This window comes from Salvelinus alpinus, chromosome 33 (genome assembly GCF_045679555.1).
Source record: "Salvelinus alpinus chromosome 33, SLU_Salpinus.1, whole genome shotgun sequence".
Classification (NCBI taxonomy): domain Eukaryota; kingdom Metazoa; phylum Chordata; class Actinopteri; order Salmoniformes; family Salmonidae; genus Salvelinus; species Salvelinus alpinus.
This window is the reverse complement of record NC_092118.1, coordinates 25,441,258-25,667,173: the sequence shown is the minus strand read 5'-3', so window position 1 is coordinate 25,667,173 and position 225,916 is coordinate 25,441,258. Positions and strand designations below refer to the sequence as shown.

Here is a 225,916-nt window from a genome sequence, read left to right as displayed (position 1 = left end):
CCGCCAGTCAGGATCTGCCAGAGCCGCCCGCCAGTCAGGATCTGCCAGAGCCGCCCGCCAGTCAGGATCTGCCAGAGCCGCCCGCCAGTCAGGATCTGCCAGAGCCGCCCGCCAGCCAGGATCTGCCAGAGCCGCCCGCCAGCCAGGATCTGCCAGAGCCGTCAGTCAGCCAGGATCTGCCAGAGCCGTCAGTCAGTCCGGAGCTGCCCCTCAGTCCGGAGCTGCCCCTCAGTCCGGAGCTGCCCCTCAGTCCGGAACTGCCCCTCAGTCCAGAGCTGCCCCTCCGTCCAGTGGCGCCCTCTGGGATGGTCTTCAGTCCGGGACTCGCTGCAAGGGTCGCCGTTCCAGAGGCGCCACCAAAGCGGGGATTGACTATGGTGGAGTGGGGTCCACGTCCCGCACCCGAGCCACCGCCGTAAGAAGGCCCACCCGGACCCTCCCCTTCTGTGTCAGGTTTTGCGGCCGGAGTCCGCACCTTTGGGGGGGGGGGGTACTGTCACGCCCTGGCCTTAGTTATTTTTGTTTTCTTTATTATTTTAGTTAGGTCAGGGTGTGACATGGGGGATGTATGTGTTTTTGTCTATGTCTATGTTTGACGTTAGTAGCGTGTGTCTGCACTTTCGTTTTGTAGCTTCACGGTCGTTTGTTGTTTTGTCTAGTTTGTGTTAGTGTTCGTGTTCGTTTCATCTTCTAATAAAGTGAAGATGTATTTATATCACGCTGCGCCTTGGTCCTCTCTTTCACCTAAAGACGATTGTGACACCACAACATGATCCTGCAACTACCATGCTTCGCCATAGGGATGGGGTATTGTATGTAGATTGATGAGGAAAATAAACAATTTAATCAATTTTAGAATAAAGCTGTAACGTAACAAAATGTGGAATTACTTTCCCAATGAACTGTATATAGGCCAGCAAATTAAAAATGTGTCTTAAGCCCTTCTTTAAAAGCCCCAGAAGTCTGAACAGCCCTGAGATTGTCAGAAAGGGAGTTCCAAAGGCGTGGTGCGTGGGAGGAAAAAGCACGGTCTTCCATTGTCCGGAGCCGGGTCCTGGGTACATGAAGCATTTTGGCTTTGCTTGACCATAGGGTGCATGGGGGTTCATAGGGGGAGAGTAGATTCCCTATTTAGGGCTTTGTAGAACAGGAGGAAAATTTTAAAGTCAATTATTTGAGGGACAGGCAGCCAATGGAGGTCAGCAAGGATGGGGGTGATGTGGGCAGACTTTGTGTTTGTGTCAAAGGCCATGCAGCACTGTTTTGAATGAGCTGTAATTTATGAATTGAGTGTAAAGGCAGGCCCCCAAATACTACATTCCCATAATCAATTCTGGAGAAAACGAATGCATGGATAAGCTTTTTTCATCAGAAGTGGTGAGACAGGGTCTTAGGCGGACTAATGTGGACATTGACAGAGAGAGCAGGGTCAAATTTCACACCCAGGTTGGTGATGACTGAGGAGAGGCGAATGATGTGGCCATCTACGGCATGGAAGATGCTGCAGGAGTTGGTGATCTGCTGTGGGGTGCCTATCAGCATTACCTCTGTCTTGCTGCTGATGAGTTGGAGGAAGTTATTCTGCATCCAGTATTTGACCTCTTCCAGACAGTTGGACAAGGTTGACAGAGCAGATGCTGTGTCAGGGTTTTAATGTAAACCTGTGTGTCGTCTGCGTAGTGAAATTGGACACTATGTTGTCTGAAGATCTGGCCAAGTGGGAGCAGGAAGAGAATGGGTCCTAGCACTGACCCTTGTTGGACACTGCAAGTTATGGTGAACTCCTCTGATCTTGCCTCACCAAGGGTGAAGTACTGCTTGCGGTAAGAGAGGTAGGAGGTGAACCAGTTTAGGGCAGTCCCACAGATGGCTTTCTGAGGTGCTGCAGTAGAATGGTGTGATCTACTGTGTAGAAAGCAGCACTTAGAGTACCAGTCAAAAGTTTGGATACCACTAGTCATTCAAGGGCTTTTCTTTATTTGTACCATTTTCTACATTGTAGAATAATAGTGAAGACATCAAAACTAGGAAATAACACATATGGAATCATGTAGTAACCAAAAAAGTGTTAAACAAATCAATATATATTTTATATTTGAGATTCTTCAAAGTAGCCACCCTTTGCCTTGATGACAGCTTTGCACACTCTTGGCATTCTCTCAACCAACTTCATGAGGTAGTCACCTGGAATGCATTTCAATTAACAAGTGTGCGTGGTTAAATGTTTATTTGTGGAATTTCTTTCCTTCATAATGCTTTTGAGCCAGTCAGTTGTGTTGTGACAAGGTAGGGGTGGTAAAGATAGCCCTATTTGGTAAAAGACCAAGGCAATATTATGGCAAGAACAGCTCAAAAAAGCAAAGAGAAACGACAGTCCATCATTACTTTAAGACATGAAGGTCAGTCAATCAAGAAAGTTTCTTCAAGTGCAGTCGCAAAAACCATCTAGCGCTATGATGAAACTGGCTCTCATGAGGACCGCTACAGAAGACTATTGCAGAGGATAAGTTCATTAGAGTTACCACCTTCAGAAATTGCAGCCCAAATAAATGCTTCACAGAGTTCAACAAACAGACACATCTCAACATCAACTGTTCAAAGGAGACTGCGTGAATCAGGCCTTCATGGTCAAATTGCTGTAGAGAAACCACTACTGAAGGACACCAATAAGAATAAGAGACTTGCTTGGGCCAAGAAACATGCACAATGGACATTAGACAGGTAGAAATCTGTCCTTTGGTCTGATGAATCCAAATTTGAGATTTTTGGTTCCAACCAGCGTGTCTTTGTGAGACGCAAAGTAGGTGAACAGATGATCTCCGCATGTGTGGTTCCCACCGTGAAGCATGGAGGAGGAGGTGTGATGGTCTGGGGGTGCTTTGCTGGTGACACTGTCAGTGATTTATTTAGAATTCAAGGCACACTTAACCGGCATGGCTACCACAGCATTCTGCAGCGATACGCCATCCCATCTGGTTTGCGCTTAGTGGGACCTGTTTTTCAACAGGATAACGACCCAGCACACCTCCAGGCTGTGTAAGGGCTATTTGACCAAGAAGGAGAGTGATGGAGTGCTGCATCAGATGACCTGGCCTCCACAATCACCCAACCTGAACCCAATTGAGATGGTTTGGGATGATTTGGACTGCAGAGTGAAGGAAAAGCAGCCAACAAATGCTCAGCATATGTGGGAACTCCTTCAAGACTGTTGGAAAAGCATTCCAGGTGAAGCTGGTTGAGAGAATACCAAGAGTGTGCAAAGCTGTCATCAAGGCAAAGGGTGGCTACTTTATTTAGATATGTTTAACACTGTTTTGGTTACTACACGATTCCATATGTGTTATTTCATAGTTTTGATGTCTTCACTATTATTCTACTAGATGTAGAAAATAGTAAAAATAAAGAAAAACTCTTGAATGAGTAGGTGTGTCCAAACTGTTGAATGGTACTGTAGGTCCAGGAGAATATCTGTATCTGCAGCCATGAGCAGGTCATTTACAACCTTCACCGATGCTATCTCAGTACTGTAGTACCATGGGCCTGAAGCCAGAATGGAGAGCCTCATAAAGCTGGTTAGTGCTGAGGTGTGAGGGAAGTTGAGCTGACACTATCTTCTCCAGGACTTTAAATAGAAATGGGAGGTTGTAAATAGGCCTGTAGTTTGAGTGGAGGTCTGGGTCAAGGGATGGTTTCTTGAGCAAGGGGGTGATGGCAGCAATTTCGTGATGGCACCTGCCCAGTGTGGAGGGACTTGTTGAACAGGTTGGTTACAAACTGGATGAGAGCGGCTGAGCATGTTTTGAACAGTGATGTTGGAATAGGGTCGAGGGGGTCACTGGTAGTTTTCATTTTTGAGATTAGTTCTAACACAGCGGAAGGTGAAAATAGAACAAAGTCGCTAAGAGGATGAGCATATATGGGTGGTGGGGTAGGAGCCAGAGGGAGATTAGGGTTGGAGGATACAATGTTTTTTCAGATGGTGATGATTTTAGCTTTGAAGAACTAATCAAATAAACTCAGCAAAAAAAGAAACATCACTTTTTCAGGACCCTGTCTTTCAAACTATATTTGTAAAAATCCAAATAACTATCTTCATTGTAAAGGGTTTAAACACTGTTTCCCATGCTTGATCAATGAACCATAAACAATTAATGAACATGCACATGTGGAACGGTCGTTAAGACACCAACAGCTTACAGACGGTAGGCAATTAAGGTCACAGTTATGAAAACTTAGGACACTAAAGAGGCCTTTCTACTGACTCTGAAAAACACCAAAAGAAAGATGCCCAGGGTCCCTGCTCATCTGCGTGAACGTGCCTTAGGCATGCTGCAAGGAGGCCTGAGTACTGCAGATGTGGCCAGGGCAATAAATTGCAATGTCCGTACTGTGAGACGCCTAAGACAGCGCTACAGGGAGACAGGACGGACAGCTGATCGTCCTCGCAGTGACAGACCACGTGTTACAACACCTGCGCAGGATTGGTACATCCGAACATCACACCTGCGGGACAGGTACAGGACGGCAACAAAAACTGCCTGAGTTACACCAGGAATGCACAATCCCTCCATCAGTGCTCAGACTGTCCGCAATAGGCTGAGAGAGGCTGGACTGACGGCTTGTAGGCCTGTTGTAAAGGCAGGTCCTCACCAGACAGCAACAATGTTGCCTATGGGCACAAACCCACCGTCGCTGGACCAGACAGGACCGGCAAAAGTGCTCTTCACTGACGAGTCGCGGTTTTGTCTCACCAGGGGTGATGGTCGGATTCACGTTTATCGTTGAAGGAATGAGCGTTACACCGAGGCCTGTACTCTGCAACGGGATCGATTTGGAGGTGGAGGGTCCGTCATTGTCTGGGGCGGTGTGTCACAGCATCATCGGACTGAGCTTGTTGTCATTGCAGGCAATCTCAACGCTGTGCGTTACAGGGAAGACATCCTCCTCCCTCATGTGGTACCCTTCCTGCAGGCTCATCCTGACATGACCCTCCAGCATGACAATGCCACCAGCCATACTGCTTGTTCTGTGCGTGATTTCCTGCAAGACAGGAATGTCAGTGTTCTGTCATTGCCAGCAAAGAGCCCGGATCTCAATCCCATTGAGCACGTCTGGGACCTGTTGGATCGGAGGGTGAGCGCTAGGGCCATTCTCCCCAAAAATGTCTGGGACCTTGCAGGTGCCTTAGTGGAAGAGTGGGGTAACATCTCACAGCAATAACTGGTAAATCTGGTGCAGTCCATGAGGAGGAGATGCACTGCAGTACTTTATGCAGCTGGTGGCTACACCAGATACTGACTGTTACTTTTGATTTTGACCCCCCTTTGTTCAGGGACACATTATTCCATTTCTGTTAGTCACATATCTGTGGAACTTGTTACATTTACATTTACATTTAAGTCATTTAGCAGACGCTCTTATCCAGAGCGACTTACAAATTGGTGCATTCACCTTATGATATCCAGTGGAACAACCACTTTACAATAGTGCATCTAACTCTTTTAAGGGGGGGGGGTTAGAAGGATTACTTTATCCTATCCTAGGTATTCCTTAAAGAGGTGGGGTTTCAGGTGTCTCCGGAAGGTGGTGATTGACTCCGCTGACCTGGCGTCGTGAGGGAGTTTGTTCCACCATTGGGGTGCCAGAGCAGCGAACAGTTTTGACTGGGCTGAGCGGGAACTGTACTTCCTCAGAGGTAGGGAGGCGAGCAGGCCAGAGGTGGATGAACGCAGTGCCCTTGTTTGGGTGTAGGGCCTGATCAGAGCCTGAAGGTACGGAGGTGCCGTTCCCCTCACAGCTCCGTAGGCAAGCACCATGGTCTTGTAGCGGATGCGAGCTTCAACTGGAAGCCAGTGGAGAGAGCGGAGGAGCGGGGTGACGTGAGAGAACTTGGGAAAGTTGAACACCAGACGGGCTGCGGCGTTCTGGATGAGTTGTAGGGGTTTAATGGCACAGGCAGGGAGCCCAGCCAACAGCGAGTTGCAGTAATCCAGACGGGAGATGACAAGTGCCTGGATTAGGACCTGCGCCGCTTCCTGCGTGAGGCAGGGTCGTACTCTGCGAATGTTGTAGAGCATGAACCTACAGGAACGGGTCACCGCCTTGATGTTAGTTGAGAACGACAGGGTGTTGTCCAGGATCACGCCAAGGTTCTTAGCACTCTGGGAGGAGGACACAATGGAGTTGTCAACCGTGATGGCGAGATCATGGAACGGGCAGTCCTTCCCCGGGAGGAAGAGCAGCTCCGTCTTGCCGAGGTTCAGCTTGAGGTGGTGATCCGTCATCCACACTGATATGTCTGCCAGACATGCAGAGATGCGATTCACCACCTGGTTATCAGAGGGGGGAAAGGAGAAGATTAATTGTGTGTCGTCTGCATAGCAATGATAGGAGAGACCATGTGAGGATATGACAGAGCCAAGTGACTTGGTGTATAGCGAGAATAGGAGAGGGCCTAGAACAGAGCCCTGGGGGACACCAGTGGTGAGAGCACGTGGTGCGGAGACAGATTCTCGCCACGCCACCTGGTAGGAGCGACCTGTCAAGTAGGACGCAATCCAAGCGTGGGCCGCGCCGGAGATGCCCAGCTCGGAGAGGGTGGAGAGGAGGATCTGATGGTTCACAGTATCAAAGGCAGCCGATAGGTCTAGAAGGATGAGAGCAGAGGAGAGAGAGTTAGCTTTAGCAGTGCGGAGCGCCTCCGTGACACAGAGAAGAGCAGTCTCAGTTGAATGACTAGTCTTGAAACCTGACTGATTTGGATCAAGAAGGTCATTCTGAGAGAGATAGCAGGAGAGCTGGCCAAGGACGGCACGTTCAAGAGTTTTGGAGAGAAAAGAAAGAAGGGATACTGGTCTGTAGTTGTTGACATCGGAGGGATCGAGTGTAGGTTTTTTCAGAAGGGGTGCAACTCTCGCTCTCTTGAAGACGGAAGGGACGTAGCCAGCGGTCAAGGATGAGTTGATGAGCGAGGTGAGGTAAGGGAGAAGGTCTCCGGAAATGGTCTGGAGAAGAGAGGAGGGGATAGGGTCAAGCGGGCAGGTTGTTGGGCGGCCGGCCGTCACAAGACGCGAGATTTCATCTGGAGAGAGAGGGGAGAAAGAGGTCAAAGCACAGGGTAGGGCAGTGTGAGCAGAACCAGCGGTGTCGTTTGACTTAGCAAACGAGGATCGGATGTCGTCGACCTTCTTTTCAAAATGGTTGACGAAGTCATCAGCAGAGAGGGAGGAGGGGGGAGGAGGGGGAGGAGGATTCAGGAGGGAGGAGAAGGTGGCAAAGAGCTTCCTAGGGTTAGAGGCAGATGCTTGGAATTTAGAGTGGTAGAAATTGGCTTTAGCAGCAGAGACAGAAGAGGAGAATGTAGAGAGGAGGGAGTGAAAGGATGCCAGGTCCGCAGGGAGGCGAGTTTTCCTCCATTTCCGCTCGGCTGCCCGGAGCCCTGTTCTGTGAGCTCGCAATGAGTCGTCGAGCCACGGAGCGGGAGGGGAGGACCGAGCCGGCCTGGAGGATAGGGGACATAGAGAGTCAAAGGATGCAGAAAGGGAGGAGAGGAGGGTTGAGGAGGCAGAATCAGGAGATAGGTTGGAGAAGGTTTGAGCAGAGGGAAGAGATGATAGGATGGAAGAGGAGAGAGTAGCGGGGGAGAGAGAGCGAAGGTTGGGACGGCGCGATACCATCCGAGTAGGGGCAGTGTGGGAAGTGTTGGATGAGAGCGAGAGGGAAAAGGATACAAGGTAGTGGTCGGAGACTTGGAGGGGAGTTGCAATGAGATTAGTGGAAGAACAGCATCTAGTAAAGATGAGGTCAAGCGTATTGCCTGCCTTGTGAGTAGGGGGGGAAGGTGAGAGGGTGAGGTCAAAAGAGGAGAGGAGTGGAAAGAAGGAGGCAGAGAGGAATGAGTCAAAGGTAGACGTGGGGAGGTTAAAGTCACCCAGAACTGTGAGAGGTGAGCCATCCTCAGGAAAGGAACTTATCAGGGCGTCAAGCTCATTGATGAACTCTCCAAGGGAACCTGGAGGGCGATAAATGATAAGGATGTTAAGCTTGAAAGGGCTGGTAACTGTGACAGCATGGAATTCAAAGGAGGCGATAGACAGATGGGTCAGGGGAGAAAGAGAGAATGTCCACTTGGGAGAGATGAGGATCCCAGTGCCACCACCCCGCTGACCAGAAGCTCTCGGGGTGTGCGAGAACACGTGGGCAGACGAGGAGAGAGCAGTAGGAGTAGCAGTGTTATCAGTGGTAATCCATGTTTCCGTCAGTGCCAAGAAGTCGAGGGACTGGAGGGAAGCATAGGCTGAGATGAACTCTGCCTTGTTGGCCGCAGATCGGCAGTTCCAGAGGCTGCCTGAGACCTGGAACTCCACGTGGGTCGTGCGCGCTGGGACCACCAGGTTAGAGTAGCAGCGGCCACGCGGTGTGAAGCGTTTGTATGGTCTGTGCAGAGAGGAGAGAACAGGGATAGACAGACACATAGTTGACAGGCTACAGAAGAGGCTACGCTAATGCAAAGGAGATTGGAATGACAAGTGGACTACACGTCTCAAATGTTCAGAAAGTTAAGCTTACGTTGCAAAAAATCTTATTGACTAAAATGATATAGTACTGCTGGCTGGTGAAATAGGCTAGCTAGCAGTGGCTGCGTTGTTGACTTTGTTTGAAAGTGTAGCTGGCTAGGTAACCTCTAACTGGCTAGGTAACCTCGACAATTACTCTAGACTACACAATTATCTTGGATACAAAGACGGCTATGTAGCCAGCTAAGATCAAACAAATCAAACTGTTGTACTGTAATGAAATGAAATGTAATACTACCTGTAATACTACCTGTGGAGCAAAGCGGAATGCAACTACTCGCTCCAAACCAAACCGGAAGTGCGTATCGTAGAGGGAGAGGCAATAGAAGTGTTGTTTCTTGTATTATTGTCTTTTGTGTCTTTAGAGGACTGCTTCACCTTAATGTCCCCTTTCCCTTTTCTTCTGTCCTTATTTTGTCCCACTTTGTCCCTTCTTTGTCCCTTCTTCTCTTCTGCCAACTAGACACTCCTTGTTAGCTAGCTAGCTTCTTTCAGGAATGTCCCTAGCAACTGCCTAGCAACAGGTAAACAACTTAGCTAGCTAAGAAAACGGTATAATTTTATGAAAAATTGTTACTTATTGTTCAGTTTATGTCTCAGTTGTTTAATCTTGTTATGTTCATACAAATATTTACACATGTTAAGTTTGCTGAAAATAAACGCAGTTGACAGTGAGAGGATGTTTCTTTTTTTGCTGAGTTTATGTAGCGTTGTTCGGTAGTTGCTGTGGGATGGCCAGAGTCTGTAGGGTGGAGGAGATATCTGATGATGGATAACCAGGTCCTGGGATTTCCTCTGTTATTGTCAATCATAGCGGAGTAGAACGTGGAGTGGGCTTCTTTTATTGCTTTGAAATAACAAGCCTGTTGGTCTTTATAAGCCAGTTGGTGAACAGTTAGGTCAGTAATTCTCCACAGACACTCTAGCTTGCGGCCATGGGTCTTCATTCTGCACAGCTCCTCTGTAAACCATGGGGAGGACCATTGAAAGAATACTTGACATGTTTTTTCAGGGGCAAGGCTGTTTAAGTTGTTCCTTAGAGCGCTATTATACAGGTCAACCACCTCATCAGGGGTTGACTCATGACAGTCAGCTTGTAGGGCAGTAGTCAGCTTGTAGACTCCTGGAAGATGGACGTGTCAAGGGACTTGATGGTTCTGAATTGAATAGTGTGCTTGGGCGGAGCTGAAGTGCAGTAGTACTCACAGACATTGTCACATCTCTATCGTCACATACACCTACCTCATGTATATCCAGGTCTGAGGCAGGGGAATCTCCAGTGATGTCCACGATTGTGTGGAGTTGTTGGCATGCTGTACCAGGTTAAGACAGTTAAGGAAGTCAGGAAGTCAGTGGCAGAGGAACATTTTCTTGAATCAACGTGAATGTTGATTCATGAACCGTCATGTTCAGTTCAGTCTTCGTGAAGAAGAACTCTGGTGTTGGTTGACAGCTCCAGGAGTTGGGGCACAAAGCAGTCTTTATGTATGTGTGAGGGTACCGCCCTGTTACTCAGGAAGCTCTTTGTGTGCGGTATAGCTGGAGCCCCAAGGATCCACTGTGAGGTGAGATCTGTTACACCATACAAAGGAAGCCTTCCCTCTGGAGCATAGAGATCCCTCCAACACCAGGAGCCCAGGCTGAAATATGCACACAACAGAATGACCTCATACCCAACATGATTCTATGGTTACAGACACGTTAGTCTGTGGTGTTGTATCTAAAAGTGAACCAATGAAATGTGTTAGATGTTAAATACTTAACTAGTTAAACATCAGGACGTGACCTCTGACCTGTTAATATCAATGTGTATAACTCTCCTCTATGACCATCAACAACGTCACCGTGCTGGAGCGATAGAACGCCAACTGAAGGCTCAAGTCGATTTACTGTTCACTCCAAAATCACATGGCTTGAATAAATGACAGAGAGGCGGCCACGGGCCCGTGAGACTAAACAAGCCACAGCTGTCTGTCTGGTGGTTGGTGGAAATCAAGTCAAAAAGTTGATTGTCGTGGGGGTCAGAAAAACCAGGCCTGGATGTCTCAGAGATGTGACTGAAAATACCACTGCCACCCTTGGCAGACTGGGATCCACAATGCCAGGGACCACCCAGAGCCTCAGGCCCCCAGCCCCACTGTTCCCCTAGCTTTTATACTAGTCAGCAGTATGATGACGAGGAGCAATGCCTGCCCACGCACTTAGACTAACCTTTATATAACTCTAGTAGCCATGGGAAATATGGAACAGGGCCTGACTAAATGGCCCCTTTTTACAGCTGTAGGCCGAGGGTCCGCCATGTGAGTGATGTCAATAGCAGATTCAGACTGGAGACCAACTGAGAAAATGAGAGGGCCGTCCTCTGGGTTATAAGAGGGGAATCTGTGAGTTCGCTTTGCAAGTATTTCAGGAGTAATATTTGCCTTAGAAATAAAATATCCCATGGAAAGTGTGTTGAGATATGAGATCATATTTGATCAATGGCATTCCTGCAAAGTTCAAGTGACTAGCAAACATAACTGTCGAACTGCAGGGTGAACCTTTCCTCAGAATTAAGTTTTCATGGTACGTGTTACACATGCAGAAATGTGTCATACATACAGTATTGACTTCAAAATATTCCGGGAGGTTTGTGCTAGTCCTCATTGTTAAGCACATAGCTGAAAAATAGGAATTCAAATCATCTCTCAAGTGATGATGAGGCATAGACAAACACAAATCCCAGCTGGCTAATAGCCAGTTAACACAGATCCACTCCCAGGTCCTACTTTCTGTCACCTCTGTGAACTTGGGAATGTGTGTACAGACTGGAGGGGTGACGTTGCCTTGGCGACCGTGGTGTTGGGGAGGTTGAAGGGGAGCTCTTAAACAGGCCTCAGTGAGAATGACTGACAGGTCAACCAATGACCTGCAGGGGGAATGCAGTAGGCATTGTTCTTGAAACATCTCAGGAACATGCTCTTAACTGGCAGTCGTATTCATGTTCAAAATTCATGGTTTCAATGGAACAGTTTGAGCTGCATTCCTGAATGGGTAACTTGAAAAGTGCACGGGTCCTAGAACGGGTTGGTAGGCTATTCGGCAGACTACTTACTCAAATACTTTTTTCTCTGACCAAGCAGGTGCAAATATGAATCAAACTTTTTTGTCTCTCTCTCACTCCAAAGTGATATCAAAACTCACTTGTTATATTCTGTGCCACTGAGCCTGAAATAACTCAGGCTAAGTTATGATTGAAGTATAGAGTTGTTGCCAAGCAACAGGATTGCTTAGCCCATCACAGTGTCTTGGGTCCAAGACACTGTGACATAGACATAGACATGACATAGACTGACCAGGTGAATCCAGGTGAAAGCTATGATCCCTTATTGATGTCACCTTCCACTTCAATCAGTGCAGATGAAGGGGAGGAGACAGGTTAAAGAAAGATTTTTAAGACTTTAGACTATTGAGACATGGACTGTTTATGTGTGCCATTCAGAGGGTGAATGGGCAAGACAAAATATTTAAGTGCCGTTAAACAGGGTATGATAGTAGCTGCCAGGCACACCGGTTTGAGTGTGTCAAGAACTACAACACTGCTGGGTCTTTCACACTTAACAGTTTCCTGTGTGTATCAAAAATGGTCCACCACCCAAAGGACATCCAGCCAACTTGACACAACTGTGGGAAGCATTTGAGTCAACATGGGCCAGCATCCGTGTGGAATGCTTTCGACACCTTGTAGAGTCCATGTCCGATGAATTGAGGCTGTTCTGAGGGCTAAAGGGGCTGCAACTCAATATTAGGAAGGTATTATTAATCATTTGTACACTCAGTGTATTCTTGCATACAACATCACGGTAATGTACTTGCTGGATTTATGATGAGACATATTCATGCATTACACAACAAAGTAATCTGTAATGTACGAGCAGAAATTCTGATGAGACATTGTTTGTTTGAAATTCACAGAGTATTTTGTTTAATGGGAGTTTTAGCCGCATATCATAGAGCTTAATGATGATTAAACTGTCTCACATTGAGGGGCCTGCATATCACATGATGTATTCCAGATGTATTTCTGCCTGCTGTTTGTTTTTCTCTGAGTATGGATGCTACTTAACAGTCTGTGATGTCTGGGGATTTGTGGGGATGGAAAATAGAGGAGATAGATTGACCTCTGCCCCTGTGTTCCAAAGAATAAACTCTGAGGCTGGTTTGGTTTACACTGGGCAAAATCTGGGGTCCTCTAATGCCATCCAGTGATGGTTTGGATATAAAGGAACACTTACATTCCCCTATGAGTAAAACTCATTGGATTTATTGAGAGTGTGGTTTGAAAGTGGTTTCCATTATTCATACATAAATGCATCATTATCCTCTAGGGTTGTCAGCAACTGCAAACTTCTGAACTGAATGCAGGCTAGAATCAACTAAGGAAACATACAATAGCTTGGTGTAAATATGTTTATTAAAAGCCTTACTCTCCATCAGTGGAGTGGGATAGTCTGGGATGTAGTTTACACTCCCCTCCACAGGCTCACTCTACAGTAGCGTTGCCCTTTACAGTGGTAAACCCATCATTATAAACTGGGTGGTTCAAACCCTGAATGCTGATTGGCTGACAGCCATGGTGTATCAGACCGTATACCACGGGTATGACAAAACATTTATTTTTACCCTTCTAATTATGTTGGTAACCAGTTTATAATAGCAATAAGGCACCTCAGGGGTTTGTGGTATATGGCCAATATACCACGACTAAGGGCTGTGTTCAGGCACTCCGCATTGCGTTTTGCTTAAGAAGGGCCCTTAGCCGTGGTATATTGGCCATATACCACACCTCCTCGGGCCTTATTGCTTAAACATACAACGGTACATAAAATACAGTCCGATGGCACAACAAACAGACAAGACACAGACAGATGATTACAGACATAGAAAGTGCTTATACTCCTCTGCGTGGTGACTGATGCTGCAGTCTACCTTCACTACAACCCAGACACCCCCGTCAGCAAGGGGGCAGGACAGGGAGGATGGATGACGGTGGTGGGCAGGTTAGGCGTGGTTCTTCTTGATAAAGTTAATGAGCCCGTTGGTGGAGGAGTCGTGAGAGTGGACCTCGTTGGAGCCATGCAGCTCAGGCTCGATCTTCTTACACAGAGCCTTACCCAGCTCAACTCTGAGATAGAGAGATAGAGTTGAAGTCGGAAGTTTACATACACCTTAGCCAAATACATTTAAAAACTCAGTTTTTCACAATTCCTGACATTTAATCCTAGTAAAAATTCCCTGTTTATTTTAAGATTATGAAATGTCAGAATGATAGAGAGAATTATTTATTTAATATTTTATTTCTTTCATCACATTCCCAGTGGGTCAGAAGTTTACATACACTCAATTAGTATTTGGTAGCATTGCCTTTAAATTGTTTAACTTGGGTCAAACATTTTGGGTAGCCTTCCACAAGCTTCCCACAATAAGTTGGGTGAATTTTTGCCCATTCCTCCTGACAGAGTTGGTGTAACTGAGTCAGGTTTGTAGGCCTTGCTCACACACGCTTTTTCAGTTCTGCCCACAGATTTTCTATGGGCTTGAGGTCAGGGCTTTGTGATGGCCACTCCAATACCTTGACTTTGTTGTCCTTAAGCCATTTTGCCACAATTTTGGAAGTATGCTTGGGATCATTGTCCATTTGGAAGACCCACTTCCTGACTGATGTCTTAAGATGTTGCTTCAATATTTACACATCATTTTCCTACCTCATGATGCCATCTATTTTGTGAAGTGCACCAGTCCCTCCTGCAGCAAAGCACCCCCACAACATGATGCTGCCTCCCCCATGCTTCACTGTTGGGATGGTGTTCTTTGGCTTGCAAGCCTACCCCTTTTTCCTCCAAACATAACGATGGTCATTTTGGCCAAACAGTTCTATTTTTGTTTCATCAGACCAGAGGACAATTCTCCAAAAAGTACGATCTTTGTCCCCATGTGCAGTTGCAAACCGTAGTCTGGCTTTTTTTATAGCGGTTTTGGAGCAGTGGCTTCTTCCTTGTTGAGCGGCCTTTCAGGTTGTCGATATAGGACTCGTTCTACTGTGGATATAGATACTTTTGTACCTGTTTCCTCCAGCATCTTCACAAGGTCCTTTGCTGTTGTTCTGGGATTGATTTGCACTTTTCACACCAAAGTACATTCATCTCTAGGAAACAGAATGCGTCTCCTTCCTGAGCGGTATGACGGCTGTGTGGTCCCATGGTGTTTATACTATTATTTGTACAGATGAACGTGGTACCTTCAGGTGTTTGGAAATTGCTCCCAAGGATGAACCAGACTTGTGAAGGTCTACAATTTTTTCTCTGAGGTCTTGGCTGATTTCTTTTGATTTTCCCATGATGTCAAGCAAAGAGGCACTGAGTTTGAAGGTAGGCCTTGAAATACATCCAAAAGGTATAACTCCAATTGACTCAAATTATGTCAATTAGCCTATCAGAAGCTTCTAAATCCATGACATTATTTTCTGGTATTTTCCAAGCTGTTTAAAGGCACAGTCAACTCAGTGTATGTAAACTTCTGACCCACTGGAATTGTGATACAGTGAATTATAAGTGAAATAATCTGTCTGTAAACAATTGTTGGAAAAATTACTTGTGTCATGCACAAAGTAGATGTCCTAACCGACTTGCCAAAACTATAGTTTGTTAACAAGAAATGTGTGGAGTGGTTGAAAAATCCAACCTAAGTGTATGTAAACTTCCAACTTCAACTGTAGATAGATATAGAGAGACATAATAATGGACAGAATATAATGTCAATGAAACATTTGTTCATACAATTTCATAGGATAAAGGCTCTGTCTATAATCTGTCATAGATTACACATTATAGAGGAGCTTGCTTTCAAATAGTCACACTTACCCCCACTGGTCAAAACTGTTGATCTCCCACATAACACCCTGGACAAAGATCTTGTGTTCATACATGGCTGTGAAACAAACAACACCATATATTTTTACTGGGAGCATAACAAGTAAATACATTATTTCTATCAATATTTCAAATATCATTAGTTGTTGGTTCACAGGTCCATATTCAGCTCTTACCGATAAGTGCTCCCAGTGTGAATGGGTTCAGCTTCTTGAAGACAATAGAGTTGGTTGGCTTGTTTCCTTGGAATACCTTACAGCAGAACAAGAGGAAACATTTTAAAATCACACAACCTGTTTTACGACAGTTGTTGCATACTTGTAATTATACAGTGTTGCACCCTGTTTGAAGCTTCTTCCAACCTCATGCAAAACTTATTTTGTCCATTAAGAGGACACACGTCCCTATCAGAGCGACAGTGTCTGCCCTAGCAATAGACACACAATCTCCCCAGTATAATAACAGGGTTTAAGCCCATAGAAAGTCTTAGGCCGAACTGGGGCTGCAGTGGACTTGCGCCATGAGGGATCTGCTCCCACTCACTTTGTGTGGCAGAATGGTTTCCAGGGCCTCTCCTGTCAGGCCGCCGGCCTCCAGTTCCTTCTTAGCCTCCTCTGTGGTCTTTCCTTTCATCAGAGCCTCAGTCTGGGCCAGGAAGTTGGCCATCAGGATCTACAGACACAGAGGATACAACAGGTAAGGCATTATCCCATTATGACATTATCCCTGTGCATTATCCCCTGTATCACACAACATCAACACTGCATAGGCTCTTTTGTCAGATAGACAGTAAAAGTAGGCATCACTTGAATAACTGAATGATTAGCTTAGTCACTGAATGGGAAGGTATTTACTCCCAGATCATTCCCGCATACACCACGTCATTTCAATGTGGATAATTGGGTAATATTCGGTTGAGATGTTGATCAATTAGATTACAACCTATATTCACCCACTCAAAAAGACAGTCAGAAGTTTGTTGAATTTCCAAAGTGTTATCACTATGCTTTCAACCATCTGGATAAAAGCATAACCAAATTCCAATGGAAAAACAATGTCTGATTTTTGGTTTAGTTGTCACCCAAGTGTCTGTCATTGCGCTTTCAACCATTTAAAAGCACAGCAAAGTTAAAATGGGAATACACTGACAGATATTTTGTTTATGTATACAACAGATTGTGTTATTACTGTGCTTCATTTAATAGCTGAACCAAATGATCTGGATGTGGATCTGGATAAAAGTACATGGTGCAAGTGATCAATGCGGTTTGAGATTCTATATAGATTATTACAGCAACATGCATGTTTTATATGATTACATACAGAAAGAAGAAATGTATGGATGGTTACAGTAACTTCATAATGTGGCCATGGATGTGTTACTAATTTTAAGGTTGAACGTTACATTAGTTTGTAAGAAAGCCTTAACTTTAGGCTATTTACTATATTACAAAAGTAGTACTGAATTATGTTTGCTTGACAATGCAACCAAATTTCAACATTTAAAGGAGATGTATCTACTGCTTGGATAGCTCCATCTGAGCCACTGTCTTAATCCCATTCTTTAACTTTTTGGCTGAGTTGGAGACGTCCATCCAACATATCATTTCTTAACTTGTCCACAAGTTAATAATAGGCTACTGTATTTATTGTATGTCAAAAGTGATATTGAATTGTGTTTGGTTGTCAACGCAACCAAATATCAACATTTGAAGGAGACTTATCTTCATTGTGGATAGTTCCATCTGTGCCACTGACTTAGTCTGACTTTAATTTTAGTTTGTCTACAAATGAATAATTGATATGCTGGATTACATCTCCATCTCAACCGAAAATCTAAATTAATTAAATGGGACTAAATAAAATAAATTCAAATTTCAAATGCACTTGAAATAAAGTTTGATTTGATTTAGTCCTATTCTTTAACTTCAATTTTTGGTTGAGATGGAGACGGGAATCCAACATATCAATTATTCATTTGTAAACAAGCCAGACAAAGTCAACAGCACAGATGGAACTGTCCAAGCAGAAGATACATCTCCTTCAAATGTTGGAAGCGTTGACAACCAAACAATTCAATAAAACGAAATATCATTACATTTGAAATCAACCACAGCTTGAAACCCAAGGCCTATTGTATGGTCTATTTTTAGTTGAATTCTGGGTTGAAATGAAACAATAGCTGTTTATTATTTTGAGAATGCTATATAGTCCTAAATAGCATCATTGATGATATATGAGTGGTAAAGTATGGTCACATTTCATTTGCTCTGTTAAACCTTCTCTTTGGAATGACTTGACAGCAACAGTAAATCTAATTCATTTTTAAGTGGAGATCTCTCAACAATCATTCTCACAATAGCATATTGGTAATTGTCCGTAACAAATATCATAGCTAAGCAGTGCTGGGCATGGTTAAAACCCTGGAAAGGAGGTCAAAGGGTAGCTGCAGATAGATACATTCTCCAGTAGGAGGAGCTGCCCAGCCTATTCTTTTGAAGATCTGACATTGTTTTAAAGGTACAAATTCAACATATTTTAGATCCAATGTATTTTACACGTAGATTACATGTCACAATACGTTGACAAATTACGTTGAAACAATGTTGATTTAACCAGTTTGTTCCCAGTGGGTTGGTAGTGCTGGGAGATGTGTCCTGTAGGGGTAGCCTACCTTATGGTGTTTACTTTCCCTGATGGGGTGCTGTGTCTGGGCAGGGATGAGGAAGTCAGCGGGGACCATGCGAGTTCCTGTGGAGGACACAGCAGTCACACTGCATCTGTGACTAATATAACATATTACTCTTCCATAACATACATACTCATCCATTTCAGCTGACCATTAATCAATATGTTGAAGAGCTTATGGACCAGTCAGCAACATTATTTGGGTATGAGTTAAGAGAATATGAACTTTCAAAAGTCAGATTTTAACTGGACAGTTACTTTAAGGAGGCAGTACCTTGGTGAATGAGCTGGTAGAAGGCGTGCTGTCCATTGGTGCCAGGCTCTCCCCATACAATGGGGCCGGTATGGTAGTTGACACGTTTGCCATGGATAGTGATGTACTTTCCATTGGACTCCATGTCACCCTATAGACATCACATGAATTTAACATCTTCGGTGTTCCGTTTCAGTTAAATTTAAACTAATACTAAAACAACATTATCATGCTATTTAACCTTGACTTGGTATGCACAGTAGAACACATTTCCATTTGATGAATACAAATCTGACAATATATGACCACATCCTACCTTCAGGGCAAGGACTGGGTGTTTTATTTTTTATATTTTTTATTTGACCTTTATTTAACTAGGAAGGCTAGTTGAGAACAAGTTCTCATTTACAACTGTGACCTGGCCAAGATCAAGCAAAGCAGTTCGACACATACAAAAACAGAGTTACACATGGAATAAACAAACATACAGTCAATAATACAGTAGAAAAAGTCTATATACAGTGTGTGCATATAAGGTAAGATAAGGGAGGTAAGGCAATTGACCTGCTATATTATAATTACTTCGCCACCATGGCCTATTTATTGCCTTAACTCCCTTATCTTACCTCATTTGCACTAACTGTATATAGACTTTTTGTTTTCTTTGTTCTACTGTATTATTGACTGTATGTTTTTGTTTATTCCATGTGTAACTCTGTGTTGTTGTATGTGTCGAATTGCTATGCTTTATCTTGGCCAGGTCGCAGTTGCAAATGAGAACTTGTTCTCAACTAGCCTACCTGGTTAAATAAAGGTGAAAAAAATATATATAAATAAATAGGCCATGGTGGCGAAGTAATGACAATATGGCAATTAAACACTGGAATGGTAGATGTGCAGAAGATGAATGTGCAAGTAGAGATACTGGGGTGCAAAGGAGCAAGATAAATAAATAAATACAGTATGGGGATGAGGTAGTTGGATGGGCTATTTACAGATGGGCTATGTACAGGTGCAGTGATCTGTGAGCTGCTCTGACAGCTGGTGCTTAAAGCTAGTGAGGGAGATATGTGTCTCCAGTTTCAGTGATTTTTACAGTTCGTTCCAGTCATTGGCAGCAGAGAACTGGAAGGAAAGGCGGTCAAAGGAGGAATTGGCTTTGGGGGTGACCAGTGAGATATACCTGCTGGAGCGCCTGCTACGGGTGGGTGCTGCTATGGTGACCAGTGAGCTGAGATAAGGCGGGGCTTTACTTAGCAAAGACTTGTAGATGACCTGGAGCCAGTGGGTTTGGCGACGAGTATGAAGCGAGGGCCAGCCAACGAGAGCGTACAGGTCGCAGTGGTGGGTAGTATATGGGGCTTTAGTGACAAAACGGATGGCACTGTGATAGATTGCATCCAATTTGCTGAATAGAGTGTTGGAGGCTATTTTGTAAATGACATCGCCAAAGTCAAAGATCGGTAGGATGGCCAGTTTTACGAAGCTTTTGCAGCTTGAGAGAAGGATGCTTTGTTGCGAAATAGGAAGCCGATTCTAGATTTCATTTTGGATTGGAGATTCTTAATGTGAGTCTGGAAGGAGAGTTTACAGTCTAACCAGACACCTAGGTATTTGTAGTTGTCCACATATTCTAAGTCAGAACCGTCCAGAGTAGTGATGCTGGACGGGCAGGCAGGTGCGGGCAGCAATCGGTTGAAGAGCATGCATTTAGTTTTACTTGCATTTAAGAGCAGTTGGAGGCCACGGAAGGAGAGTTGTATGGCATTGAAGCTCGTGTGGAGGTTAGTTAACACAGTGTCCAAAGAAGTGCCAGAAGTATACAGAATGGTGTCGTCTGCGTAGAGGGTGGATCAGAGAATCATCAGCAACAAGAGCGACATCATTGATGTATACAGAGAAGAGAGTCGGCCTGAGAATTGAACCCTGTGGCACCCCCATAGAGACTGCCAGAGGTCCGGACAACAGGCCCTCCGATTTGACACACTGAACTCTATCAGAGAAGTAGTTGGTGAACCAGGCGAGGAAATCATTTGAGAAACCAAGGCTGTTGACTCTGCCGATAAGAATGTGGTGATTGACAGAGTCGAAAGCCTTGGCCAGGTTGATGAATACGGCTGCACAGTATTGTCTCTTATCGATGGCGGTTATGATATCGTTTAGGACCTTGAGCATGGCTGAGGTGCACCCATGAAAGGCTCTGAAACCAGATTGCATAGCGGAGAAGGTACGGTGGGATTCGAAATGGTTGGTAATCTGTTTGTTAACTTGGCTTTCGAAGACCTTAGAAAGGCAGGGTAGGATAGATATAGGTCTGTAGCAGTTTGGGTCTAGAGTGTCTCCCCCTTTGAAGAGGGTGGTGACCGCGGCTGCTTTCCAATCTTTGGGAATCTCAGATGATACGAAAGAGAGGTTGAACAGGCTAGTAATAGGTGTTGCAACAATTTCAGCAGATAATTTTAGAAAGAGAGGGTCCAGATTGTCTAGCCCGGCTGATTTGTAGGGGTCCAAATTTTGCAGCTCTTTCAGAACATCCGCTATCGGGATTTGGGTGAAGGAGAAATGGGGAGGCTTGGGGAGTTGCTGTGGGGGGTGCAAGGCAGTTGACTGGGGTAGGGGTAGCCAGGTGGAAAGCATGGCCAGCCATAGAAAAATGCTTATTGAAATTCTCAATTATACTGGATTTATCGGTGGTGACAGTGTTTCCTAGCCTCAGTGCAGTGGGCAGCTGGGAGGAGGTGCTCTTATTCTCCATGGACTTTACAGTGTCCCCATAACTTTTTTGAGTCTGTGCTACATGATGCAAATTTCTGTTTGAAAAAGCTAGCCTTTGCTTTCCTAACTGCCTGTGTATATTGGTTCCTAACTTCCTTGAAAAGTTGCATATCATGGGGGCTATTCGATGCTAATGCAGAACGCCACAGGATGTTTTTGTGCTGGTCAAGGGCAGTCAGGTCTGGAGAGACCCAAGGGTGTATAGATTTTATAGTAAATTGCCAAAGTAGACTGACACATTCTTCACTGTGTTTTGCTTTGACTGTTTACTTATGTTACACTCAGTCATGTCTTAGCTGTGGTAGTGTCTCTTAACCCTAGTAAAGGCTCTTAACCCTGGTAGTGACTGACGGACCTGCTGGAAATAGGCAGCGAATCGGTGCATGTACTGGTCATAAGGCAGCATGGCGTGGGTCTCGGCCTGGAAGAAGTTGATGTACCAGACACCCAGCAGAGCCAAGAGCATGGGAGCGTTCTTCTCCACAGGGGCTGTTTTGAAATGGTTGTCCTACAGGAACAAGAGGGGGTCAACTCACACAAATTCATCTGACCAATAGAAAACGTTCCAAGTCTTTGGACAGTGAGAAGAATTGGCTGTACTTACCATCCAGTGAGCTCCTTCTAGAAGCTTCTCAAAGTTGTCATAGCCTAGGGAGAAAGAAAAGACCAGAGACTTTGAGTTATACTTCAAATATCTCCTTTTAACTGATTACAAAGGTTATTCTACTCAGGTAGAGTACAGGCAGCTGATCAAAGCATTAGAATATCTAAACCGGGAGAATAAACCTACAACATAATGTACATACCAATGTGCAGAGCAATGGACAATCCAATACAAGACCACAGGGAATAACGTCCACCAACCCACTAAAAAACAACAACAATCTGGTTAGAAATGTGCACAAAATCAACAAACATTTCTTGAGCTTAATAATTTTCACAGTACAACTTTGAATATGCAACATGTATTCTCTCCCCCCCCCCCAAAATGTAGTGACCCTAACACCAATGTTATGTACCTGAGAATCGTTACTCTTACTCAAATTCCTTTACTATTTCAGTGCTGTGCATTCTGGTCTATATATTTGATATTAATTGGTGTCTGGTGGTGTCCTGAGAGGATTCAGAAACCTCAGAGCACTCTGAAGCTTACGTAATTGAAAGTGACACAGAGACGGAGGAACTGTGCCCAAACTCACTTGGTCCTTCAGCTTGCCCCAGAAAGAGGGCCCCTGCCTCTAAAAATTCCATACCATTGTCTTGAAATTCCTTAACATGAACCCTTATCCATCTGTGGTGACACATTTCAGCCCACTGCAGAGAATAAATTCCCCATATTACACAGCACTTCATTTGGGTAAAAATATAATAAACACAGTGTGTAATAAGGTATAAATAGCTAGGTAGGCCTATATATGAAAAGGCAGACCCCAACATCTAAATATTCTCACTTCTCATAATTATTTTCAATGTGAATGCCACCTTTTATCAGTAGTGGTGCGTGGGTAAAATCCCTGGGGAAGCCAATCCAGAAAAAAAGCCATATTACAACCCAAGTGTTGTGATAATTGCATTGTTTGCTCTATAATCTGTTAGTTCATACGCTATGACACCATGCTACACTATATAGGCCTAAGGCCGAGACAATAAGAAGACAGTGGCAGAATAAATCAACCACACATTTGTTTCATTACAAAACCAAAAAGAGAAACATCTATCCGGTGAAGTCCACAGAACATATTGCATTTTTGGACAACTAAACAACTATTGATTTAGAACACAGAGAGTTACCGCAAGTTGTAAAGAAAACAGGAGCTGCCTCCACTATTCCAGCACCATTTTAACTTCAACATTTCAACAGCATCTAATCACCTATTCTTAGTCTAACACAGTGACATCTAAACGATACCAAAAACGATTTAGTCCAATCAACGTTAGCTAAATATGATGTGACTGTCCATGGTAATGATTTCTCTCTGTGTGTGTGTGTGTGTGTGTACACACACATATATATATATACAGAGTTGAAGTCAGAAGTTTACATACACCTTAGCCAAATACATTTAAACTCAGTTTTTCACAATTCCTGACATTTAATCCTAGTAAAAATTCCCTGTCTTAGGTCAGTTAGGATCACTACTTTATTTTAAGAATGTGAAATGTCAGAATAATAGTAGAGAGAATGATTTATTTAAGCTTTTATTTCTTTCATCACATTTCCAGTGGGTCAGAAGTTTACATACACTCAATTAGTATTTGTTAGCATCGTCTTTAAATTGTTTAACTTGGGTCACACGCTTTTTCAGTTCTGCCCACAAATGTTCTATAGGATTGAGGTCAGGGCTTTGTGATGGCCACTCCAATACCTTGACTTTGTTGTCCTTAAGCCATTTTGCCACAACTTTGGAAGTATGCTTGGGATCATTGTCCATTTGGAAGACCCATTTGCGACCAAGCTTTAACTTCCTGACTGATGTCTTAAGATGTTGCTTCAATATTTCCACATCATTTTCCTACCTCATGATGCCATCTATTTTGTGAAGTGCACCAGTCCCTCCTGCAGCAAAGCACCCCCACAACATGATGCTGCCACCCCCGTGCTTCACGGTTGGGATGATGTTCTTCGGCTTGCAAGCCTCCCCCTTTTTCCTCCAAACATAATGATGGTCATTATGGCCAAACAGTTCTATTTGTATTTCATCAGACCAGAGGACATTTCTCCAGAAATACGATCTTTGTCCCCATGTGCAATTGCAAACCGTAGTCTGGCTTTTTTAATGGTGGTTTTGGAGCAGTGGATTCTTCCTTGCTGAGTGGCCTTTCAGGTTATGTCGATATAGGACTAATTTTACTGTGGATATAGATACTTTTGTATCTGTTTCCTCCAGAATCTTCACAAGGTCCTTTGCTGTTGTTCTGGGATTGATTTGAACTTTTTGCACGAAAGTACGTTCATCTCTAAGAGACAGAACACGTCTCCTTCCTGAGCGGTATGACAGCTGCGTGGTCCCATGGTGTTTATACTTACGTACTATTGTTTGTACAGATAGACGTGGTACCTTCAGGCATCTGGAAATTGCTCCCAAGGATGAACCAGACTTGTGGAGGTCTACAATTTTTTTCTGAGGTCTTGGCAGATTTCTTTTGATTTTCCCATGATGTCAAGCAAAGAGGCACTGAGTTTGAAGGTAGGCCTTGAAATACATCCACAGGTACACCTCCAATTGACTCAAATTATGTCAATTAGCCTATCATAAGCTTCTAAAGCCATGATATAATTTTCTGGAATTTTCCAAGCTGTTTAAAGGCACAGTCAACTTAGTGTATGTAAACTTCTGACCCACTGGAATTGTGATACAGTGAATTATATGTTAAATACTCTGTCTGTTAACAATTGTTGGAAAAATTACTTGTGTCATGCACAAAGTAGATGTCCTAACTGACTTGCCAAAACTATAGTTTGTTAACAAGAAATTTGTGCAGTGGTTGAAAAATGAGTTTTAATGACTCCTGTCACGATCGTTGTTAGGTGAAAGAGAGGACCAAGGCGCAGCGTGATATAAATACATCTTCTTTTTAATAGAAGAAGAAACGAACACTAATACAAACTAGACAAAACAACCGTGACGCTATCAAACGAAAGTGCAGACACAAGCAACTAACGTCAAAACATAGACAATTACCCACAATCTACCTAATGCCTATGGCTGCCTAAAATATGGCTCCCAATCAGAGACAACGATAGACAGTTGTCTCTAATTGAGAACCAATCCAGGCAACCATAGACTTACATAAACACCTACACTGAACACAACCCCATGAACTCTACAAAACCCCCTAGACAATACAAACACCCTAGACTAGACAAAAACATCCCCCATGTCACACCCTGACCTAACTAAAATAATAAAGAAAACAAAGATAACTAAGGCCAGGGCCTCCTTACTCCAAACTAAGTGTATGTAAACTTCCGACTTCAACTGTGTGTGTGTGTATATATATATATATATATATATATATATATATATATATATATATATATATATATATATATATATATATATATATATATATGTGTGTGTGTGTGTGTGTGTGTGTAAGTATAAAAAACATGTTGACTCACCCTACGACGCCAATGCCATCCTCCTCTTTTATGTTGCCTAAATGGTCTATGACAGTACACGCTTTTAGTTTTTGTTGTCCTAGGCTACCTAGCTAAAATACTTGCTCGCTAGCCTAACTTCCTTTCATGGGCAACGATATGCAGGCCTGCTAGTTAACATTACCATACTACATCTAGCTACATGTTGAGCTTCCATCCTCTCAGACCAGGGGCACAATGTATGAATGTATGGTTGGGTCAGTATCGCCGTTATAATCATTGACCAGTACGGAAAATTAAGTAAAACCACGAGTCCAAATCCCTATCTCCATCGATGGCTAATTTAGGAAAGGGATGATTTTACCTAACTAGCACAACGAGATACCACAATTAAAGTTTTTTTCTGTCAATAATGATGTTTGGCTTATGATGTGATTGGTCTGAAGCCAAATCCAAACTGGCTTCCCTTGACAATTTATTTGGTGCGCCAGGACGATTCACAGCTGAGCTCACTCAGTTTTGCTCAATGCTGATTGGCTATTATTTTATTTATTTTTCTATCAAGGGAGGCCAAATGCTCGCTGGCTTCCCTTGCATTCAATGCTACAGGTGGAAACAATGTCATACTCTTTCTGACCAGACAACATCAGATATACGCTAGACGTACCATGACTGCGTGGCCATGCATGCCTCCAACTCATCATCAAGTTTGCAGACGACACTACAGTGATAGGCTTGATTACCAACAACGACAAGACGGCCTATAGGGAGGAGGTGAGGGCCCTCGGAGTGTGGTGTCAGGAAAATAACCTCACACTCAACGTCAACAAAACAAAGGAGATGATCGTGGATTTCAGGAAACAGCAGAGGGAGCACCCCCCTATCCACATCGACAGGACAGTAGTGGAGAAGGTGGAAAGTTTTAAGTTCCTCGGCGTACACATCACGGACAAACTGAAATGGTCCACCCACACAGACAGTGTGGTGAAGAAGGCGCAACAGCGCCTCTTCAACCTCAGGATGCTGAAGAAATGTGGCTTGTCACCAAAAACACACACACACTTTTACAGATGCACAATCGAGAGCATCCTGTCGGGCTGTATCACCGCCTGGTACGGCAACTGCTCCGCCCACAACCACAAGGCTCTCCAGAGGGTAGTGAGGTCTGCACAATGCATCACCGGGGGCAAACTACCTGCCCTCCAGGACACCTACACCACCCGATGTCACAGGAAGGCCAAAAAGATCATCAAGGACAACAACCACCCGAGCCACTGCCTGTTTACCCCGCTATCATCCAGAAGGCGAGGTCAGTACAGGTGCATCAAAGCTGGGACCGAGAGACTGAAAAACAGCTTCCATCTCAAGGCCATCAGACTGTTAAACAGCCATCACTAACATTGAGTGGCTGCTGCCAACATACTGACTCAAATCTCCAGCCACTTTAATAATTAAAAAAAGGATGTAATAAATGTATCACTAGTCACTTTAAACAATGCCACTTTATATGATGTTTACATACCCTACATTACTCATCTCATATGTATATACTGTACTCTACACCATCTACTGCATCTTGCCTATGCTGTTCGGCCATCGCTCATCCATATATTTATATGTACATATTCTTATTAATTCCTTTACACTTGTGTGTATAAGGTAGGTGTTGTGAAATTGTTAGATTACTTGTTAGATATTACTGCATGGTTGGAACTAGAAGACAAGCATTTCGCTACACTTGCATTAACATCTGCTAACCATGTGTATGTGACCAATAAAATTGGATTTGATTTGACAGAGGGGCGCTGTTTCGTTCGCTCGGATGCTTTCTCCGGTAACATGCAATCAGCCTCTTGCAAATTCAAGGACATTTATGAAACTAAGAATAGACCAAAAATATTTTTTTCTTGGTCCATTTTGGGGAAGCCTGGCTTCCCTTGGCATCCATGAATACACACTGCTGCTTTTATACATATTACTTCTGAGAGCAAGCAGCTATCTTTGCTCCGACGTGAAAGGGCATGGCATGTTAGAGCCATTACCCTTTAAATACCAACAATGTAACTAAATGTAGCTTTCTGACCTTTGATGTGACCCAGCCTTTACAGTAACCTCTCCAAGGGAGAAGGTCGCTACCAATAATATAATACTCTTTGAGGGCAGAGCTGGAGAGGGCGGCTTCTGATTACCCCACAGCTGCCAGCCTGTGAGCCCAGGCACCTAATTCAGTCAGAAGTCTACGCTATATATAGCTGTTGCCTAAGTCCACCCGTCAAAAGCCTGTGATTGCAGGAAGAGCACTGTACTACCCCCAATGAAATACACACATGACATTCTGCATCATCAGATAACATGCACTCACATCCCAGAAGCCAAACATGTTGTCAGGATCAATGCCAAAGGCCTTCACTAAGGGCTGCAGAAGAGAGGAGAAAGAACCAAATTAGAATGTTATTTTATTTTACAGAAACACATGCAGAGCATATCACTGCATTTATGATGGTGTGTTGCAAAAATAAGAACTTACGCCGGCAGTGGAGAGCGCCACAAAGTGCTTGGCAACAGCAGATTTCTGTAAAGAAGACAATGTTTAATTTAACATACTTTGCATTCAACCAATTTCCCTGTATTTTTCTAAAGGTAAAAAGGCTACCCACATCTTTAGCGTGCTCAATGAACCATTCCTTGGCAGACTCTGCATTGGTGATGGTCTCTTGGGTGGTGAAAGTCTGAAAATAGGATGAAAATAGGAAAGCCATTCAGACATAACTTTGGCTGCAACTCTACAGAGGCATAGGAGAGAAGGTACGACGTGGCATGCAGCACCAACTGATCCCTTTGTTTCAATGGAAACGTCCATTGTATCAAACAACTGTTGCTGCTAAAGATGAGTGGAACTTTATGAGTTTCCATATTATCAGCTGTACAGTTTATTTGCTCTTTGTCAATGATTTTTTGTTTGTCTTTCTTGTCAATTTTTTAGGCCAATTTTGAAGACGAATATCTCTCTCTCAAGTGTTCAGACTAAACAATAAAACCAGTGAATGCACTGGTACGGTAAAGACAACCAAAAGCAGGCACCTTGGAGGCCACGATGAACAGGGTGGTCTCAGCATTGAGCTCAGCCAGGGTTTTGGCGATGTGTGTGCCGTCAATGTTGGAGACAAAATGCACACGGGGACCTCCCTTGGAGTAGTTCTTCAGAGCCTCAGTCACCATTAGAGGACCCTGGCAAAGAAGACACAACAAATACACAGTGATGGCAGAGGCAGCTTTCACACCTAATAGTGAAACATCATATTGCCTAGGTAAATAAAGGTTAAATAAATAAAAATATTGACACTTTAACAAATGATACGCAAGAATTTTACTTACCAGGTCAGATCCACCAATGCCGACGTTGACAACGTCTGTGATGGACTTTCCAGTCCAGCCCTTCCACTCGCCACTGCGAACTTTCTACACCAGACACAAACGAGTAGACCATTGAAAAAAGTGCCTACATAATTCAGTCAAATTGCATTTGTTATGCCTTGAATGCCACAGGGAGATAGCTAGCAATTCTATGTATAAACCGTACTGTAACTATTCAAATTGGAAAACACAAATGGTGTCACTAAGAGATTTGGAGGTTTGCTACGAAATTGAGACCCTTGGGTCAGCTCCCACTCACGTGGCAGAAGCCCTTCATCTTCTCCAGGACTTTGTTGACCTCAGGCATCACATCATGTCCGTCAACCATGATGGGATGGTTGGAGCGGTTCCTTAGAGCCACGTGTAGCACAGCACGGCCCTAACCAAACAGGAGGAGGAGAAGATACAGTAAGGACACACACACTGATATGCGACTTACAGCAAATGTATGTAGTGCCATTGATTTGTTTCAAACCAATTTCTGAGGAGGTGTCAGGTGTGTTACATTTGGCCATTCATTATCACAATGATAATAACATTGATAATAAACCACGCTCAGGCTAAAGCTCAGATAGGCACCTCAGTGAAGTTGATCTTGTCTCCATGGAACATCTTGTCCCTGGCGGCCTCAATCCCCCTCGACTTGCCCTAGAGAAAACATATATACATCTATTGGTGGGCAAATAGGCCTTCGATGTCAGGAAGGTTGATAGGCTACTGGAAGCACAGCAGAAGAAGACTGTTTTTGTAATGACTGTAGGTAAATGCCAAATACAGTATGGCTATTTGTAATTGTTGTGTTATTTGAATCATTATGATAGAGAAGCAGCGATTTACCAGTTCGACCAACATCTTCATGACATCCTCAGTGATGAGATTCTTAGAGTAATCAATCAGAATGTCTCCATGATCTGTCTTCAGCGTTGTGCTATTCAGACACAGAACATTTGACAGGGTGAGTGATCTGTTTCCACAGAGATCCTATTAAATGAGGGATTCTATATGTAATTCTGTCTGATTCTGGATTTAGGCAATTAACTCAATAACCTTTTGCCCACAAGTTACAAAATCAAACAGCCCTTTACCATGAAACAAATATAAATCTGTTTTGTTTCACCACAAGCATTTTGTAGTGAATTTGAGGGGTAGCCCAATCGAAACCTAAACCCACTTATTTATAATTCCAAGGCAAGCAGGGTATCCCAATTATACTGTTTGCTTGTGTATGTGGAAGTGCTTGTAATGCACTTACGAAGGTTAGGGTTATTACAATACAGATAGCAATACAGACAGACATCAGACAACAAACCCCCACACCACTAGCAGTACATGAAGGGAGTTCAGCCAGAAGTGCTGCATTTTTAATGGTGTGGAAGCCCATAAGCTACTCTGATAAAAGGCACATATTTCGGGGAAAGAGACAGTTGCACCTGAATGAATTATGTCACTGATGCAATAGCAAAGATCTCAAATTGTACAGTTGTTTTTTATTGGCAGTAGCATCTGTTCATGATGACACATTATGTGCTTTGTCTAAAGGTAGCCTGAAGTGAAGACAACATTTTCTAATGGACAGCATTTTAATTGAAATCACATGATACACTGGTGATGTTATGTTTTTTTAGAATAAGGATACTGTGTGTATCTTCAACAAATTAACACGAACAATTTCAAAATAAGTCAACCATAAAGATACCTGAATTTGTGGAATCGCTCCTTGTCTTCCTCAAACATCTTCCTCATGTTAAGGTGCAGAGCATGTTCATGGTACCATTTCTCCAGTTTCTGGAAGGTTGGGTCGTGTGTGAGTCCCATGGTGCTAGAGGTGCTGGGCGCGGTCCTTTCAGCTCAACTACCCTGGTTGAGTGAGACTGTAAGGCGCGAGAGGAGAGGCTTTTGAAGGGCAAACAACCCGCTACACTTGCCCCTCCTATAATAACACGATACTTCGGATCGTGCAGCACAGCCACACATACTGTATCAGTAATGCAGCGTTCAAGACTGTTATGTAAGTCCATAACATTACCAACTGACTAAACTTACAATTCAAGACATTGAGTAGTTTTATCAAATTCCATTACAAAAAAAACTTCACAAGTCAATTATAAAATGGAGTGACAACAGTATCATTGAATAAGATGAAGTCAACTTCTAAAGTTACATAAACGTCACTGCACACAAGTAAAATCGAATTAATAAACTGTAATTGCCTCCTGATGTTATACTATTTTATGAAATTATGTTTTTAAACATAGGACCAAGGGAAATGTCAATTCATGCTGAATATTGTATTTCCCGATTATTATATTATTAGAACAGCGTCAATGTGTGGACCACCTAAGTGCGTTTCGTCCAGTGGGAGACATGTTAGTGTCGAATCTTTGTAGCACTCTAGCGTTTGATAAGTGATACTTCGCCTATTCGGTTTAAAAAGACCACTAGAGGACGGATAACTCCACGGAATATACCTAAATACCTTTGTGTGACAATTTGATTCTTGGAGCAAAAAATATTTTCTACCGTTTCAGTGGGTTTGTTTATAAATACAAATAATCGATTCAAATCATGATGAAATTAGTTATTAGAAGCATAATGTATTGTTCTTCCACACTTGAATTTGTAACTAATGCCATGTTATCTACATAAAACATAATATTTGTGATGAAGTAATGCTGTTATAAAAATTGGTTAATATCTGAAGCTTTCACCTCTGCATTCACTTCGAATTCGAGGTTTTTGAGTGTGTCTGAACCGTGTGATCAACCGAAGGTTTGTAGTTTAGCTCACGCGCTCTGGTTTATATAGAGAAACGTCACATCCGTTGTATACAGACTTCATTCGATGTCAAGAGGGTGGATGCCTAGCTAACTGGTAAGTGATGCGCTTATCAACTGTACTTTGATTAAAAACGTTTTTATCTGAAAGCGCTTAACACATTTACTCTCGTCACAAATAACAGTTGTTGTAACAAGGGATAGTACCCTACTGTGCCAGTTGTATTAGATTTGTTTGTATTGTGTGCTAGCTTAAAAAAAACGTCGCAGAGTACTAGCTACAGTACCTAGACAGCTAACATTAGTTGTCGATAACTAGCTAGTTAGCTGTGGTCGTTCAGTAGCTACTAACCAGAAACCTACAATTTTAGCAACAGTTGCTAGAAATTCTAAGATATCCAAACTATGAATACTTGGTAGTGAACTGGCTTTTAGTATGTATTTTAAGATATCCCTGATATAATGTAGATGTGGACTAACTAACGTTAGCTAGTGTGATTTGTTTGGTTTCGGGACATTGTTTTTGCAAATATGTTGTCTCTTTGCCCTCCCTGCGAGGCAATTTCAAGGAGTGTCTTTCGAGTGTCAGGGAAGGTAGATAGCTAACTAATGCTAGGTAACTAAGCTATAATCGGTAGGGAACCCTAATAGTCTATGGTAATTCTGAAAATGTACAGCCAAAATTACTAGTTACCTGGCTGCTAACGTTAGATCTTTGGGTGTGTGAATTATGGGGACTAGTGGTTAGAGCGTTGGGACAGTAACCGAAAGGTTGCTGGATCGAATCCCCGAACTAACAAGCTAAATATGTCGTTCTGCCCCTGAACAAGGCAGATAACCCACTCTTCCCCGGTAGGCCGTCATTGTAAATAAGAATGTATTCATAACTGACTTGCCTAGTTAAGTAAAGGTTAAATAAATACAATAAAAAATGCTTTTCCAAACCGGGTAGCGTTTGTTACAGTGATAGTTTCTTATGTATTTTGTGTAACTATTATGTTGCCGAACTTTTTCTCCACTCGAGCCTGACAGAGGCGTTTTAGTTTAGGGCGTTAAAAGGCCATATTAATAGCTTGCAACATAGTGCCCCGTGTTGTCTGCATGAGTTTCGATGAAACCGGTGTACTGCGCTTGCGGAGATTTAATTGCACCTTCCTGCTAAATAGTGATCAGATTCATAAATACTAGCCTACGAGCTACGTCTATGCATTTTTCTATGCTTCAAAGCTGGTTATGTCGGCTCACTTGAACTGACCTCACAACCGGGTAGTACCAAGCTGGTCGGATTTGAAAGATTATCACCGATTTATAGTAGGTCAAATCTAATGTTGCTTTTTATAACAATTAGCGAGCTGGTTGGGAAATTTTGCGACCTCTTTACTTGAAAGAAAATCAACCACCCCACAACTGGTCTTCCGAGCTCATATCTGCTTATTGTAGTTAGCTAGATATCTACTGACTTTACACTCTATCGGTATTTAGCCGTGCTAGTATATCTAGGTTGCGTTATGTCTCGCTTTCACAAACATTTGCTTGTGTTATAGCAAGCTAACCAGTGAGTAACAGGTAAACAAGTTTGCTGCATCCTAAGAACGGGAGAAGCACTTGCTATCCGGTGCATTTGGTAGCTTGCTTGATAGATAATATCAATAATGCTGCACCGTTGTTTTCGATGTAATACATTGATCTGGGTATTGCATGGTTTGTTGACTGTTATAGTTTCTGCTTGGGCGGTAATGTTGGATTGAGAATTTGACACATTTTGCCAAGATATATGCCAGTAGTACAGTATCTTCCCACTCAAATCAAATTTTATTTGTCTTGATCCGAATACAACTGGTGTAGACGTTATCATGAAATGCTTGCTTATGAGTCCTTCCCAACGATGCAGTTTAATAATAAAATGGTAACGTGGAATAACATACACAAGAATGGAGCTACAGTATATACATGGAGTACCAGATCAATGTGCGGAGGTAAGAGGTATTTTTGGTAGATATGTACATGAAGGCAGGGTAAAGTGACTAGGCATCAGGATGGATAATAAGAGTAAAATAAAGAACAGACTAGAAGGAGTGTGTGTGGGAGGTTTTGTGGGATGTAGTTTGTGTATGTGTGCACATGCGCATAGGGTCAGTGCAAGGTAGTCAGGGCAGATAGTTCAGGTACCATTAGTTGGCTATGTAGCAGTCTTATGGTTTGGGGGTAGAAGCTGTCTCTGAACCTGTTGGTCCGAGAGCCGATACACTGGTACCATTTGCCCAACGGTAGCAGAGTGAACAGTCTATGGCTTGGGTTGCTGGAGTCTTAGGCAATCGGGCATTCCTCTGACACTGCCTGATATAGTGGTCCTGGATGGCAGGAAGCTCGGCCCCAGTGATGTATGGGCTGTCCGCACCACCCTCTGTAGCGCTGTGAGGTCAAGGGTGGTTCATTTGCCATACAGAGTGCTGATGCAGCCAGTCAAGATGCTCTCGCTGGTGCCGCTGTAGAAGCATCCGAGGGCCCATGCCAAAACTTTCCAGCCTGAAGGGGCGCTGGTTTGCCCTCTTCATGACTGTTTGTGTGGACCATCCTTAAGTCCTTAGTGATGTGGACGCCAAGGAACTTGAAGCTCTCGGCCCATTCTACAACAGCCCCGTTGATGTTGATGGGGGCATGCTCTCCCCTCTTTCTCCTATAGTGCACGATCATCGCTTTGGTCTTATTGAGGTTGTTGTTTTGGCACCACACTGCTAAGTCTCTGACCTCCTTCTTATAGGCTGACTCATCGCTGTCGGTGATCAGACCTACCACTGTGTTGTCGTCAAACTTGATGATGTTGGAGTCGTGCGTGGCCACGCAGTCTTCGTAAACAGGGAGACCACTAAGCACAAACCCCAGAGGGGCCCCCGTGTTGAGGGTCAACGTGGCAGAGGCGTTGTTGCTAGGGCTGTGATGATTATGGAATTTTGGGTAACGATTAATTGTTATGCAAATGTAACCTGTCATTATCATAATTCTCATTATTGTTAAATGTTTTGAGCTTTTAAATGCATCTTTGAAAATGATCTTCGACATATGTAATGAATAAGACACAGCTTTGGTGAAAACGCATCTCAAAACCGAATGGGTTTTGACCGCTAGGGACTTTTGGAAATGAAGCTTCTCCTCCCGACTGTGCCGCTCTGCTCGTGAAATGATTACCAATTTTACCCACTTCATGTAAAACTTAACTGCTATTGGGTAAACTTTATCTGTTTGAATATAAAGTTGAATTCCCCCTTCTCCTAAAAATGAATGTATTAAGAATATTATAATGAATTGCTTTTGTTCATGGTTATTGTTCATAATTGTCAGTTACACGATTATCTGATAATTGAGCATACCCTCACCACCTGAGGCTGGCAAGTCAGGAAGTCCAGGATCCAGTTGCAGAGGGGGTTCAATCCCAGGGTCCCTATCTTGGTGATGAATGCTGAGCTGTAGTCCATGAATAGCATTCTCACTTATTTCCCCACCTCCAGTGTGGCTGAATGTTACACACGTAAGACACATTTCAATCAGTACTGTCCAACTCAACTGACAACCTTATTAAAGGATTTGAATAATCCCCTCATGTGCTACTACAACCCAGAGGTCTTTGGTATTGTTGTTGAGCTAAAGGCAGCTTCTATTGCCATGTCTGCCTCCTTTGGTCTTGTGGAATGTATTTCCTGTTTGGGTTGCTGCAGTTTGGAGAGAGGGGGGAAAAAGTATGACCATCTGCCTAATATCTTGTTGCTCCACAAGTGATCTGAAGAATGGGCAAGTTTTTACCAATATAAACATCTCATTTTTGGGCCATTTTATCATTGTGGAATCAGGTTGTCAATGCTACTGTCTCTGGTTTTGAGATATTATATATATATATATAAAAATAGGCCAAATACTGTTAGTAGCCTAAATGTGTCACTGAGTTTTTGAGTATAGACCAGTTGTTGGTCATCTCATCTCTCCTCTGTAGTAAACCAACATTTCCAACACACAGATTTGTCACTGCCCCCTCTTTACCGTTGGGTTTCTGTTTGCTTTGAGCTTGTCACATTTTCAGACATTGCATTATTGCCTGTCATCCATAGCTTGAGGAGATATTGTACTTTACAGGAGTTTGTTTTACTACATGCAGATTGGAGAAATCATCCTCTATGGAGATTGACTTGACTTAAACCACGTTTCCATCCAGTTTTCATGCAAGTAAAGTCATACTGTATAATAAAAAATTAAATAAAAATTACAACCGCTGTGATGGAAAATTCTGTAAAATTGTTCGACATGGTGACATGCCGTAAGGTTGACACGCCTGTATTTGAAGAGTTTCTCTCATTCCTCTTTGCAGATCCTCTCAAGCTCTGCTAGGTTGGATGGGGAGTGTTGCTGCACAGCTATTTTCAGGTCTCTCCAGAGATGTTTGATCTAGAGGTCGACCGATTATGATTTTTCAATGCCGATACCGATTATTGGAGGACAAAAAAGCCAATACCGATTAATCGGCCGATATATATATAAAAAATATTTTTTATTTTTTATATATATATATATATATATATATATATATATATAATACACACACATTTTTGTAATAATGACAATTGCAACAATACTGAATGAACAATGAACACTTTTATTTTAACTTAATATAATACATAAATACACACACACACACACACACAGCTCTGAAGTGACAATGAGACTGAAGTGTCTGCTTAGGAGACAAATACTCTCAACTGTTTGAATAAAAATAGAGTTTAAGTTACCTGTGATGAATGTTGAAAACAAAAACTTTAAATTTCTATATGCTGGAAATCCTATTTTAATAATGGGCATGGTAAGAATTGACAACCAAAGTGCGAGTCATAATTCCCATGACACCTTCTAGCAAAATCTGAAAAGCGGTTCCTTCATTTATTCCATAGGATATTTTTTAGATTCACTTAAAATAAGGTCTGTTTCGTGTAGGCTTACATCACCGTGCCAATTTTATAACTGTGTAGATATAACTGTGTAGACAAGGTAACTCTGATCAATATTGGCTAAATATAAGTGAAGATCAGTTTTTTTTGTAGAGTGGATTTATGAAAATATGTTGACAAACGTTACCTTATCCTAGTGAGATTTACACGGGTATCAAAACGTCGAGGCGGTTTAAGCCTGCACGAAACACAGACCTTATTTGAAGTAGATCAAGACATTCTCTGTGGAAGACATGAACGGTAAAATAACGAAGGAACCCCTTTTGAAATTCAGCCGCAAGTTATTACAGGAATTATAACGCGTCGACTATTTCTCTCTAAACCATATACCTTTGACTAATCTGGAAACTATCACCTCGAAAACAAAACGTTTATTCTGTTCCGTATTTTATCTAACGGGTGGCATCCATGAGTCTAAATATTCCTGTTACATTGCACAACCTTCAATGTTGTCATAATTACGTAAAATTCTGGCAAATTATTTCGTAAAGAGCCAGGCGGCCCAAACTGTTGCATATACCCTGACTCTGCGTGCATTGAACGCAAGAGAAATGACGCAATTTCACCTGGTTAATATTGCCTGCTAACCTGGATTTCTTTTAGCTAGATATGCAGGTTTAAAAATATATACTTGTGTATTGATTTTAAGAAAGGCATTGATGTTTATGGTTAAGTACACATTGGAGCAATGACAGTCATTGATTGATTGTTTTTTACAAGATAAGTTTAATGCTAGCTAGCAACTTACCTTAGCTTACTGCATTCGCTAACAGGCAGGCTCCTCGTGGAGTGCAATGTAATCAGATGTTAGAGCATTGGACTAGTTAACTGTAAGGTTGCAAGATTGAATCCCCCGAGCTGACAAGGTTAAAACTCTGTCGTTCTGCCCCTGAAGGCAGAACGTTCCTAGGCCGTCATTGAAAATAAGAATGTGTTCTTAACTGACTTGCCTTGTTAAATAAAGATTAAATAAAGGTGTAAAAAAAAAAAAGGCAAATCGGCGCCCAAAAATACAGATTTCCGATTGTTATGAAAACTTGAAATCGGCCCCGATTAATCGGCCATTCCGATTAATCGGTCGACCTCTAGTTTGATCATGTCTGGGCTCTTCCTGGGCCACTCAAGGACATTCAGAGACTTGTGCAACCCCTGCATTGTCTTGGCTGTGTGCTTAGGGTTGTTGTCATGTTGGAAGGTGAACCTTTGCCCCAGTCTGAGATCCTGAGCGCTTTTCATCAAGGTTCTCTCTACTTTGCTCCGTTCATCTTTGCCTTGATCCTGATTAGTCTCCCAATCCTTGCCACTGAAAAACATCCCCACAGCATGATGCTGCCACTACCATGCTTCACCGTAGGGATGGTGCCAGGTTTCCTCCAGATGTGATGCTTGCATTCAGGCCAAAGAGTTCGATCTTGGTTTCATCAGACCAGATCATCTTGTTTCTCATGGTCTGAGTCCTTTAGGTGCCATTTGGCAAACTCCTAGCGGGCTGTCGTGCTTTTTTTCTGAGAAGTGGTTTCCGTCTGGCCACTCTACCATAAAGGCCTGATTGGTGGAGTGCTGCAGAGATGGTTGTCCTTCTAGAAGGTTCTCCCATCTCAACAGAGGAACTCTAGAGCTCTGTCAGAGTGACCATCGGGTTCTTGGTCACCTCCCTGACCAAGGCCCTTCTCCCCCGATTGCTCAGTTTGGCCGGGCGGCCAGCTCTAGGATGAGTCTTGGTGGTTCCAAACTTCTTCCATTTAAGAATGATGGAGGCCATGGTGTTCTTGGGGACCTTCAATGCTGCAGAAATGTTTTGGTACTCTTACCCAGATCTGTGCATCGACCTAATCCTGTCTTGGAGCTCTATGGACAATTCCTTGGACCTCGACTTGGTTTTTGCTCTGACATGCACTGTCAACTGTGGGACCTTTTTTATATAGACAGGTGTGTGTGCCTTTCCAAATAATGTCCAATCAATTGAATTTACCACAGGTGGACTCCAATCAAGTTGTAGAAACATCTCAAGGATGATCAATGGGAACAGGATGCACCGGAGCTTAATTTTGAGTCTCATAGGAAAGGGTCTGAGTACTTACGTAAATAAGGTTATTTTTTAATTTTTTAAAAACATTTATATACATTTGCAAACACATCAACCTGTTTTTGCTTTGTCATTATGGGGTATTGTGTGTAGACTGCTGAGGATTCTATTTAATCTATTTTAGAATAAGGCTGTAACATAACAAATGTGGAAAACGTCAAGGGGTCTGAATACTTTCCGAATGCACTGTCATCATGCACTGATTTTTATCTGCATCAAGTCAGTTTGGCGGAAACACTACTGGTAGGACAATTGGCCTAATATTCACCTGGATTTGTTTGCCTGTAGAGAGAGGACTTTGTCAGACTGCATCTTTCCAACAATACTGAGAAGCTCTTTGATTTGTTGCATCATGTTCCTCTTAGATAAACCCTCTTATCACAGATATCCCTGATGATTTATGTCACTGCTCTGTTGCTATGGAAATAAATGCATTGCTCTGCAGATTCCTGCCTCTGTGTTCACTCCTCCCTGACCTGATCCAATGCCCTGTCTCTGACCATGGACCAGTTGTTAGTTTTGGTTGTCAGTGTAACTAATGTATTGATCAGCAGATCATTTTTCATTTTGTGTCCTGTTACATTTACATTACATTTACATTACATTTAAGTCATTTAGCAGACGCTCTTATCCAGAGCGACTTACAAATTGGTGCATTCACCTTATGATATCCAGTGGAACAACCACTTTACAATAGTGCATCTAACTCTTTTAAGGGGGGGGGGTTAGAAGGATTACTTTATCCTATCCTAGGTATTCCTTAAAGAGGTGGGGTTTCAGGTGTCTCCGGAAGGTGGTGATTGACTCCGCTGACCTGGCGTTGTGAGGGAGTTACGTAATTTACGTAAGTTACGTGTGTGAGTCAGCCCATGAGCCCAATAGTTACAAGATATCTATTTTTGTCTCATGGCTTTGTCTATTCTTTCAACTAACTAGAGTGATATTTCCATTAACCTCTCTAGGGTAGGTGAGACGGTAGCGTCCCACCTCTTCAACAGCCAGTGAAAGTGCAGGGCGCCAAATTCAAAACAACAGAAATCCCATAATTAAAATTCCTCAAACATACATGTATTTTACACCATTTTAAAGATACACTTGTTGTAAATCCAGCCACAGTGTCCGATTTCAAAAAGGCTTTACGACGAAAGCAAACCAAACGATTATGTTAGGTGAGTGCCTATTCACAGAATAACACAGCCATTTTTCCACCCAAGAGAGGATTCACAAAAAGCAGAAATATAGATCAAATCAATCACTAACCTTTGATCTTCATCAGATGACACTCATAGGACTTCATGTCACACAATACATGTATGTTTTGTTCGGTAAAGTTCATATTTATATCCACAATTCTGAGTTTACATTGGCGCCTTACGTTCAGAAGTTCCAAAACATCCTTTGATTTTGCAGAGCGCCACATCAATTTACAGGGATAGTCATAATAAACATTGCTAAAAGATACAACTGTAATGCATGGAATTTTAGATGCACTTCTCCTTAATGCAACCGCTGTATCAGATTTCAAAAAAGCTTTACGGAAAAAGCAAACCATGCAATAATCTGAGTCGGCGCTCAGAGCCCAACAAAGACACAAATATATATCCGCTATATTATGCAGTCAACAGAAGTCAGAAGTAACATTATAAATCTTCACTTACCTTTGCTGATCTTCGTCGGAATGCACTCCCAGGACTCCCACTTCCACAAGAAATGTTAGTTTTGTTCGGTAATGTCCATTTTTGTTCAAATAGTTACTTTTGTTTGCACGTTTGGTAAACAAATCCAAAGTCACGAAGTGCGTTCACTAAAAGCAGACAATGTAAAAAAGTTCCGTAACAGTCAGTAGAAACATGTCAAACGATGTATTGAATTAATCTTTAGGATGTTTTTAACATAATTCTTCAATAATGTTCCAACCGGAGAATTCCTTTGTCTTCAGAAAAGCAAATGGAACGGGAGCTAACTCTCATGTGAACGCGCATGGTCAGCTCGTGGCTGCTGACTCATTCCCGTCTCATTCGCTCCCACTTCACAGTAGAGGCATCAGACAACGTTCTAAAGACTGTTGACATCTAGTGGAAGCCTTAGGAAGTGCAACATTACCAATATCCCACTATCTTCAATAGGAGCTGAGTTGAAAACCCACCAACCTTAGTTTCCCACTTCCTGGTTGGATTTTTTCTCAGGTTTTTGCCTGCCATAGAAGTTATTTTATACTCACAGACATCATTCAAACAGTTTTAGAAACTTCAGAGTGTTTTCTATCCAAATCTACTAATAATATGCATATTCTAGCTTTTATGGCTTTGAAGCAGGCCGTTTACTCTGGGCATGCTTTTCATCCGGACGTGAAAATACTGCCCCCTACCCCAAAAGTTAACAAAGCATTCTAGTGTTGCTCATGCTGCAATGCTTAGAATATGCTGTTCTCTCAGACTCTCATCAGGGTTTACAATGTCACAATGGAATCTTTGATGGGGGAGGGGGTGTAACAAATCCCAGATGAACAGGATTGATTCTATTGTTGCATGGTTTTGTTTTCACCTAATTCTGGCTATGAAATATAGGACTACGAGGGTTTTGTAGTTTGATGGCAGCTTTTAGCAAAAATGGCAGGACTTTTTTGTTTTGCAATTTTCACTGGAGTTTCTGACTGGTGGCCCCCGAGGGCTAGTCTCAGATGAATTCCTAGATCCTGAGGGAAGCAGCACTCTCAAGAATGTCATAGAAAAAACAGGTGTAGCAGGAAGGCAATGTTAGCCAGGTTTGAACCTCTTCAAAACTACGCCTGGAAAGACGATAACCAGGTCCCATTTCAAACCTTATTCCCTTCCCCTTGGGTGTTCACAGATCTGAAATAGCTTGATAGATGATTCGTTCCATCCAGTCCCTCCAATCAGCTAGGTTGAGGGTCTGACATAATCCTTCAACTATCAATGTCTTTCAGACATGTGAAGGCCATGGCTACTGGGTCAGAAATGAAGCCATACAAGTGGAGGTTGCCTCATCCTGTATTTCTCAATAACATATATTTAAATCTCTGTGCCCTTTAATCAGTGCTAACCCTGAATGAGATTTCTCTCTTGAGACCAAACAATTAATTATTGCTCTATTCCCATACAGTAGGCTAAGTAGACTACATCAAATTAAACAGCAATAGTATTTTTGTGTGTCAGGAAAATGATTTCCATACATAATCTGTGCGTCATATTTGTAGAGTAAATGTTAGGCATGGCATAAACATGGTACATGGTAAACATGGCTTTTCTGTTTGTTATTGGCAGAAAAATCACATTGATGAATAGGCCTTATGCATGCCACAGCCACATTGCCTAGGCTCTGACAGTGGTAGTGCCAATAACAACTTAAAAAATGTCTCAAAGAGAAGCCCTGGGACTCCTTGTCTTTTTGTGGAGGTTATACGTAGGCAAAGTAAGTGTCAACAACACCCCTTCCTAGGATATTAACCGTTTCCTGACACCAATACAGATGAATTAGGCCTATTCCAAAACAGCTTATACTTCTATCTTTGAACCATAAATCCTACTTCATGTGTGTCTGGGCATCATTCCAGCTATTGAAAATCAAAGGCTAGAGCTGTCATTCACTTTCAGGTCAGGCTTAGTACAAGATGCTACAAGGTTATTTTCCCCTTTGACTTACCCATGGACTGCTCAAGTCTAGGCCAAATAGAAGTTACAGCATTTGCGTCTCAGGAGGCATTTCCATTTTTAAGACACACAGCTAGTCTTGACCTGATAGGTTTCTTGGTCTTAAAAATATAGTATTCTTGGGGGAATTGATCATTCATTGACGATGTTTTGATAAGTTAGCCTAGTTAGCAGCAGGGACTCTTTCAGAATGCACAAGCAGTTTCCTGTAGGTTCATATCAAGCAAAATTCATGATTCCCCAATGACCTTTTTTGTAGTTACACATACTTAAGATGGTTACATAAATATAGCATTGTAATACGTCAAAGCTGAAGGACACCCCATAAATCCAGACTCTTCCGCAGTCAGTCTCTAGTATGGGGGATGGTGAACTGAGGGGCTTCCAGAGGGGAAATCTCAGCCTGCCGTATCCTGGGAAACCAGTGCAAGCCTGCTCTCAGTTATTTTCCTCCCTGTGAGTCTGTCAGAGGGGCTAAAGTTCTTTGTCACTCTGACTGATTTCCATCATATGGATTCTGGAGAGGTCAATTTTTTTGTAGATGACAGCCTAATACATACTGAAGCATTGTTGTTCTATGAAATAAATTCCTAAATAAGTGTATTCTGATTTTAAAAAATAAATAATTGTTACGCTGTGTGCACTGAACTGACATGTATGATTGTTGCTGACACTCCCGATTTCAGATGAATGGTTATTAAATAGTCAAATGCTCAGCACCTCGGCGCTCAACTCAAACAGCGCTGTGTAGCCTACTGTAGCTGCTGGCGAAGTAATTCAAAGCCTATACTTTATCACTCAGGATGTAACTTTCCATTGCTACTGTTTTTACCGTGTAATGTTATTAAATCAAAAACAGCCCCATAGTAGAACAGTTGACTTATTTTATTTTTTTCATTATTATATATTTTTTTTACCTAGTCTGCTTGTTGTGTGTTCTAGAAATAGTCTTCTCGAGGTGCATTTAAGTTGTGAGAGCCATAGGGAGGGAAACATGTATTCTGACAAGCAGTCATTGCACAACAGTTCTTAATGCAATTGCGGGAAAACTCTTTTGAAAGCAGTTTTGGCCTTTTGTTTTTTTTAAAGAGGGGGATCCCATTTGCTATTATTAATTTAAATTGCAGTGCAGTTATCAAAAACCATATTATTGTCCGTGTTATAGACTAACTATAAAGGCATGGGGAAATTTGAGGACCAGAGGAAGAGGCAAACTTTAGTGAATTTGTGAAAAGTATGTGGACACCCCTTCAAAATAGTGGATTCGGCTATTTCAGCCACATAAAATTGAGCACATAGCCATGCAATCTCCATAAACAAACACTGTCAGTAGACTGGCCTTACCGAAGAGCTCAGTGACTTTCAACTTGGTCCTGTCATAGGATGCCACCTTTCTAACAAGTCAGTTTAGCAAATTTCTGCCCTGCTTAAGCTGCCCCGGTCAACTGTGAGTGTGGTTATTGTGAAGTGGAAATGTCTAGGAGCAACAGCAGCTCAGCTGCGAAGTGTTAGGTCACACAAGCTCACAGAACGGGACCACTGAGTTCTGAAGAGCGTAAACCTCGCCTGTCCTCGGTTGCAATGCTAACTTAACACGTTCCAAACTGCCTCTGGAAGCAACTTCGACACAATAAGAGTTCGTCAGGAGCTTCATGAAATGGGTTTCCATGGCCGAGCAGCTGCACACAAGCCTAAGATCAACATGGGAATGCAAAGTGTCGGCAGGAGTGGTGTAAAACTCACTGCCATGGATTCTGGAGCAGTGGAAACGCGTTCTTTGGAGTGATGGATCACGCTTCACCATCTGGCAGTTTTGGCGGATGCCAGGAGAACGGTACCTGCCTGAATGCATAGAGCCAACTAAGGTTTGGAGGATAAATAATAGTTCCAGTGAAGGGAAATCTTAACGCTACAGCATACAATGACATTCTAGACGATTCTGCGCTTCCAACTTTGTGGCAACAGTTTGGGGAAGGCCCTTTTCCTGTATCATGACAATGCACAAAGCGAGGTCCATACAGAAATGGTTTGTTGATCGGTGTGGATGAACTTGACTGGCCTGCACAAAGCCCTGACCTCAACCCCCATCGAACACATTTGGGGTGAATTGGAACGCCCACTGCGAGCCAAGCCTAATCGCCCAACATCAGTGCCCGACCTCACTAATGCTTTTGTGGCTGAATGGAATCAAGTCCCCGCGGAAATGTTACGTGTAGTGGAAAACCTTCCCAGGAGAGTAGAGACTGTTATAGCAGCAAAGGGGGGAACAACTCCATATTAATGCCCATGATTTTGGAATGATATGTTTGACGAGAGAAGGTATCTATCTACATTATGTACATCACAAAGTATGTGTACCACTTTTCTGCCTGCCTGCCCGCCCCCTCTCTCTCCCTCGCGCTGGCTCGCCTGGGACGTATTCATTATGTTTCTTATATGGAAGCAAACGGAACGAAATGGGAAGGGACTTGCCTGGACTTGTCCAATAGAAACTTGTTTTAGTTGCAAAATGTTGCAACTGTTTGGACTAATGATTACACCCCATCTCTTTGCTGATGATGCAAGTGTGTGTTCAGTCTTTGGTCTGTTTGTAGAATATTCTAGCCTATTCATTGATTAGGCCCTGCTTTACTGAAGTTGCAAGACCTTGCAACCAAGAAATTGCGAGATGCAGCATTCCGTTGCGAGATACAGCTTTTGACTGCCTATAGATGGGCCTAGTGCACGGTTCTGAATGTCTGCCTGTTGGCTGACTTGCCTATACTGTGCCCCTCTCCGTCCCTCGCAAGCTCACTATGACAGATGGGAGTGTTTGTTCTCGAAGGTACGGTAACTAATCAGTCTCCTATGTTCCAAAAATAGTGTCTTAGGAGTCAATTCCTAGTGGAAGTGACTCTTGATACTTAGAAATGGGAGTCGAGAACGGGAGTCCGAAGTACAAGGAGTGAAGTAATCTTTATTTTAATTTTTTGTGGTCGTTACCAGTTGGAAAAAATAGCAGAGAAAGGCAAGCAACAGCAGCGAAGTCCTGTATGGCTATACTTTGAGAAGGAAATGTAATCTTTGCGGAGGTGGAATTGAGCTACAGTAATGGTAGTACAGGTGCAACACTAAACCATCTGAAAGGGAACCACTGTTAGACCCAAACCGTTGGCAGCAGCGCAGCTGTCTTGTGAATTCACATGGATATACAGTGCTTTCCGAAAGTATTCAGACCCCTTCACTGTTTCCACATTTTGTTACGTTACAACCTTATTCGAAAATGGGTTAAATAAAACTATTTGCTCAGCAATCTACACACAATACCCCATAATGACAGTGAAAACAGGTTTTTAAAAATGTTTTGCGAATTTATTAAAAACAAAGTACAGATACATTATTTACATACCAGTCAAAAGTTTGTACACCTACTCATTCCAGGGTTTTACTTTATTTTTAATATTTTCTACGTTGTAGAATAATAGTGAAGACATCAAAACTATGAAATAACACATGGAATCATGTAACCAAAAAAGTGTTAAACAAATCAAAATATATTTGAGATTCTTCAAAGTAGCCACCCTTTGCCTTGACAGCTTTGCACACTCTTGGTATTCTCTCAACCAGCTTCACCTGGAATGCTTTTCCAACAGTCTTGAAGGAGTTCCCACATATGTTGAGCACTTGTTGGCTGCTTTTCCTTCACTCTGCGGTCCAACTCATCCCAAACCATCTCAATTGGCCAGGTCATCTATTGCAGCACTACATCACTCTCCTTCTTGGTCAAATAGCTCTTACACAGCCTGGAGGTGTGTTGGGTCATTGTCCTGTTGAGAACAAATGATAGTCCCAGTAAGTGCAAACCAGATGGGATGGCGTTTCGCTGCAGAATGCTGTGGTAGCCATACTGGTTAAGTGTGTCTTGAATTTGAAATAAATCAGACGGTGTCACCAGCAAGGCACCATCACACCACCATCATGTTTCACGGTGGGAATCACACATGCAGAGAGAAACCGTTCACCTACTCTGCGTCTCACAAAGTCACGGCGGTTAGAACCAAAAATCTAAAATTTGGACTCATCAGACCAAGGGACAGATTACCACCAGTCTGATGTCCATTGCTCTTTTTTTTGGCCCAAGCAAGTCTCTTATTGGTGTCCTTTAGTAGTGGTTTCTTTGCAGCAATTCAACCACGATCGCCTGATTCACGCAGTCTCCTCTGAACAGTTGAAGTTGAGATGTGTCTGTTACTTGAACTCTGAAGCATTTATTTGGGCTGCAATTTCTGAGGCTGGTAACTCGAATGAATTTATCCTCTGCAGCAGAGGAAACTCTGGGTTTTCCTTTCCTGTGGCGGTCCTCATGAGATGCAGTTTCATCATAGCTCTTGATGGTTTTTGCGAGTGCACTTGAAGAAACATTCAACGTTCTTGGAATTTTCAGAATTGACTGACCTTCATGTCTTAAAGTAACGATGGACTGTCGTTTCTCTTTACTTATTTGAGCTGTTCTTGCCATAATATGGACTTGGTCTTCTACCAAATAGGGCTGTCTTCTGTATACCACTCCTACCTTGTTACAACATAACTGATTGGCTCAAACACATTATGAAGGAAAGAAATTCCACAAATGAACTTTTAACAAGGCACATGTGTTAATGTAAATGCATTCCAGGTGACTACCTCAATAAGCTGGTTGAGAGAATGCCAAGAGTGTGCAAAGGTGTCATCAAGGCAAAGGGTGGCTACTTAGAATCTCAAATATAAAATATATTTTTATTTGTTTAACACTTTTTTTTGTTGGTCACTACATGATTCCATATGTGTTATTACATAGTTGTAATGTCTAGACTATTCTACAATAAAGAAACCCTTGAATGAGTAGGTGTGTCAACTTTTGACTCGTACTGTGAGTATTCAGACCCTTTCCTATGAGACTAGAAATTGAGCTCAGGTGTATCCTGTTTCCATTGATCGTCCTTGATGTTTCTGCAACTTTGAGTCCACCTGTGGTAAATTCAATTGATCGGACATGATTTGGAAAGGCACACATACCTGTGTATATAAGGTCCCACAGTTGACAGTGCATGTCGGAGCAAAAACCAAGCCATGAGGTTGAAGGAATTGTCCGTAGAGCTCCGAGACAGGATTGTGTCGAGGCACAGATCTGGGGAAGGGTACCAAAACCCTTCCAGAAGGACAACCATGTCTGCAGCACTCCACCAATCAGGCCTTTACAGTAGAGTGGTCAGATGGAAGCCACTCCTCAGTAAAAAGCACATGACAGCCCGCTTGGAGTTTGCCTAGAGGCACCTAAAGGACTGTCAGACCAAGAGAAACAAGATTCTCTGGTGAAGCATGGTGGTGGCAGCATCATGTTGTGGGGATGTTTTTCAGTGGCAGTGGCTGGGAGTCTGGTCAGGATCAAGGCAAAGATGAAATGAGCAAAGTGCAGAGATCCTTGATTAATACGTGAACCAGAGCTCTCAGGACCTCCAACTGGGGTGTAGGTTCACCTTCCAACAGGACAACGACCCTAAGCACACGGCCAAGACAACACGGGAGTGGCTTCAGGACAAGTCTCTGAATGTCCTTGAGTGGCCTAGCCAGAGCCTGGACTTGAACCCGATCGAACATCCAACCTAATAGAGCTTGAGAGGATCTGCGGCGGAAAATGGGAGAAACTCCACAAATACAGGTGTGCAAAGCTTGTTGCGTCATAGCCATGAAGACTCAAGGCTGTAATTGCTGCCAAAGGTGTTTTAACATAGTACTGCGTAAATGGTCTTAATACTTGTGTAAATGTCACGTTTCAGTTTAAATTGGCAAATATAAAAAAAATGTAGTTTTTGCTTTGTCATTATGGGGTATTGTGTGTAGATTGATGGGGGGGGGGGGATTTTAATCAATTTTAGAATGAGGCTGTAACTTAAAGTGGAAAAAGTCAAGGGGTCTTAATCCGAAGGCAGTGTATGTTTTTAAACGGTGAACTTATTAAATATATTTTTGGGCACATCCCTAACTGTTACTGCGTTTTATTTCTTTACTCTTAAAAATTGCTTGCAGCATCAATTTAGAAATTCTGTTACAACCGGAGTTTTAAGCATGGTTTACACCTTAATCACACCGATTAGCGTCACTGCGCAAAATAGTACACAGCAGCATCTGGATATGTGTGGAACAAATGTTCAACATTTACCTTCTGCTACCATTTCTGTCAAGCAGTCTATGCATACAGTTTGACGCATATGTTTTGATAAATCCATCGTATGCACCACACAGAACGCACTGCCTCTGCAAGACAAACGCAACGTTGCATTGGAAATTAATGCATTTCTGGTGTACCAAAATGCATTGACGCTGTCGGTGTGATCGAGGTCATTAGGCATAGCGCTCTTAAATTACATACTTTGTAATAGTAACCAAAAAAATCTATTGGAGGGAATAGTAATTAATCATCATTTAATAATTATGAATAATAAGTGTGCATTGGGGTAAATGGGCTGAAGCATGGGGCTTATCCATCTCTATGTATTTATAGGCACTATGCTGCATCAGTTGGGCTACAGGTGATACTGTTTATTGCTAATAGCATGCATAGGCTATATGCACGGTCCAATATGTTAATGTATTTACTTTTTAACCAATATATTATTGGGCTCATTTCTGAGGTGGAAATTTCAATTTGATTGTGTAGGCATAATTTTATTTTCATTCACTTTGGAATATATCCTTTTTAAAAGTCTCCAGAACTGAGATTATCAGTCCTCCTACATACAAATGATCCCGGGAAGGACCCCGGACACCCTAAGCAATTAGACTAGAGTTAGTCAAACTCGCAGTTTCATACATGTACAAAATTACACTCTTTCCCTAGGATGGTCATTACGGGAGGTTAATTTTTTTTTTGCTTCATCACCAGTGTGATGCATGGAAGTGTTGTCAATGAAGTTACTCACTGTTAGTATGCACATGTACAAATTAAATGGCAGATGTTTGTCATCTGTAAATCATGGTACTGAGTCTACTAGGTAACAGTTGTAAGAAGGGTAGTATTGGCTACATAGTGTACTGTTTATTTACGAAGGGGCAGTAGGTTTCTCATTCTGTGTAGTAAGAGGCATGTATGGGCTCTGTTTCCATAGGAACCCCATATCCTGTCCACTCCTGGAGTTGAATAGAAAATTCTTACTTTTGTCCTGGCTAAAAATAAAATGGTGGTTGGCAAATCATGAAACCTTTGACCTTACTCTTTAAGTGAGCCCTTTCCGTCTTCCACGGTATGTCTTGAATGGATATGGCATCCAGTTTTGTTGTTCTGTAGCCTTCAAGTTGTGCCATTTTACATAGGGGGATAAAAGTATCTACATATCACACAGATTCCCCTTTTTTAAGAATGACATTGCTTCCTTCGAGGATGCTTACAGATGTCATGCTTATGTAGTAGAGAAACTCTTAAACTCCATCCGCTAGGCTAGCCAGCAGAGCTCCCTCTTCCAATGCTGTGCCTCGAGAGGTCTGTGAAATGTGAGCTGCGTTCGCTATTAGCCTGTTGCTGAAACGGACCTGTAGTTAGAAGGCTTTGAATAGGAAGCTGCTCGAGTCAGGAGGTCACTGTAGTCTCCAGGGCAAGGCTGGGCGTTGTGCTTCTATCTATGCCCAACAGTTCATGTGCTTTACTCATGACTACCATTGATGAGGGATTTTCTGAGCATTCCTCTATTCTGATCTTTTTTGTTTATTTTTATAACTCAGTCGTAGTGAACTGTAGGAATCCTTTAAGTCCTTTCGGTTTCTCCATACATCCTGTAAGTGGTTGTTGGGTTGAAGTTGCTGCTGACCGCTTGTACGATTTAGGTTTGCGTTTTGCCTTCAAATAGTTACTCAACACCTATACCAGTTTGTCAACATTGTGAAACCTATAAGGGAAGTTACAGTAGGACATTTTAGTTAACAATTTGAAATGAGCATCTCCTTATGGCTAGTCTAGGAAACGATTGAACACCAGGGCCAACATTTTGTCCTTCGAGCTATATAAACAAGTGCACTGTTGGCGACGGAATGTAAGCTTACATAGTTAGGAGCCTCAGACCTTTTTGGTCTCCAAGCATATCCCCTCCTTTGTTTCAGCAGCCAGCCTGCTATTTTTACGGACATAAGCTTCTTATATCACATGTTATATCTTGGCCTACTAGTCTACAGCCAGTTAGCCAACGTAATTTCAGATTGAGACTCTCCCGTATACTACGTATTTTGAAGATAAGCATTCAAATTATAGACCATATTGTGCCCTTTTTCTATGAGAATCTTGCTGCAGCTGGCTGAGGGTGTTTTTTTTTCTGTGGTGATATGGAGGAGGCCGGTGCTTGCCACAATGCCCTCCTTGTGTTCTCTGGGCAGGCAGAGCCTGGCTCTGCTTCTGTCACACAGTTGCTTGCAGCAATTGGCTTGACCCTCGACCTGTCTGCTGCCTCGGAGTCTGGGGCTAGGCTACACTATATCCCATCCGTCTACAATGTGACTAAGAATGTTTAACTACAAATTACTAGTAATATCTTATTTTCATTGTTTTCCTGCTCATTTTAATTGTTGAAAAGCAATTTGTGCTTATTGCTTCTTTGAGAACTTTTTTCCTTGTCGTATTAGTTGCATATTTAGGTCGATACCCATTACCTTAGAGACTATAAATGTCTGTTGAAGTAGACTATCAATGAAATGGGGAACAGACTATATAAAAGGGTATGATGGGATTGAAATGGTCTCTACTTGTTTTTGAAGTGTTCTTGTTTGAATCCACATAAAGCATTCCTTTTCTTCATTGGCAACAGATGTAGAGGACATTTTTGAGCTGAGACTGAGTCCTAAAAGCGGTATGGTACTGTCTAGTGTAGGGCAGCTGTTTGGCCGAGGAGGCTGAAATTGACCTCATGAGAGGAGACTGAGGGGTTGTTTAATGGTGGCCATGTGGTTGTACCCTGCCGTCAGTGGCCTGGTGCCTCAGTGGCAGAAGGAGCTGTCAGCTTGAGGAACCGCTGCCCCGTCCACCACCATGAGGTTATCTTTAGTCGTTGATTTTTGAAAAGAGTCATGGATACACATTTGGTATATGCTGCCTGTGTCATTCTTTTACATTTCAGTTGACCTTTTTAGTGCTGACAAATTCCTTGAAGATCTAGCACAGGTAAATCATACTTCGGAGCTCATTTTGTATATGGCGACAGAGAGCTTGCTCCCGGAAACCTAAGCTCCTTGTCCAAGTAGCAGCAGCTGAGATGCAGTGAGTGGTGGAGGCAGATCTAACATTAGCCCTGAGTGCACACTGCCGAAGGAAGGACGTTAAACTGGGCGCTGAGCCAGCAGCACAGACTGGGGACCCTCCTATTACATGTTTGTTTGGGTGTAAGTTCTAATACTTTCCGCATTGGAACAATCAGCTTGGCTGCCAATAGAGAGGATAGTGGGACGGGTCACATCAATATTGATGCCGTGCCGTGCCTGCTCATCTTAGCCAGACCTTAGGCAGGCAGGGCAGCAGTGTTTCACATGGACACAAACTGAACAGTTTTTAATGGTCCGACGCATGACTGGGCGTCTGATCCAGTCAGCAGGACACCAAGACCCACAAACTCACTTTGGAGTCAGAACAACAAACCTGACAGCCTACACTTGATGGTTTGAAAAGTCAAAATGAGATTATCAGAGGCAATATTGGCTTTGTTTATTCATCACAATACTTGGCTGGCTCTGCCTCCTTTGTTATGACCTGAGTCCTACTGTATTTCACAAGTTTCCTTATTGGATTCAAAGACCTCTGACGCAACTTCCCTTTTCTGCAGTTTCTAGGATTTAGGACCTTTGGGCTGGACCTGGCTAGTCAGGCTCCTGTTTCCTGTTTACTCCTGTATCCTTAATATCCCTATTTTAAGCAGCAAGCAGTGTTGGGCATCTGGCAGTTACCGCAGTCACTGTAATCTGGGATTTAGAAACTGCTCATTTCACTAGTTAGACTACCTCAAAGCACCGTGTTTGAAGTAGAATGCTCATCTCATGTTTTATTTTGAGAGAGAAAATGACAAAAAGGAGTGACATTTTACCTTTGGTTATAGAGAGAACTGTTAAACTTGACATTAGGTGTAATGGCCTTAATGGTTTTTGGAACCAGTTTGCTCACTTGGAAATTGAGGTACTGACTTGTTACACCCTTTATAACTGCTGTGATTATTATTTGACCCTGCTGGTCATCTATGGATGTTTGAACCGCTTGAAGAATAATCTGGCCTTAATGGCCATATACTCATATAATCTCCACCCGACACAGCCAGAAGAGGACTGGCCACCCCTCAGTCTGGTTCCTGCCTTTCTAGAGTTTTTCTCTTGCCACTGTGCTTCTACATCTGCATTGCTTGCTGTTTGGGGTTTTAGGCTGGGTTTCTGTATTTACATCTGCTAATGTAAAAAGGGCTTTATAAGTACATTTGATTTGATGTCTGTCTCCGCTGCTGCCTCCTATGACATGGTAGGTCCATGAGCTTCCCTACATGTCCGGTCCCCTCGTCTCCAAGGCAGGGTCTGTTCTGTTGGTGTAGGCTGTCAGGCTCTGTCTACACACCCCTCTGTTTGTGAAAGACAGCGAAGTTTGAAGATCAGTGGAACATTGTAGATACAAACAGTGGTGGAATGTTTGTGGTTGATAAAGGCCATGTACAATGCACAGGCTGTCTGAGCAGCACACAATGACGGATGTCTTGGTGTTATCCTGAGGAAAAGCTGTGGCTTGTTTTCTTTCCACAAGTTGCTCCCTCATCCCAAAACATTGGGGCTGGGTGATAACTCTGATTCGCCGCGTTCCACAACAGAATTAATAAAAGCTAGGGCCTACATCTAGAAAGAAAACGTGTACATTTCCGAGTATTGACATGGACATCTCTCCACTACTGTGACATATTATCACCATTGTTCTCAAGCTAGGTAATGATACATGCTGGCATTTGTTTCTCCTAAACATGCAAATAGAATTATGCTTATTTGCATAATGACATAAAACTACCAAGTCCATAGAAACCCATTTCTCCCCATTTGCTGCTTAGATTTTGAAAGGGGATATTGTTAACTCCCACTGTATGTGTTCCATTAAGACAGATCGTCACTGTTTTCCAACAATGACCGCTTGCAGACATTTGTCTGTGGCTGTATTTCCTTTTTGTAGAGGGGTTAATTCTTCTTCAGATATGCTCCATTTATTTATGATCGTTAATATGAAATGAGTCTAATGGGAGCAAGAATTAACACCTGATTATGCTAAACCCTCAATGTTATTTTATCTCTTGTTGTTTTATTGTTGCTGTTGAGTTGGGCTACTTACTGTACGTAGTTGCACAATATTGTCACACAACCTAGTGTAATTCCTTAGACTAAATGCTTACTTCAGTTTCTAAGCATTCACAATTTATCTTCCCAAGAACTGACTCAAAACTGCCAAGTTTTTTTTTATTGGAAAAAAAACAGCACATTTGAAACAAAGCTCATCCTTCCTCTGAAATCATTGTAACTTTATTTTGTTTCTCCCTTTTCCTCCCTTAGGAAATGACATAGAGGCCTTACAGATACATTTGTGCTTTTGTCGCTCTTCTAATCTGCGTTTTGTGGAGGAGAAGCGGCGAGATCTGGGAGCACATTTAGTTTCCTCAGTGATTAATAACTACCTCAGCCAGCAGACGGAAACGCTGAGGACGTTGAGGCCGGCGAAGTTTCCAACAGTAGTCCTATCAGCTGGCTTCTGCTCACCGCCACAGACCGTGTGAAGAGAATCTCTGACGGACTGGTTGTCTGCCCTCGCTCTGCTCCATAAACACAGCCAATAGGCTGCCATTGCAGAGAGGAAGTGAAGTATCAAGGCGCCATTGTCCTACCGGAGAACAGATTTTGTCTCTTTTTGTCAGACTCCTTGCTGTTGACTAGTGCCACATTTCTTTTCAGATTCTTGGCTTTTGTTTTTTGCTTACAGCTTTTAAAGATTTTCTATCATTAAAAATATCTAAATATACAAACTATATACATGTTATACAAAGAAGACATTTTCTGTTTCTTTGAAGGAATTGTTATGCACATGAATCTTGTCTTGGAATGAGAGAATCGTGGAGTGTTTTCAGTTTTTTGATCTGTCCTCTCATAAACCATTGACTCCCTTTCAGGCAGAAAATACAGATTTGGAAAGGTGCGTTTCTGCCTGTTATTTTTGCTGGGACTGTCCACCGTGAGCTGCAGCAGGGCTGCACATAAACATCACACTCGGTCAGCAAGTCTGTACCCTGCTCTCTGCATCGCTCTGTTAGTTACAAAGCATTTTGAGATGAGCTTCTGGCAGATGGAGCCCTTAATTTGTCTTTTTACATAAATTCCAGGACTACTGGGTTGTTGTTTTCTATAAGAGAGCGAGAGAAAGCGCTTCTGGTTGGCTGAAATCCGGAGCTTCCAGAGTCAGCCTGACACTTATGTATTGTTGTAGTGCGCAGGAAAGTAAAATGGACTACAAGCGGCGCTTTTTGCTCGGCGGGTCCAAGCAGAAAGTCCAGCAGTACCAGATGCCTGAGCTGAGCCGGACCCTCAGTGCCCCCCTGGGCTCCACCTGCTCCCCCATGGGTGGCTCCACCGGGGTGGGCATGCCCGGAAGCTGCCAACCACCTCCCTCCACGCCCAACACCACTGCGGTCGCCGACATCCAGCAGGGCATCTCCAAGTACCTGGATGCACTGAATGTGTTCTGCCGGGCCAGCGCCTTTCTCACGGACCTGTTCAGCAGCGTGTTCAGGAACTCACACTACTCGAAAGCAGCTATGCAACTTAAGGACGTGCAGGAACATGTCATGGAGGCGGCCAGCCGGCTGACTGCAGCAATAAAGCCAGAGATCGCCAAGATGCTGATGGAGCTGAGCGCTGGGGCTGCCAACTTCAAAGACCAGAACGACTTCAGCCTGCAGGATGTAGAGGTAACGGGTTGCCAGGGTTACAGTTACCGACCTGGACACACACTGAACACCAGTCAAAGTAAAGTTATTACATTATTCTGACAATTGGGCCTACCTGTAAAATAACATGTTGAGTCTTTTCCATTTCCCTGTCAATCAGTGGGGGCTGGTAGGAGGAGCTATAGGAGGAAAGGTTCATTGTAATGGCTGGAATTGGAATATATGGAACGTCAAACATGGTTTCCATATGTTTGATACAGTTCCATTTATGCCATTACAATGAGCCTGTCATCCTATAGCTCCTCCCACCTGCTGTCAATAGAGCATGTTTTGCCAAAGGGAACTTTTTAAAAAATACCAAATTTTTGTTATGAGGGTCTAGACTAGAATTTTTGGTCAAATTTTTTGTTGTTGCACCATTTTTCTAGGGCAAGGTTGCTTCTAAGATGCCCAGCTAAAGTCTCTCAGAATGCATGGCTCCTTGATTCAGAAGTTCTTGGCTGAAATTAGGATCTGGCGCCCAATGTTAAGCGGGTGCTAGGATCTGAGGGCGAGGTGCGAAAAGCACTGAGGATAGGAGAAGAGGGCAGGAACCATCATTTATGCTGAGACAGTCTGACTGAGCATGCAGGGTGATTGGTCTGTCTATTACAGGCCAGCAAAGTTGCTTACGTCTCAATTGTGAATTGCTGCTCTTAAAGTTGTATTTTTATTTTTTATTTTTTTTGCATTGAGTGTTTGTTTGGGAAAATAGTAACTGAATATTAGACTTCACTGGCATTTGTGGATGAGAAGCCTTATGTGCTCCTGATGCTACAGCTGTGCCTACTGCCTAGCCAGTCAGAAATGAGGTTCCAGGGTAGTGCCACTCCTAAATATTTCTACAAGAAATGCCAATTTATGTATTTATTTTTAATACATCTGTTTAGGCAGCAAGCAAATTGCCTCTTGTGTAGTGAATGTTTGAGATGTCTATGCTCTCATCCTGGAGATTTAAACAGATTTAGGGAGCAAGGCCTCAGTGGCAGACAGTGAGTGAATATCCTGAATGTTCAGGCCAGGGCTGTTTTATGAGAGGGACTGCAGGGCCTCAGTGGATGTGGTTGTGCCCAGAGCAGGAAAGACTTTTGCACCACAATCTGTCATTTTGACTCTGTGGTCTTGGATATGCACAGATAAATATTAAAGGAGGGGAAGCCCAACTCAGTGAAAGTTCAGACTGCGGCAGGACTGTCTGGCAGCCACACTGACTCACTCTGGCTTCAGCTAGCGTCTGTGAATAACAACAGTGCGTTTGTCAAATAAAAGTGGGCTTTTGCTCTACCTCAGTCTTGCCAATGTGCAGGAATTGAGGGATGAATAAGATATTCAGACCTGGTTGAGTAGAAGGAATCTATCAACAGACAAAAGACAAAGCCCAAAATGGCCATGTGCATCATATAGGCCTACTGTGTATTTTGACTAGACCAGTGAGTTTCACTCATCATTACGGCATCACTTTTTTAACCTCCATTTCCTCCATGAGAAGCTAAATATTGTTTATGTAGAATTGCTTTTCACATAAGTACATGGTGCACCTTCAGTTGGCCATTTCCATGCCCCCAGAGAGATTTACTTCATTTGTGACGGAAAGGGCTTTTCCATTTGTGTGTGTGTATGAACATTTGTCTTGGCAGTTGTATGTAAAATATAGAATTGGGTCTGTAAGAACAAAAAAGCTATTTTGAATTTGGAGAATTGTGGAATGTTGAAGGAAGCAGGATAATTCCCCCCCCCCCCAAAATCCCAAAAGTCCACTCAGTATGGAAAACAAAACGTGTGTTTTTATCGGAGCTTGTCTACCCTGGCTGCTCAGTGTCTCAGCTGCCAAATATGCATGAAAATGTCATTGTTTATTAGGGGGCAGTCTACTGAGTGTATGAGCGAAACCACAGAGGGAGCGATGACCAGGCCAGCCAGACAGGAGTCCTGGGGAAGATTTTGATTGCATACTCCTTCCATCCTCTCTCCTCGTCTCCTCAAAACCCATTGGAGGAGAAGGAAAGAGATGAGAAGACGTGAGAATGCAATTGAGATCTTCTGGTTCTGAACATGAGGCAACCACAGTGCAGGCAGGGCTAGAGCCAGGCAGACAACTGCACAAGCAGCAATCCCGAAACGCCCCTGAAAAAACACATCTAACCTAGTTCAGCGGGCTTCAAGGATTCTGTATCATTTTTCTCAACCGTTGAATTGTTACTTGATAAGATTCGTTCATATCAAGTGTCTACTACATGGTCAGTCTAGTGTTCTTAGGTTACTACTCCTTTACCTCTGATTTTTATGGCCACGCTCACAGCTGCCATTATTAGATTACAACCTCGAATTTGTATGTAACGAACGTCACCCGGTTTCTTTAATAAGAGAAATTAAATCTGTGTCAAAACAATAGATGAGTATCATGTTTGATATGCAAGACACTAGCACCAGCACTTCCTGTTTTGGTTTAATAGACCCCTTTCTGTGTTTGCAAACATTACCGTACAAGGGCGATGCACGCAAGTTGGTGGCAGAACAAGGGGGAATTCTTATAGAACGGCAAAAAAAAAAAATCCATTTACATGTCGCTTATGAGTGCATTTAAAACTACTTTTGGAATATGATTGGATTTTAAGGCTCGTATTAATGTCCTGCTTAATATAATGTTGGTGTCATCATCGCAAATCAACAGCATTATACTTAAAAAGCACTTCAACCAGTAAAATGGGTCTTTGGCTAGCTTTTGCTACAGCCTATATCAATGAGCGTTAGCATTATAGCGAACTGCTACATCCCAAATTAGTTATTTTGCAAAGATCACAACCAAATATAATCTTAGCGACTGTTCAAGCAAGAATCAAAATGTCATAAGAGTATGAGAACCCCAAAAAGTTTTTTAGAAGTAATAAAAACATAAATCTAGGCTATTGAAGGGATGCAGATCGCGATGGTTTTCTTACTGCCGCCAAGAGTCCCATGCATCTGTACTTGACGTCAGTGTGTCGTGTACTGGAAAAGGGTCTAATAGATGTTACCTTTGGAAATGGCCGTCCTACAGAAGACAGGCTAGGATGGTGAGGGCCACTCACTAACAGCACTAGAGAAGTATTTTAGACGGGAAGGAAACACGAAGGCATCTGGTTTTTAGTCTCACTCTCCTAGGATAGATGATGATGATTTCCACTTCAAGAAGACAATCGATGTGTCCTTAGTTTAATGGGGAAGATGAGTTGTTTGATTCATTCTTCTCACTGTTTAAGCCTGCCTTTCAGCCCTGTATGCGGCTAAACGTTGGCTTGGCCCTGTAGTTTTATTCCTCATATTTTCCATGAGCCGATTTGAAATTTAATCTTATCCCCATGTGTGATTAATTATCTTTTGTTGCAACCTTTTACATTTTTCTTGCTAGATAATCATGTCCTTATAGTTTGTGATTGTCTGTTCTGTCCTTTTTATAGTGTTCTGTACAGCTGGTCCAAAAATAATAGTATTAATGGTATTATAAGCAATTTTACATCACTTTTCAGAATGCAGGGCTTTTCATGACCTTTTTTGCCACTTGTCCTTTGGACATTTTTACTTGTCCAAAAGTGTAAGTCACTTAAAATAAATAAATGGTATTTAACACCATTTGTACATCATTGTATGACTTTGCAAAATAAAATGCATTACCATCTTTTTAACCATAGAGAAACAGACAAATGTTGGCTACACTCGTGTCTATTGGCTTCTTTGCGTATTCAAGCCTGTCTGAAAACACAACACTGCCCCTTTAAGGCTCTCCTGGAGGATTGTTGGCCACCTTTGGTAGCCTATAAAATATTGCAACATTACAATTACAACCAAATACTTTTTATGTCTTCATAATTACCAGCCCTGGAGGCAATTATTTTAAGGGCACGATCAATATGTCTACGTTTCAAAACAGACACTGGGACAGTTCTGGGATGACACATCCAAAATCCATACAACCACTGCACTTAAAAAAGCAATGAGGCTGATCAGACCATTTTAGCTTAAAATGTTGATAACGTTTTATTTCTTCATATTATTAACTCAACAATGCGCACATGGCTGTTTGGTTATGTGTGAATGTTCCAAAATGCAATTAGCGGGAAACCACCGGGAAAACACTGTTCTCAAAATATCTGTTAGAAATGAAGAAAGCATTCAAATTGTTTAACCATAATCTGTAATAATAGGGCTTTTGTTACATTCACTGATCAAGTGGACTCAATTTGACCGCTAAGAGTTTTTATGTTAAACAATTCGCCACTCAATTCCTTGACAGCCTACAATTTGTTTGATAGTCTGCATTAGGAAAATGAGGGAAGAGGGACCATCTCATATATCATTATTCATTGAGCCAGTGTTTGGTATGCATTAGTCATTTGAGAGTGAGGTGTTACCAGTGTTTATACTGTGATTAGCAGTCCAACATAAGCAGCACGTGTTTCACACCCTCATAACTCATGGTTCAGAACTAATACTGCATGTAAGACCAATTCCTTTACGTGAACTGTTATTTGGTCCTATTTCAGAATCTGAGCTGAAGAGGGCTCTAAAGGGTTTGGACCTACCCTTGGAAGTGGTCAGTAAGGGTATAGGCCTAGTCGGTGTCTGTGCCCCCATGATGTGTTAAAGAATGAGGACAGCCCAGCCTTGTTGTTCCTGTCTGCTTTTAAACAGGGTGGCATATTTCTGTACTTAACAACTCAGCCAAAATATATTTTCAGCACGTACCTGAAAAGAACCCTGTGACCACAGTGAGCCGGCTGTGGTGTCCTGTTGCTCTCGTTTTGCTCCTCTTTTTGCTAACTGGACAACAAACATGTCTGACTCCTACAGCTTTACAATTCTTTCCTTCACTTATGTAAATGTGAACCTTATTGCTTAAATGAATCACCCGTTGCACAGGGTCTGGAACGGTGCCATCATGATGTGGAAAAATCTGCTCCACTATTAAGTTGAAGGAGAAGAGCAAACACTTTGTTTGTTGTAAGCATTGCTTGTGCTTTACGACTACAGTGCTAGGCCTTGGCTCTGAGTAGACTGATTTATAACATAAACTGCGCTTCCCAATTATGGTAGAAGGTTATTTGCTGGGGTAACACTGCACTGTAGACTGGTGGAGTTGTGTGGAAAATGAGAGGACATGTTAACAAGCAGAACATGGCCTTGATATAGACTTTAAAAAAATGTTTCTTTCATCTAGCCTTTTTTGTACAATTTTAGCCTGTCAAATGTTTTCCATAATGTTCTAACTCTTAAATAGACAATTATCTTCAGTGGCTCACTGTAATGCAGCCTTTATCCAGCCTTGAACTGTTTTGTGGTTATAGCCCTTCACAAGTTGTTTTTGTGTGTAATAATGTCATGTTCTCAAGCTGGGTTTTCCTCAAACAAGAGGAGCATCTTTAAAGCAGTAAATTGATGCAATGCATGTTATTCTATTTATAAGATCTGATTTAAGAGGACTCAGAGGGTTATCAAAGATGTCATTGTTTTTATGGAGAATTTAAACATCCAAGTCACTGAAGCCAACATCACTTAAGTTAGTTTCTGAGTAATGAAAAACAAGGAATGCCAAGACCGTATGCTTTGAGAACCGGTGTTCTTAGAAAACAATGATGAATGATCAATGCTCCCACTAATGTAATCTTGTCAGGGGTGTGATTTTATTTATTTTTCTCCTGATATTATTGTCCTGATCACAACCTTTTGAATCTTATGTGTTCTCTCCAGGTGCTGGGTCGGTGCTTCCTGACGGTGATGCAGGTGCACTTCCAGTTCCTATCCCAGGCCCTGCAGAAGGTGCAGCCTGTGGCCCAGTCGTGCCTGGCGGAGGCCCTTGCCCAGGCCCAGGAGCGACGCAGCAATGTCCGCTCCCAGAGCTCCTGCCCTGGGCCCCTGACGGAGCTGGAGGAGGCCTCACGATCATGGAAGGGTGCAGCCGAGGTATTTAGACATGGAGGCCAGGGTGCCCCCAGGACTCTTCAAAGAGCTTCCTGGTGTGACTAGCTGGTGGAAATAGGCTGTGTTCAAAACGTGACAAGCTGACTGTTATACATTCCTATGAAATGCAGTCAGCTACCATTCCAGCCACAATTTCCTCCTATTTCCCGTTGAGAAGTTTGTATATACAGTATATGAGCCTGTATTGCTAGTTTTCCCTCCTCCACTTTAAGCTAGGCCTACACATCCCCAAACAAACCCTAGCTAACTGAAATGGAGGCCATTTTGTGAGAGGAGCTAGCTGGTTAATCACGTAGCTAATAAAAGTCCCCCTGGCACATTTGGAGCTTTGTTCTGTACAGTGGAGCCAGAATGGAGAATCGTGAGTGGCCTGATTGATCTGTTAAGCCCTGGCATGTGGGGTGTTAGCCCTGGAGGGAACGGGGCTGGATATCCTGCTGGAATGTGCTGCTGCGATATGTCCAGGCTGGGCATGGCCGGGCCTCACTGCAATGTTGGGCAGTTTTCAAAGAGGGAGGCGGTCGGTTTCCCCCCTATAGAAGCAGTTATTCACAAATCTAGGCCCAACACTGTTCTAAAATGTACAATCTACCAGATGTGTGACCGAGTCACAAGCATGTCAAGGTCCAAGTCTCGAGTAGTCACAAGTAGAATGGGTCGAGAGTCAAGTCCAAGTCGTGCATTCTAAGTGTGAGTCAAGTAAAAAAAAAAATGTAATCTATACATGCAATGACTGTCTGGTAGCCTCAATGTCTGTTAGAGGCTACCAGACAGCCCTTTTCATTATTTTGTCTACAACACACTGAGTTTGTAATAATTCATTTTAACAACAAATTCCAAATGCAAACTTCATAAATAATACATTTCAAGCTATTTTGACATACCAAAGACCAGTATAACATACCAAAAGTCCAGTAAGCCTATACTAGTAATTAATGCCTGCAAAGTAAACAGTTTAATATTCTTGATCACCAAACTATTTTTGCCGCTGGATATTTATGGCAATCCGCTCTCCATACGGTTTGACATTTGCACTGCACCCAATCCAATAGCTCTACAGAAAATCGTCAATCTGTCCGTTGGTTCCGTTGGTTCAATCTCATTGGTTCTCAAACTTTTTGACCCGCAACCCCCAAAAAGCAGTGGTTCAAAGCTCGTGACCTCACGCATGTACATGCACGCACAATTTCTGCGCCAATGTAGCCTGTCATTACAGCCGTAAACGGTGATGCATTTTCAAACGCAAAACATAATATTGAATGTTTTATTCACATTTTACATTTGTAGCTGAAAGTCATTTAATGTTAGCAGCCAATATCTACTAGTATGGATGTCATGTCACTTCTCTGGAGTCCAGAACCCTTTTCTTCCTCACAAATACCGTAATTAATTTGCCAGAATATGTTACATCATCACCCATAATATTGAATGCAGTGCGACGTTACAGCCATCTTTAGACATGTAGCCACCCAAACTAGGCCTATCTGAAATATGGAAATGATCAATGAAAATCTCTAGGTAGCCTGTTATTGTTCTGGCAAAGATGCCTCTGTAGTAGATTTCTAAACTGTGTTTTATCTGGATAATACAAACAATAGGCCTACTTTGTTTTTGTCTGGTCATCAATCAATATGTGCAACCTTTTGGTTCTGAAGCACAGATTAGATGTTTGAGATGACAATTGTACCGTAGGCCTATATTAGAAATCAGATTAAATGGGTGAAGGTATATAAAATCATAAGCAGTACAGAGCAGATGCAGGGTGTGTAAGGGTTGTACTAGGGTATGTGATGCTGTGTGTAAACTGCTATGTGACCTGAGACTGTGTGCTGTGTTCCAGGCCACGGGACGTCTGAGGGAGAGGGGACGTGATGGCTGCCTGGCAGGCATCCAGGTCCAGCAGCTCTTCTGCTCCAACAACCCCAACATCCCTGATCACCATCTGAAGGAGCTCAACATGAAGATCGACAATGCCTTACAGGTAGATGGTGCTCCCCGCAGGACCACCACAGCCTTGGTCAATGTCTGAAATGACACCCTGTTCCCCAATATAGGCTTGTGCACTGCTTTTGACCAGAGCCTTATTCCTGGTCATTTTCCCTGTAAAGTGCAATATTTTTTATCAGGGCTCTGGTCAATAGTATTGCACTATATATGGAATAGGGTGCCATTTCTGACTGGGTCACTAGTGCCCTACAGAACAAAGGCTGCTTCAAATCAATGTGTTGATGGCTTGGATATGAAAGGACTGGATGAAGCAATAGCTAGCCTGACTTAATTACATTTTATACAAATTATTTTTTCTTTTCTCTCGCCAGGCTTATAAAGCAGCACTAGAAAGTATGGGCCACAGTGAATATGCACTGAAGGCTGGCTTTCACCTCAATCCCAAATCTGTGGAGGCAGCTTTACAGGTATGTTTACTCTAAGCACAGGACGTATTACAGCTCATTAGGAATGGTAAAGCCTTGGATTATAGTGGCTGTGATAAGGGCAAAACCCTGTCTCTAACCTATTTGTACATCATGTGTCTGGGCCTGTGTCTCTCTCTCTGTCTACTATGTAGGGTTGCTGCAGTGAGGCAGAGGCCCAGCAGGCTGGCAGGATGCAGACCATCTCCCAGCCCATTCAGTGTGAGCTGCCCACCATCCCTGTGCAGATTGGCGCCCACTTCCTCAAAGGAGTGTCCTTCAACGAATCAGCGGCTGACAACCTCAAACTGAAAACGGTATGCCCTGCGGTCTGTTATAGAATGTTCAGATATTGCATAGAACATATGATTGTCTGTCATGTTAAATCGGGAGTCATCAGCTTGGGAGTCGTATTCAGCTCTATTCATTACATTTCTATCTACAACATTCTGAATACACCCCTGGCCTTGGCTCGCTGGCATCCTGGCGCTAGGCTACTGTGATGGGTGGTTTCCTAAGTCTTTCATAGTTTGACCTTGCTGACCAGAATGGGTCACTCTGCTCTCTCTAGGAAATGAGAGCCGCTTAGACGCTCATTTCAACCTCTGATGACTTACGTGGGCTGTGAGTCTTGTATTTGGCAAGGCTTTAATGTTTTGATGTGGATGTCTTAACACTTATTCCATGGTACATCTGATGCCTTGGGTCTGGATAGAATCAGCATCTGCTTCGTTAGTTTACAGATGGATTCTCCCCCAGTCTGTGGGACAAAACTAACTCGTATGATAATTGCACACACTATCTGTCAGTTATCTGACTCACCATTTACCGGATTCAGAAATAACAGCACATTCATCAGGACCCTTTAAACTAGAGCCTAGACACTTTAACAAGAGGGGACTTAGTCCCTGGACTTTGTAGTTGCTACTGTTTCCTGTTCTGGTCTATGTTAGTGTTTTAGAAGAGATGAATAGGACCCACACACTCACTATTGCTCCACCATAGCTTTTATTTGGCAAAAAAATGAACAAAGTTTCAATCCAAAGTGGATCTTTGTCAGGTCCATATTAGTGCCTTGCATCAGCAGCCAGAAGTCTTGTGTTTTCACACCGGCCACCCTGTTTTGTATCCTCAGCACACCATGTTGCAGCTCATTAAAGAGGCAGTGGGGCAGAACGGAGTGACCCCCCGGGACGACTCCCCCGTCACTGAGGTCCTCAACCAGGTCTGCCCTTCCAGCTGGAGAATGGCCTGCAAGACCGCCGTCCAGTTACTGTTCGCTCAGGCGGGACTGGTGAGTACAAGGCACTTAAGATGTCAACAAGGGCAGCAAAGTCACCCAGCTTAAAATACTCGTCTCAGTTAGATGTCAACATAAGCTGTTGTCTCAACTTAAATTAGCTGATGGATTGTTTTGCTTTAGCAGTAGGGCCATGTGGTTCAACCAACTTCACTTATTTTATGAAAATGTAAAGGAATATTTAATTCGATAGAGGTCCCTGCCTTGAGCAGATTCACTATAACTCTACAGCCTCTGCTTAGTGAAGCCTCTACATTATAGCTCTGGGCCAGGCTGCAAGTTGTAGTCTATTGTAACCTAGAGCCCATTGTTTGGGAGGTGTGTAATTGAGATGATGGGAAGGTATGTTGGGTTCCTTTGAACGGCCAAGAGGTGTAAACAAACTCATTGTAGACACACTGAAGCCAACATTCCTGCAGCATCTGGGTAAAGGATGGGGTCATCTGGTTGGATCTTCAAACAGATTTCTGGCACTTTGAAACGAGTCTCCCCCAGCCAACAGAGAGAAAGCAGCAGTCATCCACTACTCTACTTTACTTTATTTCCTCAGTGTGGTCTGTAATATTTAGTGCGTCAGACCTGGGGAGTGTTCTTATCTACCCAACAGCAGCACTGAGTGTAAAACAAACCCTGGTGGTGGATGGGAGCTTTACATGAACTCCTTATCTGAGTTATGAGCTCTGAAGAACACCGACAGTGGGAGCCTGCATAGCAGCCTAAGCGAAGACCACCTTCTCTTAACATTACTCATAGAGCGGATCTGCCAGACAGTGAAAATGGCTTTGTTCTTTCTGGGACATTAATTTTCAACACCTGAATTGGCCTCTTCTCCTCCTTTTTTGGGGGGCCTATGCTGCTGCATCTCGCTCTCGTTTTTTCTCTCTCTCTGCCTGTGACTTTGTGAGTCAGGGACCTGGTGGATGTGTTTCTCTCACAGGCCTGAACTCAGCACTCTGACTGCCCAGGGGTCCTGAGGATACACCTGCTATATAAATGACAATAGGCTGACTTCCTGTGAGACAGGAAGGGTCCTCCCTCCTCCCCAAGTTGCATTTGTCTAGAAGGTAGAGCCTCTTTCAAAGAACTGCTGGAAAATATTGGTCTGGATACCTGGAAGTGTGTATATTTGTTGTTCACCCAAAGTAGCTTCCATTTCCTTTGCCCACATGCTCTGACTATGGGCAGAGTTAGTAGTATATCTTATTTCATTATATCTATTTTAGAGGACACTGATGTGTTATTGTGGAAAGAAATTGGTACTCTATCTGCTTTGCTTAGTCAGAGTTGAGATAAAAAGGGCCAATATAATCCTGTAGAGTTGCTTGCGCAAGCATAACTGGCTGTGAGGGAATGCATTATATTAGAAGCTGTGCTGATGCAGCTCTTTGAATGACTGTGTGCATGTGTGGACAGGTGGTTGTTGACACTGCTCAGATCGAAAACAAGGAAGCCTATGCTCCACAGATTGCTCTGGAGGGCTCCAGAGTTGTGGTACAAGTACCCTCCACATGGTGAGTAGGATTATTCATATTTGTCTGTTTTTCCACAGAGGGCAGAAGAATCTGCTTGCTTTACAGGTCCAAAAAATAATTTGGCAAATAAATACATTTGCTTGCTTTAGTTTTATCTTAGCAAGGGAATTCCAAGTATTCAGAACCCTTAGACATACAATTGGCTAAATCAGCAAACTACATACTTTTTATCCACATAAGCCAACACTCAACTCAATCAACTATCACATTTGGACAGTAAAGTGAAGTATTAACAGACTTATATATGTATTTGTGTTATGTTGGACATGCCAGTTGTGCTGTGTCCTGACTGTCCTCTGTGTAGGTGCCTGAAAGAGGACCCAGCCACCATGTCTCTGTTGCAGCGGAGTCTGGACCCAGAGAAGACCCTCGGCCTGGTGGACGTGCTATATACCGCAGTCTTTGACATCAATAGGTGGAAGGAGTGCAAGTGAGTGGATGTGTATTGTCCAAAGCATTTTCACGTTTGCATTTTTAATTCCTAGAAAGAATCAACCTGCTGTGTGTTCACATTGGCATGGGCTGACAGAGGTATAGCCCTCATTCTCGAGCTTTAGTTTACATTTGCCCTGAAAGAAAATCTTGAAAAAGCTAGTTAGCTGTAGTAATTTTCCATGCCGTTGAATGCTTATGTATCTTCTCCCTCCACAGAGAACAGGCCTTGCCCACCATTCAGATGCAGTTACAGCGGGAGAGCCCTGACTACGGGATGCAGGTAGACCTGCCTCCTGGAAATGGCTCCAAAGCCTCCAGTGGCCTGCCCAAAACTATCTCCAAGCTAACTTCCAAATTCACAAAGAAGGCCTCTTCCAGCTCTGTGTCCAGTGGTGGTGGGGGCAGCTACTCTATCCCCAGCACCTCGTCCCATAGCATGCTCTCCTCTAGCAGCAGCTCTGAAGACCAGCAGTTTAAGAGCCTGGGTCACGCAGTAGACGGGAGACTGCAGAGCATCTTACAGCTGGGCAACATGTCCAGCAACCCCGACCCCACCCAGCCCCAGAACGGTTCAGTGTGTGACGACCAGGGCATGAACCTCCCCACGGACCAGGAGATGCAGGACGTCATTGACTTTCTCTCAGGTTTCAATATGGGCAAGTCCCAGCAAGCCTCCCCACTGGTCAAAAGGAGGAACTCTGTGGCGTCTGCCAATGCTGCCGAGCTGAAGCCCCCGAGCGGAGCCACCGACCGAACCCCAACCTCTCAAGCGGTCTCCCACAGTTCACTGCAGCCCCCTACCCAGAGTATGCATCAGCAGCCAGTGCAGAAGCAGCAGCAGCAGCCACCACCACCGCAGCAGCCCTCCCAGCAGGTACTGCAGTACTACCAACACCTCCTCCAGCCTATTGGTCAGCAGCAGCATGCTCCACCTCAGCTGCCCTCCCAACAGCCTCCACCCCAGGCTCTTCCACAGCAGAGAATGCCAAGTAAGTGGCTGAGTGGTTCCAGCCAGCAGCAGCCTCCTCCCCAGGGCCCACCTCCCCCAGCAGGGCTCTCCCCCCTGGGGCCCATTGGCCAGTGGGGCTCACCTGGCCTCCCAGACCTGAGCTCGGACCTATACAGCCTGGGGCTGGTCAGCACCTACATGGACAGTGTCATGTCTGAGATGCTGGGGCAGAAGCCACAAGGTCCCCGCAACAACACCTGGCCCAACAGGGACCAGAACGAGGGTGTGTTTGGGGTGCTGGGAGACACTTTGCCCTTTGACCCCGCAGGTGAGTTATTTTTATCCCTTATCCACAAACCCAGATAACACTCTGGGTTCCTCTGACTAATGTGGGTGTTCAGTAGGGAGTGAACATTTTGGAACAGAGTGAAACGGGGAGGTACTATGGTGAAGCGGGGAGGTACTGCGGTGTTCCTCACTGAACATAACCTAGGTGGTTGTTGATAACACTTTAGAGCAGTGTGTGACCTGCATATTGTCATGTTGAAGGATGCAGTCGACTACAAAGGCTCCATATAATAGCAATGAAAGCTGGCTCCTTCCTGCACATCGTTGGTCAGTGTAGCCAGGGTGAGATACAGTGTCTTGACCTCCAATAAAGAAAAGCGGCCTCCTTTAGGACGGTGTTATTCCCCCTCCTTCCCCATTATCAGTAGGCTGTCTGGGTTGTGGTGGTGAGAGGCAGGCAGCTCACAGCCTCCAGGGATTCCATGGTAGGAGAGAACTGTCAGCAGTGGTGGGGCTTTGAGCTGTGTTGACTGGGCTGTTTCATTACAAAGACTGAAGGAAAAAGGAGACACTACTGTTTAGCACTGCAGTCATTATTATGCCTGGAGAGGATATGTTGCTTTTGATTTTTCTTGGGGTTTTGTGGTTTGGAGATGTGCTTACATAATCTCATTGTAACCATTAAAGCCATTTGGGGTGGTGATATTTTGCTGACAAAGATTTATGATCTAGTTTGTCTGTGATTTCCTGAATGAATAGCGGCCATTATCTGGTGCAACCTGAGGAAGTGAAAAACTTTCATAGCCACATCTCCCATTCAGATACATTTTCAAAAACTCTGAACTACAGGACCTTACTAGTATCTCTCCAAATGCACTGTAAATGTAGGTTGTCTGACAGTGAGCAGCTGTCCCCCCCCCCCCCAGAAGTTCTGATTTGTAATTTTAAATGTTATGCTGAATTTACAATGTCAGTTGCTGTTTTTACAGTGCAGCAGACACTTTTTTATTTCAGAGCAGAGGCCATTGTGTTCAGCTGACTTACGGCTATTGTGCTTTTTCTGCTATGGTAGACAGTCTGGCTGAATGGATTGAGCTGTGGGGTACACACACACACACAAAGAGAAAAGCTGAGGATGTCAAGCTGAACCGTGTGTTTTCTCCCTTTCATATGCAGTTGGCTCTGACCCTGAGTTTGCGCGTTACGTTGCCGGAGTCAGCCAGGCCATGCAGCAGAAACGGCAGGTGCAGCACATCCGTCGACCCAGCAACACCCGCAGCAACTGGCCCGTCTCTGAGCAGCACAGGACCTGGTCCCACCCAGAGTACTACAGCGAAGGGTACGTTCACCAATCACAATCAACACCTAACATCTCATTGATACACACATCTCTGTATATGGCATAGGGCTCTATATAGTCTGCCCAAAGTAGTACTACAGGGTATGTTCATTCAAGGCTTTTTACACCACTCCATCACACATGACACTAGTACAATTTATTCACACCTCTTTGTATATAACATCTCTCTAAAGTATGCCAATCAATCTTACATGCCTCTTAGTGATGTTCGATTTGTAGAATGGTAAGAACAAGATGTTCATAGTGTTTCAAGTAGTTCTGACTGAGAATGCCACTTATGTGAAACAGGGAGGCGGTCCACAGAAGCTGGTCAGCCAATCAGGGAGACTCTGCCAGCTCCAGTGATGAGACGTCCTCAGCCAATGGGGACAGCCTGTTCTCCATGTTCTCTGGACCTGATCTTGTTGCAGCCGTCAAACAAAGAAGGTACAACTGAGTCACCATGTGATAAACGTACACCATAGTGTGTTACTGTTCTTTTGGTTTCCCTCCAACCTGTTTTATTCATGAAGTGAACTATCGATATTGTGCTGTAGAGCTTCATGTCTCCTCTTCTGCCTGTAGAAAACACAGCTGTGGCGAGCAGGAGGTGTGTACCCTGCCCTCTCCTCCCCTCCATCACTTGGGAGATGATGATAACCAGGTAAGGAAGGAGTGTGTACTTAGGAGTCTGTGTGCAGTAATTGGGCCAGAAAATTGAAGCCTCTATCATTCACTGCATCTGTATATATGATTATATTGAATCCCTTTAAATGTTATCATTTACCCCCTTTTTAGTTTTTGCTAAATATCTTGTGTTGATCAACTCCCATTTCTATCCATTCTACTCCACAGGAAAGCAAAACTAAAACTTGGCCGCCGAAGGCCCCATGGCAACACTCTGCTCACACTCAACACAACACCATGCCCAATCCAAGCTCTTCCCTGTACCAGATGAACATCCCTTCCAGCCAATGGAGTGATTCCATGCAGATGTTGCAGTCTCCGGTGTGGTCCACTGCCAGTGACTGCCCTCCCTCCACTGGGATCTCCTCTGGCTTCTCTCCCTACACCCAGCAGCATCAGCAACAACAGCACAAACCCATCAGCAAGGGCTTTAAATCCTTTCCCATCAAACATGAGCACAGGCCCTCCTACCTTCACCAGTACTGATACAGACCAAACAAATGAGTCCATTGGTATGGTAGAATTGCTGTAGCTATATTTCTGAAGCAAGTTCTGCTGCGACCATTAGTAATGTTGCCCTTTTGGAATAACCATTAAATTGAAAACATCAGTCTCTGTGTTTTCAGGCAAAATTGCATTGTTCATACTGGCTTAACATTTTGTATGTATTTTTCCATTTCAAACGCCCCCTTTTTGAAAAAGACATTCTAAACTGCCATGTAAAAGCTGTAAGCAATGCATGTCATGCTGGCAGCAGTTAGTCTGCCTGATAAAGTTTATACTGTGTTTCCTCAGACAAGAGCTTGAAACATGCATGGCCATCATCCACTTTTCTTCTCCAGCTGGAAATGTGTAAGGGATAAGATTTTAGTGGGTGGGCTCTAAATGAGACACTCCAGTTTTCCCCATAATTCTATACTGTCTACATAGCTGTAACTGCCAAATCTCATGTAAGATGACTCAGACTACAGCTAACATCTACTGTTCCATAGCTTGTAAATTACTGAAGTTGAAATATAAATAATAATTTACTTCTTTTTATTAAGAGGCTTTGAGCAGGCTCAGCATAAATATTATAATCATTGCAGAGGTGTAATTGAAAAAAAAATACTACTTTTTCAACGACTGACAGAGTAAAAAATATATAGCAGTAACTGTGCCATGTTGGTATTAATAGCACTTGCATAATATTATTTTCCAACCAAAGCGTTGTTCAGAAGATAAATGGTGCTGAAGAGATAATAAGTCCGTTTATTATATTGATCATTAATAAAGTTACGAGCCCTAGAGCATTAGGGAAAGTCTTTATGATCAAAAAAAACATTAATTTCCTTTTCTTTCCCTGACTGGCAGTTCACTTCAGAATGACACTAACTCAAACCTAATGTTTGTTCCTTTAAAATACAATATTTTCTTGTACAAATATTGACAGTATTAATCTTATTTTTGTATTTTCTTACATGTTCTACAATTACTGTATATGTTAGTATAACATGTTACATAACACAATCCCCCCCCCCCCCCCCCAAGATGTGAAGGCACATTCATTTCTTTAGTTCAGAGTTTAACTAAACCATATCTATAAAGGTTACCAAATATGCCATTATAAACACTAAAACATTGTGTAGGGTATTTTTTTGCCCATGTTTCTTCAGTTTCTATGGCTACGGGCTGTATTTAAAGGCCCAGAATGTTAACTTTTTGTGATGTTATCGGATGCCAATGTTGCCTGTATTTATGACATGACACCATGTTTTCTGAAAACTAACATACCATGTTTACAGAGATTTGTTTGCTGTATAAATATCATTTTATAGTTCTGTGCTTTGCACAATCAAAATATAGGGTTTGTTGCATTGTCTGTGTTATTTCCCAAACTTTTGCTGCCTTTTTTTTTTTTTTTTACATCTTTAAAGACCTTGGACTGGAACCGTTAGTATTTTTTAGCTGTGTCAAAATGGTTTACTAGTGGCATCTACAAAAAAAGTTTCCCTGACAGAAGATATGAAGGGGGACTGCTTGGCTTATGTTGCTTATTGTTCTCTTGAGCTGGCAACTGAATCTTCCCAAGTGTACCAGCAATGCAACAAAAATGAATAAAAATGACTAGCAATTGAATATGTTGGTATTTTCTATGACTTCATGCCATCACAAATTACTGTATGATCCTTTTATTTGAGGGGTGACAGGCTGCCTAGTAGGCTGTTGTACATCTAGTTTTCTAGCTTCCTCTAGTGGTGTCAACTAGCAGGCTCGAAGTCAGAACTTGGCTGTAACATCTTTAACCTTGGGTTGAAGTTCAGTAATATAATAGCCATTGTCCAAGGCTACCCCTAGTAGTGTATTTCAAACTTAACAATTCTGGGACCCAATGCCGGTGGTGACTTGCTCACGAACTGACCTGTTGGGAGTAATGATGATGATATTCTGCGAAAGCTCAATATGCCCGAACTCTATTAAATGCACCTTGTGTTACTTTACAGCAGTAGGTCAGGAAAAAATAGCCAACTTTATTTTCAATAAAATGAAAGATGTGAATCAATTGAGGAAATTGCCCATTATGTATGTAAGCTTTATGTCCAATCTGGGCTGTCAATGTTGGTGCCTCTCCATTGGTGGGGATCTGAAAATTGGAATATGAGTCAATTTGCAACCCGTCACTGGTTAACATTGACAAAGAAGAGAAACAACGGTCAAGCAATGAATGTAGCTGATTGCATTTTCATTGATGGACAAAACATACGTTTGTGGTTGGAGCCAAGTTTGGCTGGCGTCTGCTATGGTTCCCAGGTAAACAATGTTGCGGTGCAAGATCTGTTGATATCTGGTGGAGAAAAGTTGTTTACAGTATGGTAGTTAAAACACGGCAGGGAGGCCAACCCTATTCCTCAGCACCCTATACCATAATTATTTACTCATCAGGAACTTCAAATTGTATTTGTCACATGCACTGAATACAATACACCTTACTGTGAGATGCTTACTTACAAGCCCTTAACCAACAATGCAGTTAAGAAAGGGTTAGTAAAATATTTACTTAAAGTAAAAAATAAATGAGGCAATATGTACTGATACTGAGTCAATGTGCATGTTGGTAGGGTTAAAGTAACTATGCATAGATAACAGCAAGTAGCAAGTCTGTTAAGAACAAATTCTTATTTACAATGACGGCCTACCCCAGACAATGCTGGGCCAATTGTACACCGCCCTATGGTACTCTAAATCACGGCTGGATGTGATACAGCCTGGATTCGAACCAGGGACTGTAGAGACACATCTTGCACTGAGATGCAGTGCCTTAGAACGCTGCACCACTCTGAATCAGGTGTGTTCGTATAGAGCTGGTTAAAAACCTGCAAACCCAATAGCTCCAGGAGAAGGGTTGACATCACCAACTCTAGGGGAAATAACACATAGATATGGATGAAGTTGAACTTACTGTACACATTCCATTGCTCGTCCTTTTTGCATGTACTCTGTGATGCACCTTACCAGCTGGTCATTTTCGTCCAGCAACTGAAAGTTGGAAAATATGAAAAACTGTTAACGCAGCTGGCAACTTGTTTACCTGAAGCTACCACCTTTTATGATAGAATGTAGGCCAAATAACAAACCAACTGTACAGCTAGCTAATGAGCTAGACACAGTTGTAAACATTCTAGCTAAATGCTACACAGATTAACATAACTAAACTGATAGCTAACGTTACTTACTCTTTGGATGGTTTCTTGGTTGATCTGAGCTTTTCCTCTATGTCTTTTCGGTACAAAAGCGACAGACATTTTGAGTTACATTGAATGACAAACGGTAGCCAGTGGCTGTGACTACGACTGGGCTAATATTAGCTAGCTAGAGGACATCCACCATCTTTGCTAGTACTGCCTGGGATTTTCGGTCGTCACCTTACCACAGTCACAACGTCATAAACCCCGCCCATTTCTACAATTTCTCTTCTTAACCACTAACTTTAAGCCTAACCCAAACCTTAACTTTATGACCCAAAAGAAACATTTTGTTTTTATGATTTTTTACGATATAGCCATCATGACTTTGTGGCTGTGGTAACTAGTGGAAACGGATTTTCGTTCATTTCTTAGTCGAAAATGTGCCCGTTCAATTTCAATCCATAGTCCCTTGTCCTTACCCTGATATAGGATCCTGCTAACCTGTGGATAGGCTAATTGATCAAATCAAATCAAATTGTATTAGTCACATGCGCCGAATACAACAGGTGTAGTGTAGACCTTACAGTGAAATGCTTACTTACGAGCCCCTAACCAACAATGCAGTTTTAAAAAATACGAATAAGAATAAGTAATAAAAGTAACAAGTAATTAAAGAGCAGCAGTAAAATAACAATAGCGAGACTATATACAGGGGGTACTGGTACAGAGTCAATGCGCGGGGGCACCGTTTAGTTGAGGTAATATGTACATGTAGGTAGAGTTATTAAAGTGACTATGCATAGATGATAACAACCGAGAGTATCAGGGGCTTAAAGGGGGTGGGGGGGCTATGCAAATAGTCTGGGTAGCCATTTGATTAGGTGTTCAGGAGTCTTATGGCTTGGGGGTTGAAGATGTTTAGAAGCCTCTTGGACCTAGACTTGGCACTCCGATACCGCTTGCAGTGCGGTAGCATAGAGAACAGTCTATGACTAGGGTGGCTGGAGTCTTGGACAATTTTTAGGGCCTTCCTCTGACACCACCTGGTATAGAGGTCCTGGATGGCAGGAAGTTGCCATACCAAGTGTAACGGATGTGAAATGGCTAGCTAGTTAGCGGGTACGCGCCAGTAGCGTTTCAATCAGTTACGTCACTTGCTCTGAAACCTATAAGTAGTGTTGCCCCTTGCAGAGGGCTTTTGCGGCTTTTGTGGAGCGATGGGTAACGACGCTTCGTGGGTGACCGTTGTTGATGTGTGCAGAGGGTCCCTGGTTCGCGCCCGAGGTCGGGGCGAGGGGACGTACTAAAGTTATACTGTTACACAGGCAGTGATGCAACCACTCAGGATGCTCTCGATGGTTCAGCAGTAGAACCTTTTGAGGATCTGAGGACCCATGCCAAATCTTTTCAGTCTCCTGACAGGAAGTAGGTTATGTTGTGTCCTCTTCACGACTGTCTTGGTGTGCTTGGACCATGTTAGTTTGTTGGGGATGTGGACACCAAGGAACTTGAAGCTCTCAACCTGCTCCACTGCAGCCCAGTTGATGAGAATGGGGTGTGCTCGGTTCTCTTTTTCCTGTAGTCCACAATCATCTCCTTTGTCTTGATCACATTGAGGGAGAGGTTGTTGTCCTGGCACCACACGGCCAAGTCTCTGACCTCCTCTCTATAGGCTGTCTTGTCGTTGTCGGTGATCAGGCCTACCACTGTTGTGTCATCAGCAAACTTAATGTGTTGGCGTCATGCCTGGCCATGCAGTCATGAGTGAACAGGGAGTACAGGAGGGGACTGAGTACGCACCCCTGAGGGGCCCGTGTTGAGGATCAGTGTGGCGGATGTGTTGTTACCTATCCTTACCACCTGGGGGCGGCCCGTCAGGAAGTCCAGTTGCAGAGGGAGGTGTTTAGTCCCATGGCCATTAGCTTATTGATGAGCTTTGAGGGCACTATGGTGTTGAACACTGAGCTGTAGTCAATGAATAGCATTCTCACATAGGTGTTCCTTTTGTCTAGGTGGGAAAGGGCAGTGTGGAGTGCAATAGAGATTGCGCCATCTGTGGATCTGTAGGGGCGCTATGCAAATTGGAGTGGGTCTATGTTTTCTGGGTTAATGGTGTTGATGTGATCCATGACCAGCCTTTTGAAGCACTTCATGGCTACAGACGTGAGTGCTACGGGTCGGTAGTCGTTTAGGCAGGTTACCTTAGTGTTCTTGGGCACATAGCTTCCGCTATATCGCTTTCATCTATCCAGTTGTTTTGGAAAGGAGTAGGACGAGAAGTAGCTAGGGAGCGAAGTGAAAAAAACAGTAAAGGCCCGTGCGCATGTCAAAATCTAATGTTTGTAAACAAACTACTGAAACTTCAGAAAAACTCAACCCATTGCTTTCCACAGAAGCATGTCTATAAAAAATATAACTCAAATAGATTTCCAAACTACATATACGTGTTCCCCCTTCTCTATAAAAGACCATAAACATATTTCAAATAGTAACTGAAGTCAGAGCCCTAAAGAGTAATTATAAAACATGGACCTACACAAATGCTATGAGCATGGAAGGTTTGGTAGAAGGCAATAATTACATTTCTCCTAAGATCTTGAAAAATATGTGAACTGAGTAGTGTAGAACATGCAGTGTCCACAATTCTTGGAAGGCAACTCTTGACTATCAATATAATAAAAACAAGGAAATGGTTATTGAACAATTGTTTTTTTATTTTTTTTTATCTTGAGTAAAAACTTGTCTGCAGAGGGCGGCCCATGAAGTACACCATGCTGTTCAACTGCTTTATTTAGAAACAATATCTGGCTTTATTATTCCAGAGGTCGGTAGGAGTAACTCATGTAATCAAAACGTTACAGCAATATGTAGGTAATATGCACTGTTTGAAATCTCAAATTAGCTCTGGACCTTACACGGATGTGGTTATTGCAACTGCCCAGGCTCCTGTGTATAATCCTTGTTCGGAGTCACTATTTTGTGTTTAATCACAAGGCAAGGCTGCCATAGCCTCGTACAAGCCATCCTGATTTCGCAAGCTCACAGATCAGGGTGATTCTTACAAGGCTAAGGCTGCCATACATTGCTCTGTATTATCAATCTGTACAACAATTCAGTAAAACTGCATTTATGAACTATAGGATATATTGGCCTAGTTGCCCAACATTTTTTTATGATCTAAATCAGGTTGATTTTGTAGTGTTTTCAAATAGTACATGTTACATATTGTCATCATACCGCAGGTCAATTAAGAGAAAGATAAATACATAACCCTCCTTCTAGCACTCCCAAACATACTGACAAAAAGTGAGAATATCTGAAACAATCCACCCCCATTCTCCACTGGTTTAAACATCCAGTTCACATCCCTGTATCTTATAAGTAAAAATAAAATATCCCATATAAATCACTTGAAGAGGTGTGATTTGATGGATAATCCTCCAAACTGCTAGCGCTGGACAATAGACCGTGCTCAATAGACTTCCCCAAGCATGGGGAAAGGGACAAACATAGCAAGCTTAAAGCACCGATGCGGTTTATTACAAATGCTGGAATTGGATCACTAGGAATTCTTCCAGAAGCTTAGTAGATTGGTTTTAAGGCCTGGAGTAACTTCACTTTTTTTCATTTGTTTCCTTCAACCTCATGTAAATTTAGTGGTTGGACTTAAACAAAATAAATCTATACCCAAACCTAGCTGTGCAGAATATTATCGCTGATGGCTGAATATGAAGATTTTTCCTAAGTTATACAGCCCTTACTCTCCAACATATTTTGTCACTTCAACGAATAGATGGGCAGTTCTCAATTTCTTTTTTCAGGACAAGCTTGTATGATAATCACTTCTGTGCCAGGCTACTACGCAGTCCATACAACTGGCGAATGAGACAATTTTTCACTGAAGTTGCATTAGTGGGACAAAAACAAAAACACCAGCATCTTTTGGTTTAGAGTTGAGCACACCAGATTGTTGTTTTAGATACAACACAATACAAGGGCAAGCATGCCAATAGACCATCAGGTAAAGAAAGACAGTCTGCTAGAAAAATGTTAACATACATCAGTAACACTTGTTGAATTGCAAATTGTTTTGAAACAAACAGAATAAGTAGCCCAATGCTCCCAGTCCCATTCCATACTGCAGACAAGACCAATCTGCTTACACAGCAGTCTAAGTCAGAACCAGCTATCTTCTCTTGCAGGGCAAACATTTAGAGGTCAACAATGACTTAATTCCATAGACACTTGTTAAGCAGCTAGTTAAAACATGGCCGTTAATTCAATTCATATTCAAGCGCTGGGGAGATGGAGAAGGCTAGACAGACATTTCTAATGACTGATGCTCCAAGTCCAGTCATGATTGTTGCAGAAAAGCCTCCCTTGACTACACTAAAGAGCAATAGTCACCAACACTACATTTAACAAAAATATGCCAGAGCAAATATGTGCAGCGCACGCCATCACTGAATCACAAAGACTGCAGTCCTTTCTAACATGACCTGTAGTTGGCGACCAGCATTAGCAGATGTTGGGATACACTGGGCATTATTAGGGGGGGGGTAGAGAAAACTTCCCAACAGCTCTGAATCAATTCATTTCATATGCATTTCTAAAACTAGAAGTTAAGTAGCAACCACACAATATCTTTGGGGCAGAAATAACAGCGTGATGCAGTAGAAAATACATTCCTTCAATATTCAGTAAGATTATAAAACGAATGATCCCGATTACTGAAAATGCTCCATAATCCAAAGTGTTTTCAGGATGTCTGACCTACTCCAATCTTGTATAAATAGCTTATGTTAAAAGGTGTGAACTGACTACCTTAATTTGAAGGCAGGATCTCTACAAAAAATAAGAAGTGAGCCTATGATTTAAACATTTACATTTTAGTCTTTTAGCAGGAACACCGAAACAAGAGTTTCTCTGACTAAGAAACTTGGCAAAGTACAGCAGAACATCAAAACACGGGATAAATGGCTACTGAGATATAGACTAGGAGGATATAAAAAAACAAAAACTGTGACCCCGGGCGGCTATGTAGCATTTTAGTGCTCCTAAGGTACATTGCAGGATATATCCAAAAAATAAAGCTATTTTCAGGGATCAAAGTACTCACAGTATCAGCGGGCTTCTGCATACATCTTTACACAACAGAACATTATCAAATACAATTTTAGTAAGAAACTCAAATAGATGCAAAAATACTGAATAATTACACTGGAGTACGGTATTTACACAAGTTCTTATCCCTCTGATTACTGGATAATATCAAACCACGCTCAAATTTTCAAAAGCACATTATATTCCAATAATTTTTTTAAAGAAGCTGCATTCACACCCGTTGAAATCAAGCAGTCAACCCCCGTGCTGGTGGCAAATTTACAGAGTATGTCTTCATTATTTTGGACAAATATTTCTGGACCATGAAGGGCTACAATTCTTGGTGGATCCGTCTCTCTGGTGCACTACGCGGCCACTTTGTTATCCTTCTGGAAAAAAGCAAAACATGTTTAGACTTGTGAACACACAACCAGCCTTTAATATGGAGACAAAGACTTGCATCATATTGAACTTTACTTGCATTATAAGTGTGATGTTGGGTTGTCTTGTCCTTTGTTGCAAGTGTGTGCACATGTACATTTAACTTTTGAATAATAAAATCACCAACGATTTTAAATGTGGTGTAAACCAAATGGTAAGGAATGATTTACCCTGTATTCATATTCAACGAACTCCCGGCCACCTCTGCTGCCTCCTCGGAATCCTCCCCTGAAGCCGGGTGGGGCCCCACGGGGGGGTCCAAAGGAACCTCTGCTCATGGCACGCCCTCTGCCCCCACGGAAGCCCATGCCGCCACGACTTCCTCTGAAGCCTCCTCGGCCTCGGTTGTGCCTCAGTGGGATGCCAAAGGTCTCCGAATTCATCCTCCTCTCCTCAGCCCAAGTCTGCCTCCTTGGGAATCCTGAACCTCCAGATCGCTCAGCTGCTTTCCTGTAAATACAAAATGAGACCTTTAATGCCAAAGACTAACCTACCGACATGCTTTGGATTTCCATTAGTATGAGACTATCAATACCACAAAGCACATAAATAAAAATACAAAAATTGGTTAAGAGAGCAAAAGGGACATGCCTTGTATCATCAGAAGAGATGTTGTCAAAGAAGGACTTAGTCTTGTCGTAGTAAACGTTGGCCACTACAGGTTCCTCTTCCTCAACATTGCATTCACTGTTCTGGGTCTCCACTCCAGAATCTGCCTTCTCATTTCCATTAAAAGCCTTCTCTGGTTTATCAGGCTTGTCGTCTATGTTGGACAATTAAAAGGGGGTAAACAATTTTCTTCATAAATTTGGATTAAGCTAAGAGGATAAAAAGAGTACACAAAATATCGACAAGTTCCAAATCAACAGTGGCAGACTGGGATTTCAGGTAGGAACCCAGGCTAGGCCATGACATAACTGCTGCATGGAACATGCTATAATAATTACAAATAGTACCTTTCAGTTTGAGTTTGTTCTGAAACTCTTTTTCAATCTCCTCCTTGTTGAACTGAGCGTTGGCAGTCTCAAAGTCAAAGTCTTGATCAAATTTCATGGGACCGTCCCTGTGTGGGTTGAAGCGGCCTCTTCCACGGTGACCACCTCCACGACCACGGCGCTGAGGGGGAGGACCACCAGCTGGGAAGACAGGACACCAGAGTCCGACAATAATAACAAAGCAGCGTTTAGATGATTGTTTATTTGAATCCATGTAGATCTTATCTTGACAGAAAAACATGGACACATTAATACCAGTAAGGCAGTATACAACAGAAGCTAGGGCGAGAGTTTTAACAGGTTAACAAGTACACTGGTATTTCATGAGAACCAACTCACCACATTGACGGTTATTCCGGTTGTCGCCACCACCTTGCTCAGAATCTGGTCTGGGTATTTTCTGAACCTCAGGGCCTAAACAGTACAAAATAAAGGACCAAACTCACAATTATTTTGGCATATCAGTCAAGTACAACAATATTCTAAACTAGAAAGCCATATGGCCAGGTGCTTCACTTAGAGCTAGCTGATCAAGCAATTGTTTTAAACAGGCAATATAGACTAGTCTGTGTGACAGCAGTGTATTGTAGACATTCAGGCCAAGCCTGGCTACAGCCTCCCTGCCAGCCTCACCCCTCCTCTGTTCCAGGATGTCTGGAGGCTTCTGGTTGCCCGGGGTAGTGATGGGCCTGGCTGGTGGGCCAGCTGGGCTCCTTTGTCCCACTGGTGCAGGGGCAGTGGTGGGGGAAGTCTGCACTGCCTGCTCCAGGGAAGGGCTCTTCCTCAGAGGGTCCAGCTGGGGACTGGTCCGACCTAGAGGACAAGGCAGGGGTTAGCCCAAGATGTACTCTTAAGGAGCCTACCATTACTCCTATAAGGTCCAATGACCTTATATGATATATTCAAAGGAAGACTGGCTCCAGCAGCCAACATATACATATACAAAACATTTTTAGTTTGTATTTGACCTTTTTTTACTCCCTAATTATTCGATCTTGGCTCATCGCTGCAGCTCCCCAACGGGCTCGGGAGAGACGAAGGTGGAGACATGCATCCTCCAAAACGTGTACCAACCAACTTAACCGCGCTCCTTAACACCTGCCAGCTTAACCTGGAAGCCAGCCGCACCAATGTGTCAGAGGAAACAGTTCAACTGGCATATGGAGTCAGCCCGTAGGCACCTGGCCAGCCACAAGGAGTCGCTAGAGCGCGATGAGCCAAGTAAAGCCCCACCGGCCAAACCCTCCCTTAACCTGACGACGCTGGGCCAATTGTGCGCCGTCCTATGGGACTCCTGACCACGGCCGGTTGTGGCACAGTCCGGGATATGAAGCCGTGACTGTAGTAACGCCTCTAGCACTACTGCATGCAATGCCTTATACCGCTGCGCCACTCGGGAGCCCCAAACACTCAATTTAAACATGAATATATTCTAAACTGCGATACGGTTCTAGAAACATAAAGCCCCTCACTTTGAAAATAATTTCACAACTGCAAAATATACACTTACAGTATACTGTTTTAACCAGCTTTATCACAGTTGAAGCCAACAGCATTTTTCAGTGACACGTTTCTGGAAGCCTTCTTCAGTTACACACAGGTGTTTGGAGCATGCTAGATAGCTAATTTGCACAGGTGGTTCCTCCGTCTTCCGTAAACACACGCTGTAACATGGAGATATGGCCGTATGGGAGCATTAACCCTATAAATGTAACCTTTTCTTTAATAATTTCTCTCTGATATGAAAGATAAGACCCTTATGCTTCTAAAACTGTACCGCAAGTGATGCGTGCTAAAGTTCAGATCGAGCGTTGGGGTTCTTAACAAAACTCCCCCATACAGAAGACACCATCATCCAATTACTTGTGTACTGTACTGGAACTGAGTGATCAAAGGCTAGGCAGGGATGTGATTATAATAATGCAAGAAGTGCAGTGCTCCACTGATGTTATCTACATGCAGCATACCACATAAAATTGTATAATATTGAGAGGCAGATATGCTAAAGGAAAAAAAGTACTAGTTCCAACAGCATTGCATTACACACTGACAATACAAGAGCTTTCAAGATCATTCTTCATTTCAGACATCTCAGAGATGATAGAATGGCGAATCAACAAGATGAATGTACCAACCTCCACCAACAACTCCAAACTGCTGGGACACCAGGGGGCTTGGGTTAAACTGGCTGTAAGGGGGGACAGGAGCCCTGCTGCTAAAGGGTGCATATGAGCCCACAGACTGGAATGATGGGGGTGGAGCATTGGTGGATCCAATAGAGGACTGGGGAAGTAAAACAACATGTTAAACAACCACATACAGAACTATTAAATACATAAAAAGAAAATACATTTACAAATGAATCATCATTGACTAGAGCAATGGCCTGCTTACTTGAACAATGGCAGGGTCCTGAGGTAGGGAGCTGGTGGCTTTCGGTGGCTCGCAAACAGTCAGGTCCTTGATATCACTCCCTCTGAAGATGATGTACTCGAAGACTTCATCTCGTGGTGGAATTGGCCTGTCAGTAGGGCGGTCCTCAGTGCCAAAGGAGCGGACTGTTTGGATAAACAAATACCAGACAGAGATAGATTACAACAGTCACTATCATTGATTGTCTGACAGATAATCCGCTATTCATTGTATAGTCTAGTAATAACAAAATGAAACACCGTGCAGGATCTGATTTCCCATCACCACATTAACCGCTAACGTTAGCTAACTAATCATGCAAGTGAGCTGAAACGAAAACCCGGTCAACTAACTAATGCAACAACAAAGTATGAATGAAACAGGCCAGGGCATTTGCAGTGAAACGGGCTAGCTAAATTAGCTCTGCTAACTTAAACTAGCCTGCTACAAGCATTATTAAGCATTCGACAAAGCTAACTACTACCTATGCTAACTAGCATTGTGAAAAATTTGACAGTGACAGACTAAATGCCTGCACCCCATTACTAGTAAAAAAGTGAGGTGTTTTCAATTTATCGACTTATTTTTTTACAAGGTATACGTTTTAACTTACCTTTGGCGAGAGCAACAGTCGAATTTTCGGTGTCAATTGTGTATAAAATTCCTTCATAACGAATCTCGGCCTTCGAGATTAGGCTAATTTTACTCCCGATGTAGGGCGTCCCTCCACTCATACCGTCTTCCTTTTTCTTTGAGTGTGGAAAATAAATATATATTACAAAAGTATATGGCAAGTAACTAGCTACTTTATTTAGTACTGTTTGTACAATTCTAACAAAGAATATTGCCCGTTCGTTCTTCCACCAACTTGCTAGCACCACGACATGGCCGTTTTCATATGATGCCTTGCCTCACCGCATAGAATGGTGGGAAATCGTCTCTGTAAACCGTAAATATCGCGAGTTTTCACGGGATCATGCTACCTTTCTAAGATTACTGGTCTAAAATTAGTTTTGTGTTTCTCGCCCTACTGAATACTTTCTGGGATTGGGAGAGGGAAACTGATCCTAGATCTGAGACTGCCAACTAGAGTTTATGTACATTTTTCATTGCTGCCACTGGATATTTTATTGCCCATCTCTCTCGCCCATCCCTTATGCACAAAAATACATAAAAAAGACAACGTTTGTTTAATTAAGCAATTTCCACAATGTATAATTTATTCTACTGTAATCTGCATTAAAGACTAGGGTGTAGTTGCAATCTTCTTCATCTCGCAAAATGTCCTTCCAGCAGTTCCAGCCACAGCTAGCCGCAGCAACAAACCTTGACATGTTGATGGAAGAGATCATTGACACATTAAATTATTTGGTCTACTAAATATTTCCAGTCGTGTCTGTGGCAAGTGGCAAAATAAAATCTCTTTGACAACAAATAGAATATGTCCTAGGGACCATATGCTACTCTATATTTGATGTAAAGTCCATGGAGAATAAGAGCACCTCCTCCCAGCTGCCCACTGCACTGAGGCTAGGAAACACTGTCACCACCGATAAATCCACGATAATTGAGAATTTCAATAAGCGTTTTTCGACGGCTGGCCATGCTTTCCACCTGGCTAACCCTACCCCGGTCAACAGCCCTGCACCCCCCACAGCAACTTGCCCAAGCCTCCCCCATTTCTCCTTCACCCAAATCCAGATAGCTGATGTTCTGAAAGAGTTGCAAAATCTGGACCACTACAAATCAGCTGGGCTAGACAATCTGGACCCTCTCTTTCTAAAAGTATCTGCCGAAATTGTTGCAGCCCTATTACTAGCCTGTTCAACCTCTCTTTCGTATCGTCTGAGATCCCCAAAGATTGGAAAGCTGCTGCGGTCATCCCCCTCTTCAAACTCTAGACCCAAACTGCTACAGACCTACCCTGCCTTTCTAAGGTCTTCAAAAGCCAAGTTAACAAACAGATCACCAACCATTTTGAATTCCACCGTACCTTCTCCGCTATGCAATCTGGTTTCCGAGCTAGTCATGGGTGCACCTCAGCCAAGCTCAAGGTCCTAAACGATATCATAACCGCCATCAATAAAAGACAATACTGTGCAGCCGTATTCATCGACCTGGCCAAGGCTTTTGACTGCCAATCACCACATTCTTATCGGCAGACTCAACAGCCTTGGTTCCTTAAATGACTGCCTCGCCTGGTTCACCAACTATTTCTCAGACAGAGTTCAATGTGTCAAATCAGAGGGCCTGTTGTCCGGACCTCTGGCAGTCTCTATGGGTGTGCCACAGGGTTCAATTCTCGTGCCAATTATTTTCTCAATTCTCGGGCCAACTCTACATCAATGATGTCGCTCTTGCTGCTAGTGATTCTCTGATCCACCTCTACGAAGACAACACCATTCTGCATACTTCTGGCCCTTCTTTGGACACTGTGTTAGCTAACCTCCAGACGAGCTTCAATGCCATACAACTCTCCTTCTGTGGCCTCCAACTGCTCTTAAATGCCAGTAAAACTAAATGCATGCTCTTCAACCGATCGCTGCCCGCACCTGCCCGCCCGTCCAGCATCACTACTCTGGACGGTTCTGACTTAGAATATGTGGACAACTACAAATACCTAGGTGTCTAGTTAGACTGTAAATTCTCCTTCCAGACTCACATTAAGCATCTCCAATCCAAAATTAAATCTAGAATCGGCTTCCTATTTCGTAACAAAGCATCCTTCACTCATGCTGCCAAACATACCCTCGTAAAACTGACTATCCTACCGATCCTTGACTTCGGGCGATGTCATTTACAAAATAGGTTCCAATACTCTACTCAGCAAACTGGATGCAGTCTATCACAGTGCAATCCGTTTTGTCACCAAAGCCCCTTATAACACCCACCGCTGCGGCCTGTATGCTCTAGTCGGCTGGCCCTCGCTACATATTGGTCGCCAGACCCACTGGCTCCAGGTCATCTATAAGTCTTTGCTAGGTAAAGCTCCGCCTTATCTCAGCTCACTGATCACGATAACAACACCCACCCGTAGAACGCGCTCCAGCAGGCATATCTCACTGGTCACGCCCAAAGCCAATTCCTTCTTTGGTCGTCCTTCCTTCCAGTTCTCTGCTGCCAATGACTGGAACGAATCACTGAAGCTGGAGACGCATTTCTCCCTCATTAACTTTAAGCATCAGCTGTCAGAGCAGCTCACAGATCATTGCACCTGTACAGCCTATCCAACATCCTCATCCCCATAGTATTATAATTTTTTGCTCCTTTGCACCCCAGTATCTCGACATGCACATTCATCTTCTGCACACCTATCACTCCAGTGTTAATTGCTAAATTGTAATTACTTCGCCTCTACGGCCTATTTATTGCATTACCTCCCTAATCTTACCTCATTTGCACACATATGTTATTGACTGTACGCTTGTTTATTCCATGTGTAACTCTGTGTTGTTGTTTGTGTTGCACTGCTTTGCTTTATCTTGGCCAGGTCGCAGTTGTAAATAAGAACTTGTTCTCAACTGGCCTACCTGGTTAAATAAAGGTGAAATAAAAAAATAAAAAAGACCGCCCAGACTAAAGCCTATTTTCAGTGCCATAATAAAATGTGAGGTTTCTGAGTTTATGTGAGAACTCCCACTTTATTACGTGCTGAAATGTAACCTGCTAAACAATTTCCTTACTACACTATTATGTTTTGTAATACATTTATTAATCAATGAAATTAGAAAAAAAACATCAATATTATCGCTTTGACGTCAGATTAATTCCCACAATGCCTAGTAACACGCATGCGCATTTCATTAATTTACAATTTTTAGACAGCGATCTATGATCAAAGATGGCGGGCACCTCCGACCCACTGGAAGATATGCTATTTTCTGAGGTGGATGAAAAAGCTGTGAGCGATTTAGTGGGCTCTTTGGAGTCACAACTTGTTGGACGAAGCAACCCTGCAAATACTCAGTCTGAAAACAGAGGTGCTGGGTCTACAGTCACTGCAAACCATCACTTAGGGAAAACGCTACCAGCCCAAGTGGGTAACGTTACTACACTAGTACAGCAGCAGCAACAACAACAAGGACAACATGAAGCTGGGATGCACCAGGAGATGAACTCTAACGAAATTAGCTCAGAGAAAACTGTTACATCTTCTTCGCTGAGTTCTATTCCGTCCTTTGAGGAAGCTTCCACCACTTCAGGGACCGGGGTAAACGCTACCAAGAGCGGTTTGCAATCGCATGGAACATCATCTATCACAACAGTACCTGCATCTGGTGGTGTAGCAACTTCTCCGCTTGTCAACAACAGCAGCATCATCAGCAGCACCACCACCAGCCGAGGTTCCACTCTGGCTTCAGGTCAGACATCAACAGACAGTGTCGATCATCCAAGAAAACGCATAACTGCATCGTTACGGAGTGCATCGGCGGGAATACAGAGTTTGAACGGTACCGGAGGAGCGGCAACGTCAAGGAATAATCCCCCTGCGGCAGGAACTGATGCGTTGATTAATAACGTTGGCACTGTGTCTAGCAGTGCAAGTGCAGCAAACTCAAGTCGGACCGTTGACGTTACATCTTGTGTAAATACGACGAATTTCACTTTATCTAGCTCCAGCATTTCCTCAACTCAATCAGCGATTCCCCTGGATAAGGGGACTCCTACTATTGCTTTGCAAAGACTACCAAGTCACATTGTAGCGAGCATCGCGCAGAATGGAAATGGCACTACCGTCTCGGCCTTGGTTAAACAAGGCGCGATAGGACCGATCACATCTGCAGCAGCTTCGCAAGTGAACCACAAAAAAGAGGGTTCTGAAGCGAAGTCGGACGCTCCCGTGCAGTCCAAAATAGTAATGTCCAGTCCGTTAGGTGTTGTCAATTCCGTAATAAGCTCTGTTTCCTCTCCCTCTGCTGTTTTCAACCTAGCAGCGACTTCTACTGCAAGTCTTGTCATGGCAAAGCCTGCTGTCAATGTTGTTGGACAAACTGTCACTACAACGGTTGGAATGGTAAGGCCAGCGTCACCGTCTGTGGCCACAGCTACACAGCCTCTGCTTCAACTGGGAGTCCAAGCAGCTCAAAGGATTGTTGCCCCCCAGCTGATTGTCAGACCCCCCCAACAACAACAGACGACCATTCAACTGCCACCTGGGTTTACCATCCCACCGGGTAAGGTGTTAGGAGGATGAATTTCTCTTCAAATCAGAGAGAGGGGAAATCTGCTCAGATCAAAACAATGAAACTGGGCAGGTCTTTTTGAGAGCCCTGTGCTTTGTCATTACATCAATTTTGTACTTTAATGTAAAACATTACCTGGACATGTGATGTGTTTCTTCATCATTTCCCTGTTCACTTCCTGAAGATTCCAAAAGACGCAGCAGCTTCTGAATGTGCTTTGGGCAAAGTAGCATTCATTTGATAAAACACCTGTCAATACAGATTTAAATCTGTACATTCTGTACAGATTAAAGGAGAAGTAGTTTTTTTACAACCAAATCTATATTTTTGATCCAAATGTCATGTTATAGAAGGGTCCAGACACCTTTTGTGTGATTTCACATGTTTTTTAGAAACTTGCCCCAAACAGCAAATCTCTTCTCATCCTCGTTGTGTAGTATAGGGGCCCTGAAAAACACGAACAAAGGCTCCAAAAACAAATGTGTCCTTTTTTGTCAGTATAATGATGCAGGTCTTTAGTTGTTTTACATATGTGCCATTCCGAACTTTATCCGCAACATTATATATCATTTTTTTTTGTGACGAGCGATACCTCTCCGTCCATTTTACAGGTAACCGCCAAAATAAAGGTACCACTTGAATAAATGATGGATACTAAGTATACTGAAAGCATGGGGTGCTTACACACAGGAAGTTTCAGGCCCTTGTAGAATCTATGCCAAGGCACATTGAAGCTGTTTTTGTCGTTTGTGGTGTTCCAACGTGCTATTAAAATGCTTTATGTTGGTGTTTTCTTGGCAATTACCTGTAGCAGCAGGCTACATGGAGAATGGAACACCTGGTTAGGGGAAACTGCCCGAGTCACGCAAAGGGGAATATAACATTGCGGAATAAATGTTCAGAATAACACAATTTATTGTGTAGAACATCTAAAGAGCTGCGTCACTATACTGAGAGCTTTGGTTTTTCTAAAAAGATGTATTTGGTTGTTTCTGGAGCCTTTGTTCATGTTTTTTTGGGGGCCCCCATACTACACAACACAGATGAGGAAGTTATTTGCTGTTTGGGGTAAGTTTCTCTAACACGTGAAATCATAAAAAGGTTGTCTGGACGCTAATAACCCATCATTTACATTAAAAAAATTGAGATTTGGTTGTTAAAAAAAACAAAAAATCTTCTCCTTTACATCTGTATTGATTTTAGGTTAATTCTGTATAATGTTGAAGACATATCTGAAATTGAATAAAGTTATTACATGATTCATGACACCCATTATCAGTACAACACAAAGATCACAACCAAGACTGCATGTGAGCAAAATGTTTGCTGCTCAGTTGGTATGGTGACAAAAATGCCTACTGGTATACTGAATATAATATACAGTATATTTCAATAGCATTGACAATATGACAGAACACAGTACACAATGGCATGCATCATTCCAGTTCTAAGAAAGTTCCACAAATCTGCTTGATATCACCCAATCAAATGACTTTTCTCACATCACAAGCATGTACATATTTTGCCAATGGGTAAGTTTAATGAAGTGGCAGGACATAAAAAACACAAGACATGATCTCCTCTATTGGTATTCATCTCTCAAAGTTGTTACCATGAGCTGCATGAGGCACGTGAAAGAGTCACTCAAGTTCCATAAGGAACAATATCACTGTGTTGGCCCAGCAGACAGATAGGCCTACTCATGCATTTTGTATGTGCTCATTTTTTCATGTTGCTCAAAAACTTTGACTCAGTAGAGAATAGGAATTAGAATAGGGACTTTCCACACCTACAGCACTGATCACTTATCACAGGCATTTTGCTGATATTGTTCATTACGACAAGTAGCCTATACTAGAGAAATATGAAATTTGAAATGAAATAAGATTGCTAATATGGGTGATTGTTAATGGGACAATTGATGGCTACAACCATCAAACTAGTAGTAGTTTAAAGGATAATTAAATTATTGTTATTGCATTAATTCAGGCAATTTATCGCAATATGGATTTTTTGTCCATATCGCCCGAGCTGGATGACTCTTTTATAGGACAGTGGAAAGTCTAATCTCCACTAGAGCTTAGTGGAGATTAGACTTGCCACTGTCCTATAATACCCTCAAAGTTACACATTTAAAATAAACAAATAGCGGGATATGCATACCTCTGGTATGATCTATTCTGATTTGCAGAATCATTCAAACCTCAGTTAAATGGAGAAGAGATGTTTCATGGAGTGCAGGGAACTCCTGTCCCAGAGCACATCGCTGTCTGGCAATTCATGAGTTTATGAGCATTTCTCAACCGCTAGACCATATTGCATCTCATCTCACCAATACATGCCTGAAGACAATCCACTGTGAGTGCTGCATATGTGCTCAGCGTGGCGCATGATTAGGTCTCCATGTGTTTGCAAGCGCTAAATGAACAGTCTGAATGAATCCATGCTGTGTGCGTTTAAAAACAATGAGACAGTCATGCTCTGATGACTTGAGGCTCACTTTTATGACTGAGATTGAGGTTGTGTCTAAAGGACTTAGTGTTCTGATTGCCTGCTTTCAGAGGATTCAATTGAGGTTACTTGTTTATGAGTTGAAGGTGGCAAGTTGAAGTTCACCTGTTGTTTAGCAAGTTCATCTGATCTGTTTTTCTAACTCTGGGGTTTGAATGAGTAAGCACCTGTCTATGAGGCTGTTCAGGCAGGCTCAGAACAGTGAAGGGGACAGATCACATGCAACGTGCTGTTTAAGAGACTATTTGGTTATGTTATTCAACCCTTATTTTCCCAGGTAAGTTGACTGAGAACACATTCTCATTTACGGCAACAACCTGTGGAATAGTTTCAGAGGAGGGGGGATGATTAGGTGGCCATGATGGTATGAGGGCCAGATTGGGAATTTAGCCAGGACACTGGGGTTAACACCCCTACTCTTATGATAAGAGCCATGGGATCTTTACTGACCACTGATGTGGCATTTACACAGGCAGCCTAATTCAGATATTTTTGTATGTTGACTTATCAGATCAGCTCTGAAAAATATCTGATGTCAAATAAAATTGTATTTGTCACATGCTTCGTAAACAACAGGTGTAGACTAACCGTGAAATGCTTACTGGTCTTTTCCAACAACAAAGTTGAAGATAAAAATACAAATACTGACACGAGGAATGAATACACAGTGAATAAAATGTTTAAATAAAGATTAAAAATAACATTGCTACTATATACAGGGAGTACCAATACCGAGTCGGTGTGCAGGGGTACGAGGTAGTTGAGGTGACTATTCAATGCCTTTAGAAACTATTCACACCCTTTGACTTATTCTACATTTTGTTGCGTTACAGCCTGAATTCAAAATGGATAAAAAAAAAACTTAGCACCCATCTACATACAATACCCCATAATGACAAAGTGAATACATGTTTTTAGAAATTGTAACTCGGTCACTCGGGAACATTCACTGTCTTCTTGGTAAGTAACTTCAGTGTAGATTTGGCATTGTGTTTTAGGTTATTGTCCTAGTGAAAAGTGAATTAATTTTCCAGTGTCTGATGGAAAACAGACTAAACCAGGTTTTCCTCTAGGATTTTCCCTGTGCTTATCTCCTTTCCATTTATTTTTTATCCTGAAAAACTCCCCTGTCCTTAATGATTACAAGCAGACCCATGACATGATGCAGCCACCACTATGCTTGAAAATAAGGAGAGTGGTACTCAGTAATGTGTTCTATTGGATTTGCCCCAAACACAGCACTTTGTATTCAGGACAAAAAGTGAATTGCTTTGCAACATTTTTGTCAGTATTAGTTTAGTGCCTTGTTGCAAACAGGATGCATGTTTTGTAATATTTTTATTATGTACATCAGAGGAGGCTGTTGGGAGGAGCTAAAGGAGGATGGGCTCATCATAAAGACTGGAATGGAATTGATGAAACGGTATCCAACACATCAAACAAATGGAAACCACATGTTTGCCTCCGTTCCATTTATTCAATTCTAGACATTACAATGAGCCCGTCCTCTTTTAGCTCCTCCCACCAGCCTCCTCTGATGTACAGACTTCCTTCTTTTCACTCTGTCAATTAGGTTAGTATTGTGGAGTAACTACAATGTTGTTGATTCATCCTCAGTTTTCTGCTATCACAGCCATTCAACTTTTACTGTTTTAACGTCTGCTTTGGCCTCATGGTGAATCCCTGAGCAGTTTCCTTCCTTTCCATTAACTCAGTTAGGAAGGACGCCTGTATCTTTGTGACTGGGTGTATTGATACACCATCCAATGTGTAGTTAATAACTTCACCATGCTCAAAGGGATATTCCATGTCTGCTTTTAAAAAATCTTTACACATCTACCAATAGGTGCCCTTCTTTGCAAGGCATTGGAAAACCTCCCAGGTCTTTGTGGTTGAATCTGTGTTTGAAATGCACTTCTCGACTGAGGGACCTTACAGATAATTGTATGTGTGGGTACAGAGATGTGGTAGTCATAAAAAATCATGTTAAACACTATTATTGAACACAGAATGAGTCCATGCAACTTATTATGTGACTTCTTAAGCACATTTTTACTCCAGAATTTATTTAGGCTTACCAGTAACAAAGTGGTTGAATACTTATTGACTCAAGACATTTCAGCTTTTCATTTTTTATTAATTTGTAAACATTTAGAAAAACATAATTCCACTTTGACATTATAGGGTATTGTGTGTAGGCCAGTAACAAAACATCTAAATTGAATCTACTGTATTTTAAATTCAGGCTGTAATTATGTAGTGTATGTGTGTGTTGGGGTGTAGGTACAGTATGTATGAGTGTGTGGGTAGAGTCCAGTGTGTGTGCGTAGAGTGCAAGAGAGTTAGTGCTAAAAGGGTCAATGCAGATAGTCTGAGTATCCATTTGATTAGCTATTTAGCAGACTTATGGTTTGGGAATAGAAGCTGTTCAGGGTCCTGTTGTTTCCAGACTTGGTGCATTGGTACTGCTTGCTGTGCTGTACTATAGCAGAGAGAACAGTCTATGGCTTGGGTGGCTGGAATCTTTGAAACATTTTTGGGCCTTCCTCTGACAACACCTGGAATAGAGGTCCTGGATGGCAGCTCGCCCCCAGTGATGTACAGGGCCTTACTCACCACCCTCTGTAGCGCCTTGCAGTTGGGTGCCTTTCAGTTGCCGTACCAAGTGGTGATGCAGCCAGTCAAGATGCTCTCAATGGTGTATCTGTATAACTTTTTGAGGATCTGGACACGTTCATTCTTCAGAGCAAGGTTTCCCAAAGGCCCCCCTCCCGTTTTTTTTTTTGCCCTAGCACTACACAGCTGATTCAAATAATCAAAGCTTGATGATGAGTTGGTTATTTGAATCAGCTGTGTAGTGCTAGGGCAAAACCCAAAATGTGCACCCGTGGGGCCCCCGGTGTCACAATACAGAGGCGGATGCAAGATGCAAGCAACGATGGTTTAATGAAACAGTTTACAACATCAACAGGACAGACAGAATATACTCAGACGTAATCCAACCCAGGGCCTAGGGCGCATCCTCTGATGATAGCGTGCTGAGAAATCCAAGGGAGTGTGTCCGGCTGGGTAGGAAGGAGCACAGCAGATAATCCACACAAGGGCGGCGAGAGAATGAGCACTGACACACGACACAACCTCAGGGAAGAAACAACGATCTGACAACAAGAAACACAGGTTACAGAACATATAAAGGGGAAGATAATTAATTCCAGCTGGCGCAGACAATCAGGCCAAGATTGGGAACCACGCCCACACAAACACGAGAGAGAGAGAGAGAGAGAGAGAGAGAGAGAGAGAGAGAGCGAAATAGAGAGAGAAAAGAGAGAGTGAGGCAGTGGATTCATGAACCGTGACAATACCCCCCCCCCTAGGAACGCCTCTTGGCGTTCCCAGGCAAATTTACCTGTCGATTGAAATCATCGATAAGGGAGTGATCCAGAATGTCCCTAGCGGGTACCCAACTTCTCTCCTCCGGACCGTAACCCTCCCAGTCTACCAGGTACTGGAATCCGCGTCCCCTCCTTCTCGAGTTCAAAATCCGATTGACAGAAAAGGTGGTCTCCCCATCAACAAGTCGTGGCGGCGGGGGAACCGGGACCGGCGGGTTAATGCGTGCCTGAAACACCGGTTTTATCTTGGACACATGGAAGGTAGGATGAATTCTCCTATACGCCGGAGGAAGCTTGAGCCGGACCGCCACCGGACTAATGATCCTGGTGACCTTGAACGGCCCGATAAATTTGGGGGCAAGCTTGTTAGAAACGGATCGGAGTGGAATGTTCCTCGTAGAAAGCCACACTCTTTGTCCAACGACGTATACCGGAGGCTTCGACCGGTGGCGATCGGCCTTAGCCTTGGTGCGCGCCCCCACCCGGAGGAGAGTCTCACGGGCTCTGCTCCATGCGTGATGGCACCTCTGGATGAAAGCGTGAGCGGAGGGAACAGTGACCTCGGACTCTGTACTGGGAAAGATAGGTGGCTGGTAACCTAAACTACACTCAAACGGAGAGAGACCCGTGGCTGCCACTGGCAACGAATTGTGAGCGTACTCAACCATAGAGAGTTGTTGACTCCAGGAAGAGGGGTTCTTAGAAACCAAACATCGCAACACTCTCTCCAAATCTTGGTTGGCCCTCTCCGTTTGACCGTTGCTCTGGGGATGAAACCCTGAAGAAAGACTGACACTCGCTCCCAGTAACCTACAAAACTCCTGCCAAAACTTGGACACAAATTGGGGCCCCCGGTCAGAAACTACGTCCATCGGCAGGCCATGTAAGCGAAAGACATGATCCACGACCGTTACCGCTGTTTCCTTGGCAGATGGTAATTTAGGCAAGGGAATAAAATGAGCCGCCTTCGAGAACCGGTCCACCACGGTCAAAACAACCGTCCTGCCCTGGGAGGGCGGGAGACCGGTAACAAAATCTAGCGCGATGTGGGACCAGGGTCTCGAAGGGACCGACAGCGGTTGGAGTAACCCATCTGGGGGTCGATTAGAACTCTTCCCAGTGGCACAAACCGAGCAAGCCAAGACAAAACTGTGAATGTCACGAGCCATCAGCGGCCACCAAAAGCGTTGCTTCACTAAAAAGCTAGTACGGCTGACTCCTGGATGACACGCTACGTTGGAGCAATGCCCCCACCGAATAACATCGGACCGACACCCCTCCGGTACAAACAACCGATTAGGCGGACAACCGGGCGGAGGCGTTACCCCTTCTAAGGCCGTTCTGACCCTCGATTCAACCTCCCATATAAGTGTGGAGACCACTAGGGTCCTGGGTAGGATGCACTCGGGAGTGGATGGGCGTTCGGAATGGTCAAAAATGCGAGAAAGGGAATCGGGTTTGACGTTCTTGGAACCCGGGCGATACGAGAGAGAGAAGTCAAAACGTCCGAAAAAGAGTGCCCACCGCGCCTGCCTGGAGTTGAGTCTCTTGGCTGTTCTGATATATTCCAAATTCTTGTGATCGGTCCAAACTATAAAAGGTACCCCCGAACCCTCTAACCAATGGCGCCACTCCTCCAGTGCTAACTTTACTGCCAACAACTCTCTGTTGCCAATGTCGTAGTTGCGTTCCGCAGGTGATAACCGATGGGAAAGGAACGCGCAAGGGTGCATCTTGTTGTCAGAAGCGGCACGTTGGGAAAGTACCGCACCTACCCCCACCTCTGAAGCGTCCACCTCCACCACGAACTGACGCGAGGGATCGGGAGCTATGAGGATGGGGGCCGAAACAAAGCGGCTCTTGAGTTTGACGAATGCAGCCTCGGCTGTATCGGTCCACCTGAACGTCACTCTGGGGGAGGTTAAGGCGGTAAGGGAAGCGACTATCTGGCTAAAGTTGCGAACAAAACGCCGGTAGAAATTGGCGAATCCCAGAAACCTCTGTAGGGCCTTACGGGAATCTGGGCTTGGCCACTCCACCACAGCCTTAATCTTGTCAGGATCCATGCGAATACCTTCAGTCGAGACGATGTAACCTAGGAATGGAACGGATTGTGCATGAAAAATGCATTTCTCCGCCTTGACAAAAAGTCCATTCTCCAACAACCTCTGGAGCACTCGTCTGACGTGCTGACCATGTTCCTGGAGAGAAGAAGAAAAAATCAGTATGTCATCCAGGTAAACATATATGAACTGATCAATCATATCTCTCAGCACGTCATTGACGAGTGCCTGGAAAACCGCTGGGGAGTTGGATAGCCCGAAAGGCATGACCAAATACTCGAAATGCCCTCTGGGGGTGTTAAACGCTGTTTTCCATTCGTCCCCCCTCCTTATGCGAACCAAATGATAAGCATTACGTAAATCCAACTTAGTGAACACAGATGCTCCCTGTAACCTTTCAAAGGCTGAGGACATCAACGGTAAGGGATAGGTATTCTTCACTGTGATGTTATTCAACCCACGGTAATCAATGCAAGGACGCAGAGATCCGTCCTTCTTCCCCACAAAGAAGAACCCCGCCCCCGCTGGCGAAGAGGAAGGACGAATGAATCCAGATGTCAGAGAATCAGAGATGTATCTCTCCATAGCCTCCCTCTCAGGAACAGAGAGAGAATATAACTTACCCTTAGGCGGAGACTCACCTGGCAATAATTCTATTGCACAGTCATAGGGACGATGCGGAGGAAGAGAAGCAGCACGGGACTTACTGAACACCTCCTTCAGGTCGAGGTATTCAACGGGCACGTTAGACAAATCCACTGCCTCCTCTAGAAACACAGAATCAGACACAGATGAACAAGCCGACACTAAACAGGACTCAAGACACTTGTTACTCCACATGGATATAGAGTTCTGACCCCAGTCAACTCTGGGGTTGTGTTGGGTGAGCCAAGGGTGGCCGAGAACTAATGGTGCCAGAGGTGAGTCCATGAGTAGAAATGATAATGTCTCAGTGTGATTGCCGGAAGTGATGAGTGTGATAGGTTCAGTGGTGTGAGAAATGTTGGGGAGTTCTTGACCATTGAGAGCGTTGACGGATATCTTGTGCGTGAGTGAGGTGATAGGAATCTGGAGCTTGTGAGCGAGCTTGAAGTCCATGAAATTACCCTCTGCTCCTGAGTCCAGTAAGGCTTGGGTGTCGTGCGTGTGGGTGGCCCATCTTAGTCTTACCGGGAGGAGGGTGGATGATGAGGTCTTCTCTATGGTGACACCACCCGATAGTAGCCTCATACTTACTACCGGGCTTGATCTTTTACCGGGCAGGAATGGATAAAGTGGTCCGCTCTACCACAGTAGAGACAGAGTCCTTGGGATCTCCGCCTCTCCCTCTCCTCCCGAGAGAGGCGAGCTCTTCCCCGCTGCATGAGTTCGTGAGCGAAGTCTGAACTGGCCGTGTTCCCGCCGCTGGCATGCCAGTCCTCCGTGTTGTTATACGGTCTGTTAGGGCATGCTCGGCGGCCAATACGACTCAGACGAGCGTCGACCCTCAAGGCTAATTCCACTAGTCCATTTAAACTCCTGGGAAGATCCAGAACATAAATCTCCTTCTGAACCCGGTCCTCCAGCCCATGCAGGAACATGTCCCACTGCGCCTCCTCGTTCCACTGACACCCTGCAGCCAGAGTGCGGAATTGAATGGAATATTCCGATACTGAACGGTCTCCTTGGCGAAGGTCAGCGAGTAGTCTGGCCGCCTCCCTACCCGCCACGGCCCGATCGAAGACTCTTCTCATCTCCTCGGAGAGTGTCTGGAAAGAGGTGCAGCATGGGTCCTGGTTCGCCCACACCGCCGTTCCCCAAAGAGCCGCTTTTCCGGATAGCAGGGTGAGTACGAATGCTACCTTAGACTGTTCCTGGTTGAAGGTCCGTGGCTGCAACGAGAAATGCATGGAACATCTCGTAAGAAAAGCTCTACAATAGTCCGGATCACCTGAATAACCCTCTGGTGTCGGTAGCCGTGGCTCTAGCTGAGAATCCAGCTCTGGCGGGGCGTGTGGAACTGCCGGTGTAGGTGGCGCAGCGAGACCCCTCAGATGTTGTAATTGTTGGGTCAGCTGGGATACCTGCGTCGCCATGGCTTGTACTGCCCGACCTGTGCTGGAGATGTTCTCCTCTTGTTGATCCATTCTCGTGATACTGCGGGAAATGAATTCGGTCAGACTCGTTGAACTCGCTGCATCCATGGTCTGGTCAGATCGTTCTGTCACAATACAGAGGCGGATGCAAGATGCAAGCAACGATGGTTTAATGAAACAGTTTACAACATCAACAGGACAGACAGAATATACTCAGACGTAATCCAACCCAGGGCCTAGGGCGCATCCTCTGATGATAGCGTGCTGAGAAATCCAAGGGAGTGTGTCCGGCTGGGTAGGAAGGAGCACAGCAGATAATCCACACAAGGGCGGCGAGAGAATGAGCACTGACACACGACACAACCTCAGGGAAGAAACAACGATCTGACAACAAGAAACACAGGTTACAGAACATATAAAGGGGAAGATAATTAATTCCAGCTGGCGCAGACAATCAGGCCAAGATTGGGAACCACGCCCACACAAACACGAGAGAGAGAGAGAGAGAGAGAGAGAGAGAGAGAGAGCGAAATAGAGAGAGAAAAGAGAGAGTGAGGCAGTGGATTCATGAACCGTGACACCCGGACCGAGTTTGGGAAACCTTGCCTTAGAGGAACTTGATGTAAAAGGATCTGATGTGATTGGTCAAAATACCAATTAGTGGAAAGCATTTCAGAATGGAGCTTCCTGTGTAAACGCAGCCAGGGAGTCAACACATCTATTTAACGTCCCATCCAAAATTCTGCACCCTACACAGGGACATGTCCCAAATCACTGCCCTGGGGAATTTTTTAGACCAGAGGAAAGAGTGCCTCCTATCAGCCCTCCAACATTATCTGGTATCCCATCCAGGGACTGACCAGGAACAACCCTGCTTAGCTTCAGAGGCAAACCAGCAGGGAGATGCAGGGTGGTATGCTGTTGTTTCAGTTGTTCCTCTGCAGAGATCTACACATATTGTAAGTCACATAGGGTCTACTTGTGTCTGGACATTACTCTTATAGCATACCCATTACCCTACCCAAAATGTTCAGTGATTAAAGTAGCTTTTGTGTGTTAGTGAGAAAATGTGTAGTATAATATAGTTACATTTTCTCTGAGTCTCTGAGTTAATCTAGAGGAGGCTTATGGAAATCTGTTTGAGGCATTTATGTTCAGTAACATATACACTGTGTAATAAAATCTCTATAATTTCTCATTCTATTTGATGCTGATGTAAATGGAATGTACTGCTCTCATGTGCAGATTGAACATGGCATTAGGAAATCAAAATGAACATCAGAATTGAGACTACTGTTTCATAAATCCAACGTTATCTCCTTGTCACTGGTCTCCTTGTCACTTTCGAGGGTCACTATGTGACTGAAATAGGTGCATTTCATTGACAGCCAGCCCAGGTGCCTTTTAGGTCAGTGTATTGACTTTGACTGAGTATATTGTGTGTGATTGCTCTGTCTGCCCTCTAGGAATGGTGTTGGTGCGCACTGAGATGGGTCAGCTGGTGATGGTCCCACAGCAGGCCCTTGCCCAGGCACAGGCCCAAGCCCAGGCCCAGGCCCAGAACAACATCCTCCCCAGAACTGCCACACCCACTGCAGGGGCCACCTTCAGAGCAACTACCCCACAGGTAAGAGTTACTACCCCACTGTCACTACCACAGTGTGACATGCCCTTAGTTGTTCAGTGAATCAGTTACACAGAGGGATATATTAATGAAAAAATATGGATTTAGTTCATTACATTGAAAAATACAGTTGCTGAATGTATATCTCCTCTGGCTTTTGGGAAACTCATAATTTGATATTCCTTATGATGGAAAGGCCTGCATTGCATAGGATGTTGAAGTGGTAATCTATTTCATAGAAGACTAATCTACACACTGGGCTGCTCTAGGTAGCTAGGTTTTACCATTAGGTATAGTTGTAAAGAATTTGACTGTCAAATGTATGCAGACACATTCCCTGACGATAACAAAAGAGATTAAGTGGTTATAGCCTGCCACCTAGCTGTCTCTCTGTAGTCTCACTTTACATTACTGAAGCCTCTGAGACAATTGGAATAGATTTATGGTTGTCGTAACACTTTACATTATGTCCTTCTGGTAACTGTAATTGCTGTAGTAACAACATTGTATTTGTATGCGTATAGTGTAAACTGTGATCTGAAACTAGTGAACAAAATATAATCTATCTGACTTACATTATGTCAGTTTAGACATGTTACATTTGTCAGGTCTTAGCCGATTGAGCTTTTATCCAGACAGGTCTGTATTTGACACAAACATTTGTATTGTGTTTTTATGTGTAATTATATAGTATTATTTTGATAGAGCAGTAGCTCTGGCTTAAGAACCTTATTTGAATGACTCTTCCGGGTCTTCTATTTTAAAAATTGAATGAGCTGGTAAATATTTCATAGAAATGTGCTTATTATCCCCTGTGGAAATGTTATTAATTGCAGTGGCGATTTTAGCATGTCAATCTTGGTGGGGCAAACTCTTTTTTATTTTTTTGCATGCCAGCAAAGCCACTACACAACACTAAACAATACATTAATTGCACTATAAAGGTGACAAACGGTACCCACAAACTGTTAGGGCCTACATAAAGCTGTCCCAACAGCAGAGATTTATTTTCAGCACCAAAGAATGAATCCTTACCACTGCTACACCTGGCTATCAGCGGAACCTTGTCTGGCAGCTAAACAGTTAATTCAGCCTCATTTACTGCCTTTTTAAAAAACATAGCTCATATGGCTGACTTGCTTAAACAAATGTGGTTTCTACTGAAAATTGAGATGTACAAATTATGGCATAAGGGAATGATGAGTGGATAAGAGGCAATCCGTAATTTCGATTAAGACATTAATGCGCGAGCTAAGACGGACATAGTCAATATAACTATTTGTTCAGCACTTTTGAAATGTACAGTGACAGAACTCAGAACATAGGCCTTTCTTACAGTTTCTTACACCAAGTCAGAACCGTAGGATAAATAAAGGGGGCATATAAGCAGACAATGAAATCTCTTACATTATTCAAGGATATTTCTCTAAAACAGGCTATAGGCTACATGTGCACCACCAGTTATGAGGGGGAAAGGGACCAAAGTATTAGAGTGATGCACATTGGCTACTAACAGCTTACTACACAACATACACACTTAGTATTACTTTCTTAGCTACAGTATACAGTTGAAGTCGGAAGTTTACATACACCTTAGCCAAATACATTTAAACTCAGTTTTTTCACAATTTCTTACATTTAATTCTAGTAAAAATTCCCTGTCTTGGGTCAGTTAGGATCACCACTTTATTTTAAGAATGTGAAATGTCAGAATAATAGTGGAGAGAATGATTTATTTCAGCTTTTATTTATTTCATCACCTTCCCAGTGGGTCAGAAGTTTGCATACACTATATTAGTATTTGGTAGCATTGCCTTTAAATTGTTTAACTTGGGTCAGACATTTCGGGTAGCCTTCCACAAGCTTCCCACAATAAGTTGGGTGAATTTTGGCCCATTGTCACGTTCCTGACCTGTTTTCTCTTGTTTTGTATTTATTTAGTATGGTCAGGGCGTGAGTTGGGTGGGTTGTCTATGTGTTGTTTTCTATGTTGGGGTTTTGTGCGTTCGGCCTGGTATGATTCTCAATCAGAGGCAGCTGTCAATCGTTGTCCCTATTTGAGAATCATACTTAGGCAGCCGGGGTTCACGTGTGTGTTTGTGGGTGTTTGTATTTCGTGTCAGTGTTCGTGCCACATGGGACTGTCTTTCGGTTTGATTCGCTTTTGTTTCGTGTAGTGCTCAGTTTATTGTTAATAAATCATGGACACTTTCCATTCTGCGTCTTGGTCCGATCCCTACACCTCCTCTTCAGACGAAGAGGAGGAAATCTGCCGTTACACCCATTCCTCCTGATAGAGCTGGTGTAACTGAGTCAGGTTTGTAGGTCTCCTTGCTCGCACACGCTTTTTCAGTTCTGCCCACAAATTTTCTATAGGATTGAGGTCAGAGCTTTGTGATGGCCACTCCAATACCTTGACTTTGTTGTCCTTAAGCCATTTTGCCACACCTTTGGAAGTCTGCTTGGGGTCATTGTCCATTTGGAAGATCCATTTGCGACCAAGCTTCAACTTCCTGACTGATGTCTTGAGATGTTGCTTCAATATATCCACATAATTTTCCTTCCTCATGATGCCATCATGCACCTGTCCCTCCTGCAGCAAAGCACCCCCACAACATGATGCTGCCACCCCCGTGCTTCACGGTTGGGATGGTGTTCTTCGGTTTGCAAGCATCCCCCTTTTTCCTCCAAACATAACGACGGTCATTTTGGCCAAACAGTTCTATTTTCCCATTTCCCATTTCCCCATGTGCAGTTGCAAACCGCAGCCTGGCTTTTTTTATGGCAGGTTTTGGAGCAGTGGCTTCTTCCTTGCTGAGCGGACGTTCAGGTTATGTCAATATAGGACTTGTTTTACTGTGGATATAGATACTTTTGTACCTGGTTCCTCCAGCATTTCACAAGGTCCTTTGCTGTTGTTCTAATATTGATTTGCACTTTTCACATCAAAGTACGTTCATCTCTAGGAGACAGAACACAGCCAACACTGAGGTCTTGGCTGATTTCTTTAGATTTTCCCATGATGTCAAGCAAAGAGGCACTGAGTTTGAAGGTAGGCCTTGAATACATCCAAAGGTACACCTCCAATTGACTCAAATTATGTCAATTAGCCTATCAGAAGCTTCTAAAGCCATGACATAATTTTCTGGAATTTTCCAAGCTGTTTAAAGGCACAGTCAACTTAGTGTATGTTAACTTCTGACCCACTGGAATTGTGATACAGTGAATTATAAGCGAAAAAATCTGTCTGTAAACAATTGTTGGAAAAATGTATTGTGTCATGCAAGAAGTAGATGTCCTAACCGACTTGCCAAAACTATAGTTTGTTTAACAAGAAATTTGTGGAGTGGTTGCAAAACAAGTTTTAATGACTCCAACCTAAGTGTATGTCGACTTCCGAGTTCAACTGTACATACAGTGGGGAGAAGAAGTATTTGATACACTGCCGATTTTGCAGGTTTTCCTACTTACAAAGCATGTAGAGGTCTGTAATTTTTATCATAGGTACACTTCAACTGTGAGAGACGGAATCAAAAATCCAGAAAATCACATTGTATGATTTTTAAGTAATTCATTTGCATTTTATTGCATGACATAAGTATTTGATCACCTACCAACCAGTAAGAATTCCGGCTCTCACAGACCTGTTAGTTTTTCTTTAAGAAGCCCTCCTGTTCTCCACTCATTACCTGTATTAACTGCACCTGTTTGAACGCGTTACCTGTATAAAAGACACCTGTCCACACACTCAATCAAACAGACTCCAACCTCTCCACAATGGCCAAGACCAGAGAGCTGTGTAAGGACATCAGGGATACAATTGTAGACCTGCACAAGGCTGGGATGGGCTACAGGACAATAGGCAAGCAGCTTGGTGAGAAGGCAACAACTGTTGGCGCAATTATTAGAAAATGGAAGAAGTTCAAGATGACGGTCAATCACCCTCGGTCTGGGTCTCCATGCAAGATCTCACCTCGTGGGGCATCAATGATCATGAGGAAGGTGAGGGATCAGCCCAGAACTACACGGCAGGACCTGGTCAATGACCTGAAGAGAGCTGGGACCACAGTCTCAAAGAAAACCATTGGTAACACACTACGCCGTCATGGATTAAAATCCTGCAGCGCACGCAAGGTCCCCCTGCTCAAGCCAGCGCATGTCCAGGCCCGTCTGAAGTTTGCCAATGACCATCTGGATGATCCAGAGGAGGAATGGGAGAAGGTCATGTGGTCTGATGAGACAAAAATAGAGCTTTTTGGTCTAAACTCCACTTGCCGTGTTTGGAGGAAGAAGAAGGATGAGTACAACCCCAAGAACACCATCCCAACCGTGAAGCATGGAGGTGGAAACATCATTCTTTGGGGATGCTTTTCTGCAATGGGGACAGGACGACTGCACCGTATTGAGGGGAGGATGGATGAGGCCATGTATCGCGAGATCTTGGCCAACAACCTCCTTCCCTCAGTAAGAGCATTTAAGATGGGTTGTGGCTGGGTCTTCCAGCATGACAACAACCCGAAACACACAGCCAGGGCAACTAAGGAGTGGCTCCGTAAGAAGCATCTCAAGGTCCTGGAGTGGCCTAGCCAGTCTCCAGACCTGAACCCAATAGAAAATCTTTGGAGGGAGCTGAAAGTCCGTATTGCCCAGCGACAGCCCCGAAACCTTAAGGATCTGGAGACGGTCTGTATGGAGGAGTGGGCAAAAATCCCTGCTGCAGTGTGTGCAAACCTGGTCAAGAACTACAGGAAACGTATGATCTCTGTAATTGCAAACAAAGGTTTCTGTACCAAATATTAAGTTCTGCTTTTCTGATGTATCAAATACTTATGTCATGCAATAAAATGCAAATGAATTACTTAAAAATCATACAATGTGATTTTCTGGATTTTTGTTTTAGATTCCGTCTCTCACAGTTGAAGTGTACCTATGATAAAAAATTACAGACCTCTACATGCTTTGTAAGTAGGAAAACCTGCAAAATCGGCAGTGTATCAAATACTTGTTCACCCCACTGTATCTCCCTGGCATATTACATAATTCATGCAGTAGCATACAATACATTTTTGGACTCACCATTGTTGTGCTGTGCTCACTGAACAGGAAGGTGGCACATCGGTCCTTCTTGTGGGCAAATTTTGTGATAAAACTTTGTCATCAAAGTCTGGCATTCTCTGGATTTATGGTGCTGGCAAGACAACTGGGAACTCGGAAAAAACAAGGTTGAATCATTACGTCAGTGATCTTCAGGTCGGAGCTCTAGAAAGAGTCCCAAGTTCCCGACTTGGAATTCCTGGTTGGATTACGTATTTTGGATGACGTAAAACATATTTTTCCCATCTGAGCTCGTTTTTTCCGTGTTCCCAGTTGTCTTGAACTCACTGATGGCTGAGATTTTTTTAGTTTCCAGTTTCCAGTTGTTTTGAACGCGGCAGAAGTCATGCTGCTGGATTGACAGCATGGCCAATGTATTCAACCTTTTGTGGCCCATGGTATTGCATGTGAATGTTTATCCTTTTAAGCTTGGAAATTAGACCCTTAAACCCAGACTTGGACCACACACCCTCTCCACCGAATAGCAGGCAGGGGAAGTAAAATAGTGATTGCTTTTAAACGCTTGCAGTTAGCCACTGATTCCTTCGAAACCACTCATTGTTGAATTTGCGATTTCCAACTTGTTGTGTAATGTTTATGTCCAATGGCCGATAATCACCGCTACGTCTTAGCTTCAATTTCTCTTCATATGACAATGATTGAAAAAGATTTGCCAGTAGATTGTCGACGTGATTCATAATGATGACTGCTTGTCTAGCTTGCTAGCTAAGATTTTAAAGTATGATGTTGACATGATCAGTCCAATCAAAGCTACGGTAGATATAGTGTAACGTGATTTGAAGTCCTTTTATATGTGGCCAATGACCATGAGCCTTCTTGGATGGGCACTTCATCATGTAAATCTATGGCAGCACCCAAGGAGGCTTGAACTGCCTAGGTCACCCTGTAGGTTCTGAGGTGACATAGTGTCCCATGAGTGACAGAACACTGAGCCAATCACAGCGCAACTAGAGAAGATTACCAACGCCTGCACTCTGTATTTTCTGCTGGCTGCCGCTCCACCACAGAAAAAGCTGAGCTAGGCTGAAACACCTGCATTTTGGAACTGCCTTACTCAAGAAAGAAAAAAGAGACCATGTTTGTATGCAGCTTTATTTTGTTATATATTTTTTTACATTGTTTGCAAACTGATATGTGACACGTATTAATGACAAAATAACATGCCAAACAGGCAACTAATTATAAATAAAAAAATGTGTCATCGCTGATTTATTGTGAAACTTATTGTATTGAATCCATATTGTATTGTCATATTTTTTTACGACTCTTGTTGGACAACTTGTCAGTAGACGTGTCTGCTGAACTTGACTGTGCTTAATTAACAAAAGTTTATTTTGTATACTCTGTTGTCGAAGTGTCTACTTTGAACAGAAAGGGTTTGTGGAATGGCAATTTGACGCGCTGATATGAGATATCCTGTCTGGTACCTGCAGACAATAACATATAAATTCCACCAGGGGGCAGCATTTCCTTGAATTGCATAATTCAGCTGAACAAAAGAGCATTGCACTACCTTTGATTACCATCAGGTGTCATTATACCTGTATTTAGCCTCTAATTCTGTGTGATTGCAAGTCAATGGATTGTTACTAATTTGAAAAATAATAGCATTATAAATTATATATATGAGGATTACAAAGTAAAATGGTAATTGCATTGTAATAACCTATGTACGTGTTTGTTACTGGAGGACTTAGCATCTCAAGACACTATGGTACCAGTATGCTCAGACTTGGCATATAATTACTTTCACATGAGCCGTAGAAATTAAGACGGTTATTTTTGAGTTGCTGAACTTGTTACCCTTCTTCCTACCGGTTCATCCTGAGATAAACACTGTAACAAGGTATTGCAGAGTTGGTTGTGATAGTGATTTAGGCTCAGAGTGAATCGAAAGTTCAAAACTGTCACTGATAGCAGATTAGTGAGCTGCCAGCATTGACATAAACATCAACACATGAAAAGAAGAGGTGCTGGAATATGAAAGGGAATGGTGTTTATTCCTGTGCTCCTCTCCTCTCTGTCAGGCTGTCTGTCTCTCCTGTGACCGTGAGGGAAAACGGAAGGCATTTCGAGCCGAGCTCCTTCCTTCGACAAGTGTTAAATCATTCATCATCCAACTGCCTGATTGATTTAAAAAGCTAACAACGCTTTAGCTGGTGAATGAGAATGTGTTAGGAAGGCATGGCTGGTGGGGCGATGCACCCCCCGGCTCTTCCACCATTGTGAGCCCCATTCCCTTCCCCCCTAACTGCACATTCTTTGAGCCCTCAAAACTTTCTGCTAAGGAGAGACTCGGAGGGAGGGGCCCTCTTCGTCTAACCCCTTTCCCCTTTCCCCTCTTCATTCTCCCCTTTCCTGTCTCCCTTCTCCCGGTTGGCCGTGTGTGTGTGTGTGTGTATATATATATATATATATATATATACACATATATATATATATATATATATATATATATAAAAGTGAGAGCTGAGGGACAGAGGTCCTCATCCCCTCCTGGTGTCAAGCCTGGTCCAGGCTGGCAGAGTGGGTTGTGTGCCGGTAGCGCCATGGGGCAACAGCATGGTACTGTGTTACGTAGTGCCCAGCCCCAGCCTTCCTACCAGCATGGTACTGTGTTACTTAGTGCTCAGCCCCAGCCTTCCTACCAGCATGGTACTGTGTTACTTAGTGCTCAGCCCCAGCCTTCCTACCAGCATGGTACTGTGTTACTTAGTGCCCAGCCCCAGCCTTCCTACCAGCATGGTACTGTGTTACTTAGTGCCCAGCCCCAGCCTTCCTACCAGCATGGTACTGTGTTACTTAGTGCCCAGCCCCAGCCTTCCTACCAGCATGGTACTGTGTTACTTAGTGCCCAGCCCCAGCCCTTCTACCAGCATGGTACTGTGTTACTTAGTGCCCAGCCCCAGCCTTCCTACCAGCATGGTACTGTGTTACTTAGTGCCCAGCCCCAGCCTTCCTACCAGCATGGTACTGTGTTACTTAGTGCCCAGCCCCAGCCTTCCTACCAGCATGGTACTGTGTTACTTAGTGCCCAGCCCCAGCCCTCCTACCAGCATGGTACTGTGTTACTTAGTGCCCAGCCCCAGCCTTCCTACCAGCATGGTACTGTGTTACTTAGTGCTCAGCCCCAGCCTTCCTACCAGCATGGTACTGTGTTACTTAGTGCTCAGCCCCAGCCTTCCTACCAGCATGGTACTGTGTTACTTAGTGCCCAGCCCCAGCCTTCCTACCAGCATGGTACTGTGTTACTTAGTGCTCAGCCCCAGCCTTCCTACCAGCATGGTACTGTGTTACTTAGTGCTCAGCCACAGCCCTCCTACCAGCATGGTACTGTGTTACTTAGTGCCCAGCCCCAGCCCTCCCACCAGCATGGTACTGTGTTACTTAGTGCCCAGCCCCAGCCCTCCTACCAGCATGGTACTGTGTTACTTAGTGCTCAGCCCTCCTACCAGCATTGTACTGTGTTACTTAGTGCCCAGCCACAGCCCTCCTACCAGCATGGTACTGTGTTAGTTAGTGCTCAGCCACAGCCCTCCTACCAGCATGGTACTGTGTTACTTAGTGCCCAGCCACAGCCCTCCTACCAGCATGGTACTGTGTTACTTAGTGCCCAGCCCCAGCCCTCCCACCAGCATGGTACTGTGTTACTTAGTGCCCAGCCCTCCCACCAGCATGGTACTGTGTTAGTTAGTGCCCAGCCCCAGCCCTCCTACCAGCATGGTACTGTGTTAGTTAGTGCTCAGCCCCAGCCCTCCCACCAGCATGGTACTGTGTTACTTAGTGCCCAGCCCTCCTACCAGCATGGTACTGTGTTAGTTAGTGCCCAGGCCCAGCCCTCCCACCAGCATGGTACTGTGTTACTTAGTGCCCAGCCCTCCTACCAGCATGGTACTGTGTTAGTTAGTGCCCAGCCCCAGCCCTCCCACCAGCATGGTACTGTGTTACTTAGTGCCCAGCCCTCCTACCAGCATGGTACTGTGTTACTTAGTGCCCAGCCCTCCTACCAGCATGGTACTGTGTTACTTAGTGCCCAGCCCTCCTACCAGCATGGTACTGTGTTACTTAGTGCCCAGCCCTCCTACCAGCATGGTACTGTGTTACTTAGTGCCCAGCCCTCCCACCAGCATGTACTGTGTTACTTAGTGCCCAGCCCTCCTACCAGCATGGTACTGTGTTACTTAGTGCCCAGCCCTCCTACCAGCATGGTACTGTGTTACTTAGTGCCCAGCCCTCCTACCAGCATGGTACTGTGTTACTTAGTGCCCAGCCCCAGCCCTCCTACCAGCATGGTACTGTGTTACTTAGTGCCCAGCCCTCTTACCAGCATGGTACTGTGTTACTTAGTGCCCAGCCCTCCTACCAACATGGTACTGTGTTACTTAGTGCCCAGCCCCAGCCCTCCTACCAGCATGGTACTGTGTTAAATAGTGCCCAGCCCCAGCCCTCCTACCAGCATGGTACTGTGTTAGTTAGTGCCCAGCCACAGCCCTCCTACCAGCATGGTACTGTGTTAGTTAGTGCCCAGCCCTCCTACCAGCATGGTACTGTGTTACTTAGTGCCCAGCCCTCCTACCAGCATGGTACTGTGTTAGTTAGTGCCCAGCCCCAGCCCTCCTACCAGCATGGTACTGTGTTACTTAGTGCCCAGCCCTCCTACCAGCATGGTACTGTGTTAGTTAGTGCCCAGCCCTCCCACCAGCATGTACTGTGTTAGTTAGTGCCCAGCCCTCCTACCAGCATGGTACTGTGTTACTTAGTGCCCAGCCCCAGCCCTCCTACCAGCATGGTACTGTGTTACTTAGTGCCCAGCTCCAGCCCTCCTACCAGCATGGTACTGTGTTACTTAGTGCCCAGCCACAGCCCTCCTACCAGCATGGTACTGTGTTACTTAGTGCCCAGCCCTCCTACCAGCATGGTACTGTGTTACTTAGTGCCCAGCCACAGCCCTCCTACCAGCATGGTACTGTGTTACTTAGTGCTCAGCCCTCCTACCAGCATGGTACTGTGTTACTTAGTGCCCAGCCACAGCCCTCCTACCAGCATGGTACTGTGTTACTTAGTGCCCAGCCCTCCTACCAGCATGGTACTGTGTTAGTTAGTGCCCAGCCCTCCCACCAGCATGGTACTGTGTTAGTTAGTGCCCAGCCCTCCTACCAGCATGGTACTGTGTTACTTAGTGCCCAGCCACAGCCCTCCCACCAGCATGGTACTGTGTTAGTTAGTGCCCAGCCTCCCTCTCACTGTCTGCCCTGGTGCTGTGAAGAGAGGCTTCTGTCTTGACAGTGGGTACAATAATCTGGATTGTCTCGTAAAGGACTGTGCAGTGATGAGTCATTACAAATTGTAGGGATGTACCAATATAGGATTTATTCTTGGCTGAAACAATAACAGATATTTCATACCGATATGGCAAAAAAACAAGTTTGCACATTAGCAAGCAAAGGACACTGATTAATTCATAATAGTTGTGACCCTCATTGCATTAGAGGAACTTATTTAGTCCTTCCCATTGAATAGTATTACTGTACCTCACCCTTGGCATCAGCATCACAGTGTTTTCTCTTCTGTTCCTCTCTGGATCAGATCAGATCCTCTCTGTTTCATCCTGTGGCTCCAAAGTGATTTACTGTCACTTCCTACTATAATGACCTTTCTCTTCCACGTCTTCAGGGCATGTTGCACTTCTCCTTCTCCTCGTCTTGAAGGCACGTTGCTTTTGTGTTTTCTCTCTGTCCCCTCTCTCTTTGTCATTCTCTCTCTCCTTCTTCATCCCCCCACCTCTGACCCGGTCTCACCTGCCCCTCCTCCTGCACTGACCCTGTCTCTTTTTCTTTCTCTCTGTTTATTTTCTGCAGTCTCCTGTGACCTCTCAGGCTATTCGGCCATGTCCTCCTCCTGTCCAGGCCAAGATGGTGCCGTCTCCCTCTCCCACTCCTAGCCCTGTCCTCCAGATCTCCTCCTCCCCTGCGCCACCTTCTGTGAGCAGACTCTCCACTACAGAACTTACCATCTCTCTATCCTTCCATCCCTGTCAGACCCTCCTCTTCTACCCATCCCTCCATCCCTTCATCCTGTTCCTCTTCTTCCTTCTCCTCTTCCTCTTCCTCATCCTCCTCCTCACCCTTTTACCAACACAAACCTAGAAGTTTATCTAATCTGGGTGCATCCCATCTGACCCTTTTAACAGAGTAGAGAGATAATTATTGAATGATATATTCAGTCAAAATTAAATTATTTGTGTATAGCTTTCACTTTACATAGTTTTGTCCAAGACCAGTGGGGGGACACAGGTGGGGGATTACTGGTATGTTTAGGGTTTTCTAGTCAGGTGCATCATTATTGGGAGGCGCTGTTTTGCTTGAAAGTCCCCCAATCCCCTCTCCTCCCCTCCTCTCTGTTCAGCAATGTCCACAGAAGTCAGGACACCCGATGTGACAGGAGCGCAGTGCTGTTTCCCTCCTGTTCTCTGTGGCCTTGCTGGAAGCTCCCTTCACGTCCTGTTTATCTCTCTGTCTGCTCCTTGCTCTTCCAGAAGGGCCCCATGGCGCTGGCTGTGGCAGTGACGACTCCCCAACAGGCCCCCGTGGTGATGGCCCCCCAGGCCCCCGTGGTGATGGCCCCCCAGGCCCAGGTCCAGGCTGGGGCCCAGGCTGCCTCGCAGCCAGCCCTTCCCCAGCAGACCAGCGCCCCTGTAGCCCCAGGAGCCTCTGTCATCTCCCAGGTCTGTACTCTGCTCTGCTCCAGTCTGCCGGCCTCCACTGGGCTGGTTAGGCTCCTCAAGCCCCAGTGCTGTCACAGCTGCCAGGAGGCTGGCTGTGTCTCCACCATGGCCATGGCCCCACACAGCTGGGCATAGTGGGCATAGCCTCACACACAAACACATGTACATACACTCACAGACTCTTCCCCGGTGTCCTCTCCGATCCCCAAACACTGAAAGATAGTGTCCTACATATTTATTGATAAAATCATATCTTTACATGCTTATTGAATTTGCCATTTCCTAGGAGATGCAGGAGAATGTGAAGAAGTGTAAGAACTTCTTGGCCACCCTGATAAAGCTGGCTTCCCACAACTCTCCGTCACCTGAGACCTCCAAAAATGTCAAGTCACTGGTCCAGGATCTACTGGTGAGTCTCACTACCTAACTCATTATATTACCTCTACATTACCACATCATTACATTATTTCTACATTATCTCTACATTACTGTCTTATCAACAGAGAAACATGGACTACTACTTTCTTTGCCCTACACTCCTAGAAAAAAAGGTGCTATATAGAACCGAAAAGAGTTATTTGGCTGTTCACATAAGAGAACCCTTAAGAACCCTCACATAAGAGAACCCCATTTTTGGTTCCAGGTAGAGCCCTTTTGATTCTAGGTAGAGCCCTTTACACAGAGGTTCTACATGGAACCCAAAATAATTCTACCTGGAACCAAAAAGGCTTCTACCTGGAACCAAAAAGGGTTCTCCTATGGGGAGCCAAAGAACCCTTTTGGAACCTATTTTCTAAAAGTGGAGGAAGAATATTTCTGACATTGACAGGTTGTGTGATATAATGTATTTCTTCATCTGTAGATGGCAGCATAAAACTCTAACATGATCCAGAGTGATGCTGTTGTTAAGGATATTATTTATTCAGAGTTGTTAATGAGATGTGTCCCAGGGGATGTTAAAATGTAAATCAATATCAACACCGTCGTTTAGGTGATTTCACCTCATCTCAATGTGCTCAGAAATCACATTGCACATCGCTTCAATCACATGCTCTGCTCTCTGTTGTACAAGTGTGTCACATCACATAACAAGGAGCTGACGGGTTAATAAACCTCCCTCTCTTCTCCCGCTCACAGGATGCTAAGATTGAGCCTGAGGAGTTCACCAACAGACTGCAGTCAGAGCTCAAGTCGTCTCCTCAGCCCTACCTGGTCCCCTTCCTCAAGGTGTGTACTGTATCTACTCAGGCTACATTTGGACACTCCTCGTCATGGATGTAAAAGCATTGGTTGGTGAAAACATTGTCTGGAGGGAGTTTCTACCGTTGTAAAATCAATGTAAGAAAGTGTGCAAGTGTACCCTTCAGGAGAAAGGTGGAGAACGTAAAACAGCCAGAGTGGCAGTGGAGAGGCCAGCACATGTGACCCAGGCAGGGGCCGCTCCCCTGGCCTGACTCCAGACTGTGGGTGACAGTGGCCCCTGCAGCTGTCCGTGCCAGTAGCCAGCAGGCCTCTCCAGCCATCCGTGATGAGTGTCACATCATGCCACTGCCACCCAGCCCTCCCTCCCTCCGCAGAGCAGAGCCAGCCAGCCACAAACACAGTCATGTTGTCATGCAATGTTAGGACGTTTACATCAAAATATGCCACAGACCAAACATTTTTCAGGTCTACTGCTGGAGTGTTTGTCCCAAATGTTTGGCTAATGGATGAGCACTTGTCCATTGAGCATACATGTCAAGTATAATACACGTCATTTTAATATTCACGATTTGGGAGAATTATTTGTTATAATGATATCTATATTTGTACAACAATGTAATAATAATTTGCACATTTGCTAATTTAGAATAAATAAAAAAAAAATTATGGCTTTTTTTTACTATGTACTGTATGTTAATGTTGTGTGTGATCTGCCCGTCAACAGAAAAGCCTCCCGGCCCTGCGGCTGTCTCTGCTCAACATTCAGCATTCCCTGATCCAGCCTCTGCCGCAGGCCAAAGCCACCCCCACCACAGGCACCAGCTCTGCCATCATGGCCGGCCCAGCTGTCCGCGGCTGCCTCCCCAACAGCGTCAGCACCACGGGGGCCAGTGTCGGGGCCCAGGGACACACAGCTGCTCTGGTAGGTACAGTACACTCACAGTCATAGCTGTCTCTACACTCACACTTCCAGTCACAGAGATCAGCCACAGTCATACAGTCCACTGACCCAAACATAGATGACCCCTGGTTATGACTCCCTGTGGAACTATTAGAACTAATAGAACATGTTTTGGCCACGGTTCTGTTGTTAAGGTTGATGATACTGTAATACTCTGATACTTACTTATCAGTGGGGTACATAAGTGTTTGTTCTAGATTTCCAGAGTTTTGATTGCATCTTCACTAAATCCAAGGTCATTTGTCTTGGTATGTACCTAAGCACCAAAGGAGTGATGAGTAAGGTTCCCCAGGCCCCAGTAGTAGAGAAGTGTCTCCCAGTGCTCAGAGACTGAGACAGAGCTGGATGTGTTCCAGTGGGGAACGGCTTCACTGACAGGCTAGGCCAGCACACCACAGACCATACAGAGGCTTAGCCAAGGCAGCTGGCCACGGGGCTGGATCAGTGCACTCCCATGGGGCCTGTGTGTGTGTACGTTTGGTGTGTTTGTGTGTGTGTGTGTGTGTGTGTGTGTGTGTACGTTAGGTGTGTGTGTTTGTGTGTGTGTATGGCTATGCCTGTGCCCAGCGGTGTGTGTGTATACACATGTGAGTCAATGGAGTGCAGTGCTGGCTCACAGAGGAGAGGCCTCCATGGAGACTACCCAAGGCCAGAGCCCGCTGGCATCCGATGCTGGCGGGGACATACCCTCTCTGAGGACAGACTGGCAGGGTAGCCTGGGCTGGGGCACAGGGCTGGGTGGTGGTGGTGGTGGTGCCCTCCGCACCACTTATCTGCTGCTGCTGGTTGGGAGGGTCGTGGGTGAGGGGAGGTAACTAGGTCATAGCTGGGTCAGTTTGAGAGCTGCTGTGTGTGGCTGCAGCTGTACAGCAGTTACTGTTGTGGAGCACTGTCACAGAGGAGAGGAGACGAACTCTGACTCTGCTCTGCCAGCCCCCCACACACAAACACAGACAAACAAACACAGGGCTCTGCTCTCCAACCAGACTATTGGCTGGACTGATCCTGTGTCAACTCAATCACCAAAGGTCTGACATTCAAAGCAGTTGTAATTACTAGACTATAGCTCCTGGTATAACACCAGTCTGAAGCTAACACTTGGTTCAGGTTTTGGAACCAGGGAACCCTGTATGTTCTTTATCTTTATAGTGTGTTCCTAAAACAACCCCAAAAATGTCCCCAATTTTCGATTCTGGAACTTACCTGTGATTTTCTCAAACTGTGTTGTGGGTTTGCCAGAGGTTCTCCCTCCTCTATTCTGGCTGCTGAATGTATTTTCGTCTTTGAGGCCCTGCAGGGGATCTCTGGGAGAAATGGCCTCTATCTTTTTCAAGCCTTGAACAGTAATATAGCATGTGTCAGGGAATGGAAAACAAGGCTAAAAAATATGCAGTGAGAAGCAAACTGGTGTGAATGGATGGCTGGGCCTCAGGCCTGTCCCACAGCTAGGCTGCATGCTAGGAAGGAAGTGGCTCTATTAGCACAGAAGCAGCCCCCCTCTCCTCTCCTCTCCTCTCCTCTCCTCTCCTCTCCTCTTCTCTTCTCTTCTCTTCTCTTGTCCTCTCCACTTCCCTCTCCTCTCCTCCACTTCCCTCTCCTCCACTTCCCTCTCCTCTCCTCCACTTCCCTCTCCTCTCCTCCACTTTCCTCTCCTCTCCCCCACTTCACTCTCCTCTCCTCCACTTCCCTCTCCTCCACTTCCCTCTCCTCTCCTCCACTTCCCTCTCCTCCACTTCCCTCTCCTCTCCTCCACTTCCCTCTCCTCCACTTCCCTCTCCTCCACTTTCCTCTCCTCCACTTTCCTCTCCTCCACTTCCCTCTCCTCTCCTCCACTTCCCTCTCCTCTCCTCCACTTCCCTCTCCTCTCCTCCACTTTCCTCTCCTCCACTTCCCTCTCCTCCACTTCCCTCTCCTCTCCTCCACTTCCCTCTCCTCCACTTTCCTCTCCTCCACTTCCCTCTCCTCTCCTCCACTTCCCTCTCCTCCACTTCCCTCTCCTCTCCTCCACTTTCCTCTCCTCCACTTCCCTCTCCTCCACTTCCCTCTCCTCTCCTCCACTTCCCTCTCCTCTCCTGCACTTCCCTCTCCTCCACTTCCCTCTCCTCTCCTCCACTTCCCTCTCCTCCACTTCCCTCTCCTCCACTTCCCTCTCCTCCACTTCCCTCTCCTCCACTTCCCTCTCCTCTCCTCCACTTCCCTCTTCTCTGTCTTTACTTGTTCACTCTGCTGTTTGTCCTCTTCCTCCTCCCGTTGTTTAATGCCGACACACACACACACTGGCCCATTCCTCCCTCCCCGTACAGAGATACCTTTTTTCATGTCAAAATGAATCGGGATCAATCAATTTAAATGTCACACGACCTGCTTGTCATTGATGGGGTCAACTGTCTAAATTGTATTTACCATTCTTCTTATTTCTCTCTCTCTCTCTCTCTGTCTCTCTGTCTCTCTCTCTTTCTTTCTCCCCCCCCCATCAGGGTATCAAGCAAGCGGGCACCGCTGGTTGCCAGGTCAGGATGCCCATGATGATCACACCATTAAGAACACAAGGTGACTATAGCGTATCTCCATTCCTTGTTACATATTTCCTATGGTACTACAGAGAATCCTTATCTCACACCAGACACATAGGAGAGCTGAGAACAGGTGTTTCCTATCCTGCTGTACCCCATCCTTTCATCAAACATTTACACTGCTACCATCTCACACTGATTCACAAACACTGACTGAACACACTGAAGCAATCCCTAAAACATCCCCTAAATACCATACTGGTCCCCAAAGAGTGTGGTGTGCTCTCAGGTGTGTGTATTTGTGCGTGTGTGTGCATCTGTGTGATCAGAGGTGCATACAAATTCGATTTGCCCCTTCCTCATGTTGCCTGCAGTGAAAGATCTGTAGGTTGTTTTATGCCCATACATTGGAATGTGGGAAAAGTTTCTAAAAATACTTTGTGCCTCTTAGCTAGGAACATGCATGTTAAAATCAAGTTTAAATTCACTCTGGCAGTCCTTGTGCCTCTACAAAAAACGTGTCTTCAAGCTGGATGCGGTTTTGGAGTGTAAGGAGAACCGGTGAAGCGCAGTGATATTGACAGAATGATGTTGTCTATACAAACCTGGGGAGAGCTGCCTACGTTGTGATGCTGCGCCTCTGTCTCCCCTGGTCTCCCTCTTCTCTCCCCAGTGTGACAGAGATGGTTAAAGAAAGTCTTCAGACAGGAACAGGTTTGATGACAATACGAGGGGACAGCTCATAATAATATTACTCTGTGTGTGTGTGTGTGTGTGTGTGTGTGTATGTGTGTGTGTGTGTGTGTGTGTGTGTGTGTGTGTGTGTGTGTGTGTGTGTGTGTGTGTGTGTGTGTCTGTGTGTGTGTGTGTGTGTGTGTGTGTGTGTGTGTGTGTTTTTCCCAGGCACTGTCAGCAAGGGAGCCACGTTCCAAGCAGGCAAAAGTCCTGTGGGTTTTGCCGTTAAGGGCTCTGGAAATCAGAAAAACAAGCTGAACGATCCCGGAGGCGGTTCTTTCAGGTACAAAACGCTGGTTCTGTGCACCTCTTCAGGTAGAGAGAAGTAGGGAGGGAAAGAGAGAGGGAGGAGAAGAGAGAAAGAGTCTTACTGAGTGTTATGGACAGCCAGCACATGGGGGCAGCATTTCACCAAGATAACTTGAATGACTACAGGCTACACTCTCAGCTAAGGCCATGAGTTTTCATCCTGTCATCTGCCTGACTCTCTCTATCTCTCTCTCTCTATCTCTCTCTATCTCTCTCTCTTTCTGTCTGTCTCACTCTATCGCTCCTTTTTCTTCGTCTGTCACATAGCAACACTCTCTCTCTCCCAGCCAATAGATCATTCAGAGTAATTCATACTCTCATCAATGCTCTGGATTCTTGTTCCAACTCTTTGGTAGGAATGATAATGAACTACTAAAAGTTAAGCAGGAACAAGTCATTATCGAATAAAATGGCACAGTGTAGTCTACACTTGTGTTGCCCCCTGTTAATATAGATGTTTATGGTTACTCCCTGTTAATATAGATGTTTATGGTTACTCCCTGTTAATATAGATGTTTATGGTTACCCCCTGTTAATATAGATGTTTATGGTTGCCCCCTGTTAATATAGATGTTTATGGTTGCCCCCTGTTAATATAGATGTTTATGGTTACCCCCTGTTAATATAGATGTTTATGTTTACCCCCTGTTAATATAGATGTTTATGGTTACCCCCTGTTAATATAGATGTTTATGGTTACCCCCTGTTAATATAGATGTTTATGGTTGCCCCCTGTTAATATAGATGTTTATGGTTACCCCCTGTTAATATAGATGTTTATGGTTGCCCCCTGTTAATATAGATGTTTATGGTTACCCCCTGTTAATATAGATGTTTATGGTTACCCCCTGTTAATATAGATGTTTATGTTTACCCCCTGTTAATATAGATGTTTATGGTTACCCCCTGTTAATATAGATGTTTATGTTTACCCCCTGTTAATATAGATGTTTATGGTTACCCCATGTTAATATAGATGTTTATGTTTACCCCCTGTTAATATAGATGTTTATGGTTGCCCCCTGTTAATATAGATGTTTATGTTTACCCCCTGTTAATATAGATGTTTATGTTTACCCCCTGTTAATATAGATGTTTATGGTTACCCCCTGTTAATATAGATGTTTATGGTTGCCCCCTGTTAATATAGATGTTAATGGTTACCCCCTGTTAATATAGATGTTTATGGTTACCCCCTGTTAATATAGATGTTTATGGTTGCCCCCTGTTAATATAGATGTTTATGTTTACCCCCTGTTAATATAGATGTTTATGGGTACCCCCTGTTAATATAGATGTTTATGGGTACCCCCTGTTAATATAGATGTTTATGGTTGCCCCCTGTTAATATAGATGTTTATGGTTGCCCCCTGTTAATATAGATGTTTATGGTTACCCCCTGTTAATATAGATGTTTACGGTTGCCCCCTGTTAATATAGATGTTTATGGTTGCCCCCTGTTAATATAGATGTTTATGGTTGCCCCCTGTTAATATAGATGTTTATGGTTACCCCCTGTTAATATAGATGTTTATGGTTACCCCCTGTTAATATAGATGTTTATGGTTGCCCCCTGTTAATATAGATGTTTATGGTTGCCCCCTGTTAATATAGATGTTTATGGTTGCCCCCTGTTAATATAGATGTTTATGGTTACCCCCTGTTAATATAGATGTTTATGGTTGCCCCCTGTTAATATAGATGTTTATGGTTACTCCCTGTTAATATAGATGTTTATGGTTGCCCCCTGTTAATATAGATGTTTATGGTTGCCCCCTGTTAATATAGATGTTTATGGTTGCCCCCTGTTAATATAGATGTTTATGGTTGCCCCCTGTTAATATAGATGTTAATGGTTGCCCCCTGTTAATATAGATGTTTATGGTTGCCCCCTGTTAATATAGATGTTTATGGTTGCCCCCTGTTAATATAGATGTTTATGGTTGCCCCCTGTTAATATAGATGTTTATGGTTGCCCCCTGTTAATATAGATGTTTATGGTTTTCCCCTGTTAATATAGATGTTTATGTTTACCCCCTGTTAATATAGATGTTTATGGTTACCCCCTGTTAATATATATATATATAAATGTTTATGGTTACCCCCTGTTAATATAGATGTTTATGGTTACCCCCTGTTAATATAGATGTTTATGGTTACCCCCTGTTAATATAGATGTTTATGGTTGCCCCCTGTTAATATAGATGTTTATGGTTGCCCCCTGTTAATATAGATGTTTATGGTTGCCCCCTGTTAATATAGATGTTTATGGTTGCCCCCTGTTAATATAGATGTTTATGGTTGCCCCCTGTTAATATAGATGTTTATGGTTGCCCCCTGTTAATATAGATGTTTATGGTTACCCCCTGTTAATATAGATGTTTATGGTTACCCCCTGTTAATATAGATGTTTACGGTTGCCCCCTGTTAATATAGATGTTTATGGTTGCCCCCTGTTAATATAGATGTTTATGGTTACCCCCTGTTAATATAGATTTTTATGTTTGCCCCCTGTTAATATAGATGTTTATGGTTACCCCCTGTTAATATAGATGTTTATGGTTACCCCCTGTTAATATAGATGTTTATGGTTGCCCCCTGTTAATATAGATGTTTATGGTTACCCCCTGTTAATATAGATGTTTATGGTTACCCCCTGTTAATATAGATGTTTATGGTTGCCCCCTGTTAATATAGATGTTTATGGTTACCCCCTGTTAATATAGATGTTATGGTTGCCCCCTGTTAATATAGATGTTTATGGTTACCCCCTGTTAATATAGATGTTTATGGTTACCCCCTGTTAATATAGATGTTTATGGTTGCCCCCTGTTAATATAGATGTTTATGGTTACCCCCTGTTAATATAGATGTTATGGTTGCCCCCTGTTAATATAGATGTTTATGGTTACCCCCTGTTAATATAGATGTTTATGGTTACCCCCTGTTAATATAGATGTTTATGGTTACCCCCTGTTAATATAGATGTTTATGGTTGCCCCCTGTTAATATAGATGTTTATGGTTACCCCCTGTTAATATAGATGTTATGGTTGCCCCCTGTTAATATAGATGTTTATGGTTGCCCCCTGTTAATATAGATGTTTATGGTTACCCCCTGTTAATATAGATGTTTATGGTTGCCCCCTGTTAATATAGATGTTTATGGTTACCCCCTGTTAATATAGATGTTTATGGTTACCCCCTGTTAATATAGATGTTTATGGTTACCCCCTGTTAATATAGATGTTTATGGTTGCCCCCTGTTAATATAGATGTTATGGTTGCCCCCTGTTAATATAGATGTTTATGGTTACCCCCTGTTAATATAGATGTTAATGGTTACCCCCTGTTAATATAGATGTTTATGGTTACCCCCTGTTAATATAGATGGTTATGGTTGCCCCCTGTTAATATAGATGTTTATGGTTACCCCCTGTTAATATAGATGTTTATGGTTGCTCCCTGTTAATATAGATGTTTATGGTTACCCCCTGTTAATATAGATGTTTATGGTTACCCCCTGTTAATATAGATGTTTATGGTTACCCCCTGTTAATATAGATGTTTATGGTTACCCCCTGTTAATATAGATGTTTATGGTTACCCCCTGTTAATATAGATGTTTATGGTTACCCCCTGTTAATATAGATGGTTATGGTTACCCCCTGTTAATATAGATATATATAAATCTTTATGGTTACTCCCGGTTAATATAGATGTTTATGGTTTTCCCCTGTTAATATAGATGTTTATGGTTTTCCCCTGTTAATATAGATGTTTATGTTTACCCCCTGTTAATATAGATGTTTATGGTTACCCCCTGTTAATATAGATGTTTATGGTTACCCCCTGTTAATATATATATATATAAATGTTTATGGTTACCCCCTGTTAATATAGATGTTTATGGTTACCCCCTGTTAATATAGATGTTTATGGTTACCCCCTGTTAATATAGATGTTTATGGTTGCCCCCTGTTAATATAGATGTTTATGGTTGCCCCCTGTTAATATAGATGTTTATGGTTACCCCCTGTTAATATAGATGTTTATGGTTACCCCCTGTTAATATAGATGTTTATGGTTTTCCCCTGTTAATATAGATGTTTATGGTTTTCCCCTGTTAATATAGATGTTTATGGTTACCCCCTGTTAATATAGATGTTTATGTTTACCCCCTGTTAATATAGATGTTTATGGTTGCCCCCTGTTAATATAGATGTTTATGGTTGCCCCCTGTTAATATAGATGTTTATGGTTGCCCCCTGTTAATATAGATGTTAATGGTTGCCCCCTGTTAATATAGATGTTTATGGTTACCCCCTGTTAATATAGATGTTTATGGTTACCCCCTGTTAATATAGATGTTTATGGTTACTCCCTGTTAATATAAATGTTTATGGTTACTCCCTGTTAATATAGATGTTTATGGTTTTCCCCTGTTAATATAGATGTTAATGGTTGCCCCCTGTTAATATAGATGTTTATGGTTGCCCCCTGTTAATATAGATGTTTATGGTTGCCCCCTGTTAATATAGATGTTTATGTTTACTCCCTGTTAATATAGATGTTTATGGTTACCCCCTGTTAATATAGATGTTTATGGTTGCTCCCTGTTAATATAGATGTTTATGGTTGCCCCCTGTTAATATAGATGTTTATGTTTACTCCCTGTTAATATAGATGTTTATGGTTACCCCCTGTTAATATAGATGTTTATGGTTACCCCCTGTTAATATAGATGTTTATGTTTACTCCCTGTTAATATAGATGTTTATGGTTACCCCCTGTTAATATAGATGTTTATGTTTACCCCCTGTTAATATAGATGTTTATGGTTGCCCCCTGTTAATATAGATGTTTATGTTTACCCCCTGTTAATATAGATGTTTATGGTTACCCCCTGTTAATATAGATGTTTATGGTTGCCCCCTGTTAATATAGATGTTTATGGTTACCCCCTGTTAATATAGATGTTTATGGTTACCCCCTGTTAATATAGATGTTGATGGTTGCCCCCTGTTAATATAGATGTTGATGGTTACCCCCTGTTAATATAGATGTTTATGGTTACCCCCTGTTAATATAGATGTTAATGGTTACCCCCTGTTAATATAGATGTTTATGGTTACCCCCTGTTAATATAGATGTTAATGGTTACCCCCTGTTAATATAGATGTTATGGTTACCCCCTGTTAATATAGATGTTTATGGTTACCCCCTGTTAATATAGATTTTTATGGTTACCCCCTGTTAATATAGATGTTTATGGTTACCCCCTGTTAATATAGATGTTTATGGTTACCCCCTGTTAATATAGATGTTTATGGTTGCCCCCTGTTAATATAGATGTTTATGGTTACCCCCTGTTAATATAGATGTTTATGGTTACCCCCTGTTAATATAGATGTTTATGGTTACCCCCTGTTAATATAGATTTTTATGGTTACCCCCTGTTAATATAGATGTTTATGGTTACTCCCTGTTAATATAGATGTTTATGGTTACCCCCTGTTAATATAGATGTTTATGGTTACCCCCTGTTAATATAGATGTTTATGGTTGCCCCCTGTTAATATAGATGTTTATGGTTACCCCCTGTTAATATAGATGTTTATGGTTACCCCCTGTTAATATAGATGTTTTTGGTTGCCCCCTGTTAATATAGATGTTTATGGTTACCCCCTGTTAATATAGATGTTTATGTTTACCCCCTGTTAATATAGATGTTTATGGTTACCCCCTGTTAATATAGATGTTAATGGTTACTCCCTGTTAATATAGATATATATAAATGTTTATGGTTACTCCATGTTAATATAGATGTTTATGGTTACCCCCTGTTAATATAGATATATATATAAATGTTTATGGTTACCCCCTGTTAATATAGATGTTTATGGTTACCCCCTGTTAATATATATATATATAAATGTTTATGGTTACCCCCTGTTAATATAGATGTTTATGGTTACCCCCTGTTAATATAAATGTTTATGGTTACTCCATGTTAATATAGATGTTTATGGTTACCCCCTGTTAATATAGATGTTTATGGTTACCCCCTGTTAATATAGATGTTTATGGTTACCCCCTGTTAATATAGATGTTTATGGTTGCCCCCTGTTAATATAGATATATATATATAAATGTTTATGGTTACCCCCTGTTAATATAGATGTTTATGGTTGCCCCCTGTTAATATAGATGTTTATGGTTGCCCCCTGTTAATATAGATATATATATATAAATGTTTATGGTTACCCCCTGTTAATATAGATGTTTATGGTTACCCCCTGTTAATATAGATATATATATATAAATGTTTATGTTTACCCCCTGTTAATATAGATGTTTATGGTTGCCCCCTGTTAATATAGATATATATATATAAATGTTTATGGTTACCCCCTGTTAATATAGATGTTTATGGTTACCCCCTGTTAATATAAATGTTTATGTTTACCCCCTGTTAATATAGATGTTTATGGTTGCCCCCTGTTAATATAGATGTTTATGGTTGCCCCCTGTTAATATAGATGTTTATGGTTGCCCCCTGTTAATATAGATGTTTATGGTTACCCCCTGTTAATATAGATGTTTATGGTTACCCCCTGTTAATATAGATGTTTATGGTTACCCCATGTTAATATAGATGTTTATGGTTACCCCCTGTTAATATAGATGTTATGGTTGCCCCCTGTTAATATAGATGTTTATGGTTACCCCATGTTAATATAGATGTTTATGGTTACCCCATGTTAATATAGATGTTTATGTTTACCCCCTGTTAATATAGATGTTTATGGTTACCCCATGTTAATATAGATGTTTATGGTTACCCCATGTTAATATAGATGTTTATGGTTACCCCCTGTTAATATAGATGTTTATGGTTGCCCCCTGTTAATATAGATGTTTATGGTTACCCCCTGTTAATATAGATGTTTATGGTTACCCCCTGTTAATATAGATGTTTATGGTTACCCCCTGTTAATATAGATGTTTATGGTTGCTCCCTGTTAATATAGATGTTTATGGTTACCCCCTGTTAATATAGATGTTTATGGTTACCCCCTGTTAATATAGATGTTTATGGTTACCCCCTGTTAATATAGATGTTTATGGTTGCCCCCTGTTAATATAGATGTTTATGGTTGCCCCCTGTTAATATAGATGTTTATGTTTACCCCCTGTTAATATAGATGTTTATGGTTGCCCCCTGTTAATATAGATGTTTATGGTTACCCCCTGTTAATATAGATGTTTATGGTTACCCCCTGTTAATATAGATGTTTATGGTTGCTCCCTGTTAATATAGATGTTTATGGTTACCCCCTGTTAATATAGATGTTTATGGTTACCCCCTGTTAATATAGATGTTTATGGTTACCCCCTGTTAATATAGATGTTAATGGTTACCCCCTGTTAATATAGATGTTTATGGTTACCCCCTGTTAATATAGATGTTAATGGTTACCCCCTGTTAATATAGATGTTTATGGTTACCCCCTGTTAATATAGATGTTATGGTTACCCCCTGTTAATATAGATGTTTATGGTTACCCCCTGTTAATATAGATGTTTATGGTTACCCCCTGTTAATATAGATGTTTATGGTTACCCCATGTTAATATAGATGTTTATGGTTACCCCCTGTTAATATAGATGTTTATGGTTACCCCCTGTTAATATAGATGTTTATGGTTGCCCCCTGTTAATATAGATGTTTATGGTTACCCCCTGTTAATATAGATGTTATGGTTGCCCCCTGTTAATATAGATGTTTATGGTTGCCCCCTGTTAATATAGATGTTTATGGTTACCCCCTGTTAATATAGATGTTTATGGTTACCCCATGTTAATATAGATGTTTATGGTTACCCCCTGTTAATATAGATGTTTATGGTTACCCCATGTTAATATAGATGTTTATGGTTACCCCCTGTTAATATAGATGTTTATGGTTACCCCATGTTAATATAGATGTTTATGGTTACCCCCTGTTAATATAGATGTTTATGGTTACCCCCTGTTAATATAGATGTTTATGGTTACCCCCTGTTAATATAGATGTTTATGTTTACCCCCTGTTAATATAGATGTTTATGGTTACCCCCTGTTAATATAGATGTTTATGGTTACCCCCTGTTAATATAGATGTTTATGGTTACCCCCTGTTAATATAGATGTTTATGGTTGCCCCCTGTTAATATAGATGTTTATGGTTGCCCCCTGTTAATATAGATGTTTATGGTTGCCCCCTGTTAATATAGATGTTATGGTTGCCCCCTGTTAATATAGATGTTTATGGTTGCCCCCTGTTAATATAGATGTTTATGGTTGCCCCCTGTTAATATAGATGTTTATGGTTGCCCCCTGTTAATATAGATGTTATGGTTGCCCCCTGTTAATATAGATGTTTATGGTTGCCCCCTGTTAATATAGATGTTTATGGTTACCCCCTGTTAATATAGATGTTTATGTTTGCCCCCTGTTAATATAGATGTTTATGGTTGCCCCCTGTTAATATAGATGTTTATGGTTGCCCCCTGTTAATATAGATGTTATGGTTGCCCCCTGTTAATATAGATGTTTATGGTTGCCCCCTGTTAATATAGATGTTTATGGTTACCCCCTGTTAATATAGATGTTTATGTTTGCCCCCTGTTAATATAGATGTTTATGGTTGCCCCCTGTTAATATAGATGTTTATGGTTGCCCCCTGTTAATATAGATGTTTATGGTTGCCCCCTGTTAATATAGATGTTTATGGTTGCCCCCTGTTAATATAGATGTTTATGGTTGCCCCCACCCTCCCTCCAGGTTCTTCAGCTCGTTTCATCTTTGTAAAAAGCGTCTTCATGAAAAAAGATCTTTACAATCTGACCTATAAGTATAGGTGCTTATGTGTGTGTGTATGCGTGATTGCGCACATCGTAGTTTGTGAGTGCGTGCGTATGTATGTACATTTTCCTCTCCTGCTACGCATTCAAAATGTAACGAGTACTTTTGGGTGTACTTTTGGGTGTCAGGGAAAAGGAGTAAAAAGTGCATTATTTTATTTAGGAATGTAGGTGAGTAAAAGTAAAGTACAGATACCCCCCAAAATACTTAAGTAGTACTTCAAAATATTTTTACTTCGTTACTTTACACCACTGGCTCCGAGCCCATAGTAGGACACCAGGTTCATGGTAATGGCCTCCCCTCCTGAGGGGAAAGTATCCGCCCCGGGCCCTGATTGATAAACCAATAGTGGCCTTGATAATTAAGCTGTCAGGGCTGCTTGTTGCTGACAACCTTTCCCTCTGTTGCTTCTGCCTCCATGTTTACACAAACCACGCATTGCCTCCCTGCCCTAGCAGTGCACTATACTGGCTAACCATACAGTACATAGGCTACACACTGGTTTCATGTCAGCTCAATCAAATAAGGTTAATATATCCTCACCAGCACTACCCCCTCTACTCTGCTTGTTGACATGGATTAGGAATCCCTGTTGTCTGGCTGTGTAGTGTAGTAGTCCCTGGTAGGGCAGGGCTGTATGTACCTCTATACTGTTCCCCTCCTGAGGACATAAGAGCATGTTGGAACAGAGCCCTGTGGCGTGTGTATATCCTCTCACCTCAGAGCACTCTCAGCCACTCCTTCCCGGCATTGGTGCGCAATAGGCCAGAAATGGAGAGGGATGGTGGGAGTTTCCCCCCTCTTAAAATAGTGATGATACTGAGATTGTACTGTAGGCATTTTTTGTTTGATCTTAAATACTCCCCCCTCCTTCCACTGCCCAGTGTTGTGCTATGTAGATGGTGTTTTGTGTAACATCAGATTTGTATTGTTTCCCTTTGTGAAGAATATAATGCTAGGGTTGAGTAGTTAAGTGGATAGGGGTTGAATAGACTATGATCTCAGAGATTCAGCTTATAACCAGTCAAACATGCTCCAAATAGAATCAACCAGGCATAACCCCTCTAGTGTCTCCACCTTGACCTATGTATTTATTTATCTGTTGTGATGTGATGTGCTGTGATGTGTTGTGTTGAATTTTGTTGCATTGTGCTGTGTTGTTATGTGCTGTGTTGGAATGTGCTGTGTTGTGTTGTGCTCTGTTGTGTTATGCTGTGTTATGTGCTGTGTTGGTGTGCTGTGATGTGTTGCGTTGTCCTGTGTTGTTATGTGCTGTGTTGGGATGTGCTGTGTTGTGTTGTGCTGTGTTGTGTAGTGCTGTGTTGTGTTGCGTTATGTTGTTATGTGCTGTGCTGTGATGTGTTGCGTTGTGCTGTGTTGGGATGTGCTGTGTTGGGATGTGCTGTGTAGTGCTGTTTTGTGTTATGTTGTGTTATGTTGTTATGTGCTGTGCTGTGTTGTGTTGTGCTGTGTTGGGATGTGCTGTGTAGTGCTATGTTGTGTTGTGTTGCGTTATGTTGTTATGTGCTGTGCTGTGTTGTGATGTGTTGCGTTGTGTTGTGTTGTGCTGGTTTGTGTTCAGACCGCAGGGCCTGTGGGGTTCCCGGTGAGTTCCAGTGTGCTCTGCTGTGGTGACCACTGACAGACTGACAGACTGACAGACAGGCAGCCACAGTGTAGGTTTACAGTGCTGAGTGGAAGCCGCTGGTCTCTCCCTCCATGCTTTCTGTAAACACCCAACATCCGCTTTAATCACAGCCGGCCCTCATCCCCTAGTTCTCAGCCCTCAGCCGTCTCAGACGTCAGCCCCCTCAGCCCAATGCCGCGGCAGGTAGCCTAGTGGTAAGAGCGTTGGGCCAGTAACCGAAAGGTTGCTGGATCGAATTCCGAGCTGTTAAGGTAAAAATCTGTTGTTCTGCCCCTAAACAAGGCAGTTAACCCACTGTTCCCCGGTAGGCAGTCATTGAAAATAAGAATTTGTTCTTAACTGACTTGCCTAGTTAAATAAAGGTTAAAATGCCAGCGGTGAGCTCACCATCATTCCCCCAAATCCTACTGCCCCTCCACTGTATGTCTGGTCTGGGGCATACGTCCCTCTACCCCGGCCCCCGTCCAACTCATTCACGTCCAGACCAGGCCGGACACACAGAGAGGGAACGTGTTTAAACTGCAGTACACTGGCTTTGATACATATTGGCAGCAGTCAGCGTTGTCTAAAGCGACAGGCTGTAGTGCACATTGAGGAACTAAGGAAGCTGCTGTGGGCTGAGCCTGTGTGTGTGACTGTGTGTGTGACTGTGTGTGTGTGTCTCACTCACTGTGAGGTATGACTAGCTACATGGAGGGGTCTCAGGGGTGTTAGTCACTCAGATGGCTCGGTGGACGACCCCTACCGTGGCACAGGGGGCACTCTCTGGGGGGAGGTATCAGAAACGATCCCTGTCTGGCCCTGGATCCTGGTCCCTGACTGGATGCCCCCATTCCACACATACACATGCTCCTTCTAAATGGCAGAGCAATCCAACTCCCCATCTATGGCGTGCCCTCTCTCCCATCCAGGTTTGATATGGAAAATGCATGCATATGTATTCATGTTGCTCTGGGTGTCATGTCCTGCAGCAAAGCCAAACCAATCATTGAGAGGTGTCTTTTCCTCCATAGTGGAACCTAATTACATCTCACCTTTATTAGTGAGAGGAGAAGGTACTGTACATTCGTTCAGGAGTCTTTTTGTTATGCGTTTCATAACTCATTTTTAATGTCAACCATGTCTTGCATTTCCATTTGGTTGTAGCCTCCCCAAACACAGGAGACATCTAGCTGTGCTATTAAGAAACAGGAATAAGGGAGTTATTTGCATAGCAACATAGCATGTCCATGTCCACTAGCTGTGTTGTGTAACTTTATGTGTTATTCATCATTACATATGATGGTTTATTTATTTAATGGATAATGAGGTTAGGAGGCCAGGGTGTTGGGTGTTGATGAAGATGACGGTCGTGAAGATGAAGGTGTATAGCCTACAGTAGGAGGGGAGATATATAATAATAACATAGTGTAACATCTCCTGTATCATGAGAGTGTTGTTGGGTAGATTCTACATGGAGGTTCATTATTAGACTCAGAGAGAGTAGGACTGGGACTGGCAGGGTGAGTAGAGGGTCTAGTGAGATCTCTTGGTGCAGGAAGGAGCTCTAATCGTCTTTGTCAACCTCCTGCCGGGATGTCAGGACTCATATAGGTGCTCGTGGCCTTACAGAGGAACAGGAAGACATCAGCGGGGTGCAATGCCTGCCGCTGACGATGGCGATGTGTTCCCACACATGGACGCCCGCCCGCTGCGGGCAGAGACTAGAGAACAAGGCAGCATCAACGTGCGTGGCCCCCGCAACACGTAACTTCTGACGGTCGGAACCAGCGGCTGCTGGCGGTGCGAACGCCAATTACTTTAGAGGGGAGGCGAAGGAACGGGCGAGGGAGGCAGTGAGCGGCTGCCCTGTGTGTGTTCTGTGGTTCTCTGTGCCCTCTGTCACCGCCACTCAGTGGTTCCTCCAGCCCAGTGAGCGAGGGAGGGAGGCAGTGTTTCCATGGATGATGAGCACAGGGCATTGCCAGCCACAACCAGGTTACCACAGCACTCGTTCCCCTGTTAGGGTACTCACTCATAGAGACTGGAAAGAGGATTTAGGCCTGGTGACTGTCAATGTCAGATTCACCCAAAACCTACAATTAAAGGTGAACTGTTTGGGTCAGACACTCCATTCTTTTAATGATGGTCATCCTTGGGGAGGACCTTGACCTCAATGGGTCTTCCTGGTCCTTTATCCCCTTGTTACTGTTTACCTCAAATACTATATCTAATACATTTTACTGATCCAAACCTATGTATGAATTGTAAAAAAGCTCATATTTAAGAAAATGACCAATGTATTGAGAAGCCAGCTCGTGTTGTGAATCAAAATGGTGGTGGATATTTCCACTGGACTAGTACTGGATGATATTGCTGTTCTCAGCAGAGTGGTCTGTATACAGTGTTTGTTGATATTAGTATATTGCCAGATTCATCACACAGCAGTTCCAATCCTCCTGTGCATCCTTACCCAGCTCCCCGCCATCCAAACGTTGTCAATCCTACTATATGCTGACTCAAATGGACTCTGGATGGAATAAAACCTATTAAAATAGTGTATTTTATGAGCAGCTTATACACCTCTGAATCATGACATTACCAAGTGCATACACTACATTCCCTGTACGATTGCACCTTGAATGACATGAGAAAATCTGTCAGTTTTCCACAGGAACAGCTCTGTAATTGTCTATAGGGACATGTAAACTAATACTGTAAAAGGGACACATACAATATTGTTTTATACAGACATTGTTGTAAGAGCTAATGTACAGATGTAGGATCTTAATTTGAGCCAGTTTGCTACAGCAGGAAAATAGTCCTGCAGCAACAGGACATTTGAATTATTATGTTGATTATAATTCATTGCCATTTTTGTAGTGGTTGATACATTTTTCATGAGGGCAAAACAAGTCTGACATTTCTAAGTGGAAATTACAACTTTAGATTTATTTTTAAAACTCAAATACACTACAAGTTTGCAAAAACAAACTACATTTGTAGAGCCCTTAAAAAATGAATCCTCCATCTATTTGTTTCCAGGGATGATGATGACATTAACGATGTGGCGTACATGGCGGGGGTGAACCTGAATGAAGAGAGCGCTCGTATCCTGGCCACCAACTCTGAGCTGGTGGGAACACACATCCGCTCCTGTAAAGATGAGGCCTTCCTTCACCCGGGCCTGTTACACAGACGCATCCTGGAGACAGGTACGGACAGTACACTACTACAGTACGTTATAGTACATGATGACACCCTCACTAGAGAAACCTCTAAAGACTACCCATATAGTGTATGATAATGAGGCCTTGTTCACAGCAATAGAACAATAGAAGTTGCATACACATTTAGTCTTTAAAGTCATTAAATCATAGAGAATTGAGGTGGAATCATGTACAGTATCGTTGTCTTCACGGTTAGTATTATCTCCAGGTCCATAATAATCATTCCATAATCATCAAGTGTTGCCGATGATGCTGATCTTCATTTTCATCATAGTGATTATTATCTTCAGATTTATCTTGAATTTATTCATGAACATGTGTACCAAACAGAATCATGTTCCTTCAAACGTGTGTTGCTTTAGAAAATATAGGCCAGACCCCTGTCTGTGTGTGTGATGAAATCTATCTGTTAGCTTTGTGTTTTCTTGTATTCTCCTTGTTGTTTCTGCATCTGTAGTGTCATCACTAAAGACAGACAGTTTGATTTACTTCCCCTGATGGGATGTTGCAGGCCAGGCCCGAGCAGACGCTCCTTTCTGGCCTCCCTCATTTTAAACATGATGCACTTAACAGTTCTTTCACCTCCTTTAATGAATTCTTCAGTGTCTGTCTGAACTTACTAGACCCCAGGCCCTGACATAAATACTTTATAGAGCTGTCTTTTGAAGGCTGCTTGTCAGATTGTCCTGTAGACTGAAGGAAGAGAGTTACAAGACTTGATTTTGTTCTTCTGTTTTTTGATTGGAGCTCCACATTCAGATACTGTCCTATTTGCGAATATGAGATGATTCACGGACCAGTGGAATCAGTCTCTGTTCATATTAGAATTCATGTGAGGGTTTACCATGTGATAGACTAGTATCTACAATGTATTGGCCTCTCGTTAGGCACATTCAATGGTGGTACTGGTAAATGGCACTTTGTTACACTTCAGGCCTTTTTGCACTGTGTCGGAAATGTCTAAGCCTAATGTGTGAAAGTGCAATTCAATAATATTACCATAAACAACTAAGTCTTGAATACACATTACATTAAAAATCACACAGTAGAATAGAATTCAAACACAACAGGGAGTTTTAGCACTAAGACGTTTCTTCTTGTTTTACCTCAATTAAGTATCCACGGTGACGGTGACAATGAGGCCCAGAGGTCATGTGCTGTTAGACGGTACATTGGTGAGGTTGTTATCCCGTCGCCTTGGGGAGGAGGGGGTTAAAAATGTAAATCTTGCTCTGGGGGCTTGGTGCTGTGCGGGGGCCGGGTGGGTGGGAGGCCATGGTGCCCCCTGCTGGGGCAGTGGCACTTGGGCGGCTTTGTTGTGTCAGTGATGGGCTGTGGAGAACTCTCAGCTGGCAGCAGAACCAAGGGAGGCTCCCCAGCCTGCCAACTCTGCTCAATCAGAGGCTAGTGGGGATGTGGTCCTCCTCACACAGTGGTACACAGCCCTGACTCACCCCTCTGCTTCATGCTGCCCTCTGCTCTCTGCTGCCAACACTGGACAGGGAGATGTACAGCGGGGCAGGGTAGATTCAGACCTGGTGAGGACCAGGGAACCTTGTGTCTTTCAGAATGTCCAGGAGCTTGTTTCTCTCTCCCCGTTTCTTTCTTTCTCCTTTTTTCTCTTTCTATCTCTTCCCATATCTCTCTCTCCTCTCACCCACTTCTCTCTTTCTATCTCTCTTCTCTCCTCCCCTCTCCATCGTTCCTCAGGCTTGTCCTTGAGCCATGGGCCAGTTTCATTTGTGAAACTGCAAGCAGCAACTCCCTCCTGACTCCCAGGGCCTAGAAAATATGCACAGCTGGAGTTCTCTAGAATAGCCTCTCAAAGTAAATGTGCACTGGTACCTCAGAGGTCCAATTCTGCAGAGACGCATACAGAAGTACTCAACTCCAAAGAGACTCACTCGTGTTCAGTGCAGAAAGTTCACTTTTCTCTATTTAAGGGCAGATGAGATTACCAGTAAAAACAGTACAAAATAAAGCCTGTTAAGGTGGTTGGAAACTAACACTAAAGCAATTCAATGCTGTTTATACTCTCCTATAGTCCTAAGCCAGGTGCTGGTGTGGACTACATTGTACATTGAGGAAGGTATTTATTTCATAGAGAACTTGGCTTTCTTTGTCTCGGTGCCTTGAAGATCTCAGTTTGTAGGAGAGTGGAAGCCTTTAGTATTTTACCTTTTGACATCGCTTATGACCCAGAGAAAATGTTTTTGAATTTTCACACTAATTATCAGGCTTATACGGATCTCGATCCTTTCGAGATGTTAGACCGGGAAAAGATGTGTGTACAGTACGGCTGATTTAAATAATTGGTGTGGTTTACTTAAAAGTGTACCAGAGAGAACATTCTGTTAATGGAATATTAAAAAGGAAGAAAAACAGATCCTAACCTCCTAAACTCTGTCCTCTGAATTATGACTTCACAAACTGTTTACTGACAGAAAACTAGTCGAAATGATCCTTTAAAGTTAAGGTTGGCCAATGTTGTTTACAGCTACACACATGAAAGACTGCAGAGTAAGAGCTTGGCAATTCATACTTGGATACTATTCTCAACATGGCACTAGAACTGTGAAACGTCTAGACAGAGCTTTATCATTATTAAACGAATACCTTTTTCACACTATCGTCCTGACCTAAACCAAACTGTGCTGGCTCAAATGTTTTGCTTTGTCCTTTTTAGCATGGTTCCAACAACTATGGTGGATGTGGAACCAGGCCAGCTCATTACAGCTTGGTTTGGTTCGGCTCAGCTTGGTTCAGTAGTATGAAAAGCCTTTTCAGACTGGGATTTGGGAAGATCAGCGTGTATTAATGTTGGAGTCCTTCTGTCTGTCTGTGACCCTAAGCTAAGAAGTTTGGCGTGTCAGAGGTTCCTATGGAGGCTGTGAACTTCATCTCCCACGCTACCCAGTCCCGACTCCGCACTGTGCTGGAGAAGGTCTCCTCCATCGCACAGCACAGGATGGACGGCGGTAAAGTAAGTAGTCGTGCCAGAGACAGACATACCTATGAGGAGGAGGGCGCTTTTTACACTTAAGTGATAAACACCATAGCACAGTTTCCACAGAAACATATTCTTCAAAACTTTGAAAAATACCTGATAGATCTTTTGCAGGCCTCTGTCTGGCACACCAGCATGGGTGACATTAACTTTTAGCCTTGAATATAGCAATGTAACAACATTTAATTGGTTTACAATAAAGTTAATTCAACTCTGCTCCTTGTAAAAAAAAATTTACAAAAAAAGCAAAAAACATAGCAACTTTGAAAGCTGTTTTCCTGTGTGTATGTGAGGCAGAGGAGAGGGGTGGTGGGCTACAGCTGTCCCTGTCTTGTTTAGTCTTTTTTGCGGTTTGTAAATGAGGCGTGTTAGATGCGTGAAGTCTCCTCGTCTCTGTGAAGCCACTCTGTTGACATCAGCGAAAAAACCAGCCGGGCGGGCGGCCTGAAAGAGAGAGCACGGCTCGACTGAGTTACGGAGGAGGAGAGGAGTGCAGGCTCAGCTCTGAACAAAGGAGGAAGGATGAGAGAGACGTGCGCGTGGTGACAAACCCTCAGATGTCACTCCACTCTGTGCTCTGCTCTGCCACCCAGCTCCTCACATCGCCACAGAGAGGGAGATAGAGTGAGAGAAACTGATAAAGGGTTTTGGGGGAGAACAGAGAGACAGAGACACACACAGGGAATAAACAATTGTCATATTAACTTTTTGATGACCCACAAACTTTGTTTTCCTTCTGAAACTTGTCTCATCTTCCCATCTCTCAAGTGCAGAACAACATATTTAACACAACGAGAAGCAGTGATACCTGTAAACAAAGAAAAGTTGTGATTAGTTATCCAAACTGGTGGTTGAGAGAGACGAGGTGTCTAAAGTTGTAGTAATATGTTTATCCAAACTTGTGGTTAAAATGAGATCTTCTTAGGATCTTAAGTTATTTTTCCTCCACTCACTCTCTTTTTCTTTCTTCCCCCCTCTCTGTCTCTCTGCAGGATGAGGAGGGGTATGAGCAGTCGGCAGACGTGCGGTCGCAGCTAAAGTTCTTTGAGCAGCTGGAGAGGATAGAGAAGCAGAGGAAGGATGAACAGGAGAGAGAGATCCTATTCAAAGCAGCTAAAGTAAGTCCTAGTCGCCTTCTTGTTATAACGGCATATATCCCTTTTAGTTACAACCACACAGTCAATGAAGTGTTATCACATTCAATCCTGATCTTTAGCCCAATTTGGCAATACGCTGAAATCTTACCAGTTTCAGTTACCCCTTTTCCAAGCCTACCTAATACACCATGAAGGCCAGTGTAGGCGCTATTGTGTGTGTTACTTGTGTGTGAGGTGGTGTGTAAGGTAGTGTTTAGCTGTGCTGTGGTGTGTGTTCCTTGTCAGTGTCTAGGGCAGTGTGGTGTCTTCGCTGTTCCTGCCCAGGCCCTAGCTAACAGATGAAACCGAGTGTGTCCTCCGTAGAGTGACCTCAGTGTGTTCTCCCACCCCCTCGCTCTAGGGCTCCTTTGTCCTCTCATTGTCCCCAAACACAACAAGCAGAGGAACCACTGTGGAACTCTATACAGTTCTCTGATCTGATCCTCCTCACATACCCGCTGACACGCCCAGAGCTAAAAGCGTGTCGTGTCAGCCATCTCAGTACTCAGGAGAACCAGCTTCAACAGTAGTGGGCAGGGGAGCCTCAGAGAGCCTTACAGTCTCAGAACAGATGAATTGCATCTAGGCAGTCTCTGCACACTCATGTGTGTCCATCAAGTCACACTCAGGCTGTTGAGACTGGTGTAAAAACACCTTTAAGCACACACTTAACTTGTATAAGATTGTGAAATGACTTGAATAAGTTCTCACATACTTCATACAATCTATCAAAGAAGACAGGTACATAATTCATTAGACATACAGTATGATGCAAAAGTTCAATACTGTCACCACCAATAGAATGTGTTTTGAAGGGAAATGCCCCACGGTGAGACATTAGAGAGAAGCTTGCTTCATTTAATACATCTTCAACAGAGACAATGTCCCACAGCTGATTGCATTACCACTTCCCTGTGTTAACAGCATTGTTATGGTCTGGTCCTGCCTGCCATGCAGGACATTAGAAACAGTCAGACTGATGAACAGTGACCCGCCTTGCCGCTGTTAAAATTGGGAGTTAGGAAACTACTGCCTTGACAGCAAAGCTGTTCAGCACCAAGCTTTATTTTGTTATTTAAAAAAAGATGCAATCTTATTGCCTAACTGCAAGTGTCTTTAGAAGGAGTATATGACAGGAAGTTGTACTAAACATCAGTTTATCACACCTGAAAAAATCTTTAGTATAACTGTATAACTAATATGCAATATGTATTGTCTGGGCTCATTATTATGTCATAGGATGGTTTTGAGGCACATTAATTAATTTGACTTGTCCATTTCCACTATACACCTCCTACAGTATATTTCAGTATCTAACTGGGGTATTCAAACAGTAGTGAGGGTGGATCCAGCATCCAGCCACTGTACTGTTATGCACCCTTTGTGTCCTGTCCCCTTCCCTTTCTAGAGAGAGCGAGAGAGAGAGAGAGAAGGGGCGGTCAGGACAGCTGAGCTGACAGAGGAGATGTAAAGCATGTCAGTACCACCATGGCCCTTTGTAAACAGTCCATCTTTGTCCCTGTTTTCTCCCCGCTGACAGCCAGGCTCCACGCTGGGGCTCCCTTATAATTTGACCTCTTAAATAAGAATCTACTAAAATAATCCCCTCCTCCGCTCACACTCCTCCGTCCATTTAAAATATGACTCAGGTCTTCAGGGATGCTCTGGCCGACTGGAGGGCAAATGCAGTCGTTTTAGTTGAGACACCGACCAGTACGTGAACCGCCTGATATATTTAAAGCCAATTAGCAAGGAGCAGGGCAAGACGACTGGATCTGTTCATGAGGTAGTGAGGGAAGGAGGGATGGAGGGAGGGAAGGAGCCAGGGAACGGGTAGCTAGACTCTTGCTTTCCAGCACCACTGAAGGCAAATAGCATTTGATTGCTTATAGTAGAAAAAAGAAACATCAGGAGGAGCATCACGTTCAGAGATATTAATGAAGTAGTCTTTAACACCACTGGGATGACCATGCTCTTAGAGAGGTTAGGCTATGTTAAAGACACATTGGACCATTACTAGTCATATCCCTAACCTTCATTCAAGCTAAATGAATTTATGCTAGTGAAACATGAAGTAGATTTTTTTAGAGAATTATTCTAATTGCTATGGCAGGGTGCAGCACTGTTAGCTGCGTGTATTACCATAGCATAGACGAAGACCTACGGGTCGAAACGTTGTACAATAAAACTGTGGGAGCATTCAACAGTGTATCTATCTTTCTTTCATAGACTCATAGAAGAAGTACACTGCGTCTCTGATAGCTACAGTAGGCTAGTACTGTGATAGTGTGGTGATCTGGCAGGGTGCCACTAACAGTGAGCTTTTAGAAGAGTCCCTGTATGGTTAATTGGAAGCCCTGTGGTTAACAGCTCACACAGACAGGTACAAGCTGCACAGGCAGCTCAGCTCTGACTGACTAATTACAGTGGCGCTCCAGTACTGTGGACTCTGGTCCTGACTCTAGAGAGATCCGCATACACAACACACACACAAAACACACACACACACACACACACACACACACACACACACACACACACACACACACACACACACACACACACACACACACACACACACACACACACACACACACACACACACACACACACACACACACACACACACACACACACACACACACACACACACACACACAGAACAGAGCAGTGGCACCGGAACAAAAGAGGGACAGACAGACAGACAGAGTGCCTGTGACTTTCTGAGTTTGAGCACATTCTCCCGGCCCTGTGTGCTCTGCTGGCTCGCGCAGAATTTTTAATAACCTCCTTTGATTAGAATTTCCCTCCAGCAGCTTATTTACGGCGGGATTTGGCGCAGGTTTAAAGGGCACTGGCCTCGGGCGCTCAATTGCACTTCTATGAATCCAAATACGATGTCCTTGACACCTTGTATCCTGTTCCCATTTTGTACTATTTTTGTGCTGGCTGCAACAGATGAGGGGGTCCTTAAACCAGCTGTTAACCTGTGTGTCCCCCCCCCCCCTTTTAACTCTGCAGAGTCGCTCCAGGCAAGAGGACCCAGAGCAGGCTCGGCTGAAACAAAAAGCTAAGGAGGTAAGCGCTGTGCTGGAGATCATTACCCTTGACATTTTCCCAAGACTTCAACATATACATTTTTCATGCCTCGCTACATATGTAATGCCATTTAAAGGTCTGACTTAAAAAGTTGTAGGAATTATTTGTGCTGATTGATGTCCGCCTCGTTTGGAAAAGTGGTTTCTATAGAACAGAGACACCACACCAAAGAGATCCTCCTTCTCTTTTCTCTCTCTTTCTCTCTCTCCATCTCTCTTTTCTGGCTCCCGATAACATTTTGGAGACTGCTGTTCATTGTTCATGGCTCTTTCAAAGAGATAGATTGGGGGAGCCTATCAGTGTTGTGAGTACCGGTTTAATATTCACCATAGCACTTTCCGTAGAGCCATTTGCATTGTAAAGGCTGATAGAAATATGTTTACTGTCACAGTTATACAGTGGGGAGAACAAGTATTTGATACACTGCCGATTTTGCAGGTTTTCCTACTTACAAAGCATGTAGAGGTCTGTAATTTTTTATCATAGGTACACTTCAACTGTGAGAGACTGAATCTAAAACAAAAATCCAGAAAATCACATTGTATGATTTTTAAGTAATTAATTTGCATTTTATTGCATGACTTAAGTATTTGATCACCTACCAACCAGTAAGAATTCCGGCTCTCACAGACCTGTTAGTTTTTCTTTAAGAAGCCCTCCTGTTCTCCACTCATTACCTGTATTAACTGCACCTGTTTGAACTCGTTACCTGTATAAAAGACACCTGTCCACACACTCAATCAAACAGACTCCAACCTCTCCACAATGGCCAAGACTAGAGAGCTGTGTAAGGACATCAGGGATAAAATAAGTCAAAGCTTTATCTCGGCCACTCATTCACTGTCTTCTTGGTAAGCAACTCCAATGTATATTTGGTCTTGTGTTTTACGTTATTGTCCTGCTAAAAGGTGAATTCATCTCCCAGTGTCTGGTGTAAAGCAGACTGAACCAGGTTTCCTCTAGAATTTTGCCTGTGCTTAACTCCATTTAATAATTTTTTTATCCTGAAAAACTCACCAGTCCTTAATGATTACAAGCATACCCATAAAATGATGCCGCCACCACTATGCTTGAAAATATGGAGATTGGTACTCAGTTATGTGTTGTATTGGATTTGCAAAAAGTTAATTGCTTTGCCACATTTTTTGCAGTGTTACTTTAGTGCCTTGTTGCAAACAGGATGCACGTTTTGGAATATTTTTATTCTGTACAGGCTTCCTTCTTTTCACTCTGTCAATTAGGTAGGTATTTAGGAGTAACTACAATGTTGTTGATCCATCCTCAGTTTTCTCCTATCACAGCCATTAAACTCTGTAACTGTTTTAAAGTCACCGTTGGCCTCATAGTGAAATCCCTGATCGGTTTCCTTCCTCTCATTGGTCTTTGTGGTTGAATCTGTGTTTGAAATGCAACACTTTACTGAGGGATCGTACAGGTAATTGTAAGTATGGGTTACAGAGATGAGGTAGTCATTCCAAAATCATGTTAAACACTATTATTGCACATAACGAAGGGGTCGAATACTTATTGACTCAAGACATTTCAGCTTTTCATTCTAAAAACATAATTACAATTTTACATTATGGGTTATTGTGTGTAGGCCAGTGACCAAATACATCTCAATTTAATACATTTTAAATTTAGACTGTAACACAACAGAATATGGAAAAAGTCAAGGGGTGTGAATACTTTCTGAAGGCACTGTAGACCATAGTAGATCTAGCAACATAGAGCTGCTTAGCCACATTAAAATTCTATGTCCATACTAGTGTACCACTTAGTATGAAGCAATGTATTGGACATGCAATCCAAGTGGTATGCTATGGACATTAGAATGGGGATCTTCTCTCCTCCACTCTGCTCTCTGTAAAGAGATTTTACACTACCACCACACCAGTGTGAGGTGAAGTGGTGCTTTTCCTTGGCTCTGTTCATTCGTTTAGAACCTTGAGACTAGATCTCAGCCTCCCCATAAGCCCTAGCTGCATATGCAAATGAGGCAGTGTAATAGGCTCTGCTGCGATAGGTTCGCCCCGGGGCGGTGTGATCAAAGTGGATCTCCTCCCCGTTAAGTGGCAGGCCGCTCATCATCTGGATGGGGCCAGATTATCTCCTGAGAAAGAAACGCGGCACGCGCACATTCTCATTTTCATTTTAGAATTTCAGAAGGAGCAGAGGGAGGGGCGTTGGGGGGTGAAATTGTTACTTTATGTAATGTTAAGTGCGACAGTTAGGGATGACACCACTACAGGGGGAGTTTTTTTTCTACGTTTTTTCGTCCCCCCTTCTCTCTTTTTTTGCTTAATGGCCGTCGTTTCTCAGTCCCGTGCCTCTGGTTTTCATCACCTGACTGGCTCAAGGGGACAGAGCTAGCTGTTTGTGTCACCACGGTTACCGCGGAGGGAGTCTGTCGGTGACGGCTCCTTGTTCAGCACATCTACACAGATGTCATCAGGATAATGAGGCTGAGCTGCTCTTCCAGGCAACGGACGGACGGGTGGACAATCCTGCCACCCCTCTCTCCAAAAATAATTTTCTATGACAGTGTTATATACTTGTTACAAGAAATGTGTGTTGAAATTGATTTGGCGCCTGATTTGTTTGTAAAGGCAGGTGTGGTATATTGGGAGGGAACAGGGAGGAGGTGTTGGTGAACTTTATTGAGGCGCTTGCAGGTGAATTACACCCAGTCAGAGTGGGATGATAGCATGTGTATGATAGAGACACATACTCTGGTAGTGTGATGGCAGCCTTGGCTCCATGTGGCCTCTATCAGACCTCTCCAGTTTCCACCTCAACCTAATCCATCGCCCTTCCCCCCTCAGACCTCAGTACCGCCCAGGCAGATAGCAAAAGGCATAAGGCCAAACGTGTGTAGCGCCCCTGTTTCCTCCATTCAGAAACATTCGCCCCAAAAGGTCAGATGGGCTATTTTAGAAATGCCCCCAGTGAAAATCAATGGCCAAAACGAGTATTCCTCATTTTTTTGTTGTTTGGTCTGGTCTGTGTGCTCTGTCTGAAATCCCACTGAGGCAGGAGGCGAGGCAGTGCCTAATCATCAGGTCCTCTCAGCACTGAGAGAGGGGTGGGGGGAGAGTGGACCAGGCCTACATACATCACAGTGTCAGACACACAGACACACTGCGGCCATAGATTCATCATCAGAACTCCGTCTGGAGGCAGGGAGAGGAGAGAGGAAGACTCTCTCTGGTCTAAACTCATCATCCCCAGGACCTCACATCTCACTGGGCACATCACGTCATTTCAACGTGGACAACTTGGTAATATTTGGTTGAGACGTTGATGAATGAGATTACAACCCAGTCAAAAAGACAGCCAAAAGTTAGTTGAATTTCCAATGTGTTATCACTATGCTTTCAACCATCTAAAAGCACAACCATATAAAATCACAACCAAATTCCAATGGAAAAACAATGTCTTATTTTTAGTTGTCACCCAAATGTACAGTATATCACTGTGCTTTCAACCATTTAAAAGCACAGCTACGTTGAAAAGGGAATACAATGTCAGAGTTTTGGTTGTTGTATTAATTCAACCGATTAATGCGTTATCACTGTGCTTCATCTAATTGCAGAACCAATAGGCCTGGACTGCAGTTGAAATGACATTAAAAAGACATTGTGCAAGTGATCAATGTATTATTATTATTTAATGTATTACAACAGTAATTTTGAATTGTGTTTGGTTGACAACGCAAACAACATCAACGTTTGAAGGAGATGTACACTACCATTCAAAAGTTTGGGGTCACTTAGAAATATCCTTGTTTTTGAAAGAAAAGCTATTTTTTTGTCCATGAAATAACATAAAATGCATCATAAATACAGTGTTGACATTGTTAATGTTGTAAATGACTATTGTAGCTCGAAATGGCAGATTTTTTAAAATGGAATATCTACAGTTGAAGTCGGAAGTTTACATACACCATAGCCAAATACATTTAAACTCAGTCCCCTGTTTTAGGTCAGTTAGGATCACCGCTTTATTGTAAGAATGTGAAATATAAGAATAATAGTAGAGAGAATTATTTATTTCAGCTTTTATTTCTTTCATCACATTCCCAGCATTGCCTTTAAATTGTTTAACTTGGGTCAAACGTTTCGGGGAGCCTTCCACAATAAGTTGGGTGAATTTTGGCCCATTCCTACTGACAGAGCTGGTGTAACTGAGTCAGGTTTGTAGGCCTCCTTGCTCGAACACGCTTTTTCAGTTCTGCCCACAAATGTTCTATGGGATTGAGGTCAGGGCTTTGTGATGGCAACTCCAATACCTTGACTTTGTTGTCCTTAAGCCATTTTGCCACAACTTTGGAAGTCTGCTTGGGGTCATTGTCCATTTGGAAGACTCATTTGCGACCAAGCTTTAACTTCCTGACTGATGTCTTGAGATGTTGCTTCAATATATCCGCATAATTTTCCCTCCTCAAGATGCCATCTATTTTGTGAAGTGCACCAGTCCCTCCTTCAGCAAAGCACCCCCACAACATGATGCTGCCACCCCCGTGCTTCCCGGTTGGGATGGTGCTTTCAAGCCTCCCCCTTTTTCCTCCAAACATAATGATGGTCATTATGGCCAAACAGTTCTATTTTTGTTTCGTCAGACCAGAGGACATTTCTCCAAAAAGTACAATCTTTGTCCCCATGTGCAGTTGCAAACAGCAGCCTGGCTTCTTCCTTGCTGAGCGGCCTTTCAGGTTATATCGATATAGGACTCGTTTTACTGTGGATATAGATACTTTTGTACCTGTTTCCTCCAACATCTTCACAAGATCCTTTGCTGTTGTTCTGGGATTGATTTGCACTTTTCGCACCAAAGTACGTTCATCTCTAGGAGACAGAACGCATCTCCTTCCTGAGCGGTATGACGGCTGCGTGGTCCCATGTTGTTTATACTTGTGTACTATAGTTTGTACAGATGAACGTGGTACCTTCAGGCGTTTGAAAATTGCTCCCAAGGATGAACCAGACTTGTGGAGGTCTTGGCTGATTTCTTTTGATTTTCCCATGATGTCAAGCAAAGACGCACTGAGTTTGAAGGTAGGCCTTGAAATACATCCACATGTACACCTCCAATTGACTCAAATTATGTCAATTAGCCTATCAGGAGCTTCTAAAGCCATTACATTATTTTCTGGAATTTTCCAAGCTGTTTAAAGGCACAGTCAACTTAGTGTATGTAAACTTTTGACCCACTAGAATTGTGATACAGTGAAATAATCTGTCTGTAAACAATTGTTGGAAAAACGACTTGTGTCATGCACAAAGTAGATGTCCTAACTGACTTGCCAAAACTATAGTTTGTTAACAAGAAATGTGTGGAGCGGTTGAAAAACGAGTTTTAATGACTCCAACCTAAGTGTATGTAAACTTCCGACTTCAACTGTACATAGGCGTACAGAGGCCATTATCAGCAACCATCACTCCTGTGTTCCAATGGCACGTTGTGTTAGCTAATCCAAGTTGATCATTTTAAAAGGCTAATTGATCATTCGAAAACCCTTTTGCAATTATGTTAGCATAGCTGAAATCTAGGATCATCAAAACACCAGTCTCAAAGTCAACAGTGAAGAGGTGACCCCGGGATGCTGGCCTTCTAGGAAGAGTTGCAAAGAAAAAGCCATATCTCAGGCCAATAAAATGAAAAGAATAAGATGGGCAAAATAACACAGACACTGGACAGAGGAACTCTGCCTAGAAGGCCAGCATCCCGGAGTCACCTCTTCACTGTTGACGTTGAGACTGGTGTTTTGTGTGTACTATTTAATGAAGCTGCCAGTTGAGGACTTGTGAGGCTTCTGTTTCTCAAACTAGACACTCTATTGTTGTAACGTTCGTTTTCCTCCTCTTCTGAGGAGGAGCAAGGATTGGACCAATATGCAGCGTAGTTTAAAGACATAATCACGTTTATTTAAACGAAGACGAAAAACACTTGAACAAACTACAAAATAACAAACGACGTGAACAGACCTGAACTTGAGAACAAAACACATGAACGCACGAACAGGACGGAACACACGAACGAACGAAACGAAACAGTCCCGTGTGGTACAAACACTGACACAGGAACAATCACCCACAAACAAACAGTGAGAACAGCCTACCTTATTATGGTTCTCAGTCAGAGGAAACGTAAAACACCTGCCCCTAATTGAGAACCATATCAGGCTAATACATTGAACCCAACATAGAAACACATAACATAGAATGCCCACCCCAACTCACGCCCTGACCATACTAAACAAAGACAAAATAAAGGAAATAAGGTCAGGAACGTGACAATTGTACTTGTCCTCTTGCTCAATTGTGCACCGGGGGCTCACACTCCTCTTTCTATTCTGGTTAGAGCCAGTTTGCGCTGTTCTGTGAAGGGAGTAGTACACAGCATTGTACGAGATCTTCAGTTTCTTGGCAATTTCTCGCATGGATTAGCCTTCATTTCTCGGAACAAGAGTAGACTGACGAGTTTCAGAAGAAAGTGTTTTGTTTCTGGCCATTTTGAGCCTGTAATGGAACCCACTAATGCTGATGCTCCAGATACTCAACTAGTCTAAAGAAGGACAGTTTTATTGCTTCTTTAATCAGAACAACAGTTTTCAGCTGTGCTAACATAATTTTAAAATGATCAACTTGGATTAGCTACAGTAACACAACGTGCCATTGGAACACATTAGTGATGGTTGCTGATAATGGGCCTCTGTACTCCTTTGTAGATATTCCGTAAAAAATCTGTCGTTTCCAGCTTCAATAGTCATTTACAACATTAACAATGTCTACACTGTATTTCTGATCAATTTCATGTTATTTTAATGGACAATTTTTCATGTTAATTTCTAAGTGACCCCAAACTTTTGAACTGTAGTGTATCTACCGCTTGGATAGTTCCATCTGAACCACAAGCTTAATCCCATTCTTTAAATTGTATTTTTGGTTGAGTTGGAGACGTGATATCAACATACTGTATCATTTGTTAACTTGTCAACAAGTTAATAGGCTAAATGTATTGCATTTCAGAAGTGATATTGAAATGTGTTTGCTTGTCAGTGCAACCAAATTTTAACATTTGAAGGAGATTTATCTTCTGCTTGGATAGTTTCTTCTCTGTGCCGCTGATGTAGTCTGGCTTTAATTCCAGTTTGTCTACAAATTAATAATTGATATGTTGGATTTACGTCTCCATCTCAACCAAAAATCTAAGTGAAAGAAAAGGACTAAATCAAATCAAACTTTAAATGCACTTTAAATAAAGTTTGATTTGATTTAGTCCTATTCTTTAACTGATTTGGTCACATTTATTTTGCTCTGTTAAACCTGCCCTTTGGAATGACTTCAATAGCAACAGTGAATCTATTTAGTTTTTAAGTGGAGATCTCTCAACAACCGTTCTCACGATATCACATTGGTAATAGTCAGTGACAAATGTCAAAATTGATCTGGGCTCGGTTAAAACCCTGGAAGGGAGACCAAAGGGTACCTGTAGATAGATCAATTCTCCAGTAGGAGGTGCTGCCCAGCCTATAGTTTTTTGTCTGATAGTGGATATAACGTTGAAGATCTGACGTAGTTTTAAAGGTACAAATTCAACATATTTTATACAAGGTTTGTCTATGTTGCAATTTGGTTACCATGGTAACATACCCCTGTGGTTGAAATTTTACCCTCAAAATAAGAGTTGATGACTTATTCCACGTCACAATACATTGACAAATAACATTGAAACAACGTTGATTCAACCAGTTTGTTCCCAGTGGGATGGTTCTGGCTTTGAGAACACAACTGAGAGGTCGCTCAGCTCTTTAGCCTATGATTGGTTGGGAGGAGTCGGTCAAACGTCTGTCAGCTGATTGGGATAAATGGTTTCCCTAGAATTTGTTGCCTTTGTAAGGAGAGGCTTTTATTTTGATGATGGCTCTTATCCTCCTAATTTCATTCTCGATCAAACCAGCTAAGAAATGCGGGTCATTGATGTTTCGGGCCATGGCTTTAGAATCTAATTTGTTGAAAACCATAAATAATTAATGGTAAATGTGTTATTGGAAAAGCCCAATTATATTTTATACACCACATGCAATGCCAAGGCTGAGTGCAAGCTTTTTGCTTCAGGTTTCCCACAAAAATAAACATTTAGATCATTGAAATAGTTGTAAAATGGGTTACAGACTTATCATAGCTTGATACACCTATGATAAACTTCCTGGCAAAATAGGAATTGAAAGAGGTGAACTTTGGCATCATCAGGTGACATGTTGATGCAGAGGAATATCAGGGGATGGACAGTTGGACACAGAAGCCTGTCTTTTGTTCCTTCCTCAAACACACCTGATTTAAATAATCAACTAATCATGGTCTTCAGTCTGGACATGATTAGCTAAGCAGGTGTGTTACTGCAGGGCTGGAATGAAAGCCTGCACGCCCAGCTGCTATCCAAGACTGTTTTACATAAAGGTGATCCTCCACAAGAATTGAACATAGCCAGTTTATTTAGAGGCATATCACTATACATTTTGTGTCTTTGACGATAAGGACTGTCAGTGAGACTGTTGTTAAGACAGCTCTTGGTTGCTCTGAATGACATCCCCATATCAGCAGGCCAGAGGGGGGCTGAGGGGGTGTTGGGGTGCGGGTGGTGAGATGTGGGAGCCCCTGTCTTCCCTTCCTCTCTCTTCTCATCCAGCCAGTCGGATCTGTGTCCTTGCCGCGTTGCTCCACTTTACCACAGAGTGATTCCAGACCCGTGTGAAACTGAGAGCTGTCCAATGGGAATCGCTCAGCTTTTTGTTAGAATAATTTTCCTCAAATATTTTTCCTCCTCGGGCGTTCAGAGGGAGTTTTTTCTTGCCTCGTTTGCACACCAGGATTGATCATGAAATGTCTTGAACCACGCAGCAATGAATTCTGCCCACGCTCAACTCTCAACCTTGTATGGCACCAATTAAAAGCAAGAGGCGTTATATGTACAGTATGTCCTAGCCAGATGCATAAACATCTACATACATCCACATAGTGTATTACTGGATTGACTTGTAGTCAGTAGCATCAACATGACATAGAAACACTGGTCAACATTTTTCTCTTCCCACCTCCATCAAGAGATATTGTAGATTTAGCCAACTTATTTTAATTATAACCTGTGGATGTAACCAATGTGCTCCAAGACATCATTGGCTCTAAGACATGATTTCCCCAGCATCCCCCACAGATGACCAGGTCACATTTAGCCTGTAAAGGCGCTTGTGCAACAGGCCCCGTCATGCAGTGCTATTTCTCCTCTATTGTCAGAGGTGTCAGAGGACAAGGTTACAGTGCCATGCATTTATTACTACTTTTGTGTCTGTTGTATCTGTGGTTCACGGCCTCTCATCGTTTGGCCCCACAGAACCCGTCATCGTACCCATTGTAGAGTGCTCGCTGTTAGGTATGCTCAGGGCTAAAGCCTGTCAGAATAATCACTATGATTATGAAGCCAGTTTGGGCTAGTTAACAAAGCGTTGACATTTGGTTATATACTGTAAGGACCAAAACATGGCAGTAAATCTCTCCCTTTCATTGAACTTTTACGTTTGGCTTTTAAAATATGCTCTTTGAGAGTCTCTGTACATGGAAGATTGTGTTCTACTACAGGAAAAACAGTGAGGTTAAGTATCTCTAACCTCTTAGTGGTTATTACAAATGTGTATGTAGATACATGCAAATATCAGATATCCACACGTCTTCTCAAATATTTCCCATTGTTGAAGTGTTTCATCAGTGTTGTTTGAAAGATCAAAGCGGGGCTATTTAATTGTTCATTTAATTATTTCAGAATGAAGATCTCTTTTGATTAACTCCTCAATATGCACAGCCTACTAAATAGTCCACACTAGCACTATTTTTTGTTTTATTTGTTGCTTTGTTGTCTGGAGTTTCAACTTCTCTGTTTTTTTCCCTTTTTTTTCTCCTCGAGACATATTATAAAGAAAAAAATCACCAGGCTTTTAAAAATACCTTTGGTGTTCCTATGTGTTTTGGAATATTACAAAGTCCTGTAATGAGAAGGAAAACAAACAAAAAAAGAGATTTGCCTCAGAGGGAGATTGCGGCTCGTCTTCTCTTGCAAAAGAAGCCTGTAGGACCACTTTTTCTTTGTGCGCTGTAGCACTCCTTGGGACTCCTGCGACAGGGGAATTGGGTACGCTGAGCTATGCTCGTGGCGGGGTGCCAGCCAGCCTCCCTCCGTTCCCGGGATAACAGGGAGAGGAGAGGAGGCAGGATTGAGGACACGTTTCAATTAGGGAACAAACACCACACACACAGAGGAGAGAACAAGAGCTAAATCCTGACCAGCCAGACCAACTCATATTCTCTTAACCTCTTTCCTTTCTAAACTGTACCTGTACTGGAGAACAATAGCTCAACCAGCCTGCCCCCTTTTTATTTGAGAAATGTAATTTGTATAGAAATTCCCAGGGGACGGAAGAGGAGGGTAGTGTAAAAGAGAGGGGTCTTTCTTTGTGAGTTGATTCTCTAAGTGTGCCAGCTCTGCCTGCATGTTTCCATTAGATTGTCATGTTGGCTAATTAGAGAGCGGCAGCATGATTCACCTTGGTAATTAGCAGGACTTGCACACCACGTGCCTGGAGGCTAGTGTGAAAGAGGAGCCCAGCCTCAGTGCCCTGCAGTCTCCTCTCCCCTCCACTGCATGCCTGCTTTCTCTCTCTCCCTGATTCCCTGTGAAGATTCTCTCTCTTCTCATCTACCTTCCACTTTTTTGATTTAGAAATGAATAAATCATTGCGATCGTCCTCGTCCTCTTGAATATCTGAGTTCACATCTTTTCCTAGATGCAAATGATACGTGATTAATAGAAAGGTGATGAGCACCGAATCTAACTCTTCAGAAAGAGAGGGGAAAGAGAGAGGGAGAAGACTGCTAGCCCAAGCACGGTCGCATGTAAAGGGAGACAATGTGAAAGAAGAACATTTCAAGTTGGACATTTTCCCTTAGATAAGCATTATTTTTAATGATCACCGCTTTCCTGGCGCTTCCTTATAATGCTGCTGCTTGAATATGCTTATCGGTGATTTCTGGGTTCCTCTGTTTAAAAACGTATTCTTTAAAAAATATTCTACAAATGTTATTCTACAGAATGATAATACTAGCTCTATGGATGGGTTTTGGAGTGTGTTTTATACACAATCAATTTTATATACACAGTCTTTATACACGGTTTAATTTCTGAAAATAAGTTGCAAATAAATACGAACCGTAGGGTCATGATAGTGGCCCTCACATGATGACCTTAGCTCCGGGGAGGGCTCATGGTGCTGAATAATTGGTTGTTGGCTCTGGAAATAGTTCTGACGTATCCATCCAGCTCAGGAGGAAATAGAACATGCTGAGACTATAACTAGGGTTCATTTCCATAGGTAATGTATATGTACAGTGGGGGGAACAAGTATTTGATACACTGCCGATTTTGCAGGTTTTCCTACTTACAAAGCTTACTTTTCCTACTTCAACTGTGAGAGACGGAATCTAAAACAAAAATCCAGAAAATCACATTGTATGATTTTTAAGTAATTAATTTGCATTTTATTGCATGACATAAGTATTTGATACATCAGAAAAGCAGAACTTAATATTTGGTACAGAAACCTTTGTTTGCAATTACAGAGATCATACGTTTCCTGTAGTTCTTGACCAGGTTTGCACACACTGCAGCAGGGATTTTGGCCCACTCCTCCATACAGACCTTCTCCAGATCCTTCAGGTTTCAGGGCTGTCGCTGGGCAGTACGGACTTTCAGCTCCCTCCAAAGATTTTCTATTGGGTTCAGGTCTGGAGACTGGCTAGGCCACTCCAGGACCTTGAGATGCTTCTTACGGAGCCACTCCTTAGTTGCCCTGGCTGTGTGTTTCGGGTCGTTGTCATGCTGGAAGACCCAGCCACAACCCATCTTAAATGCTCTTACTGAGGGAAGGAGGTTGTTGGCCAAGATCTCGCGATACATGGCCCCATCCATCCTTCCCTCAATACGGTGCAGTCGTCCTGTCCCCTTTGCAGAAAAGCATCCCCAAAGAATGATGTTTCCACCTCCATGCTTCACGGTTGGGATGGTGTTCTTGGGGTTGTACTCATCCTTCTTCTTCCTCCAAACACAGCAAGTGGAGTTTAGACCAAAAAGCTCTATTTTTGTCTCATCAGACCACATGACCTTCTCCCATTCCTCCTCTGGATCATCCAGATGGTCATTGGCAAACTTCAGACGGGCCTGGACATGCGCTGGCTTGAGCAGGGGGACCTTGCGTGCGCTGCATGATTTTAATCTATGACGGCGTAGTGTGTTACTAATGGTTTTCGTTGAGACTGTGGTCCCAGCTCTCTTCAGGTCATTGACCAGGTCCTGCCGTGTAGTTCTGGGCTGATCCCTCACCTTCCTCATGATCATTGATGCCCCACGAGGTGAGATCTTGCACGGAGACCCAGACCGAGGGTGATTGACCGTCATCTTGCACTTCTTCCATTTTCTAATAATTGCGCCAACAGTTGTTGCCTTCTCACCAAGCTGCTTGCCTATTGTCCTGTAGCTCAGCCCAGCCTTGTGCAGGTCTACAATTGTATCCCTGATGTCCTTACACAGCTCTCTGGTCTTGGCCATTGTGGAGAGGTTGGAGTTTGTTTGATTGAGTGTGTGGACAGGTGTCTTTTATACAGGTAACGAGTTCAAACAGGTGCAGTTAATACAGGTAATGAGTGGAGAACAGGAGGGCTTCTTAAAGAAAAACTAACAGGTCTGTGAGAGCCGGAATTCTTACTGGTTGGTAGGTGATCAAATACTTATGTCATGCAATAAAATGCAAATGAATTACTTAAAAATCATACAATGTGATTTTCTGGATTTTTGTTTTAGATTCCGTCTCTCACAGTTGAAGTGTACCTATAATAAAAATTACAGACTTCTACATGCTTTGTAAGTAGGAAAACCTGCAAAATCGGCAGTGTATCAAATACTTGTTCTCCCCACTGTATAATGTATATGACAGCAAACAGATGCTTTCTTCATCTCTCTATTTTATGGTGAAGAAAAACCTTGACTGAAATTCCTCAATGTGGTATTAATCACTACACATTCATGTATTCATTGTGATAAGCATGTCTATGTATAATCATTCATTAATGCAGTGACTCATACCTACCTACAGTATGTGTGTTTACTCAGAATAAATACATATTATGGTGCATAAAACAATTGTAAAAACAAAATTGAAAGACGCTGTCCTACGTGTCAGACAATTTTATTTCCTGTATTTATTTGGGATAATTTGTTTCCAAATCCAGTTCAGTTAAAGGGGCGATCTGAGATTGCTACATCCATTTTTGGACTTTTTAATAAATTATATACAGTGCCTTCAGAAAGTATTCATACCCCTTGACTTATTCCACAGTTTGTTGTGTTACAGCCTGAATTCAAAATGGAATACATAAATTGTTTCTCTCTCACCCATCTACACACAGTACCCTATAAAGACAAAGCAAAAACATGTTTTTAGAAACATTTAGCAAATTTATTGAAAAAGAAATACAGAAATATCTAATTTACGTAAGTATTCACACCCCTGAGCCAATACTTTGTAGAAGCGCCTTCGGAGGCGAATACAGCTTTGAGTTGTCTTGGGTATGTCAGCTTTTCACATCTGAATTTTGAGATTTTCTCCCATTCTTCCTTTAAGATTTTCTCAAGCTCTGTTAAGTTAGATGGGGGGTGGTGGTGAACAGCAATCTTCAAGTCTTTCCACATATTTTCAATGGGATTCAAGTCTGGGTTTTGGCTGGAACACTGAAGGACTTTCACATTCTTGTTCTGGAGCCATTCCAGCGTTGCTTTGGCTGTATGCTTGGGGTCATTTTCCTGTTTGAATGTAAATCTTCTCCCCAGTCTAAGGTTGTTTGCACTCTGAAGCAGGTTCTCATCAAGGATTTACCTGTATTTGGCTCCATTCATTGTTCCCTCTATCCTTACCAGTCTCCCAGTCCCTGCCACTGAAAGGCATCCCCATAGCATGATGCTGCCACCACCATGCTTCACGGTAAGGATGGCGTTCGACGGGTGATGAGCTGTGCCTGGTTTTCTCCAAAAGTAACTTTTTGCATTCAGGCCAAAGAGTTCAATTTTTGTCTCATCTGATCACAGAATCTTTTGCCTTTCACATGCCTTTTTGCAAACTCCAGGCGTGCTGTCATGTTCCTTTTTCTCAGGAGTGGCTTCCATCTCTCCCATAAAGCCCAGAATGGTGAAGTGCTGTAGAGACTGTCCTTCTGGCAGGTTCTCCCATCTCTGTCATGGAACTGGGTTCTTGGTCAACTCCATGAGGTCCTTCTTGCCTGGTCCTTCTTGCCCGGTTGCTCAGTTTGGTCAGAGGGACAGCTCTAGGCAAAGTCTGGGTAGTTCCATATTTCTTCCCAAGATATATGCCTCATCACAATTCTATCTCAGAGATCTACAGACAGTTTCTTGGACTTCATGGTATAGTTTCAGCTCTGACATGCACTGTCAACTGTCGGACCTTATATAGACAGGTGTGTTTCTTTCTAAATCATGTCCAAACAATTGAAATGGCCACAGATGGACTCCAGTCAAGTTGTAGCGACACATCAAAGAAAATCGGATGAACCTCAGCTCAATTTGGAGTGTCATAGCAAAGGGGTGTGAATAATTACTGTATATGAGTGAGATATTTCTGTATTTCATTGTCAATATTAGCAAAAAAATTCTAAAAGCATGTTTTCACTTTGTCATTATGGGGTATTGTGTGTAGATGGGTGAGAAAAAAACATCTATTTAATCAATTTTGAATTCAGGCTGTAACAAAACAAAATGTGGAATAAGTCAAGGGGTATGAATACTTTCTGAAGGCACAAAGATTTTTGAAGAATATACAGTACCAGTCAAAAGTTTGGACACCTACGCATTCAAGGGTTTTTCTAGATTTTTTGTTATTTTCTACATTGTAGAATATAGTAAAGACATCAAAACTATGACATAACACATATGGAATCATGTAATAACCAAAAAAGTGTTAAACAAATCAAAACATATTTTAGATTTTTCAAAGTAGCCACCCTTTCCCTTGATGACAGCTTTGCACACTCTTGGCATTCTCTCAACCAGCTTCACCTGGAATGCTTTTCCAACAGTCTTGAAGGAGTTTCCACATATGCTGAGCACTTGTTGGCTGCTTTTCCTTCACTCTGCGGTCCAACTCATCCCAAACCATCTCAATTGGGTTGAGTTCAGGTGATTGTGGAGGCCAGGTCATCTGATGCAGCACTCCATCACTCTCCTTCTTGGTCAAATAGCCCTTACCCAGCCTGGAGGTGTGTTGGGTTATTGTCCTGTTGAAAAACAAATGATAGTCCCACTAAGCACAAATCAGATGGGATGGCGTATTGCTGCAGAATGCTGTGGTAACCATGCTGTTTAAATGTACCTTAAATTCTAAATAAATCACAGACACTGTCACCTGTGTACCACAGCTATACTGTAGCTCTACCAAACACAGCCCCCACATCAGTAGGTCAGGGCTGAAACATGGGGAAACACAGCAGATTGGCCCAGTCATATTGGATGTCTACTGAGTTGAGATGAGGTTGGAGATCTGATTGGTGATTCAGCTTAGACTCCCCTTGCTTAACTTTTACTTGGTACTCATCCCGGATCCGGTAGCACCCCCCACAGTAAAAAAGCTGACTAGCATAGCCTAGCATAGCGTCACAAGTAAATACAAGCATCTAAATATCATTAAATCACAAGTCCAAGACACCAGATGAAAGATACAGATCTTGTGAATCCAGCCATCATTTCTGATTTTTAAAATGTTTTACAGGGAAGACACAATATGTAAATCTATTAGCTAACCACGTTAGCAAAAGACACCACTTTTTTTACTCCACCAGTTTTTTACTCCATCAGTAGCTATCACTAATTCCACTAAATAAAGATATATATAGCCACTAACCAAGAAACAACTTCATAAGATGACAGTCTGATAACATATTTATGGTATAGGATATGTTTTTTTAGAAAAATGTGCATTTTTCAGGTATAAATCACAGTTCTACATTGCAGCTGCAATCTGAAATAGCGTTGGAAGCAGCCGGAATAATTACAGACACCGACGTCAATTACCAAAATACTCATCCTAAAACATTTCTGAAAAATACACAGCCTACAGCAATTGAAAGACAAAGATCTTGTGAATCCAGACATTATTTCAGATTTTCTAAGTGTTTTACAGCGAAAACACAATATATCGTTATATTAGCATACCACATGAGCTAACATCACACCAGCATTAAATCAAGGCAAAAGGGGCGATAACGTTATCGCCACCAAAATACATTAATTTTTTCACTAACCTTCTCAGAATTCTTCAGATGACAGTCCTGTAACATCATATTACACAATGCATATAGAGTTTGTTCGAAAATGTGCATATTTAGCATCACAAATCGTGGTTATGCAATGTAATCTGTCAAAACATGGCATGCATTCGGGCCGGCGCCATCTTGGAAAGGCACCTATGTTTACGATTATTTATCGATTAGATTGACAAAAAAAATACAGGTTGGACAGCTAATGAAAGATGCATTGGTTATTAATGCAACCGCTGATTTAGATTTTAAAAATTTACGTTACTAGACATACATTGTGAGTTACAGCCAGACTAGTGCCGCAAAAAATGGCTGACAACTGCGTTTACATTTTTCCACATAAATACGGAATAAAATCATAAATAACTCTTACTTTTGGACGAGCTTCCATCAGTATCTTGGGCAATGTGTCCTTTGTCCAAAAGAATCGTTGCTTTGTTGTAAAACGACCTCCTCAACTTCGGAACTAGCAGCTAACGATAGCTACACGGCACACACATGCCCAAATCCTCAAACGCAATACTAAGGAAATTCAGAAAAATAGCAATATACTCGCATAAACTGATATAAATCGGTTTCAAATAACTTCGTTATGATGTTTCTAACACCTATATCGAATTAAATCACAGACGGATATATCTTTGATCAATAACGAGAGCTTTTGAGCATGCGATTCTGATGTCCTCCCTTGCGTCCTGGCGAGCGTCGAAAAGAAGGGACATCTCACTCCATTCCCTTTTATAAACTCTGACAAACACGTAGAGACACCATTCCACTTCTCATTGGTTACTGACATCCAGGGGAAGGCGGGTGCAGTTCATGTCAAGCCATAGGGCACACACAGAGTTTTAAACTGATCCGAGATCAGAGACTATTTTTCAGAGCTTCGCATGTCCTGTCATGAGTTTCGCTGTAGAAAGAGTTCTGGTTCACCCACAGACATAATTCAAACGGTTTTAGAAACTAGAGATTGTTTTCTATCCAATAGTAATAATAATATGCATATTGTACGAGCAAGAATTGAGTACGAGGCAGTTTAATTTGGAAATGTAAAAAAAAAAAAAATGCTAACAGCTCCCCCTATTGACAAAAGGTTTAACTACCAGGCATTTTAAATGAGAAAAGGCCTTAAAGCTCACAGATGTTCATATAATGGATAGACAGACTGCCTCATATAGTTACCAAAAAAAAGTCTGCTTTGCGGGTGTCAAGGGATGAAATCAAATGCATGGATTTAGGTAGCTGCATAAGTAGGAAGTTAATGCACGTACCCATGCACGCACACACACACACATGCGTGCACACACACCCTTAGTATACAGTATATAGCTTATTATATGGGTTGTTGTGGCCCTTAGAGTTTCCCTGCTGTGCCCCCTTGGCCCTCAGACCAGGTCTGGGCTGGGGATAGATATCAGCAGAGGCCCCCTGCTCTGCCTTTATCCTGGGCCCTTTTAGAGGGCAGAGAGCCCCCTGCTCCTCTCCTCCACAGCCCCACAGCCGTCTGTGATGTCAGCCCTGCCTGCCTGCCCTGCCTCCTCTCTGCTCTATGTTCTGCTCCACCAAGGACATCTGTCTGTAAGCGTCTGGGGGGCTGCGAGGCGAGCAGCTAGTCCCCCAGGCCAGGGGGTGAAGCCTTTGTTATCAAGCGAACTGCACAGATAGAAAACGTCAGGTTGGACTTCGTGGCTTATGGAACTGACTCCTTTGTGTATGTGGGGTTTATCTGATTGCTGTCTGTCTGAAGAACGATCTCTCTCTAGCTGTCTGCCTTTCCCTTTTTCAGACTATTTTTGCATCATGTAGAGAACTTGGACATCGTGTTCTTTCCTTGTGAGGAGACAAAGAACTGTGCATGGGTTTTTATGTGGGTTGCGCTTGAAGGGCTGAATTTTTTGTGAAGCATTTAGGGCATAGCCCTCACTGAGTTTTTTACTGCTGTAAATAATTCAGAAAAAGGAACAACCAAGTAAATAAGCATGGGAAAACCTCAGCCAACAAATGGGACAGAATTGGCCTATAAAAAACAAACAAATCCACTCTTCTGATATTGACTGTTTCTTTACTTCACTCAATCCATCTACTGAATACTTTTTCCAGTTATGTTGTTATGATGTTAAAGGTGTTAACATTGTTGTTTGTGTATTGAAACCAGACCTCTAGCTATAGGAAGTGTAGCCTGACTATTGGGCAAACGCATTGATTGGAGATTCTATCTGGGGATTTTTGCATCACATCTAAGCAATGTTCTACTTCTCCTGACCTTTGTAAATAATTTGAGTTTACAAGTCTCCTTCCCTGTTTCCAAAGGGCATGCGGGCAGACTGCAGGAACTGTTTTTTAAGAGACTTAGGGAGAACCAAATACTTAAGCGCAGACAATGATCGAATCTGGCAAATGTATGTTTGTTGGTTATTGGTTATTTTATTCTATTGTTTTGAGCTGCGGACTCCAGTATTTCAGTGACCTTGGTGGTAATCTAGTTGAGGCTTCTCATCCATAGGTTAGACTAGTCAATAATACACAGTACACAGGCCCAACCCAGGGGTGCATCCAAAAGGGCAACCTAGGCCTATAAACTGCACTACGTTTGACCTGGTTAACTGGAGTGCATTATACAGAGAAAACTTAGTGCACTATATATGGAATATGGTGCCAGTAAGGTCAAATCCATCCATGCTTTAGTTTTGACCTGGACTCATAATGCTCTGATCAAAAGTAGTGCACTGTGCTGTATAGAAAATAGTTTGTCATTTCAGATGCAGCCCAGGTTTGCAGTCATCTTATGTAGAGTTATAGAAGTACTATGGCAGCAGGCCTCAGATCAGATTGGAATCAGTCTCTTCTCCCAGCATCATTATGGCCTCAGTCTCCAGTGAGGGGAAATGCAGACTGGAGGAGGGAGTGTTGGGGTTGAGGGAGGGTTGCAGATGGTGAAATGAGGTCTGCATTTATCATACAGTCATAAATCTGAATGGCAGAGCAGGCAGGGTAGAACGCTGCAGGCTGTGTGAGCCCATGCCTGGTGCCAACTGCCAGGCAGGGTAGAGATGCATCCCGGCATCCTGGTGCCATCAGAGAGATAGCAGAACCCAGACCCCTAAAACACACACACACACACACACACAGACACAGACAAAGACACACACACACACACACACACACACACACACACACACACACACACACACACACACACACACACACACACACACACACACACACACACACACACACCCTCTCTCTCCATGGAGGCAGCAGAATCCTTTGAGGTCAAGCCTTCAGAGCTTTCTGTATGTGACCAAGCTTGACAGGGTTAACATTGATACCAGAGTTCCATCTGATATCTGCACCCAAGCTGTGTAATGGAAATCTCTAGCCATAATAGCTAGCTAGAATCATCCAGCTGCTTCCTTCCTTTCCACTGGATTTCCTCATTTGCATAGTTCTACCTTAATTCACACCCAAACACTCCCTGGAATCACTTCCTGAACCTGTCATCTGGTTACGTGTTTATGGGTATTTGGGAGCCGTGGTGGAACAGTGGTGGAACTGCTCCTCTCCTCAGGACCCCGTGTTGCTTACAGCACACAGCCCTGTAAAACGGCTACAATACTTTAATGTGATGGAAAATGCACAGGAGCAGCAGTAAAGTTTGGGTGGATTTCTGTCTGGGTATTATTGCATTTTTTCCTGTCTCCTAGTTTATCCTAGTTTATGTTGTCAGTGTGCTTTGAATTTTTCAACGGTTTTGCCTTGATAAATGTGAAGTGGCAACACCCTAAAGGGCATGCTTTGCCTGGGGCTTTTTAAAAATCAGAGACAACTGCATGCACATTTTGGATCAGGTTTTTCTAAACCAATGCAACCTTTTATAGAGCACCATCTGAAAGCAACATTTCCCCTGATCAGACAACATGCACATACACACGTGCACACGCACAGCTTAAATACTTAAATTGAATCAACAAATCACATTACATCAAGAAGGATTCTAACATTTCAAAGGTATTGCATACAAGGATACAAAAAGCACCTTCTCCATATAGCTTGGCTGCCCATAACAGCTGAAACAGAGCACCATCTGAAAGCAACATGACATTTCCCCTGATCAGACAACACGTATGCATGTACACAAACACGCACATACTGTACACATACACATACACACGATCTTAGATAACATAAAAGAACATGAAAGGCATGAAAGAACACATTGATTGTCTCTGTTCACTTCACCCAGGCCTCTCCCCCACTGGGCAGGCAGTTGGGCAGGCAGGCGTTTCTCCCCTCTGTGCTGTGGCTGTGACTGGAGTTGATAGGAGAGGCACGTGGGTGTGGGGGAGTGGAGCTGACGCCCTCTGTGCTGCCATGACCCCAGGCTCTCACACGTCCGCCCTGCCCCAGCCCCATGCAGCAGAAAGGCCAGCTCCCAGCAACGCTCCCCTCCCTCCCCTCAGCCCTTCTCCCTCTCAGCCCTCAGGTCAGACAACGCTCCCCTCCCTCCCCTCAGCCCTTCTCCCTCTCAGCCCTCAGGTCAGACAACGCTCCCCTCCCTCTCCTCAGCCCTTCTCCCTCTCAGCCCTCAGGTTAGACAACGCTCCCCTCCCTCTCCTCAGCCCTTCTCCCTCTCAGCCCTCAGGTCAGACAACGCTCCCCTCCCTCCCCTCAGCCCTTCTCCCTCTCAGCCCTCAGGTCAGACAACGCTCCCCTCCCTCCCCTCAGCCCTTCTCCCTCTCAGCCCTCAGGTCAGACAACGCTCCCCTCCCTCTCCTCAGCCCTTCTCCCTCTCAGCCCTCAGGTCAGACAACGCTCCCCTCCCTCCCCTCAGCCCTTCTCCCTCTCAGCCCTCAGGTCAGACAACGCTCCCCTCCCTCCCCTCAGCCCTTCTCCCTCTCAGCCCTCAGGTCAGACATGACATTACCTCAGGCAGCGCCTCACCACTGCTTAGCCTTTACACATCACAAACTGAAAAATCACTATGAGGCATGTGACCATGCAGCACCACTCAGACTTACAGACATGAACGCTGCTAATCCCTGACAACATGCTGCCATTTTGTCTCTCTCTGGGTTTGGGGAGGGAGGGAGAGAGATGGGCAATTTACTGGAGGGATGGACATTAACATGTAATTTCTCAGCTAAAGACCTGTTCTGTGCGCACAGACATGCCTCTGCTACTGATGATGTTCATTGTGTTCATCCATTTATGATATGTAACACCTTAGTCTGCTTTGGCAGATGGGACAGAAATACATTTTCGCTGACAAATTATTTTGGTCATGCCTTTACTACCAGCTGAGAGTTGGTCAAATAGTTACAGTTGGTTATGATAGAGGGTAGATTTACAATAGACCATTAGATCTAAACAACAAGTACAGTACGATAACTACTAACTAGGTTTTCTTCGCACATTCCCATGCCTCACCAATGTTGTCTTTGAATCGTTACCCCCATGTAATCTGTTGACCCATGTAACTGAAGGTCATGCTGAGCTAGTAATGCTAAGCTAACGTGTGCCTGTTGCTTTGTCTCCCTCAGATGCAGCAACAGGAGATTGCCCTGGTGAGGCAACGAGACGCAAACCTGACCGCGCTAGCTGCCATCGGACCTCGGAAGAAACGCAAGATGGACTCGCCAGGGGCCACGCCGTCAGGGACCGAGGTAAGACCGGAGTCCCCCTATAAAGTCTCCAACTGCTAGTTAGCTTCTGTCGTTTTCTTTAACCTGCTGTAGCAGGACAAAATATATACCTACACAATCACGTCTGAAATAAAAGTAACAAATAAAACGTTGTTCAAATTTTTTTATACGCTCAGTCGCCCTAAAAACAAGTTTTAGGGCGACACTGTTGAGATGCATGTCAATTGTAATTACTCACCAACACCAGTAGGGGTACTAAGGTGTACCTATTAGATGCCCAGAATGGTATGTTCACACACAACAGGTTTGCACACCCCATGGACTGTTTCTCTTCTGTTTCTACTGAACATTGATGAATTGCATGGCCACATGCTCTGCAGTATTGGTATTCATTAGTCAAGAACCAGATGTTGGAGGGAATGAATGTGAGGTACTAAAACCCTCCTTTATCCCTGTACTCTGATTGGCTCTGTGTTGTCCTCATATTATTTAGGAACAGTTCTATGGTGGGCCTGGTACACAGTGTGCAGGCCGTCCTCTCAACCATTACGTTGTTCTCATGCTTATTCGTCTATAAAGTGGATGAAGATGAGTCCTTCTGAAGTCTCCCTTTAGATTAGAGACATGAGCCAATACCATGGTGCGAGGCAGAGAAACACAATCCCTAGAATGGGATCCCCATTCAAGTCAATGTTCTAGGGATTCTATTTCTATGAAGAGAGGGGTTTGGGAGCAGTTATGGTGGTTTGTTAGTTTGTTTATCAATTATCCAAGGATTGGAGTTGTTGTTTTTGGGGTATTATTGTTGTATTCTTAATACCAGACCTCCTTAACAGAAATAATCTGTTATACATTAGCCTGGTTTGGGGCATGTATCTAATACACCACATTGGAGACCTCAGTAAGCTAATACAGGGAAGATGATGGGAATTTATCTGTGGTACATGAACCAACATCCACATCGACAGGACCAGAGCATGTTGACTTACTCCCTTCTGACTAACTGTCTGTTGTTAATTAAGAGGAATTATGTTATTATAAAATAATAGTCTCCTGTTGAAAATGGTTAAAGAACAGCCCGATTATCACATTTCTCCAATACGGGGTTATACATTGTCATACACACAGTTATTCTGTAAGAAGAAACATTTTACATTCTCAGAGAAAGAAATGTTGAACTATTCAACCTCCCCACGATATTCTCTGATTACTGCTGTGATTCTGTGAATATGATGAATAAAATTTCTGAATGTCAATTGGTCATTTTAATAACCTGCTTATTGGGTTGTATCTTCACATCATTCGCTTAGTTGCAATCTGCTGCAGAAAGAGCACAGTAATGCACCCAGTATAAAAAGGCAGAAATAACTCAATAAAAGCATTACTTCTGGTCCTTGAGTGCAGTGCCAACCTCTTTCACTATGTTTTACCCTGATTGGTTAGCGAGCCCTCGACTTTCACTATGTTTTACCCTGATTGGTTAGCGAGCCCTCGACCCTCTGCTTTCTGCGGAAAAGAAAAAAACTACAACAATCCGATTTATATATCTAACAGAAACAGTCACACAACATAAACATGAATATCCAGAGCTGTTTTTAATGTCCTGTCCCCGTTTAATTAGGGGGCTATAATTAAGTGAAGTCATACCCCCCTGCTCCCCCTCCCTCACCCCCCTCCACCCCTCTTTTGAGCGATTGCGAGAGGGAGGAGAAAGAGGGAGGAATCTTAACTTATTTTCACTTCATTTTCACCTCCTCACATTTCTTCATTTCACATGGGCTGGAAGCGCCAGCGGCGTTCTCTTTCCCTTCTCCAGAGCAAAGTGAATGTGACTTTTCTAAGGGGGTCACAGGATGCCTGCAGGCCCTGTGGGTGTTACTGGACTGTTGCCTGCTCTCAGCTTCACTGAGGGGCTTGTCATAGATTTCATCTCCACAGAAATGAGCCGGGGGCCCTGGCCAGGAGCAGGCAGCAGAGGCAGGCAGCATTATGAAGGAGTAGGGCCCACGCTGCCTGCCTGGCTGATTACTTCCCTCTGACATCGCATCCTGAGCTTTCCGCATTAATCCCAGACAGACAAAGGCAGCCCTTCAGTGCTGCGCCAGAGCTCAAATTAGGAGAGGGAGGATAATGACCTTCTTGAGATCCTGTTCTCTGTTACTCCGTTCTGTCATAGTAGAGAGAGCTCCTGTTGAAACTAACAATCCCCCCATCTCTACCCCTTCCGACCACCCTTCCGCCGTGTTCCGACCGTGACACAATTCAGGTGACACAATTTCGGTACATGTTTTTTTTCCTACCTCCTTTTGATGGTGGCTTGGCCAGAGCTCTGCTGTGCTGGAGCCTGGTTGCCTCGACTAGACTGCCAAAAGGTCTGAAACTGATAGCCAGTCAAGACTGGAGTGTCTGTCTCCAGCCTGATCTGGTCTGCAGGAGGGAACAAAGGGGGGCTTACAGGGCTCCGCAGGGCGGATTAGTTCCCAGGTGCCAATGGCAGGGCCTGTTCACAGGGGCAGAGAGACGAGGGCCTGCTGTGGCCCTGACTGTGGGTCATAGCACAGACACCGGTAGCACTAACCCCCCTACTACTCCCCAACAACCCCTGCGCTGAGAAGGATGGATTTTGAAGTGCTCTACTAAGCCAATTGGAGGGCTAGAGAAGGATGAAAGAGGACTAGAGGAAGGAGGATGTGGAATGAAGAAGGAGAAGGAGAAGGACTGGTGAATAGAGGCTCTTTGACTTTACACTTTCTCAAACATCAGCCTATAGTATCAGCCCTGACATGGCTAGCCTCCAGTAACTATGGGACATTTACAGCTAATGGGTTAGCCATGCATCCCAGCCTGGCAGACTGAGCAGGGTCACTGTCCAGTCACCCAGACAAACACTGGATTATTCCATTTTCATTAGATTATTCCACTATCACCATCACTTTGTTACTATGTTACATCACTAGTCTCCTTCCTTACACAAACAAAATAGTTTCAGAGCAGTAGTAATTAATCGGTAGTTGTTTGGGCATGAACTGCCCATGTTGTGGTTTTATCCCTTTAAAAAGAAGAATACAAGGTTTAGTATTGTTGGGGAGAGTGTCAATGTAGGGTGAAATTTCAGAACTGTAATATTGGCCAATATCAGGACACGCTTTAGCTTTTAAATGTAAAGATCCCAGTGCCTCTACTATGATGGAACATATTGTAGTGTAAAACGTGCTCAGAGCTCTGAAACATCCTTGACACGTTTACGAGCACACAGTTATCATCATCTAGACAGTTGGGCCATTTATCACATCAAAAGAACAGCCTTGTTTGTTGACGTACAACAACAATGGCAGCTAAATTGCCCGGACTTGTACAGTACTGTATAACCACACTGTCAGACTCCTATCTGTCTCTCCCAGGCAGTGCTGGGTGGAAAAGGTAAGGCAAGAAGAGATTTAATAGCAAGCAGTCTATTTTTCCATTTTAATTCATTTCACCTTCTTACTTTCAGGGTGTAGATCAGAAAAATGGAGTGAGGCAATAGAGCAAGAGGCAAAGAGAGAGAGAGGGGAAAAGCAGAAGGAAAACTGATGTCCTTTCCTACAGCTAAATTAACAGGAATCACGTGGAAAACAATCTGAGCCTCCAATGAAAGGGGAACCATTAAAATTAGCCCCAAGCTATGGACTGCACCCAATATCACTAAAGCTGCACTCACTACAGATGTGGAGGCTGGCTTACAGGCAAACTATGCTCTGTTCTATAGCTACAATTAAAATCAACCTCTCTGCCAAATAATAGGAGAGGAGAAGAGGGGGAGAAAGGCAGACATGGAACATCAAAGACAGATTGAAATGTGTAGTCAGTAATAAGACTGGTCTCCAAGCCCTCGGGTTCTCCACGGTCCCCTTGTTAATGAGAAGTTTTGACCTCTGGTTTGTAAGTTAAACTTGTAATCTCGAATAATGAAGTAAATCAATCCCAACTTGGAGTGTGCAGTTTCTCCCCTCCATCCTCCCCCCACCCCCCCAACTCCCCCCTTCCTTCTATCCTCCCCCGTACTCTCTTCCCTTCCTTTTCGCTCTCTTCTCCTCCTCTTCCTACCCTCCCAACGCGCTGCCTGGGAGTAAACGGCCAGGTCTTCAGCCAGACAAACAGGAAAGAGAGGCAGAGAGGAGAAAATTGTTCTGGGGGAGGAGGAGGGGACTGGGACTGGGCAGGCAGGCTGGCTGTTTGGTTAAGGCATGCAGGCCAGCTGCTTGGTTAGAGAGAGGGGACATCCACCTCATCCACCACTCCCTCCCTCCTCCTCCTCTCCTCCTCTCCTTTCCCCTGCCCATTCCATCCGTCCAGTGGGATTTCACTGAGCGCACAGTGGAAGAGGCTATAGGCGCTCTCCTCTATTAACCGCCCTTAAAATGTTGCTCAGAGGAGTAACTACTGTATTGCATCGGAGTGTTTTTCCCTTTGCTGTTACCATATGGAGGGGTTTAATGATATTTGATTGGTGCAGTCAATGTATTCATTGGCCTTGACCTCCAATTGGCTGTCATTTGAATCCCTCAAAGAAAGGAATGCAGCATGAGTAACATATGGAATTTTGAGGAGGTTCTGGAATGGAGCCCACATTTACATATGTAATGTGATGATATAATGAGCCATGCAGGAGGACTCCTGTGGGTTATCTCTACAGCTTTAACATGGTACATACATAGTCCTGATTAGAGGGGGCACCAAGAGGCTGTTATCGGTTGCGTAATGTCAGTAAGATCGTAATGCTCGTTTCACTTTTTGTCTTTAGGCAGTTCTATTTCTTTTTCCAGAGCGGGGACAAAGAGAGGAGATGAAGTTGAGTCTTTAAGAAGGGTTACAGGAGCTGCTGTACTTGGCCAGATGCCATGTTCTTAGAGCTGTAACATACTGCACTTTGCCAGCCAGCATCCCTGGCATTACAGTGCAATGCTATAGTACTATATACTACTGATCGTAGGCTGACTGCTGGTTAAAGTTCTTGAATAGAAATGCAGCTACAGTTAACATCTGTGTGTGATCTTTGTCACTTGGAAAATATTTGTTTTATTCTTTTGTCCACTTAATAAAATTAACTCTGTTATTGTGAGACAAACATCCGGCAACTGAATACAGTTCGAATTGAATACCATATTTTATTATCTTTCATATTTAAATGTTTAAATTTTTCCCGATGTATTTGTGTCATGCTCTTTGAATATGTATGAAATACAGAACATATGAATTGATGAGATGGCCATCACCATGCATGGCTGGTTAGGTTCTTTATAAAACTGTCAACACAGTTTAAAATCAATGTTTTTAATTCCCACATGAATGGAAATAGAACTAACAGATTCCAAGATCAGAAAGAGTTAAATAGTGATGAATCATGGTGTTAAAGATATGACACTGTGTGTGTGCGGCAAGCGTGTGTGTGTGTTGTGCGAAGACGCGTGTGTATGCGGTGAGCGTGTGTGTGTGTGCGGCAAGTATATTGTAGACATGTGTACCTGTAGACATGACATTAAGTATGATTAATTACACTATGGGTCATTGAATATTACCAACCTTGGATCATATTCAATCAGGTTTTCCATGATAAGAACAACATTCCTATTGTGCTGATTAATGCACTTCACAAAACAATGCTTACAGGATGAAACAAACACTCCATAGTGATTACTCAACCCCTTACACATGTATAGACTTGGTAGCCTATTTGACTGTGAAACTCCAAGGTAGTTATGGCTGTTGTAGTAGGTGACAGTGTGTGGCTGGGGGCTCCTGTCCTCCTGCAGCTCCTGAAAGCCCTGGCCCCCTCCAGTCCACACTCAGCCCTGGCCGCAACAAGCACACCCTACAACTAACCACCTCATAATCACTGAGTAATAGAGGCTACAGGTTTCCAAGAAATTAGACCACAGTTACCATGTAGTCATGAGAGGCTACTGCCTTATGCCTTCAAGCTCAGAGGATGATAGTGGTTTGTGAGGTGAGAGGAATGCCGGTGAAGATTTTGCCTAAAGGGTTAAAGAAGCACTGTCAAATTACATGGACAGTTGGACCAGATTCCTACCTTATTAGCTGGATTCTCTGATGGCCCTATCATAGACATTGCAGTGTCCATGCTGGACGTCATTGCTAGCTGAGAGGACTCTGGACATAGTAGCAGCGAGGCTATTAGGTGAGTTGTCTCAGTTGTCCGGCAGACTGATGAACAGTCCCTGTCCAGACTTGCAGAGAGAGAGACATCAGGGAAGCTTTTCAACCCTTCCAGAGTAACACGCCTCCCACTGGCTCTGTGCTTGTAAAATACATATAACAGTCATCATCGTATCACATCGCTGAATTGAGTGATCTTGTACACTGAAATTGTTCAGTCAGGAACATTTACATATCGGATAACTTATGACAAATGGTTTGATCAGACATTGTTCTGTTGTTGGGTTTCAAACAGACAACAGACAACTCTGTCTCCTCAGACAGCAACAGCTCCGTTACCTAACCACATTCCCTTGACTGTAATCATGTTTGTGTTTGTGTTGTAGAGCAGTTGGCCTCGTTTCTCAGACAATCTGCTGGGCAGTGTGAGATCCTGCCTGGAGAATGGTCCAGAACCAGACAATGGGCCAGTGTTAGAACCTTGGATCTATGACATGGAGACCAGGTGTGTGTCCAAAATGGCAACATATTCCCCATATAGTGCACTACTTTTGACCAGAGCCCTATGCAGACCCTGGCCAAAAGTAGTGCACTATATAGGGAATAAGGTGCCATTTTCAGACACAGACCAGCTGTTCTGTCCATTCTGCACAGCCCATTAGTTTAGTACACTAGATGGCCATGCCTGTAACAAGCCAGTGGAATTGAGCAGTCTGTACAAGCTGGAAAAATATACAAACTTAACATGCCTCATTATTTTAATTAGAGTGAAACTCCAACAGATTTTTATGGAATTCACAATATTCTTAGTCGACTTCTTTGTGGCATTAATAAATACATTTTTACATGTATATATATATGTGTACATAAATGTGTGTATTTGTGCTAATACTGTAAAATAATCGTTTAGATAAGAAACTCCTGTATTTCCATATTCATGGTGAAAGCAGTGATCCTCCGCTTTTCTCTGCCTTTAAAACTTTGCCCTGAAATAATGGTTAAATATACAGTTTTGACAACAAAGTTGAGCCCCAGGCAATTAAAAGATACCCATCTTAAAGAAATTAATTACCTCCCTTGTTAATCTTGATATAATTAAATTTCTGAAGAATGAAATTTGCTGCAGTTTTTCTTGTGCTACTGGTGCCATGGAGACAGGGCCGATAAAGCCTGGTTCTTCAGCCCACAGACGCTGCCTGCTGGCCAGGGACATGGGGACATCCCAACATCCAGGGCCCCATCCAAACCCCCTCTCCCCATCCCACTGCCGTCCTCCAAACCCCCTCTCCCCATCCCACTGCCGTCCTCCAAACCCCCTTCCACATCCCACTGCCGTCCTCCAAACCCCCTCTCCCCATCCCACTGCCGTCCTCCAAACCCCCTCTCCCCATCCCATCCCACGCTTCCAGTCCTCTTACAGAGAAAGAATAGATAGAATACCTCTATAATAGCCGTCAGTTTCTAGTTTCTGTCTTCTACCACATTCTCTCTGTTTCTTTCCCCAGTCCCGGAGGAGCTAGCTAAGAGCTCTGGGTCTCCAGTCTAAATTGCGTCTCTCAGTCTCAGTCAGTGATAACATAACGTGGTTGTATGAATTGAGGGTTTGGGAGGGCTGCTAATGAAGTTGTCGATATGAAGCGGCCTAGGCAGCCTGTGTAACTGCAGTGGCAGGACCCCTGAGAGATCAGTCAGAGAGTATGCTCCCTCCTCGCTGCTTTGACTCGCTCCAGGAACTCCTGTGTGTGTCCTTGTGTCACTTAGTGGAGTTATTTATAGTGTGTTCTCTCTCTGATGTTAGAATTAGCCGTGATTGGTTTGTGCAGCGTAGCATTGTGACTTCACCGGGAAAGCGGTTGGATATCTTGTTACTATTTATTAAAGTTAGTTTTTCTTTTGACTGGATTACTTTTGTCAGCTACATTGTCAGCTCTAAAGGTTGGAGCCTTGGGGAAAGAAACAAGTGAAAATGCTGCAAATGATCTTTCATTAAAAGCTGGCATGGGGCAGAGGGAACATTTTTTTGTTGAAATGTATAGCAGTAGGCAGAATAACTAGATTTCAGGAATGCCAACATAAACATAGAGATTCAAAGTTTTCCACATCAGGATCTGATTTAGTATGTTTCCTTGTAGAGGTTAATGTATACTGCTCTAACTGAAGAAAAACAGCAGATCTGGCCTCAACTTTCTAGATAAGACGAGGTGACTGTATAATGAATGTTCCATCGTTATATAGTGTACTTACAGCATTACTTACACATGCTCTTTCTCTAAGCAGACTAGAGACAAGTAGATACTTTTTTCAGAATTAACATTCCACATACAGACAGGCTTAGTTTGCTTATTAGGATTTTTAATTTTTCTTTCGTTTTGGTTGATCTCAGTGCCTCGTGTCCGCAGCATGAGTTAGAAAGAGCATTCCTGGATATTACTTTTAATTTGAAGGGCCTTTGGTCGCTTGCTGGGGAAGGTTTGATTAAAAAGAAGGGCACCATATTGTTTGCAGATGGAGGCGCTTCAGGAAGACTCTAATTGAATTTATGCATTGAGATGCCAGGCCAGTCAAAGCACCTGTCTGGCAAATACTAGGACAGCATGCATGTGGAAGTATTACTGGAGAATCTGTCAGCTGGTTCTCCACTATCAAATTCATGATAAATGTTACTGTTTGCAATGCAGAAGAACTCAAAGAAGAACAAATGAGTAAATAGATTGTTGCTTGTGTGGTATGTATATAATTCCCTCTCTATTGGAATAATTTGTTGTGGGAGTAGACTTGGGTGTATTTTTTCCATACCTTGCTTCACATCTCAAACATAAACATACTTCAATCATAAAGAATCCTTTCAGCCCCCTCTCAGTACTACAGACCCTAGTGTACGGTAGACCCCATCCACCCCCCTTTCACTCTCTAGCCTTCCACTGTGAGAGAATTTGCCTTGTTCTGGCAATTACTCTGCATTACCCCTCTAATATAGAGCCAGCCACCATTCCTTTATCTCATATCAATCAGTGCTTCATTCAAATGGCTGACATGCCCTTTAACAACCAGACTATAAAGAACCTTTTACATGGTTATGTTTTGTACATTTCAATACATTTGTTCTGATGCAATTTATTCCTCTCATATTGTTATTCTTTACGATAAAAACAGTGTGGCTAAAATTAGCCCTCTAGAAAACTGAAAATGGTGCATGAGAATAAACAAGGCAGCGAGTGGCTCCGTTAGTGAGGATGGGTTATTGGCTGACTTGCCTCTTCTCATGGCGGCCCATTAAAAGTGGTAATGTCTGCCCGCAGCAGTGCCTGGGGGAACAGAAGGAGGCCACGAAAGGCATATTTCACATGCATCAGACACTGGAATTAAATAGACCAATGTTCCCTAAAAATACTGAAGTACATCTCTTTCTGATGTGCGTCCCGGGCAAAAAATTCATTGATCTTGGAATGTCCCTTGGCAATTATAAAATATTAAATCCAAGTCACACTTTTCGGCTCCAGCTTAATTTTTTTTCTTCTTCTCGCTTTTCCACTGCTCTCCCATTTGATCAATTTAAATGGAATGGATGGTAATAAAAACAGACTGCACTAATAATAATACCATGCTCAGAACTGGAGGTCCTTGTTAGGTTCCAGTGTTGTTTCTTCCTTCTTTTTTATTGAATTTTTTTCCTAGATATTCCTGGACATTAAACAAGCGATATCTCCAGCAAAAACAGAACGGTCTACAGACTTCACACTAGAATACACCCGCAGTTCTATCAAGCCATGCAAATGACTTTAATTTCACCACACTGGGGATTGAGACGTGCGTGTATGATATATTTATTTCTAAACACAAAGTCTGCTCAGTCTCTTATGTTCCAGAACTCTGGGGACGACAATTATTTGTCAGCTGCTTTTCATTTAGGTCGGTGGCCCCGGTGCCTCCCTCCCCGTCCCCTCAGTGTCCTCTGAGATTAGAGAAGGGGTCCACAGTTAATTGCCCAAATCATTAAATGTAACGTTGATCTCAATAAATTTATTCACCCAGCTGTTTGATGAAGTACACGGTTCATTAAGCCTTGCACTTGTTTGTCGTTTGCCTAATTAAGATTTAGAATCGATCATTGAGTGCCGTAATGTACAGTGGAGTATAGCCTAGCCAGGCTTGTTGTACGGGGCCTGGGTGCCGTAATGTACAGTGGAGTATAGCCTAGCCAGGCTTGTTGTACAGGGCCTGGGTGCCGTAATGTACAGTGGAGTATAGCCTAGCCAGGCTTGTTGTACAGGGCCTGGGTGCCGTAATGTACAGTGGAGTATAGCCTAGCCAGGCTTGTTGTACGGGGCCTGGGTGCCGTAATGTACAGTGGAGTATAGCCTAGCCAGGCTTGTTGTACAGGGCCTGGGTGCCGTAATGTACAGTGGAGTATAGCCTAGCCAGGCTTGTTGTACAGGACCTGGGTGCCGTAATGTACAGTGGAGTATAGCCTAGCCAGGCTTGTTGTACAGGGCCTGGGTGCCGTAATGTACAGTGGAGTATAGCCTAGCCAGGCTTGTTGTACGGGGCCTGGGTGCCGTAATGTACAGTGGAGTATAGCCTAGCCAGGCTTGTTGTACAGGGCCTGGGTGCCGTAATGTACAGTGGAGTATAGCCTAGCCAGGCTTGTTGTACAGGACCTGGGTGCCGTAATGTACAGTGGAGTATAGCCTAGCCAGGCTTGTTGTACAGGGCCTGGGTGCCGTAATGTACAGTGGAGTATAGCCTAGCCAGGCTTGTTGTACAGGGCCTGGGTGCCGTAATGTACAGTGGAGTATAGCCTAGCCAGGCTTGTTGTACAGGGCCTGGGTGCCGTAATGTACAGTGGAGTATAGCCTAGCCAGGCTTGTTGTACAGGGCCTGGGTGCCGTAATGTACAGTGGAGTATAGCCTAGCCAGGCTTGTTGTACAGGGCCTGGGTGCCTGTCTTCTTTATCTTGGGTGTTAAGGAAAGGAAAGGCATCCGCTTGATAAAGCTCTACCATTTAGCACACTGACTGCAATGGGAATTAGACATCCTGTGCTAATTAACAAGCCCAATTAACTGTGAAATTCAGGCATTTTTGACAAATAATCTCAGCAGAATTCAGACATCATCACCCTAGACGGTATCATCATCTACCTCTCAATGAAGAGAGGGAGAGGGAGAATTAAAGACTTGTGATTTTGGAGAGGTGCTCGACAATTGTTTGTTTTGCTCAACCCCATAGGTTAAGTTGTTATTCGTCTAGTATATCACATTACAAAGGTTTTCATAGTCTGTCAGGTGAGTTGGATCAATTTAGCACACTTCCTTAAGAGGGCCACCACATACGTTACTGAAAACTACATTTCTATTGGATGATGCCTTTTTTTATCTGGTTGAATAGCCTAATTGCCGTTCTAGAACTGAGAGCAAAGAATTCAAATAAACAGACTGATTGCTCCTATTTCTGAGTGAAGCATTAACAAGCCAGAGGGAGCGTTAAGTCTTTGTTCTCTGAGGAGAAGTACGGTACAACAGAGCTTTGTTGTGGTTGGAAATGGTTGGAGTGAGATCAGCTGGCCAACATGTAACTTACTAACCCAAGGCTCTCCTGACCAGTTCTTACAAGTTCATTTACTGTTCACACGAAACAAAGAATTGTCATCGCCCGAGAGAACTTCGCTCTGTGGCTTTTGTGTCTCATTCCCATTTTGATTCATTATCACATGTATTTTTTAGATTGCATCAATTATGTATTTGTTGGACTAATGAACACTCTCTCGACTGATAGAACTTTGGGAGTTTGAGTTGTGAGTGTGAGGAACCGGATTTGGTCTGCCCAGATTGCGTCAGTGCGGCTGATTACATGTCAGTTGAGAGCGATAGATGTGGTCTTGCTGCAAGGCTTGTTAGGTCTTTGTCAGTGTTTATATAAACCCACAATGAAGGAGAGGGAGCCAGGGGAAGTAAACATACCTCCTGGGTCAGACTGGATTACCGTGTGTGTGTGTGTGTGTGTGTGTGTGTGTGGGTGGTCCCCGGTTGAGGGGCTGACCTGTTGACAAGCATTAAACAGGCCCCGCTGGCTTTATTACCTGTCCATGACATCCACTCTGCTGTCTGACAGAGGACACTACTACGGTGTAAACCAGGCACATTACATCCACTCTGCTGTCTGACAGAGGACACTACTACGGTGTAAACCAGGCACATTACATCCACTCTGCTGTCTGACAGAGGACACTACTACGGTGTAAACCAGGCACATTACATCCACTCTGCTGTCTGACAGAGGACACTACTACGGTGTAAACCAGGCACATTACATCCACTCTGCTGTCTGACAGAGGACACTACTACGGTGTAAACCAGGCACATTACATCCACTCTGCTGTCTGACAGAGGACACTACTACGGTGTAAACCAGGCACATTACATCCACTCTGCTGTCTGACAGAGGACACTACTACGGTGTAAACCAGGCACATTACATCCACTCTGCTGTCTGACAGAGGACACTACTACGGTGTAAACCAGGCACATTACATCCACTCTGCTGTCTGACAGAGGACACTACTACGGTGTAAACCAGGCACATTACATCCACTCTGCTGTCTGACAGAGGACACTACTACGGTGTAAACCAGGCACATTACATCCACTCTGCTGTCTGACAGAGGACACTACTACGGTGTAAACCAGGCACATTACATCCACTCTGCTGTCTGACAGAGGACACTACTACGGTGTAAACCAGGCACATTACATCCACTCTGCTGTCTGACAGAGGACACTACTACGGTGTAAACCAGGCACATTACATCCACTCTGCTGTCTGACAGAGGACACTACTACGGTGTAAACCAGGCACATTGCATCCACTCTGCTGTCTGACAGAGGACACTACTACGGTGTAAACCAGGCACATTGCATCCACTCTGCTGTCTGACAGAGGACACTACTACGGTGTAAACCAGGCACATTACATCCACTCTGCTGTCTGACAGAGGACACTACTACGGTGTAAACCAGGCACATTACATCCACTCTGCTGTCTGACAGAGGACACTACTACGGTGTAAACCAGGGACATTGCATCCACTCTGCTGTCTGACAGAGGACACTACTACGGTGTAAACCAGGCACATTGCATCCACTCTGCTGTCTGACAGAGGACACTACTACGGTGTAAACCAGGCACATTACATCCACTCTGCTGTCTGACAGAGGACACTACTACGGTGTAAACCAGGCACATTACATCCACTCTGCTGTCTGACAGAGGACACTACTACGGTGTAAACCAGGCACATTACATCCACTCTGCTGTCTGACAGAGGACACTACTACGGTGTAAACCAGGCACATTACATCCACTCTGCTGTCTGACAGAGGACACTACTACGGTGTAAACCAGGCACATTGCATGGCGCTGTGCTCACGGTGATTTGGATGCTGTGCAGTAGCAGTTTAATAGGAAGTCTACCATTGACTGGGAACACAATGGCTTTGGGTGTGTTTGAATATCAGGCAGCGCTGGAGGTGTTAGTCGGCAGGGCGTGTGCCGGTGGGCACTCCCGCAGCCGCCCGCCCCTGGTGCAGGAAGAATGAAGCACTTCCTTTTACATGATATGTAATTATTATGGCAGACAAGGGTGTGGGTTTAATACCGAGTCAATATGTAGATAAGGTTTTATACATACACACAGTTAGATTAGCTGCCTGAGAAGACGAAATGCTGTTACTGTAGAACAGGTTGCCAAAACGCTGTGCAGGTATACTGAGGAAGCCTTTAGGGCCTCTGCAGGAGAAATCTTTTGTGAGAAATTAAGCTTCCTGGGGACGTGAAGAAGGCTAGGGGGAGTGTGAGGATGAGTCCCAATAACTGAAGACAAACTGGGAGCGGGACATCTCTTCTTAACCTTTGACCCTGTGGGTGTCTCTCCTAATTGGCCTGAATGGAGCCTAGACTCATCCCCTAATCACCTATGCTTCTCATACTCTCTAGTACTGTTCACTTTTTTCCACCTAGTCCCACAAAGCTGAACACCATGTCAAGAAAATAAGGATTTTTAAATTAGATGTAAAATGTGCTGTAAATGTCCCAGGTTTGACAACCCCTTTCAATATGACACCCAGACTTGGGTAGGTAGGTCAAACATGCACATGGAGTTGCTCTTTAGAATTAAACTCCTCAAGTTTCAGTTGGTTCTTTCTGGGGCATCTATATAAAACATGAAGATCATCTCTGTCTGTCCCCTGCAGACCCAGGATGTTAATCAGAGCTGCTCTTCAGACGTAACCTACTCCCCCTGCCTTTAATGACACACTGTAGCTACACGCTTTATACACGCTTTACATCAGGTGGGGATTGGTGACAGGAGCAGGACAGGGACAGAGTGTACGACAGCTAAGGCGATAGCTTGCAAAAAGGACCCATTTATTTGAGATCAAGGACCTGTTTAGAGTTTGAACCTCCACTGGAAAACTCCTCTCTAATATCTCAGTGATCTGCATAATCATTCCCTTGGTGCACTGGGTTACATGACATGTTCCTTGGAAGTGAAAAGTGTTGCTTCTCGTATGTGGTTTTCTGGTAAAACATTGACAGTTCTGGGTAGATGGGTAGAGTGTGGTGCTCTGGGATCTAATCTTGTGCCTATAGTTTCCCTCCCATTACCCTGTGAAGTCAGGATCTATTAGTACCACAGTACGATGCTCTATAGTTCTCTAATGTTGGCCACCATTACGCTAGCCTACTTTGTTCTCCCCAATTAGGCCATTTCTGTCTGGGATGTGTTCAGTAATGTGTTCAGTATCTGGGCATCCTTTACTCTTTCCTGAGTAGCTTCTTTGTTTCTGTTCGCTGGTTCCTGTCCCTCCCTGTCCAAGTTTAGGAGTGATTCACTTCAACAAAGACATCAGAGTCGGACCACAGCCCTCATTTGGCATCTTTCTTAAAGGCCCAATGCAGCCATTTTTATATCAATATCCCAAAAATTCTGGATAACAATGAACTACCATACTGTCCCTTAAAATAAAATAAAAATAGCTTTTTAGCAAAAAACTTTCTCAAGCAAGAATTTTGCTAGTACAGTCTGGGAGGGGTCTGAGTGGGGAGGGGAAAACTTAAAACTAGCTGTTATTGGCAAAGAAGTTTGGAACTGTCTTTCTTATTGGTCTATTAATCAATTTACTGAATGGTGATGTCATCATGGAAGCCGAAACTCCCGCCCTGTGTAAATTGTATTTTCAACCAACAATTATTTTAAAAAATCACTCTTTCACAGTGTTAGCTTCATCTGCTGTTGTACAATATAATATAAAATAGAGGAAAACTGAATTTTCACTGCACTGGGCCTTTAAAAGTAGCTAACCATCAGTTGAAAAACACCCCAACCAGTGCCTTGGTTATTAACTCAGTCACCACCCTCTCATTCAACTTGAATTAAAAATTTAAAACTGCAAGAAATGACACTGCCACACCATTTAAAGTGTGTAAAAACCAACAAGGGCTCATTAGCAGAGTACTTCTGAAGACAAGCATTCTGACTTGAGACTCATTACACTTTCCCCATTTTAACTCTAATTGGGTTCATTTTATATATGAAACGCTCTGAATATTTAATGCAGAAAAAGTTTGGCACAACTGATACTTTATGAACAGCAGTTCTGAAGATAAATTGCCCAGGTTATCAAGTATGTAGAGTACAGGATTATCCTATTAGTCGTCTGTTGTATTGCTCTAGTTAGAACTTCAGAATGGGTTGCTAGGATGGTGGTACCATGTTCAACAGTCTAATAGTCTTATTGTTTAAATGTCCATGTCTTTTTATGTTAAAAGACAAAGACATTTCATGTTGGGTCTAATCAATCTGATTTAGGTAATAACAGCTCTGTTGTTGTACCACTGGCAAACAATAGAGCTCTTCTGACCATCAATCCCACAATGCTATTACCAACTTTAACATTAAGGATATAACCTAGTTAATATATTAAAGTCTCTTAATTTGGTAAGATAGTCACCTAGTCCAGCTAAGAGCGATGCAATTAAACATTAAAAAATATGTAATGTTTTTTGTTGTAGTTTCTGCCATCTCCGACTTGCTCCTCAACCAAAATCTTTTGTTTCTCTGAGGTTGGAAAATAAAAAAGAGCCCAGATTCTGTTTCCAGGCACGGAAGTTTGAAGTTCTTTGTTTGGAAGGAAGGTTCCGGGTGCTGCACACTGTTTAGCTTGGTGACCCTGTGACTGTCTTCTGAGGAGTTGTATGAGCAGCCCTCCAGAGTACTGCTTCAGGTTCAGCTTTCATCTTAGCAGTAACCTGTGGACTTTGAAACTCAAGGCGATGGAATTGCAGCTTTGTCAGTACACTACTAATTAGAAAATTCCTAACCTAAAGCAAGATGTTTTAATTATGTGTTGTGTCAACGACTTTGCAGATTTAATCCATGGTTGGTACACACTCAAGTGTACCTCGAACTGTGTTGTTGTACTCACACCGTAAATCAACTGTTAGGGATTTGTTTTAAGGCTCTTTTTCCCTTTCCCTCTCTATCTGCCCCTATAACCTTCTGCCTTCTCATCCTCCATGTTTGTTTTAAGCCATCACATGCTTAAGTAGCCAAACTAGATGGTGAGTTAATGTGTTAGCTCGTGAAAAAGCTGGTCTGATTTGCGTTGGTTTGTGTTGTGTGTGAGGCTGAACAGTGTGACAGCTAGGCTATAGAGCTGTAGCTGGGTGTAGACTACAGCGCTGGTCTGTTGCTGTGAGTCAGTGTGAGGAAAGCCAGGAAAGGGTTAAACAGAAATTGAGCGGGGATGCTGGGGGCAGCAGTGCTGCAGAACATAGCAGTGTTCGTGCGAAGGCAAGTCATTTCCCGAAACACTGCAGACACATGGCCTGCGGCGCTCTGAAACCTTTGGAGACCAAAATGGCTTGCAGGAGTTAGAAGTAATAAGGTGTTTTTTTGCCTTCTTTCTCCTTGACTGAAATTCTGCACGGTTGCTATGCATTATTGCCATGGAGCTGGGTAGCAGTTTTTATGTTTGTGTGGGTATTAAGATGCTCTGCAACTGGCATTTTTTTGTGGATTTGTTGTTCTTCTATCATGATCAGAATGCCAGACCTGAATATTTTTCTCTCGTATTTGTTCAGGACAAAGGGAAAATATGAGACCCTTTTTAGATTAAAATGACTATATTTATATATTTACCTAACATGGTTGAACATGCCCTCTCTCTCTCTCTCTCTCTCTCTCTCTCTCTCTCTCTCTCTCTCTCTCTCTCTCTCTCTCTCTCTCTCTCTCTCTCTCTCTCTCTCTCTCTCTCTCTCTGTCTCTGTCTCTGTCTCTGTCTCTGTCTCTGCTCTCTCTCTCTCTCTCTCTCTCTCTCTCTCTCTCTCTCTCTGTCTCTGTCTCTGTCTCTGTCTCTGTCTCTGTCTCTGTCTCTGTCTCTCTCTCTCTCTCTCTCTCTCTGTCTCTGTCTCTGTCTCTGTCTCTCTGTCTCTCTGTCTCTCTGTCTCTCACTCTCTGTTTTATGATCATTGTCATAGTGCTTTCCTGCTGGTGTATGGTTTCCTACAGAATAGGACTTCTCTATGAGCCCTGACCCTCCACAAGGTCAGATAAAGGGCAATCTGTGTACGAGTCTGAACATAAACCTGCAGTATTAGTCCAGTCTTCCTCTGTCCTCTCTCCCATCCTGACCCCCTGATTACCAGCAGACTGAACCAAAGCCTTTTCATCCCCTCCCCTGGTTCTGTTAATCTTGGCTTGCCTTCTCTTCGTGGTTCAAAGAGGGGCTCCGGCATATAATCTGGTGTATGGTACATCTGTGAATTATTATTCTAATTCTTTATACGTTTATTAGAGCTGAATAAACTGCACATCAAATACATCACTTGGGAGATGTCAAAAGGCCCGGGGCAAATCAGCCGACATCTGTTAACTCTTTCAAAATGGCCTCATCCAGCATGTCTGTGGGCGTATAGGGGAGAGAAAGAAAGAAAGATAGAGGGGGGGAGAGAGAGATGGGGACAGAGAAAAGAGTGGGTGTGAGAGAGAGGGAGAAAGAAATGGAGGGAGAGGGAGAAAGAGGGGGAGAGAAAGAGAGAGGGGCTCTGTTGCTGATTAATGGCTGCCGTAGGAGAGAGGGAGAGGCTGTTGTGCAGACCGAGCGTGGAGAGAGAGGGACTGCACTCCCACGGCTGGGCTACACACTATAAACAGAACTGAGGGAGAGAGGGAAGAGAGGAGCGTTCCCTGGTTGAAATGCAGCGTGGAGGTGAACATGTGGGAAAGCTTTGTGTTCCTGGCACACAGTCAGTCAGTCACTACGGTGGTGATGGGAGGGCCTTTTCCTAACTTCACAGAGCAGGGCGGCGGGCCGGGCTCTTTGACTAAGAGGGACTAACACACTCACTAACCTTTCACCACCGTCTGAGCACTGGTCCCCCATTAGATGTTCCCAGTTGCACAGCCGGTCAGCCACAGTCATGACTGTTGTACTATTAATGTCTGGCTGTGCCTTGTCACATTAACTCCTGGTTTAACTTGTCAATAATGAGGCTTCATTGTACGTCTGTTGTAAGTCAGAGATTCATTTTTTTTGCCTTGAGGTTCAGGCTTTATGAACAGGTGGAAAGGGATGGTTTAACGTGTAAGTTGTAGGTTGATATGTACATACAGCCCACAAGCCAAGCTATTTCTTGACCTTACAGATTTTTTCCCAGAATGTGAAACACACACATTAGACTTTCCCATGTTGGAGAAACTGTGCAGACTGCTGTGTGCATATGCACTTTTGTTTGTCTGTCTGTCTGTGTGTGTACGCGTGTGTCTGCAGCCTCCTCTCCTCCCAGCCCCTCCTGTCTGCATTCTCCTCTCCTCCCAGCCCCCCCTGTCTGCAGCCTCCTCTCCTCCCAGCCCCCCCTGTCTGCAGCCTCCTCTCCTCCCAGCCCCCTGTCTGCAGCCTCCTCTCTTCCCAGCCCCCTGTCTGCAGCCTCCTCTCATCCCAGCCCCCTGTCTGCAGCCTCCTCTCCTCCCAGCCCCCTGTCTGCAGCCTCCTTTCCCCCCAGCCCCCTGTCTGCAGCTTCCTCTCCTCCCAGCCCCCTGTCTGCAGCCTCCTCTCCTCCCAGCCCCCGTCTGCAGCATCCTCTCCTCCAAGCCCCCTGACTGCAGCCTCCTCTCCTCCCAGCCCCCTGTCTGCAGCCTCCTCTCTTCCCAGCCCCCTGTCTGCAGCCTCCTCTCCTCCCAGCCCCCTGTCTGCAGCCTCCTCTCCTCCCAGCCCCCTGTCTGCAGCATCCTCTCCTCCCAGCCCCCTGTCTGCAGCCTCCTTTCCTCCCAGCCCCCTGTCTGCAGCCTCCTCTCCTCCCAGCACCCTGTCTGCAGCCTCCTCTCCTCTCAGCCCCCTGTCTGCAGCCTCCTCTCCTCCCAGCCCCCTGTCTGCAGCCTCCTCTCCTCCCAGCCCCCTGTCTGCAGCCTCCTCTCCTCCCAGCCCCCTGTCTGCAGCCTCCTTTCCTCCCAGCCCCCTGTCTGCAGCCTCCTCTCCTCCCAGCACCCTGTCTGCAGCCTCCTCTCCTCTCAGCCCCCTGTCTGCAGCCTCCTCTCCTCCCAGCCCCCTGTCTGCAGCCTCCTCTCCTCCCAGCCCCCTGTCTGCAGCCCCTGACTGCAGGCTCCTCTCTTCCCAGCCCCCTGTCTGCAGCCTCCTCTCCTCCCAGCCCCCTGTCTGCAGCCTCCTCTCCTCCAAGCCCCCTGTCTGCAGCCTCCTCTCCTCCCAGCCCCCTGTCTGCAGCCTCCTCTCTTCCCAGCCCCCTGTCTGCAGCCTCCTCTCCTCCCAGCCCCCTGACTGCAGCCTCCTCTCCTCCCAGCCCCCTGACTGCAGCCTCCTCTCCTCCCAGCCCCCTGACTGCAGGCTCCTCTCTTCCCAGCCCCCTGTCTGCAGCCTCCTTTCCTCCCAGCCCCCTGACTGCAGGCTCCTCTCTTCCCAGCCCCCTGTCTGCAGCCTCCTCTCTTCCCAGCCCCCTGTCTGCAGCCTCCTCTCCTCCCAGCCCCCTGTCTGCAGCCCCCTCTCCTCCCAGCCCCCTGTCTGCAGCCTCCTCTCTTCCCAAGCCCCCTGTCTGCAGCCTCCTCTCTTCCCAGCCCCTTGTCTGCAGCCTCCTCTCTTCCCAGCCCCCTGTCTGCAGCCTCCTCTCCTCCCAGCCCCCTGTCTGCAGCCTCCTCTCCTCCCAGCCCCCTGTCTGCAGCCTCCTCTCTTCCCAGCCCCCTGTCTGCAGCCTCCTCTCTTCCCAGCCCCCTGTCTGCAGCCTCCTCTCCTCCCAGCCCCCTGTCTGCAGCCTCCTCTCTTCCCAGCCCCCTGTCTGCAGCCTCCTCTCTTCCCAGCCCCCTGTCTGCAGCCTCCTCTCCTCCCAGCCCCCTGTCTGCAGCCTCCTCTCCTCCCAGCCCCCTGTCTGCAGCCTCCTCTCTTCCCAGCCCCCTGTCTGCAGCCTCCTCTCTTCCCAGCCCCCTGTCTGCAGCCTCCTCTCCTCCCAGCCCCCTGTCTGCAGCCTCCTCTCTTCCCAGCCCCCTGTCTGCAGCCTCCTCTCTTCCCAGCCCCCTGTCTGCAGCCTCCTCTCCTCCCAGCCCCCTGTCTGCAGCCCCTGTCTGCAGCCTCCTCTCCTCTCTACAGAGTGCTGATCCAGCAGTATTGGCTCTGCTGGGCCAACCAACCCAACCCTCTCTGTGCTGTGTAGAGCTGTGTGTGTGCCAGGAAAAGTGGGCCATTAACCCTCAGCCCTAAGGTGTGACCTGAGCCAAATCCAATATTTGCTCCAGCATCAAGGCCCGGTGCCACTCAAGTTCAAAGCTGCTGATCAGCAGAAAGACCCTAAACAATAAAGGACCAAATGCTAATTCCTAAGACACCTAGGAGCTTCAACACCACCAGACAATTAGCCAAGAGAGGAGAGGAGAGGAGAGGAGAGGAGAGGAGAGGAGAGGAGAGGAGAGGAGAGGAGAGGAGAGGAGAGGAGAGGAGAGGAGAGGAGAGGAAAGGAGAGGAGAGAGCATACATTATTAATCAAAAGTACATTTAGGAAAGTGGGGACTAATCGTGGCTCTCTCTGCACCCAAGGTTGAACAGTAGATTAGGGAAGATAGAAAATATTGAAGGTAGACTGACTTGAGCTCACCATTTCCTTACTGTGGAAGAAAGAAATCCTCCCTTTATGGTAGATACTATCCTATAGCAATGAGTGAATAACACAGCAATGTATGGAAAACAAATATCTAAATGAGAGTAAGCATTCTCTTGCTGTCTTCCTGATCAGTTTGTGTGCTGAAATATGTAGGCGCCATAATGATACTGATTGTACACTATGCACATCATGTCAGTTGTATTGTTGTGTGTTTCTGGATGTACATGCACACCCACGCTCCCTGGTCTCTCCCAGCCAGGGTGAACTGCAGTGTGTCTATCCCATTGGCACACTGTCATGTAAGAGTGTGGAGGTGAGGAGGTAAGGGCTGTAGCCAGTGTTAGCGGACTGGGGCCCTTCTCTAGAGTATCCAGTCTCTATAGTCACCTCTCCTCTCAGCCCCCTGTCCTCTCCTCAGGTTCTCCACAGCTCTGTCTGTCTGTGTGTCTCAGGGACACAAACAACTGAAACGTCTGAAAGGATGTATCGAGGTATCCCTGTGTGTGTTGCACGATGGATATGTCATGTGACATAATGCCTCGCAGCACCCATCACAGATAAAATGACAGATGCTGCTTTTTGCCTCGTGGATCTTTCTCAGCAGCAAAGACGATTTTGCAAAGACAAACTCTCTCTGTCTGTCTCTCTCTCTCTCTCTCTATCTCTCTCTCCACGGTGACCTTACGAAGCGTGCCATTCTGCCGTTCATTTAATGTCAGACACCATTACTATATAATTGCTGTTTGACGGGAAAAGCGTGGTGTTTTGACTTCTCGCCTCTCCTTATATCTGACACTCAACCATCTGCTTTGTTTTGTGTTTGTGAGTGTATTTTCCTATTTCCCCCCTTAACATGAGTCAACATGCATTTGAAAGAGGGATTGGTCTCCATAGATACAGACAACAACAGACCGTGTGTTTGGGTTGCTGGCAGGTTGCAGAGGCTTATTAAGGTGGCTTAGCAGTTCAGACGTCTTTTTCTGTTCCGTATTGTTCGTGTCCTGTATATATATATATTTACACCTTTCTTCGCATATCTTTTATCTATTTTATTATCCAAGAACTCAACTACAAAAGCTTTCCTGCAAAAGCTTTCCTGCAACCCGCTTCACCAATTACAAAAAGTATTACTTACCTCAATCTGAAAATCCATCGTGGAAGCTAGCCAGGGGCTAATTCAGAAGCTAGCCTGAAAGCTTAACCAGAAGCTACTCCGATAGCTAGCCAGAAGCTAATCTGTAGCTGCCCCGAAATTAGCCGGTTTGCTGTCTAAAAACAAGTCTCTCACCGTTGCCGCCTGCTATAGACCACCCTCTGCCCCCAGCTGTGCTCTGGACACTATATGTGAACTGATTGCCCCCCATCTATCTTCAGAGCTCGTGCTGCTAGGCGACCTAAATTTGAACATGCTCAACACCCCAGCCACCCTACAATCTAAGCTTGATGCCCTCAATCTCACACAAATTATCAATGAACCTACCAGGTACCACCCCAATTCCGTAAACACGGGTACCCTCATAGATATCATCCTAACAAACTTGCCCTCCAAATACACCTCTGCTGTTTTCAACCAAGATCTCAGCGATCACTGCCTCATTGCCTGCATCCGTAATGGGTCAGCGGTCAAACGACCTCCACTCATCACTGTCAAACGCTCCCTGAAACACTTCAGCGAGCAGGCCTTTCTAATCGACCTGGCCGGGGTATCCTGGAAGGATATTGATCTCATCCCGTCAGTAGAGGATGCCTGGTCATTTTTTAAAAATGCCTTCCTCACCATCTTGAATAAGCATGCCCCATTCAAGAAATTTAGATCCAGGAACAGATATAGCCCTTGGTTCTCTCCTGACCTGACTGCCCTTAACCAACAGAAAAACATCCTATGGCGTTCTGCATTAGCATCGAACAGCCCCCGTGATATGCAACTTTTCAGGGAAGCCAGAAACCAATATACACAGGCAGTTAGAACAGCCAAGGCTAGCTATTTCAAGCAGAAATTTGCTTCCTGCAACACAAATTCAAAAAAGTTCTGGGACACCGTAAAGTCCATGGAGAATAAGAACACCTCCTCCCAGCTTCCAACCGCTCTGAAGATAGGAAACACTGTCACCACCGACAAATCCACTATAATTGAGAATTTCAATAAGCATTTTTCTACGGCTGGCCATGCTTTCCACCTGGCTACCCCCACCCCGGACAACAGCACTGCCCTCCCCTCTGCTACTCGCCCAAGCCTTCCCCATTTCTCTTTCTCCCAAATACAGTCAGCTGATGTTCTAAATGAGCTGCAAAATCTGGACCCTTACAAATCAGCCGGGCTAGATAATCTGGACCCTTTCTTTCTAAAACTATCTGCTGAAATTGTTGCCACCCCTATTACTAGCCTCTTCAACCTCTCTTTCGTGTCGTCTGAGATCCCCAAAGATTGGAAAGCAGCTGCGGTTATCCCCCTCTTCAAAGGGGGGGACACCCTTGACCCTAACTGCTACAGACCTATATCTATCCTACCCTGCCTTTCTAAGGTCTTCGAAAGCCAAGTCAACAAACAGATTACCGACCATTTCGAATCCCACCACACCTTCTCCGCAATGCAATCTGGTTTCAGAGCTGGTCATGGGTGCACCTCAGCCACGCTCAAGGTCATAAACGATATCGTAACCGCCATCGATAGGAAACAATACTGTGCAGCCGTATTCATTGACCTGGCCAAGGCCTTTGACTCTGTCAATCACCACATCCTCATTGGCAGACTCGACAGCCTTGGTTTCTCTAATGATTGCCTCGCCTGGTTCACCAACTACTTCTCTGATCGAGTTCAGTGTGTCAAATCGGAGGGTCTGTTGTCCGGGCCTCTGGCAGTCTCTATGGGGGTGCCACAGGGTTCAATTCTTGGACCGACTCTCTTCTCTGTTTACATCAATGATGTCGCTCTTGCTGCTGGTGATTCTCTGATCCACCTCTACGCAGACGACACTATTCTGTATACTTCTGGCCCTTCTTTTGACACTGTGTTAACAACCCTCCAGGCGAGCTTCAATGCCATACAACTCTCCTTCCGTGGCCTCCAACTGCTCTTAAATACAAGTAAAACCAAATGCATGCTCTTCAACCGATCGCTGCCTGCTCCTGCCCGCCTGTCCAACATCACTACTTTGGACGGCTCTGACTTAGAATATGTGGACACCTACAAATACCTAGGTGTCTGGTTAGACTGTAAACTCTCCTTCCAGACTCACATCAAACATCTCCAATCCAAAGTCAAATCTAGAATTGGCTTCCTATGAGGGGAGGGGAGGAGGAAGAGAAGAGGCTGCCTGCGACGCTGCTGCGTTAGCTAAGTGAAATCAGCTTGGCTCGCTGGCAGCAGGCTGACCTTTCTCCTTGTATTTGGATCACTTACCCAGGCTGAGGCTCGCCATGAACTGGGTCCGCACAGGAGCTGAGTGAGGCATTCTGGGAGCTCCAGACAACAAGACTGGGGGCTAGTAGTGATGTCCAGGGCTACTGCCCATCCCCACCTCCCTCCTCACCCCTCCACGCCGGCGGCCACCCGCCCCGTCTGTCCAGGTGGATGGATGGCTTTGATTGGTGGAGTGTGTTGCTGTGTCACAGGGCGGTGGGGTGAGTGGCAGTAATTGGCATGGCAGCGGGCAGGCCCATCTTTCACGTGTGGTCAGTCGTGATTGGCCTGATGAGCCGGGTAGGGGCGCTCCTTCCCAGTGAGGACCCTGGGGACGGAGGAGACAGACGGAGGCCTGTCCCGTGTCCACCTCCACCCCGACTGGCCCTCCCGACATGTCAACATCACTGACAGGAACAGATGTGTGGAGGGAGACATGGAAGGGACAAATGGAACTCTATTCCCTATATAGAGCACTACTTTTTTCCAGAGCCATATGAGTACTATAGTGCACTCTATAGGGAATAACTTTTGACCAGAGCTCTATGAGTACAATCAAATCAAATTCAATTGTATTAGTCACATGCGCCGAATTCAACAGGTGTGGACCTTACAGTGAAATGCTTACTTACGAACCCCTAACCAACAATGCAGTTTAAAAAAATATGGATACGAATAAGAAATTAAAGTAACAAGTAATTAAAGAGCTGCAGTAAAATAACAATAGAGAGACTATATACAGGGGGGTACCGGTACAGAGTCAGTGTGCAGGGGCACCGGTTAGTTGAGGTAATATGTACATGTAGGTACAGTTATTAAAGTGACTATGCATAGATGATAACAACAGAGAGTAGCAGCGGCGTAAAAGGGGGGGACAATGCAAATAGTCCGGGAGTCCGGGTAGCCATTTGATTAGATGTTCAGGAGTCTTATGGCTTGGGGGTAGAAGCTTTTTATAAGCCTCTTGGACCTAGACTTGCCGCTCCGGTACCGCTTGCAGTGCGGTAGCAGAGAGAACAGTTTATGACTAGGGTGGCTGGAGTCTTCGACAGTTTTTAGGGTCTTCCTCTGACACTGCCTGGTATAGAGGTCCTGGATGGCAGGAAGCTTGGCCCCAGTGATGTACTGTGCCGTTCACACTACCCTCTGTAGTGCCTTGCGGTCGGAGGCCAAGCAGTTGCCATACCAGGCACTGATGCAACCAGTCAGGATGCTCTCGATAGTGCAGCAGTAGAACCTTTTGAGGATCTGAGGACCCATGCCAAATCTTTTTAGTCTCCTGAGGGGGAATAGGTTTTGTCGTGCCCTTTTCACAACTGTCTTGGTGTGCTTGGACCATGTACGTTTGTTGGTGATGTGGACACCAAGGAACTTGAAGCTCTCAACCTGCTCCAATGCAGCCCCGTCGATGAGAATCGGGGCGTGCTCGGTCCTCTTTTTCCTGTAGAGGTTGTTGTCCTGGCACCACACGGCCAGGTCTCTGACCACCTCCCTATAGGCTGTCTCGTCGTTGTTGGTGATCAGGCCTACCACTGTTGTGTCACTGGCAAACTTAAGGATGGTGTTGGAGTCGTGTCTGACCGTGCAGTCATGAGTGAACAGGGAGTACAGGAGGAGACTGAGCACGCACCCCTGAGGGGCCCCTGTGTTGAGGATCAGCGTGGCAGATGTGTTGTTACCTACCCTTACCACCTGGGGGCGGCTCGTCAGGAAGACCAGGATCCAGTTGCAGAGGGAGGTGTTTAGTCCCAGGATCCGTAGCTTATTGAAGAGCTTTGAGGGCACTATGGTGTTGAACACTGAGCTGTAGTCAATGAATAGCATTCTCACGTAAGTGTTCCTTTTGTCCAGGTGGGAAAGGGCAGTGTGGAGTGCAATAGAGATTGCATCATCTGTGGATCTGTTGGGGCGGAATGCAAATTGGAGTGGGTCTAGGGTTTCTGGGATAATGGTGTTGATGTGAGCCATGACCAGCCTTTCAAAGCACTTCATGGCTACAGACGTGAGTGCTACGGGTCGGTAGTCATTTAGGCAGGTTACCTTTGTGTTCTTGGGCACAGGCACTATGGTGGTCTGCTTAAAATATGTTGGTTTTACATACTCGGACAGGGAGAGGTTGATAATGTCAGTGAAGACACCGGCCAGTTTGTCAGCGCATGCTCGCAGTACATGTCCTTGTAATCCGTCTGGCCCTGCAGCATTGTGAATGTTGACCTGTTTAAAGGTCTTTCTCACATCGGCTGCGGAGAGTGTGTTCACACAGTCTTCCGGAACAGCTGGTGCTCTCATGCATGTTTAGCTAGTTTAGCTCGTCTGGTAGGCTCGTGTCACTGGGCAGCTCTCGTCTGCGCTTCCCTTTGTAGTCTGTAATGGTTTGCAAGCCCTGCCACATCCGACGACCGTCAGAGCCGGTGTAGTACGATTCGATCTTAGTCCTGTATTGACACTTTGCTTGTTTTTAGGTTCGTCGGAGGGCGAGATTTCTTATAAGCTTCCGGGTTAGATTCTGCTCCTTGAAAGCAGCAGCTCTAGCCTTTAGCTCAGTGCGGATGTTGCCTGTAATCCATGGCTTCTGGTTGGGCTATGTACGTACGGTCACTGTGGGGACGATGTCATCGATGCACGTATTGATGAAGCCAGTGACTGATGTGGTGTACTCCTCAATGCCATCGGAGGAATCCAGGGAACATATTCCAGTCTGTGATAGCAAAACAGTCCTGTAATTTAGCATCTGCTTCATTTGACCACTTTTTATTGATCTAGTCACTGGTGCTTCCTGCTTTAATTTTTGCTTGTAAGCTGGAATCAGGAGGATAGAATTATGGTCAGATTTGAAGGGCGATGGAGAGTTTTGTATTCTTTCCTGTGTGTGGAGTAAAGGTGGTCCAGAGTTTTTTCTCTCTCTGGTTGCACATTTAACATGCTGATAGAAATTTGGTAAAATGGATTTAAGTTTCCCTGCATTAAAGTCCCCGGCTACTAGGATTGCCGCCTCTGGGTGAGCATTTTCTTGTTTGCTTATGACGGAATACAGCTCCTTCAATGCTGTCTTAGTGCCAGCCTCAGTCTGTGGTGGTATGTAAACAGCTACGAAAAATACAGATGAAAACTCTCTAGGTAGATAGTGTGTTTTACAGCTTATCATGAAATGCTCTACCTCAGGCGAGCAATAGCTCGAGACTTCCTTAGATATCGTGCACCAGCTGTTATTTACAACAATACATAGTCTGCCGCCCCTTGTCTTACCAGATGCCGCTGTTCTGTCCTGCTGATACAGCGTATAACCAGCCAGCTGTATGTTGATAGTGTCGTCATTCAGCCACAACTCCGTGAAGCATAAGATATTACAGTTTTGAATGTCCCGTTGGTAGTTTAATCTTCCGCGTAGGTCATCGATTTTATTCTCCAGATTGCACGTTTGCTAGCAGAATGGAAGGAAGTGGGGGTTTATTCGATCGCCTACGAATTCTCAGGAGGCAGCCCGCCCTCTGGCCACTTTTTCTCCACCTCCTCTTCACGCAAATCACGGGTATCTGGGCCTGTTCCCGAGAAAGCAGTGTATCAAAAATGATTCTGCCAGTCCGTGGTGAGTAATCGCTGTCCTGATGTCCAGAAGTTATTTTCGGTCATAAGAGAAGGTAGCGGCAACATTATGTACAAAATATGTAAAAAAAAAAAGTTACAAACAATGCAAACAAACAAACAAAAAAACGAAATAGGTTGGGGACACGTAAAACGTCAGCCCTCTTCTCCGGCGCCATTTTATACTATTGTGCACTCTATAGGGATTAACTTTTGACCAGAGCACTATGAGTACTATAGTGCACTCTATGGGGAATAACTTTTGACCAAAGTACTATAGTGCACTCTATAGGGAATAACTTTTGACCAGAGCACTATGAGTACTATAGTGCACTCTATAGGGAATAACTTTTGACCACAGCCCTATGAGTACTATAGTGCACTCTATAGGGAATAACTTTTGACCAGAGCTCTATGTGTACTATAGTGCACTCTATAGGGAATAAGGTTTTATTTGGGACGCACATTGAGACTACAGGGAGGCTGTGGCCACCCTTACTCTCCAGGGGTTTGCAGGGTATTTGAAGCTAGATACAGTCATGTATACAAAGTCTATAGGGTGAGTTTGTACAACTGCACTGTAGTCTTGGGTCCTGTAAATCCATACCTTTCATATGCTTGCAATTAGGCTCTGTCTATACAACTGTACGTTTATAGAGCGGTGCAATCAATGTATTTGTGGGAGGGTGTTATGGGGAGTTCCTAACGGAAATGGCTGAGTGGTCATTTTGGTGGATTTGCCACCTGTTTTTCATTTGGAAACGTAAACGGTTGTCTGTGATTTATATCAGGGTTCTGTATACACTCATTCTATATTTTAATATAATTCTTTGCATAGAATTGAACAAACAAGGAGTTCCTTTTCAGAATGGAAGTCAGCTCAAAATGTGTTCATTTCCAGGGCGATATAATGAGCTATAAAGACAGTTTAAATGATCTTCACATCCTGCTAGTTTAAGTGCAATGTAATGCTATACATTATTTCTTTGTTTACTAGAATGCACGTAAAGTTCTGGACTTTATTAATGAATCAGCGTTGATCTCGTTCTCTTACTCTACGAGAGGGTTTTACTTTGTTAAAACTGAAGTAAGCATTTCACTGTAAACACCTATTCTATTCGGCGCATGTGACAAAAAACATTTAATTTGATTTTAATTAAGTGTATGTGCCTAATTGTTGAGAGAGGCTAGCCTATATGCATTACTCAAATATTTCCTGTCTAACAAGGATGTGTTCATTTTTAGACATGGGAAACAGTCAAGGTATATCTTCAACAGGTTGGGTGACTTAGACACAGAGCAGTGAAGGCGTTCACAGTATTGAAAGCCTTGTCATGATTGGATGATATTGATGTTAGAGATATGTTGTCCCTTAATTACTTTACCTTCCCCTCTCTCTGTCTCTTCATTTGATTATCTCTGTCTCTTCTCTCTGTCTCTTCTCTCTGTCTCTTCTCTCTGTCTCTTCTCCCTGGCTCTTCTCCCTGGCTCTTCTCTCTGTCTCTTCTCTCTGTCTCTTCTCCCTGGCTCTTCTCCCTGGCTCTTCTCTATGTCTCTTCTCTCTGTTCCCTCTCTCTGTCTCTTCTCTCTGTCTGTTTGAGTGCCAACCGAAACATTTTTAACTTTAATTGGTTATTTAATTCTTACCAGCCACCTACAGCCGCTAGCCTTGGAGCAGACCCTCTGCTCCTCTCCCCTCTCTATCCTCAGGTGTACATGATGTTGAGATGGATCTGTTGTCCCAGGACTCACCCCCTGTCCTCTCTCTCTCTCCCCAGGTACCAGGCAGCTCAGTGGGGTCGCCGGGTGCCGCCTCCTCCCCCTCCACGTCGTCACAGCGGCAACGTCAACGCATCACCCGCGTCAACCTCAGGGACTTCATCTTCTACATGGAGCAGGAGAAAGAGACAGCCCACTCACTTCTGCTCTACCGGGCTCTGCTCAAGTAGCACCCTCTCCCTCCCAGCACCCTCCTCTCTCTCCCTTACCATCTCCTTCTACCCCTGCAACGTGCCTTCAATCGGGTCAGATGTTTCAGCTCAGTGTCTGTGTTGTGATGTTGATATTAATGTAGCTTTTGATATAAAGGCTAGAGAAAAAACAAATAAAATGTATTGTATGTGTCTTTATCTGTTTTAGCTTCATGATAAGTACACTGAGTACCAAACATTAAGAGCACCTTCCTAATATTGCCCTTTTGCCTTTTGCCCCCAGACCAACTCAGTTTGTCGGGGTATTGACTCTACAAGGAGTCGAAAGTATTCCACAGGGATGCTGGCCCATGTTGACTCCAATGCTTCCCACAGTTGTCAAGTTGGCTGGATGTCCTTTTGGTGGTGGACCATTCTTGATACACACTGGAAACTGTTGAGTGTGAAAAACCCAGCAGCGTTGCAGTTCTTGACATAAACCGGTGCGCCTGGCACCTACTATCATACCCTGTTCAAAGGCACTTAAATCTTTTGTTTTGACCATTCACCCTCTGAATGGCACACACACAATCCATGTCTCAAAAATCCTTCTTTAACCTGTCTATTCCCCTTCATCTAAACTGATTGAAGTGGATTTAACAAGTGACATCAATAAGGGATCATAGCTTTCACCTGGAGTCACCTGGTCATGGAAAGAGCAGGTGTTCTTAATGTTTTGTACACTCAGTGTATATGTATTTAGAGTGTTGAATTTAAGGCCATGGTGATGCAAACTCATTGGGTATTATTGGGACTGGGTTTTTAAGGAGAGATGTGTTTTTGTGTCTAAGGACCTGAGCCAGTACTTTTTACATGTCAGTTGTAAATTTGATGTCCCAGGCGAAATACTGAATGAACCATCTCAAAGTGATTTTCTTTAAAATAATCATATTCTGAACTTAATACAGCCTACAATATTCTCTAGAACTTATTTGTTGAACAAAGTTTAGTGAATATAGTTACACAAAACTAACAAGTCATAGAGGGGTCTGATTCTTTATACCAGAAACTTACCAGAGCAGCTTTTTGGAAAGTTTATCTTCAAGAAATGAATTACAGCATAACAGAAATCGAGCTCTTTAAATGTAAATATTAATTTTGAATACTTTTAAACAGCATGTATGATATTTTTACCACATGTAATGTTAATTACTCAGTACTGAGATATTCTGTAAATTCATGTGCATTGAAATTTGTTATGATGTTATTTTATTTGGATCCCCATTAGCTGACGCCATGACGACAGCTAGTCTACCTGGGGTCCGACACGAAACGAAAAAGACATTACAGACAAAAATACTTTATAATTTACATACAGTACACTTAAAAAACATGAACAAATGTAAAATATCTGAAAGGTAACATTTAACTGTCATTAGGAAAAATGGTATTCTTTGTATTCTTTCACTTTATAAACTTTGTTTTAATGCAATGCAGATAGTCCAATCCAATCCAACAGGTCAATAATTAAACAATGGTCAGAGTTACCACAGTCCACCAATATGGTGGATTCTGGCCAGTCACCCTCATTGAGCAATGCACAGTAGTCTCTCTGTACCCAAACGTATGGAGAGACTTGAAAGACTCTTTTTTCAAGATGTCCCTGTAGAATTTAGATGTTGGCCATCTGTCTCATTGTTTGTGTCCATTTCCACAATACTTTAGGTTGTCTGAAGAACCTATTCTGTGAAGCCAGGCCCATACCCTCAGCAGACGCCCAGAGTGCAGTATGGTCGTTCGACAAGCAGCTCCCATTAGTGTTTCCTCTGTTTCACTTCAAGACTATTAACAATACATATCAGACGTGTAAGGAGCTGGACAGTTGTTGGAGTACAGTTTTGAGAATTCTTCATTTTAGCCTAATATTGACATTGCAATGTTTTTAGAGTTGTATGTTTTTATGTTCTCTCTAGAATGAGAGGCGGGAGACTAATGCCTCTCTGTCAGTAGCTATAGATCCTTGTCATTAGGGTCCAACTCTGCAAGGCCTCAGTGTTGTCACCTGTTTCTGACCATCCTCTTATTAACATGGCCTTTCTCTTATTGGTTGGTTTTGAATAGCCTAGCCTCTATGCAGCTTCTGTCTTGTGTCGCTTTGTCATTTATTTGTTGAATGGGCAACATTTGAAATGAAAGTGCATTGAAGTTTTTTCTAACAGCACTATTATATACTGTTTTTTTATTACTTATACAATGAGAAAAAACAGAACGCTGTGTTAGCAACGTATAGAAAAAAAGAATTCCTGTCTCAAGCATCAAACAGTATTGTCAGTTGGTGTTGAAAGGGAAACTTATTTTTTAACTATTTATATATTTTTCTTTTGAGTTCTTTTTTCATTGGCATTTTATTTGCAACATTTTAGGCAATGCAATTTTATCTCAAAAGTACTTATCGTTGAAAAAATTGAAGTTTAAAAGAAGCACAAAAATACCTATTTGTTCAGTGGTTAATATTTTAATAATTATTTGTATGATTTCTGATAAATAAACAGGAGAACATTTCTACTACTTCAGCTTTTTAGCCAAAATATAAGGATTACTGATGTACCCAGTTGGAAGATGTTTTAATGTATGGATAATTTGTAAATATTGTTTACAAGACCATGTGTTTATTAGGACTATGTTATTTTTGGTAAACTCTGTACATATCCTGAAAATGTCCTGTTTGTGTGAAAAACATACTTCTGTATTTGTACCTATTTTGTAAAATAATAAATAAACTGTTTACTAAATTAAGCAGACACAGATTTTTGTGATTTGAGTACAATTTCTTTGAATATCCATAATATCCATATCCATCTGTAATATGTTTAGTAACACTTGATACCATACAGTACAGTTCTGTAGTTAAAGCAGAGTAACTGGATTTGGTAGTACAGCTTTATTAAAGTACTGTACTTAAATTGTGTAGCTGTAGCTTAAGTGTTGTAATTACTGTACTATATAACAGGTTAGCATGTTAGCTACGCATAGTAATCAGTTTCTCTTAATTATTTAAATCTAACCACAAAATCAACAGTAATGTTTTTACAAGACAGTTAGTTGTACCCAAACTGAAATTGACTATTGAAACCAACTTCATATCCATTTACTAGCATTACACATGCTAAGTACAAATTGAGTTAAGTACCAGTGTCAGAGACCAAGAAGAAGTCCCCTCCGGATTCTACTGCTAATTAAGCGGCAGCATTTTGAAAAGACCAAAACGTTTAACTCGGTGCAAAACACAGGGATTTGGGAGCAGATTCTGGCGGGGGGGGTTTTCTAGATGCAGCAGCAGGCCCATTTGAAAGTCCCTTTGGCCCCTCAGACTGCTGATCTTGATTTAACCCCTAACGTCCCCTACTTTACCCACACAGCGACTAAACTGGTGCACTGCAAAGATATGTTTGTGCGGGGTCTGACACATTTTTCTGGTGATTATAGTATATTGAGAGTTCACTACAAGTCAAACTGAAAAGTTAATGACCACATAAGAAACCACAAGAGATCTGTTTTACATGTAACTGCATGAGGTGTAGTGTATTTTCCCTCTTGAAAGAGACAGTGTTAGTGCAGATGAAAGGAGGAAAAAACAACACCCTATTATCCAAGAAATGACACAAAGAGGACCGAGGCAGACAGGACCGAGGCAGACAGGGCCGAGGCAGACAGGACCGAGGCAGACAGGGCCGAGGCAGACAGGACCGAGGCAGGCAGGACCGAGGCAGACAGGACCGAGGCAGACAGGACCGAGGCAAAGAGGACCGAGGCAAAGAGGACCGAGGCAGAAAATATACAGTACATCCTTTTATTATCGCAAATATGCAAGAAAGATCAAATGGACACACTGTAAGTGAACACATGCCCTTTAATACCACAGTCTAATTATTAAAACATTTTAAATAATATACATTTTGTACCTTAAGTATACCCTTTTGAAATGTTTTCAATCCATATGTACACAACATAATGCTTGCAAATTGGAAATTATTTTCATTATTTTTGTTTCGTAGTGAGTGAGAGGACTTAGGGGTCTCTTTTTTAATAAGACGGTCGAGGGCTCAGTAAAAGAGTCCTGATAACAATTTAATATACAAACAACTGTACAACTGCCCTCCGGTCTCTGGACTTCACACCACACAGAGAAGTGGTATGACTCCTTGTTAATTATGGTCTACCAACTTACTGACCACAAATTACTAAAAGAAAATGGTACACTCTCAGAAAAAAAGAGTGCTATGTGGCACCATGTGTCCCTGTAGGGGAACCATCTGAAAAAAGGTTCCAGATAGAACCATTTAAGATCAGATAGAGCTATTTCTGGTTCCAAATAGCACCCTTTAACAGGTTCTATTTGGAATCCAGGTTCTATTTGGAACCCAAAACAGTTATATCTGGAGCCAACTTTCAGGGGGTTCTCCTACAGGGACAAATGGTGCTGCACAGGACTCCTTTTTTTCTGAGTGTATGTGTGAAAACATACAACATGTTAGAGGAAATGGCCCAGTAATGTATGAGGTATCTGTGAGAACCTGCCAGCTGTAAGAGGTATTGTTGAGTTGCTTTACTCTTGTGTCAACAAGGAAGTGAACTGATGAAGGTGAGCTAAATGCTGCCACATACTGTAACTATTCAGAACCATTGAGAACTGAGCCGGTTACCTTCAGATGTTGAAGTTGAATCTAGAGATACCAGAGGACATAAAGTAGGGAGGCAATGTTTGTTTGGTCTGGTGCGGTGTGGTGCAGTCCAGTGAGCCATGGGGGTAACGTTAGGAGGGTGCTCTGTACAGAAGGGAATGTGATGACGCAGTGGGGGGCACAACCCTTGTCTCTACTGGCATTGCTGAGGAGCTGGGAGTGCATGGGAGCCCGGGGGACCCCCTGGGCTCTGAAGCCCCACATCCCTCAGCAACATGAAAGGCCTGGTTGGCCATTCCCTTTGAGGCGACTGGATGCAAGGGCCCAGGCCAGTAGCAGGTCAGAACAAAGAGGAGCCTGATTGGGAGGGAGGCCCCCCAGGAGGTCTGTGCTGCCTTCTGGACTTCTTGGAGCTAAACTAACTAACTAACCCTGGCCATCTTTAAGAACTGAAGACGGAAGAAGTCCTGGGGCTTGTTTAATCAGTGGACATCCACAGAGAGGACACTGAACACTAGGACCAAGAGGAGAGTTGGTTTGTGTCTAATTAAAGTACCATCCCATTTGAATTTTTAAAAATTAATTTTTGTAATGTTTAGTGAAACACACACCATAGGAGGTTTCAAAACAAACTCATTAACAAGCCGGTGCTGAACCAAGATCAGAATGGGCCTCTTTTTGATCAATTATTTTGGAATGGAAGAAACACAGTTACACAGACAGTATGACAACTTTATACTCTTTCTTTCTTGTTTCTCTCTTTGATCCACAAATGTAGAGAATCAACCCATGGAATCACAGCAGGATAGAGTAAGTGCCTCCCACTCTTTTTCTCTGCAAACAATGCTCTGATGCTCAGCTTACAGTTCATTTTAGGTTATGCTGCTGCAGACACGTGAAGAGTGATTGAAATAATCCTGCCTTAGAAATTAAATGAGAGACAGTCAGCAAGACAAACATCAGGGGCTTCCATGATTGAAGTATTGAATTGAATTGTTGAAGTATTGAAGTATTCTTTCAATTGTCAGACTATTTGTACTGTGTTTGTTTGTATAAAATAGTTTTGAATAATCATAGTGATTTCTGTGTAAAATAAACAATTATGAAAATATGAACTTTGTACAATCATCAAATAGGCAACTTAGCTTTATCACTGAAGTTTGCTATTACTTACATTGGGCTCTCTCAACATATTCATATGTGCTAATTACTAGAAACACAATGAGATAATGTGTGGGTTGATTTGGTGCGGGTCATCAGGACGTATACTAAGAACTTTTTTGGGGATGGCGGAAGTTTTGTAGATGATGTGTTATAAGTGCAAACAAAGTTATCAAGCATTTAGAGTACATCTCATCACGATCATGGAGATACACTGATCTACCTCAGTTCACATGTTCCTTTTCAAGTTAGGAACATTCTGGCATTCCACAACCAGCAACACATTCAGAGCCTTCATATACAATTTCATTCCATTTTCTCATTTCACATTGCAGATCATTTTACCTTTTGACTTTTAACTTTGTAATAAATATATGTACTCTCACATTGTTAATCTTATTTGATTTAAGATATGTTTGACAGCTAATTGCGACAAAGCCATTGCACTTTTTATGCATGCTACAAATGTTTCCTCTGAAAGATGTAGAAATAGCCAGGTTCCCTTGCAGCCCCATTTAAACAATGAGACCTTCTCCAGCTCTGAATGCATTACCAGCCAGACTGCTGCTTTAGCCACGTAGCCTCCAGACATAATAGTGTTTCTATAGCCACTGCCAAGTCTCTCTCTCTCTCTCTCTCTCTCTCTCTCTCTCTCTCTCTCTCTCTCTCTCTCTCTCTCTCTCTCTCTCTCTGTCAATCTGTCTGTCTGTCTGTCTGTCTGTCTGTCTGTCTCTCTCTCTCTCTCTCTCTCTCTCTCTGTCTCTCTCTCTGTCTCTCTCTCTCTGTCTCGTCTCTCTCTCTCTCTCTCTCTCTCTCTCTCTCTCTCTCTCTCTCTCTCTCTCTCTCTCTCTCTCTCTCTCTCTCTCTCTCTCTCTCTCTCTCTCTCTCTCTCTCTCTGTCTGTCTGTCTGTCTGTCTGTCTGTCTGTCTGTCTGTCTGTCTGTCTCTCTCTCTCTCTCTGTCTCTCTCTCTGTGTCTCTCTCTGTCTCTCTCTCTCTGTCTCTCTCTCTCTCTGCCTCTCTCTCTCTGTCTCTCTCTCTCTCTGCCTCTCTCATTCTCTCAAGCTTTCAAACCTAATGACTTTGAATACAACGTTCATACATCCTTCATATAGGAGGGAAAAAAACATAAAACAATCCTATTAATAATTGTTTACACCATGTTGTGATAAAACAGCAAAAAAACAGAGAAAAAAGTTGTACTTTATAAACAACAATGAAAATAAGAAAGACAATCAATCGGACCTCCCTTGGCTGCGAGGCCTGGTTGCTGGCTGTAAGAGCAATGTGGGCTGGATGGCTGTCACTTCCTCCTCTTCCTCTCATCCAGCCCTGTCCCTTGTCAGCCCAGGCCTCCCTAAATAGCACCTGTCTTGTCCCCACTCAGCTGCACTGGACGGCACACACAACACATGGGCCTCACACAGACACGTACGGGACTGGACGACACACCGCCATGCGCTGCACTGAGGGCAAGGGGGCCGTGCTCGTCACTGATTGCAGGACACCTCTTCACAAGGGGTCAGAGAGCCTTACAACTGGAGGAAAAAGAGATTGGTCACGGTGCTTAAATGGTTCAAGAGATGGAGCTGCTGTTTCAGTCTTTCTGTTCATCATCATAGTCCTATATTTCTTTGGGTGTTATTAGTAAACAGAATCAAATCCTTTTGTTTTCTTTCTTTCCTTTTTTTGTGTTTATACTACATTCCCCTTAGAGCACTGAGTTCCTCAGAGCTGGCAACGTTATCAGGCGTCTGCTAATACTTAGGTGTTTCTTGCTGGGTTGGTTTTTGTGGTGTGAGGTGGAGGGATATTAGGGTTTGGGTTTGTTCTGTCCAGTAGGGGGGTGAGGAGCCCCTCGTGGCTAGTCCCTCTCCTCTCCTAAAGTCTCTCTAGTCCAGGGGCTCCTGTTTTATCCTGATGGGGGTGTTCATGGACATACTCCGCCGGTCCTCACGGCACAGCACGTACTCGCTGAACTGGGAGGAGTCCACCCCGCCGCCGCAGGACGCTGCCACACTGAAACCCTTCTGGAACAGACGCTCTAGAACCTGCAGGGACAGAGCAACAACAGAGGTTTAATCAATCAAATCTATTCATAAAGCCCTTTGTACATTAGCAGCCACAAAATGCTTTGCAGTAACTCGACCTAGACCCGAAAGAACAAGTAGAGAACAAGCACAGTGGCCAGGAGAAACTCCCAAAGGGTTAACACAGACTTATCAATAATAATGACCTTGTCCACCCACTACCTACTCATCAATCGAAGCACATTTACTGGTGATGAGTCACGTATACAGTAGCACATGTCACTAACCCAATCAAATAGATGGATATGTGCCGGAGGGGCGGTCGGACGTCACACTGTCTCTAATATTCATGGTGGTGGGTGGTGTTGAAGGATCTGCTGATGATGATATGAGGGCATGAGCTCAAAGGGATGGAGGGGGTTGGGGGTGTATCAGAGAGAGTTAGCTAGGTGTGTTTGGAGGGAGATGGCTTGAGTTCAGTATATGGAGAGATAACTAGGGCTCATAATTGGAGTAATGAGCAGTAGGGGTTGAGGAGTGAGGCTGAGGCCTGTAAGATACTGTAAGCTGTGAGGAGCTGTGATGGGCTATGAGAGGCTGTGAGGAGCTGTGAGAGGCTGTGAGGAGATGTGAGGGGCTGTGAGAGAATGTGAGGGGCTGTTAGGGGCTGTGAGGAGCTGTGAGGGGCTGTGAGGAGATGTGAGGAGCTGTGAGGAGCTGTGAGGGGCTGTGAGGAGCTGTGAGGGGCTGTGAGGAGCTGTGAGGGGCTGTGAGGAGCTGTGAGGAGTTATGAGGGGGTGTGAGGCGCTGTTAGGGGCTGTGAGGAGCTGTTAGGGGCTGTTAGGGGCTGTGAGGAGCTGTTAGGGGCTGTGAGGAGCTGTTAGGGGCTGTGAGGAGCTGTTAGGGGCTGTTAGGGGCTGTGAGGAGCTGTGAGGGGTTGTTAGGGGCTGTGAGGAGCTGTTAGGGGCTGTGAGGAGCTGTTAGGGGCTGTGAGGAGCTGTGAGGAGCTGTTAGGGGCTGTTAGGGGCTGTGAGGAGCTGTTAGGGGCTGTGAGGAGCTGTGAGGGGCTGTGAGGAGCTGTGAGGAGCTGTGAGGAGTTATGAGGGGATGTGAGGCGCTGTGAGGGGCTGTTAGTGGCTGTGAGGAGCTGTTAGGGGCTGTGAGGAGCTGTTAGGGGCTGTGAGGAGCTGTGAGGGGTTGTTAGGGGCTGTGAGGAGCTGTGAGGAGCTGTTAGGGGCTGTGAGGAGCTGTGAGGGGCTGTGAGGAGCTGTGAGGGGTTGTTAGGGGCTGTGAGGGGTTGTTAGGGGCTGTGAGGAGCTGTGAGGGGTTGTTAGGGGCTGTGAGGAGCTGTTAGGGGCTGTGAGGAGCTGTGAGGAGCTGTTAGGGGCTGTTAGGGGCTGTGAGGAGCTGTGAGGGGCTGTGAGGAGCTGTGAGGGGTTGTTAGGGGCTGTGAGGGGTTGTTAGGGTCTGTGAGGAGCTGTGAGGGGTTGTGAGGGGCTGTGAGGAGCTGTGAGGAGCTGTTAGGGGCTGTGAGGAGCTGTTAGGGGCTGTGAGGAGCTGTGAGGGGCTGTGAGGAGCTGTGAGGGGCTGTGAGGAGCTGTGAGGAGCTGTTAGGGGCTGTGGGGGGTTGTTAGGGGCTGTGAGGAGCTGTGAGGGGTTGTTAGGGGCTGTGAGGAGCTGTGAGGAGCTGTTAGGGGCTGTGAGGAGCTGTGAGGAGCTGTTAGGGGCTGTGAGGGGCTGTGAGGAGCTGTTAGGGGCTGTGAGGAGCTGTGAGGAGCTGTGAGGAGCTGTGAGGCGCTGTGAGGAGCTGTGAGGGGCTGTGAGGAGCTGTGAGGGGCTGTGAGGAGCTGTGAGGGGCTGTGAGGAGCTGTGAGGAGCTGTTCGGGGCTGTGAGGGGTTGTTAGGGGCTGTGAGGAGCTGTGAGGGGTTGTTAGGGGCTGTGAGGAGCTGTGAGGAGCTGTTAGGGGCTGTGAGGAGCTGTGAGGAGCTGTTAGGGGCTGTGAGGGGCTGTGAGGAGCTGTTAGGGGCTGTGAGGAGCTGTGAGGAGCTGTGAGGAGCTGTGAGGAGCTGTGAGGGGCTGTGAGGAGCTGTGAGGAGCTGTGAGGGGCTGTGAGGAGCTGTGAGGGGCTGTGAGGAGCTGTGAGGAGCTGTTAGGGGTTGTGAGGGGTTGTTAGGGGCTGTGAGGAGCTGTGAGGAGCTGTTAGGGGCTGTGAGGAGCTGTTAGGGGCTGTGAGGGGTTGTGAGGGGTTGTTAGGGGCTGTGAGGAGCTGTGAGGAGCTGTGAGGGGCTGTGGGGAGCTGTGAGGGGCTGTGAGGGGCTGTGAGGAGCTGTTAGGGGTTGTGAGGGGTTGTTAGGGGCTCTGAGGAGCTGTGAGGGGCTGTGAGGGGCTGTGAGGAGCTGTGAGGAGCTGTGAGGGGCTGTGAGGGGCTGTGAGGAGTTGTGAGGGGCTGTGAGGAGCTGTGAGGAGCTGTTAGGGGTTGTGAGGGGTTGTTAGGGGCTGTGAGGAGCTGTGAGGAGCTGTTCGGGGCTGTGAGGAGCTGTTAGGGGCTGTGAGGGGTTGTGAGGGGTTGTTAGGGGCTGTGAGGAGCTGTGAGGAGCTGTGAGGGGTTGTTAGGGGCTTTGAGGAGCTGTGAGGGGCTGTGAGGAGCTGTGAGGGGTTGTTAGGGGCTGTGAGGAGCTGTGAAGAGCTGTGAGGGACCCGTGATGAATGAGGAAGAGGGAGAATATGCCCCTGACTGGATAATGGAGCTGGAGGGAGAAAACTGAGATGTGAGAGGGATGGATGCACGTTAGTGAGGCTCAGATTTTTTTCATTTCCTGTAATCCTTCTGGGTTTTTTAGGAGAGGGAGTATCTCTAAATCCCAATGTGAGGAGTGCTGTGTATTTATATATTCCCCAGTTCCTTTAATGGAGTGTTGCAGCATATGGAAATGAAAGGTCTCGCTCAGGGCTAGCTTCCCTCTCTTTATATTGCCAGATACGAAGTCAGAGACGAAGATCACGCAAAATACATGCGTTTCGCCTGTTGCCCCAAATAAACACACACTCGCACACACACACATACACATACACACACACAAGTGAGGCCTCTCTAATTGCGAGAGTGGTGGCCCCATTGGAGGGCTAAAGCGGGACAATTAGTCCTGGTGGTTGAGCCACGCAGCCTCCTCAGTCTAGGGGTTAGGATGCCTGCTGAGGAATTCACAGATCACACAGACCGATAGGACTTGTTAAACAGGCCTGCTCAACTATTAATGGCATTACTTTGACCAAGGCCCATAGGGTTCTGGTCTAAACTAGTGCACTATATAGGGAATAGGCCAGGGTGCCAATTGGGACACAGCCTGAGATTAAATGTGGGCCAGCAGCATTTTTCTTCTTTCACCTAACTAACTCCAATAACAATAACTACCCCCTCTCCCTCTCTCTTCTCCTCCCCTCCCCTCCGGAGCTCTGTGACGATGACGGAGTCAGTAATTTGTGGGAAAGAGAGGCGGCAGACGGCTGATGGTGAGCTTAAGAGAGGCACTAATTAAGAGACCTGCCGAAGCATCAAACGAACGCTCCCCAAATCCACAACAGACGATGGAGAGGAGTAACGATTATGGAAATTATATTACACTCCCTGCTTTGATCATTGCATCACATTGCATTTTCACCCCATATCTTTTTTAAATTTTTTTTATTTTTATTTTTTACATATGTGAGACTCTGTCACGTTAGGCGACGCGTTCAGTCACAAAGGAGAGTAGGGTCGATCAATAAAGATACTCTTAATTAAAACATTTTGATAATGAGGCATTATTACACTGTAAATACTGTATATTGCATTTAACCTCAAAATGTCATATTGAATTTCAACACATTGATCTTTGATTCAAAATGACAAATGTACCAATGTTCAAGTGTCTTTAACCCTTCTTGCTGTAAATAAGGTATTGGCTCTTTCACAGAACCCAAAACTCATTGCCCAGGAGTTACAGTGGTTTCTGAAAGTTGCATAGTTGCATACAGTTCTTCACTGTAGCAACACTTTCTGTTCCCCTTTTTCTGACTCTATGTTTGAAGCTCAGAATGTGAACAAAAGCATTGCCTTACTTCATCCCCTGTGCACCTTCATAAACGTAGCCTACTGTAGCTTACTAAACTATTCTCACTGTTGCAGGGTTGACTTGGCTGCAGAGGGATCAGCCACTGTCACATTCAACCCCCACTCCCATGTACAGCATACAGGTACATCACAGCGCTGCCACTCAAACCTGGGGTCGCCATGGGGATGAGCAGGGGATACGTATCAAGCTCGCTCCACTAACCTCCCAGCATCATAACGGAACAGAACGCAGTAGAGACACAAGAGAAGCCGGTGAGGCAGGAATCAAAGTGGATGAGCCTCATGGCTGGAAACAGAGCGTCATGTAATATTGATGGCCACCTGAGTGCACACACACACCGGAGTGCACACACACACACTGGGGGTGGGTGGGGGTCTAAGTCTCCAGTTGTCTGGAAGTAGGGCTGGGGGTCTAAGTCTCCAGTTGTCTGGAAGTAGGGCTGGGGGTCTAAGTCTCCAGTTGTCTGGAAGTAGGGCTGGGGGTTTAAGTCTCCAGTTGTCTGGAAGTAGGGCTGGGGGTTTAAGTCTCCAGTTGTCTGGACGTAGGGCTGGGGGTTTAAGTCTCCAGTTGTCAGGACGTAGGGCTGGGGGTCTAAGTCTCCAGTTGTCAGGACATAGGGCTGGGGGTCTAAGTCTCCAGTTGTCAGGACGTAGGGCTGGGGGTCTAAGTCTCCAGTTGTCAGGACGTAGGGCTGGGGGTCTAAGTCTCCAGTTGTCAGGACGTAGGGCTGGGGGTCTAAGTCTCCAGTTGTCAGGACGTAGGGCTGGGGGTCTAAGTCTCCAGTTGTCAGGACGTAGGGCTGGGGGTCTCAGTCTCCAGTTGTCAGGACGTAGGGCTGAATGTCTCAGTCTCCAGTTGTCAGGACGTAGGGCTGGGGGTCTCAGTCTCCAGTTGTCAGGACGTAGGGCTGGGTGTCTCAGTCTCCAGTTGTCAGGACGTAGGGCTGGGGGTCTCAGTCTCCAGTTGTCAGGACGTAGGGCTGGGGGTCTCAGTCTCCAGTTGTCAGGACGTAGGGCTGGGGGTTTAAGTCTCGAGTTGTCAGGACGTAGGGCTGAATGTCTCAGTCTCCAGTTGTCAGGACGTAAGGCTGGGGGTCTCAGTCTCCAGTTGTCAGGACGTAGGGCTGAATGTCTCAGTCTCCAGTTGTCAGGACGTAGGGCTGGGGGTCTCAGTCTCCAGTTGTCAGGACGTAGGGCTGGGAGTCTCAGTCTCCAGTTGTCAGGACGTAGGGCTGAATGTCTAAGTCTCCAGTTGTCAGGATGTAGGGCTGGGGGTCTCAGTCTCCAGTTGTCAGGACGTAGGGCTGGGGGTTTAAGTCTCCAGTTGTCAGGACGTAGGGCTGAATGTCTCAGTCTCCAGTTGTCAGGACGTAGGGCTGGGGGTTTAAGTCTCCAGTTGTCAGGACGTAGGGCTGAATGTCTCAGTCTCCAGTTGTCAGGACGTAGGGCTGAATGTCTCAGTCTCCAGTTGTCAGGACGTGGGGCTGGGGGTCTCAGTCTCCAGTTGTCAGGACGTGGGGCTGGGGGTCTAAGTCTCCAGTTGTCAGGACGTAGGGCTGGGTGTCTCAGTCTCCAGTTGTCAGGACATAGGGCTGGGTGTGAGTGACAGGTAGAGCAGACTCAGAGTAATGTGGTGCTGCACGGAGGGAGTCCTACTTTGTTTAACTATACATGGCCATTAAAATGTGACAAGGCGCACCGCTGTTTCTACCTCATCTTCATTCTCCACTTCATCACAAGCATCAAAAGACCTATTAGAAAGTGGTTGTCTGATCACACTAAAGTGTTCCATTTCTAGGGGGGACAACTGCTGCCTTGTCTAAGAGACAAGTTCACAATATAAGTTTTATAGTAAAGCTTTGACACAGGAGGGCCAGAAATAGTGTTGGTAGCTAAGTTTATCATGTGCTCTGTGTTTTTTTCCCGGAAGGGTGGTGATGGAGGTGGTGATGGTAGTGGTGGTGGTGGTGGTGGTGATGGCGGTGGTGATGGTGCTGCTGGTGGTGATGGTGGTGGTGGTGACGGAGGTGGTGGTGATGGATGTAGTGAGGGTGGTAGTGAGGGTGGTGGTGGTGATAGAGGCGGTGGTGATAAGGGTGGTGGAGATGGTGGTGAGGGTGGTGGTGATGGAGATGGTGGTGGTGGTAGTGTGGGTGATGGAGGTGGTGGTGATGAGGGTGGTAGTGGTGGTAAGGGTGGTGGAGGTGGTGGTGGTGAGGGTGGTGGTGGTGGTGGTAAGGGTAGTGGAGGTGGTGATGGAGGTGGTGGTGGTGATGGAGGTGGTGGTGCTGGTGGTGGAGGAGGTGGTGGTGATGGATGTGGTGAGGGTGGTGATAGAGGCGGTGGTGGTGATGGAGGTGGTGGTGATAAGGGTGGTGGTGATGGAGATGGTGGTAGTTTGGGTGATGGAGGTGGCGGTGGTGAGAGTGGTAGTGGTGGTAAGGGTGGTGGAGGTGGTGGTGGTGAGGGTGGTGGTGGTGGTGGTAAGGGTGGTGGAGGTGGTGGTGGTGATGGAGATGATGGTGGTGGTAGTGTGGGTGATGGAGGTGGTGGTGGTGAGGGTGGTGGTGGTGATTGAGGCAGACTGCAGGTTTGAGCCATGTTTTCCCTGTTACTAGCTGACCCAGTATGGATTGATAGGCTGGCTATGTGACATGACGTGTCAGAAAGAGTGGCTGGGCCATGTAATGTCCCCGGCCCTGGCAGCTCTGGCAGTGAGAGGGGACAGGAAGGACAGGGGCCGTCTCAGAGTAGTGTTGCTGTCAGGGTGATGAAGGAAGGATTGCGTCTGGCTTGATCACAGTGCTCCATCACTGTGATGTACGGAGGTGGGTACCGGCCGGCTCCTGCTTCGGGACTGTGTGTGTGTGTGTGTGTGTGTGTGTGTGTGTGTGTGTGTGTGTGTGTGTGTGTGTGTGTGTGTGTGTGTGTGTGTGTGTGTGTGTGTGTGTGTGTGTGTGTGTGTGTGTGTGTGTGTGTGTGTGTGTGTGTGTGTGCGCGTGTGTGCGCGTGTCTGTGCGCATTCGCGTTTCTCTTAAAGGGGTCAGCCCAGAGAGAGAAAGAGCCCTGCCGCGAACAACACCTCCCCATCCGGGCAAAGGCTATATGTTGAGACAAAGCCCTCTAGAGCCCCACTGTGTCCCTCATTCACTAACACAAACATCACAAACAGGTAACCCTGAAGAGAAGGCAGGCTTCCGTTTCCACCAGCGCAAAGTTATTCACACGCTGCCTGAGCCCCAAATGACACCCTATTCCCTATATAAGGTGCCATATTCCCCACTATGCAGGGCATATGGTGCCATTTGGGATGCAGCCACTGAATAAAGGGGTTGGTTTCACCTCAGCTCCACAGAGAAACAGTGAGTCTGTGGGTTTGTTTCACCTTAGCTCCACAGAGAGACTGTGAGTCTGTGGGTTTGTTTTACATCAGCTCCACAGAGAGACAGTGAGAATGTGGGTTTGTTTCACCTCAGCTTCACAGAGAGACAGTGAGTCTGTGGGTTTGTTTCACATCAGCTCCACAGAGAAACAGTGAGTCTGTGGGTTTGTTTCGCCTCAGCTCCACAGAGAAACAGTGAGTCTGTGGGTTTGTTTCACCTCAGCTCAACAGAGGGACAGTGAGTCTGTGGGTTTGTTTCACCTCAGCTACACAGAGAGCGAGTCTGTGGGTTGGTTTCACCTCAGCCCCACTGTCTGTGGGAAAGGCCTGATAATGAAAACTAAAATAGGAGGGATCCTTCCCAGTCCATTTGAGACAGAGGTACGGCGCACACTGAGACCAGACTCGGCGGTAAACATAGTGGGAAAATGTTGTGTTAGTTGATGCGGCCAATTAATTATATTGCAAGCCATTTAAAAATCTATAAAAGAAGTATAAACCGGTTTAGGCTGTTTGAGAAATTGTAAGTATGGTATTAAAAAATGCAATACGTGTATTTCAATCTCCCCGGGCGGTGTTATATTGGAGTCTTTTTAAAAAGAGGAGCTGTGTCTTAAAAAGGAGTCAAACGTAAATTATGCATATAATTTTTTTTCACCCCTCTCATTTTTGCGAGAAGGAAACATGGCCGCAGTGCAGGCAGACAGACAGTGGAGAGGAGACAAGACTTTGTCCCGCTGCTCAGGCAGCTAGGCAGCAGCCCCGGAGGTGGTCTCTCACATTGGCAGGAGGGCGGTGGAGGTGTCAGAGCAGAACGCCTGCCTGGCGTGTTGGGGGTAGTGTGGGGCATGCTGGGCGCTGGGTGAGGCTCCTCTATGTGTTGATCTGTATGGCTATTGGCAATGAGGTGTTGATGATACCATAGAGCTGTGGTGAGAGGCTGCTCTGCTCCTTAAAGCCTCATTCAAACCTTGGAGAGGGAAGAGTGCTTTCTGAGAGGAAGATTAATATTATTTCTGTGACATACGCCTACAAGTGGCTGAAAAAACGTGTCACTATCTCCGAACATCTTAAACAAATTCACTCTAAATCACATCAGAGTAACTATTATCCCATGTGAGTTATGATGAGGGGTTGTTGCTACAGAACAGTCATCTTGTCTGTGGCTACACGCAGGCTACAAATCATGTCACATGCCTTTACATGGGCATTTCAAAGGGGAGTCCTTGTCCTATAGATCACCAGTGATGACTTTAGAACAGTCAACAGTCAACTTCACACCTGTAAAACGTGATACACCACTATACCCACTTTAAACCCTGCTCCCTCAAGACTATAGGAAAACAGAAGTCACAGAGGCTCTCTGGGGTTTACATCACCAGGAAGAAAATCTTCTAGTGATGATTAAAGACGGCTGCCGACATTCATGCACAGACAAAACGTTATCTACCTGGACAGAGTTGAGCCTGCAGTAACCGTTGAGGGGGAAGCGGATGACGTGCGTGGGGTCCTGGTTCCAGCCGGCGTTCACCGAGTTGCACATGACGTCTCCAGTCTCGGGGAAGATCTCCTCGATGAGCACCTTCTCCCCGCTAAGGGCGATCCTCTCACCTAGGTCAGGCGTCACCCGCACCACCAGGCAGTCACAGGGCTGGGCCGTCCTGCGCTGCTCCCTCTCCTGCTTCCAACGCTCCAGCTCCTTAATCATGGGGGACAGCTGGTAGTACCGAGCCTCCTCGTACAGCAGGTGGAACTCCTGGATGGGACAGGATCGGAAACATGCACAGACACTCAAATCCAAGTAATTTTCATGTCAGACCTCTTTGTCCTTTTCACACCACTTCAATACGAAGTGATTTTCTTAGCAAGTTAGGAGAGCATTTTTGTTAACCCTAACCCTTTCCCTAACCTTAACCTCAGACTCCTAACCTGCTACGTTAATTCTCCTAACTTGCTGTGTAAATTCTCCTAACCTGCACTTCTGTATCAAAGTGGCTTTAAAAGAGTGTATTTTATAGTCCCTCATATTAATCTCATGGTATTTCCTGGTTACAATGATCTCGGTTAGGCCCACATTGAACATTAAAATATCTCAGATTGAAGAATAATTCACTGGTAAACCAGATCAGTCTCCAGTTGTTTACAAGAAAGGCCTGTATTGTTTTATATTACCAGAACCACAGCCATGCTAACCATGGCCATAGCTGCAATCAGCCAGTCACTTTCTACTCCAACAGTAGCTGGTGGCAGGGCTGAGTAATCCTCTAGCATGTTGTATTGAGCTCTACTCTATAGAGGCCTGTGTCAGTGAGGCGAGGCGAGGCTCAGTGAGCCCAGGCTGCAGTGATGTGGGATGGGATGGTACATTCCTGTGTGCAGACAGTCTAGCTGCAGCAGATTGCCTAGCTGCCTCCCCCCCTGGGCTGTGCTTGCTGGGGGCCATTTGCCCCTGCGCTCTTGCCTCTAATTTCCCACAAGACCAGATGGCACCATCGTTCAACACTACCATAGAAAATACCAGGAAGACTGAGGAGGAAAGGCAAGCTATTGGTAGTTAGCTAACAGAGGGGAGGTGAGGGGAATATATATGGGAGAAGAAGTGAACATGAGGATAATTATAATATAAGCCATGGTTGATTTTTTTATGCATGCTTTGCACAGAGGGGATTTTATGGTAATGTCTAATGTGAATAGTGGCCCGATGTTAAGCTCTGATATCACACTTTTATATTGTGTCAAATGAGTATTGTAAATGTGCTTGCAAAACAATGAGTGATTGATTTAGCTACCGGAAGCTCTAGCTGGAAATTATACAATTCTAAGTTGCTACATTTATGGTAGCTGCATTCCTAAAAATGTTATTTGTACAAAGGGTAGGTTAAAAATACACCGAGGTTAAGATAACGTCGTCACAAATCTTGGACCAGCACTGTTGCTAACTAGCAGCAGCATTGCTAACTAGCATAGCTGGTCACATTGTTGAAAAGAGCTATGGGATATTAGAATCTTGTTGTCTTAACAATTGTCATCTTCAACCTAGCACAAAGGCAAACAATATTTCCCATGACATAATGAGTTGCCATACCCTCCATGTATTTGGTCGGTATCAGGAACTTCTAATCATTCTCTTTATGAAAGAATCTGGTTCAAGAGAAAAGTTGATGATCGCAGTGTATTATAGTCTTTATGCACTTCTAAAGTAAGTTAGGGTTTGTGCAGAGGAAAGAAAGAGAGAGTGCCTGTTTCAGTCTGACTGCATCATCATTGGCTGTGGGTGTTGGGTGCTAGGGGTGCTGGGGGAACCAAATCTAAAAAGAGTTTTCCCTCGCCTCTCCAGAACACTGCTGGGTACAGAGTATGGTACGGCAATAGCAGCAAACAGCATATTATTAACCCTGCCTGGCTCAGTCAGGATGGAAGAAATAGACACTTTCAAATCCCCCTGCATGAAAAACCCTAACATGAAAAACCTTCTGCTTCTTTAACCCTCATTCAACCGCCCATCTGAAAACCAGGAATGGCCCAAAACCAACTCTAGCTGAAGCAGGCGGTGACGCAACACATCTTAAGCCGACATTCTAATATTTAATATTACAGAATGTGAAGAGGTGGGTCGGTCACTTTTTTTCTCTCCCTTCTCTTGGCCCTTCTCATTGCGGCTGACAAAATACATAAAGAGACGTTCCCCCTTAGGGGTGCTCTCTGTATCGAAGTGTAGCTCCTCATCCTTCACAGGTCTGAAGCCACGGATGGATGTGTTTTTAACAGGGGTCTGTCTGCGAGGCACTTTAGTCATCCTGAGCCTGAGCCGGGCAGAACAGAAAACAACAGAATAATCCTAACGTAATGCTGAAGTGAGGATGAGAGGGGAGACAGGCCCAACAGCTCTGTCTTGGCTGTATGCTGCCAGCTCCAAGAGACAATCTATCCCACAATCCTGTGTCCAGACAGGCCGGTTGAGTTCCAAAATAATGATCCAACCTGATCACCCACTGGCAAGGCAACATCGCAGGGAAGGATGGAAGGAGAATGGAGGGAGGGGGGGTGGAGGGAGAGCAAAATAGAGAGATGGGGAAAGAGCGACAGAGAAGGAGCAGACAGATAGAGATTATCTTGATCCAAAACAGGAACAAAATACTTTTTACAGGTAACTAAACCAATTTTGTTTAGTTTTGTTTTGTTTAGTAGAAGTTACCTTCTGCACTGTCATTTGACATGGATATGGCAATACCACTGACCTATATGCAGTGATAATGAACAAGACGATAATGAATGTGAAATGTGAAATTAATTAGCCATAATATTACAATAACAGTTTGTCTGGCACTGTGAGTGACTGAGAAATCTACTGGATCGTACTGAGAAAGATAGAACTTACTCTTCATTGATAAAATAATATAATTGTAACATACAAAAACACACCAGAATGGTCAAGGACCATCACCTAATTTGACTGAGCATTGCTTGTGATTCATTGTAGTCTGAATAATGTCTGAAATATGTCATGTGGAAAGCACATTAAGGGTGAATATTGTATTACATCTACTGATATATGCTGAATATTTGTTACTATACTGCTAAGCAGGCTTTCACATTGATTTAGCTAAACACATAGCATGTTGGCTGCCAGCAGCAGAAGAGACCCAGGGCTGGGGCGACGCCAACACTGATTGTGTTCAGATAAGAACATGCTCAAGTCATCCTAACCATATTTGCATTTTTTTTTTGAGTTCACACAAATTGAAAGGTATGCAGATCAACAGAGAGAGAGAGAGAAGGCTGGATGATGGGAGGGAATTAATGTAATGAGTTGAAACAATGAGGCCTGATGCTGCATTCGTTTGACTTACAGTCATTGGCTGATTGGATTGTGTAGAATAGGAATGTGTGAGTACAGCTATAGCTTCCATACAGTACACTATACAGATCAAACCAAAACCAAAATGTAATTTGCCAAAAATGTGAAGGAAGCTTTCATGTTCTCACTGTTGTTCAGGTCAGTCCCCATTCAGCCGTAATGCTTGGCCCTGAGAGTTAGCCAGGGGGATCTGCCTCTCCTCTACTCCCCTTAGCCAGAGTGATGAACTACTCCAAGCCCACAGGGAAAGAGATGGAAATGTGGGTATAATAGGCTGAACTAAAAGGGATCCGGATGGACAGGAACAGATGGAGCACTGAATATGCTCTCCTTAGACATCATCAACCGGAACTTTACATTTTACTAATTGTGTTTTAGATCGATCAAAGTTGTTATATCACAGAAGATTTGGCCTGAGTCCATGATCGATCGTTGGCCTGAATCTTTGCTCTGTTACTAAGTAGAATAACTTAGTAACAATAATATATGTATATTTCCAGAGCCGGTTGTTGTGCTAAGCCAAGCGCATCCAGGAAGGAGTCTCCTCATGCGCACTCTGAAACAGGAGACAGGTGTGTGCAGCCACAGTGGGCTAACATGGACCAAAGTCGCTCCAGTTTCCCAGATAGAGCACTGTATAAAAGTGTGTGTGTGTGTGTGTGTGTGTGTGTGTGTGTGTGTGTGTGTGTGTGTGTGTGTGTGTGTGTGTGTGTGTGTGTGTGTGTGTGTGTGTGTGTGTGTGTGTGTGTGTGTGTGTGTGTGTGTGTGTGTGTGTGTGTGTGTGTCTGTAGACATCCCCTACAGTACACTCCCTCCCCACACATTCCCCTCTGTCAGAATCAAGACCACATTATTCTCGCCTCCTCTAGTATTCCTACTTCCCTCTCAAGCCCAGTTCCTTTAAACTGTCATGGCACTCTATTGAGAGCAGAGAGAGAGGCAGTGGCTGGGAGACTGGGTGGTACTGTCAGACTGGAACAAGTGGAACAGGGGCTATACAGCCTGTTTCACCTGGCCTCACCTCTATAGAAATATATTTTTTGTGAGAAACAACAGCTCTGGGCTTTGTTCACATCACAGAACTATGTTATGTTTTAGACCGAATTTTCACCTTTCCTCCACTGTATATTAAAGGTTCAGTCTGGGATCTTAAGCACTTACAAATTTGTAACATATTGTACAAATTGCATTAAAAAAAAAATATATATAATAATTAGCAATTCGTAACATATCAAATTCAGAACTACTGGCTTAAATTATACAAAACCTTCAAAGCATCACTTTAATGATAAATCAGTGGGGATTAATTTGATTTCCAATGTTTTATTAATAAAAAAAATGACTGCTGATATTGAATGTGAATGTAATGTTAATAATGTTTACAATATAAATTGATAGATAGCGAAAACTAACATGTTGGACATTCTTCTCAGATGAGAGGGAAGTTCAAACTTTGAATCAATCATCTATCCTTTGTATATCTCTACACTGTGTGAGTTCATACAGCGCACATACTGTACACATGATGCTATGGTGTGCAAATACAAATCATCATGTACCTTGAAGTCATCTGGGAGAAGCAGTTTGCAGGTCCTGAGGAAGCTGAGAATGTAACGGAATATTTCTCCATCCCTGTCGATGAAGTAGTGCTGCTTCAAGCTGTCCAGCACGATGGGCTCTGTGCCATTAAACAGGCGGCTGATTCTGGAAATTGAAACACAAACACACACATAATGGAATGAGGTTGAGTTGAGCGGCTGCCTTCAAACAATTACCCTCCATTTATTTTTTCCATTTTATTAGCTCTAAGTCTGAAATGTATTAGCATCCTGGTTGAAACAAGGGGCTTAAGGCACATTTCCTGTGTTCCAGGCCTGTTTGAAGTGTCCCGTCTGTTGTGTGATTAGGACAGCATACAGTGTCTCGGCCAGTACTTACAGAAATTAATGTTATGGGTTCAGTTTAAAGCTCTATTACTAAAGGGTAAATAAAACATTTACCTGGGGTTTGCTACAATGAAATATGATATATATTTCTCTATAGTGTTTGAATCCATGATGCTCTGATGCTCATACTCTGATACCTATTTGTGTTTTAAATACAAATGTTCCACTGAATTATGTATTGATTTGGTTCATTGTTGAAGACAAGTAAGAGCCCAAGTGTGACTATTACACCTCGTGCCATTCACTATAAAAATCAGCATTCACTCAAAAAGTAATTTCTCTAAAATCACTGACGCAGGTTTCCCATTAGAATGCAGAACAATAGAGGGAAGTTCCATGAATTATGGACATAACTTCTAAGTAATAAGACACCTGTAGCTTGCCAAGCATCCATCCATAGTCGGGCTCTCGAAATGTAACCAGGAGTGAATAAGGAGCCTGGCTAACACTGGAAATTGATGTAATCTGTTAGCTTTCATCCCACCATATACTGTCGATACGATGCCTTGAGATATGGTTGGACAACTACACATTTCTCTCATCTCTTGTGAGGTTGTCATGGTACAGGTGTAAGATCTTAATTTGATCACCCTGTTGCAGGAGAACTTTCCTGCAATGCAGGAAATTAAAAATGTGTAGTGTATTTGACATTTACAAAGGCTTCTGAAGTTTGTAATTTCCACTTTTAAATTTTAGACTTGATTTTCCCTTACAAATAAAATCCCTTAATTATAATCCACATAATAATTCACACTTCCTGTTGCTGCAGGATTATTTTCCTGATGTAGCAAACTGGCCCAAATTAAGATCCTACATCATTAGCTACTGTAGCTCTCAACCATTAGTTCATTCATTTCACCTCAGATCTGCACTAGGTGATAATAGCTATAGACCTGGAAGGAAGAGAAATAGGACTTTTATGTTGGTCATTATTAGAGACATGATTGACATGGTGTCTCTATCACTGTTTTATTTAATTATTTGTATGAGTACTCAACAGTTTTCTGTAGAAGTGTCAGTCCAGGTTGGAGTAATGTTTAAAATGGTTTCACTGAAACATTTCCCTCCTCTCTCCCAGAAACAGCTCTTGGCAGAGAGAAGGCTTCTCTGTTATCATTGTTTTGATGTAATCAGCTCTCTAATCATGCTAACAGCTTTTAGGTCAGCTGAGTACAGTTAAACCACAAAGAAAATCACCAGAAAGTCTCATTCTCACAAGCTGCTTTTGCCCAGTGACTGTTAAATCTTGTTATAAGACATAACACAAGAAAGAGAGATGCTATGGGAATCTCTACACACACACAGCTGTATAACATTTTAGTCATTTAGCAGACACTCTTATCTAGAGCAACTTACAGTAGTGAGTACATGCATTTTTATACTTTTTCATACAGGTCCCCCATGAGAATCGAACCCACAACTCCAGCATTGCAAGCACCATGTTCTACCAAGTGAGCCAGACGGGACCGTTTTATAGCTTTGATTTTATAGTTTAAATTTCTAAAGCGAATTGCATTTACTTTCCATTACAATCCTTTGCTTTGTAAAGACACACACAGTGACTGTATCAAAGGGCTTCATCAGGTATAGACTGAATCCTATCATGTAGAATTTGCCCTGTTTTTCCTTTCCTGTTAACTGTATAAAGAGAGCCAGTTCAAAGATGCTTTCCCTCTCTTTCTCTCCACTCTCTTTCCCTCCTCTTCTCTCTCTCTTTCTCTCCACCTTGCCCCTCTCTCTTTCTCCCTTTCTCTCTGAAAATCGATGCAAAATGCTTTATAAAAAACCAATACTCATCTCCCTGTTATGCCCGAGGTGTTCCTTTCTCATATGGTCTTGCAATTCTTCCAGCTAGAATTTCACCATACCCCTCCAGGCTAACTCTGTTTTTCATCTCCACTTTTTTTTTAAAGCAATTAAAATGCTGCCTGTTTTTCTTTTCTTTCTTTCTTTTTCCCTCTCCCATTTCTGTATCTCCCTCGGTCTCAGTGTTTCCTTTTGGTAAATCACCGATTGGGGGCCCTCAACACCTGAAAGATGGAGCCCCGCCCTCACCCAGCTTTGTTTCTGTCATGTCAGACAGGTAGAGAGAGAGAGAGCTATACACCATCCTGCCTGCCTGACTGGCTCAGAGAGAGAGAGTGAGTGTGAGGTAGGGAGTGAGGGAGGGAGGGAGACGGTGATAGAGAAAGAGAGAAGAACAGTAAGTGAGAGAGCGAGAGCAAGAGAGAGAGAGAAGGGCAGAGTGGGAGTTTGTGAAGGACAGGAGCGTCTCTGATCTCCCATCCCAGCGGTGCTGAGTAGAGGCAGCGTGGTTGAGCAGGCTGTAGGTAAGCATCTCATGGACCCACTCATGTCAGACTAACAGATTAGAGTCTGAAACTCATGGCTAGGGATGTGGTTGGGTCAAGACACGTGCAGCTTTTCACTGTCTCCAAAATGAAAGACCTGAGCTGTCTTCAATAGATTCCCAATTAATTCAGACATACATTGCAGGACATCTTACATATGTCTGTGAAAACAAATGCCCATAGAGTGTGTTTGGATGAATGTATCAAACCCAACTTCAAGGGTGTACACTGGCTCTGTGAATAGATTTACAACTGGGTAGGGAAGTCCATTGTCAAGTGTACACAGAAATTAAAACTGAATGTTCAAAAATTACTGAACTCTTGACTATTTCGAACTTTAATGAATAATGTTGTTCATGTGTAAAAGGCATTCATAAAGGGGAGTAATAGTACGTTTGGAGAGTGGTATATTGAGTGAAAGTAGAGTGCGTTTGGAGAGTGGTATATTGAGTGAAAGTAGAGTGCATTTGGAGAGTGGTATATTGAGTGAATGTAGAACAAGTGGTATAGTAGCACAGTACAGTGGTTTCCAAACTGTGGGGGTTCACCCCCCCACCCTCAAAAAAAAAGAAAATTGTAGAATGAAATTTTGAAATTGGGTAGTGCATCATCAGTATTCCTCTTGTCATGTCAGTCATTGCATACCTTAGAGAGATATTTATAACTTGTCAGAAATGTCCAGATCAACTAGCCCATGTCAGCTAAGGTTTTTTAGCTAGGTTTTTTTGCCCATAGATTTTGTTGTTGTCATGTTTGACTCACTGAAATATTACATGAATACACATTAGACATGGCAAAATGTGTAGAATTGCAATAAAATTAGCTTCATACCAGAAAATGTTTCTCTCCGCCAACAAGAGGAGTGTGAACAGTTTGTGTCATGAACAGTGCTTGTGCCCATAGAAATAGACATGGGGGGGTCCCGAATGCTGGAAGGGGGGCATAAGTGAAAATGTTTGGGAACCCCTGGCATTGTAGACAGTACCAGTGATGGCTGCAGGTAGTTAGAGCGTTGGGCCAGTAACCAAAAGGTTGCTGGTTTGAATATCCAAGGTGATTTTTTAAATTTTTTAAAGCTATATTATATGCCATCCCTCATAGCTAATGGAAACAAGAGAAATTGTCAAAATAAGTAATAACTTGTGTCAAGGGTCATTTCAAAATAGTTTCCTTGTCTGTGTAATATTCTTCTCATTTACTTTCCTCAGCCTCAGTAGAATGGAGCTCTGAAGCTTATCTCCTTAACTGTGAACTCCCCAGAGCGGGTATCAATGTTTGATGACCCCTGTCCCTTAATGCAGTCTGTTCAGAGGAAGATGAATACCCAGACATTAGTTACTAGACTAAGTTTCTCTACGCACTCTGCATTATTAACGCAGCAATCTATTAAAAGTAATCATCAACTTACAATTCTTTGAACCTTGTTCTTTAATTGTCAAGTGGATCATGAATGGCGGACTAGGACTAGACACCTCCATGCACACCACACCGGATGTCCTCTAAAAAGACTGAATATAAGTCTGGTTATTGCAGTGTAATTGTTTTGCTTTCTGTCAGCCTTTATCCTAATTCACATAAAAGGGCTCCTCCTCCACTGGTTCCAGAGGAAAGTGAACCCCTGAGGCAGACTGTGTGGAACACTGAGGAGGCAGAGAGAGAGAGAGAGAGAGAGAGAGAGAGAGAGAGAGAGAGAGAGAGAGAGAGAGAGAGAGAGAGAGAGAGAGAGAGAGAGAGAGAGAGAGAGAGAGAGAGAGAGAGAGAGAGAGAGAGAGAGAGAGAGAGAGAGAGAGAGAGAGAGAGAGAGAGAGAGAGAGAGAGAGAGAGAGAACGAGAGAACTGGCTCTCACATACACAGTGGTATCCTGTCATTACTTTTACTGTAAAAGCACTGCTACTCCCTACTATACAGCATGTATGGCTTTTCACCCTCGTGTATAATGTATGTGCAATGTGTAACATCATTATGCAACATCAATATGTGAGAACAGTGAAGGTTCCTCAGAGGAAGAAGGGAAGGGCCATTGTCCTCAGTGAATTTCATAAAACAGAATTTCATAAAAATAAAAATGGTAAAACATTTAAAAAGTTATTATTTTATTTTTATTATTTTTAGATAAAACTATACTAAATATATTCACATCTCACCAAATAATTAATTAAAACACACTTTTTGCAATGAAGGTCTACAGTAGCCTCATCAGCACTCTATAGGGTAGCACAACGATGTAGCCGGAGGACAGATAGCTTCCATCCTCCTCTGGGTACATTGACTTCAATAAAAAACCTAGGAGGCTTATAGTTCTCACCCCCTTCCATAGACATACACAGTAATTATGACAACTTCCGGAGGACATCCTCCAACCTATCAGAGCTCTTGTAGCATGAACTGACATGTTGTCCACCGAATCAAAGGATCAGAGAATGAGTACTGAAAGCATAAGCTACAGCTAGCTAGCACTGCAATGTATAAAATGTGGTGAGTAGTTGACTCAAATAAAGAGAAAGAGAATAGTTTAACAGTTAAACAAATACATTTCTTCCAACATGAAGGAGAAGCAAGAGAGAGATAGAGAGAGGGATTTAATCATTTTCACTTTCAATTTCACTTACTTAGCTAGCAAATGCAGCTAGCTAGTTTAGCCTAACACAACACTGGAACTCTTCCAAGTCAAGGTAAGCTTTTGATTTAGTTATTTATTGCCACCGGGGACCGCCAGTGTAAGTGCTAAACTGCTTACTGACTGTACACTGTAACTTTACTGCATGATTGTAGTGGGTTTACTAACGTGTTAGTTCTATTACCTATGTTGACTATGACGTTACTTTAACTAATATGGTGACAACAATGTAGGCTGTGTGTAGCGGTTATGATATGGTTTGGCTTGGAAAGGTTTTTTCGCCTGGTCACATACAGCTGATGTGTTGTGCATTGAAGTTCACAAGTGAAGGGAAAAGGTGAGAGGAGGAGAGCGCATAGATGCGAGAAGGAATACAATCTGGCTGCTAGGAAAGTCAACTGTTTTTACGCATGATCAGAGGGGTATTCATTCTGCCGATTCTGTTGAAAACGTTTCTTAGCAAACAGAACGAAACAGGGATAAACATATCTGAATTTGTCCAATAGAAACTCTTGTTTGCAACTGTTGGACTAATGATTACACCCTAGATCAGCTAGATGCAGGCAAGAGTGTGCAAGGCGGTATTGAAAGTGTCACTGTCTGTCCATGTGTCACTGTCTGTAGCCTCAAATTTTTCTCTCGACCTGTGTGCACCAACGTTAGAAACTTTCATTCATAGGCTAGGTTGTAGCAACCTCATAATTGCTATAGGGAAAATAGTAGTCATCCAATATGCTGTAATACAAATAAGGCCATGTTCATAAAAAAAACGTCCTCCCTCGTCTTAAACGGCACCGACCGCCACTGTGTGAGGTACATGGTAGTGTAAAAGTTACATGATAAATAGTATAAACATAAGTGTAAAACAACACGGTATAATTTGCATAATGTACATCCGGGTATATGTGTGGCTGTGCAGTGAGTGTATATGAAACAACCAGTATTTGAACATCTGGAAAATCATCCAAATATATAAACTATTGATTTACTGAAATTCAAATTCTAATGTCATAAAACGGTGGGTAATATGCACATAATGCTAGTAATAACAAAAACATTCACTCAGGTATTGTGTACCTGCAGTGTCTTGTCCTGTCTTGCTGTCCAACCCTCTTAAATGAACCAAACACACAGCTTATAGCAAGGACAGACATGACATAATGATACCAAGGATAAACAATGGCCTATTATAGGCATGGAGATTTTCTCACAACAAGATAAATCATGCTCGTTCATGGACATAGAAAACAAAGTAGTTGACAGTGATTTCCTGTCAGAGCTGTGTGAATATCCACGGCTTATGTTGATACTTTTCCTCTCAGCATTTCCTTAGATTTTCCTACAAACTGATGTATGTTTACCTTGGCTTAGCTGAAACTCTGGCTTCAAGTAATAGCAATTGACTAGAGCATGTAGCTCATGGAATATATAACATAAGGGGTCATTTCTATAGAAAGCATGAACTAACTTCAGCATATACTATTAGCTTTACTATAAAGTTGCATGGCTGGTTTTAGTTGCAAATCATTTGGACATGGATTAGAGATGGTTTTAGATACATTGGTTTTGTTATTATAATGGGGAAATAACAGCTGACATTTTCTCTCTCCATAATGTACAATTCAAGTGCATAAACCTGTAGCATCATTTCAGTGAATAAAAGAGTCAGCAACTGCAATTAACACATTTCCATGTGTTATAAACATGTTATAATCAAATACAATTCAAATGAGGCCATATGGAGGTTAGGCAATCCAATATACAATATCAAACTAGAGAGAAACAATCATTAAAGCAATCAAGTATATCACTGATATCAAAAACTTGTAATGAGGGGTTTGGAGCATCATGTCCTATCAAAAGTGTTACTGAGCACAATGACTTATTTAAGTTTATGGTGGGAGACAATTTCAAGTACAATATGTATCAGTAGGCTACACTCCTATATTAAAAATGTTAAAAATGAATCCTGCAACAAAAGCACCTTGGGTGGCACATCTTGGCACTGTGGATAATAAACGAGACAAACACATTTCACTTATTGAATGAGAATATCCGATTCCTTACCTTGAGTCTGGGTATTTGGTGAGAGTAGCCAGGCTACTAGTATACATGTGTCCCCCGACGTCAATGTGAACCGGAGCATTCGACTTTGTCAGTTGAGCCGGTAGAGGGATTCCTTGTGTGGACATAGGAGATACCGGGGACCGGGTCAAAGACAGTCGTGACATGCTTCTTCCTTCCTGAAAACAAGTAAATGGAAAAGCCATAGACATCATAAATGACTCCGGTCTCCAGAAAGTCTGTATCATCCACCAGTGAGATCCTGATCCTTATCAGATCACTTCCATGTCTGTCTGCTCGCATATTTAGCTACAAATTATTGCCACCGTTCTAATGAAGTATGTTTGCATCTTTTCATTCAACGCCGGAGGGCAGGATAGGAGGATGATTATTACGGCTCCCGAAAGAGGAATGCTAGGTGTCAGCCTCTAGGGGGATAAAACAAACTGCAATATTCTAATTAAAGGTCGTGTTATGTGTTAGACGTGATATGCTCAGACACACCAACCACCAATCTGAGAATACGGAATCCAGGGCATTTGTTCCCGATTAACTCTGTTCCTGAACCAGATATAAGAAAACATTCACCCCTTACAAGACTGTTGTGTTGTTTCTTTATTTTAACCCCACACAATAATGTCCTATACATGTAAATGAAATAAAAAAAGTTACTGGTGCATCAAAAATAGCATCTCATATCATAGGAGTCAAGGTAAATTATATGTATCAAACACTATAAAACATAACAGGACCAACCAAGATGTGAAGACAAACTACTTAATAACTCTATAATATCTGTCATGAAAATGTATGTAAATGTACATGGTCAGGAGTTTTAATGAATTGCTCGGGAATCCTCCAATGACCTTTTAGAAACGTGGGCACGCTTTTGCCACATGTTCAACCTAGAAAGGATGCAAGTCCTCAGGCTGGTGTGAATATTGGGGATGTTGGATGGAAGGCATGAGAAACATATGACCACTTCATGAATGTCAACTATCCGTTACATGAATCCCTCCCAAACTAGGTAGCATACAGTGGGATGGCGCGCTTCAGGCCACAGCGCAGTCCGAGGTGCATGGATACAGTTCGTCAGAGTTGGGTTAAACAATGATGTAGGCTATTCAACAGACATGTGGGTATTGGGGATCATAGTTGCGTACAACCAATCACCACAATCGAATTTAATCAAGATTGATCAAAATAACATGTTTTCCCATGGGGATTTACTTTGTAATTTGCGAAAATTACGCACATGCCTGTCAATTAAATCCCAACATCTCAACTCACACAAGTTTAATTAATATCAAAGTCAGTTTCATTGGAAACAGATATAGTTAGAAAATGTCAAGCAACTTACATTAGGATGTGGTTTCATGAAAAAATATATATCCATCATGTCTGCAAAAATGGCGGGTCGCTGGAATAAACTAAATTATTATAATTTGAAAGAAAGGCATTTCATCAACTTGTTCTTCCAAGCAAGAGCACATTTACTAAGCTTTGAATGTTAACCGTAAAAGGTCAACAGAAGGCAGTTGTTAGGGCTCATTCAGCCCTTTGCTCCAGGCGAGATGCCCTGGGGCACAAAGTGTTGTTGAAGACTACAGAATTTTCCAGGGTGTTGCCCGCCTCGCTGTGTACACCACCAAGCCTTCAGGAATAATGATCATTTAATACGCACGCTGGATGATACATTTCAGGCCCCAGTGAAGGAAAGACTTCAAAAGACTTAAGAAGTTTTTGGCGTATGAGGCTATCCCATCTCTTCATTTAGCCATGGGCCACAGTAACCAATACCGATAATATTGTTGGGGGAATATATACCAGATAGGAGGCGCGCGCGCGCACACACACACACACACACACACACACACACACACACACACACAGGGTTAAGATGGGAGGAGTTGACGGAGTGGAGGGTAACGTGAAATATTGGAAAACACACACACACGCACATATATATATACTATTATATATATGATCAATATGGGGGGGAAAAGATGATCATTATTAAAAGGCTATAAGCCAAGAAACTCGATTCCCTTATAGTCTCACAAGAGTTCTCAAATAAAAAAAGACAAATACCGGAACTATTACCATTGACTCGTTTGAATGAGATCAACTGACGTCTGTTCCCTGACTTTGTGTTATAATAGTTTCTTATTGACCAACATTCCAGCGGTAGTAACTCTAGCCAATAAGCCGGTTTGAAACGTTCACAAGAGTTGGGTTTCACTGTGGGCAATGGTGTACCAAAGAAAGATATTTGACAATTGTACAAAGCAAAGATTAGAATGTGCGTAATTGTTATAAAATAAAATAGCCCAAAAGAACATGCACAGTAGCAGAGATCCATAGTGTATCCACTTTTGCCCTCTTGAACACAGTTCACATGGATGCCCACGGATAGCCTACTTCTACCAGATGCACAATATGGCGTCTTACTCATTTCTACCAACGTGAAGTTATGATCCAGAGACGTTTGATTCAAAAGCGAACTATGCGTAAAATGAATGCGTAAATATGCCAACAGCATCAATAGACAACAAGGGAAAGACTACAGCCTAGACAAACATTCACACCTTTCCCAGACTGGACAAAACATAGCCCTACTACAAGTGAAGTTATTCCAAATTACCTGGTGTTGAGTATAGTTTGTTCGCTGATACTGTAGGCTATCATACCATGAGGAAATGCCGTATCTTAATATGAATTTAGTCATACCGTTTCAAACATCGTAGGAGTCCGAAGGAATCCGTTCCAGTATCTATCAGTCCCAGCTGATGACTGCGTTCCCCTTTTTCACATGCCCCGAGTTTCGTAGAACTAGAGTGCCATCCAATAGCTGACCCAAGCATTCCTCAAGTAGAATCGGCTCCTTTGGAACGACACCGCCAACACTGTATCCACAAACTGTTCTAAAGCATGTGAATCTACCAGTGAAATCTACATTGATTAAAAAGAAGGGTCACTGTGGCTTTAAAGATCTATCTATAGCTGATGCTGGCTGACTTGCTCAGACCAAGCTCTTTCCACAAAAGCGACACAGGAAGAAGCAAAGCAGCGTTCTTACCTTATACATAGAAGAGATCTCTCCTTTCTCTTTTCGGTTCTTATTTGTATGCACTTAAAATTTGAGTCGGTCAAATCCTGCTTCGTATTTTAGCTTCTTGGGTGCCTTTTTGCTTAAATGATACTGCCGGTCTGTTATGAAAAGAAAGACAATAATCCTGTCTCTAAATAACAGAGCAGCACTAAAAAAGAATTCTTGCTCCGGGCTGCCCAAACGCCTCTGGGGCAAGGATTAGGCTACAATTAGCTCAACTCTACTCGCACCCAGTCAGATTTTAAAAACGAATAAGTGATACACTCTCCCTGTTACAAAAATGATGTCTATGACCAGATATAATAATTAATGTTAGTTTTTTCGTATTTTCCGGTGAAAAATATAAATATACCAGCCCCCGTAACGGTTTAACGTTCTGGTTTGCAGGGGGTAACGGTTAAGTGCTATTCAATATCAAGCAAGTGTCACGTCGCTCAATATATTTAGAGCAGGAAAAAAGCAGATTTTAATCATTGTCATTTCCTCTGATGTAAAATTTCCCCAGGCATTTCCAGCTAGGCATACATTTCCATTCTCCAGTTAAATAAGTAAAACAGGGCACGCTTCCCTAGTCGTGTACTTACAGCTATTATAAAGGCACACTAGTAACTTGTTGACAAAGTGTCAATACAATAATAATATGTAGATATCCTTGGATACTATTCATGCGGCGATTTTCCCCTGTCCCTTCTCCACTAATGTCTCCAGTAGTAACACCAAATGTCCTGTAGGCCATTAAAACCAAATGACGTCTATCGACATGCATTCTGCTATTGCAGAAAGCGCCCTCACAACCTGCCTCCAGCTAAACGCGCCATTTCAATTATAGCACAGGGCTAGATGGAGATGTCTGCAGTGAAGATTTCCTATGCAAACAGCGAGGCAGACTGCTAGCATAGCTAGAAGATTTTACTAATTTACCTAAAGATGCATTATGTTAAATTAATAAAACGGTTTGGCAATTTTTTTTATTTTGTTATATAAAACGCTGCTATGCCCCCCAAAATATAAATCAATGTTGCATCACACTTATAGTAGGCTGAAAGGCACCCTGTGGAAGTCAAATTGATATCCCTTTGCTCTTCCTCCTTCCTGTACAGGTGCTCACATAGGCTTGTGATTATTTATTTATTTGCGTGTTTGTTTATTTGCGTGTAAATAACTGTGAATAATTGATGTTGCACTGAACACGGTAATTACTGTAGGACTACTGTCGAATCCAGACTCTCCACCGCGCTCAGCTATCTGGTTTCTTGATATTTGGCGCCAACTAGTGTGGGAAATGATTATTGGTCAACAACAAAAAAATAATAGTGAAGGAATACAATAATAATGTGAATTCGATTGCAATAAGGGCTGCCTTTTGTACTCCAATTTAACTGATTGATCGAATTAAAACGCATCACGTAGAGGAGGTGGTTTCCAGGTTCATGTCTGGTGATTGGCGCGCCAAACTGATAGGTTCTGAGAATTGGATACAAATCAGAGCTGCCTTAGGAAGTAGCCCCCCCTAACAGGGCAAGATAAACTTGCCCTCTGGCATGCATTTGTTGTCTTCAGGAGTACAAACTGGAGGCAAGAAGACAGGATTTTTTTCTCATTAAAGTAACAGCCCTGCAGTTAGTTCAATTACATGAAGTATGCAGGGATGTTGTAAATTTAAAGATTTAAATAGCTTACAAAGTTGCCCTGGGCCCCATCAGTTAATTTCCTTAATTTATGGATTTTAGCTGAGTGTCTGATGTGAAAAGAAGAAGTAGGTCAGTTTGAAGATTTGCATGTAGTGTAGACTTAATACAGGCCTCATATATGGCCCTTTTGACCACTAGAATAGCAGATTCATTAATATTTGGAGTTCACACTCTAATAACAGTGTCAAAATATTGTAATTGAGTCTGTAAACTAATCAAAATGAGGTCATTTTTAAACTAGCAGTGTGTTTCCTGAAACAATAATTGCTTATTTATTCAGTGTGTATCAGTCCAACCTTGAATGAAAAAAATCACACCACTTGACCACTTAGTGAGCTACTGTAACACTCATATTTGCAATGTGTCAGACACAAACATAATCTTCCTTTTGATCAAATTAAATAGTATTCCCTTCAAAAGCCTACACACTTCAAGTATTTCATTAAGTAAATTGAAAGTAGCCTACAATTACACAAAGCCAAATGAATATTAATACAGTGTCAGAGACAGAACTGTGAATGTATTCTGCACGATAGAGTGCAGTGTACTAACACCAGGAAAACAGAGAAAGAAAGAATGAGTCAGGATTTGCTAGGCCTGTTGGAGAGATCCTATGTTAATGTGCTGTATGCATTCATTCATGACCCGTTGAGAATAATAAGAGCCTGGAGGTTTAAACCAGGTGTCACTAATAGTGATTCCCAAATCGACATGTTGAGGACTACAATATTGTGCTATTCTATTATCCAGCATTTTGTCCCTTTTGTAAACGGTTATACCTGGTTTGTATGATTTCGTAGACCCATAAGAATATTCATTTGATAAAGTGTATGTGTGGTTTTGACACGCAGTAATTGGAATGCTTTTTGGTTCTGGTCTGTACAAAAGGTATGTGAGACTTTGCTCTTGGGAGATCCATTTGTATGATGTGATGTGGGGCATTGGTGCACAGGAATTACAACATCCATCCAATTTGCCATCCTCTGCACTCAGCATCGTATAAGCTTATGTTTGATAATATGTTTGATTGGATGACATTTCAATATTGTGTACAGTGCACCAGGAAACATACTGTAAAGGCCATTCCATTATTTCAGATGTTTAATGTGTGTCTGCATTGAGGGAAATAGTATTTGATATCTTAGAGGGACGTTGAGAAAACTGTTTACATATTTGTTGGTGGTACTCAAGACCACATGAACCTGCTGAGCTAAAGTTTAGAAACATCTGGGAGACTTCAGATCTCAGTCAAGGTGCCAAACCCAGTCTGCTATATACTGTGACACTTCTCCCCTTTGGCTCATACACACGCTGTATGGACATCACCTGAGTTACAGCACCAATGTAACAGGCAGGGTAAACCTGGATCATCGGTATAACACAAGTCACTAATCTGTTTACCATTCTGCTCAATTGCCTTTCTGCTCCAGTAATGGCCTGAGAGGTGCAACATAGTACTACCTGCTAGGATCTTTGAAACATTGTCA

At 43.8% G+C, this 225,916-nt stretch overlaps 6 protein-coding genes across 14 annotated transcripts; 2 read left to right on the top strand and 4 right to left on the bottom strand.

The window, feature by feature from the left end:
- Nucleotides 1–13,011: 13,011 nt before the first annotated feature.
- LOC139563192 (glucose-6-phosphate isomerase-like) lies at nt 13,012–30,645 on the bottom strand. The gene is made up of 18 exons (XM_071381536.1): nt 30,413–30,645; nt 29,554–29,644; nt 29,296–29,364; nt 28,976–29,095; nt 28,678–28,761; nt 28,384–28,530; nt 27,960–28,031; nt 27,830–27,874; nt 27,665–27,718; nt 22,007–22,067; nt 21,805–21,848; nt 21,556–21,708; nt 18,447–18,576; nt 18,159–18,235; nt 16,028–16,156; nt 15,661–15,736; nt 15,476–15,542; nt 13,012–13,740 (listed from the first exon to the last, which is right to left on the bottom strand). The coding sequence occupies exons 1-18, from the start codon at nt 30,529–30,531 to the stop codon at nt 13,617–13,619; spliced, it is 1,662 nt and encodes a 553-aa protein (XP_071237637.1). The 5' UTR covers nt 30,532–30,645; the 3' UTR covers nt 13,012–13,616.
- Nucleotides 30,646–31,434: 789 nt separating this feature from the next.
- LOC139563191 (granule associated Rac and RHOG effector protein 1-like) lies at nt 31,435–72,235 on the top strand. 2 transcript variants are annotated; one of them, XM_071381534.1, is made up of 14 exons: nt 31,435–31,587; nt 53,798–55,203; nt 60,946–61,158; nt 63,017–63,157; nt 63,495–63,590; nt 63,743–63,904; nt 64,723–64,881; nt 66,301–66,398; nt 66,724–66,849; nt 67,071–68,131; nt 69,268–69,430; nt 69,740–69,877; nt 70,016–70,094; nt 70,286–72,235. In XM_071381534.1, the coding sequence occupies exons 2-14, from the start codon at nt 54,709–54,711 to the stop codon at nt 70,601–70,603; spliced, it is 3,249 nt and encodes a 1,082-aa protein (XP_071237635.1). In that variant the 5' UTR covers nt 31,435–31,587; nt 53,798–54,708; the 3' UTR covers nt 70,604–72,235. The 2 variants fall into 2 exon arrangements, with proteins under 2 accessions (XP_071237635.1, XP_071237636.1); XM_071381535.1 differs by lacking the exon at nt 31,435–31,587 and adding an exon at nt 32,679–32,801.
- A 372-nt stretch (nt 72,236–72,607) lies between these two features.
- Nucleotides 72,608–74,013, bottom strand: ss18l2 (ss18, like 2). Its single transcript, XM_071381537.1, has 4 exons — nt 73,831–74,013; nt 73,557–73,633; nt 72,861–72,941; nt 72,608–72,740 (listed from the first exon to the last, which is right to left on the bottom strand). Exons 1-4 carry the CDS (start codon nt 73,897–73,899, stop codon nt 72,710–72,712), a joined length of 258 nt encoding a protein of 85 aa, XP_071237638.1. The 5' UTR covers nt 73,900–74,013; the 3' UTR covers nt 72,608–72,709.
- A 2,462-nt stretch (nt 74,014–76,475) lies between these two features.
- LOC139563329 (protein LSM14 homolog A-like) lies at nt 76,476–83,691 on the bottom strand. Of its 2 annotated transcripts, none has more exons than XM_071381955.1 (9): nt 83,347–83,661; nt 82,716–82,879; nt 82,457–82,604; nt 80,955–81,134; nt 80,661–80,735; nt 80,283–80,462; nt 79,918–80,089; nt 79,497–79,776; nt 76,476–79,271 (listed from the first exon to the last, which is right to left on the bottom strand). In XM_071381955.1, exons 1-9 carry the CDS (start codon nt 83,465–83,467, stop codon nt 79,251–79,253), a joined length of 1,341 nt encoding a protein of 446 aa, XP_071238056.1. In that variant the 5' UTR covers nt 83,468–83,661; the 3' UTR covers nt 76,476–79,250. The 2 variants fall into 2 exon arrangements, with proteins under 2 accessions (XP_071238056.1, XP_071238055.1); XM_071381954.1 differs by having other exon boundaries at nt 77,833–79,274; nt 83,347–83,691.
- A 2,859-nt stretch (nt 83,692–86,550) lies between these two features.
- On the top strand, nt 86,551–193,231 carry LOC139563347 (transcription initiation factor TFIID subunit 4-like). 2 transcript variants are annotated; one of them, XM_071381991.1, is made up of 15 exons: nt 86,551–87,907; nt 99,424–99,584; nt 110,555–110,677; nt 111,232–111,420; nt 111,707–111,829; nt 112,558–112,647; nt 113,348–113,545; nt 116,062–116,134; nt 117,001–117,115; nt 130,723–130,892; nt 133,760–133,890; nt 134,907–135,032; nt 138,072–138,128; nt 160,117–160,239; nt 190,293–193,231. In XM_071381991.1, exons 1-15 carry the CDS (start codon nt 86,575–86,577, stop codon nt 190,461–190,463), a joined length of 3,183 nt encoding a protein of 1,060 aa, XP_071238092.1. In that variant the 5' UTR covers nt 86,551–86,574; the 3' UTR covers nt 190,464–193,231. The 2 variants fall into 2 exon arrangements, with proteins under 2 accessions (XP_071238092.1, XP_071238093.1); XM_071381992.1 differs by lacking the exon at nt 110,555–110,677.
- A 1,029-nt stretch (nt 193,232–194,260) lies between these two features.
- On the bottom strand, nt 194,261–223,554 carry LOC139563348 (BTB/POZ domain-containing protein kctd15). Of its 6 annotated transcripts, none has more exons than XM_071381994.1 (6): nt 222,706–223,303; nt 220,987–221,046; nt 219,630–219,805; nt 212,207–212,351; nt 207,240–207,545; nt 194,261–198,316 (listed from the first exon to the last, which is right to left on the bottom strand). In XM_071381994.1, the coding sequence occupies exons 1-6, from the start codon at nt 222,712–222,714 to the stop codon at nt 198,158–198,160; spliced, it is 855 nt and encodes a 284-aa protein (XP_071238095.1). In that variant the 5' UTR covers nt 222,715–223,303; the 3' UTR covers nt 194,261–198,157. The 6 variants fall into 6 exon arrangements, with proteins under 6 accessions (XP_071238095.1, XP_071238094.1, XP_071238099.1 ...); XM_071381993.1 differs by lacking the exon at nt 222,706–223,303 and adding an exon at nt 222,357–222,676; XM_071381998.1 differs by lacking the exons at nt 220,987–221,046; nt 222,706–223,303 and adding an exon at nt 223,323–223,554.
- Nucleotides 223,555–225,916: the final 2,362 nt, after the last annotated feature.

What these genes read in the sequence shown, in the direction of transcription:
- LOC139563348 (XM_071381999.1), bottom strand. Translation starts at nt 222,354, where the DNA reads ATGACTAAATTCATATTAAGATACGGCATTTCCTCATGGTATGATAGC. An exon ending in CAAACTATACTCAACACCAG is followed by an intron (nt 219,806 to 222,270) that starts GTAATTTGGAAT and finishes ACTTGTTTTCAG; the next exon opens with GAAGGAAGAAGCATGTCACG. An exon ending in TTCTCCCAGATGACTTCAAG is followed by an intron (nt 207,546 to 212,206) that starts GTACATGATGAT and finishes TGTCCCATCCAG; the next exon opens with GAGTTCCACCTGCTGTACGA.
- ss18l2 (XM_071381537.1), bottom strand. Translation starts at nt 73,899, where the DNA reads ATGTCTGTCGCTTTTGTACCGAAAAGACATAGAGGAAAAGCTCAGATC. An exon ending in CGAGCAATGGAATGTGTACA is followed by an intron (nt 72,942 to 73,556) that starts GTAAGTTCAACT and finishes TTTCTCCACCAG; the next exon opens with ATATCAACAGATCTTGCACC. An exon ending in ACTTGGCTCCAACCACAAAC is followed by an intron (nt 72,741 to 72,860) that starts GTATGTTTTGTC and finishes TCCAATTTTCAG; the next exon opens with ATCCCCACCAATGGAGAGGC.
- LOC139563329 (XM_071381954.1), bottom strand. Translation starts at nt 83,467, where the DNA reads ATGAGTGGAGGGACGCCCTACATCGGGAGTAAAATTAGCCTAATCTCG. An exon ending in CATCCTGGAACAGAGGAGGG is followed by an intron (nt 80,736 to 80,954) that starts GTGAGGCTGGCA and finishes TGTACTGTTTAG; the next exon opens with GCCCTGAGGTTCAGAAAATA. An exon ending in CCGGAATAACCGTCAATGTG is followed by an intron (nt 80,463 to 80,660) that starts GTGAGTTGGTTC and finishes CTGTCTTCCCAG; the next exon opens with CTGGTGGTCCTCCCCCTCAG.
- LOC139563191 (XM_071381534.1), top strand. Translation starts at nt 54,709, where the DNA reads ATGTATTGTTGTAGTGCGCAGGAAAGTAAAATGGACTACAAGCGGCGC. An exon ending in TCAGCCTGCAGGATGTAGAG is followed by an intron (nt 55,204 to 60,945) that starts GTAACGGGTTGC and finishes TGTTCTCTCCAG; the next exon opens with GTGCTGGGTCGGTGCTTCCT. An exon ending in CCAGAGTACTACAGCGAAGG is followed by an intron (nt 69,431 to 69,739) that starts GTACGTTCACCA and finishes TATGTGAAACAG; the next exon opens with GGAGGCGGTCCACAGAAGCT.
- LOC139563192 (XM_071381536.1), bottom strand. Translation starts at nt 30,531, where the DNA reads ATGGGACTCACACACGACCCAACCTTCCAGAAACTGGAGAAATGGTAC. An exon ending in TGAAGATGTTGGTCGAACTG is followed by an intron (nt 29,365 to 29,553) that starts GTAAATCGCTGC and finishes TGTTTTCTCTAG; the next exon opens with GGCAAGTCGAGGGGGATTGA. An exon ending in AACAGTTTTGACCAGTGGGG is followed by an intron (nt 13,741 to 15,475) that starts GTAAGTGTGACT and finishes TCTCTATCTCAG; the next exon opens with AGTTGAGCTGGGTAAGGCTC.
- LOC139563347 (XM_071381991.1), top strand. Translation starts at nt 86,575, where the DNA reads ATGGCGGGCACCTCCGACCCACTGGAAGATATGCTATTTTCTGAGGTG. An exon ending in CACTGGTCCAGGATCTACTG is followed by an intron (nt 111,830 to 112,557) that starts GTGAGTCTCACT and finishes TCCCGCTCACAG; the next exon opens with GATGCTAAGATTGAGCCTGA. An exon ending in CCACGCCGTCAGGGACCGAG is followed by an intron (nt 160,240 to 190,292) that starts GTAAGACCGGAG and finishes CTCTCTCCCCAG; the next exon opens with GTACCAGGCAGCTCAGTGGG.